This window comes from Ursus arctos, unplaced genomic scaffold (genome assembly GCF_023065955.2).
Source record: "Ursus arctos isolate Adak ecotype North America unplaced genomic scaffold, UrsArc2.0 scaffold_13, whole genome shotgun sequence".
In the NCBI taxonomy this organism is placed as follows: Eukaryota; Metazoa; Chordata; class Mammalia; order Carnivora; family Ursidae; genus Ursus; species Ursus arctos.
Window position 1 is genome coordinate 53,010,745 of NW_026622797.1, and position 259,562 is coordinate 53,270,306.

Genomic DNA, 259,562 nt, shown 5'->3' on the forward strand with positions numbered 1-259,562 from the left:
TGTTCTTAGAAGCATTATTCATAAGAGCCAAAAAGTAGAAATAACCTAAATGTTCATCAACTTATGAATGGATAAATAAAATGATATATCCATACAATAGCATATTATTCAGCCATAAAAAGAAATCAAATACTGATACATGTTATGGCATGAATGAACCTGTGGCCTCTTCTTAAAGAATTTTATCGTTTGCAATAGAGAACAATTGTTAAGTGTGTAATAAATGCAACTTAATTTCTTTAGCTCAGTACAACTTTATACATAAATTGATTCGTGAAATCAACCTTACACTAAAATCCTTCTTTAGACTCTGTTTTGATTTTAGGTTTGTAAAGCGTGGTATCTTTCCTAAAAAAACAACCAACCAAAAAACTTTCTAATTTGCACTAAGCAGGAGATAATGAGAGTGAATATAAAGAGAAGGCAATTTAATTATAGAAATATGTAAGGAGAACATCCTATAGAGAGAGGTGACCTGGCATCCAGGCTCGGCCTGGCCACTCTATCTCCAGGTGACATAAATCATGCATCCTGACTAAGGCTCAGTCTTCTTACCCTTTTTAGCACTAACCATATCTCCTTGCTCTTTTTCTAAACTCAGACTGTACAGAAATCTTCAGACAGCCTCAATCTGCCTACATATCCATGACTAGCTATCATAGAATAGCTAAAAGGTAGTTTGGTTTATAATCTCAGAAAAAATATTACTTTAATAGATGTTGACTTTGATCAAATCTCTGATTTTAATAAGGTGAATTTCATTTGCAGATTTTGGTTTGAATTGTAATGTCAACCCATTGAGTTTTTTCTGCCTTCTAGTTTATGTGACAGAACTAAATGTTCTCTGAACTTTCATCTGACCTAGGGTAAGAAGTATACCCCTGAAAGTGCCATAGTAGCTTCAGTTGATGATGTCAGATATAGGGGTGTTATATTGATACCATGCAAATCTGGAAACCAGCCATTGATCCCATTGGGATGACATTTAAAGATGAGGCATTCTATTCTGTGTGAAAAGAAAATATCGGGGAAATTTATAAGTTGAATTGACTATATTAGGCTAAGTGAGGTACAAACGTTCAAAGTTCTCCTTGAATTATTTATTTTGGGGTCATTCTGGGTGATGTTCAGGCCCGGCATAGGTGAATGTACACATTTTAAGTTGGACTTAAATACCTTGCACCTGCAAGTGAATCAGCCTGGATAGATAAGGATCAGTGGCTACTGATGGTCACAGGGGGTGAAATGTACCATGAAGTTGGTACTGTCAGGCACCAGGCACCCCTGCCCACATCAAAGTCATGAGCGCACTTTGATTTCATAGCCCTATTCATTGCCCTTTTATGTTACTGTGACAGAGGTTTCTGTGGTTAAAATCAGATGGTATATCTGCTACTCACCCGTTCAAGATAAGGTGCCCAGAACTTTAAAGACGTAAGAAGAACATTAGAGTACCAGGGAGCTGGTTCTGATTTTCGATGGTCCACCCCATGGACTTTCACCAGGATATTGCATGAAAAGATTTTTTCAGAGCTATACAGATTTTAGGTGTGAGCAAGTCATAGTCATCTTTCAAGGAACAGAATGTTTGGGTTTTTCTTCATGAACATAACCACTGTATCTCTTTGTTTCTTCCCTCCCACACCCTTTGCAATGCCATATTTTCCTTTGTGCTGTTGTGACATACACCTGTGGCATGCTGGCAGAGTGTTTTCATGTGGTACAGGAAACTCCCAGATTCCAAGCTGACCCTTTCTTGTAATTTTGACCCCTTTATGAAACATGTTGTTCTTGCCAGAGTCAAAACAAAGCAACACATGGAGACAAGGAACATAGGCACTGGGTCAGAGTAAATGAAATGCATCGGTGACTGATTCAGCCTCTGTTTTTTGTCCAACACATTTCCTATTTCTTAGGTTACAAATTCAACCCTATGGCTAGACCCACCAGGTCCCCAGAGAGGGAGGCAAAGGCTTTAGCTTTGGTGGCAAGTTTTTGCCACTTTTATTGTGGTGGGGAAGAAAAAGAATAATACTTCATTTTAATTTAATAGAAAATCCAGAAAAAAAATCTAACCATTCAGAAAATTCCACAGCTTCATCCAGTGATTCTCACACTTTTTGGATCTTTCATTTTGCCACATGATATAAAAGCTCCTAGATTTCTATCATGATGAAAACCAAAAGCTCACTTTTCCCAAGAAGTATATTTATAGTATAATATTATATTGAACATTTATCATCAGTTTTAAGGACCTCGAAATTATCCTAGAATTTTGAGGCATAAGATTTATCGTGCACATCTTTTCACCAAGAAAGAAGAAAATTGGAAGAAGTATCTAATATCCAGGTTTACTGTACCATTTCAAAAGTTCTCATCTGAAGATGGCAAACCCATTTAGGGCCAATTCTCTGTCATTGCTACGTATCCACCTAGAAAACGCGTGTAGGTCTCATATGGCTGCAGTGCAGACCACTAGCTGAAAACTGTCTAGTGCATGTGCCATCCATCCAGAAATAGTTTGTGGGCTATGCATGCCATTCTGAATTAGACTTTGATACTCTGGAATCACTGGAATATGAACTGGGGCAACTGGTCTGGGAAGGATAGCCTTAAGGTCAGTTACACAGACAGCAGGCTACTTATTCGATCCAACGACTAGAATGTGTTGGAGCGCAGGAGTGTGTGTGTGTGTGTGTGTGTGTGTGTGTGTGTGTGTGTGTGTTGGCTGGTAGTAGCAGTGGAGTTTATAAAAATGGAAATCCTAAGTTAAATGAATGTCAGATGAATGGATTAAGAAGATGTGGTTCATATATACAATGGAATATTACTCAGCCATCAGAAAGGATGAATACCCACCATGTGCATCAACATTGGTGGAACTGGAGGGGATTATGCTAAGTGAAATAAGTCAAGCAGAGAAAGACAATTATCATATGGTTTCATTCATATGTGGAACATAAGGAATAGCTCAGAGAACCACAGCAGAAGGGAGAGAAAACTGAATGGGAAGAAATCAGAGAAGGAGACAAACCATGAGAGACTCTGGACTCTGGGAACCAAATTGAGGATTACAGAAGGGAGGGGGTGGGGGATGGGGTAACCGGGTGATGGGTATTAAGGAGGGCACGTGTGGTGATGAGCACTGGGTGTTATACACAACTAATGAATCGTTGACCACTACATCAAAAACTAATGATGTACTATATGCTGGCTAATTGAACATAATAATAAAAATAAATAAAGTCACAAAAAATGCATGTGTGTGAGCATGTGCACACGTGTGCACTTGCGCACACTTGTGCGCGCGCGCACACACACACACACACACACACTCTAGTAGCCATCCCTGATTCCTCTAGCATCTGACCTTTGCAGAATAGGGTATCTGATACCCTGTACTAACCAGGGTAAAAGGCAAGATTTTTCAAAAGGATTGAAGGACATGGGAAAAATGGAACCATATCAAGTAAAGACACATTTGCAGAATTATGATGTTTGATCATCAGTAAAAAGTGTTTTCAAGTAATTATAACAAACTCCCATACAGTATGTAACTTTTCATCACATCTGACCCCAAACTGACTCTCCTTCCAAATAATGACTACACTGGAATGGGGACACAGCATGTACCTAGCCTCTTTGCACAATTTGAATTAAGCCTCATTCTGCCTGTGGTGACAATTTAGTAGGTCAGTGGTCTGTGGTCCTTTGGTAGGTTGCTAATAAGATTGCATCAAGAGACTTTCTAAACTGTGCATGTCCAGTACCCCTATTTATCAGAGAAATGAATTGTACCGATCATATTTAATAAGATGTAGTGCTGTACTCTGCAAAATTCTCATCATTTTATGTATTGTCTTATTTTTACTATTATAAATCAGAATAAGGATACTTGTTTTGATTACTAATTTTAGAAGGGATCTTTGAAGAGACTTCCAAGGAATCTTAGTAATATTTAATAACTTGTTAAGAAGCAAGGTTGATTGATTGATTTTTGTCATAAGCTTCCTTGTAGCAAGAAAAGCCTCAGAGACCAAGTTATTGGCCATTTGCTGACTTTGAAGCTGACTCTCAACTTCCTCCATCTTTTCTACTGCTGTTTTAGAGACTTTTCCTTGGTACCTGCCATTTAAAATGCTTGAATTTTTGCCTTTTTGGCATTCTACCCTTGTGTGCTTCCACAAAAAGTCTGGAAAAGTCTAGAAAGTTTAATTAAATGATGACTTTATTCAAAGACAACTAAAATTAACCCCAAATTTAAAAAATTCAAAAAATAAAATATTTCTTTGTGTCAGGAAATGTTCTTTCCATTTGGTCTTTCCTATCAATACCTCTAGCTACCCAGTACACTTTGTTACATGTCATTTCTCACCTGACATATTTTTATTTATTTGTTTATTGTATATCCCTCCCACTCACCCCGCTAGAATGTAATCTCTGTGAAAACAAGAACACTGTTTTATTCTTGCTCTATTAAAATGGTACCTGGCACATACTGGGTGCTTCATAAGTTCTTGTTGAATACTTAAACAATAAAGCAAAAGTAAGGATAGATGTAAGAATCTATTTTCCTTCCCTGAAAGAGAGGCAAAGAATAATAGCTCCAGTGGCAAGTCTGTTGCTAGAGTATTAATTTTGTTTTCCAATAATTTTGAGAATTTTTTATGCTATGTAGCTATATAGGAATAAACTTGATTTTTAGCAAACTAGCAAAATTTCTATCTGCCTCGGGATGCCTGGGTGGCTCAGTCAATTGTCTACCTTCAGCTCAGGTCATGATCCCAGGATCCTGAGATTGAGTCCAACATCAGGCTCCTTGCTCAGCAGAGAGCCTGCTTCTCCCTCTGCCTCCCAATCCTCCAGCTTGTGTGCTCTCTCCCTCTCTGACAAACAAATAAATAAAATCTTTTAAAAAATAAACAAACCCATAACTTCTACACCCAAATAACTATTATCCTTCATGGTAGTACTCTTGAGAGAACATATATCTATTCAAATAAAGCTCGGAATATTTTGGGAATGTCTCTTTGAAATCACCTCAATGGCTATTGGTCACCTGTGCAAGCAAATTGACACTACTGATTTTTTTTTTAATTACTATTCAATTAATTTTGAGTAGTCAATATGCTTGCATGTTTGTAGTATTTAGATTATAAATATTTGAGAGTATTTCAGATATCTTTCTAATCCAATCCCATAATGTTCAGAGAGCATAATATGTATCATTTGAATCATTTTAAATTTAGCTAGATTTGTTTTACAGCCCAGAATATGATTTATCTTAACTATTCTGCTTGCCTTTTTAAAATAATGTGTATTCTGCTGTTGTTGGGTAGAGTGTTCTACAAATGTCAATCAGGTCAATTTGGTTGATAGTGTTGTTTAAATCTTCTATATTATGACTGATTTTCTGCCAGTTTGTCCTACTGATTATTGAGAGAAGGGTCAGGTCTGGCTGTAATTGTAGATTTCTCTATTTCTTATTGCAGTCCTATCAGTTTTTGCTTCATATATTTCAAACAATTTTAGGTGCAGAAACATTTAGAATATGTTATGTGATAAACCCCCAATACAGTGGTATTTTACTTTCAATAGTTATTTTTCGTAGAGATTTAAATAATGAATAAGTCTTTTATGTTTAGCCGCATGAATACCATTTCCAATATTCACCATTCTTTTGGGTAGACTTAGATTTCGTCTTTAATCTTTTCCTTCTGCCTGAATGACTTTCTCGTAATATTTCTTGTAGTACATGTCTGCCAGTTATTAATTCTTTCTGCTTTTGAATGCCTGAAATGTCTTTTTTGTGCATTTGATTTTGAAAAAATTTCTAGGTTTAGAATTCTAGATCAACTTTTTTTTTTCTCATTCAGTACTGTGGAGGTATTGCTCTACCTTCTGGCTTGAATTGTTTCTTACCATAGACTGCTAATCAAAAAAAAACCACTGCTTTAAAATTTTTCTCTTTATCACTGGTTTTAAGCAATTTGATTATGATATACTTTGCAACTTTGTTTATGTTTCTTACATGTCAGGATTCTTTGATCTGTAGGTTTATCATTTAATGAAATTTTGAAAATTTCAGTCATTATTTATTTAAGTTCATTTTCTACCCTCCTGCTTATTTCCATTTAGGATCCCAATTATATGTATATTTGAATGATGCTCTGTTAATTATATTTTTTCAGAGTTTTTCTCTCTGTATTTCATTTTGAATAATTTTTATTGTTATATCTTCAAGTTCATTAATCTTTCTGCAGTGTCTAATCTGTTATTAATTCCGTCCAGTATATATTTCATCTCAGAAATATATTACCCATTTCTAGAATTTTATTCGGTCTCTTCTGTATCTTCCATGCTTCTACTTAACATTCTCAAAGTTTTTTCTAGCTTCTTGAACAAAATGAATAATTTATAATAACTGTTTTAATCTCCTTGTCTACTAACTTTATTACCTATATAATTTCTGGTTCAGTTTCAATTGATTTATTTTTCTCCTCATTATGAATCATATTTTCCTGCTTCTTTGTATGCCTTGCGATTACTGATTGGGTGTTAGACATTATGAAATTAATTTTGTTATATGCTTGATATTTTTATATGTGTATAAATATTCTTGAGCTTTCTTCTGGGACACAGTTACCTCGAAACATTGTGAATATTTTGGGGATTTTGCTTTTAAGCTTTGTTAGGTGAGATCAGAGCACCATTTATCTTAGGACTAATTTTTCTCTAATAATAAGGCAATAGCCTTCTGAGTAGTCTTCTGATGCCCCTTGAATTAGGAGGTTTTTCCATTCTGGATAAGGGGAACAGAAATTAATCTTGGTATTTGTGTGAGCCCCCAAGGAATGTTCCTTCCAGTCCTCTTGGGAGAGTCTTTCTCCAGCCTTAAATAGTTCCACCACATACATGTTCTAAACATTACCCAGATAAAGACTTAAGAGGAGCCCACTGTAGATATCCAGAGTATTCTCCATCTCTGTCTCTCTCTAGCTCTCTTCTTTCCAAACATAGCAACAGCTTAAAAAGAAAGAAAGAAAGAAAGAAAGAAAGAAAGAAAGAAAGAAAGAAAGAAAGAAAGAAAGAAAGAAAAGGAAAGGAAAGGAAAAAGAAAAAAGCAAAGAAAAGAAACCCTGCATGATTATCGTGACTGCTTCTCTCCTATGCACTCCTGTACTGGTTCCCTGGAAATGTCCACCTAAACCTTCAGTGCCACAAGTCAGTATTTTTTGTCCTTGCTTTTAATTTGATGTGAGTGGATCCTTTCAAATCAGCAATGTCTCTATTTTTATTGTAAGACTTTGACTCTGGCAAGAACATTTGCATTCCCCCCCTTTCCCTGATTTCTTGACAAAGTATTTTGGGGTTGGGATTCAGAAAAACATAAATATTCTAAGAAATACCTGGATGAAATTCTAGCACTATCTTACAGTTTCCCTTGCAATTACACTTGACCATGTGAATAAGTATATGAGTAGAAGGAAATTGTGTAACTTTTTTTGAAATAAAAATCCACTTGCTTGGGCCTTCCTTTATTCCCCTTCCTAGGGTTGTGGGCCTAATGAGCCAGCATAGATAATACTGGTTAGGACAACAATACTACAAATGTCCAGGCCATACGTAGACAGGACTTGAGTCCCTGGATGACCTTATGGAATAAAATTTTCCTGCAATCCTGAAGTGTTCATTTCCAGACAGTTTTACAAGAAAGAGGAAATTTTACTTTATTTAATCCACTGTATTTGGGATTTTCTTTGATGTACCAGCTTAGACCCTAACTAATACAATAGGCATATTAGGCCTATTTGTAGTTACCATTATGATGGGCAAATTTGACCTTAGTTTTGTCATAATATTTTGTGCTTTTTATTTTTTAAATTGAAAATTAACTACATCGTTTATTTACTTTATGTATGTATGTACAGTTTTTTGGGAAGCTTTTTTTTTTCTTTTCCACTGATTACCTTTATAACAATTTCACTCTTTTCCTTTTCTTCTCACAATTTTTGGGTAATATTTCTATTTAGTCAAAACATTTATGTTCTATTTTATATCAGTCAAATATACTAATTGTTCGTGTCCTGTCCAACTATCATAGTTTCCCAGTCATCCTTTTGTTGGCTATAATTTATTTCTATTAGTGTCCTCAAAAAGGGCTGATGGGGAATATAGTCCTTGAGTTCTTGCCAGTTGAAAGCTGTCTTTCTTCATCCTTTATACTTTTTGGTTGTGAGATTGTAGGACTAAATTTTCTTTCCTTCAGTATTTGTAAATGGTATTAATCTGTTATCTCCTGCACAGACTATTGATACAAGGAACTCAGCCCATTTTTGCCCCAAAATATCATTATAATTTAGATCATACATTCTCAGAGGTTATAGTATAATTTACTGATTTACAAAATGAAAGTAAGAAAGAATAGGGAGATTTTTGGTTTGGTTTTTGATATACGTGTCATTGGTTTTTATCTTTAAGAATTATATGAGGATTGAACACTGCCTCAGGGAGAATGAGAAATACAAATAAGGATGGAATCTATGCAAGTAATTCATGTGGACATATCTTTAAAAATAAAAGAAGAAAATATTTATAATGCTATTAAACTAACCAAGGATGGGGCGCCTGGGTGGCACAGCGGTTGAGCGTCTGCCTTCGGCTCAGGGCGTGATCCCGGCGATCTGGGATCGAGCCCCACATCAGGCTCTTCTGCTATGAGCCTGCTTCTTCCTCTCCCACTCCCCCTGCTTGTGTTCCCTCTCTCGCTGGCTGTCTCTATCTCTGTCGAATAAATAAATAAAATCTTAAAAAAAAAAAAAAAAAAAACTAACCAAGGATGTAATTTGAAACCCTCACACCTTTAATGCTCAAGTGACTATTTATTCTTAGAGCAGTGACCCAAGAGGGAAGTATTATAAACGGAGATTAAACCATTTACCATGTTTCCTTAGTTTTACAGGGTGGGGAATTGGTGGACCTCATGTATCACTTCAAGTTGCCTGCAAGCCATTTGAGGTAAACCAATTAAAATGATTCTACATCTGAAATATTTGACATTGACATACATACAATTACGCATGGATAATTCAGGGTATTTATAATTAATGGCATTTGCTAAGCAATGAGGCTGAGATGGCCAAAGACAAAGTCATTTCATCATAAGTGACAAAAATTTCAACTTGTCTTTGTAAAAATCTTATATTTTTAACTTGGATTATTTCAAATTTTATCACTGCCAATTTTGATATTTCATGTTTTTTTAGAGCATTTCTATATACAGTCCTTTACTGCTTCTTTGCTGATTTATTTATTCAACAAATACTTATTAAGTGCCTACTATATGTCATGTAGGGAATCCGTAGTGAACCAAAATCAGATAAAGTCCTGGTTCTCCTGGAGTTTCTATTCTAGTATGGGAGATAGCCAGAAAGCCAGCCAGCCAGCCAGCCAGCCAGCTACCAGATTCTTATTAAGAACAACCAGCCTGGATAGGGATAGAGCTAAGTGCAGGGAGGGTAGGGTTCTGCCTCAGATAAAGTGGTCAGAGAAGGTTTCTCTGAGGGAATGAGCAGAAACTTAAATGGGAATAGCTGGAAATATGTGACCTTGGCAGAGAGAAGCCGACGAGAAAATGCCCACAAGTGCGAACAGGCTTAGGTATCCTGGGAAGAGCCAGGAGGCTGCACGAGCGGAGAAAGCAAATGCAGTTGGAGAGTTGGTGGGAAAAGATGGTGTGGATCAGATAAAATCATGTAGGCCATGACAAGTGGACCTTATTCTGTGCAAGTAATGGATTTATATCTATGGAAAGATACTGAGAGGTTCTGAGTAGAAGAGTAATATGACATAATTTGCATTTTAAAAGACTCTCTGACAGCACGTGGAGAGTAAGCTTTGGGGAGCGTGGGTAGGAACCTGGAGACCAGTTAGGAGGTGACTGCAGTAATCTGGGAAAGATAAGAAGGGGGTTTGGCCTAGGACGATAGAGAAAGGAGGTGTACTGAGCACTGTTCAGACAGAGGGCATGATTTGAAAGTTAGAGCCAATAAGATCCGCTGCTAGACTGAATGTAGGTAAATGAGAGAAAAAGAAGAGTCCAGAATAATCCCAATGTTCAGGTTAAGTGCGTGGCTGACTGATGGAACTGTTCACTCGGAAGGGGAATGAGGGCAAAAGTGCTGGATGACAGGGCTTGAGTGAGCTCAGTTACAACATATTAAAGTAAGACACCCATTAGATGCCAAGGTGGAGAGGCTGGGTAGGCAGTTGGGTATACAAGCCAGGCATTCGGCGGAGGGTTCGAGGCTGGAGATAATGACCTGGGAATTTCTTCATATACACACTGTTTGAAGCTATAGAACTAGACAAGGTCACACAAGATGTGAATTCAGATTAAAAAGAGTTGGGGCGCCTGGGTGGCTCAGTCGTTAAGTGTCTGCCTTCGGCTCAGGGTGTGATCCCGGCGTTCTGGGATCGATCCCCGCATCAGGCTCCTCCGCTGGGAGCCTGCTTCTTCCTCTCCCACTCCCCCTGCTTGTGTTCCCTCTCTCGCTGGCTGTCTCTCTCTCCATCAAATAAATAAATAAAATCTTTAAAAAAGAAAAGAAAAGAAAAAGAAAAGAGGTACAAGGATTGAGCCCTGGGACCTGCCAGTGTTTAGAAATAGGGAGAGGATATCATATGATTTCTCTCATCTATGGAACATAAGAAATAGGATGATCGGTAGGGGAAGAAAGGGATAAAGAAAGGGGGGGTAATCAGAAGGGGGAATGAAGCATGAGAGACTATGGACTCAGAAACAAACTGAGGGCCTCAGAGGGGAGGGGGGTAGGGGAATGGGATAGACTGGTGACGGGTAGTAAGGAGGGCACGTATTGCATGGTGCACTGGGTGTTATACGCAACTAATGAATCATCAAACTTTACATCAGAAACCGGGGATGTACTGTATGGTGACTAACATAATATAATAAAAAATCATTAAAAAAAAAAAAGAAATAGGGAGAGGAGGAGAATCCACATAAGAGATTAAAAAGAAGGAAAACCAGGAGGACGGTATAATGGAAACCAAGTGAGGAAAGAATGTAGAGACGGCAGGAGCAGTTCTTAAAAGTTGTGAACATAATTGCACTATGGCTATGAAAGGTGCTATTATTAGAGGAAGCTGGGTGATCAGTACATAGGAACCCTCTGAACGATTTTTGCAACTTCTGTGTGAGTCTAAAAGTATTTGAAAGTAGACATTTAAAAAATCGTTAAAAGCAGTTTCAAGAAGATGAGCAAACAAATGCTTCTGGAAAGTCTGTTGAGAAGAAGGCCTGGGCCTGAGGTTTTAATGTGGCAATGCAGAACTCATGAATGATTTTGCAAAGAGCAGTGTCATGGAGTAGAAGTTGGAAGTCACTGCTTTCCAGAGAGAAAGGTAAAAGAGGATGTCAAGACAGTGAGCAGGGACAATTATTTGGAGGAGTTTTATTAGAAGAGAGAGCACAGAAACAGGTAGGCAGAGGTATAAATGGGGCCAGGAAAGCATTATAAAATACAGCTAAAAGTTGAACTTCCTGCTGCTTAATTCCAACATTTCATTAGCCACCATTTCTTGTTGTGATATTTTAAATCATTCAGTTCTGACAGTTTTGCGTTTTCTCTTACCACTCATGAGTTTGCCTTTTTTTTTTTTAATTGTGATTGCCCTTTTAAATTAGTTCCTCTGGTTTCACTCTGCCATCTATCACTTGGTAGTAGTTTCCATCATTCAAAGTGTTTGTCAGCTGCTGTCTTCCACAAACTGTTTTCTGCCCGAGAAAATCTATAACTAATTCTTCTCAGGAATTTTAGAACTTCCAGAACATCATTACGTGTGTGCACGCTTGAGGTTCATATCTGTGTCCGTATGTGTAAATATGTGGTGTGTTTAGCAGTTATTCAACAGAATTCATTTAGGAAACTTTGTGAAAGGAATGTGGCCCCGGGTGTTATGAGGATACGGAAAGAATGGAGTGTGTCAAGGGCTGTGTGTTTGGTGACTGTGGATGCACTGTGGCTAGCTGTGGTTGTGGCCTAATTTAATAGGCTGACTCCTTTCCATGGCTACTTATCATTTTGTATCTCGAAGGACCACAGACCCTAAATACCTCTTGTCTCCTTGAGTGTCTCCTGCCAACACTTGTAGCAAAAGTCTAATAGGCATGGCGGGGTGGTGCTTTTTAACCAACAGTGCATACAACGTTTGCCCAAGTGTAGTGCAGGAAAATACATAGAATTCCTGTTGCTATTCAGAGAGATTCAGCAACAACAAAAGGCAAACACTGAGTTTCACAAAGCACATTAAACAGGGCAAACAGGCCTCTAATCCAATGGTTTAATTACAGTATAGGGCATTCATTGTGGCAAACCATGCTTAGCATTTCAAACCACTCCATGTGTTTCTCAATAAAAAGGAAAGCTCCCCCCAAACCCCACAATGCTTCTCACACCCTGCGAAACCAATGGTGTCATAGAATAAAGTTCTGTTTGTTTTGTTCTTAAGTTTTCAAACCATCCCAATTTAACAAGAGCTGACTAAAATTTGGAAGACTCTTTTTATACTTTTTCGCATCTTCTAGCCAGTCTGACTGTCTGTCCTCCTGCCTGCTGCCTCCCCGCCCCCCTCGCCTCTATTTACAGCCTTTTGGGGAGGAGTTTTAGGTGCAGGTTTCTAAGCTATGATTACCTCACCGGTTCAGATCCTCATCAGTCCAGTCAAGGCCTCTGCAAATTATGACATTTCTTTATTTCCCTCTTTGCAGGCAGCCACCCTTGTGTACTTTATGTCCTTGGATGTTCATACAAACTTTAAGGACATTTTGTGTATGCATGTGTTCTTAATTTGCATAAATGGTTTTGTACTCTTAGTTTCATTCCTTAATTTACTTTTAAAATTCATCCTTAGGTTTTTATATATGTTCGTCTAGTAAAGTTCATTGCTTCTAACTACTTCATAGTATTTCTACAATATGCATCTCCATTTTTTTTTAGTAATAAACATCCAGTTTCCTTCCAACCCTTAATGTAGTGACTATCTTCACATATGCGCACTTACAGCATATACCCAGAAGTGGAATTATTGGCTCACACAGTAAATGTATACTTTGCAAAGCACTGTCGTGTTGCTGTTCAGAATGGCATTACTAATCTATATACCCACCAGAGAGCATGAGGGCTCTCATTTCCGTGTATCCCGATAAACACTTGATATTATTTGACTTTGTGATTTTTTTTAAAAGATTTTATTTACTTATTTGAAAGAGAGAGAGTGAGAGCATGAGCAGGAGAGGGGCAGAGAGAGAGGGAGAAGCAGACTCCCTGCTTAGCATGAGCTCCATCCCAGGACCCTGGGATCAAGACCTGAACCGAAGGCAGAGTCGTAACAGACTGAGCCACCCAGGTGCCCCCCCCCCCGCCCAAATTTGTGGTTTTTGCCAATCTGATAGGTGCAAGGAATTGTTTCTTTTGCATTTATCTTATTACTATTTCAGCTGAAAAATTCTTTGTATACTCACCAGATGCTCGGTTTTTCTTTCTGTGAACTGTCAATTCTTCCCCCCTCAACACCTTTCGTGCTGGGTTTCCTATATTTTCTTACTGATGTGCAAGGGTTATATGGGTGTTCTAGTGATTAATACCTTGTTGGTTTTAGATAAGGTGACTCTATGCCAGATTTATGCCCATTGTCTCGCTTAATAATTAATAGGACGCTCTTGTTATCAAATATATCCTTAAGTTTAAATGTTGCAAATTATCTTCTCCCAGTCTACGACTCTTCTCTTGATGTTGTCATTGGTGTTTTAATGCAGTTAAATTTATTAACTTGTATTGTTTATGCTTTTGAAGTCTTTTGAAGAAGTCTGTTTTTAATCCAGTTTTGCATTATTGGATGTTTAGGTCTTTCTGGCCGTTTTCTATTTCAGACAGTGCTGTATTGAATGAACAACCTTTACATCTCTTTGTTCATATGCATGAGGTTTTCTCTAAGTTATGTATCTATGTGGGCGAGACTGCTATGTGCCAAACAATTCCTGTTTCCTTTTCCTCTGTATTCACTGTGGCTGGAATACATTCCATGGTGTCTGTTACAGTTGTTAGCTGGGTGCCACGTGACTGGCTTCTGGCCAGTAGAATGTGTAGAAGTGATACGTGATTTTTCTAGTCCTGGCTCATGAAAACTTCCCATAGGGGATCCTCCAGTGCTCCTCTACCTTCCCTTGCTTTCTGGTCAGATGCAGTGAAGAACTTAAGCCTGAGTGATGGTAATGTTACCAGACAGAAATACCTTCAGACCTGGAATCGCTAGATGGAAGGCCATCACTTCATATTAGATTGGGATTTATGTAAGCACAGAAACAATTTCTGTTTAACTACTAATATTGTGAGGTTGTTTTTATACTAGTATGGTAGCTTGCTAGGGCCGCCATAACAAAATACCACAGACTGGGTGGCTTAAGTAACAGCAACTTTTTCCAGCAGTTCTGGAGGCTAGAAGTCCAAGATCAAGGTGTTGGCACAAATTTGGTTCCTACTAAGGCCTTTCCCTTGACTTGTAGATAGTCACCTTCTTGCTGTGTCCTTACACAGCCTTTTCTCTGTGTGTGGGTATTCCTGTTGTCTCTCAGTACGTGTCCGAATTTCCTCTTCTTATAAGGGTGTCAGTCAGATTGAATTAAGGCTATCTGTATAGCCTCAGTTAATCTAAATTACTTCTTTAAAGGTTCTAGCTCCAAATTCAATCATATTCTGAGATACTGACACTTAGAGCTTCAACATATGAATTTTGAGGGAGACACAAGTCCATAACAAGCAGCTAGCAATATTTACCTTGACCAATATCACTAAGCAGTGAAATTGCTAGATCCTGGGAACATTACAAGTTATGGCAAAATTATCCTCCAAAATATTTATATTAACCTACACTCTTACCCTTATGCATAATTCTTACTGCTTTACGTTTTTGCCTTAATTTGGTTTTGTCAGACTTTCCATTTTCCCCAACTTGATGGGTATGTGTATATCTTTTCTTTTCCTGTGCCTTTACTTTCCACTTTCATGTATCATTTTCTTTTCATTACATAATTGTCAAAATTTTATTGACTTTATTTATTCAATTTGAGATACTTTGTCTTTTGATTAGTTTAATCCATTTACATTTATTTATTTATTATTATTACTGTTAGTGTTTCTAGGTGTGGTTTTTAATTCTCCATACTTGTTGATATTCGATGAGAATTTGTTATCTCAAGTATTATATGTTTCTTTAATTTTAGTGAATTTTGAACCATTATTTCCTCAAATATTTTATTCACTTTTTTCTTTTGATTTCAATTTTATGAATGTTGATACTTCAACTTCTTTTCTCCATATTTCCTTACTTCTTCTTAACTGTTCTTGTATCTCTTTATTCTCCTCTGATGTCCGGTATGTCTTTCATCTTGATTTTCCAGATCCCGAACTCATACTTCAGCAGCATTCAACCATACATCTAATCCATTAAGAACTTTTTGCAATTAATATGTTTTTATATTCTTTATTGATAATTGATTTTTCTTTATGGTACTTTTACCTTACTAATGTTTTCAATAATTTTCTTTGATAATATTTAATTTGGATTTAAAATGTTTGGTTTTGCTGCATTATGACAAAAAAAAAAAGAAATAAAATAAGCATACAGATTGGAAGGAGAGAAGCAAAATTTCCCGCTTGAAGGATATGATCACTTATACAGAAAATCCTAAATTATCTAACAAAAAGGCCTACTAGAGCTAATAAGTAAGTTTTTCAAGGTTGCAAGACATGAGGTCAATATAGAAATATATATATGTGTATGTGATATATTCATATACAAATACATATTGTATACAATCTATACATATGCAGATATATGTAATTATGCAACTTGTATCCAAATATCCAAATATATATATTTTTATATTTGTATACTAGAAATGAATGATCAGCAATTGAAATTTTAAAATATTATCTTTTAAATTAAAATTTCGTTTAAAATTGAAATAAAAAATTGTTATATGTAAATATATTTGTATACAAATGTACATATATATGTATACTAGTAATGACCAATCTGCAACTGAAAATTTAAAAGCAATACTATATACAATTGTATCAAACTATTAAAAATACTTAGGGATACATTTGACAAAAGTATGTACAACTTCAAATCTGTAGAACATTCTGAGAAAAATTAAAGAAGAACTAAATATAAGAGAGATATGCTGTGTTTTTGAATTGGAAAAATCAATACTGTTAAGATGTCATTTCTTTTTAAATTAGTGAATGGATTCAATGCAACCCCAATCAAAGTCCTATCAAAACTCTTTGTAGAAATTGACAAGTTTTTTTAAATTGATGAGTTTATTCTAAAATTTATGTGGAAATATAAAGTACTTAGAATTGCCAAAACAACTTTGAAAAAGGAGACCAATATTGACAGATTTACACCAGCTGATTTTGATCTTATTATAAAGTTACCATAATCAGGATAATATGGTATTCGCTATAAAAGAGTCATATTTATCAATGGGAAAGAATAGAGAGTTTAGAAAGAAATACACACATGTATGATTAATTAATTTTTGACCAAAATTCCAAAGCAATTCCATGTAGAATAATAATCTTTTTAACAAATGATGGTGGAACAATTATTCATGTGCAAAAAATGAACTCTACCCTTACCTCAGACCATATACAAAAATGAACTCAAACTGAATATCAAATGTAAAACCTAAAATTATAAAACTATAAGGAAACAGGAGGAAATCTCAGTAACTTTGAAGTTGACAACGATTTCTTAAATGCTTCCCTGAAAACAAGAAGTAGAAAAACCTAATATAAAAATTAGACTTAACTTAAATTTTTTTTTAAAGTTTGCTCTTCAGAAACATTTATAGGTGGCTCATTTGGTTAAGCATCTGCCTTCAGCTTAGGTCATGATCTCAGGGTCCTGGGATCAAGCTCCACATTGGGCTCCCTGCTCAGTGGGGAGTCTGCTTCTCCCTCCCTCCCCACCCCTACCCATGCTCTCTCTCTCTCAAATAAATAAATAAAATCTTTTTAAAAGATCAGTTACCAAAACAGAAAGCCAAGACACTGATTACAAGGAAATATTGGCAAAATACATATCAGACAAAAACTATGTCTAGAAAATACAATGAATTCTTAAAATTTATAAGAAGACAACCCATTTCTTTAAATGGGCAAAAGATTTGAACAGACAATTCATCAGAGAAGATACAGATAGGAAATATGTGCATGAAAAGATACTCAACATCATTGATCATTGGGGAAATGCTAACTAAAAAGTGCAATAGGATAATGGTAGATACACACTAGAGTGAATAAAATTCAGAAGGTTGTTTATATCCAAGTTCTGCTGAGCAATTGAAACTCATACACTTGTGGTGGAGATGTAGAATAGTACAATCACTCTGAGAAACAATTTTACAGTTTCTTAAAAAGCTAAGCATGTACCTATAATACATTCAACCATTTCACTCCTAGGTATTATTGACGCAACAGAAATGAAAGCATGTGTCCACACACAAATGAAATATTCGCAGCAGCTTTATTTGTAATAACAAATATCAGGAACCCCCTGAAAGTCTACCAACAAGTGTACAAGCAAGTTGTGTTATAGCCATATGATGGAATACTACTCATCAATAAGAAGTAATGACCTAGTGATATACACAACAGCATAGATGAATTTCAAATAATTATGCTCAGTGAAAAAGCCAGACACAATACAGTATATTGTATATTTCCAGTTCTATAAAATTGTAGAAAAATATAAACTATTCTATAGTGACCACAGACCAGTGATTGCTTGGGGACAGAGGGTAGAAGAGGAATGGGGAGGGGGAGAATGAAGAAATTCTTGAAGGTGATGGAAATCTCTTTTATCTTGGTTATGGTGATGGTTTCGTAGGTCTATAAATATGTGAAAACCTATCAAATTGTACTCTTCAAATAGTTTATTGTACATCAATAATACTATTCAATAAATTTGAAAAACAAAATAAGACAAATTTTTAAAAAGAATCTGTTGCAAGGCAAGAGTGCTTTTAAAGTCAAGATACTTCTCCCCTCAAGGCACTTGCTAATTTGATTTATAAATATTTTTTTCCCAGTCTGTAGCATGCATTTTTATTCTCTTAACAGTGTCTTTCAAAGCATAGAACTTCTTAATTTTAATGGACTCCAATTTATAATTTTTTTCTTTTACGGCTTCATAACTAAGAACTCTTTGCCTGATCCAAGCTTGCAATGTTTTTTTAAAGTTTTCTTCTAGAAGTTTTATAGTTTTAGGTTTTATGCAAAAGTCCATGATTCATTTTGGATTTTGTTTTAGGTTTTCTTTATTTGTTTTGAGGTATGGCTCAAAGTTCATGTTTTTGTATGGGATTTTCAATTTTCCTAACACCATTTGTTGAAAATATTCTTTCTTCACTGAATTAATTTTGCACCTTTGTCAAAAATCAGTTGACAGTATGTATGTAGTTCTATTTCTGAGCTCTCTAATCTGAGGCTTGAGACCTACAGGATAAACAGAAAGCAGCAGCCTAGAGCTTGCTGCAGCCTCTATGGGTTAGAAAGAGAAAAATTGGCTTTCAAGAGTATCAAAGTTGTGAGGAACTGAGGGGCCAAGGTTCCAGGCAGAAAGGGGCTTCTAAGGGGTTAATGGTCCACTTAGAGATTTTTGCCATCTGAGAGAACTAGGGTCAAAAACAGTTGGAGTTCAGAGCTTTCTCTCCACCACCACCCGCCCCCCCAAGAGGGAAAGAGTTCTGGTAAATACTCAGACTTTCACTAAGATTCTTAAAGGACTACTCAGGTAAGAAAAGAAAAAGAAAAAAAAAAAAAACACCCAGAAATAAAGCTGCCCTAGTGTGAATCCCACCAAGGTGATATGCCTGCCAGGAAAATATGTTAACTTCACTCCGTAGGAAGACAACATCATTCAGAGTCTCAATTTTTCATATACAAAACCCACTTTTAATAAAATTACTAGACATGTCAGAAAAAAATGAGTGAATAACCAAAAAAAATAGCAAACTTAGCCTATAGAAATAGACTCAAAGTAGATACAAATATTAGGGTTATCAGGCCTGAAATGTTAAGTAACTATGGTTAAACACACTCAGGAATCTAAATCACAAGATGTAGAATTTTGACTGAGAACTAGAATCTATTTAAAAATCCAGTGGAAATTATAGAACTAAAAAATACAATAAATGAAATGAGTATTTCTGCAAAACAAAAACAAAAATCATTTGACAAGCATTTGGGGAGTTTAGCAACTGTATTTTATAAAAATAAATGATTTCAAGAAAGGATGGCCTTCTAGAATTCCCAGAAAGGAGTGGCTTTCCAGAATTTTATGATTCCTATCTCATCACCACTTTCCCACCCCTACCTCCAGAGTGGCTGCTTAATTCTTCCCCTTCATTTGAGTGGAGCAGTTCCAAAGGCCTGCAGGCTCCCAGAGTCTCTTTTCTTCTTACAAGAAGAATCATGTTAAATTTAATTTACTTAGGTTTGTTTCAAAGACGAATGCTTTGTGGCACGGATCTTTCTTTTCATTATTGACCCTCCCTGCATATGCACAAGGTATAGACCATACTAGACACTCAGAAAAATGGTTATTGAATGAAAGAATAAATGAATTAAAGAGTCAAAAGAGTCTCTTGCATAATAAAAAAGAACTGACTCAAATTTGTTTTTAAATTTTTGATCTGTTACTATTCTGGCACACACTGAAAAGCTTGCCTAAACTTTGTACAAAAATGAGGTTGGAAAACACCTCTCAACTATTCCATAAAAGACATCTCATTTGATTTTGGTGTAATGAACAGATGTAATGAGTTCTCAAAAATTTCATTTGTATAGTACAATGGGAAGTATTAGCTTTTTTGTAACTTTTGCTTTTTCAAAATAGGAGAATAATACATATGTAGAAACCCATACAAATACTAAATACCCAGCTCAATAATTATCACAAAGTGAACTCATTTCTGGGAGCACCACCAAGGTCAAGAAAAGGAATATCCAGCATCTTAAATGACCTCATCCTCTTCCCTCCCAATCACTACACCTCTTTCCTCCAGAAATAGTCACTTTATAACTTCCAGCTCCATAAATTAGTTTTGCTTCTTTTATAACCTACATAAATAGAATCGTACAATTACATATATCTTTTAAGGTTCCATTGCATTGTGGACTTGCATAAGCTTATTTTCTCTAAAATGCTTCCTGAAAAATAATCTATTACTAATGTTGGATGGATAGAAAGATAGATAGATAGATAGATAGATAGATAGATAGATAGATAGATAGATAGATGATAAATGAGACATAGATATTTAGACACAGATATAGATATATAATTCTCCAAACAAAACTGTTAGCTGAGAGGATAAATATTGTAGCAGATTATACTATGTACTGCCAGCCAATGAGGTTGGTTATATCAGTCAGAGTCCCATAAAGAAATAGAAAGTGCACTTAGATGAGATTTTTTTAAACGATTTTATTTATCTGACGGAGAAATAGAGAGCCAGAGAGCGCAAGTGGAGGGAATGGCAGAGGGAAAGAGAAACAGGTCCCCACTGAGCAGGGAGCCTGATATGGGGCTTGATCCTGGGCCCCTGGGATCATGGCCTGAGCTGAAGGTAGATGCTTAACCATCGGAGCCACACAGGGACCCCCTTAGATGAGGTTTTTAAGGGAATTTAATAACACTTAGCACAAGCATAGGCAACATTAAAGGATGCAACAAAGGAGGTTGAAGGGTCCAGAGACTTGCAAAAATGGACAGCATTTACCAACACCAGGCCTGAAGATAAGGAAGAGAGAAAACAGTGTCTTGGGAGTCCAATATGAACTGGAGCCACAGAAGAAGAACCTCCTGATGGGAGGTGTGCAACAATTACCAGAACCAAGATTCTGAAGCAGAAGTGAGTGAGCAAGAATCCTCCCCCAGCTTTTCTTTCTTCTCCACAGCTTCTGATGATGAACCCAAAAGGAGCGCAGAGTATCAGAGAGCCCAAATGATGTAATGCAGTCCACAGAGTAATGTTCACAGCCTCCCTACCACTCCTGAGAAAAGCAAAACAGAGTAAAAGATTAAGAACTTCATTAACTGAGCCTGGGTGGCGCAGTCGTTGAGCGTCTGCCTTTGGCTTGGGGCGTGATCCCGGGGTCCTGGGATCGAGACCCGCATCGGGCTCCATGCTCACTGGTGGCCTGTCTTCCTCTCCCACTCCCCCTGCTTATATTTCCTCTCTCGCTGGCTATCTCTCTCTGTCAAATAAATGAATAAAATCTTAAAAAAAAAAAAAAAAGAACTTCATTAACTGAATTCAAATATGGTGCAGGAAAAATAGAACAGTAGAAAAAAATTAATGAAACCTGAAATTGGTTCCTTGAAAAGATCAGCAAAATTGACAAGCATTTCGCTTGACTGATTAAGAAAAAAAAAAGAGATGAGACTCAATTTACCAAAATCAGGACTGAAAGAGAGGATCTTACTACATAATGAAATAAAAAATATTCTAAGGCAATACTGTAAACAATTTTTAAAAAGATTTTATTTCTTTATTTGTCAGAAAGAGAGAGGGCACAAGCAGGAAGAGCAACAGATGGAGGGAGAAGCGGGCTCCCCGCTGAGCAGGGAGCCTGGTGTGGGACTTGATCCCAGAACCCTGGGATCATGACCTGAACCGAAGACAGATGTTTAACCAACTGAGCCACCCAGGTGTCCCTTTAAACAATTTTATGCCAACAAATTACATAGTCTAGATGAAATGAACAAATTTCTAAAAAGACACAAATTACTGAAACTGGTTCAAGAAGAAATAGCAGTTAATGAAATAAGGGATTAAAAAATAGAGAAGATCAAAAGTTGGGTTTTTTGAAATGATCAACAGAAGAGACAAAACTACCTAATTTTTTAAAATTTTCAATTAATTAACATATAGTGTATTATTAGTTTCAGAGGTAGAGTTTAGTGATTCATCAGTTGCAGATAACACTCAGTGCTCATTACATCAAGTGCCCTCCTTAATGCCCATCACCCAGTTACCACATCCCCCCACTCACCTCCTCTCCAACAACCCTCAGTTGGTTTCCAACAGTTAAGAGTCTCTTTTGCTTTGTCTCACTCTCTGATTTCATCTTATTTTCCCCTCACTTCCCCTGTGATCTTGTTTTGTTTCTTAAATTCCACCTATGGGTGAAATCACACATATGAGTGACTTATTTTGCTTAGCATGATACCCTCTAGTTCCATCCATGTCATTGCAAATGGTAAGATTTCATTTTTTGGACCACATCTTCTTCATCCACTCATCTGTCAATGGACATCTGACTCTTTCCATATTTTGGCTATTGTGGATATTGCTGCTATAAACATTGGGGTGCAGGTGCCCCTTAGGATCACTATGTTTGTATCCTTTGAGTAAATACCTAGCAGTGCGATTGCTGGGTCATAGGGTAGCTCTATTTTCAACTTTTTAAGGAACCTCCATGCTGTTTTCCAGAGTGGCTGTACCAACTTGCATTCCTACCAGCAGTGTAAGAGGGTTCCCCTTTCTCCACATCCTCACTAACACATGTTGTTTCCTGACTTGTTAATTTTAGCCATTCTGACTGGTTATGAGGTGATATCTCATTGTGGTTTTGATTTGTATTTCCCTGATGCCAAGTGATGTGGAGCATTTTTTCATGTGTCTGTTGGTTATTTGTATGTCTTCTTTGAAGATATGTCTGTTCATGTCTTCCGCCCATTTCTTGACTGGATTTTTTGTTTTTTGGGGTGCTGAGTTTGATAAATTCTTTATAGATTTGGGGTACTAGCCCTTTATCTGATAAGACATTTGCAAATATATCCTCCCATTCTGTAGATTGCCTTTTAGTTTTGTTGACTGTTTCCTTTGCTGTGCAAAAGGTTTTTATCTAGATGAAATCCCAATGGTTCACTTTGCTTTTGTTTCCCTTGCCTTTCAAGATGTGTCTAGTAAGAATTTGCTGTGGCTGAAGTCAAAGAGGTTGCTGCCTATGTTCTCCTCTAGGATTTTGATGCATTCCTATCTCACATTTAGGTCTTTCATCCATTTTGAAAGCTCTACCTAATTTAACCAAGAAAAAAGAGGACTCAAATTACAAAATCAGAAATGAAAAAAGGGATATCACTACTGACCTTATAGAAATAAAATGAATTATAAGGAAATACTGTGAACAATTGTATGCCAACAAATTACTTAGATAAAACCGACAACTTTCTAGAAAGACGAAAACAACCAAAACTGACTTAAAAAAAACTAAAAAATCAAGATAAACCTATGGCAAGTAAAGAGATTGTGTTAGTAACAATGGAAACAAAGGAAAGTCCAGGAGCAGACAGCTTCACTGGTAAAGAGTATCAAACAAAAGAGTATTAATTGAAAATTAATAATAATTCTTTGAAATTTTTTCCAAAAAACAAAGACGATAAGGAAATATTTCTCAAATTATTTTATAAGGTTTATACACCAGATAAAATCATCACAAGAAAACTGTAGATTAATATCTCTTATAAATATAGATACAAAAATTCTCAACAAAATATTAGCAAATTGAATTTGACAATGTATAAAAAGGATTCTGTATCATGACTGTATTAATCAGGGTTATCCAGAGAAACAACTAAACTCCCTCCCTCCCCACCTCTCTGTACATATATACAGCGAGCAAGCTGGTGACTCAGGTGAGCTGATAGTATAGTTCTAGCCCAAAAGCCAGCAGGCTCAAGATTCAAGAAGAGATGATGTTTCAGTTTTAAATGAATGCAAAAGAAGACTGATGTCCAAGCTCAAATAGTCAGGAGGAATTTCCTCTTACTTGTGGGGGAGTCAGGATTTTTGTTCTATTCAGATCTTCAACTGATTGGATGAGGACCATGAACATTAGGGAGGGAAATCTGTTTTTACCCAGTCTACCATTCAAATATTAATCGCATCTAAAAACACCTTCATAGTGTACCCAGAAAAATGACTAAATATCTGCACACCCAGTGGCTCCGTCAAGTTGACACATAAAATTAATCATCACCAAGCCTACCCCTTGTCAATGTGGTATCCAAACACATCTCCTTAAACCAAATTTAATCTCCGAATAAAGACAATAACAAGGTCATAATTCTGCCTAACATTATACAATTGCCCTGTGTATAACTGAAAACACAATAACCCCTTCCACAGAAGAGATAAAGTCCTTGAGTGATGTTTACGTCTCCTTGATATCCTGTAACTTAAATACTATGGTGTAAAATTAACAATAATTAAATACTATGATATACGGCCAACACATCTTATGTTACATGATAAGGAAATAAGAGAGGAAAGAACACACACACGCATACACATATTCATAAGAAATAAGGAGGAAATACTCATGACAATTACAATCCTTGTTTCTATAACTGGTTATGTGGTCATAGCTGATATTTATACCTACCTTCTTCTACTAGTCATTCTGTATTCTCTTTGCTTTCAGCAAGCACCTCAACTGGTTATTCTTTACCTGGTGAGGTCACCCAAACCTTCATTCCTGAAAGATCTGGGGCCATTAGTAGTCCTGCCTGGTTTGGGTTGCTGTAGTTTTTCATTGACTTTAATCACAGGGCATAGTAATACTAAGAGACACCCTAAGGGATTCCCTGTGTTCCTTCCATCCCTCCTTGGTGGATGAGTAGTCCAATTTCTCCTTGGTAGTCAATATCAATCACTTTATTTTTTAAATTTTTTAAATATTTTATTTATTTATTTGACATGGAAAGAGAGAGAGAGAGAGCAAGCAAGCACAAGCAGGCAGAGTGGCAGAGGGAGAGGGAGAAGCAGGTTCCCCGTTGACCCGGGACCCCAATGCAGGACTTGATCACAAGACCCTGGGATCGTGACCTGATCTGAATGCAGATGCTTAGCTGACTGAGCCACCCAGGTGCCCCTCAATCACTTTAGATGGCACAGTAACTCCCTTCTTTGTCTGTTGATCCAGAGGCATGGGGAGTGCAAAGTGGCCAGGCAGCAGCGTTAACTTTCAGTTCAATGGAATCATTGTTGCATCTCCTAGTAGGAGCATTCTTATCTTTGGAACTAAGACTTCTAGGCCAGCAGAGCATAAGTTCATGGGAACAGGAAGAAAATCTTGCTAGTGGATCACTAGGGCTAATAGCGAGTGTATTCCGTTTACACTCCTTGATTCCTGAACCCATGAAGCCTGACTGTAGGAGAAACAGCACTATATACTGGTCAGTGGTTCAGACCATATATATCGTTTCAGAGAACTTTGCCCTAGCTGTGCAAGGTATTGCCACCTAGCTAGCACTGTAACCAAGTCTTCAAAAGGAGCTGTGAGCAGGGAAGACAAATCCATATCCAGAGTAAGTACCTATTTCCAGTAAGAACAAAATGCTGCCCCTTCCATTGATTGAAGTGGCCCAACGTAATCAACCTCCCACCAGGTGCTTGGCGGATCACCCCAGGCAGTGGTGTCATATCAGGGACTCAATGTTGGTCCCTGCTGCTGGCAGATTGAACACTCAGCAGTTGACATAGCCCAGTTAGCCTTGGTAAGTGAAAGCCCATGTTGCTGAGCCTACGTGTAACCTCCACCCCAGCGATAAGCTCATTGAGCAATGACAGAGGAGGCTGGGGAAAGATGATGACGGATATCCACAGAATGGGTCATCTATCAATTTGATTTTTTAATTATTGATTATTTTACTGTTAAATTCCTCCTTCTCTGTTGAGGTTACTCTTCAGTGAGTGACAAAATGAGACACAAAATCTTTATGGTTTTTGTCTGTTCAGAGAGGTCTATCCACATACCTCTTCCCTAAACCTTGTCACAGCTTTTCTAATCATGTTCCTTCCAACTCCATTGACCACAACCCATGAATCAGTACAAAATTGCATGTCTGGCCATTTTCCTTGAAGGCAAAGTGAGTAATTGGATGTGCTGGTTGAAGTTCTATCCTAGAAAGATTTCTTTTTACTGCTGTCTTTCAGGGACCTTGCAGAAAGCTATGGCTCTCTGCTTTTAAGTCACGCCCATGAATTGTGAAGGACATCTGTAAACCAGGCCCAAATCTTTTCTTCCTCTTCCAACTGATTATTGGGAATTCCCCATGAGGACATAGGTATAAGTAAGGAGAAGGCAATGTAGCAGATGTGGGGACCATGGGCATTTGGGTCACTTATTCATGTAACTTATTTGTGCCTTCAATGCCTGCTCAGGTCTATCATGTATATACCATTTCCATTAGACGATGGAATTCTGCTGCACATGTCCAATTTTGTGACTTGGTGGGTCAGATAACACCCAGTTCATCATAGGCACCTTGGGTCACATGGTAAATTTCTGACTCATGGTTAAGAATGAGGTCTCTACTAAGGCCAAGTAACAGGTCAAGAGTTAAATCTTAGCCAGCATTAGTTTTTGATGTAGTGTTCAACAATCCTTAGTTGCGTGTAACACCCAGTGCTCATCATCACATGTGCTCTCCTTAATGCTGGTTAATTGAACATGAGAGAGAGAGAGAGAGAGAGAGTTGTATCTTAAAAGGAGAGCAGTTATCCAAGAAGATAGTAAGGCTTTGGTAAAAAAAAAAAAAAACAAAGAACAAACAAACAAGCAAAAACACTAAGGGCTTGCTTTACAGTTTACACATATGACCTGCCAAAGGCTCTGAACACCATCCCTATCTGTCACTGAACTTTCAAGTACCACTGGACCTTCTGAATCATATGGCCTAAGTGGCAGAACAGCTTGTCCAGAAGCCTGGACCTGATTCAGAGCCCTCTTTTGTTCTGGGCACTTCTCAACACTAGCCCTTAACTTGGACTTCCAGCCTCCAGAACTATGAAAAATAAATTTCTGTGGTTTAAGCTATTAAGTCTATGGTATTTTGTTATGGCAGCTTAACAAAGATAAGTTTTGGTACCAGGAGTTAGGTGCCACTGTAACAAATACCTGAAAGTGTAGAAACAACTTTGGAATTAGATAATGGGTAGAGAGTGAAAAAATTTTTGAGGTACATGCTAGAAAATATGGATGTTACAGGCAATTCTGGTGATGCATTTCTGGTGAGAAATGAGGAACATGTTTTTGGAAATTGGAGAAAGATGATTTTTGCAAAAGGTGGAAAAGAACTTGGCTGAACTGTGTTCTAGTATTTTGTGGGAGATAGAACTTGAGAATGATGGAGTAGGATAATTAGCTGAGGAGATTTCTAAACTAAATGTTGAAGGAGTGGCTCGATTCTTTCTGTTTACAGTAAAATATAAAAAGAAAGACATGGGCTACTTTCTCTTTCTCCATGTAAGTACATGGTGGGAAGGCAGCCATCTGCAAGCCAGGAAGAGAAACCTCACCAGAACCTGGCCATAATTACATCCCAGTCTCAGACTTCCAGAAAATACACTTCTGTTGTTTCGGTCATCCAGTCTATGGTATTTTGTTATGGCAGCCCAAGCAGACTGATCAATGACCAACTGAGATTTATCTTAAGAATGCAAGATTGGTTTAATATCCAAAAACCAACTAATGTAATACATCACATCAATAAAGGACAAAAACCACATGATCATCTCAATAGATAAGAAAAAAACTTGTCAAAATTCAACACCCTTATGATAAAAAAATTTCAACAACTAGTAATAGAAAAGAACGTCCCCAATTTGATAACATCTATGAAGAACTCACATATAATTTTATAGGTGATGGTGAAAGACTATATACTTTCTCAAGGGAAGGATGTCCAATCTCACACCTTGTATTCAACATTGTACTAAAGGTTCTAGCCAAGGCATTTAGGCAAGAAAATGATATAAAAGACATCCTAATTAGGAAAACAGTAAAATTATTTCTTTTTGTAGATAACATGATCATGTATATAGGAAGTTTTAAGAATTTACTAATTAATTAATTAATTTAACAAAGTTGCAGGATACAAGATCAATATTCAAAAAATTGATTGTCTATATAGTAGCAATAAATATACTGAAGATGTTAAGTTAGGAAATAGTTACATTTGCAGTCAACAAAAAAGATAAAATACTTAGGGATAAATTTAACAAAAGAAGCCCAAAACTTAAAGTTTGAAAACTATAAAATATCATTGAAAGAAATTTTAAAAGACCTAAGTAAATGGAAAGACATTCCATGTTCATGGATTGGAAGACACAACATTGTTAAGATGTCAGTGCTCTCCAAATGGATATACAGATTCAACACAATCTCTATCAAAATTCTAGCTGCCTCTTTTGAAGAAATTGACAAACTGATGCTACAATTCATATGAAAATGCAAGGGACCCAGAATAGCCAAAACAACCTTGAAAAAGAAAAACAAAGTTGAAGGACTCACACTTTCTCATTTTAAATCTATTACAAAGCTAAAGTAATAAAGACAGTATGTGTCTAGTATAAAGATAGCTGGAATAGAATTGAGAGTCCAGAAAACTCAAATATTTATGGTCAATTGATTTTCAACAAAGGTGCCAAGACCATTCAGTGGGAGAATAGTCTTTTCTACAAATGCTGCTGGACAATTGGATACCCACATGCAAAAGAATGAAATTGAATCTCTACCACATACCATATACAATAATTAATTCAAAATGAATCAAATACCTAAATGTAAGTGCTAAAACTTTTAAAGAAGAAATAGGTGTAAATCTTCATGACCTTGGATTTGGCAGTGATTTCTTAAATATAACACCAAAGGTACAAGCCACCAAACTGAAAACAGATAAATTGAACATCATCAAAACTAATAAGTTTTATGCTTCAAAGAATGCGACCAATAAAGTGTAAAGACAGCCCATAAAGACGGAGAAAATATTTGTAAATCATATATCTGGCAAGCATTTATTATTCAGAATATATAAAGAACTCTTGAAATTTAACAACTAAAAATAAATAACCCAATTTAAAATTGGGCAAAGTCTTTGAATAAATCTTTCTCAAAAAAAAAAAATACAAATGCCTAAAAAAATACAAATGACAAATAAGCACATAAAGTAATACCCAACATCATTTGTCATTAAGGAAATGCTATTCAAAACCACAATGTGATGCCACTTCACATTCAGCAGAGTAGCCAAAATCGAAGAAATGAAAAAGTAGTAAGTGTTAGGACGATGTGGAGAAATTAGAATCCTCACATATTGCTGCTGAAAATTAAAATTGTGTGGCTATTTAGGGAAAGAGTTTGTCATTTCTTCAAACAGTTAAATCATAGAGTTACCTTAGGACCCAACAATTCCACTCCTAGCTATATACCCAAGGAAACTGAAAGCATATATTCACACAACAGCTTGTACACCAATGTTCATAACTTTATTCATAATAGCCAAAAAGTGGAAACAACTCAAATGTCCAACAACTGATGAATGTATAAACAAAATGTGGTAACTGCATACTATGGAATATTATTTAGCATTAAAAAGGAATAAATTACTGGTACATGTTACAATATAGATGAACCTTGAAAACATGCTAAGTGAAAGAAGCCACAAAATGCCACATATTGTGTGATCTATGTATATAAAAGCCCCAGGATAGTCATAGCCATAGTAACAGAAAGTTGATTAGTGGTTGTCAGGGACTGACGGGGGTGACTGCTAATGGATATGAGGTTTCTTTGTGGGCTGATGAAAACGTTGTGGAAATACATAATGCTTGTTGCTACATAACTTTGTGAATATACTTTTAAAACCTGCTTAATTGTACACTTCTAAAGGGTACATTTTGTGGTATGTGCATTATATCTATTTCTTAAAAATACAGTAATCTCTATATTGGTAAAACTACATAATGAGACTCAATAAGTGAGTCCTAGAAAACACAAGTGGAACCTGGCCTCATGATGCTCTTTCTTGGTGCTTCTATTATTAGTCAGTCAGGTTAAGGTGCTCCTGGTGTGTTCAAGTGATCTCGGAGACCAAACCTCCACCCCAAACAAGTTATCACCCTCTCTTCCCCTCATCTCTCAGAAGGGCTCTAAGGCTCACCTCTGAGCTCCTGTGCTTGGTGAGCCATTTATGTATCAACTCCCTTGTGCTCTAATGCTGGTGTCTTGGGAGCATGCCCACAGTGGTGACTGAAAGGAGAGGGACTATTTCTGAACTGATAGGCTGATCTCATTAGTATGGGGCAGAATGGGGCCTCTTCTGAACCGGGTCAGTTGACCATCATGAAGGGAACTCAGTGATTGCTACATTCTCTCATTTTTTCCTGTGTAGACGCTGGAATGGTATCTGTCCAGCTTAAATGCTGCCACTCATCTCAGCCAGGCTAAACCCTTCCCCCCATACTCCCATGTGGACACCCTGGGCCATGAGAAACCTCTGATACTGATGGGAGTGTTTTGTATCCTCAGGTTTGGCTAAGTGGAGAGAAGGATGGGAGTCACTGCAGGTTCCAGCCCACCGTGGAGATCCTCATCCTTTGTTTTGACTTCTAGGAAGAACAGCCTCTGAAATGAATAATCCCACGTATCCAGGTATTCTAAGCTTCTAATAGTAGAAAAGAAAGACTTTTTATTTTTAGGAAATCAGAGTTGGAGTAATATCCTGAATTCTTCTAAAAGTATTTTCCTTCAGGGACTAACCCAACCCAAATCACAAATCAGAATCAAAGATTCAGAGCACCATCAGAACTTATAGATTTTACTTCCCACTGAAGCAAATCCATGAATTTTTTCAATGTTTTCTTATCCTGTTTTGTCTCAATTAGACCTTCATCTTTTCTAGATTCTTCCTATTCATTTTTTTTCTTCCTTCTCATCTCTAAATAAAGGAGAACCAAGAAGTCTTAAATGACTTACTTGCTACTATCGTGACCTCTGGTGTCTTCACTTTTTCAGCATTGTATTTTTAAAGAGGAATCAGTGAAGTTAACTTTAGTCTCAATGACTAATAATACTGACCTTCCTCTCAAAGATGATGTGAGAATTAACACCTTATGAGTAATGCTTACAGGAAGAAAAAATTAAGTTACGTAGATATTAAATGATCATTTAGGTAATGTATAATTACTCAAAATGCTCTCCTCTGTATTGAACTATATATCTAGATGTCATTATGCTGTCTCAGAAAGAACACTTCATCATGAGGTGCCCTAACGCTCATGTATAAGGCAGAGCTTTGCAGAATATCCATCTTGGCTCAGCCAAGACTCCGCAGGTCATTCTCATAGTAAGTAAGTAAACAACTGAGTCAGAAATAATTGGCCACGAAGGATATGTTTTCTAATTCAAACTAATTAAAATGTATAAAGGATTATTCACATGCCTTTAGGAATGCTTTCAATAAAAGGTGTACTCCACCCATTTATTTTTACTTTTAAAAGTGGATCATTGACCTCTCTTTTCTTTGGTCAAGATGCATGAAAGCCAGGGGAGGTGAGATCTGGTTTGCACAATCAGCATACAGGCATACCTCATTTTATTATGCTTTGCTTTATTGTACTTCTCAGATACCATGGGTTTTTGGTTTTTTGGTGTTTTTTTTTTTTTTTTTTTTTTTTTTTACAAATTGAAGGTTTGTGGCAAAGCTGCATCAAGCAAGTCTATTGGTGCCGTTTCTTCCAACAGTGTTTACTAGTTTGGGGTCTCATTCTGGTAATCCTCATAATTTTTCAACTTTTTCATTTATATTATATTTGTTATGGAGATCTGGGGTCAGTGACCTTTGATGTTATTATAATTGTTTGGGGAGCCACAAATTGTGGCCGTATATGATGGCAAACATAAATGTGTGTGTTCTGACTGCTCCACTCACTGGCCATTCCCCCATTTCTCTCACTCTCCATTGGCCTCCCTATTCCATGAGACACAACAATATTGAAATTAGACCAATTAATAACCCTACAGTGGTCTCTAAGTGATCAAAAGTCAGTCTCTCACTTAAAATCAAAAGCTAAAGATCATTAGGCTTAGTGAAGAAGGCATGTTGAAAGCTGAGATAGGCCAAAAGCTAGGCCTCTTGTGCCAAACATTTAGCCAAATTAGGAATGCAAAGGAAAAGTTCTTGAAGGAAATTAAAAATGCTACTTCAGTTAACACACAAATGCTAAGTAAAACGTCCTTATTGCTGATATGGAGACACTTTTAGTGATCTGGATAGAAGATCAAACCAGCCACAGCATTCCCTTATGCCAAAGCCTAATGCAGAGCAGCGTCCTAACTCTGTCAAGGCTGAGAGAGATGAGGAAGCTACAGAAGAAAAGTTTGAAGCTAGTAAAGGTTGGTTCATGAGGTTTGGGGAAAGAAACTGTCTCCATAACAGGAAAGAGCAAGGTGAAGCAGCAGGTGCTGATGGAGAAGCTGCAGCAAGTTAGCCAGAAGATCGAGCTCAGATAATTCATGAAGGCGGTTACACTAAACATCAGATTTTCAATGTAGATGAAACAGCCTTATATTGAAATAAGATACCATCTAGGACTTTTATAGCTAGAGAGGAGAAGTCAATGCCTAGTCCAAAGCTTCAAAGGATAGGCTGACTCTCCTATTAGGGACTAATGCAGCTGGTGACTTTAAGTTGAAGCTAATGCCCCCTTACCATTCTAAAAATCCTAGGCCCCTTAAGAATTATACTAAATCTACACTACCCATGCATCAGAAATGGAACAACAAAGCCTATGTGACATTGCAGCTGTTTACATCATGGTTTGTGGAATATTTTGAGGCCCTGATTGAGACCTACTGCTCAGCAAAAAAAAAAAAAAAAGAAAAGAAAAAAGAAAAAGAAAAAGAAAAAAAAAAAGATTCCTTTCAAAATACTACTATTCATTGACGATGTACCTAGTCTCCTAAGAGTTCTAATGGAGATATATAGCAGGATTTATGTTTTCATGCCTACAAACATAGCATGCATTCTGCAGCCCTTGGATCAAGTAATTTTGACTTTCAGGCCTTATTATTTAAGAAATACATTTTGTAAGGCCATTGCTGCCATAGAGAGTGATTCCTCTGATGGATCTGGGCGAAGTAAACTGAAAAACCTTCTAGAAATATTTTACCATTTTTTTTTTTTTTACCATTCTAAATGTCAATAAGAACATTTGTGATTCATGGGAAGAGGTCAAAATATTAGTATTCACAGGAGTTTGGAAGAAGCTGGTTCTAACCCTCATGGATTACTCGGAGGGGTTCAAGACTCCAGTGAAGGAAATAACTACAGATGTGGTAGAAATAGCAAGAGATCTAGAATTAGAGCTGGCGCCTGCAGATGGGACTGAACCGCTGCAATCTCATGAGAAAACTTGAGCTGATGAAAAGTTGCTTCTGATGGATGAGCAAAGAAAGTGATTTCCTGAGATGGAATCCAGTCCTGGTGAAGATGCTGTGGAGACTGTTGAAATGGCAACAAAGGACTTATACTGTCACATAAACTTAGTTGATAAAGCACCATCAGGGTTTGAGAGGTTTGAGTCCAATTTTGAAAGAAGTTCCACTATGGGTAAATGCTATCAAACAGCACTGCATGCTTCAGAGAAATCATTCATGAAAGAGTCAATCAATGTGGCAACTTCATTGTTGTCTTATTTTTTTAAATTGCCACAACCACTCCAACCTTCAGCAGTGACCACCCTGAATAGTCAGCAGCCATCAACATTAAGTCAAGACCCTTCATCAGCAAAATGATTACAACTTGCTGAAAGCAAAGATGATGATTAGCAGTTTTAGCAATAAAGTGTTTTTAATTAAGCAAAATACATCTTTTAGACATACACTATCACACACTTAATAGACTACAGTATAATGTAAACATAACTTTTACATGTCCTAGGAAGCCAAAAAATTCATTTGACTCACTGTACTGCAATAGTCACTGTATTGTGGTGGTCTAGAAGTGAACCTGCAGTCTCTCTCAGGTTTGCCCATATAATTCAAGGGTCTAAACCACTGTTTCCTCCTATAGTAATTCTCTTTTCTTGCCATACTTTACAGAGTAGTTTCTTCCTTGTCTAACAAAAAGAAACGTGGTTTTTACCTGTTGATTTGTACTTTATGAAAATTTTTCTGCTTTTCTCTGCTCATGGCAGAACAATTATCTGTAGATAATATTTCATGTGCTCTATAGCAAGAAAATGACTTGATATTTCTGTACATCTTGCTTGAGTAGTTGGCTTATCAGGCAATACATCGTCATTAAAATTCTCATCTATTCAGGACAGCTTTGTATACCTAATTAAAGCCCAATGCTTTTACATTTGAAATGACAATTCAATTTACAAGAAAAGCTTTTAGTTGGCATTTTCAAACCCCCAGCTTTTCCCCTAAATTAATTCATCTCGCTTTCTGAACCTTTGCCTACTCCAAATCTTCTCTATGTGAGTTCTTTAAAGGTCTGGTTAACAATGTTTCCACCCCTTTAAAAAGTTTAACGTCAACTAGGGAACAATGAGTCATCATTGCTAATAAGTACTAAGGCCAGAGTTGATTTATGGTTTTATCATGGGGTCAGTTCTAAATGGAACGGTATCTACATGATGCCACAATCATCAATTGAAGAGTTTTAGGAAGCAGTTAATCTTTTGGTTATGTTGTCTGGATTTTTTTTTTCTTTTTACAAAATTAAATGCTTTGACTGAGTCATACAAACTGTCTATATCAGGCTTAGGTGAGTCTTTCCTTAGTCCTAATCATTGTATTAAATATTTCTGGGAGATAATTAATGTTCATTTTGAGATGACAGCATGATATTCTTGCTGATTCAAGAAAAGTTGCTCTATTAAACTGATATGCCAGTAAAAGGTGAGAAAAACGTACCGTACAAGTTTTAAGTTTTTCAGATGTCATCAGATGAGAGTGATGAGTTCAGTGACAGCATCCTGTCCCTCTGAGTTTGCTTTTCCAAGTTAAAGTCTTTCTTCCTCTTCTAGCCAAAGCATCATCATTCTTCCATTTATTTTGTGCCATTGAATGTGATAACAGGATTTCATGTATGGCTTTTGCCAACTACTTATGTCCAAATATTTTAACTCTCAAATCTGGTATAATCATATAGAAGCAACAGTCGAGGTGACAGTGTTTATAATGTTTCTTGAGATCTGCAGATAGTGACATTGTAACAATGTAACACAAATTGTTACTGAGAGCCCCTATATTCTCTGAATCCGGTTTAAAGAGATTGCAACCTCTTTCTTGTGGACCCAGAATGTTTTTAAAAATTCTCACAAGAAAACCAGATCCTCAGTTATTTAAAAAAAAATCAAAAGACCAGAATGCCTGAATATTTATCCAGAAGTAGTTTAAAAAAGAGCTGGGTTTGGGGGGCATTTGTCTTGCAAGGGATTAGAAGTGGAGTTCAAACTATAAACGAGAAATTTTTCAGTATTCCAGAAAAGGATCATTAGTATATTAAAAGAAAGGACTTGAGAAATGGCAGGAAATCAAGAATTATTAATGGGAAATTAAAAACAGAATGGTAATATTATGTAGAGTTTATCTACGTGTAGAGCTTTAAAGTTTATAAAGTATTTCTATGTATTAGTTCAGTAATTCTCACAGCATCCCCATGGGATAGATGGGGCAAATTTGTGTTTTACGTTTGAGAAAACTGGTATCTAGGGAGGCTAAATAATTTACCCAAGATTCCACGGCTACTGTCTTATTGAATCAGGACTTGAACATGTATCTTCTGACTCTTGGAAGTGATTGTACTGTGCTTTATTTTTTCCCCTATAATTGAATATTTTATATTATTTGTGGCTTTACTTTGAATAAAATAAAACCCGCAGAGGATATTATGGCAAACAGTATATTTTAGTATTAGCAAATCTTTAATTTTTGTCAGTTTTTGATTTCAAACTTTTTTTAAATAATAATATTTTTTTATTATATTATGTTAGTCACCATACAGTACATCCCTGGTTTTTAATGTAAAGTTCCATGATTCATTAGTTGCATGTAACACCCAGTGCACCATGCAATATGTGCCCTCCTTACTACCCATCACCAGCCTATCCCATTCCCCCACCCTCCCCCCCTCTGAAGCCCTCAGTTTTTTTCTCAGAGTCCATAGTCTCTCATGCTTCATTCCCCCTTCTGATTACCCCCCCTTTCTTTATCCCTTTCTTCTCCTACCGATCTTCCTACTTCTTATGTTCCATAGATGAGAGAAACCATATGATAATTGTCTTTCTCTGCTTGACTTATTTCACTTAGCATTATCTCCTCCAGTGCCGTCCATGTTGCAGCAAATGTTGAGAAGTCGTTCTTTTTGATAGCTGAGTAATATTCCATTGTGTATATGGACCACATCTTCTTAAGAAAGGAAGATAGAACTTCCACTTGCATAATAAAGATAGTATTTCTAACAGTTTGCTTTAAGATGAATTGCTCTCTTTATACCTTAACATGGATATCCCAGGTACCTGGTCAATAAGAATATCCTGGCCCACACATCTGACTACTCCAATTATTTGGTTCTTTTGTGTTCATTTTGGTCAGGTGAAGACTGAACCACCCGGGAAAGAGGGACCTGCTTGTAGAGTTTCATTGGATTGTCCTAAGTCAACTGCGTGGTATCATCATTGTCACTTCTTAACTAGTGCTTTCTCTTCTTGTGGAGATAATTCTGTTCCAACAGCTCATTCTCAGTGAATGAGTAGGAAATGAGAACAGAAAGGGAATGGGTGAACAGTGCCAGGAAGAGTGAGCAGGTGTTGGGAGACAGTAAGCTCAGGGTTCACTTCAACTTCATGGGAAAATGAAGAGCTATTTATCCCTTCCTGAAACTCAGCCTCCTTACAATGTTGAGTTTGAGGACAAAGAATTGGTGCATTGAAAATGGAGACATGGTTGTGGGAGAACTGAGGTAGACAGGTTTGGATGTTAATTATTTGTTTGCTTGTCCCTGAAATTAGCACTCACGCAAACTGGATGAAGGGGTCCCTTTTGCATAGTTACATTTACTATCTATGGCTTTCTTTAGGTTAGTGAATTTAACAGTCCGAATGAAAACAGATGACAGGATTCTAAGGTTGGCAAAAGTTTTTTCACTTAGCTCAAGTCATCAAAGGATGGGCTCTGGATAGGAAATGGAAGGGGTAAAGAAGTAGATCTTATCAAAAATGAAAAGCAATTTGAACCAGTTATTCCAGGGGAGATACCACTTTCTAGGACATATTAAACTCCCTGGGGTGCCATGTATAGTTTGGAGGAGAAAAAAAAAGTAATATACCAAATTTTTGCTTATTTCAAATTATAGATGATGAAGTTTTACCGAATCTTTTTAGCTGAAGATTTTCAGGAAACTGAGAAATCATCTGGGCAGGGGGCTTTAGTTAGAGAAGTTTCAGAAATGCTAAATAAAAAGGAACCACTAATTCCTAGAAGGAAAACAGTTTTGAAGGAAGCAAAGATTATCCCAACCCAAGTGCTGATGAAAACTGATAGCCCAAGTGACTTCTGTTTGACAAAGAGATTGTCACTGTTGACAGGGATGACTGGCATGGTGGGAAAATGAGGGAAAAATAAAGCTTTGCAGAAAGACTTCAGAGGAAATTTGACACCTTCAAAACCACAGGTGTGAAGTTAAGTGAAACTGGTAAGTAAAAGTTGGTGTTGTTTTTCAGGGTCTGACGCTCTACATACTTTTAGTTCAAAATTTAGGAGTCTGAACAGAGCATATGAGAGAAGTTGGAACATGGGAGGCCAGGAATTGAGGGGTCAGAGAATTGTTTTCTGCCCCAAAAGGCTCCTTAGACTTTATTCTTAAATGTGTTCTACAGTAGTAAGAGCTCTAAGAAGACAGGCTAGTTTCTTTTTCTACCAGCCCAGCCTGTTTCAAATTCCAGGCTGCAGCGGGCTTTCTAATCCAGCTCTCAGTGGTCATTTATTGAAGTTGGTGTGTGTAGATATAAAAATCTCTTAATACACGGCCCTTGCCTTCAAGGATTATAAATAATCAATGAATTCAGCCTGAAGATGGACTGTTCTCAAATAGAACTAACAGTAAAAGCTAAAACATAAATATGAAGTAGTATAAATATTAATTTTTCTAGGAATTCAGAGGGGGGAGCTACAGTAGTCGGAGAAGCCTTTTTGGGAGAGGTGGAAGTTGAGTTACAACTTAAAGCTTAGATTCCAGACAGCCTAGGTGAGGATGGGGTTGGGGTGAAGAATTATGAAGAAATGGGGCCAGAAATGGGAGGGACACTTCCCAAGGGGCAAAGAAGCTACTGGAGCAAAGGGACAAGGGATTAAATTTAATAACCCTGAGATGTACCGTCTGAGAAACCAAGCAGTGGCATTTGTAACAATTACTCTTGTTTGGCTCTTCAAGCTAAGCATTTGCGTTTGCTGAGAATTTGAACAGTTGATTGTTTTAAAGGTGGGAAGACTGACCTAAAATGAGGGGCATTGACGTAGGGCTGAACCCTCGCCCTGCCATTCTTTGGCAACATGGTCTCTAACAAGTTTACCTCTTCATGTCTCAAGTTCTTAAATTTTAATTGTGGTTAATATTAGTATTTAATTCATCTGGTAGTTGTGAAGTTCAACAAAGAAAATATTTAATATGCTTATTATAGTTCTTGGCCCCAATAAATCTTACTGGTTAATTTTTATTAATATAATCATAAATAATATTAATAATAGCAGTAATAAAATTTCAAAGTCAAGTAACATTATGAAAGTCTTAACATGTGCATGAGCGCAAAGGAGATTATCTGCAAAGAGTGGATCTTCAGAACCTACTTTTGTCTTCTGATCTCCAAGAAAGATAGAGAAAAGAAAACAATAGCTTTTTTCTTCTCTGACCCTCCCCCCAAGTCCAGGAGTCCCTGAGTGGTCATGAGGATCCCGCCATATGATTTTGCTCGGGTTCACGTTGCCTCCCCTGGTGCTGAGGAGGAAGGCACTGTTCTCACTATCTGAGCCAAGATGAAGCAGAATGCTTTCCTGCATTCCCATATACCATGGGCAGGCTCAATTACCAGTGCCTTTTATTTATACAATTCACATTAAGCTGTTTATTTCTTGCCTCTCTTTTTAGCAGGGTAAGCAAGTCAAGGCAGGCCACTTTCTAGTAGATTGTGAGAAGATAGATCTCAGCAATAGCTTGACTTGTGGGTCTGATGTGGAGAGAAGGGAGTCAAAAGGAAATATTCTTGTGGCTTTCTATATGACTGAGAAGCAGCGAGGCTGTTGTTTGCTAGAGCAGCCAATTAAGAAGAGTGACATTCTGGCCACCGAATGTTAATAGGCCGAAGTGGAAGTGCGGTGACCAAAGTTGAGTCATAACTTGAGAGGAAACCAGTCTTACCCATGTTTTTTTGTTCTTTAGTGGAGACCCTTAGTAAGCTCTTCGAAGACAGTGGCTTTCTACAGAGGAGAGCGACAGTAACCGTTGGCCACAGCAAATGGCTCTTCTCACCCTTGTGTCGGAACAAGAACCAATTATGAGAAGCCTGGGTTTAGCTCGCTTTTGGTGTGGTTAATGTTGGTGGGAAGGTTACTTACAGGTTTCTTCGTTTATTAATGCATTTGGTCTCAGACAGGCCCTCAGAACTTCAATGGTTATAACTGTATTGGTCTGGCTAGCTCCGTCCAGGTTGTTAATAGAATTCAAACCACCTCCGTACTCCTAGGAGAAAGTCTCACAAAGCCCCTCTCTGTCTAGCTTGGGGCTAGGTGAGGGATCCACTGGTGCCCCTTTGAATATGAAATCTGGGGGACCTTGCACCATTCTTGGAGAGTGACCTAAGACTTAGAGTGTTTGTGACTTCTCTAGGGGTTTTACTTGACAACAGGAATATAGAGGACCTCTGTTTCAATGCTAGAAACTACAGCTTTGTCCCAGGCTTATTCTTGGGGATGACTGGTAATCTGAACTCTTCAAACGTAAGGGAGAGCCCAGGGCCTATGCCAGAATAAATATGCAATTTGGACCAATTCTAGTATGGAGGAAATGAACTGTATGAGAGCTGATATAAACAATGTCTAATACTCCTCCATCCCAAGGTAAATAAAATAGTGCTCCTACTGTCATGTTAACACAGGCCTGGCCTCCTTATTTTTGTCACTCTTACACTCGTTGATGTTATTTTTCTAATTTGCAAATATTCTCAGGTTGAAATTTTCCATGCCAACAAATCTTGCCCTGTGTTCCGTTTCAATTAGTTTACTGAAGGAAGCATCAGTTACAAACCTGTTGTCACTTTCCTCTTAGGAACTTGGTTCAAAATCAGATTCGGGCTGTAGATGAGACCTAAGTAATTCTTTCCCAGTTCCTTTGAGGAGCCCTCAGCTAGCGCTCTTGCAGGTCAGAAGCCAAAACCTGCCCTTCACAAAGAAGCCTTCTTCCATGGTGGCAGTACCAGTAACTACACAGGTAGATTCTAGGAATACTTGCACATCTCTCCTCTTGCCAGATAGCAAACTAATTTCTCAAGGAGAATCACTGGGAAACAATACCACTCTGTGTTGCCTTCATGTTTTCTACTGTGAGAGGCTGTTACATAAGTTAGCCCCCAGGGATTTGCCAGCGTGCTCTTTAAACCAAGGGGCGGCTGATTGGTTGTTTTTGACGTGAATCAGAGATTCATTTCAGCAGCTGAAGTCCCTGTCATGCTCTTAGCCAAAAGAGCTCACCTGGTGGGGAATGAGGAAATATATATTCAAATGTAAGATTAATCATAAGAAATCCACTTAGAAGTTTCAGTGTTTTCTTGCACCACGTCAATGTATATATATATTTTTTAATGTGTAAAGCTACTGTCTCTCATTATTAAGCTATTGCCTCCCGGCATCAAACCCATCCTTCTGTACTTTGCTTTGGGATGCTGGGTCTCTGCCAGGCTGTTGAGCTGCTTTCCTGTTAGAAGCTAACTGCCGATCTCTATATACTTAAGAAGAAAAATCTATTGAATAATGGATTGGTTTCCAAAGTTCACAAAATAAGACTTAAAAAAATAAAACAAACAAGTGGGCGTTCTCATTCTGTTATCGAACTCACCTCAAAACTGGCAAGAAAACTAATAGGGAAGCCTGGAGATTTGGAAAGGGGCACACATGTGCCTTGCAGATTCCGTTCCACGCTCAGGAAGGATGACCAGGTATTTCAGGCGAGGGCATGATGGGTGGGATTTTACTGCTGCCTCTGCTCCATGGTCAATCATTTCCCAAGAGGGGTTTGCTTTTCCTCCTTAAGTAAAAATAGACTTAAAAAAAACCATTCCTCACAATGGTAAACAACTCTCTGAAGTAAAAGTCATCTAGATAACCTCTATAAAAGAACTTCTCTAGTTGATTCCACTCCACTGGAGCAACAGTTAGAAAGAAAAATCTTGACCCAAGTTTTACCAAATGTATAAATGCTTTTAGCCAAAGAAGCTCATTCCCTGGGGGGGAATGAGGAAATATAAATTCAAGTGTAAGATTCATCATAAGAAATCCGCTTAGAAGTTTTGGTGTTTTCTTGCTCCTGGTCAATGTATATATATTTTTAATGTGTAAAGCTACTGTCTCTCATTATTAAGCTATTGCCTCCCAGCATCAAACCCATCCTTCTATACTTCACTTTGGGATGCTGGGTCTCTTGCCAAACACATGTCCTTCTCTATTGCTGCTAGTTCCCTATTAGGCTCTGCCTATAGGGGAGGCTAGAGGGAGACTATAAGCCTAGAGAAGGAGAAAGTTTGTCTTCCTTCCTGCTACCTCTGAGCTCAGATTTGCTGGCTGTTTTTTCCCCTCCCCATATCACCCAGCAACACTTCTTTACCCAGGCCATGGCAGTTCATTCCAATAGCAGGAGTTGGTACCAGTGTGCAATTTTCCAAAACTTGCAGAACCTGTGTCATGCCACCCCCTCAGAGACACTGTCTTGTCTCAGTTGGCAGCACCCTTAGATGTCTGAGCCAACCCCATAGGCCCTGCTGCTGGCCTTAGATACACCAGCAGCAGCCAGCTGCCCCCTCCTCATGGGAGATCTGACTCTACCCTCCACAGGGCCCATTTTCTAAGGTCTGAGGCCCAGTACCATTACAGCAGTGCTCCCTCCTCCGACATTTGAGTGTTGGATCCACTGAGGGCCTTTCCCCAAGCTTCTGGTTTTAATAATTCTCATCTCTTCTTGTTCCCCAGCCCTGCAGGTGGTAACTGTACCCCATTTCCATAGTAACTCAGTGTTTCCTTTGTGCATGTTCAGTAATTTAATACCTAGTAGATAATTCTTTGTGTTCTTTATATTAAATTCTCTCCATTGGTGTAATTAGTCTCCTGACTGGTCCTGGACTGATAAAATAGGAGTCCTTTCCTTAATCTCACAGCTGTCTCACTTGGACTTTGACTCAATCTTGCAAGGTGTACCTGGAGCCAATCTGAGAATGGCGCCCTTTGGGAAGAATATCTTATTGTAATTTATTCCCTGGGCCTAAAAGTCTAGAGTTTAGTATGAGTTCTTATCCTGGACTGCAAAAGATGTGAGATGTCTACTTACTAGCTGAATTAACCTTTGCATAAGATGGGATGAGGAAAGTCTTCATTTTTAATTGATAAGAAAGATGTACAGAAGTCCCATTTTCTCATTCTAAGTTTCTATGGAAAACTAAAATGGTCAGAAGGGTTCTTTTCACTCTGGGCATCAGATGTTATAGAAATAAGAGATTGGAAAGATTTATAGCATTAGGCAAGGGAAAAAGGTTGATGGGTTTAAGTGACATAATTGAAGTTCTCAATGTTAGAAACCCCTTTTATAAGCTGGGACACCTAAAGGCCTGGCAAGTATCCATACCCGTTAGCTATCTGCATCACTATTGACTGTGTGTATATATTGAAGGATTTAATGAATCATAGACATATGATCACTGCATGGAAAAAAAATGTGTTGTGCCTAGCATACTCTTTTCCATAAAGAAAGCATTATTGGGAAATGCAAACATGTGGAAACAGGCCACAAAAATGCAGCAAATTAGTCCTTATTATCCACTCATCCATGCAGGAAAGTTTTAAAAGGTAATAAAGTCCTAGGTTCTTAAAATTGGTACTTTAGCCTCACTGTTTTTGGAGTAAAGTACATAGTACTGGATAACCACCGTGCATCTAAACATTTAGTTCAGCTCTTAACTACCTTTCAATTCGAGAGGCATTTTAAATCAAGCTGTCACCTGTTCCCAAGTTTTCCTCTGCAGATTACCATCCCAAACTACCTCATTAAAATGAATGAAAACAAATAGGATTACCCAAGTGAATTGTCACTAATGCTATTGTAGAGTAAGAATGTTTGGCACCATTCAATAAAGCTACAATTCTAAGCTGTAAGTATAACCCATGGAAATTCGGATGACATCTCAACTCATTAGCTTGTTCCATATTCGTGCTTGTGCTTGGAATAAATGATAATGTAATTCTCTACACTCACAGCATCATAAGGGTCATTGTTTTCTCTAATGAACAATGATACTATTCTACAATTCCATTATCCTTGTTTGTCAAGTATTCTGTTTACTGTAATTTCTGAGCACAATAGATAATCCTGTTATTTAAATATAAGTATACCCACACCAAAAAGTCAATTCTATACATCTTTCAAAACAGTTTTTCTCAAGTTGCTTTCTAATTTTCCAGTATTTTGGGGGGGAGGCATTGTGCTAAAAACTTGGATAAACTATGTGCCTATTTTCTAGAGATTTTAACCATAAACATTTGTGTTAGCTCAGTATACCTCTTATGAGATCTGGCCTAATTGAGAGACAGAGACGGAGAGGGAGAGGTAGATTAAAAGTAGAGATAAACTATGAGACGCAGAGGTGATGAACTGTCAGAAAAAAAGGCACAGGAATTTATCTGCCTGACTCAGGGGCACCCTGCATCCAACATAGGTGAGTTGTTACAGAATGTGGAATGATCTTTAGAATGCAGTTTAAAGGTTTGGGATGTAAGTCAGCATACTGTAACCACTGTGTGCTATGACATGGTGCACAACTGCATCCCCCAACTTTCCATCTGGCCATTCTTCAGCCAGATGCACAGGAAACTGAGAATCAAACGACCAATGTGGTCACATGTAAACAGCACATCTGACACTAGGGGAATGTCGGTTTTTTAGCGCAGGACTCACCACTAGGGTGACAGAAACCCTAAAGAGTGAACAGAAAAATGATGATTTCTGAGAACTCAGAACATATGCTGAAGCCACAGTAGAGAAAATTTGTTGCTGGTATAGAAAACTCCCATTTAGGTCCAATAGTAGTCTGGGAAATAAGCTCAATTTTATGGTCTTTCTTTAAATAGTTGCTTTCCGTTAAATGACCATACAGTGGTGTTTCTGCCTTCCCAGTGCTAAGAGATGTAACATTTTCCTCTCCATTAAATGAAAAGTACCTCCAATGGTTGTGTCTTAAAACAGTTTCATCGTTATCACTTGGAACATTTGAGTAGGATGAAGCCAATAATGAAATGCAGAAACTCAGGTGAAAGTGGGAAAGCACAAGGTGACAAATGTTCCTTTAGCTGGCTCTTACTAGCTGTGTTATCTAAGGCAAATTACCTACCATCTTTGTGGCTTAATATCTCCATCTTAAAAATGAATATACAGCACCTATCTCATAGAGCTTCTGGGATGATTGACATGAACTAATCTTTAGAAAGCCTCAAATCCAGGGCCTGGCATGTTCTAGGTGCTTAGGAAATGTTAATTCCCCACCCACTCCCTTCTCTTCTTTGTTATATTCTAGGCATCTTAGCAGCTTTGAAACATTTGGGCCTAAAAATGATAAAACTGCATAACATTATGTAGAAAATTTAAACTACCTTGTTAGCCAAGTTAACCAGAAAATGTTGGCCCTGCAGTCATTTTGGGAAGGCTACAAGTAGATCAAGAGTTCATCTTCCTACCTGAGAAATGTACTGCAGTTCCTGCTTCCTATAGTTCAGAACCCCAAACTGAGAGAACTTAAAGATGGTGGAGCATGGAGATTAAAAAAAAGAAAGAAAGAAAAGAAAAGAAAAAGATTGATGTGATTTTGGAACAAATATATCCACACTCTCTGGGCCAAAACAGAAAATATGGATTCACCCAAATTTAAGTGTGAATCCCTGGGGCACCTTTGGAAATTATAGTGCTCTCAAGGGCTTTAGAATTAATATGAAGTCTGTGGCATTATATGGCCATGGGTAGGGTGACTATATAAACTGATTTTCCCAGGATGGTCCAGAATTATGTGTGTTCTCTCAGCATATTGATAATGCCCCTTTTGTTCTTCACAGTATCACAACTTGATTGATACATGGTTTTCATTGCTATGAGGTACTCAGAAGATTCTAAGTCTCCAAGTTAAGTCACTAATCAAAAGAATTTATATTGGCCCCCAGTACGCTGCTATTGTTTTTGGCGCTCTTGATATTGCTTCTAATAAACACACATTTTCAGGAAGCTCATCCTTGAATAACACCTGAATATACAGTGAAGAATTATTGAGGACGGCTATATCAATAAATAGTTTTAGATTTTTGATAATCCACTTCATTTGGGACCATAACTTACATAACTGACTCATTTATTTTCTCTATTATTCTCAAACTATATATTTTTTTCATATACTTCTGAACTCTCCATTTGATTTTGTCCCTGAACACTTATATGTATCTAATTACCATAGCTTTGTAATGTCTTAGTGTCTGATAGGATGTGTTTTCCTCTCACCCAACTTAATTCTTACTTATTAAAAGTTGCTTGACCACACTTGTAAATTTATATATAATCCATTCTTTACTGAAATGTCAAGTGACAGACTCTTATTTATACTTTGCAAAGTAGGAATATCAAAGCCCTATAAAATTTCCTCTACCAGTCTCACCTGTTCCATTTTAGGATCTCAGGTTTAACTGTACACCTGGATTTAATTTTTCATATGTTTATACATGTTATGGATGGGCGGTGAGATGTGCTTGTCTTTGGTGACAAGTGTTATGAAATAAAATTTCCTCCTAATTCAGAGCAGACTATTAACATGATGGTACAATCAAGACATTCATGGAAACTTAATGACAAAAACATTCCAAGAACTGCAGAAGGGCACTTCGCTCATCTTTTCATCCCACACCCATTAAAATAAAAACTCCTTTTGGCACATGCTAGGGAGAATCAAGGTAGAATGATTAGTTGGATTGTACCAAGCTATAAAGGGCCTTTACCCCTTTAAATTAGCACAAGCTAAGCTATTAAATACGTACGAAAATTAATGGCATTTACAGCCATTGTTGTGGCCGTGATGTTTATACGAAAGCCTTCACATTAATAGGAAAGAGTATTTATGTTAAACAAGTCCATGCTAGTTATTTTCCAACATCTTTGAAATGATTCACAAATTGGGAGAACTTTAAAATTGCTTAAGTATCATGGATAAGCCAACAATGGGACTTTTTGGGTGCTGAGTTGTGCCCAAATCAGATTTTCTCCTAATCCCCTAGGAGTTTTCATACCAAGCTTCCCAAGTTGAATTTGTTGAGTATGATGGTACCCTTTAAGAACAGATCTACCCTATCTATGGATTTCCCTATGAAATCTACAGATCCCAATATAAGTAAGTAGGTTAGGATGGACTACAGATGTGGTGTAAGAGTCTGCAGACGCAGGTTGAATGTGCATATGATGTTAATCAAAACACATATGTAAACATGCCCTTCCTTTATCACCATGGATGCACTGCTGGCTAAGACATAGGTTTCTGCAGCACAGAGACAGGTGTTCCTATTTGGGTTATTGAGTTAATATACAATATACTCATTATCCAACTTGGACTGCTCTGGATCTCCATTTTTCCGCCAAAACAGCAGTCTTACCACTCACTGACATGAACCTCACCCTCTTACAAAGAAATCTTGAAAATGGAGTGAGCTAAGAACCTTCTCCTATAGTTCTTGACCTCATCTCTGAAAGGGAGAATAAGATACTGTTATGGCAGCCTAGAGGCTCTACTTAGCAAGTCAATTAATACATAAAGCCCTCACTTTTATATCATTTCCCTCTACCATATTCCCATGTGTTTTGTTTGTTTCTTTGTTTTATCTTAAAAGCTCTTCAGAGTAAGCCTACACACACAAGCACGGAACGAACCTCCATGGCTTCTCCTCCCATATCTTCTTTTTTTTTTTTTTAAAGATTTATTTATTTATTTATTCGACAGAGATAGAGACAGCCAGCGAGAGAGGGAACACAAGCAGGGGGAGTGGGAGAGAAAGAAGCAGGCTCATAGCGGAGGAGCCTCATGTGGGGCTCGATCCCAGAACGCTGGGATCACGCCCTGAGCCGAAGGCAGATGCTTAACCGCTGTGCCACCCAGGCGCCCCCTCCTCCCATATCTTCTTTGCTAATTGATGGCTGGAAGCCACATGCTGGCTTTCATGATCTACCTTTTTCTATGTCCTATTTGTGGTACACATTTAAAAATTCAACCCCAAAATATCAACCACTTTCTGTGTGCCTGTCTCTGCTCTCGATGCTAGGGACGCCTCATTGAACAACATAATAATCTTTGTCATTGTGGAGCTAACCATCTAGTTGCTTCCCAGGGATCTTTGCCTTTCAACAGGCAACACATTGGGGAAGGCTGAGCTCCAACTTAGGGTTCTCCCAACAGAGGCAAGTTCACATCTCTTAGTCCAAAATCTTAATTGAGGAATAATTGGAATTCAGTTATATTGATATATTAACTAAAATTATATTTCCTTCCATCTTAAAGAAAATAACATGAATCTGCTTCCACCTTTTATTACTTTATTATCATATCTGTCTATGCTATTTCCCTTTGGTGTTTTGGACATTAGTCATCAGTGCAAGGACAGTGTATTCTGTAGTTTACGTCAACAGTTGGTGATAACTGCTACAGCACTTGGATTTTAATCCTTCTGCAAGAATTGCATCAGGACAGAAACTGCCAAATTATGTCACCATCTCAATTAATGTAAAAGGAAGCTATATTTAATTCTCTCACACTCTTAATCTTCACCTTAATGCCATGATGCATTTGGGGATAGGGAGATTATGTGACGGAAAAGATCTTTATCTCACACTTTCTGTGGAAATATAGTTTAATTAGGCATACAATTGTAGATTGACAGTTACTTTCCTCGTACTTTTTTCTTTCTCAATCCACATTTCATATTAATTTCTTAATAGAGATCCAATTTCCATTCAATATTCATATTTCCCCAATTTCTTCAAAAATGTCTTTTTATAGTTGGCTTATTTGAATAAGGTTCTAGACAAGGTCCACATTGCACTTGATTATTAACTCTCTTAAGTACCTTATAAACTCTAACGTTATTCTCCTTTTTTAATGTCATTTTTTTCTTCGGTTGAAGAAACCACATTCTTTGTCATGTAGAATACTCCCATATTCTGGATTTGGTAGATTGCTTCCTAGTAGTATCTTTCAACTTGTTTCTCTAATCCTTATCCTTCCTATTAACTGGCAATTAGATCTTGAGACTTGATTGATTCAGACTTAGTTGGGCTTTTTATTGTTGTTGTTATTGTTGTTGTTGAGGGACAGCTGGTGGCAAGAATGTATCATGGGAAGCTGCTAGATGTGTCCTGTTGCCTCACATCACAAAGCACTTACTGTCTGTCACACTTTTAAAGGCACTAAAACTGGCCAAGCCGGTGGGTTTAGGTGTCAGCCCAGTCCCTCTGTTATAAAATTCTAGCAGATTGGAGTGGGGTGTATCTTACAGTGTTTTTCTGAACGTATCAGTAATGTGTGTGTGTTTTTTTTTTTTTTCAAAAATATAAACATTCACTAGGAAGAACATTAAAATTACCCTCAATTTCACTTTCCAAATGCAAACACACACATGCACATGTCCATGCACATAAAAGCTATGTGTATAGTTTTGTAGCTAGCTTTCTTTCAGTTAACACGATTTGAGAACAGTGTTTAGATGCACTTATCCTTTGCAACAAATAGGAAGCAAAGAGCCTCCTTGGTGTTATGATCATGAGATTTCTCTGGTATCCTGATTGAACCTCATCTGCTTCGCAGGCATCTCAAGTAACATAAAGTACACACCCCCTAGACCCTCGTCATCGCTGCTGGCATTTACTGGAGAGGTTTTGGATCGTTTAGGTTGAGAACCAATTTGTATATTCTGCCACTCCAGAAGGTTTTAAGATGAATCCTTGAATTGGGTTTATCTCCTTAAAGCTTCCGGTGGCCCAAAGAAGCCAATGGTCAGACATTATACGTGCAACTGAAAATGTGTCTTGATATTATACCAAATCTACAATCAATGTCACAGGTAGCTAATCTGCATATTTAAATTGTGTAAAATCAAATAACCCCATATAGCATGCCTACATGTTCACATACCCAGAAGGCCACTGTTCAGCAGTTTGGCTGAAAATCCACATGATTATTGCAGATGCTTTCTGGGTAAAGTGGGCATCCTAGTAACATTTGTTTTGACAATATTCCAGGCCTGAATCAGCTGCGTCTCACTATGATATGGAACTAGAGGCTTACATGTGCCCATGAGCAGATGTCTACCTAGAACCTCTATTATATTTTTCTTAATTGATGTTGAAATAATTCAGCTTAAAAACCAATAATCTTCTAAGATAATCAAGAAGATGGATAAAAAGTTTTACATTATTTTACTATAAAATACACTCTGAATTCTAGGGTGGAAAATTGTTTTCAAATGACAGTGAGAGAGGATTGGCTTTTGAAGGCTTCTTTGGGTAGCCAAACACCAAAGACCGTACTTCAAAGTGAGCTGTTTTGCTTTTTGTGTCACAGCTCTAGGTACTGAGATCTGTTCTGAAAGTATGGAAGAAACATAGGGCCTCCTTCTTATGTTGCTTGTGGGCCCACAGAGTGGTGTGATGCTTCTGTGTGGAGAGAAGTCTGCGACAGAAGGCAGCTTTGGTACCGGTGCTTGAGCCTATCCTGAGCAAACTCCTGACTTCTGATGTGCCAGAAGCTCCTTAGTCTCCTTCAAGGGAGGACATAGTAAGATTTAATACAGTAGAGAACACCGGACATGCTTCTCCAGTTTCCTGATCAAATGTCAACCCCCATCTACTCTATAGATCACCTAAGTAACACAAATACATGCACTCTAGACCCTAGTTGTCATTGCTAGTGTTTATTGATGAGGTGTCAGATGACTTAGGTTGAGAAGTACTGGTTATTCTGCTACCAGAATGGTGGTAAGGTCTATCATTGAACTGAGTTTGTTCTGCGCTCTTCTCCTAGGGGACTCCATGTTTGAAGCGCTCCAGTGGAAGCTCTTAAAGAACTGCTTTCACTGAGCTGCGCTCCAAAGTGATGCTTTTGGTTTTAACACTTCAAAAAGGAAAGCAAGCAGAGGATAGCCGTGTGCAAATTGCTTCTGGTTTGTGATAAAGTGTTGTCAAGGATAGAGTCTACAGGACACTCAGTGTAAGGCTACGCTTGAGAAATTTCTTTTTGGGATGACAGTCAGGATCAACATAAAGGTTTTTCTCATAAAACTGGTGCACGTTCTCCTTTTTAATAAGTAGAGTGTGTTAGCCTAGCTGTTATAACAGAGATATCTCAAAACAGTGGCTTACATGGGAGGAAGTTTATGACTATTTTGCGTAAAACTCCACAGATGGGAGGTCCAGAGCTGGTAAGAGGCTCTGCCATCATCCACACACAGCTTCCATCTTTGGGTTCAAAGTGACTGCTCCAAGTGATAAAGGACAGAATTGACCTACTTGTATTTACCTCCCATTGGACAGAAATTAGTTTCATGGCCATGCCTGGCTGTGAGGGAGAATGAGAAGAGAGAAAGGAGGCATTGATATTGGTAGACAGAGTCTGCCAGAATTTGCCCCTTCAGCCACCCAGATATCCATGTGTATTCTTCTCACACAAGCAACATTCTCCATCAGATTATAGTCCACAATCTGCAGAGCCTACAGTCTCTCCCCCACCCCCAACAAGTCTACCTCTAACTCCTGTGATCTGGTGACCTACAAATTAAGAGATGAGTTACCTTCAGGCCTACCTTCCACCCCCAATACCACAATAAACAGAGCTTTATGACCATTTTATTGTGGATAACCACAATAATAACTCCCATTTAGAAAAGATGATAAACATACAGCAGTCACTAGTCCATAGCAACTATCAAAACCCCTTGGACAGGAATTGCAGATTCTGTGCCCTGGCAGTGCAGGGACCCCTTGTGCTGGAAGCCCCAATGCTGGAAGCAACGCCCCTGTGTACTGTCCTCGCTGGCTCACTGGGACATGTTCTTGTCTTTATCTTTCATGGCCACATATGAAGTGAGCATATCTCATTGCCTGCTGGTGAAAGTTTAGGAGACTGAGGATTACTTTAAGTTTCAGATAGCTTTTACAGGCCAGTCTTGCAGTTTCTTTGGCAATACAATTCCCTTAAAATCTGATACACTATTGATCTACTTGTTTCCTGTCAGTTCCAGATTCCAGTAACCACTGCCAAAGATCTCATCTTCCATACCTCTTAAGCCAGAAGATTCTGTTCTTTCATTTCCTGGTCTCCATGTTCAACACACCTCTCCCTCCCATGTTGCTGGAGACTCCCCAGAGGCTATCCAAAGCAACAGGCTTGAATGACAAGGCAACAGCCTCAATCTTTATCTTGAGAGTAGCCCCATTATCTAGTAGGGGACATACTGTATTAGGCTCTGAGGAAGGCTTGAATGTATTTGGTGGTAGAAAAGCAGCTATATTTGCAACCATTTGAATTACGACTTTCATTCCATTTGGATTGTAGATTGTATGTAAGAGAGAACTGCCCTGAGCAGAGATCTGCTTGCAAGCTGACGAACTCTCACCTGAGTTAAGCTCTGTTATAAGGCTTTGCTAAGGTTGCCAATTATCAGTCATCTATCACTGGTGGTAGTTTTAGCAAATGTTTACCATGACACGACAATGCTCAACAGCTTTACAGACTTCAATATCTTTGTCCTCAATGCCTGTTGCCTGACCATTAAGGCACTATCATCTATTTCAGCGTTTCTATTTTTACTACAGAATTCAACTCCCAGATATCCACTTTTGTACTGGTAGAATACAATCTAAGCTAATGAAACAAAAAGATCCGAAACTGCAGTAGCTTCAGCCAAGTAATAGCCTAAACATCAGCAGTCCGGGTATAGAGATTCTGCCATCCTGAACACCCAGCTCCTGCCATTTCATCTGTATCCCATCTCATGTCCATTGCACTAAAGTTGTGAATTACACCTATCAATTCCACTTATATCCCATTGGCTAGAAGTTAATATAATAGCTGGGTTAGCTGTAAGAAAAATGTGAAATATCATTTTAAGAAAGAAGTAGACATGGGTGAGCTGCTATAATTCCCAGTACAGAATTGAATTATCTTGTTTTGGGTTTTTGTTTCTTTTAAAGGCCAGGCAATCAGGAAGCCCAAAGTCGTAGCATTTACGTATATAAATAAATCAAAGTTACTATATTTAAAACATTCTGTTTTTCCTCCCTATAGTTTTGATTTTATACTTTGATATCATTAAACTTTTCAGACATACATACTTTACTGTAAGGTGACTCAAGTCTTTTTCAGAGAGGGCTGTGGTATGAACAAACTATAAATGCGAATATGAATAATGCAAATTCTAACATGGGACACTCTCGGAACATTCAGCCTCATTTTCTCATTTACTTTAGAAAATGTTTGTTATCTCAAATATACCAAGACTGAACTCCATTTAACTTGCAGTGTGATGACCTGCCTAACATATTACCTGATATCACACCATTAAAGGTTTTATTCCTTGGCTAAAGAGTTATACCATACTGAACTATAAATACTATTAGAAGTAATCATTTAAAGTAGTGATATCAGTCATCACTGCTGTAGTGAGAATTAGCTAAACAGGTTTAATTGTAATACTCTTAGAAGGGGTGGGTCTAAAGAAATGTAATGCAATACCAGTGAGCCTTCGTTTTGGGCAGGGTGAGAAGCTCCTGGAAGGATATAAAGTGGACACTACAGGAAGCCTCACTATCTCTGGATGGCTTGTTGTACACCAGGGCAACGGAGTAGAGGGAGGTGGAGGAGGACCTTGATAATTGTTAACTTTTGTGTGTAATTATCTGTGCCAAGAAACTTTTAAGGGCTTTGCATGCATGTATTACCTCATTTAAAACAAAAGGCAGTCACACAGGGGACAGACATAGTCTGTCCATCCAGGAAACTGAATATAACTGCTAACATTGTCCGGTACTCGCTTACCAAGAGCTTTCACTGAGCTGGTCTCATTTGACCCTGCAGGAGCACGGTTGAGTAGGCTGGATAAAGATAAAGCAACAAGGTCCAAAGAGGCCAGGTAAGACATCAGTGGCAGAGCTGGGACTCCAACCTTCATCTCCTCCCCTCCGCCAAACTCATCTCGCTATGTCACAACCATGCCTCCCAATCCAATGTCATTTCATAAAGAGTTGGTCTCATATCTAAAAACAAAGGTTAAGGATGCTTTTAAGTGGGGTTATGGGAACATTTTTTGATAAATAGTGGAATAAAAGGTTTCACCATGAAAACATCATAAATACTCCAAAAGCTGAGTAAGAACTTTTTCATGGTGGCTGAGGTGTTAGGCCTCCTAGTTAGGCTGATCCCTCCCTCGATCATGTTCCCTCCTTCTTGGGGACGTTGTACATTACCTTCATTCTTACTTTCAGCCTTTCACATTTCTGAATCTGGCCCATACCACATGAAGGGAAGCCCTCCCAGCACTGCCCCTAGCTTTTACTTCAGTGCTCTCTTTCTGCTCTTCTCAAGCTTTTCATCAATAGGCACCATTCACACCTCACATCTATTCACACATTCCCCTGAAAATAGGTCTTTGCTCGTGACACCTATTCTCAGTAAAGTGGTTAATTATCTCCTGATGCCAAAGTCCATGGACTCTTCTCAGTTTCTTCCTTTCTTGATCTTTCTGGGGCACCACCAACTACTTGTTGAATCAAACTTCTCTGTCCATCTCTCAAATATTAGGATCCCTGAGTGTTTTTCTGTTTCGTTCCTATTTTCTCACTCTACCTGGATACCTGTCTCCATCCCCATCTTTATCTCATCTTATATCTATATCCTGTTCCCCAGGCTCCTGAAGAAATAGCTTATCTTTTATTGGACAATGGACATTTTCCCTACAAATAGCCATAAACAACTGAAATTCATTACTTCTGGAACTGAACTTCTTACATTTTCCCTCCTCAGTCCTAGACGTCTTCCCACATTGCTCATGCTAACTGGTGACACCACTGTCCGCCTAATTTCCCCAAGGAGAAGCCTAGGATCAGGCAGGACTCCTGCCTTTGCTGACCCCACACCCAATCATTTTTCAGGTCTCACTGATTTTGCCTTCTAGCCATCTCTGGGATCTACCCTTTCCTCATCATCCTCCCCACTACAGCTTAAGTTCAGACCATCCTTGGCTCCTGCCTAGAGAGTGGCGATAGGTTCCCAATTGGTCCGAGTGCCTCCAGGCTCTTTTCTTTTCCATCCAAGCAGCCTACTAAATTTGTCTTGCTGAACCACAAGTCCGATTCTTCTTAAAACCCTTAATAAGTCCCCAAAGGCTACAAAATGAAATCAAAGCTTCTCTGTAGGGCATGTAAACTTTTTAAGAGCTGCATCCTATTTTTCTACCTCCCCAGCTTCATTCCCTGTTATCCTTCCATCTATCAGCTCTTCCTACCAATCTCCCCCTGCCCCCATTCCTTTATCTGGTATGCTCTTCTTTTCAAATTCCATCTATAATCCTGTGTAATCTCTGCCATCTAGTCACCAAGTATTCCTGAGCATCCTAACAGAGGTCTATTCCAAGGACATTGGGACTGTAGAGAAAAGAGCACCTATGTTTGCCTTGGGAAATCTGCACAGAAGAGTATAATGCTTGTGCTGAGCTTTAAAGGTAAGGAAAAGCCTTTTCCATGAAGGCTTCCTTGACCTCCAAGGATTTTAAGTCTTACTTATTTCCGATATTACACTGCTGCCCCAGTACATTGACTTACAAATGTTTCACCTAGTGGCCTGTGAGCTCCTTTAGTGTAGGGACTACATGGTAGCCCGGGAGTATCCCAGTGCCGAATACAGTGCCAGCACTTTGTAGGCCTCAATAAACTTTTAAATTAGATTGAATCAGAGTAGCCCAAGGCCACTGAGCTCATTAGTGGCAAGTGGTTGGCTTAAGAGAAGTGGCACCCCATCCTCAGGAAGACTGGGCCTGGAATCTTGACCTCATTAGCACCCTGTTCCAACCTAACCTGCCAACTGGCTCTGACTTTCCAAATGTTAACACTACACATCAGCACGTGTGAGCTAAGTATGTGCACACCAAGTATCAACACGGCATATGGGTATGTAGTATATGGAAACTAAACTCGTTTCACTCACCAAGTTTACAGCCCTTTTAAACCTCCCGGGTTAGTTTTGAATCAAACCCAGATTTTCTAGTGTTTCAGTTCATTTTCTTTTGGCAAACACATCTTCCTGTTGTTAAGAAGAAAGACTTTACAAAGATTATTTAAAAGTTTAACTGGTTTCTTGAACATCAGCTAGCTCTTATAATACAGGATTTTAATAGTATGAGTGTAAATGAATTAGAAACACATGGATTAATATCCCCTAGAATCTTCAGGCTAATTATAGGAGATATTTGAGGAAAAATATAGTTGAGGTTTCATCAGATACCAAATGTAGAGTATTTTAAGGTATTCTGTGAGCTCAAAGTCTGACTCTGCCAGCCCATAGGGATTAGTATGTATGTAAATGAACTATTTAGTAAGTAGAGTTATCATGAGTGGAGTGAAACTCCCTAGGCCATAAGGTCGTATTTGAACAAAATGGCTGCCACCAGACAGTAAGGCAGACCTCGAACGCAGAGTTTTAACCTCTGATCCAACTGGTAACACAGAGAAGCTTTCTTTCACGTTCGGTACAGCAGCCCTGTGGAGGTTGGTGCCCTTAATGTTGTTTCCTTAGGAGTGCTAGATATGCAGAGACATGGGACACTCGAGTGAACAGGAAAGCAGTGCAAGGGTCCGACCTGTCTCTTTAATAGAAACTCTTTCTTTCATTATGAAACTACTGCCTCATTTGGCACAAGTTGAGTACATGCTGGGAATAGCAGGGTAATTGCAGGTCATGATGATCTAGAAGGATTAGTTAGTTTGTATAAACATGTTCCAAGTCCAGCTATGTTTCAGTTAAGCTGCACACAGAAATACCAAAGCAGGCCAGCCTTGGTTCAGTGTCACAAACTGTTTATTTGTACAAGAGATCCCTAGAAGTCTACTAATCCAGGAGACAGCCATTTTAGGGAATTAATGGGACCTCTCTGTAGTGGTTATTTTGAAACCAGATTAGACTGGACCCTTGAGAAAGCCGTATAGAAAGTAATTCCACGTGGACTCCTGTTGTGAAGCAAGGACAGTAGATCTTTTGAAAGAACTTGCCTATCACAAATGTCTATTGATTCGTTTGTCCTAGAAGGATGTGAACCATTAAGGGTACGAGGTTGTGGTGTACACATTTTTGTAGGAATGATATTTATGTAGGGCACTGCTTCTATGTTGAACGTGCTTTTCTTCTTGCCTGTTGAGAAAGAACTGTAAATTTCCTGGGGTTCAAGCAGGCATTCAAGAAGTTCCTTTTGCATTTTGATGCTTCTAATGAAAACCACAAATGGAAGCTACACTGGTCATTGTTCACTAAACATTTACTGAGCATTTCCTGTGGCCAGGGACTGGGTTCAGGACTGGATACAGAGATGATAGTCAGAGATAACAGGAAAAACAATGTAACATCTTCAAGAAGGTTGCACTCTGCTTTTGTAGGGAAGGGGGAGGGAAGAGACAGATATGTAAACAGACCATAAACGGAGAAGGAGATAAGTGGTGGAACAAAGTTAAGGACAAAGTGCTGGGTGGGTTCGAACTCCACAGGGAAGGAAGCAACTCACTTTACGAATTGTCTCGGGAGATCAAGAAGCCTTCTCAGGGGAGGTGATTCTGAGGCAGGTCTTAAAGGATGGGTTGGAGTTGGGTAGTGGACCAAAGTCACCAGCACCAGGAGGCAGGGAGAGAGGTAGGGAGATCAATAAGAAAAGAACTTGTCCAAGTGGGCTCAGGACTGACTTGTGATTGGCACGCTCTGTATCTCCTATTTAAAGACTAGTTTCCTTTCTGTCTTTATTTCTGTGACAAGCTGCTTCTCATTTGTTGCTTTGACTACTCTCTTATACCTAATCTCCTTTGGTAATCTTGATTCAATTCAATTTGGCGTTTATTGACATCTTGTAATTTTCAGCTCTATATCAGCCCTGTGGGAGACCCAAAAGGTCTTGTTCTCCAAGGCGTGGGTGGGCTTGGCTTTCGTGTCCTCATTACAGTGCTTTGGAAGCAGGTTGATGAAAATTATCTTCTAGTCCTTAAAAGCCATCCAAATGGACAGTTGACAGCCCAGCGTAGTCTCCATTGGGAGGTTAGTGAAAATGTCACAAAATCTGCTCGGCATGGATGTTGACGTTTCTGATGTAAACTGTAACTGAAGCTGACGATGGTGCAATATAAATCCTTTCTTATGACAAACACAGTCCCCAGGAGCGAGACCACAGGCTGATTCAGTTATCTTTCATATGTTTTGGGACAAGCACAATTTTTCCAAAATCTGAAATTGTCTGTTATAGGAATATATGCCTATGAGCGATATGAATGAAGATATTCCTGGCACTAACATCTCCTGAGTAATAAGGATAAGGCTCTCTAAGACACAACTTAAAAAACCTACAATGTTGTGTGAGTTTTTTCCACACCTCTTTTATTTTATTGGCAGATCAAGGAAGAGAAATGCTAAACAAGTTGTTAGTTTGACTCAATAGACCCCCTTGTCTGAGGGGGGAAAAAAGGTGATATGAATGGTAACAACCCCAAAATAAATTCATGCTGGCATTCACCTTTCTCCTCATTTCTGAGGAATAAAAACTAGATTTTGTTCTTTTAAGTATTTATGTTTGGTATACCTGGAAAATCTCATAAAATAGAAAGGAAAAGGTGAGGCCACAGCAGTTAAGGTCAAGAGCGATTACGTTGGGTCTGTAAGTACCAGGGTAGAAGGGATACTGGGGACCTCTGCCACCTGCTCTGGACACCAGACTCAGATCCTTCTCATGTTAAACACTCAATAAACCCAGAAGGCTTTCACTGCAGCTCTTGCCATTCAAAATGTTCAAACTGACTTCCAGAATTCTCACTGGGAGGAAGGGGACCACCCACCCGTTGAACTTCCAGCTAAACAGTCTCTTGAATTCTAGGTTGTTACTGTTGTTGTTGTTGTTGTTTTCTCTTTCCCACTCTATTCCCAGGAACCAAATTGAGTTCACAAGAAAGTATTAAACTATTTAAGAAGTCACATGCTTAAACTTTGATACTGACTCTAAAAACAAGAGGCCTAACGTCTTGGATTCATTTGTTTGGGGGGGGAGTGTTGTTTTGCATTCCAGTCATTTTGGCATTTACCAAGTGACTAATTCTCTTTGGCAATATCAGCTTGTGCTGAACCCAGAACCTTTCATTCAGGACAAGTATGCTCATGATTATTCAGGTATTTCTGTGAGGTTTGCTGGCCCAATCACTTAAAACTCTGTATGGTCGACACAATATTTCCTCATTTGTTTTCTTATTTGATCCTTAAAACTGATCTATGAGGAAGACTGAAAAGGTTTGATTATTCACATTCCACAGATAGGGAAAGTAGACCCAGAGAGCCTAATTTAGACCCAATTATACTAATTTCAGCCTTAATAAGTAGCAGAGCTGAGGCTTAGTACTAAGTTCCCCTCTCCCGGCTCAGAATTGTTCCCAGCACACAGGAGGCGGTGTATGGTCAAAGAAATCATGGGCTGGGTGTAAATCCCCCCCCGCCCCCCCCCCCAACGGGGCGGCTGCCTGACTTGCTTATTTCACCAGAGATAAGACCTTTCAGAGAAGTCAGTGGCCCAGGCAGGATGATGACCAGCTATCCCTCAAGTTGATAATCTCTGATATTTATCTTTATTTAGCGAGGGTATAGATTAAACCGATTTTCTAATAACAAAAATTCACCATATCTTTGTTTCAAACAGTATGTCCATCCCCTTGTCCTATAGCTCCAGCTCCTTTAAGTCAAAAGTGTTATTGGCCCACAGAGACTTCATTAAAGACCAGAATAGCATAAAGAGAAGGTCCACACGGTACGTTACTTGAGAAAGTCTCTTTGGATACACCCTTCTCCCACGTCTCTCTTCTCCCTCCCTTTCTCTTTCGGTACCCCTCCACCCCAACTCTGACACCCTGATCGCAGATCTTATGCCTCCTGAAATCTCTTTCCCTTTCTTGGCAGAGTAACTTAACTTCGTCTCAGCTGCTCTCCCTCTAAACTTGCACCCTCCCTCTACAGAATAATAGAAATCTTCAATTATGTCAAACATCATTTCATTGGGAATAAAGACTTCCTTGAACTCAACAAACCAAAGAACCAGGGCTCGGCAACAGACTCTATCTGATGAGGAGTAAGGCAGTAAGGAAATTGTTAAAATACTTATGCAAATTTTGTCTTGCTATTTGATTAAATTCAAATGAGGGATTAATACATGTGCTAAGGAGAAGTGGGGCCAATTTACATTCCACCGGTTGTATGAGAAACCATGGAATTAAACTATTCTGTGTTGACACCATATTCCCAATCAATTTCAAAATTAAATTCCTTTCATTGTGTTCTTTCAACTCTTTTAGAAGATTTAGTAATTCTAAAATAGCCACAAAATATATGAAGCAAAACTTATAGCACTGTAGGTAGAAATTTAAAAATAAAATAACCTACAAGATTTCAATACATCTTAATTATTTAAAGGTCAAAAAATCACTAAACTGTAGAGGATTTGAGTGACATAACTAATATGCATGATCTAACAGGCACATATTCAGATCCTGCACCCAACAATCAGAGAATATACATCCTTATTAAGCACATTGCAACATCTTTCAAAACAAAACCAAAAAAATCAATGTGAAATAACTAGGAAGGAAGAGATGCTGTGAAAAAGATAAGCATAACTTGATTATCCTTTTAAATTTTTTCTTGATTTTGAGCATTACTAGCCCTAAGTGAGTACAACCCCTATAATCATTGTCCCTGAAGCCATGATCACCCTTGTGAAACCCATCCATTTTTTTTTCCCATTTGCAGACCCTGCCATGAATTGAGAGAGTACTGCTTGCATTTTTGACAACATAATTGAATGGTATGAGCAATCTGATTCAGCTGTTCATGTTTATTTTTTCAGCTTTATTGAGGTATATTTAACAGATAAAATAGTAAGATATTTAAAGTGTACATCGTGATAATTTGATATACATATACATTGTGAAGAATCCCACAGTCAAGTTAATTAACATAGCCATTACCTCACATATTTGCTTTATTTTATTTTTGGTGAGAACATTTAAATTCCACTCTCTTAGCAAATTTCAATTATACAATATAGTGTTATCGATTATAGTCACCATGTTATACATTAGATCTCCAAACCTTATGCATCTTATAACTGAAAGTTTGTGCCCTTTTATTAATCTCTCCCTATTTCCTCTAACCCCCAACCCCTGGCAACCACTTTTCTACTCCTTCTAAGAGTTTGACTTTGTTTTTATTAAGATATTTTTTTTATTTAAGATTTTTAAGATTTTCCAAGATTTAAGAGACACCATTCAGTATTTGTCTTTCTCTGTCTGGCTTATTTCACTTGGCATCTGTGTTGTCACAGGTGGCAGGATTTCCTTCTTTCTCATGGCTGAATAATATTCCATTGTATATATGAACCACATCTTCTTTTTCCACTCATCCACTGATAAACATTTAGGTTGTTTCCATACCTTGCCTATTGTAAATAATGCTGCAATAAACACTGGAATGCAAATATCTCTCCAATAACCTGTTTTCATTTCCTTTAGATATATACCCAGAAGTGAGATTGCTGGGTCATATGGTGGTTCTATTTTTAATTTTTTGAGGAACTTCTGTACTGTTTTCCATAGTGATGGTACCAATTTACATTCCCATAAGTTCCTTTTAAATAGTTCTTTTGGCAGCTGCTCAGTTGTATTGCTCTTCCATTGGGCTCTTCTTCTAAACATTGGTTTCCTTATCTGGAACGTGGGGATAGTATTTACATGCACTGGTTTGATGAGAATTAAATGAGATGCCCTAATGTTACACACCTTATCACAGTGTCTGTTCATGGGAGGTAATAGGCAAATCTGTGCCCTCACCCCACCCACATATGCCCACAGTGCTTCTCCCATCACTCCAGACCCAACTCCTATCAAATATTGTCAACATTCCTGAGGGCAGGACCTTGTCTTTCTTCTTCTTATCCTCCTTCTCCTCCTTCTCAGACACCCCTCTCCTTCTTCTTAAGACTTAATTTTTTAGAGTAGTTTCAGGCTCACCACAAAATAGCAAAATTAAAGAGATTTCCCAGACACCCCTGCTCCCACACATGCACAGCCTTCTCCATTATCAACGTCCCTCACCAGAGTGGTGCAATTGATGAACCTAAGTTGACACATCATAGTAACCCAAAGTCCTTATTTTACATTTCAGTTCATTCTTGGGGTTGTACATTCCATGGGTTTAGACAAATATATAATGACATGCATGATAAAATGTATAATGACATAATGATATTGTATTTTTACTACCCTAAAAATCTTCTGTGCTCTGCCTATTCATTCCTCCTCTCCTTCCCCCAGCCATGACAACTATTAATATTTTTACTCTCTCCATAATTCTGCCTTTTCCAGAATGTCATATAGTTGGGATCATAGAGTAGGTAACCTTCTCAGAATGGCTTGTTTCATTTAGTAATATGCATTTAAGTTTCATACATTTCTTGGGCTTGATAGCTCATTTCTTTTTAGCACTGAGTAGTAGTCCATTGTCTGGATGTACCACAGTTTATCCATTCACCTACTGGTTACTTCCAAGTTTTGAATTATGAATAAGGCTGATATAAACATTCACGTGCATGTTTTAGTGTGGACATGTTTTCAACTCCTTTGAGTGAATACCAAGGAACACAATCAATGGATCATGTGATAAGATTATGTTAGTTTTTTAATAAACTACCAAACTGTCTTCCAAAGTGGCTTTGCATTCCCAGCAGCAGTGAATGAGAGTTCTTCTTGCTCCACATCCTGTCCAGCATTTGTGTTTTCAGTGTTCCAAATTTTGTCCATTCTAATAGGTATACAGTGGTATCTCATTATTGTTTTAAGACCTTGACTTTTTATGCCCTATGCTTAGCATAGTGTGGCAAATGTTGAGTATAGAGAGGTCACTCAACAGATTTTTCTTAGTTGATTTTCCAGGTTAAATAGATTCTCTCTTCCTCTCCCTGTACCTGCCCCTCTCAGTTTCCACACATATATACACGCACACAGAAATAACCATATGTATATACATATTTTAGCCTGAAATTTCCTTTCATTTGTTAGTAACATGCATTTATGTGACAATAAAAGTATTATCTTTAGAAAAGAGATAAGAAGTCTTAGTTACTCAACATGGTGAGCCCTTGATTCTTATACCTATGAAAAAGTTAAAACGCCTACGTTCATTGAAATGATCATATCTGTGGCAAGCAGGACCTTAGTTCTCAAGGTTCCACCTGGAAGACGAACATTCCTTTTCCTTACAAGAATGATTTTATCTGCCAGTGAAGGATAAAGGGGTCATTTGAAGTGACAGAGGCCTGAAATGCTGGCTTCAAGAAATACTGTTGCTAGTTTGGGTTAATTCTGCCTCTCTTGCTGGAGTATAACTAACTCCCACAACGGCGTTTTCTATCTGAGTCACGTTTTATTTGACTTCATTCTTAGCCCATCTATGAGTGCTTTGTAGATTAGTGCTGTGTTTGGAAATCAAAGAATGCTGGAGAATTCAAGTGAGGCTTTCAAAAATTGATCATTAATTTGGTAAATAACATCTTCTTAAGAGGAATGTTTAAGTTTGGCCCTTGGAATATAAACATTTTTAGGAAGTATATTAACTAGTTTGTGAATTCAATTATAATTAATATCTTCTATTATTTTCTCTTACTCAAATGCTACAGAATTATTTCCCTTGAGTCTCAGTTATTTCACATCTTTTTGCTGTGAGCCAGTCCTCAGTCACACATGAACCGTCTCCCGTGTGTTGTGTACTGTATTAGACAAGACACCAGCGCCCTAACATTTATAGAGGTCCCGGCTAGAGTATACATGGAGGCTCACATGACATATGTCTAAATATTTCAAGGTTTCAAATGACAAAATATGATCTATTCTCCCACCATGATAAATATACCTTCATAACTACCTAGAAGGCCAGGTACATCAAAAACTAATGATGTACTATACAGTGGCTAACTGAACATAATAAAAAATAATAAATAAATAAATAAAAGCAATGCATCTAAAATGACAAAAAAAAAAAAAAAAAAAAAAGAACCCTCTAATTCCTTGCAACTCCAGGCCCCAGCTCTCTTCCTAACTGCCTGCTCCTGCTAGTCCTGCTCTGACCTCATCACCAGACCCCTCACATGCACACATATGGACAGTCCAGCCTGTTTATACAAGTTCTGTCCATGTGCTTCACGAAGAGCTACCTTGGCCAGTCCTCGGATCTAGGAGTGAGCACATACCTTTTTGGTCCCTTCTTGGAGGACAGATCTTGGGAAAGGGCTTATGTAGTCCCCAAAAGGAGGATTGGACCATGTGGACAGGGAATTCTTGGGCTCTAGGTAAGCAAAGAATGGTCTAGAAACAGGGAGCATGGGAACTAGGTAGACATGGAATCCAGGAAGGCACATCCCTGGTCCTGCTGACTTTTCACCTCAGGTATAGGGACCCTGCTGGAGGAGGGCCAGGGTGGGGTCTCTGAAGCACAACCCTCCGTTTTCAGAGTTTAAGAGCAGTGTGTATGCTAGATAAGGAATTAAGATCCTGAATAGGCCACGGATTGTTACCTCAGAGCCCACTGAGGAGACGGACATATAAACAGTGAGCTCTATAAATGTGGTGCATGCAATAATTTAGATATGTGTATTGTGCTAGCATGACAGAAAAAGGTGGTGTCATTAGTTAAGTCAGGAGAAGTGTCATTGCAGCTGAGTCTTGAGAGATAAAGGACCCACCAGGCAATGTACCCCTGGATAATGATGGCAAGGAAGAGGGGCACCTGGGTGGCTCAGTCAGTTAAGTGTCCAACTCTTCATTTCGGCTCAGGTCATCATCTCAGGGTCATGAGATCCAGCCCCACAACAGGGTCTGTGCTCAGCACAGAGTCTGCTTAAGACACTCTCTCTTTCTCCCTTTGCCCTTCTCCCCTTGCACGCTCTCTCTGTCTTTCTCTCTCTCTCTTCAAATAAATGAATAAATCTTCAAAATAAATGAATAAATAAATGTGATTTTGAGAAGACCCGAGCCCTTTGTTAGTCTCCCCAGTCATGTCACACGTGCCCACCATGAGGCCGTGCACACTGGAGCCACCTACAAATCAAGCAGGCTGGCAATACCCTCTCTGAAAGAAGGCATGATGCAGGCTTCCAAGATTACAGACCTTCCTTGTGCCCATGTGTTTTCGTGTTGATGAATGACTTGCCTTATGTACAAAATTTGATCTACCTGATTTATTATTATTTCACAAAGAGTTTATCTTGCTTGCAGTGAATCCAGGCCCCTCTGTTTCTCCTTCTCTATAAGAATCCTTCACGGAATATTCACGAAAACAGTGCCATCCAAGAAAATCCAGCATTTGAAACTTTGGAATATAGTAGAAGGTTTGGATGAAGATGGGTAACTATAGAGTTTCTGTAGAGTTTCTAAAACCATGTACATTTATGTTCCTCAGATCATTCCTATCCTTGCTTTTCATTGATAAGGGTTGGCTGTAAGAAATTTTACATGCAGTTCTCAGATTTCATCTCCCCTTAATATTTTCTCTTCCCCATCCCAGAAATCATACATAGAAACCATAATAGTTTAGTTCAATTCCCTAAGAGAATAACTCGGCTTTTTTTCCTGCTGGCAATAATGTTTCATGTCTAATGATTAAGAATAAATCATGGGACACACATTTCTCTGGCAATCTAGGAAACGAATCAGTTGAAAAACTATGCCCTGAATTTCTCAACTATTCTTAAGATTGGGTCAAAGTACAGGAAGAAAATAAACTCTTGTTCACATTCTTGCCCTGCTTAGCGAAATCTCCATTTGGAGGAAGCATATTCAGAGTAAACCCTCTGACTTGGCTTCTGTTCTTACTGGCACACCATGAGATATTGGCTCAGTTGCTTAACTTCTCAGTGTAAGCTCTCCTATCTGCACAAGAGGCATCTAATGATGATCATCTTGTCAACAAGCATTTATGGAGCGTCTATTTCCGTGCGCCACTGTGCTAGGTACCCTACCAGGATGCCTGCCCATCAGAGATACGGCGAAGATCATGAGATAACGAAGTTTAAATGTGTTAACATCCTTGAAAGAATGAAGCTGTGCCAAACGAAGAGATTCTGAATTTAAAGATTCATAAAGGCGAAGAACGGTCATCACAGTTTTCATCATTTTAAATTTATTTCATTGACATGGAGATAAGGATTAATCCCCATACAGAAGAGTTAGCACTGCACAGAGACAAGCTCTGCTTCAGGGCCTGGAATATAAGTACCGACTACAAGGTCTCCCAGGGGATCAGGGTAGAGAGCAAGCCTGGATAAATAGCTGCAAATTTATCATAAATACACTGGCAGTAAATAAATAAATAAACAAACAAACAAACAAATAAATAAATAAATAAATAAATAAATAAATAAATCTTGAGTAAAATCGTTGCCTATGAAGACCACTAAGCTTTTTATTTATGCTCCAGCTACCCTGGCAGGTTAATCCTCTGCCTTTTTCCACCCTGCAGTGTGTGCTGGGCAACTGACCCCTAGGGACTCTGTCACCCAGTCTCCCTTGCCACTGCCTTCCAGTTCAGTTTGGCCAACAGGAAGCACCAGCAGGAGATCAGAGGTGGGACAGAGACGTAGATCAGGGTGTTTCCTCCTGGCTCTCTGTCTTCTTCAGCTGGGTCTTTGGCAGGGACTATAGTCTCCACTAGCTTCCACGGGGATCAAGTACCATCATTTCCTCCCCTTGCCCTTTAAACGTAACAGTGGTAACAGCTTCCCACTGTTGCTGGTCTCTGGGCGCTTCAACATCTCTTGTTTGTTTCTTTTGCCTGCCCACACCTTTGTCAGTAGTTCTTTATTAAGCTGTCTTTACTGGAAACTTCTGGGGTGAATTCTGTTTCTCACCAGTACCCTGACTAATATATACATGCTATAAAAAATTTTTTTATGAAGTCCATATAGACCCTTATGTAGATTCTAAGATACTTTTCATATGAAAAACGAAATACCTAAGTATTTGAATCAACCTCTCCGTAAGATGTCCCTGAGATGTTTAGATTTCATGTCTTTGAATTTCTTGAAAGGCTCTCACAGGAGCATTAAAATCCTCTGATGAAACCATTTTTAAGCTGAGAACTCATTGCGAGAATATCTTAGGATGGGTGAGAAACCCCAGAGAATACTTTACACGTTGTTCTTTTCCCTTTACGTGGTTGATGACGTGCATTTTAAGTCAGAAGAAAGGAAAACATTCAGTAATTTTGGCTTTTCTTAGGCAATAATGGGTCTTGCAGGTCTGGGGATCGGATTTTATCTAAGAGGTTACCCTGTACATGGATTGAAGCTTTGTGCCACACACGGAAAACACAATGAGGTGTCAGCAATCTGCAGTCTGGGAGGAAACTTACTTGATCCAGAGTTGACCTTTTGTGACTCATTTTACCTCCCTTCTGCACTATTAACAAACACACTACTGAGTGGGGAGCTGTAAATGAGTCCGTTTCCTGCAAATAAGATTTTAACGAGACGCTCCAGTTGGTCACACACCAGCACAAGATGATAAAATGTTGATTCCTTCCCTCCCACTAGTGATATAAACCCTGGTCAGTGTTCTTAAACCAAATTTAATTTTAGCCTACAAAATCATAACAGAACTGAAAATTAGGTCAAAATAAGTCTGTCTCTGGTGGCAGTGACAGGGACTTTTGCACAAAGCCAAGTGATCTCACACTGGAAGCCCATTCCTGCTTAGTGTCATGGCAAACACAACATTTTTCTAACAGTCATGCTTCTTTTGGTAGGGTTTGGCTACCAGTCTTCCTGGGCTTAAAAATGGGCACTGAGGTGAGTTGGCGAAAAGAGAAGTTACATTCCAACCCTCTCTCCGTGGGAGTTAGAAGGTCTATGTGAGAAAACATTTGTTTCCTCCCCACCATTTGTCTCTGTTCTTTATTTTTGGATATTAATGGGTGAGAAGGGCACAAGGGGCACAGATATGATGAGGATCCAGTGAGGAGGAGCTGATGAAGGAGATACAGGAAGATTTATTTTCCCCCTTTCATCGTTTACTCTTCTCGAAGTGAACAATGCAAGTTCCAATAGCCTGAACCCATAGGGACTTTAAAAATCCAAATGATCCTAATCGTTTGGATCTTAGCCTGTTGCTCACAACATCTCTTCTTGCTCCTCCTAAGGTTGAAGACAATGAAGAGGGATAAGGAGAAGTATGAAAAAGACAGGGTTGAATGATAATATTAGCTAATCTACTTTTTGGATTTATTCATTCAACAAATACGTACTAGGCACCTATTACGTGTTGCTAGTAATATAGATACTGTGGACCCAAGGACAGAACAATGCTATGTCCCTGTCCTCAAAGAGCTTACTTTTGAGTGGGGCAAAGAGAAAATCAACTAAAAGACAAGTTGATACATGACATGATATCTGCTCTCATAAATGCTAATATGCGTGAGAGTCTACAACAAGAATCTACTTCCGCAGAGCTCATCAACTCCTCACAGCAACTCAGAGGGTAAGTTTATCATCTCTATTCAGAGCAGGAAAGAACTTGTCCCAGGTCATGCTAGGTGGAACTGAGCTCCGGTCTGCCTGACCTCATAATCTGGAGACAACCACGTAGGTTTGTTGGCCTCCCTTGGACCTACCTACATCTGCCTGTCCTGCAGAGGCCTTTCCATCTGAGGGGAAGATGAGACCCCAGAGAGAGCACTGGGGTCTCAGAGCACTGCTTGCCTGTAAACTCATGTAGCAATTAACCACAGACAGCTTTCTGGAAGCTGCCATCTCTTTTAATTTAGATCTGAAATATTTTATTTCTATTGAGCCTGATGAGGATTGAAATTTTTGTCCCCAGTTTTGCTGTGAATGCCTTGAGGACCAGACCATTTAAAAGATTTTAATCCTTAATGGTTCTCAAGGCATTTACCTCATACCCTGCCCACGACGGACATTTAATATGGAGTTTAGTTAGTTGAGTGCCTAGAAGAGGCAGTCCTGGGAATCTGCTGAAGGATCTTCACCATTATCTCCAGCCACAAGTGAGAGCTCCTTGCTCTTGATTTCTCACCTCAAGGCATGTAGGGCGAAATCTTAGAGCATTTCTTCTTTTAAATGTAGAGTTCACCTCACAACACTTCTTTGGAAGGTAAAATAAACTGGTCCAAAGTATTTCAGTATAACTGGAACTTCAAGGTACTCCCTTACCATTAAACATCCTATTTATAGAAAAGAGCAGAATGGCTAAACTTACCATTTAAACTGGGAATTAAAAAAACATGCATGGGGTACCTGGGTGGGGCAGTTGGTTAAGAGTCCAATGCTTCGTTTCTGCTCAGGTCATGATCTCAGTGTCATGAGACCAAGTCCTGCCTCTGGATCTGCTCAGCGGGGAGTCTGCTTGAGATTCTCTCTCCTTCTTCCTCTGCTCCTCATGCTTGTGCACTTTCTTTCTCTCTCTCTCTCAAATAAATAAGAAATAACTCTTTAAAAAAAATAACACACATGCACAAAACAAAACAGAACCTGGGGATAAAGTGATTTGCCATAACAAACCATGTTACAGGAGAAACGTTCCTCCAAGCTTTAGGTTCAAAGAGCGTCCACTACAAATTTTGCTACCCAATGTCTAGAGCAGTAGGGCAGTCTGAGTCTCTTTGCCTGACAGGCCACTCTTTTACAAGAGGACTCATCAGGCACCCTCACTCACATAAAATACCATTCCATTTCAACATAATGTTTCTTTTTTTTTTTTCGACATAATGTTTCTTAAACAAGACTGCAGAGCCAAGCAGCAAAAACAAATACAAACAAATCCAGCCTTTATGGATGTGTAAATACGCCGGCCCTGCCATTCTTTCCTCAAAATTTATCAGAGCCCAGGAGACCGGGGCAGCGTGAACTGAAAGGAAATGCTTTCAAAGCCCAATCGGGTTTTATGCACACAAATGTGATCTTTCTGGTTGTTATGTGTAGTTATCCCATAATTTGAGGGGAAAAAAAATCTGGACGAAAGGGCGTTTTATTGGAGTAATTACTTCAGGATGTGAGGCAGGTCCCAATCTGCTGAGCCGACTTCCCGCCCTTTTAACATTTCCTGGGTCACTGTACCAGCGATCTCCTCAGAACTGACAGAAGGGGCTCTTCTTAGGAACCGTTTCAGCCTCTCTGAGATGGAGTCGCTAGCCTGCCTCTAGGAGGGGGGCACGTATGCCGTCATTTCGCTGTTCCGACTCATGAGAACCGGCGTCTTTGGGCCGGCATAGTGTCACGTTGAGAAACCCCAGCACCAACTGCGATGTGGACGGCCAGCGCGGGAGGAGCCCTTCCAGATATCGCTCGTGTCCTGCGTGAGACATCTGAAAACTAGGACTGAATTTGATTGTGTTTAATATTTAGGTGCAAAATAGAGACACGTATTCAAGCCATTAGAATAGGATGGGAGAGGATGAATAAAAATAGGGAGGAAAATAAGACACCAAGTGACTAGAGGTTGATGATCATATCAAGTCAGGAAAATCCTTCCTTCCTTCAATCAACAAATATTTTCTGATAGATGTCAGGCACTCTACTAAGTTCTGTGACTAGAGAAATGAAATACAGTCCCTTTTAAGAGTATTCACAATATAGAAGTAGAGATGGATGAGGCAATAATTTGTAGGACAGTGTGTTATCTTGTTAGGGCCACTGTAGTACCACAGACTGGGTGGCTTACACAACAAAAATTTATTTTTCATAGTTCCAGGGGCTAGATGTCCAAGATCAAGTTGTCAGCACGCTTGCCTTTTCCAGAGGCCTCCCTCCTTGGTTTGCAGATGGCACCTTCTTCCTGTGTCCTCACATGCCCCCTCCTCTGTGTACATGAATCTCTGATTTTTCTCCTCTTCTTATGCGGACACCAGTCATGTTGGATTGGGGCCTCCCCTTAATGTCCTCATTTTAACTTAACCACCTCTTTAAAGACCTTATTTTCAAATCCAGTTACATTCCGAGGTCTTAGAGATTGGTACTTCAACATATGAATTTGCAGGGTGGGGGGGACAACACAATTAAGTCCCTAACAGTCTATTACAGACTGTGATGGACGTTGCTCAGGATGCTTGGGAAGCGCAGAAGAGGGGGACAGTCAGAGAGGCTTCACAGAGCAGCCGAAGAATAACCAGGTCTTGCAGGATATATAGCAGTTGACCTGAGGGGCCAGTTGTGAGTTCTTCCCACAGAAGGAACAGGGTCTGAATTAAGAACTCATGAGTAGGGGTGCCTGGATGGCATAGCGGTTAAGCGTCTGCCTTCGGCTCAGGGCGTGATCTCGGCGTTATGGGATCGAGCCCCATGTCAGGCTCCTCCGCTGTGAGCCTGCTTCTTCCTCTCCCACTCCCCCTGCCTGTGTTCCCTCTCTCGCTGGCTGTCTCTGTCTCTGTCGAGTAAATAAATAAATAAAATCTTAAAAAAAAAAAAAGAACTCATGAGTACGTGGTGACATCAAGTACTGTTAGAACCACATCTTATTTTCAGTCTAAAATTCCACAATGATATATGTCCTTACAATATAAAGACATGAAATAGGAATGTGCATGAGTAGGAAAGATATTTAGAAACAGGAATGAGTGTTGGTGTGGGATGGAAGCTGAGCTTGAAGTTTAGTTGAAGCAATGCAGTGATAGAATATGGGGGTGTAAACGGGGTGCAAGGGATGAGGCCTACATAGCAACCATTTGTTCCTCGCCTGCCCCTGGGCACTGTGTGCCTATTTCTTGAGCCAGCAGTAAGTCTATATCACACAGAATCTTTTTGTAGGCTCCTGCCGCCAGTAACCTCTATCTGAGACACACACAAATGAGATCCACACTCCATTCCTCCGTATGGACTTCATTGTTCAGCAGATAGTTTTCCCTTTGAAAGACGCTTATAGGAGCCAAAAGTTTCTGGATTTGCAGTCTCTGGAACCACATTGAAACTCTGTCAGATTAATACAGTTGTAGTTTGTGGTAGGTAATTAAAGAAATGGGAAATTTTCTGACTTTATCTGTGTAACATCTCTGTGCTGCATCTCAAAAAACCACCCTCCGTTTTCCCAGCTCAGTGACAGTAATAATGATTTGAATTTAAAACTAAAATTGGATAATTTGGGGGTTGGAGAATAGAGGAAATTATGGATCGAATCAAAGAGTTATAGTCCTCAGAGGAAGCTGCAGGTGGGTAAAACAATTCATTTGAGTTTGGTTTTGAGGATTAAAAGGGGGAAATTCTTTTTCAGAGGCACTGAAAAATGTAAGCAGTATGTGATTCAAAGATGTCCACCATATGGATTTGAATGGATCAGCTTTCAGAGAACAGTGACATCAGAGAGCAATTCTCAACTTCTGAAGCCCTGTGAGCCCAGGAAGCAGGGGGAGCTTAAAATGCCCTGAAATTAATTTTCCTGCTTTTATGATTTTAGCCAGTGTTTTCATTTTAGTATTGATACCCAGAAGCAGTTTCTCAAAGGACTCATTTTTTTTAAATCGCATCAAATAAGCAAATGACACTATTCATTTACTTGAATAAGTAGAATACACATTTCAAAAATTGCTGAATTGTGTCAAGTTCAAATGACCAAGATCAAATTTACATACATTCAAGGCAACTAGGGGATTTACTCAAAATTATTATAACTTTGAAATGTGCATTTAAATAAGCTGCAGAAGGAAACAGTGGTAAGCACGAGAATTAAAAGTATGTAAATGTTTTGCTTTGTTTCCATTTTTGTCCCTTAATTTATTTGAGCTTTTGATAATTCTTTGTTTGACTCCGTTTATCCATTTTTAGTTTTTATTATAAAATTCATAAGCTCTCTCCATATTCAGTATAATACCACAACAAGGCAAAGTTCAATGAATATTTACATGTGAATTTCAATCCCAGTCCCAGCAGGAAATTTTTACATTATCTAATCCATTCATCTCAGTTGTCAAGAAGAAACCTCAGGCATGAAAAGAGAAAGAACATTTCTCAGTGACAACAAAGTTATTTAGTGGCAGAGATAAACCTCAGCTACGACCCCTGGGTCCTCTATTCTAGCAACTTCTCCCACCTCTCCTCTTTTTCCAGAAGATTATCTTCCCAGGATGTCTGGAACCTTCTAGGTCTTCTTTCCAGCCAGGATCTGATCAAGTGGACAGAGATTGAAGTTGAAGAATAGGAAGGGATCATGGTCACTAGTGAGGTGTGGGATTTATCACAAATCAAAGCCAAATTCAGATGAGTTTTGTTTGAATTGTGAATTGTTTCTCAATTATTCACATTCCTCCTTCTTTTCATTAAAACAGAATGTGGAAAGTAAAACGGACCTAGGTCTAGATTTTCAGAATGGACTGTGGGACCATCTAGTTGCTTCTCCATCACATTTACAGATATTATGGGCCTTTATTTGGCCCAAGTTCTGCCCGAAAAAGGTTTTTAATTTGGGGGTCAATTTCCTTCACATACAATATCATGATTCATCTCCAATTATGTGCATAAAAGTGGAAATTGTGGAGATACAAAGATGTATGGCATGGTCTCTGCACTCGTAAAGCTTATAGTGGTAGAAATTTTAAGTTAAAAAACTGTAACTTTTCAACTTAAAAAACATTCCTAGCCTGCCAGTTAGTAATGGTTGCGTGTTCTTTTTGCATTTACTGGAAGGAGAAATCCTAATAGTTTAGTGGGAAAGGGCATCATTGGGGTTTTCCGCTGGCATTCTGGAAGGAAGCATGCACTATTTCAGACAATACAATAACGTTCTTCCAGCAAGAAGGAACTAGTTCAGTGCCTAAAAGTGGTTCAAAGCAAAAGTTCCTGAGAGAAAGTAGTTCAGGCGAGACTTAAATGGAATCCTAAGGGACTAGCTTCCCTGGTTGTTTCATAACGCTGGAAGAAAAGGAAAACAAAAGCTTTTCCCCTCCCACTATTCTCTGGACTTCCATTGGCGGGATGCCTGTGACTGACAGCTGAAGGCGGCAATGCTTCAAAGGCTCTACTTCGTTTCTCCTATTTTGGCGGGATCTGCCTCTAGGATCCCTCTAGCTATACTGAAATTTTTACTTATGAACACAAAATTCTAACTTTCACAATGGTCAATGAAACTTTTTATTCATGAATATGATATGTTAATTTATGAACATGTAATAACAGCAGGTCCCTGCAAATGCCTGCAGACATTCGTTGCTAGTGTCCCACCCTCCTCCAACCAACGCCTGCCCTCTCCCTCCCCCCAAGGTACCTGTCCCCACTCCTCTGGGAAACTTGATTCTTTGGCCTCTCTCATTCAAGTCAGGCCAACAGGAGCCCATTCCCCTCAGGAATTAGCAACCACCAGTCATACTTAGATTGAGCAGAATCAATTTTTCAGCCAGCTCAGTTTATTATAAAAGCAATGGAGGGGCGCCTGGGTGGCACAGCGGTTAAGCGTCTGCCTTCGGCTCAGGGCGTGATCCCGGCATTATGGGATCGAGCCCCACATCAGGCTCCTCTGCTATGAGCCTGCTTCTTCCTCTCCCACTCCCCCTGCTTGTGTTCCCTCTCTCACTGGCTGTCTCTACCTCTGTCGAATAAATAAATAAAATCTTTAAAAAAAAAAAAAAAAAGCAATGGAAGCAATGGGTGCAGGACCTGTACAGGTAGGTGAGAATTGCTATTGCATTTGTTGACATAGAGACATAGTCATGAAAATTAAGGCCACAATTGAGGACATTCAAGAATAGAGTGGCTTTAAAGAAAGCAAAGTGTTTCAATATATATGTTGAGCTCTGTGGGAACTCTGTGCGAAGTTGAAGTTACTGTAGCCCTAGAGTTTTCGTTGGGTATAGGTTAACTGTAGTTATTTTAAAATAAAAGGATTCGTTGGAATGCTTTGGTTCCCTTCCTCATGATGATGTAGCAAGGTTGTCTCTTTTGGAAAGAAAAGTTTAGATCTGTGCCCCTAACAAAGCCTTTCTTTCACGCATGTAAGATATAAACAGCACCATCGACGGACAGTGTCGAGGAGAGCGGGTCTTACCATGGTTTTCTGAGTTTGAAGTGTCGTTTTTGCTCTGTTCTTTGGTCACGATGAGTGGAGGTGGGGCTTTCCTGGAAGCTCTGTTGTGGCGAACTGGCCCAGACCTGGCCTTCCCCACTCAGACCATGTGAGCAGACCCACGACCTCACCATCACCCTGCCTCGGGACAGCAACTGAAAGCACGGTCCATGTCACAATAGTTCTATTTAAATCCTGCCGGGAGAAACCCGTCCTGAGAGTAACGGTTGGTGGAGTCAGTGGCAGACTTGTGCGTGTCTTTCCTTTCCTTTGCAGGGTTGATCCCTCATGTTTAAAGTAGGAGACTCTCAAAGTCAGGAAACTAGTCAGACGTCCAAACTATGCAGTGACGCTGAGGGCCCTGTGAACCGGAAACAGACATTTACAGTATCCCTTTCCAACGCAATTGGTTCCAAATATCTACCTCTGATGCTAAGGGGAGTGGGCTCTTGGCCCAAAGTCTAACCTGGGCAGAGGCAACGTACAGTTCACCAAGGTCACTTTTATTTTTCGTTTTTACTGTTTAGAGAGTTGGGTGTATAATGTTGGCACTTTTACAAGAGGCTGGTAAAGGGAGAGGAAAGAGGAAAAAGTAAGACTGTTTTGAATTCATCAAACTGCTGCTGATCTCAGAATAATAAACACAAGTCTGTTTCCTTGATTATTTTATAAATAACAAATATTTGGGTAAGGAATTTGATAAGTGCCCTGACCATAGAAATTATTTACCAAAACGAGGGTCAGTAAAAAACAAACAAACAAACAAACAAACAGCGATCGCCACAAAACCCTTGAGCGTGTCTGTGAGATTCTTCGGTCTGGTTCCCAAGGTCCTTAGTCATCATTTCCCTCATCTTTTGAACTTGATCAAAGCAACACGAGGGCCTCTGAGGGGAAAGATTGGTTCCATTATGCAAAAGGCAATAAGGTAGTGCCCTTCCCAGCAGTTAATCGACAGGAATGTTGTAAAATACCGTGTGGTTTTCAAATACCAAGGCGGAAGTTTTCTGGTTTATAGCCTCCCTAAGTCATCCTGACTGGTGTCCTGGCTTTCTCAGGCATTGCTGCCTGATTCCATGCTAAACCAAACTGGAGAGGCTGGGGACCTGCTGGCCCAGGTAGACCAGCCCCCTGCCCGGCGCTTCTCTACAGTGGCCCTCAGAGCCGCCAAACCTGGGCTTCTCCCCCAGACCCCGGCCAGAGGTCTGGAATTTCCACAGCGCTGAGTTACTGTAAGAGCCTCCCAACTTAAGTCACTGACCCAAACACGCAGCAAATTGCATTTAAATGAGCAACGCAGGCCCTGAGGAAAATAAGAGGGAGAATATAAACTGTGGTCACTGCATTCTTCTGATATTTGAAAATTAAAATGGAAATATTTTGTCCATTTGGGTTTCTGGGAAATTTAGGGTGGGAAAATTCTTGTCTTGTAAGTAGGGTATCACTTTTTAAATTGAATGATTACCCAGGGAAGAGTAATGAAATTATACTCTATTTGTTTATTTGTTCAACAAATATTTTTTTGAGCAACTCTCATGGCCAAGGCCCAGACAGGTTCTGAAGAGATGACCTTGAACAGGAAGGGTCCAGTTCAGTGGGCTGATCAAAAATGGAAAACACATACCACTGGCATGATGGTTCTCTTAAGATGAAGAACCTCCTTACTATGCGTAAAGGGAAACACAATTGAACCATCCACCTCCCAGGAATCTCCCATTTCTTAGAATAGTTTTTCCAATTAGAACCTCAAGAAGTTACAGGCCATCAAAGCCCACATCCTGACGACCGTGCTCTGCCTGGTGATTCCAGAGCCCTTGAGTCCCTGGAGACCAGCTCAGTGCTGTTTGTAGGTGGGAGGGGATATTCTCTCTGCTTCAGAAGCATAAAATTCCTTGTGAAGTGGGGCGCCTGGGTGGCTCAGTCGGTTAAGTGTCTGACTCTTGGTTTTGGCTTAGGTCATGATCTCAGGGTTGTGGGACCCAGCCCCGCATCGGGCTCCATGCTCAGCTTAGAGTCCGCTCGAGATTCTCTCCCTCTGCCCCTCCCCCCCCCTTGCACTCTCTATAAGATGACTCCAGCCATGAGAGGGAGTCGTGCAGCAGGGATCCCATAGTCCTTCAAGACAGGATTAGATGGTTTGGGTTTCTGAATGCCTCCTTAATCAAGCTGATGAAGCTGGCCCCTAATCTAAATCAGGAAAATACCTGCTTTTAACCACATTTATCTCAGGGTCTTTGAGTTACTTGATATATCCTTAATCCAAATCACAGATTGTTCTAGAAGACTGAAGGAATCAAAATAGCTTAAACGAGGTGCTAAAAGGCAGAAGACTCTATTTGTCCAGTTTATAACAAGCCAAAGAGGAACAGGAGTGCCCGGCAGCTCAGAAAAGGGCAGGAAGTGACAGATGGGATATAAATGGAATGGAAGAGGTTCCCAGGGAACAGTCTTGTTTTCATAATGGCGTCTTTTCACATGATAGTTACATGTTACACACGAATTTTTGCCCAAGGAAATGGGTTGGATTTAGAAAACGCTTTTCTTTTGAATAGCTCAAAGAAAACTATTGCATCGAAGACTAGTTATGTTGGAGACTCTTTCCATGTGAGCCTGACATCGTGCTAACTAATAGAATGGAGGTCAGAACAGCTTTTAAACTTTGTAAGACCATGTTATCCTTATACAATCTCTTCCATTTGAGCACTTATTCTCCCAGTACTTCTGCAAGGGTGTAGATAATTTATGGCTTATTTTATGGGTAGAGAAACTGAAATGGCTAACCATTAACAGGTTGTGTTTTCTCAAAGTTACCCAGTAGGTAATTAGTAGATTTAAGAAAACAATCCATGACTGCAAATTCCCAGTTTCTTGGCCTTTCCTCCTTAGACCTTTATACCTTAGATCCTAAATGCAACGCCATAAGAATGTAAGAAACGCTGCATTAAGGACCCCAGTAGATTATTGCCTTATTACTGTCACAGGACATTTTGATGGGGAGCTTGATAGTTAAGCTTGATAGTTACTGTCTGTGATTTTCTTTCAAATTTAGTACTGCTCTTAAAGGGAGTCCTTAAAAGCAGGACTCTTGACCTGGTGCCTTAGACAGTAGCACATACCACAAAAACATATTTCTTTAGCATCGTATGGGTGCTCCGTGCTGGTACAACACAGCCAATATGCCTACCTGATGATTAGCACTGGTCCCAGGCCGCACGGAAACATTGTTGCACGTCTCTTGCTCTGTGTCCCTCAGGAAGAAAGAACTGACCAAGTGCCATCCAGGCTTGTGGGCTGTGCCACAGCCGACATCAAAGACGGGCACAGCTTTGGAATGTGGAAGGTGTAGTTAGCAGAAGCACTTAGGTATTAAAAAAGACAAAGACAAATTAATTAATTTGTCAAGTCCTTCCTTTCAGATTGCAAAATCAAGTATCACTTCCTGGTAGTGCTGCACTGCCATTTTCTTCCTCCTCTTTGGGTTCCAGTTGGTGGTCGCAGAGATACTCAGGAGTTAGCGTGGGGTTCACCGTAGCTGCAGATGGTGGCTGAGAAACATTTTACAATACGAGACACTTTGGTATTTTTCTAATATTGTACATCTAGAGGGCTCAATGAATCATAATATGGATTCTTTACTTGAACATGAATATTAAAGCACATATAATACAGACCTCGAGTCATACAGTAGACCCCCTAAATACTATATGTAGACCTGCTCACAGGTTATTATGACCTGACCGTGTAGCCTTGGGCAGGTCATAAACTCTGAGTTTTTGTTTCCCCATTTGTAAAAGAAAAATGTTGGACTAGATGCTCTCTAAAGTCTCTTTCAACTCTAAAAATTATTTTTAATAATTATTCTACCTATTTATAAATATATATGCTTCTAACAAAACTTCAACAGCCTTTAAAAAACCTACTATAAACTTTATATGACCTGCTATAACCCTTGCAAACCTTGTATAAAAATCTAAGCCCTTCTTCTTGCTCACTTTGCCTTTCCAGCCTCATTCATTCATTCATCCGTCAGGCATTTATAGGGTACCAAATATAGGACAGATAAGGTGCTATACTTTGAGTAAGAACACAGCAATGACTAAGTCACAGTTGATGTGTTCAAGCATCTCAGGGGCCAGAAGACACATAATGGGACTAGGAGGCTGCAGTCAGGTCATACAGTGAGGGCTGGGCATCTAGAAGGAGACAGCTCACAGAGCGGTGGGTCCCCTCTCTGCCCTGAGGGACGGTGGGCCAGAGAAGGATCTTCGGAGGTGGTAGGGTGTGAGTTGAATCTTAATGAATGAACAGTCACGCCAGCCCGGAGAATGGGGAGAACACCTTAGGTAGAGAGGACAGCCCAAGAAGGCACAGGGGCGAGAGGCAACATGGAGCATGAGGAGGGTAAACGTGTTGGCAGAGTGTCCTGTGTGGGGCATGGCCACGTGGGGCAGGGCCTGCAGCAGCAGGTGCTAGGAGTCGTAGATGGACTTTATTCTGTAGGTGACAGAAAAATCTCAAAAGATTAGAAGTAGGGGAATGACATAATAGATTAAGGTGTTAGATGGATCACATTTTGACAGTGGTCTGGAGGAGCCAGAATTAGTGGAGGCCAGATTAAAATCAGAGGAACAAGTTGGGGGCTGCAGGCATAATCCAGGTGAGACATTCTCAAGGCTCGGGTGGGACAATGATGGTACAAATGGACAAGTGGGGGGCAGGACTGAAGTCATATTTTGGAGAAGGACGTGGATCTATTTAGATAACAACCAAGTTCAGAGTGTCCATGCCTACATCGGTCCATTTGATTCTCCCAACGTGAACAGCAGGAGGAAAACGTTACCTGCTCCATGTGCTCAGATTTGCGTCTTTAAGGTTGTACTTGCCACTTATTTCATGTTAGGGAAGCTGAAAGAGGGACATGGACTCCCCGTGCTCCAAGAGGCTCATGCATTGATCAGCAGCAGCTTTTGGAAGCTGTGAGCAAAATATTTCCAGTCTCGCTCGGTCATCCCTCATGCATGCTAACAGCGCTTTTGGGGGGGGGGGGGGAGTTAGTGCCATGGACCAGGACTCATGCCATTCACCGCATAGGTTTCCAGTTTTCAACAGAGAGAGCCGGTTCACAGCCAGGGACAGCAAGCAGTCACTTCCACTTAGACATCTGCAGCTCTCTGTGCGAATGAGTCAGAAGCAGAAGGTTGGTTTTTCCTTATGAAAGGCAGATGCCTTTAAAATTCAGGGGGCAAATTCAGAGGACAGCAAATGGGGTGAGATTGCCCCAAATTCCCTGGAAACCCCTGAAGGCAGTTGTTAAGATTTGACCAACCCAGGGACCCGGCAGTTGCTCTGGGGAAGCTCCAGAGGGGAGTAAGGCTCTGGCCCCAGCTAGAGCTCTGCAGTCCGAACGGCATTTACAGGGCTCCGTGATTTACACAGATTTATATAAGATTGAAGGCACTTTATGAAATCTGCTCCTACAATTACATTTCCTAAGACTTACTAGGGATTAGAGTGTCACTATTCTCAAACACTCTGCCACATAGTTTTCTGTAAACAGTTTATACACAAATAAAGGAGGGGGAATGATCAGTTGCCAGTTTATGTGAGCTTCTCCATACAGAGGCTCACTAAGGCCCAATTCCTTCTGATTTATGTACCAACTGTCTTAGCCAGCTGCGCAACAGTCCTCCTGACTCCTTACCACGTTTAGAACGTTTTAAAAGTAAGCCCTAATAAAAGGCTTCCTCTCTATTATCCCTGGCCTTCGGGATGAGGAAAATTCCCCACAGAAATTGTGCACATTTTGCGAAAGCCATAAATTCTAGCGGTGACATTTTAATGTCCCAAAGTCAGTGCATAATAAATGTCTCCTGTTATAAGTTAGAGCCTTTCTGGGATGTGTTGACCTTTGAAGTCTCTCCAAGAGATAAGTTTCTCTCTTATTCAAGGCTACCATACATTGGTTTTAATTTCTATTAACCATAAAATTATGATTAAAATTCTTCTGAAATAGAGGAATTATTTGGCTTTTTAAAAAAAATATACATATACCCTGATGCTCAACTTTGGTGACAAGAATCACTTTATTTTCCCAGCACTGAAGAATTAAAAACCAAAATCACATTTGGGGAGGGGGCATATTGTAGAGTGAATATGCTGGAGAAATTGGAATGTGCGTAAGAGTTCAAATACACACATTATTTAATATTGTTACGTGGCTATTTCAGCCTACACACACACACACACACACACACACACGAATAGTTTTGAAATTTACTAAAACAATATCCACTAAGGATTTTTTACAATTCTTTATTAATAATCTTACTGTTTATTCAGAATCCACTTCCTGCTATCGAAGTTGGATTTTCTGCTCCCAAAAGTATTGGGTGTGTTTTACAGATTGCTGGACATGAGGGAAAACCAGAGCATAGTCAAGATCTGCCGGCCTCGTTGGCCTCTTTATTTGCTACATACACTGCGTTACTGACTGAAGCACCAAATGGTTCCTCCACCCAGAAACGGGTCTCGCGGCAGCCTGGAGCCTGTAAGGGAAGCCCACATGCAGATCCTGCCTTGGAGTCCATCGAAGAAAATTCCTGTGGGATCTGTTGAGCATTTGGGGCTAAGGGATAGTTTTTCTCTCAGACGTTTTTCTGACTGGAGCAGAAGAGCCTCAGGGCTTCCATGTATGGAACATGTGTCGACAACGTGCCAGGCAAAGTCCATAAGCAGCGAGCCAGACAGACGTGGTCTCTTCCCTCTGGAAGTGAGCTCTTGTATCTTCAAGTGAAACACCATTTGGTACAACTGAGAGGAAGTTCTAGTACTAAATTTAAAAATGGAGATGCAGAACTTTGTAGTGTAATTCCATTGACGTGAAAACAAACACACAGGAGTAAACAAGTTCATATGCGTACACTTGTGTATGCTTTAAAAACATTACAAAGACCAGAGTAATGCTGTGGAATGGAGGAGAGAAGGGAGGCATTTTTATTTTCAGTGTCTCTCTCTCTATTCTTGGCTTTTATTCTGTGAACAATAATTTTAAAGAAATTTAGTCTTAGAAACCACACACGTTATCAAAGTATATTTTTATAAACGAATATGGAAAGGTATATTGTTGAATGGAATAAAAAGCAATTTATAAGCAGCAAGGAAGATTCCATTCTTGTAGAAACTAGAGATAAATAGTTAATAGATGATAGATAGATAGATAGATAGATAGATAGATAGATAGATAATCGGAGGGTAGACAACTGAGGATATAAAACAAATTGGTACAGGGGCGCCTGGGTGGCACAGCGGTTAAGCGTCTGCCTTCGGCTCAGGGCGTGATCCTGGCGTTATGGGATCGAGCCCCACATCAGGCTCCTCCGCTATGAGCCTGCTTCTTTCTCTCCCGCTCCCCCTGCTTGTGTTCCCTCTCTCGCTGGCTGTCTCTATCTCTGTTGAATAAATAAATAAAATCTTTAAAAAAAAAATTAAAAATTAAAAAATAAAACAAATTGGTACGGAAAGTTACCTCCAGGGGATGTGGTGAAGGGAGAGGCCTCTCATTTTCTGTATTGCATATTCCTGTAACATTTGACTATTTCTCAGTGAGTGTGAATTGATCATCAGAAGAAAATGATTTTTTTTACATTAAAAATGTGGTATGTTTTATGCCAAACCACTTCAGCTAATCCCTTTGTGTTTCAGTAATAAAAATAACTTAGAGAATATTACAGCTAAGAACGATATTTGAAGCATAAACATTTACCCAGTACTGGTTTTTCCAAATCCTTTTAATTCTCCTTTCCCCTTGTAAGTCCTAAATCAGAAAGGATTTGACATCACTCCTCAGGTTCAGTTTGGAGCCAGTCCCTCCGTGGGGGCGTTGCAGGGAAGGGCCTGAATGAGATTCAGTCCAGCAGTGGAAATTGGGATGCCGTGTGGGTCCCTTGACCTTCCTCTGCGCCACCTCTCCACAGCCATCCCGCTGGGAAAGGATCCTTAGTCTGAGGGGCAAAAGGCCCTTTTTGTCTTTAGCCCTTCAGCTTGACCTTGGACCCCAAACATTTGCTGTCTTATGGGACTCCTGGAGAGGTGGCAAGCAGATTCAGTTTTCGTTTTACTTTCGGAGCACTCATTTGAAGGTTTTCACTCTGAATGGGCCTGAGTCTGGGTCTCAGACCCACACGCCGTGGCAAGCTCTCGCATGGCGGAGATGGCCCAGGCAGGTCTGCCTGTACTTTCACCTTCCCACCCAGATTCCTGAGCGCAGACCAATGGGAGATTGCGTCAGATTCGCCAAGGCAGGCCAATTAGACAATCCTGAAATCCCCTTGATGACACAGCATGCATGAAAGTCTGTTTGTACCCTATCACATTGTTAAATTTAGATGCAGTCTGGCTATGTTACAGAAGCAGCTCTTGAAAAGAGGCAGGGAATGCAGAGATCAATCCAAGGATACAGAAAACCTGCCTGGGCCAGTCAGTCTTCACTTATTTTGTAATGCAGACAGAGGAGAAGTTAATTCCAATCTCAGCCAGTTGCAACAGAGACATTGTTTCCGTGAAGTTACTCTGGAGAAGGAAGTGCCTTCTAGGTGCTGGGAGCTGAAGTCTGCCAAGCCCACACAAGATGTAGGCTGGGAAGGGTAATTGGTATCCTGAAAAACAAGAAGTCGGTTATCCAGCTCCGAATTACTGACAAAATCATGTGAGGGCTTATAGCAGGACAAATAACAAGTGTATGAATAAAATCAAGTATTGCTAAAGGGACAGAAATCAATCGTTGAAGTATGAGAGTACCAGGGACATCATTTATGTTATTAATGAAGTATTGAGAACACACGCATCAGATAGACCTTTTAATTCATGTGAAAAAAAATCGGACTTTGGGGATATGTCGTGGTCTCTAAACAGTGATGTTTTAAATGTCTTTAGTAGTTGATACCAACACCCGCAACATGATCCACTTAAGACTAGTTGGTATTTTGGAAAATGTCATAGATTCACTTTTCCAAGTAAAGATGCAAAAAACTATCTGGGCATGTTAACTGTTGTTTGCTTTTAGCAGAGCCAGTCTTCTCATGAGCCTTTCCAAATATTGATTTATAGAATTGTCTTTCCACTCCTCGGCACGATGAGACTTGAAAACTATCATTGAAGATATACTTAAAGCTTTTCATCTGTTGGCACCTCACAGCACTTCCCCCTGATGATGAGTTGATAGATGCCATCTAGAAAGGGTGGAGAGAAGCACAGACAGGTATAGGACACACGAGGCAGAGTGGAACACAGGATGGAATTCCAAAAAGCTTCAAAAGATATGGAAATCGAAGAGCCCCAAGAAAAGATTGGTGAGAAGAAATGTACATAAGACTAAAAACAAAGCAACAAAAAAGATACCCCAGTGCTTTGACAAGGATGTCGGTTTCATCTTTTCCACCTGAAAGTCAAGAAGGCACTGGCCCCAGCTGAATACACATGCGCTGAAACTGAGGATTTTGCATTCCAGAACCTATACATTTATCTCTGATTTAATCTCAGAGGATTGAAGTGAATTTCACAAGCAGGAAAAAAAGTGGAGCCCAAATAGAAGAAAAAGAAGAGTTGTGTAAGGAAGTAAAAGACAGTCATATTAGAATCATCATAAATTGGATATAATTGGGTTATTTTGTGTTAATAATATTGTATGTTAATGAAGCATAGCACTTTTATCAATATCGATTAACTTTAGTACAACTCTTTTAAATATCAACCTGTCCGGAAGTATAGATTTTTAGTAATACCCTTTTTTGCAAAGTTCTAATTTGTCACCTATCCTCCAAAGTCCCTAATAACCTTCTGCGATCCATTTGTAGTACTGTTGCTCCAGCCACATATTTAAAATGACAAGAAACCAGTGAATGAGTGGAAACAATTTGAAAATGAATTTGCCAGTTTAAAAAAAATGCCATAATTCAAAATATGAGATGAGTCAAAGGGAGGCATTGCCCAGAAAGCACACACACACACACACACAGAGAGAGAGAGAGAGAGAAAAGAAGACTGTATCATCAGGCAAGTTCGTTCACTTTCCAACAACAAATGAGTCATTCATCAGTCTATATGTCACATATATTACAGGACTTGAATATAAAACGGTATTTACCTTTCGACAACAATCAAAAAAGCCCCTACGGTCTCGTGCTACCTCAGGTTTCCCCTAAATTTTTCAACATGCTAAACCCATCAATTGCCCTTCAGAAGAGTTGATCTGAGCAAGTTGAATCGACACAGTAAAACAACCAATTATTTTTCTACTTTGCACAGAGCATAATCACAGTCACTCTTCGTGTCCAAAGCCCTTTTCCCTTTCGCTGGGAACTACTAAATAAACCAGGCAATCAGTCAGTAACTTTCAAGGAATAATTACTCAAAAGCCTTTGTAGAGCTGAGTATGGACCAAGGTGCTGCCTAAAACTTTAAAAGAAAGGTTCTAGAAAAATGCAGCAAATAATAACAATTCACCAGTTACCCCTGGAAAAGACCAGCAGCCTTATATTTGGGGGCTGTTTTTTCCTTGGGGGAGGGGCTTGTTGGCAATTTAAGCTTTTTGTCCAGGCTTTCCCCTAAGGAGTGGAGAGAGGCTTTCTGTCTTCACATGGTCTCTGTGCCCTCACACTCTCCAGCTTCTGGGTCAAAAAAATCTGGATTTTATGTTACTAAAGTGCACAAAAGAAGAATAAGTGAGGAGATAGATCAGCTTCATATTTATACATGAACCAAAATCAGAACAGGTCAATATTGATCAATGCTATATGTAGGAGACACACTCATATTTGTTATATTAGTTACTGTAAACTTTCTGTGTATTTTTTAACTTTTAAAAGAAAGACAAATAGGGGCGCCTGGGTAGCGCAGTCGTTAAAGTGTCTGCCTTCGGCTCAGGGCGTGATCCCGGCGTTCCGGGATCGAGCCCCACATCGGGCTCCTCTGCTGGGAGCCTGCTTCTTCCTCTCTCACTCGCCTGCTGTGTTCCCTCTCTCTCTGGCTGTCTCTCTGTCACATAAATAAATAAAATCTTTAAAAAAATTAAAATAAAGACAAATAAACCAATGAAAGGAGCTTCATGTTTCTACAGGAAAAAAACTTTTTTTTTTCGTAAATCAATGAAATACATATCCTTCTAATGTTTTTTTTTTTTTATAAGGAAATTTTGCCACAGTATTCCATTCCTAGAACCAAGGTAGAGGTTTTTTGTGTAGAGGATGGGCCAAATATTTGCTCTTTGAGATCAGGAAATAGTAAAGTCTATTTCAAAGTTCATAGAGGGGCGTCTGGCTAGCTCGTTGGAGGAGCGTGAGACTCTGGATCTTGAAGTCGTGGGGTTGAGCCCCTCATTGGGTATAGAGATTACTTAAATAAACAACTAAATAAACTTTTTAAAAAAATTCATAGAGAACATTGTGCAGTAGGATTAAAAACTTAAACAGAAACTGTCAACATGAAAAAAGAAAGAAATCTAGATTTTAGTCTAAGTTTTGCTAAGTTACAATTTGAACTCTGACAAATGTCTCAACTTCACCTGGATCTCAGTTTTCTTATTTTAAAAGTGGAGGGGATAACACCTTTCAAACTAATGCACTTGGCTTTTGTGAGGAAGGGATGTATAAAACTTTCAAAGAACAAAGCCCTGTTTGACTGTTAGATAGTTTCATGAAAAATATGGTACTTTCTTCTGATTTCCTTCTCTCACAAATGCCATTAATAAAAATTATGGTGAGAGTGAGATTGGCATTAAAAGTACATTCCTGATCCACACACTGCCAATTACGGTGCCGCGGGCATCTGGGCATTTAATGAGTCTTAGCTGGTGGTCATGATCCACCTTCATACACAAAGAGATTCATTCTCTCAAGGCTTGATTCTAGAGTGACTGCCTCTTTCCATGTTGGAATTTTATTGCACCTGACATCCAGATGGAAAAAGGCAGAATGTTCCAGAAGTGGTTGATAGATCCACTTTAAATTTAATTTCAGCACGTGGTGATTAATGTCCCCTGTGCACATTTTTTCTAACCTGTAGTCTTTTGAATTGAAAGTTGCCCTAGCTACATTCCACTAGGTTCCCTTTTACACACAACAAATTCACACTACATCTGGTTTGGAGAGACCCTAGTTTGGGGGGCTTCTCAGTCACAGATGTAGTAGAGGATTCTAGTTCCCAGTTGAGTGCAGCAGTCAGTTATAACATCCTGGGAAAATAGTCAATTAGCCTGTGATTCATGTTGGAATAATGCATTGCTTTCTAGTAAAAGATTCCTTGGAGTTGTGTCTAGAGTTTAATAGCAGACAACTTTTACAAGAACATTTTGTTGCACAAAAATTCCCTTCGTAACTTTTAGAAATTGCGTTTGCACAAGAGTGTTTGAATAGCACAGGCATTACTGAAGAGGGGCCAGATCCAGTGCAGTCCGTTTTCCAACTCTTGAATAATAATATTCTAAGCTGAGGTTGAGATTCTACTACTCTCCAATGTGGTTTTCTGTTCTGAGGTGGTTTGTTTTCCTCCCTGCTGTTCGTCACATTTTATATCCTGGGAATAGAACCACTGACCTCCACAGAACATTTTTAATGGCCTTGGTAGTTCTTGAGATGCGTTATGTCTCATGACTAAGAACAGACTTAAAAATGTAGACATTGTGGACTAGATTTCCAGGCCTTCCTCAAGGTGCTGAGAAAGTTTAGGCAGATCATATGCTGTACTCGCGCCTGTAAATGTTCTCATCTGTAAAATGGGAGAACAACACTAATGTATAGCACAGGGCTATTCTCTAACTGCGGGGCGGGGAGGGGGGATGTTTATCAGTAGAAAGTACTACCAGATTATTAAATCAAAATATTTGATCCTAGCATTTTGAAACTTTCATTTAGAAGAAAATCTTTTTTTTTGTTATGTTAGTCACCATACAGTACATCATTAGTTTTTGATGTAGTGTTCCATGATTCATTGTTTGCATATAACACCCAGTGTTCCATGCAATACGTGCCCTCCTTAATACCCTTCACCAGGCTAGCCCATCCCCCCACGCCCTCCCCTCTGAAACCCTCGGTTTGTTTCCCGGAGTCCATAGCTCTCATGATTCATCTCCCCCTCTGTTTCCCCCCCCTTCATTTTTCCCTTCCTTCTCCTACTGATCTCCCTGCTATTCCTTATGTTCCATGAATGAGTAAAACCATATGATAATTGTCTTTCTCTGCTTGCCTTATTTCACTTAGCATAATCTCCTCCAGTCCCATCCATGTTGATGCAAATGTTGAGAACTCGTTCTTTCTGATAGCTGAGTAATATTCCATTGTATATATGGACCACATCTTCTTAATCCAGTCATCTGTTGAAGGGCATCTCAGCTTCTTCCACAGTTTGGCTATTGTGGACAATGCTGCTATGAACACTTGGGGCGCATATGGCCCTTCTTTTCACTACATCTGTATCTTTAGGGTAAATACCCAGTAGTGCAATTGCTGGGTCATAGGGTAGCTCTATCTACAAAGCTGTGATCACCAAGACAGGATGGTACTGGCACAAAAACAGATACATAGACCAATGGAACAGAATACAGACTCCAGAAATGGACCCTCTGCTCTATGATCAACTAATCTCTGACAAAGCAGGAAGAAACATCCAATGGAAAAAAGACAGTCTCTTCAATAAACGGTGCTGGGAAAATTGGACAGCTATATACAGAAGAATGAAACTTGACCACCCTCTCACCCCATACACAAAGATAAACTCTAAATAGGTGAAAGATCTCGATGTGAGACAGGAATCCATCAAAATCATAGAGGAGAAGGGAAGAATGAAGGGGGGATAAACAGAAGGGGGAATGGACCATGAGAGACTGTGGACTCTGGGAAACAAACTGAGGACTTCAGAGGGGAGGGGGGTGGGGGATTGGGATAGGCCGGTGATGGGTAGTAAGGAGGGCACATATTGCATGGTGCACTGGGTGTTATATGCAAATAATGAATCATGGAACATTGCATCAAAAACTGGGGATGTACTGTATGGTGACTAATATAACAATTACAAAAAAAAAAAAAAATCCTAGAGGAGAACATAGGCTGTAACCTCTTTGACATCGGCCACAGCAACTTCTTTCATGACATGTCTCCAAAGGCAAGGGAAACAAAAGCAAAAATGAACTTTTGGGACTTCATCAAGATAAAAATCGTCTGCATGGCAAAGGAAACAGTCAACAAAACAAAGAGGCACCCCACAGAATGGGAGAAGGTATTTGCAAATGACACTACAGATAAAAGGCTGGTATCCAAGATCTATAAAGAACTTCTCAAACTCAATACCCAAGAAACAAATAATCAAATAAAAAAATGGGCAGAAGATATGAACAGACACTTTTCCAATGAAGACATATGAATGGTTAACAGACACATGTAAAAATGTTCAAAATCATTAGCCATGAGGGAAATTCAAATCAAAACCACATTGAGATACCATCTTACACCAGTGAGAATGGCAAAAATTGACAAGGCAAGAAACAACAAGTGTTGGAGAGGATGTGGAGAAAGAGGAGCCCTCTTACACTGTTGGTGGGAATGCAAGTTGATATGGCCACTTTGGAAAACAGTGTGGAGGTTCCTTAAAAAAAGGAAAATCTTTATTTTAAATGGGAAAGATGTGTCATTTCAAAATTCATAAAAAAGAAAAGCAAGCTTTTGATTGTACAGACATAACCAATAACTCCATCAGGATTAGGAATCAATCTACCTGTAGAACATGGCAGACTTTGGAGACATGCCCAAGATTCTTTGTACCGCTTATCATTAACACTGTCTCAATAGCACACAGATCATTCTGGTGACATTTGGTACCTACAAAACTAAGGAATGTGGAGATTTGGGGGCTTTGCCTTAGTAGATGATACCCAGTACAGGAAATAGAACCGAGACCATTTCTAATTCCATTGGTTCCAATAGAACCAATTCCATTTTCCTGTGTCCCAGGCTTGTATGGGTCTTTCATATCAGGTCTCCAAAAAGCATATTCTGTAGATCTGGAAAAGAAAGTGTGACTATTTCCTGAGACACATTTAATATGCCCCAACTCCCTTACCTCACCAAGTCACCACTCAAGGTGGTTGAATTTCTATGGTGTGATATGTAACATGGAATCATTGTAGCCTATGTTGCATCAAATGTTAATACTTGGGAAGCAGTCAGCATACAAGAGGCAGGCACAGCTTCTGTCCAAAAGAGACAGATCTGAAGACCTAAGACCTGGATTCTTCCCCGATCCTCCTCCTTCCTGAGGCTGGGCTAGGCACCTTTCCTCTGCTCCCCTCCATCACCGTGCTTACTGCACTGTGTGGTACTTCTGTGCGTGGGTATCTGTTTTCCTTACTAAACCAAACCAGCACTCCGTGGATATGCAAAAACTGGATGGTCTCCTTTTTTCTTCTTTTGCTCTTCTCTTTCATTGATTTCATTCATTCTTTTATCCAACAAATATTTTAAGGGTCTACTATGTGCCAACCACCCAAATGCATTATCTTGTTTAATCTTTCCAGCTCCACTGTCATTCCTACTTTAAAGATAAAGAAATAAGAAATTAAGTCACTTGCCCAAGTTCAGTGAGAGAGATTAAAAAAAAAAAAAAAGGAGGAGGAAACCAGGATTTAAAATTAGATCTCTCTCGCATCCCAGTCAATGCCTTTTCTCCTCCATCTTGCTGTCTCGCAGGCTAAGGCTGTGACATAGAGAGCAATAGAAATCATGGAAAGAATACTTAAGGAAGAGTATGTACGGACTCCTTATGCGGGAGGAGCTGGATGACAGGCTGAGATACTGTGGAAGGTTTAGGCACATATGGTGACTGACAAACACTGAGTGACGTATAATACAGCACGTCCTAGTATATTTTGCAAACCTTGAAACAACGCTAGAGCAGGTCAGTTCGGTAAAGTGGAGGTCACCAGAGGAAGAGTGAAAGAATACAGTGTAGAGGCCTCTAGGAGACTGGACAATGCAGAGCCTGGGGAGGGGGCTCCCGTCAGCGCTGGAAACCAGGACCCAGTTTCAGGGAAAAGATTTTGAAGTAAAAAAAAAATGCCCTTAAGGCTGATCTCTACAGCTGGGAAAGGAGAATTCAAGACTTACAGGAACAGGTACCAATTACCATTTGGCAGGAAGGCAAAAAAAGCCTCAGGAAAATGCCAAGGATTTCATCAGGATAAACTTATACAAGAATGTTAAGTTCCAGAGCACCAGATGGCATTTTTCTGAGGTACTGGGTATTATAAACAGAGATTTCTGATATAGGCATTTCCTCGGAGACAGAAGAAAAGTCGTCCGCAGAATTTTATTTGAGGACTGATAAGTGGCACCGGAGGAAGCCACATACACACGAGTATTCCTTGTGGAGCTGTAGCCAGAGGAGGAAGCCAATTCCCTTCTGCCTGCATTTGTTTTCTTTGGTTTCCTTGAGGCTTCCTGGTAATAGCCAAGCTCAAAAAAATAAACTTTGGTATCTCTTTTAGGAAACACACTTTTCATGTCTCTTTCTGGAAACCATCCTTTTATGACACTGGAACTCTTTCTGTTATCATTCTGCCCTCTCAGAGAAGAGAAGATGAAGATTTTCTCTTGGCTAAGAAATGGCATAAACAGAAAGCTTTTGAGGATCTTTGAGTAATTCGGAAGAAAGCATTAGAGGAATTTATTTCATTCTTGTTAATAAATAGCAATGTTTTTCAAGATGCTAAAAGTAGGACATTTGTTTCTCTACTGTAAACACAAAGGTCTCCTGTATTTGTGTCCTTCTGCGCTCATTTCCTTTGCTCTCTGCCTCCGGGCCCCACCCCCTCACCCTGCCCAAGCCAGGAACATCTTCTTCTGTCTTCTCGGGTCCCTTTCTAACTTCCACCTCTCTGTATTCTTCCATATGGCCCCATATGCTTCAAATAAAAGCCCATTGTCCATCTGACAAGTCGCTTCTCCCTCGTTCATATTCCTCCTTGTGAGTCACATCCCCTGGAAGTCCATCTTCCTTTTGGAGTGTCTTTCTTTCTGAACTACTTCAGATCCTGAAATGATGAAGAGAATCACAACAATACCCTCCTGACTTCTTTGTTACGTAAATACTCTCAGAAAACTTCCTTTCAGAGATCTTCCATCCTTTTCCTCTTATGATGTCTTTTGAAGGACTATTATAAATCCAAGAGGCAGGGATGCTGGGAGAGTTTGCTTTGTGCCCTTCTTAACATGCTTGTTAGATTCTGGAATGTCACTTAGGATATGAGTACAGTAGCGTAAGAGGACAAAATGAACACATAGTCGATGAGCAAAAGTACATTTATTTATAAAATGCATTGAAAAGTCAAAAGGAGCCCATCGTATTTCAGAATGCACACGCAGTGAGAAAAATCTAGAGCTGTCTTCCACCGAGGAGAGATTTGCGTAGACTGGGCCTCCAAGGAGGGAAGACAGAAATAAGACAGGTCCAGGTTTGAATCCCAGCTTCACCACTTACTAACAAGTTAACTTCTCAAAGCCTCAGGCTCCTCTTCTATGAAATGGGAATAATAATCTGACTCATGGCCTTGCTGTGAGGTTTAAGTGAGAGAATGCATGGGAGTTGCTCAGCATGGTGTCTGCTATGAGGTAAACGTTCAAATAAATGAGAACCAAGATTATTAGATGCCTGAAGGGCACCTAGAGGGTGTGTAGATGTTCGGGAGGCAGCAGCACTGAATCCAACACAAAGTAGCGGGCATGAGAAACAGATGGGGGTGGTCTCCACTCTCTGAGAAGGCAACAACCCAGCCCTGAGAAGCTGTGGGAATGGTGTGGTGCTGGGAGGGGCTCAGGCTCAGCACCCGAGGCAGGGATCCCCGGCTAGGGGCCTTACAAGGCAGAAGCCCGTACATGGGAACAAGGAGTCGAGATCTGGCTGGATGGCCTTACCCATGCCTCAGCGCCGAGTTCCCTGCCAGCTCCCTGGGTCCTTCCTGCCTCGCAGGATTGATTTCAAGTCTAGAGTAGGCTGGTGGGGCCCAGGAGTTGCCTGAGCAGCACCTTTCCTTAGAAGTCTGACAGACTGTTTCTTTCTTCTCCTCACATGGCAAAGACGCAAACATAAAATTATGGGAAAATGAATCATTGAGAGAAGGCAGTTTGAATTTTCTCCAAGACAGATGTGTTTGAAAAGACTGTTTCCTCAGAGGGAAGTTCTTAGGTTTCAATATTCCATTCTACCCAACAAGCTCCAGAACTTTCTCTCCTTTATCTTGGTTGCCTGCCTGAGCAATTATCCTGCGAGTCCTCCTGCTTCATCTGTCTGTTGCTCAATCCCGGCCCAAAAGACTTTTAGGCTGCCCTTTAGATTTCATTCATTAACATTCTTTCTGATTCAGAAACACACAGATGACAAACTAATATAATTTAAGTGTCCCCTTGAGTGCAGTTTTATTAGCGTGACAGAGAAGCTTCATATTTTAAAAATGCATGTGTTTAGTATACCAAGTTTTTAAGAGCTTAGCTTTGGTGACAAATATATGAATACCAAAACTTCGGTGTTTGTTTTTCTTTTTATGTTGATACATGTATAGGTAAAACAAAAGAATATTTCATTGAACTATGACACCCTGGGACATACACTGACTTGTGCTAAGTTAAAAGATGCCATGTTTTAGAGATTTCTTTCGTTACATAGAAGCTGTGTTAGACTCTAACGTTAGACTCTATGTATTAGACTGTAGATCTGTATGAATCTGTGTATTAGACTATAAAGGAGTACTTCCTGAAACCTACATAAACGTTCTTTTCCTGAGTATTGTAGCAAGGCCTTAATCTGTTAGTGGTTAATACTGTTGTGTTATAATCCCCAAAAAGTGTTTCCTGCCAGGTTCTCCCTGTATCCATCGGTCGCTCAATAAATAATGTGAGCGGACTGACAAGATCTGAACTGTATATATATCCACAATGATTTACTTTTTATTTTGTAATTACTTACTGGCAATATTTGAGGACATGTCTAGTTGACTTTCTCCTATGAAGGAGAAACAGCTGTTACTTGTAAATCAGGGGAACCGCTGGGGAATCCATGAAGTAGACAGGGGTGAGATTAGGACAGAGAAGGAGTCAGGGGTTATGCCGGGCAAAGAGGCTTAGGTGTTTCTCCACAACTGTGCGTACTGAGGTGTCTGGGCACTCTCTCGAGAGCTATTGTCTATAGCCATAGAGTAGAAAGTTTGTTTGCAGGAAGTGGTAGTGGAATTTCCCAACTGCAGACAGATAATCTACTAGGTGGGGCAAGCGGAGAGTTGCTAATCACCTCCGGGTTATGACAGAGAGTGTCCATAAGTCAGGCCATTCTTCGGAAGGGGCACACCATGGTATGGGATTCCACTTTCCTGAACAAGACTAGAAGAAGCCCAGTAATACTTCCAAAAGAAACTTAATTGTTAAAACCCCACAGCCCTCGAGTACTGGAATAAGAAGAGAAGGAAATGACCACAAGCCAAACACATACAATTCAAAAACAGGTCAATGGTCCTACAAACCAAACTGACGGGGAGCCAGAAGGAAGAGGGTGGGGGATGGGCAAAACTGGTGAAAGGGAGCGGGAGATACAGGCTTCTAGTCATGGAATGAATAAGTCACGGCAATAAAAGGCACGGTTACAGTCAATGGGTAATGTAACAGTGTTGTACGGTGACAGATGGTAGCTACACTTGGGGGAAGCACAGCGTAACTCATAGAAAAGCTGAATCACTATGTTGTGCACCTGAAACTAATGTAACATTGTGTTTCAACTATCAAAGTTGAACAATTAGGTCAGTGGTGTCTGCGATAATGGAAGCAAGAGATCACTCTTTCTAGTATACCTTGATCACCATCTTTTTTTTTTTTTTGTCCTTCCTTTTAATGCTTTGTAGTGAAGGGGAGCAAATTTAAGCGCTTGCTATACTTGATTTGTTGAATGGGAAGTAAAACAGTCAGGCTTTAAGTTCCTTTTCTGTTTCGAGGACTTGGAGAAGGAGCCCTATTTGGAGAACCTGCTGCTGGGGCTCGGTGAGGAGGGGGGTGGGGGGCAGTGTCCGCAGCATCAGGGACATTGCATTCCAGGGCCTGCACATGCAGTGCCAGCCCCAGGGAGTGCCCTCTCATTGGAAGAGGAAGAAAGGCCTCCCTTCCTCCCCTCGCCCCCAGTGGGCAGGAAGGGGTATTTAAAATACCAAAACGCTGAAGAAGACGAACCTTAATGATGTGCTTTCTCAAGGAGTGAAGAAAAATAAAATAGAAAAAAAAATTCTTTTTCTCTTCCAAATGAAACCGAAATTAAAAGTGTTTTGGAGACATCAGGGTTTCATTCCACTGCTCTTTTATCGAACCTGTATCGTTTGTACAAGTCAAGGAGGAAGAAATTTGTCCTTAGAATAAGCTTTGCAAAGTTAAGACGTGTTCAGATCCCACTACCAGATAAGATTCCCCACAGACATCTAAACCTGCATCTTTGGAATCTAAACGGGGACGAAATGCAGAGATTTTTGAATATGAATCTCTCGCTCTTAAGTGTACGAAGTGCTCCAAAAATTTCCTCCCAGCCTGATTGTCTCTATGGACCCTATGCTGCCCTTGGCACAGAATTTTCACCTGATCCTTTCCCTCCCATGCAAATGAGCCCACCAAAGCAGGCATTGTTTTATTGGAGAGCAGAAGCCTAAAGTAAGACTTTCTTGGGGGATCCATTTGTGTGGATAGGAAGCCTCTAGAATCCTGACCCTTGCTCACTTTGGCTCTAAAGCTCCTCTCTTACATTTTCTAGGCAGGCTTTCTGACTGTCCCTTTTGATGCCAGCGAGGTCAGGCGAGCATGTATTTAAGTGAAAACTCTCATTTTCTCCACTAAGTAGCCCAAAGTAATTTACTATTTGCTCCTGAGTTTACTTTCTTCCTTCTTGGATTCTTTCTTCCTTCTTCTGTTATCCCTTATCCCTTAACCTGTATTCTTGATACCCCAGGCTTCCTGTGTTTCCCCTTTAACCACCCCCACCCCATTCCCTACCATCATTTTGTCTGTATAAATGTAACTCAGTAATATAAATATAAATATGATGGAAATGTACCCCAGTGACAGTGAACCACTCAAGCCTTCTCTCGCATTTCCCCCTTGAGACAACTGAACTGAAGACCATCATGGGTTTTGCTTTACAGGAATCCCAAACCTACCTACTTCAAAAATGTTAATATTTGATTGGACAACAGAATGAGAGGAAAAATGGTCACTGTGGCTGAGACGATTGTTTCCCACTCGTTAGGCAATGAAATATACCTACTTTTAAAAAGTCTCCAGCCACGGCTCACTAGCATCTTATAAAATATATGAGAACCACCCCCCCCCATATCATCAATATTCATTCATCAAGGTTTATACCATATAGAAAATCCTTAATGTCTTCCAAGTTAAACCAAAGAAAACTAAGCTTATCTGATCTGTGTCTGCTACTCTAATGTGTTCATTCAAGTTCATCCTCGTACTATTATTATAAATGCGAGTGAGGGGCTTTGTTCTATCTTCCCTCATTTAGCAACACATTCTACCTCGTATGAACGCAACATTTTTCCTTCAGTTATGACCCTTGATTTTATTTATTTAGTTTTATTTTTTTTAAAAGATTTTATTTATTTATTTGACAGAGACAGCCAGCGAGAGAGGGAACACAAGCAGGGGGAGTGGGAGAGGAAGAAGCAGGCTCCTAGCGGAGGAGCCTGATGTGGGGCTCGATCCCAGAACGCTGGGATCACACCCTGAGTCAAAGGCAGACGCTTAACGACTGTGCCACCCAGGCGCCCCGACCCTTGATTTTAAGCTTTCGATTCCCTGGAGGAATAATTTGGCAAATCTTGGCCAGTCTTATAAAAATCCACAGATGCCACTTTGAGCAAAACAGTTCATAATGGTTTAAAAGAGGTTTTCCACTCTTAACTTTCATCTCCACATATGAGGTGGGTGGCGGGGGAGGGAGGAAGTGGATCAAGGGCCAGCACCAAGTTTGATCCTAGCTCTAACCCAAACTCCACCCACTGCCTAAACACCATCTAAAGCAAGATCATTTGTCAGCAGTTCATTCATGAGCATCATAATTAAGATGCCACAATTCACTTCTGGTATCAAAGGTTCGTTTTGGTGGAAATAATGTACACAGCATCTTCTCTGTGAAGACTCAGGAAGGTCCATTTGGAATCTAGACTTTGAACACCGTGGTCTGAGCGCACTCCCATGCCGCACAGTGGGAAGCGTGCCGCCGCCCCTGCTGCAATGGGGGCTACAGATGTCACACAGAACCCAGTGAAACGAAGAACTTGAGCGAGTTAGGAAAGAAAGTGAAGAGGAATGTTCTGCCTTCTGACATATCTCTAACAACTGTGCCTAACCTGAAAATGTGGCTCCAATCCTTTACAGAACTATTAGTTTCTTTACAGCGAAGTTCTAAAAACTTAGTTTCTTTTGATATCTCCCCCCCGGCAGGAAAATGACACATTTGGGGCCAAGGCATTAAAGCATGGTCTCTTGGGAGAAGGGGGAGGGCTATTGCCTTCCAGCCCACAAACAGTTGCAGGTGCAAAAAATGTGCACACGAAAAGGGAGGTCTGGTAGAGGCCTCTTTCAAACTGCAGGCTTTTAAGTTCAATAAATCTCTTTGCTCTTCCCTTTGTGAGCCGTGTGCTTCCCTCCCACGCTCAAATGCACATCCCCATCCTCAATGTGGCCTCCAGAAGGAATCTTCATGTTTGTTGTGAAGTTTTCCGTAATTACATAATCAGTGAAGTCTGTGAGTTCGTGTTGAGGAGGCTGAAAAATTCAAGCCTGAGGATTACAGTAACATAATTAGATGGCTTCCTGGAAGAGCCAAGTGATTTTTCCCTGGACCGGACTCTGGCTGCCCTCGGAGGCCTTCCTCTAGCCCCGTGAATCACAGCTTTGTGGACATGGCTACCGGCCGACCTCCCCAAGGTGTTTCACGGTGTTTGTGTGTGTTGTGGGTGAGCTCTGCATACATGCTGTGCGTCGATTTGATTAAGAAGGCAGGAGCCACAGAACCAGAAGGCTGTGGTTTCTTGAATGCCTTTGTGTCTGTGTGGTGACAGAGCCAGTGCTTAGCTTGTCTGGGCCGCGGTACCTTGACTCATCCGGCAGTGTCTAGAAGCCTTGATTCCTTGCCTTGGGGTTTTAGGGGCAGGAAGAAAGAGAAGAAAGGAAAGACCACAGCTGAGTTTTGGGCGTGTCATAGAATTTGGTACCCGATATGCATCATTTCTTGTGAATTTTTCCCAAGTCAGCTGGATATTGACGATTATATATCAAAAACCAAACAACCAGAAATAACCTTTTATTTCTCTGCCGTGTGAATCCCTTAGAATCAATCCACTTTACCACAGCCACTCTGGAAAACAGTGTGGAGGTCCCTTAAAAAGTTAAAAATTGAGCTACCCTATGATCCAGCCATTGCACTACTGGGTGTTTACCCCAAAGATACAGACGTAGTGAAGAGAAGGGCCTTATGCACCCCAATGTTCATAGCAGCAATGTCCACAATAGCTAAACCGTGGAAGGAGCCGAGATGCCCTTCAACAGATGACTGGATTAAGAAGTTGTGGTCCATATATACAATGGAATATTACTCAGCTATCAGAAAGAACAAATTCTCAACATTTGCTGCAACATGGACGGCACTGGAGGAGATAATGCTAAGTGAAATAAGTCAAGCAGAGAAAGACAATTATCATATGATTTCTCTCATCTATGGAAGAATTAGGAAGATCGGTAGGGGAAGAAAGGGATAAAGAAAGGGGGGGGTAATCAGAAGGGGGAATGAAACATGAGACACTATGGACTATGAGAAACAAACTGAGGGCCTCAGAGGGGAGGGGGGTGGGGGAGTGGGATAGACCGGTGATGGGTAGTAAGGAGGGCACATATTGCATGTGCACTGGGTGTTATACGCAACTAATGAATCATCGAGCCTTACATCGGAAACCGGGGATGTACTGTATGGTGACTAACATAATATAATAAAAAATCATTAATTAAAAAAAAAAGAAAGAAAAAAAAAAGAATTAATCCACTTTACCAATACCCAGCAATCCTTCGAAATGATTATTCATGCACTCTCTAAACTCTCCTTCTCTCCCCCCTCCCCCCCGTGTTCAGTTTCGTGTGTGTTTTCTCCTTTAGCTTAGTCATGGCACACACAGAGACTCTAGGAACTTTGTAAAGGCAGACGCAAAGGTGTGACAGCAGCTGGTTGTTTTCCAAATGAAAATAACCCTCCTACAGAAAAAACCTTACATAGCTATCTTGTTATTTAGCTGGTTTCCATCGAGTTTCCATGGAAGCCATCAACTGCCCATGAGAGGTTGCACGCCAAGGGAATAGCTATGAGAAGAAAAGATGGCTACCAGGGAAATCGCTCCCTTTGTTTTGTTCTGTAATAAAGAGCTAGAACCTCAGCTTCTGTAACTGACGCCAGAATGCAACGTTTGATTTTGAAGAACACAAATGGGAAGGCAGGTGGCTCTCAAGAAGAAACTGTATGCATCCAACTTCAGGAGCATCAGAACTGGTTTGAAAGCCAGTCACTGTATTCAGCAAGCACAGAATCCTGTGCAGCAGATGGTTGATGTGAATTGGGATCCTCAGGTAGACATTTTCTGGAGGTCCTTCTTCATTCTCTTGCTCTCAGAGACTCTCTCACCCTGCTCCTGGAGCCTCATTTCTGTTGCCATCAAGGTTCTCATTCATCTGTTCAGTTTGCTCTCAGTCCTTCTCACATCATAAGTTTACATAGAAAGCACACTCTCTTTCTACATTCCCCCAAGAGTTTAAATAACATAAATCTGTTCCTTAAATATTTGAAAGAATCTCTTGGAAGGCAAACTGAACCCTGCATCCTTTGAGAGATAACACTTTAATAACATGTCTTGTTTTTTAAAAACAGCTCTTCTTGACTGTCTTTACCAAATTTAAGCTCCGAAGAATAACAATTAATGATGTCTATATAGAAATGTTCACTTCTTTGCTTTATAAAATGAAAGATGATGACGAAAATTACATTTGCTTGGGATTCTCCAAATTTTAGTTATTTCAAAATGATTATAGTAGTTCTCTTATCAAATGTATGATAAAGGAAACAAAAACTTGACAAATCAAATAAGAAGTTTGGCAAAATGTTACTATAAATATGATCCCCGTTCGAAAGAGGTATATTTATGCTCATGCACAAAAACTAGTATGATATAAGGGTCAACAGAATAATGAGAGGAAAGAGAAGACTTTTTTCCTATAGGTTTAAATGTCCTTGTCAAATGGTGACCTTTATAATATACTTTATGAGTTAAACTAATGATTTTTCAATGTTCTCATTATCCATTATACATCTTTACTCCCAGGACAATGAGTGACTGAATCCCTATAAAATTGATTATGTATAAAACCTCAACAGGAGAGAAGACCTCCACACTCATGTTGCTATGTATTAATTAATATAATACAAATTATTATTATAAAAATAAACCAGAAGAATTTGGCCTTGTTTTATCTAACTGTTCAATGTGTTATCTATGGCTATGTAACAAGTTATCCCAAAACTTTATGGCTTAGGACAACAAACATTTATTTATCTTATGGTTTCTGTGGTTCAGGAATCTGAGCATGGCTTAGCTGGATACCTCTGGCTCAGGGTCTCTCACAGGGCTACAGTCTAGATGTTGGCTGGAGCTCAGCTGGAGAAAGATCCCCTCTGAGTTCACTCATTGGCAGCATTCAGTTCCTTATGGACGACTGGACTGAGGGCTTAGGTACTTGCTGGCTCTTGGTTGGAGATACCATTTTCTCAATAAGTGGGCCTCTCTCTTTGGCAGCTTACAACATTTCCTCAGAATAGGCCAGTAAGACAGTGAGAAAGGGCAAGCAAGATGGAAGCCAAGTACTTTTTGTATTTGAATCTTAGAAATGATATGCTACCTCTTTTGTTATGTTTTACCACTTAGAATCAAGTTACTAGATACAGTCTGTACTCAAATGGAGGGAATTACATAATGGCACAAATATCAGGAGGCACAGAACATTAGGGGCCATCTTAGAGGCCAACTACCAACTTACCCACAGAGTTTCCTGTTTCTTCTTTATAATCACTTAAAGACCCCAGTGATAATTAGATTTAGTCTTCCGGAAGAAACAGTAAAATATCTCAGTAAAAGGCAGTATTTTAGCTCTCTGCTGGTTCAAGATTCTAAATTGTTAGTAGATACTCCTGTCCAGTGGCTATGGTACTTCCAAAACCATTGCCCTTGACAATTAGCAGATGTGGGGGAGTAATCCTGTAGACGCTGGCAGAGATAAACCCTCCATATCCAAATTAAATGAAAGGCCACTTGACATTAGTTACTGTAGTAATGATCTTAGTCTTAGTTACCTGTTATGTTAGTTATCTATTGCTGTCTAACAAATCATCCCAAACTTAATGGTTTAAAACAAGCAAATAAATATGTGTAAGAACACAGAGTTCTGTTGGTCAGGAATTTGGGAGTGGCTTAGCTAGGCTGTTCTGGTTGGTGTCTCTCGGGAGGCTGTAGTTATCTAAAGGTTTGACTGGGGCTGGAGGATCCACTTCCAAGGTGGCCACTCATATGGCTGACAAGTTATTGCTGGTTCTTCCCGAAGGTCTCTGTTCCTCAATGCATGGGCCTCCACAGGTCTACTTGAGTATCTTCAAGACATGGCAGCTGGCTTTCCCCAGAGAGAGAAAGGAATCCAAACTGATTATGAGACATGTGAAACATATTTCAAACTTTTATAGTGATTCTTGTCCTAGTGTTAATCGATGTTGCAGACACAAAACGTGTGATCTTCAGAGTATTAAATTTTACTACACAGGAACTACCATGCCAAATGATTCAACACATGTTTATCCCCCCAAAAAGGACAAGCAGCCTGTTGCTTACAGAGGTCAAAAAAAACTTCCATGAAACTGTGATATTTGATTACCAACCATCACACTGCCATGCAAATTCATTGGACCTCTGCCTGTCTCCTGCACTGTGACTCTCCTAGATGTACCACAGGATTGTCAACAGCAAACAGCAGAGGAGTGGCAAATCGATACTTTGGGATGGCTTCAAGTGAATGAGGACATACATAATCAAATAACCAAAGAATCCTGGGACAGCTTATCCATAAGACAAAATAAGACCAAGGCTGAAGGGCTCAACAGAATAGTCGGAGTTCACATTGGTAATGAGACTTGGCTTGTCATGACAGGCAGATTGGCTTCAAGAGAGTGGAGACTCAAGGGCTTGTGGGTATGGCTATCTGTAAGAGTCTGTCTTTATAGCAGTAAGTTCTCTGATAATCTCGGTTTGCTAAAACTCTGTCCAGAGACCACCAGGGACATACCTGTAGTAAAAGAAAAAAAAGAGCTTGATTTAGCCTGCTGGAGCAAGAGACAATACAAGGGGGAGGAAGCATGGATTGAGTTGAAGGAGGAAGAACTTAGGCTATGGTATTTATAGGACTTGGGGGCTGGAATTAGTCATAAGATGGTCTTGGCATAGATTGTTCAGAATTTGTAAACCAGGCAAGTTGCTGGAGCAGTCAAGTGCTGTCATTTTTAGAACGTACGACCTTTGCAGTTACTATTACATTGTTCTGTCAATGGTCCTATCTTGGAACATATGGACCCGAGCAAAGAGGTATTATACAATTTTGACCTTAGGCCATTTGTTTATTTTACTAGTCATAGTGCAGACCATTTTTTAAGCTACAGTTTGCTTCAGCTCTCATCCTCAATCTACATAAGGGAATCTAAACTAACCCCTTCTCTCTCCTTCATGTCCTATAAAGAGGTCTCCAACCAAAGTGTATCTGGTGAACCCCCACACACACACTTTTCTCATGCTGTTTGCTTTTCCTAACGAAATGCACTCCCAAGCTTGGGGGAAAGGAAGAGCTTAAAGCAAGATCAATTCTATCATTGCCTTTGAGCACAGTGTTTTCTCTAATCATAATTCCATTGCAAAATTCTACTTTCTTTAATACCCAGCCCAAAATCACATCTTTTGAAAAGTATTTTCCAATGCCTTTCCCTCTTTTCCTCCCCATCTTCAGCACCCTCACCCCTGACTTACAAGATAAGCTTGTGTTCCTTTTTTGTATTCCTGGTGCCTAGTAGAATACTTGGTACATAGTAGATGCTTAGTAAATATTTTTGAGTTCCATTGGCAATCTCTAATTAATTTGGCAGTGGGTACTATAATGCTTTGATATTTCTGTATTTCAGCTCCTCCTCAGGTCTCTCCTCTTTGATTTCCTATTGCAAAGTTTGGCATTGTTATTCTCTAATGGTTTATAGATAATAGCTTCTTTGTTTTTTATTTTATTCCAATTATTAATAGATTGAGAATTCCTAGGGATTGGGACAATTTCTTTTACTTGTTTGGCATCCACCCCATGCCCATGTCCCTTCAAACTTAAGACAGTTCCCATACTTTCTAAATATTTGCAAGTTTTGATTATATTTTGAAATATTAACTTATATTTTCTCCTATATTTCCCCCACCCCTCATTTTCTTCCATTCAAGATGGCAGCTGGCTCCAAACTTCATTGCCTCAGGGAAAGGTTGAGGCCAGGAATGAAGCAGAGTAGAGAGCATCAGTCATTGTGGTTTTATTTTACAAAGTTCGAAACCCTTAGTGAATAGAGAAAGTCTGATATAGTAAATGAAGAATGGGATTGCCAGGGACAGACAAAACAACTGGAGAAGTGGTCAAACAGATGATTGCCATGTCCCTCTTTCACTGCCCCTAGCTTTAAAAAAAAAAAAAAATGTAGGGCAGAGAATGTGGAGAGTACAGAGAGATTTCTGAGTAGAAATCTACTGTCCTCCAGGAGTAGAATAGACTCAGGTCCTGCCTAGAAGGCAGCACTTCCAAGGAGGTAGCAAATCCTCAAAGAAGAATGGATACAAGGTGCACCTAGGCTGGCTGACTAGGGACTAGGCTTACAGAAAGCCCCTCCACTCAGAGCATCATGTTAGGTCCCTGGACAGTGTGGGGTGTGTTCTTGGAGTAGGTGAGAATGCTAGAAAGATTGAGAACAACAGGGCTAACGATCAGAAATTAAGCTGCTTTAATGCACAGGGGGCATGCTGTTCTCGCACACCTGAGTACGTGGGAATTGATATCTGCTGCATTCGTTTAGTTGATTCATTTGCTAATTATGTAAACTTGGCAAAATTACTGTCTATCACATCCTAGAAGGGAAAAAAAGTTTATCTCATTATGTTAAAAGTGAATTATTATGTAATTTTGGATCCTAGCTCTGTCACTAATTAGCTGTGTAACTTTGAGAAATTTACTTCACTTTTTGAAAGTCTCAAGTGCATCAATATATTTTAAAAATAGCTAAAATATATTATCTACCTTGTTGAGGGTGATGTGAGGATAATTGAAATATCTATAAAGTGCTTAGCAAAGAAACTGCAATGATAGCTATCATATATTAAAAGTATAGGCTTTTTTTAGGACTAAGGAACTTAATATTCATGTAGGCCAATTAGTAATGATTTTACAATATTCAAATATTGACAATAAAAAAATCCTTTCCTCCTGTATATTTATTTCTCTTTCAATAAGAATATTTCCAAGGAAAATTCAGCAATATTTAAGAAGAAATGGATAAAGATAGTTCTTTAACTTAAAAAAAAAATCTCAACAAAAAGATATCAAATAGGAAGAAAGTTACGCATCCTAGACTTTATGGACATTAAAAAAGGGGAGATGAGATGAAAACACAAATAAGTTATGAGATACTGAATATTATAATTAAATTAAGACAGAACTAAGTTGTATATACTCATATATTAATTTTCCATGCCAGAGAAGGAGTCTTCTTTTTTCCAAGATGAATTTATAACCTATATGTCAATGAAATCTAAGATTTTGCTGATAGATGGAATGCCATATATAACGTTGAGGAATACGCTAAAAGCAAGAGCAGTAAATGGCAATCTTGTGACTTACTGTATGTGTCACTGAGAAGAGTGATTATTTCTCACAAGCAGAGGTGAAGTCAGGAACTATTATCGTCCATACTTAAGTGGTTCTGCTCTTTCCTTCCACATCCACCAGCTTGATTAAATAATGATTTGGCTCACATGAGACTTGAGTTTGGTGGTTCCCAGTTCATTCCCAGTCAGGTTTGTAAATGTCTCTGGTCTTCAGCTTTAGGGAAGGGCAGAGATAAGCAAAGGCTCCACTAAGACAGCACCAGACAAGTTTACCCCGGAGGAAATAGGAATCTCAAGGAGAGGCAGCCAAGACACCAGGTAGAGATGGGGACTAGAGTCAGAAGGCTTGAGTAACAACTCCGAGTCTGCTTTAACAGTCCCTTTCAGAGCCCCCGGCAAATCCTAACCTGGTGGTGGGAGGAGGGTGGTGCTTTAGAAGCCTCCCGGTGAGAAAGAATGCTTTGAAATCCTAATTCTGAAGAAATGCTTTCCTCTCCGAGGCAAAACCCAGGGTTTGATGGAAGATCCCAGGAGTTTCACAAGATAAGGGAGATAATTCTCTGGTGGTGTTTCATCAGGTCTCCAATGAAAGCCAGGTAGAAGGTATTAAGAGTCAGATTTCTGTTCTAGCATTTCAATAAAGAAACACTGACAGGGGTTGGGGGGGGAGGGGGGGTCGTTTCCAACACCTGTGATTGGCAACTGGCATTTTAATTGTACTGCTAGTGGGCCAGAGCTAGGAAGGAAGATAATCTTTTGACCAGGAGGAGAAGGAAGTCTTAGAATGGCCTAACATTAAAGAACTTCAGAAAGGTGTGTGGTATTGTGATCTGTAAGACCTATATATTTGGTTATTCAGGTGACCAAAATATATTTCTCGTATATATTTGATTTTCATCCACAGATTCTGGCTCAGCTTCCTTTTGCAAATTTCTGAGCAGTAGGAGCAATGGGAGCATCTTTTATTATGACATAGGGTCTCAGTTCCTGAAAATGCTTCAGAGCCATAAAGGTGAAATGGGTATCTTGTTGTTCCTAACAACCCTCGTTCTACCACGGGTGGGTTTATGTTAATGAGGTGACTTTTGGAAAGCACCTAAGAATGGGGTTTGATTGCAGGAGAACCAACCGTGATTAGAGGGTTGGAACTTGCAGTCCTATCTCCCTTGACTGCCAGAGAGGGGAGAAGGACTGGAGGTTGAACCAATTCACCAACGGACAGTATTTGATCAATAGCGGCTGTGTAATTAAGACTCTATAAAAACCCGAAAGAGGGGCTGGAGTTAAGATGGCGGAGGAGTAGGAGACACCGTTTTCAGCCGGTCCTCCGAGTCGAGCTGGATAGGTACCAGACCAGCCTAAACAACCACGGAACCAGCCTGAGACGCAGGAAGACGCATCTGGATCTCTACAAATGAACATCTCCAGCGCTGAGTATTGAGGTACGAAGCAGGGAGCCACGAAACCGTGCACAGATATCGGAAGATAAACGGAAGGGGGAGGGAGCCACCGCGTTTGGGCGCCGGGAAGCGGTAGCCACTTGCACGGGGGAGCGGGCGGGCTCGTGGTCGGCACCCACGAAACAGCAGACTGAGACCGTGAGCCGGGTGCGCGCGCCACCAGGCATCTCGCGGAACTCCAGAATCCCGGTGCGCTCACTGGATCCAGACTGAGACCGGGAGACCCGGGAGCGCGCGGGGCGGCTGGCGGCTGGCGGCATTAGAAACACAAAGGACAGAGACGCGCCGGCCATGGAAGTGAGGGAAGGGACGCCGGGTGTGGGGCGCACATCCGGGACGCTGCAGGGTTGAGCAGCACCAACAGAAACAGAGTTAAAGTGGCCAGAACATTAGTAGAGAACGGGCCGCAATCCCTCTGTTCTGTGACAGAGGCTGAAATTTGGCCGCTGCGGCTCTGACTCTCAGAAGAGGCACAGCAAACCGCCAGGGAAAGCCGCCAGAGAACAAAAGCCTGGAAATACCGGCTCAGAGAGTGCCCATCCCCATCCCCCCTCGCAGGGGACGCCGAGACTCTACCCAAACAGGGTTGCCTGAGTATCGGCGCGGCAGGCCCCTCCCCCAGAACACAGAAGGCAGGCTGAAAAATCAAGAAGCCCACAACCCGGGGCGCCTAGGTGGCGCAGTCATTGAGCGCCTGTCTCCGGCTTAGGGCGTGATCCCGGCGTTCCGGAAAGGAGACCCTCATCGGGCTCCTCCGCTGGGAGCCTGCTTCTTCCTCTCCCACTCCCCTGCTTCTGTTCCCTCTCTCGCTGGTTGGCTGCCACATAAATAAATAAATAAAATCTTTAAAGAAGAAGCCCACATCCCTAAGATCCCTATAAAACAAGGGGCAAGGCCTGGGACCCAGTCAATAATTTGGGCTCTGGAAACCCCGCAACCTCTCTTCATCAGAATGACAAGAAGGAGAAGCTCCCCCCAGCAAAGAAAAGACAGTGAGTCTGTGGCCTCTGCCACAGAAATAATGGATATGGATGTAACCAAATTATCAAATGGAATTCAGAGTAACGATGGTCAAAATGATAAGTAGAATTGAAAAAACTATTAACGAAAAGGTTACTGAGAATATAGAATCCCTAAGGACAGAAATGAGAGCGAATCTGACAGAAATTAAAAATTCTATGAGCCAAATGCAGGCAAAACTAGAGGCTCTGACGGCCAGGGTCACAGAAGCAGAGGAACGGGTTAGTGAATTGGAGGATGGGTTAATAGAGGAAAAAATGAAAATAGAAGATGGTCTTAAAAAAATCCACGCCCACGAATGTAGGTTACGGGAGATTACTGACTCAATGAAACGATCCAATGTTAGAATCATCGGCATCCCCGAGGGGGTGGAGAAAAACAGAGGTCTAGAAGAGATATTTGAACAAATTGTAGCTGAAAACTTCCCTAATCTAGCAAGGGAAACAAACATTCGTGTCCAAGAGGCAGAGAGGACCCCTCCCAAGCTCAACCACGACAAACCTACGCCACGTCACGTCATAGTGCAATTCGCAAATATTAGATGCAAGGATACAGTATTGAAAGCGGCCAGGGCAAAGAAATTTCTCACGTACCAAGGCAAAAGCATCAGAATTACGTCAGACCTGTCTACACAGACCTGGAATGAGAGAAAGGGTTGGGGGAGCATATTTAAAGCTCTTTCAGAGAAAAACATGCAGCCAAGGATCCTTTATCCAGCAAGGCTGTCATTCAGAATTGATGGAGAAATAAAGACATTTCAGAATCGCCAGTCACTAACCAATTTTGTAACCACGAAACCAGCCCTACAGGAGATATTACGGGGGGTTCTATAAAAGTAAAAAGGCCCCAAGAGTGATACAGAACAGAAAGTCACAGCCAATACAAACAAAGACTTTACTGGCAACATGGCAACATTAAAATCATATCTCTCAGTAATCAGTCTTAATGTAAATGGTTTGAACCATCCCATAAATCGCCACAGGGTTGCAGATTGGATAAAAAGAAATGATCCATCCATTTGCTGTCTACAAGAGACTCATTTCAAACCCAAAGATGCATTCAGACTGAGAGTAAGGGGATGGAGTACCATCTTTCATGCAAATGGACCTCAAAAGAAAGCTGGGGTAGCAATTCTCATATCAGATAAATTGGATTTTAAACTACAGACTATAGTTAGAGACGCAGAAGGGCACTATATTATTCTTAAGGGAAGTATTCAACAAGTGGATATGACAATTATAAATATATATGCCCCCAACAGGGGAGCAGCAAGATACACAAGCCAACTCTTAACCAGAATAAAGAGACATATAAATAAAAATACATTAATAGTAGGGGACCTCAACACTCCACTATCAGAAATAGAACACCCTGGCAAAAACTAAGCAAAGAATCAAAGGCTTTGAATGCCATACTCGACGAGTTGGACCTCATAGATATATATAGAACACTACACCCCAGAACCAAAGAATACTCATTCTATTCTAATGCCCATGGAACATTCTCAAGAATAGACCATGTTCTGGGACACAAAACAGGTCTCAACCGATACCAAAAGATTAATGCATATTCTCAGACCACAACGCTCTGAAATTGGAACTCAACCACAAGGAAAAATTTGGAAGAAACTCAAACACTTGGAGACTAAGAACCATCCTGCTCAGGAATGACTCGATAAACCAGGAAATCAAAAATCAAATTAAACAATTTATGGAGACCAATGAGAATGAAAATACAACAGTCCAAAACCTATGGGATACTGCAAAGGCAGTCCTAAGGGGGAAATACATAGCCATCCAAGCCTCACTCAAAAGAATAGAAAAATCTAAAATGCAGTTTTTATATTCTCACCTCAAGAAGCTGGAACAGCAACAGAGGGACAGGCCTAATCCACGCACGAGGAAGCAGTTGACCAAAATTAGAGCTGAAATCAATCAAGCAGAAGCCAGAAGTACAGTAGAGCAGATCAACAGGACTAGAAGCTGGTTCTTTGAGAGAATCAATAAAATTGACAGACCACTGGCAAGACTTATCCAAAAGAAAAGAGAAAGGACCCAGATTATTAAAATTATGAATGAAAAAGGAGAGGTCACGACGAGCACCATTGAAATTGGAAGGATTATTAGAAATTTTTATCAACAGCTATATGCCAATAAACTAAGCAATCTGGAAGAGATGGAATCCTTCCTGGAAACCTATAAACTACCAAGATTGAAACCGGAAGAAATTGATTTCTTAAACAGGCCAATTAATTATGAAGAAATTGAGTCAGTGATAAACAACCTTCCAAATAACAAAACTCCAGGCCCGGACGGTTTTCCTGGGGAATTCTACCAAACATTCAAAGAAGAAATAATACCTATTCTCCTAAAGCTATTTCAAAAAATAGAAACAGAAGGAAAGCTACCAAACTCATTCTATGAGGCCAATATTACCTTGATCCCCAAACCAGGCAAAGACCCCATCAAAAAGGAGAATTACAGACCGATTTCCCTAATGAATATGGACGCCAAAATCCTCAACAAGATACTTGCTAATAGAATCCAACAGTACATTAAAAGGATTATCCATCACGATCAAGTGGGATTCATACCTGGGATGCAAGCGTGGTTCAATATTCGCAAATCAATCAGAGTGATACATCATATCAACAAGAAAAGACTCAGGAACCATATGATCCTCTCAATCGATGCCGAAAAAGCATTTGACAAAATACAGCATCCTTTCCTGATTAAAACCCTTCAGAGTGTAGGAATAGAAGGTACATTTCTCAATCTCATAAAAGCCATCTATGAAAAGCCTACTGCAAATATTATTCTCAATGGGGAAAAGCTGGAAGCCTTTCCCTTAAGATCAGGAACTCGACAAGGATGCCCACTCTCGCCACTATTATTCAACATAGTACTAGAAGTCCTTGCAACAGCAATCAGACGACAAAAAGGGATCAAAGGTATTCAAATTGGCAAAGAAGAAGTCAAAATGTCTCTCTTTGCAGATGACATGATACTCTATATGGAAAACCCAAAAGAATCCACTCCCAAACTATTAGAAGTTATAGAGCAATTCAGTAACGTGGCGGGATACAAAATCAATGCTCAGAAATCAGTTGCATTTCTGTACACGAATAACGAGACCGAAGAAAGAGAAATTAGGGAATCCATCCCATTTACAATAGCACCAAAAACCGTACGTTACCTTGGAATTAACTTAACCAGAGACGTAAAGGACCTATATTCTAGAAACTATAAATCACTCTTGAAAGACATTGAGGAAGACATAAAAAGATGGAAAGATATTCCATGCTCATGGATCGGAAGAATTAACATAGTTAAAATGTCCATGCTACCCAGAGCAATCTACACTTTCAATGCTATCCCGATCAAAATACCGAGGACATTTTTCAAAGAACTGGAACAAACAGTCCTTAAATTTGTATGGAAACAGAAAAGGCCCCGAATCTCCAAGGAACTGTTGAAAAGGAAAAACAAAGCTGGGGGCATCACAATGCCGGATTTCGAGCTGTACTACAAAGCTGTGATCACAAAGACAGCATGGTACTGGCACAAAAACAGACACATAGACCAATGGAACAGAATAGAGAGCCCAGAAATGGACCCTCGGCTCTTTGGGCAACTAATATTTGATAAAGCAGGAAAAAACATCCGGTGGGAAAAAGACAGTCTCTTCAATAAATGGTGCTGGGAAAATTGGACAGCTACATGCAAAAGAATGAAACTTGACCACTATCTCACACCATACACAAAAATAAACTCCAAATGGATGAAAGACCTCGATGTGAGACAGGAATCCATCAAAATTCTAGAGGAGAACATAGGCAACAACCTCTACGACATCGGCCAAAGCAACCTTTTTCATGACACATCCCCAAAGGCAAGAGAAACAAAAGATAAAATGAACTTATGGGACTTCATCAAGATTAAAAGTTTCTGCACAGCCAAGGAAACAGTCAGAAAAACTAAGAGGCAGCCCACGGAATGGGAGAAGATATTTGCAAATGACACTACAGATAAAGGACTGGTATCCAAGATCTACAAAGAACTTCTCAAACTCAATACACGAGAAACAAATAAACAAATCCAAAAAATGGGCAGAAGATATGAACAGACACTTTTCCAATGAAGACATACAAATGGCTAACAGACACATGAAAAAATGTTCAAAATCATTAGCCATCAAGGAAATTCAAATCAAAACCACACTGAGATACCACCTTATGCCAGTTAGAATGGCAAAAATAGACAAGGCAAGAAACAGCAATTGTTGGAGAGGATGTGGAGAAAGGGGATCCCTCCTACATTGTTGGTGGGAATGCAAGTTGGTACAGCCACTCTGGAAAACAGTGTGGAGGTCCCTTAAAAAGTTAAAAATTGAACTACCCTATGATCCAGCCATTGCACTACTGGGTATTTACCCCAAAGATACAGACGTAGTGAAGAGAAGGGCCATATGCACCCCAATGTTCATAGCAGCAATGTCCACAATAGCTAAATCGTGGAAGGAGCCGAGATGCCCTTCAACAGATGACTGGATTAAGAAGTTGTGGTCCATATATACGATGGAATATTACTCAGCTATCAGAAAGAACGAGTTCTCAACATTTGCTACAACATGGACAGCACTGGAGGAGATAATGCTAAGTGAAATAAGTCAAGCAGAGAAAGACAACTATCATATGATTTCTCTCATCTATGGAACATAAGAACTAGGATGATCGGTAGGGGAAGAAAGGGATAAAGAAAGGGGGGGTAATCAGAAGGGGGAATGAAACATGAGAGACTATGGACTATGAGAAACAAACTGAGGACTTCAGAGGGGAGGGGGGTGGGGGAGTGGGATAGACCGGTGATGGGTAGTAAGGAGGGCACATATTGCATGGTGCACTGGGTGTTATACACAACTAATGAATCATCGAGCCTTGCATCGGAAACCGGGGATGTACTGTATGGTGACTAACATAATATAATAAAAAATCAATAAAAAAAAAAAAAAACCCGAAAGAGGGAGGGGTTCAGAGAGTTTCTGGGTTAAAGAACACAAGAATATATGAAGAGAGTGACGTGCCTGAAGAGGGCATGGAAGCTCTGAGCCCTTTCCTCATACTTTTCCCCCGTGCATCTCCTCCATCAAGCTGTTCCTAAGTTACATCCTTCTATTAAAAAGCCTTGTAATCTAGTAAGTAAAATGTTTTCCTGAGTTCTGTGAGTTGCTCCCGCAAATTAATTGAACTCAGCGGGGGGGTTGTGGGAACCTCTGAGGTATAGCGGATCGGTGAGACATACAGGTGACCATCTGTACTTGTGATTAGCATCTGAGGAGAGTGGGGCAGGCTTGTGGGACTGAGCCCTTGTGGAATCTGACGCTATCTTCAGGTAGGTAATGTCAGAATTGAGTTGATTTGTAAGACACCCATCTGGTGCCAGAGAATTGCTTGGTGTTGTGTTGGGAGCCCCCCCACCCCCCCCAAACACACGTTGGAATTGGTGATCAGAACCCAATTAAAGTGATTGTCTGAATGTCTTTTTAAATTCTTTTAAATTTACCACCATAAGGCACAGTTACTGAACTGAGTAACTGAGTTCAGAGTTACTCTGAAAACACCGAGTTCAGAGCTAAGCATTAGGGTTCACTATGTTTAATGTCAGTATCTGTTCAGAACTGTAATCTAAATTCCTCTTCTAAGTCAATCTCAGGAGAAAACAGAGAAGGGGAAGGTATATGTAGGATATCAGCATTTTCTTCTCTGAGAATGGCTCTGTGTGAAGCAGTAAGGTAGTTTTTATTTTTAACATATTGTCTCATGTGATCATTATAGAGTGCCAAGTGTTTGGGAATATGCCCCATTTCCAGATGAAGAAACTGAAACTCAGAGAATTTAGATCACATGCTCAAGTTTCCATAGCCTAGTAAATTCAAGAGATGGAATATGTAGCCAGATCTCTAATTTCCATAATCATGCTCTTTCCTCCACAACTGCTACCTCTCATAGAGCAAGAGAAGAATCTTATGTCATCACATGACAAAATAATTTTGGGTTTTGGGGTCATTTCTCACTTTAGTTTTTATTAATATCTTTTTTATAAAGATTTTATTTATTTATTTATTTGAGAGAGAGAGAGAGAGAGCATGAGCAATGGGGAGGGGCAGAGGGAGTGGGGAGCCTGACATAGGGCTCTATCCCAGGACCCTGGGATCATGACCTGAGCCGAGGGCAGACACTTAACTGACTGGGCCACCTAGGCACCCCATTAATATCTTGATTAATAAAAAAGTTTTCCCCTATCATTAAGATGCTACAAGATAATGAGTTGCTTTGTTTTTAACCCATGCCAATTCCTGATAAACTATAAATGTTTAGAAGATAAATTCTAAAGTTAACCTTAGAATTGATTTCTTAGAAAATACTTGCTCAAAAAGATTTACAGTATCTCACCTGCTTTTTTCTATTCCTTTCATTTGGTAGACTAGCCCCTCAAATCCACTTAGGAAAGAACTCTTGGTATTGTAGCTTTCCCTTCCTAATAAAGCATTCTGATACATGGGAAGGTAGCTGCCTGAAGTATTTGAGTGTTACAAAATATACCAAAAGATGTGTACCATATTTATTAAGAACATTCCTAAATGAGTTGTCTTCTATGTGTGAATACAATTTTTTTTTTGTTTTTTTCTATCTAAATTCCTTAACATACCTTACTAAGGTTAATCTTAGTTTATGTATTTGTTTCCTATTATGGAAAAAAGTCTGTTTTTTATTTTACAGTGGCCTGTTGCTGATATAGATGCTATGGATAGCTTGTCTTTGTCTTTTATACAAATATTACTGGATGATATACTCTTTTGATAAATATTAAGTTAATTTCCTATTATGGTGATTGTGTAAATATATTAATATGGTTTGCAAATAATGATAATTGTCTTGAGGGGGAAAAAAGCAATCCCTAACATCCAGGAACTGGTCTGGTACTATTAGTCGGGCCTTGGTGTTCTTCCATTAAATATATACAATTTCACAGAACATTAGCATCAGACAAGGCCACACTGTGACCATGATGAATCCAGATGAAAACAAGACCACTCTGTAATCATGTCTGAGCACAGACAAAACATGAACAATGTCCAAGCCACAAAATACCAAATAGATCCCTATTTTGACTAATATGTGTGATTGTTAATTTTTACCAGTTACGGCTTTAGCCTTAGTCCAGTCTCACATACCTCTAGAAAAGATTTATTAAGATAGTCACTTATAGAGTTATCTTCACTTCATGACCACGTCCTGTCCAGAGGTGAGTCCTACTTCCTTAAACCCACCCCAAAGTCACTTGATATAAGCCAAATTATTTAAGTCCTTTCCAATATTTTGTTAGTGAGACACCCCACAATTCACCATTCATTTCATTCTCCAGCTAGCCTTCCCTCTCCCTGCAAGGACTGATAAGCCCAAACTGTTTAACAACAGGTGTGTTCTTGGTGGTCTTTATCTGGAGGACATTGACAATTTTTTCATAGCAACTTTTTTTATTTCGTTTTCATATCTTATTACATTGGCCAGATTCTAAAATAACAAAGAATAATAATAGCGACAGCGAACATTCCTGTTCGAAGGGACTAACCATGGTATTAATACTTGCTTTCCTTTTAAAGTGGGTTCTTTTACCATATTAAGTAAGAATGCTTCTATACTTTGAAAAAATGTTTATTTTGAAATTGACACAAATTTTAAATATTTTTTTGTCTATTAACACTTCTTTTTTAAATATTGTAATGGGACATTATTTTGATAGATTTTCCTTCCATGAATTTCTAGGATAAATCCTTTTTGGTTGTGGTTAGTTGATTTTTAATGAATTTCAGCTTTAATAAATTATGTAATTTATTAATTTCATTCATTTAACAGATGTTCTTTGACTACCTACTATATACGAAGTTCTATCTTAAGTCCTAGACATGTTGCAATTTAAGAATTCATAGGGAGGGATGGCTCTAAAGAGGCATCCTTTTAAACGAACTGTTCTGTATCATGACTGCTGTGGTGGTTACACATATCTCCATGTGATAAAATTGCAAGGAACAACACACAGACACACACACACACATAGATTAGCACATGCAAAATTTATGAACTCTGAATCAGGTTCACAGATTCTGTTGATGTCAATTTCCTGGTTGTGATCTTGTACCATGGTTATTCAAGTTGTTGCCGTTGGAGGAAATCAAGAACTCTGTACTGTGTCTTACAACTGCATGTGACTCTACTATTATCTTAAAATCAAAAGTTTTTTTAAATTATATAGTCCCTGACATCACATAGAATACAATCTAATAATTAACATAGATCATTAAAAAAAGAACTATATGTTAACTACTATAATATAGAGGAAAAGTAATGGGTGCCATAAGTGCATACAATATTGGAGCCTGTACTTAAGGGTCAAGAAAGGTCTCCCTATGGGGCGCCTGGGTGGCTCAATCCTTAAGCATCTGCCTTCAGCTCAGGGTGTGATGCCAGAGTCCTGGGATCGAGCCTCGCATCGGGCTCCCTGCTCCACTGGGAGCCTGCTTCTTCCTCTCCCACTCCCCCTGCTTGTGTTCCCTCTCTCTCTGACTGTCTCTCTCTCTGTGTCAAATAAATAAATAAAATCTTGAAAGAGAGAAAGAAAGAAAGAAAGAAAGAAAGAAAGAAAGATCACCCTAAAGATGTAACATTTATTTTTCTTAAAGATTTTATTTATTTGAGACATAAAGAGAGAGAGAGAGCACACGAGCGGAGGGGAGGGGCAGAGGGAGAAGCAAACTCCCCCCTGAGCAGGAAGCCTGATATAGGGCCTGATCCCAGGACCCCGAGATCATGACCTGAGCTGAAGGCAGATGCTTAACTGGATGAGCCACTCAGGCACCCCAAAATGTAATATTTAAAATGAAGTCTAAGAATGAGTAGGAATTGGCCAAACAAAAAAGAGGAGAAAGATAGAAGATTATCATCTTTCAGGGAGTGGAGTCTCAGCAGAGAATCACGAGGAAGGTTGACAGAAGATAATGCTGTGGTAGAGTTTGGGAACAGGTCATATTGGACCTGGGGATTATGGTAACTTTTTAAGAGAATAATGAGGAGCCACTAAAAAGCTTTAAACAAAGCAGTAATAATTTCAGGTTTATATTTTTAAACTATTACTTTGACTTTCAGGTACAGAACAGCTTGATTGGAAAGGATACCTGAAAACATGCGGAAAGAAGGAAGCTCTCCTGGAGTCCAGGTTAGTGATGGGGTGCTTGGAATTGGTTGGGAGTGGTGAAGATGGGAATCAGTGAATGGATTCAAGAGTTACTGGATAGGTTTGGAAATGATTTGAATGTGAGTTGTTGATGGTTTAGATTATATCCAGATTTTGGCATGGACAATGGAATGCATGGAGAAGCCATATTCTCAGGTGTGGAGGATTAAAGGAAGTACAGATCTGAATGGGTAGGGGATGGTTTGGTTCCATTTTAAATCTAAGATAAAATGCCAGCAGGTGCCTGGATGGCTCGGTTGGTTAATCATCTGTCTTCGGCTCAGGTCATGATCCCTGGGACCTGGGATTGAGCCCTGTGTCAGGCTCCCTGCTCAGCAGGGAGTCTGCTTCTCCCTCTCCCTCTGCCCCTACCCCCCCACCATGTTGCTCTCTGTCTCTCTCTCAAATAAATAAATAAAATCTTTTTTAAAAAAATAAGATTCCAGAAAGACTTCCAAGTGGAGATTTCAAGTAGGCAAGTCGGTATCTCCAACTGGAGCACAGAAATAGAGATGTGGGCCAGAGGTAAAGTTTCAAGTCGTTGGCATATAGATGATACTTAAAGTCAGGGGGGTAGTTACAGTCATTGAGGGAGAATGGGAAGAGAAAGAAAAGTGGCCCAGAGAAAATTCTTGATGAACACGAACACTTAAAGGCCAGGGAAACTTAGAAGTAGCAGTCAAGAGGGATTCGAAATCTAAGAATGATTTTAGGGAAGCAGAAGGAAAAGAGTATTTCAAGAAAGAAATAGCAAATCTGTTAAATGCTCTGCGGAGAAGTAAAGTCAGATGAGGCATAGAAGTGACCATTGGATTTAGCAATATGAAGATCTCTTGTAACTGGGGTGAGGAAGGGGAGAAGGAATACAAATGGAGGTAGGCTTGCTAATTTGGAGGAAGATGAGAGAGCTGTAGCTGGGTGCTATCGACTTCCTCTACAAAAGAATAGATAATGGGAAAGGAGATTTAAGAAGAATGAGGAAGGTGTAAAATAATTGTTGCAAGAGAGAAGGACTAGAGTAAATAGTGAGTAGACCAGAAAAACATTTCAACCACTGAGGTAGATTTTTTAAAGTTTAAATAAATGGAAATTATCCAAATTTTCTCTTGGATGAGAAGACTCAATATTGCAAAGATGTTAATCCTCTTCACATCTATCATTCTATTCGATGTGGTAATCCTAATTCTTACTAAAATTACTATGATAGCGCATACTTACAGAGGGCTTACTATGTGTCAGGCACTGGGTTAAATGCTCATAAAACCCTAATCAAAGTCACAAGTTCAGGGGAATTTGCAAAATGACTGCAAAGTTTGTCTGAAAAATAAACATGCAAGAATAGCAAAGAAAATGCTGGGAAGGAAAATAGCAAGTGTGGGTTACCCAGCTGTAATTGTGGTTTGCAACAATAGAAAGCTCAATGGAAAGAACTCAGAAATAATCACAAGTTTATGGCAGGGTGACTTCAATAATGCTGGGTTTTCCAGACAGTACGGAAAAAAAACAGGTTTAGAATGAAAAAACTGGGGATGCCTAGATAGCCACTTGGAAAATAATAAAGCTAGATCCCTGCACGATTCTTTATCCCCAAATTCATAGGTCAAAAATCTGAATGTAAAAACTTAAATTATAAAAAATTAAACAAAATTATAAATATTTTTATAATATTGTGTTGAAAAGACCTTTGGAAATACAGAATAATATTATACACATACACACACATACACACACACCACAGTATGAAAAGACAATTGTTAAAGCAGGGAAAATATTGTCAATTTTTAGGATGAAAGATTGAGCTCTCATAGATCGATTAAAAATATGAGGAACCCAATTTTAATATGAAGGGCAAGGAAAATAGCTCACAGCAAAAGAAATGATTAATAAACGTGTGAAATGATGCTCATTCTGTCAAAAATTTTAAAACACAAAAATTAAAACAAAGTGGTATTTTTTATCAGATTAGTCAATCCGAGTAACATATTATTTATGAGTACCTACTATGTGCCATGTGTTTTTAGTATTTTCTTGTCTGTATATTTTCTATAATATTCCCATGAGCATATTTTCCATAATAAGCAACCAACTTTTTAATAATATGATCAGGAGTTTGGATGGACACAGATGCCCCTAAAGAGCTTGATAACGCTTGGAAGGTGGAGTTTTTTGCTTGTCAAACTCAGCAGTCTTGTTGATATGCTCGATTTGATTGTGCATTCTATGAAAAAGAATGTGTTCATCTTTAAAAGTGATTTTTATATGCTCACAAAGCTAATTATTTCCCCCCGTTTGATTATATTTTATTGAATTGACAATATTTCTGAGAGTGCAAAGTTAACATTGGAACATTAAATGACAAACCGAATCACAGTCATAGCCCACCGATCCTTCTCTTTTATCAGCCAGAGGGGAGAAGAGCAGTTAGCGGGGCTAGTCTTTCTTCATCTCTTCATTCTTTCATTCAACAAACATTTACTGAATGTCTACTGTGTGCCAGGCACAGAGCTAGGCACTGCAGATACTATAATGCACAAGAGAAAGAGGATCTCTACCCATAGACTGTACCATCTACCTGGGGCTAAAGGGAAGGAAACCTACAATGGAACACTGCTGTAAGAACTTGAATTTGTATTAAGTAACTGAAATCTCCCCCTTGCCATCATTCTTTCAATCCAGAAATAATCTCGGGCTGCCCAGGGTAACACATTACTTCTGTGACTATACTAGATACTCATTTGTGGGTGATTGAAACACCTTAAAGTATCTTTTCAAGTAATATGTCAAACCTAAATGCAGCTAGGTCATAGACTTCCTCCAGATTAATAAGGCTAAACTTTTTGGCAACATAGGAGAGATTTTTCAGGTCTAAATGAATCATTAGGAATGAGTAAATCACAGACATAACAAATGCTCTATAATTAAGAAGATAAAGATGTATGTTAAGAAGTATCATAAATCTCAGAATAACCCAAAATGTTGTCCATTTGTCTTTGTCAACAAATACTGGAAAGAACCCAAAGAAAAAGTCAAACATGTAACTTCAAATAGTCTATGCTTTCAAAAAACCATTAAGTTAATATATACTTCCTTAGGGGGGAAAAAACCTTCATATACTAAAAAATTAAGATAGTTTCACAAGTTACTTTATATGGTTCATAAATTATATTAGATTGAACCATATGAAATTGCCAAAATTTGATTTTTTTTTTACCTAGAAAATTTGCAATTTCATGTGGCTCACTCTAATAAAATGACATCATTTCTATTCCTAAGAAGAAATCTTTGCATCGTGAGTAATTTATAGCGCTCCCCTATAGCCACACTGCACTAAGCCCTATCTGACATCAATCCAAGGCTTTCCTTGGGGCCCATGGATTCCCCCAAGAAAGTATGAAACTGGAATTAAGGAGGATCTTTGAACTTAGATGAAAAAAAATATGTATTTATTTTCGCTAACCTTTAACTGGAGCTTTGCATTTCTTTCAAATATAGACATGAGCAGTAAACTTTGATAGCATTACCAGTACCCTTGTTTTTGTCATCAGTGGAAATCAGCTGTTTTCATAGTACATTACAGTTGTCCCAGCTATCTCAAAATAACTTTGATAGTTATCATAAACTTGAAATTTCCTGTTGATATTAAATCTACCTTTAGGACTTATTATTTAATGCATTTAATACTAATCACAAATTTGTTTTTTAAAATATATGGATAACTGAATTTTGATTAGTTTTCTTTATAATAAAGTGTTATATATCTTCTATGTTTTTAAAAATATATTATTCTGAGAAAAGTTTCCAAGGGCTTCCCCACACTGTCAGAATTGGTCCATGGCACAGAAAGGTAAGAACCCCTAGTACCCTTTGATCCTTGTAGCCACCCTGCTTAGTGGGTAGTATTATCACCCCCGATGTGCAGAAAGGGGAGGTGGGGTCACTTGCTGAAGGTACACAGCTAACAGCACAACCAGGTTTCACAATGAGTCTAGCTTCAAAGCCCATGCTCTTACCCAGGACCTACACAGCCTTTGGAAATTTTCAGTGACCAACAGAGATCATAGTAGTCAACATACTGGTGATCATCCAATAATATTTGTGTGAACCTGAAAATGCTTCCCATGTGCAAAGACACTTAAGTGTTGTCCATGGCAATCATAAGCTTTCAAAATGAACAAGAAGACCTTCAATAGTAAGGAGAGTGGGCCCTGGGCACCAGCCAGGGCTCTGAGGCGGGGAAAGCCTCAGAGACCCAGAGGGAGCTGTCAGAGAGGAAAAAGAGCCCCAGATGGGCATCCTGGCACACACAGGTGTCACACGGTTGTAGCCAGTAAAATTACTTCTTAGTCATCATTTGTTTCTGTTTTTATTTCTCTTCTTCCCTTCTGTCTCCATGAGGTTTCTAATTGAGGTATCTATCCCATTCCTCCATGTACTAGCCAATTTTCAGCTTGAAATAGAGAATTATTTCACATTTCAACTTGCAATATGCCAGGTTATTACAGAAGAAATTCAGGCTACTGTCTTTATCCATCTACTTGAGCTTTCATTGCTTTTTTTTTTTATTGAGGTGTAACTGTCCTAGAACATTAGTTTCAGGTGTACAGGGTAATGATTCAATACTTGTAAATATGATAAAATGGTCACCACAGTAAATCTAGTTAACATCTGTCACCATAGTTACAGAATTTTCTCGTGATGAGAACTTTGAAGATCTACTCTTCTAGCAACTTTCAAATATACAATATGGTATTAACTATAGTTACCATGATGCACATTGCATCTCTGTGACTTATACATACATATACATTTATTTATTGAAGTATAATTAACATACAACAGTATATTAGTTTCAGATGTACAATATAATGATTCAACAATTCTATACATTTCTCAGTGCTCATCATGGTAAGTGTCCTCTTGGTCCCTTTGCCTATTTCACCTGTCCCCCTACCTATCTTACCTCTGGCAATCACCAATTTGTTCTCTGTATTTAAAAGTCTGGTGTTTTTTTGTTGTTTTTGTTCATCTCTCTTTTTTTTCCTTTGCTTTGTTTCTTAAATTCCACATGTGAGTGAAATTTTGTGGTATTTGTCTTTCTTTGATTGACTTATTTTAATTAGCATTATACCCTCTAGGTCCACCCATGACTTACTTATTTTACAACTGGAAGTTGGTATCTTTTGACCCCCTTTACCTATTTTGTGCATCCCCTACCTCTCACCACTGGCAGCCACCAATCTGCTGTCTGTAGCCATGAGCTCAATTTTTTTTTAAGATTCCACATATGAGATCATTCAGTATTTGTCTTTTTCTGTCTGGCTTACTTCACTTACCATAATGCACTCAAGATTCATCCATGTTGCAAATGGCAAGATTTCCTTCATTTTTATGACTAAGTAATATTCCAGTGTGTGTGTGTGTGTGTGTGTGTGTATGTATGTGTGTGTGTGTGTGTGTGTGCGTGTGCACGCACATACATATATGCATTTTCTTTATCCGTGCATTTATTGATGGACGCTTAGGTTGTTTCCATATCATGGCTATTGTAAATAATGCTGCAATGAACATGTGGGTGCAGATATCTTCAAATTAGTGTTTTCATTTTCTTTGAATAAATACTCAGAGGTGGAATTGCTGGATCAGATGCTAATTCCATTTTTAATTTTTGGAGGAACCTTCATACTGTTCTCCACAGTGACTGCACCATTTTGCATTCCCACCAACAGTGATGAAGATTCCCTTTTCTCCACATCCTTACCAACACGTGTTATTTCTTCTCTTTTTGATAATAACAATCCTAACAGACCTGAGGTGATATTTTATAGTGATTTTGATTTGCATTTCTCTGATGATTATTGATGTTGAACATCTTTTCATGTGTCTGTCTTCTTTGGAGAAAAGTGTATTCAGGTCCTTTGCCCATTTTTTAATTTGATTTTTACATTGAGTTGTGTGAGCTCCTTACATGTTTTGGATATTTACCCCCATCAGCTATATCGTTTGCACATACATTCTCCCATTCTGTAGGGGTGTTTTGTTTTTGTTTTGTTTTTTTAGTTTCGTTGATGGTTTCCTGTGTTGTGGAAAAAGCTTTTTAGTTTGTTGTAGTCCCATTTGTTTATTTTTGCTTTTGTTGCCCTTGCCTGAAGAGAGAGATCCAAAAAATATTGCTCAGACCGATGTCCAAGAGCTACTGCCTATGTTTTCTTCTAGGATTTTTATGGTTTCCAGTCTTACATTTAAGTCTTCAATCCATTTTGAGTTTATATGTGATTTAAGAAAGTGGTCCAGTTTCATTCTTTCCATGTAGCTGCCCAGTTTTCCCAACACCATTTATTGAAGAGACTGTTTTTTTCCTTATTGAATGTTCTTGCCTCCTTTGTTGAACATTAATGGGCTGTATCAGCATGGGTTTATTTCTAGACTCTTGGTTCTGTTCCATTGATCTATGTGTCTGTTTTTGTGCCAGTACCATACTGTTTTGATGACAATAGTTTTGTAGTATAATTTGAAATCAGGGAGTGTGATACCTCCACCTTTATCCTTCTTTCTCAAGATTGCTTTGTGGCTCCACACAAACTTTAGGATTCTTGTTCTAGTTCTGTGAAAAGTGCCATTGGTATTTTGACAGGGATTGCATTGAATCTATAGATTGCTTTGAGTAGCATGTACATTTTAACAATATTAATTCTTCCAGTCTGTGAACACAGTATATTCTCTGCCCATTTTTAAATTAAATTGTTTGTTTTGACATGTGATGGAAACAAATGATAGCTTCAGAGTCAGGCAGATTCCCCGCCTAACTAGGAAAGCACTAGGGATTCACACATACCATTTCTTCAATTGTTAGAAATTCAACTATTATTTATTAAACCATGAGCCAGGTTTTGGAGATCCCCAAGTGCCCTTCATTTTTACCAGGATAAATTGATATTGACAAATATCACTTTCCCAAACTCTACTCTTTATTTCTGTAACAGTAGATATAGATATAATCTCATCTTCACTTTCCTTAAAGAATAGTAAGGATTTCCTGGGAACCTGGCAGCGTGTCCTCATGATGTCCCCTGGGAACATCATGGCGGCAGAATAGCCCGCTAGGCTAACGTGTTAGTGAGCTCCTACTGTAGCTCTTCCTTTTGTTGATTCACTGCTATCAGGCTCCCAACAGTGGTGTGGCTTATAGACCATGGCTCTGCATTCAGACGACCTGTGTTTGAATTCCCACCTCCACACTCCTACAGAGATGGCGTTGGATAAGTTAGTTAACCTGTCTGTACCTTAGTTTCCTCAAACTTTAAATGAGGTCAATAATATTACCCTCTTCATGGAGATGTGGGTATTAAAAGACACGCTTGCAAACTAGTTGGCCTATAGCTTCATGAACATTAGCCATCTTTATCACGACTAATGCTAATACCACTACTTTCTCTGTGTGTCTTCCTTCCCTCTTCACTCTACATGCCCTGAAAGAATACCTCTTCAGTGAGGAAAGGAAGGGTTCAGGGATTGACGTAGCAGGGAAATTTCTCCTGTCGATTATAGGTCTGTTGTAGTAGAGGAGGTAATGAAGATAACCTCCCAAGCTACTTGGAGAGACAGAAAAAAATGGTTAAGAAGGGCTGACTCTCTCAGCAGTGGAAAGATGTTCTTCCACAAAGAGTCCCCTTCTAAGGTGGTATGAAACTTTTGTTTCTAAGGCATCATAGGTTTTCACAATTATGCTAACATAAATAATTAACCCATTGTAAAGCTATGGATATGTGAGCTTTATCCTTCTGCTATTCTTGAGGCTTATATTCCAGGGTCAGTGTATAGTTGAAACCACATAATAATTATGACGTTCTGATAATTCAAACAGTGTGGGCTCCAGGTGGAGAGATGGGAAAATCAGCATGCATTGAGCACTTACTACGTATCAAGTGCTATGTGTAGCTTTTTTTTTTTAAATATATTATCTCACTGATATGACAGCTCTATGAAATAGGAATTGTGGCTCCATTTTAATAAATGAGAAAATGGAATTTAACAAAATTGAATAGTTTGTCAAAAAGAAAACACAGCCAGAAAGGAGCAGCTTTGGCATTTTTTTTAAAGATTTTATTTATTTATTCGACAGAGATAGAGACAGCCAGCGAGAGAGGGAACACAAGCAGGAGGAGTGGGAGAGGAAGAAGCAGGCTCATAGTGGAAGAGCCTGTTGTGGGGCTTGATCCCATAACGCCGGGATCACGCCCTGAGCCGAAGGCAGACGCTTAACCGCTGTGCCACCCAGGAGCCCCCAGCTTTGGCATTTGAATGCTGGTCAGTGCGACTGCAGGGCCCACGTTTTGTCACATACACCACCCTGGTTACCTGTTGTGTTCAATGTGCTGCTAAAGGTAGCTGTAGGATATCAGCTTCCCATGTGAAAACTGCCTCCCCTGCCCTTAGAGCACAAAGTAGCTGATATTCATTCTCTCTGAATTTCACAAACGTGCATGGGGTTAAAATCACTATTAAATTTGGGGCGCCTGGGTGGCACAGCGGTTAAGCGTCTGCCTTCGGCTCAGGGCGTGATCCCAGCGTCATGGGATCGAGCCCCACATCGGGCTCCTCCGCTATGAGCCTGCTACTTCCTCTCCCACTCCCCCTGCTTGTGTTCCCTCTCTCGCTGGTTGTCTATCTCTGTCGAATAAATAAATAAAATCTTTTAAAAAAATCATTATTAAATTTAACCTTATTAATAATACCATAATCTTTGCTCAAACTGTGGCCACATAACAAAATGCTATGTCAAAGGTTAAGCAAAAATTAGAAAGTGAGTGATTTAACTAAAAGGAACATGCTGACTCTTAGATTTCTCGGGATAAGAATAAAGTGGTTCCGGTAGACTCAGAACTTGTCATTTGTCAAAGTCCACAGGAGGGAAGGTGTTATCTTTTTCTGTGGAGCTCCAGGTTCACCAGACAAGGCTTACTGCCGAGAAAGAAAGTCAAGAGGTTATCTCCAACAAACATTAAGAGACTCTCAATAGTCAGGGAACGGTGCTTTGGATGAGAGTCTCAAAAGATCTTATCATCGTGCTAATGGTTTTAAAAGTGAACTTTTTCCTTCTATTTGGCATTCATGAATCACACCATAAATGAGTGCCCTGGACTGTAGTCAGCATGGGTATTAACCATTTCATAGCTCTGTGTCTGTGTTTATTCATGGATCATCTCTTCTCAGAAACGAATTTTCCATGTTATGTACTCCCTGCTGACTATAAAATAAAATTCAGCTGAGCTTTGAAAAGTTTCTTGAGCTCATCCAATAAAGCTAATCCCATAAACTCAAGCACAGATAAAATGCATGGCCTACGGTATTTATCTTCATCACTGATACATAGTGTTTTCTGATCTAAATTCTCTACGTGAAGATATTTTGTTCCTAGGAACGTAGGTTCTATAATGACATTTATTCATTTTTCATCCAATTAATAGCCTGTTGTTTTCTAGCAGTCCCAAAGAGGGTTTTCCCTTTGGGGTGGGAGGGTTGCAGATCAGTGAGGGCACCAACAGGCCAGCTCCTACAATGACCACCATGTTGGCAAATAGCCTTCAAAGAAAGCTTGAAGAGTGAATGAAGTTGCCACAGAACAGTTCAGCTGTGGAGTTGAAAACCCTGGTACTTTTCCCCTGGGAAGTGAGTATGAGTAGATCTAGTAAACCACTGCTTTAATAGGAACTGAATACCCAAAATACAAATCTTCCAAACACAGGTAACCAAAGAAAGGCCAACTCACTCACCTCTCTGGGGTCTGTTTGCCTTCTGTAAAAGTGACTGGAACAATCCATTTCTAAGAGGCCTCATCTCAAAGAGTGCTGGTGTCAGTTCTGCCAGGGATATGGGCTGACCTCAGACTAATCTAATCCCAGAGCAGTTTGGAGACTTCACAAGCAGATAAAATGGGAAAAGATCATTGTTAAGGATTTGAGAGAAGTTAGAATCCACATCTCTCTGGACCCTCCTTTGGAGGCCTGTTCATTCTTTTCCGTCCAACTGGGATTTGGAATGGCACAAGAATCATTTTATAAATTAGGAGCTGGGGAGAAGGCCAAGTTAAGAAATGAGTATTACAGAGCTGACCTTCCTGTCACTTATAAAAGGCAATATCATATATTATTTCACTCAAGTAATATTTACCAATGCCTTTTATCTATTAGACTCTGGGCACAGAAATAAGGCTTATCAAATCAGGGTTTAAAAGAAAGAGAACTTACACAATTTTGTCTCATAAAAGGCAAAGATAACACAATTTCTTTGTATATAATCATTCTATCTACTTTCCATTTTTTACATGATTTTTTGACATAGTGCAGATCAGAGAACACAAACAAAAAACACATCATTCCGCAAGGGAACTTTGAAGCAAGAAGAGATCATAGTCTCCAACTCAGTCATGTGGTGAGCAACATATTGACCAGCTGCTCAACCATTATTTCAAAGTCTTCACCCAGTTTTGAAATCCTAAAGGGCCACATCTGTCCTTGGCCCAAGCATACCATTCACATTAGTGTGAGTGGGATATATTCTGACATGCAAAGGGCAGTTTGTTGCCCCAATTCTGCAGGAAAAAAACATGATTCACATTGACATTATCTTAGATCCTGGCTTCTCATAAGCTAACTTATCTTATCTATCACGCACCTTGACAAATTTTCTGTTTCTACCAGTCTGACTACACAGTGCTTTGTCTAAGACTCTGAGACGATAAGGGCTTTTATTTGCATAAGCTTTTTTTTAAGCCTTATTTGATATCGAGTCAATCCAGATAGAATATGATCAGAAAATGGTTGAGCAGAGCCTGGGAATGTTTATGGAATAATGGAGTCAGACAAAGACAGCCCATTTTCAGAGAATAACTATCTGCCCTCAGACGTATCAGCGGGATCCACAGTTCACCTCCTCCTAGCCTGGGGGTGGTGAGTTTGCACCAGTTCCCTACATTTCCTATTCAAGGGTATCCCACCAACTGACTGAAGTCGATGCTGTGGGGAAAGGAGTAGTAAGTACATGGCGCAGGGGAAGAGTTCTTTTGAAAAGATTATCCTTACTCATAATAAGAAAGTGAGGGAAAGAAAAGAGAGAGCCATAGAGCCCAGAATATATGGTAACTCACTGTTTTAGGCAGTATAGCTTTCAATTTGAGTTAGTCTGTTTCCAGAAGATGGAAGGAAGGCACAGCAGAGAGGAAAAGGGGACAGACTCCCTGACATGGACCGCTCTGATGGCCGCTCCCAGGGAGGAAGGGCGGAGTGAGACCAAGACGTCAGAGGTCAGAGCCCGTCAAGTTTCCTAGCATGCTGCATGCACACAATGGCCTCCAGTTTGTAGAGAATGATGATAGCCATGCCCATTAACTGTCAGACCCTCTAGAGTTCATATGAGTTTTCACAACATTGTTTGGATGCCCAATATACAAGATAAGGTATAAATTAGGAGCTGTTTGTTTCCATCTTATGGATGAAATCCTGAGACAGAGAAAGAACTAGTAACTATCTCACAGTCACATGGCTAGGATATGGCAAAACCTTGTCTCACACTCAACTCCTTGAGTCCACACCCTGTGCTCTTTTCACAGGATCACAGTTGCTGCAGCAACCTATTTTATGGTCTATTCTAAGGCATGGCATTGGCGTGTAAAGGATTCAAGTGGAATTGTGAATCTATCATTTAAGACAAGGGGAGGAGGCTGACATTAGATGAGATTTCCAGGTCTCTAATGGCTTTGATGTGATACCCTCATTCTAGCCCCCTCAAAGACGAACTAGTGGAGACAAGCTCCTCACAGCCCCAATACCATGTATCTACCAAACAACAACACTGGAGGATTGGATACTGAGCTAGCGTGTGTCAAAATATGGAGGCAAGGGGTGTGTGTGTGTGTGTGTGTGTGTGTGTATGTATGTGAGAGAGAGACAGACAGACTGAGGAGAAATGGTAGGGGGCAGTATAACTTAGTTTCTTTCTGCTTCCTCATTTCTTCAATGTGTTCAAAGGACAGAGAGAGAAAGAGAGATTCAGGAATGGCTCATCCTTACATTCAAATTTGCCCTCATGACGAAGAAAACTGTTCTCTGTCTGCACATGTTTGGTTTTACTAAAGCCTTGTCTCCTCTTCTTCCACAACTGTTCTCGTAATCTGAACAGGGACAAAGTGGAGTGGTGAATCCTAACTGACCACATGCTGGCTTCCTTCTTATTCCAGCGTATTCATCTTTTCTGTGCTGGGGGCAGATGCCCAGAGAGATTGGCTGAGGCTGTGGCCAGCAGCATGCAGTCCGGGAAAGGGAATGATTGTGGCGCTCGGCACGCGTCAGCTGACTTGTAAAAGTTCCTGACAGCACACTTATTGCATGTTGTAAAACCCTCGGACATGTACTTGGGGAAAGCTCTTACGGCCACAACAACACTCTTTGTGCCCAAAGTTCCTTTCAGCCAAATCAGTGGCATCCGTGGTAACATGAATTTGCTTCTCAAGGAAACTTGAAGGAAATGCCAGTAAAATCCAATACACATTAAAGAATCACATTTCTTAAAACGTAGATAATGTTGATACCAGTAACGTTGTTCACTGGTATCAAAATTACTTCCCCTAAGGCTCCCTAGAAATGATTTTTCTGGTAACAGGGATTGGTTTGAATTTTCCTTGATTATGATACTTGGAGGAATGATCTGTATCTGTTCCCTCCAATTCCTTACTTTTCATTTGTGCTTCAAACCAGCACATTCTTATCTTTTACTTGTCCTTCCTACAACTCCACTGAATTGGCTTCTCCAAGATCACCGGGAACTTTCCCTGTCCTTAGTTCACCCCTCAGGCTTTCTTCTCCCCTTGGCATTACAAGCCCTACATTCTAAAACTCTTCTCCATTCTCAGCATGCTGTTTTGACTCCTCTTCATTCTCCAAGTTTGTAAGTCGATGCTGATTTACCTTCAGGTTCAAGCTCATGGACCCTTGAGAACCTGATGGAGTTATGGACCCTTTTCCCACATGCGTGCGCAGGCTGCAATACACACAAAAACTTGACAGCAATGAGATACCACCCACACCTAATGGATAACAGCAACAACACTACCAAGTACTAGCAGGAATGCAGAGGAATCGAATTCTCACTCACTGCAGATGGGAAAGCAAAATAGCATAGCCGATTTAGAAACAGTCTGGCAGTTTCTTATAAAGTTAAATATACACCTGTTGTACTACCCAGCACTCTCACTCCTAACTATTTCCCCAAGAGAAATGAACATTTATGTTTCCACAAAAATCTGTATGCAAATGTGTATAGTGGCTTTTGTTTCTTTCATAATCATCAAAAACTGGAACTGACCCCTGTGTAAGCCAACTGGTGAAGGGATAAACAGCTGTAGTGTAGCCATACACTAGAATACTGCTTATAATGAAAAATGCCTATCATGCTCATCATAGCTTGCATTAATCTCAAGTACGTGACACTTGGTAGAGGAAGCCAAACTCAAAGGGCTATATACTATATGAGTCTATCTATAGCTCATTCTGGAAAAACAAAAATACAGGATTAGAAAACTGAGGGGCTGTTGCCCAGGAGCATGGATGTGGCAAGAGATTAACCGCTAAAGGGAATGCAGGAATTTGTATAGGAATGGGAAAAGCTCTAGACGTTCATTCTGGTGGTGATGAGACAACTGGACGGATTTGTTAAAATTCATGGTATACGCCAAGTTTTGGGGGTGAACTTTACTACATAAATTTATACTTCAAAACACACACACTTTTTTTTTTCCCTCTGAATTTCAGGAGTATTGTGGTTCGGGGATGCCAGGGTATATTTTCTACCACAAAATTCCTCTTTTTTTCCCTTCTTTGCTCTCACTTGGTACTTTCTTTCTGGGCTCTCATCCCCTCTGTGGCTTCAAGCACAGTCTCCACACTGGTGACTCTAAATTTTATATCTCCTGAGCTCCGATTCAAAATATTTGCTGGAAATTCAAAATTACCTTGTGCTAAACCTACAGTTCTTCTGGAGATTTTCCTTCCAGAACGGTACCTTCTCCTGTGTTTCCTACGTACTTCCTTAAACCTCCCAGCTCGCAGGCCACTTTTATTGGACTCGTTTTTAACTTTTTTTTCCCTATGCTCATATCCCATCAGTCACTAAATCTTGTTAATTCTACTTTTTAATTATCTCTTAAACAACTCTATCTCTTCCCTTCTATTTCTTAAGCTACTTCCCAAATCCATGCTGTTATAATCTCTTCCTTATTCCTTTGTAATAACTCCCTTTACAACTGAACTCTTATCTCTTCAGTCCACACCTCAGTAGCATGGCACAAGTTTGGGTTACAGATTTCCTTGGCTCAAAACCCTGCAAAGTTTCTCATATCCTACAGGATAAAGTGTGATCTTAGCCTGATGTCTAAGGCTCTTAGTGATGGAGTCCAAACACCTTTTCAAGTCACATCTCTTACCATATCTTCCCCCACACAACTGCCTCCAGAAACATTATCAATATACTAGCAGAGCCCTGTGGTGACCACAGCACTTATATTCTCCTGGCTTGTGCAAAGTCTCGTCCTAGAATATTCTTCCTTCAAAATTGTTTGGCTAGTGATGAAATTTCTTTTTTTTTTTCTAAAGATTTTATTTATTTATTTGACAGAGATAGAGCCAGCCAGCGAGAGAGGGAACACAAGCAGGGGGAGGGGGGGAGGAAGAAGCAGGCTCATAGCGGAGGAGCCCGATGTGGGGCTCGATCCCATAATGCCGGGATCATGCCCTGAGCCGAAGGCAGATGCTTAACAACTGCGCCACCCAGGCACCCCTAGTGATGAAATTTCTATTCTTTGAGATATATTCCAAATATCATGATCTCTAGTACACCCATCCCCAACCTCTTAGAACTAATTACGCCCTTCCTTGGCATGCCTTTGGCATGTGTGTGCGCGTGTGTGTGTGTGTGTGTGTGTGTGCACATATTTTGATAGACTCAGTTACCAGATTGAAGTTATTTATATAATTGTTTGACCCTACTGGAGAGTCAGTCACTTCAGGACAGGAACTGTGTCTTACTCATTTTTGTATACCCCACAGCTTACTAGTAAGAGCTTCTTCCAAAGAAGATAGTAAACATTTGCTGAACTAAATTTAATTTAGAACATCTTCTAAATTTAAAAGAAATTAAATTCCACAAATTAAAATAAAGCTTAAATTAAGGTCCACATATCCTATAAACAAGACTGGTGTACTGAGTCTGCTATGTAGACTTCTCTATTCCAAGTTTTAATCCAGAAGATATAGAAAATCCATGTCCCCAAATGTCTCCCCTCTCAGCCTTAAATTGTACCATGTGTCATTAGAGCAGCAGTGTCTGACACAGAAGAAAGACCTCCAGTACACATGCTACATGGGACTGGCCTTCTTCAATAACAGAAGTCAGGCTATTAGACTTTTCCGGTTTCAATCACTTTTGGGTTTCTGTATAACAATGCCTTGTTAAAATAAAATATATTTGCCTGAGATTCAATCCTAAAGGTCTCTCTGTTCATTTCAAATAAAGGTGAGAGATTAGTTCCCTAGTATAAGTTCTCTAAATGTTAAATAGAAAAAAAATAAACCTCATCAGTATTTCAAGCCTGTAGTCAATCAACAGGAATCCATTGAGACTTTTCTATGAAACTAGCATTGTTCAAGATAGTCTAGAGAGTATGAGCATTAACATATGCTCTTAAGGGAGCAAAACCAGCGTGTGAAATGATCAGACACTACCCTCTTTCTGGTGAGGGATGGCGAAGTGCAGGTTCATCTAGAGAAGGGAGAGCTCTGCACGGGCTGGCGTCGTGAATGAGCTTTTCTAGAGCAAGGCCCACGGGTCTCGTGTGAGAAAGGGGTTCAATGAAACAGAGCCAGGGTATTAATTTCCTAGGGTCCTGTAATCAGTTACCAAAAGCTAGGTGCCTAAAACAATAGGATGTTTTTCTCTCAGAGTTCTAGAGGCAAGAAGTCTGAAATCATGGTGTCTGTGGGGCTGTGCTCCATGCCGAGGCTCTAGAGGACATTCTACGCCGTGTGTCTTTAGCGTCTGGTGGCCCCAGGTACCCCTTCACTTGGGGCAGCATCATTCCAGCCTCCGCCTCTGAGGTCATACTGCCTCTTCCTCTTCTCCGTGTATTGGTCTCGCATTTCGGACGCACCCGGATAATCCCGCGTAAGCTCCTCCTCTCAGGATCCTTCACCTAATCACATCTTTAGCCAGACAAAATAATACTCACTCTTTGGCTGCATAAGGTAGTATTCACAGGTTCCAGAGATTAGGAATAGACATGCCATTCATGGGGCCACCACCCAACCCACTATAGCCAGCTACATAACTTGCAGTGGCCAGAGCAAAATGACAATGCCAGACCCATATTTGAAAACCAGGAAAACCATGCCTTTAAAGGTACTAAACAGCTTTTTTCTTTGGTGGTCTCTCTCTCTTCTGACTTGTCCTGGTTTTTTATTTGCTGTGTAATGTCATTTTAAGAAAATGTAAATTATGTGCATGAATTTTATTAATCATCTTTATTCTATGCAGTGAGTTTTAAAAGCAAATATAATAGCATCTAACTCATATGCAGAATCACCAGATCACACAGTTTGTATTTCACACTAGCGCACGCACGTGTATGTCATTCTTGCTGGGACATGAGAATGCTGCACGAAACTAAATCTGTTCTTATCGCATTTCTTGACGCACACACTTTCTACTGACACTCTCTCCTTTTGCCTCACCGATGATTAAGGAAGGACTGAAAGGAGAAGGAACTCTGGGTTGCCAAATCTTTCCCTTTCTTCCTCTATCATCTTTTTCAGCCCAGTGGTTGGCTAATACAGGGGAGTAATATATGCTAGAAAGCATGTGATAAGCCACTTGGTAATTTGAGTTTCTTAGAATGTCATTGACTTGTTTCTCATCTCATCAAATTCAGGTTTGAATTGAAAGCATGGTCTCTCGAGGCTTTCAGCGCCATGACTTCCTCAGTCGTAGACAGAGCACACTTCCCTTGACCTCACTTTGAATCTTGCTGATGCCCAGACTTGGTGGCTCCACTGGAATTCTGTGCTCACAGGGCATCCTGGATGCTTCACGTGAAAGGTGGCAAGAAAGAGCAGGCAGAGAGAGTTACTGTACCTCTGCTCCAGGTCACATGCCACGGTTCCATTTGACTTCACTTCCAAAACACAAGTTCAGAGATAAAATTATTAAGAATTTCAAGATGACATCAGAGCATAAAACCCAGGGCCCCTCTGTGCATGGGACCCTGTGCCACTATAAAGGTTGCATGAGACGTCCCTGCAGTGAGGGACTTTAATCATTGTGACTGTGGTCTAGCCCATGAACCTTGATACTGAAAATGGTGTGAGGAGGCCATGCCATCTTGGGAAGTCCCCTCCACTTGGAGAAGGTAGGCCAGTGATTGTGGTTTTATCTCGTTCACATTACGCAACATTTGGCTCCGTTCTGTAAGGGAAGGTGCTTGAGAGATACGTATTTTGGGCTGTTCGTATTCTTCTTAAAATGGTTGCTTTTTTAGAAGATGTTTTTAATATAACACAGCATCTAGGTCTGATGCCAACAATCGTGTACTAAATCTAACATATTTTTCAAACTTGAGTACTTTTGCTCCTAAAAATTGTATGGGTTTTCCTTTTTATATTCACTTCATTTTATATTCTTTTCACAAAAGAACAGAGATCTCATAGCTACCTCATTCATCAGGTAAGACATGGTTTCACTGATCACCACAGGGTTTGTGGTTTTAAAGCACAGATCATTGACGAAAGGCAACCTCAATCTCTGGGTGGGACGGGGACTGAAATGTGGGTGGATGTGAAGCAAACAGTTCCATTACCCTCCCCCAAAACGTATGGACTCGGGAAACACATTTCAAACATCCCTACACCAGGTTGCAGATTTTATGAGTGAAGGGAAAGTGGGATTCCTGAAAACACAAAGTAATTCAGACACATCTTTGGCTGCCAGAACCTACTTCAGACAAAAAGGTTAAAGGCAGCACGAAAGCAGGCGGCGGAGTTCCCAGAAAACCAGATGCTGTGGTGAAAATGCATCTTGTGTGGATTTTACTCCAGACATCAATGTATGCACTGAACCTTTGGGGATGTGAGAAAAAATAGGAATTAATAATTTCCAGATTCGAGGCTTTGGGGCACACCCTCGTCCACTGGCAATTAGTCAGTCTTTATTTTCTCTTCCTGTTCTGTATTTGTGCTAAATTGTGTTTGTAAGATTTGTTTAAAGCAGCTGATGTGCTTCCCCATCATTCTTCGGAGATGGGCTCCCTCTCTGTGGTGGTAAATTGAGCAGTCCCGCTGAATTTGGGCTGAATTGGGGGATAATGACTTGAAGAGTGCCGGGTTGAATTTAGAGTCAACACTATAGGAAACAAAGACCATGTCTAATGATTCCTAGTAAATACACAGAGCAAAAAAATTTGTCAACAAGAGCTCTCCAACAATTAATTCATAATAATAAAGAAAAAGAGCAATACAACCCTAAGAGTTACTGGGATTTCAAAATGCCATATGGTTCTGATACATCAATCTAGAAATGCAAAGTTGTTGTCTGCTATTAGGATTTTTATTATTTTGGTTAACAGCACTCTCATCAGAAAACTCTTGAAGATGCTCATGTTTATCACCATCAGAGTGAGGAACAGGCCACGGACCATAAATCTTTGTGTTCTAAAAGAGGGGAGGTCTATACTGTCTTACCATTGTTCAAAATGTTAAGAAAGAAAATCAAAATCAAGAAACAGACAAAAAAAAAGTACTCAACGGCAGTGTTCCGTTGGGCTAGCATCATGTTCTTAAATGAATTCGAATGCTTTTCGGTAGAATATATATCCCCAGTTTGCAAAGGCCCACCAGTCATTATCTATTTTTATTCACATTTTCTCTTGCCCTTCCGGTCAATAAAGGCATTTGAGTTTACCTTTCCCCAGACTATCATGAGACTTAAGAGTAGGAATATAGTTCTTATTATCACTATAAACCAGTGAGGATGCTTATGGTTCATTGATTAACAGCTGCCGTAGTAACAGGCAGAACGTGTGCAATGAGACTGATGGATGGAAGATTTTTAGAATAATCACAAATGCTCCACAGGGGAAACAAACACCTTCATAAAAATGCAATAGAAAAGTATTCTAGAAGTCTAGGGGCTGGGTGTGAAGTAAGATGAAGAGGAATATCTTTTAAGCAACTTTCTTACTGCACATGCATCTAGCGGGATAGCGTGTACAAAGCTAGCACTCAATAATGTGCTGGCTAAGTAAACATTTTATTTCTTTAAATAAACACTTACGATATGATTCTTTAAGCAATTGTATATCAGTTAGGTATTGTGTGTTTCAAATAGGAGAAAATTTCAAATGAGTAATTTAGGATAAGTGGTGATAGAGGTGTTTCGTTTGTATACTTCTGATTGTTACTGGCCATTCAAACACACTGGTTCTATACCGAGAAGTAAATGTCTGCAAATTGAAATTTGCTATATCCAATCATTTACATTTTCATCGAAAATTATAAACAAGGGTAGAAAAGAGTTATCAATGTAATAATGAAAAAAATAGTCAACACTATATTGGTACCTCTAAAGGGGTTCCGTTTTCACGCTGGGGAGGCAAGAGTATTTAGGCCAGTTTCTATTACAAATGAAAGAAGAGGATTCAGCAGTATTAGGGATTTTTCAGAAAGCCCTAAAACCATTTTGATTTTCCTTCAAGTTTTGTGTTTTTGAAACTTCAAGTTTCCAAAACATTTTCCCCCTTAACTTAAGCCTTTGTTTTACAACGGAAATTTAATTTAAAAAACATGTTTTTTCTAACTGAGTTTAAACTAGTATTATACAAATAAAGACAGATTTTTGTTTGAAATTAATTCTTGTTTGCTTCTAGAACTATGAGGGAACTCCAATTCAAAAGGCTGAGCTAGTGCATTTCCAGAGGTGACTATAACACAGGCTAAAACATTTCAAATTCTGTTCTCAGGCCAGATTTTAAAGCATTTTATTTATTTTTTAGTATTGTTTACACGTCTTCCTTGACGTACAATGGGCTTATGTCTCAATAAGCCCATTGTAAGTTGAAATATTGGAAGTCAAAAATGCATTGAGTATACCTAACCTACCTATTATCACAGCTTAGCCTAGCTCAGCTTTGTTCAGAACACTAACATTAGCCTACAATTGGACAAAATCATCTAACACAAAGCCTCTTTTATAATAAATATTGAATATCTCATGCAATTTGCTGGCTGCTGTAGTGAAAGTGAATGGCTGTATGGGTACAAATGGCTTTAAGCTCTCCGCTGTTTCCTGTCGTGATGGTGTGGCGGAGGGCTGCTGTGGCTGTTACGGTCCCAGCATGGTGAGAGAGTATCGCGTTGCACATCGCTAGCCCAGGAAAAGATCAAATTCAAAATTCAAAGTATAGTTTCTCCTGAATGCATATTGTTTTTGCAACACCATAAAGTCAAAAAATCCCAAGTTGAATTATCTAAGTTGGGGACCTTCTGTATTTGATTTCTAGGAGATGAGTTAAAAAAAAAATACCAATATGTATCAATCTGGAACAAACGTAATGAAAACCCAGTGCAAGGTCATTTTAGGAAAGTGTACGTTGGCAAAATCTCTGCTTAGTTTCTAGGGTTTCTCGCTGGGGCAGGAGCAGAATTCGCCTAACGCTCCTGCATCACAAACCTCTGCTGAGATCCAAGCACAAGACCCAGCAAGCCCTGACTGCTGGGAGATTAAGTATCCCTCCTGTTGCCTCTGTGTATTTCCTCGCGTTTAACTATGCACCATGGCTCTGGTACATATCAGACAAGGTCACACATCATAGTAGAACTGCTCTGAGGAAATTTTTCTCTCAAATTGAGAGTCTTTTCAAGTTGTCTATAATTTCTCCTGTCCCTGCCCCACCCTCAAAATCACTGCGTGCACACATAGCAATGTTTTCTATACATTCATTCACTATTTCATCTGACATTTGCTGGGCATCCGAAGTGTGCCTGTCAGGTGCCATCCTAGGCACTGAAAATACTACAGGAGATGAGGCACCTTTAATCTCCAGAAGGTTGCAACATTGTAACTGTTAGCACAAGGGAATGAATCATGGTCTTATTAGAACATAAATGTAGCCTATCATCGGGCAGGCTTATCTCAGATACACAGGCATCTTAGTGCTATTTCAAAAGCAAATGGGTCAGCATTGGATTGGGACTAATCAAGGTGTCCCATGAGTTTTCCAGTGCGCAGATAGCAGGACAACTGACTACGGGCTCTCCTCCCCTTCTGTGGCACCATCAACAGAGGCCCTCGTTCCTGGGCATAGCTCAGCTGAGCTCTGCTCACATGCCCTTGGCCTGGATAACACAACCCCCAAACACAGCTTCTTTTTATCCACAGGTAGAGGAAGACACACTCAGTCACCCCAAGGACAAAATGCAGAACAGAAATTTGTCTTTGGCTTTTCCATCCTGCCATTTCTGTTTCTTTTTACTTTTGATCAGAATCAGATCCCCTGGCTCCTTCAGGACACAGTGCATAGCTTTTCCCCAACCCTCTCCTAATACAAAAAGGAAAGAATCCACCTTTGCTACATGGTAGTTTGTACGTTGCTATCTGGAGCGGATAGTTTTCATCCTTGGCTGCCTAGCAACGAAAGACTTTCTATGTTGGGAGAATACCCAGTTTTGTGAATCTTGGGGGGGGGAAGGGGGAAGGAGAAGGAGCCAGAAGTCCCCCTCCCCACATCCTGAAGCCAAGGAGTCAGCATGAGACCGTAACACTGTGAAGCCAAGACAGCTTCACGGGTCACTAGAACCAGCAGAAGCAACATCAAACATCCAGTGACTAAGATGCCAAGGCCATGCCTAGCCATGTGGTTGTCATGGTCTGAGCTGATTCTTACATCATTATGGGTTGAATTTTGTCCACCTCCAAAAATGTTGAAGTGCTAACCCATAGTACCTGTGAATGGGAACTTAGATACAAATAGAGTCATTGTGATCAAGTTAAGACACCCCAGAGTGGGACCTAATTTAATATGACCATGTCCTTACAAAAAGAGGGAATTTGGACACAGACGCACACAGGAAGACAACTGCATGAAGACGAAAGCAGCAATCGGGTGACACATCAACAAACCAAGAAACTCGAAGATTGCCAGCAAATCACCAGAAGCGAGGAGAGGAGCGTGGAGCAGATTGTCCCTCTCGCCCAGCGGAGAGCTTGATCTCAGACTTCTAGCCTCAAGAACTTTGAGAAAAGAACTTTTTTTCCTGAAGTCCCCCAGTTTGTGGTACGTCATTACAGCGCCCTAGGAAACTAACGCATGCTCTTTTACCCAACCTGGTTTTCCAGCCTTTTTGTTGGTTTGTTATATTAATGTCCTTCTGATCAATTCCTTTTTTTTTTTTAAACTAGAATTTGTTTCTTGTTTGTACCTTTGGACCCCAAATGATATCTCTTTCAGCATCCATTCTGCCCTTCTACCTTCCTGGCAGCTCCAGTTTCCACCTGAGGATTCATGTGGTTCTGGGGAAACATGCATCACCACAGGAGCCAGGGTAGAGCACATGACCTCTGCTTAGCCAATCAACAAAGTGATGGGTTCCTGAGTGGGTAAGTCCCAGAAGATGATCTAATCATGGTGACGTGCCAGACATTTTCTAGGAATGCTGAGGCAAAGATATTCTGTTTCCTGCTGTGCCTAAATAAAGATGTCTATAGCCTAGCAATTCTGGAAGCTTACCTCAGAGGAAAGCCAACCATGAGAGGCAAGAAAGAAGAAAAGAAAGAAACCCCATTCCTTGGCGGTATCATTGACCCACTGGACCAGGCCACACCTGAAATCAGAGAGACAGTTAGTTCCCTTTATTATTTAAGCCCGTTTGAGACCAATTTTCTGGCATTTCCATCCAAAAGCATCTGACCGGACCCAGCCCATTAGTAGTTTACATATGTATCATTCACAGGATTTTCATATGCCTCTAAGTTATGTGCATTTAAAATATTATGTCTCTAATTTTGGAATAAAAACACTTTAAAAACAATGTCAGTCAGTCATGAACATGCCATTTTAAGTGAGCAGAGGGGCTATCATTTAACTCCTGTGATGATGGTATTGGCCCAGAAGGAAATAATAACAGTGTTGACGGTGGTCACGGCTGTCACTTCTCAAGTACCCACTGTGTGGAGGCAACGTGAGGAAAGCTTCTGTGAAGCAGAAACATCATACCCGGGACTTGAACAGTACACGGGGTTTGGCTCTTCAGGACAGTAGGAGTGTCCAAAACCTGGACCAAACTCCTCTCTTCCTAACCTGTGTTCATACCTGCCTGTTCCCTGAGTCGGGTAACACAGGTGTACAAGAGGTCCTGTAATCATAGTCTTGCCCATTCACTGGAACAAAGAAACAAATTCGGAACTCCATCTGCCCTGAGGGGGTGGGGCTAGCACCAATTTCCTCTTCCCAGTGGGGTTTATGATGTACCCTGGCTACTCGTGTGTGTGCACGGAGTCATGGTCCCCTCCTTCATCTTCCAGCACTAGTCCCTTACTTCATGTGGTTGGATTCATATCCTGGGTCCTCATTTACACTCTAGCCCTCTGTTGTTCTGAAAGATCCCCGAACCTCAACCGGATGCTGTTCAGAGGCTCCCTCTTAGCACTGAAAGACCTCCTCGAGTCTGGCTCTATCAACTGCTGGAAACCAAGTGCCACCCCCACCCAGACATTCCTGCAGCCTTGCCCTTCCTAACTACTGAACTTGACTCTTAACCGTGGATTCTAGCCTGACTCTCGTCTGAGCTTCATTCGTAGCCGCTGGAGGGGAGTTCTGAGGGCGACCCTTCTCAGAGGATGGCCCCACTGCTGGCAGCTCTTTCTCCCGGGACCTGCCACAGTAGGTCTGCTTTACTCCCTTCTCCAGCGAGAACTCCAGCAGGTGTCATAGCTGAAGCTATATGGATTATGACATTGCTTCCAACAAGCCTCTCGTCATTTTAGCTCTTCTTCTATCAGATCCTGGGGGTCCAGGGTTCATTCTCTTGAACCCTGTTTCTCTTTCCTTGTAACATCACCACTAACCTGGGTCTCCTGTTTCAGAATGGTAAACATTCATTATCCAACCCTATTATGATGTAAGAGCCCCAGAACCCAAATATTTACTACTCAATTAAGGGGCAGGTGTCCTTGGGTATTTGGAATCAGAGAACAAACCAAATAAAAAGTGTGGATGTGAATGAAACATGTGAATGAATGCCTGGGAGAGTGGCAGCAGAGGGCTTTGAAATCAAGAGAACCCCAGATGTGCGAGGAAGATACGAGACTTACATGAGAATCACTAGTGACCGTTACAGTCCAACAGTGCATCGTAGCAGGAAAAGATCATTAGCAGAAATGCTTATTGTGGACACTAGGAACCAGTAAGAGAAAAAAAGGATAACTGTGCTATTTTCGTGTTAATTATCATCATCTATGTAAATCACTTTAAAGATATCATTAAATGTTTCTATATTATACATGTTACATTGTAGCAATTTAGTGTGACTTATAGCAGTTATAGTATCAAGTTTAAAAAATTAAAGGGATGATTGCTCCAAGTTATCTTTGATTCTACTGATAAGGAACCACACACGGGATATTGCAGAGATAAGCGAGGCTATCTGCCTGGAGCTCAGAAGGTAAATGCACATGTGACAGTCGTATAAGGCAGAATGTGTGTGTGTTTCTGAGAGTACGAAGTGCTGGAGGTGACATCTAATTGAGTTGGAAAGGAACTGGCCTTTGAGATTACATAGAATTTAGACAACAGAATTAGGAAAAGGACACAGCGTCATCTAGGTTGCACAGCAAGTGTGCCAGTTTTCATGCTATTTTTGTTCGCCTCCCCTTTTTTCTCTGTCTGCTTACTGTTAATCCATTTGGGAATAGAAGAGAAAATTTTTACTTAGAGAATTCTCAAGGCAAGATGCAGGGACTCCGCAGAGACTAATACTTACCATGTTTGGTCAACTTTAAGTGTGTTCTTTTCCCACACTAAACAGACAGAATGAAATAAATGTTTGTCGCCAACAGAGCCCCCTTTTCAGTGGACTCATTTCTATAAACAGTCGTCTAACTTGTTTTTTCCCTGCCTTTGGAAAACTGGAAAGTCCATGCTTTTCTTCATTGACAGCTTTGGTTGGGAAGTCATTCCAGATTTATTACAAAATGGAGTGACATTTCCCAGAAAGATGGAATCTATTTTGACCATTCCTAGCATTGCCACCTTAGCAGGATATCTCACTGTGTTTTTGCAATACCCATGTCTGGATCAGGGCTAGGAGTCTAGGGTCCCACACCGAGGAAAACTCAGAACTTGCAGACTCTGGCTTTTTTTGTGCTGAATCAGGAAACAAAAATGTCACTTCTTGTAACTCTGGGTTTATCCTATTCTCTCCTAACCAGATGCACATACTTTGAAAAGACTCTCTTCTTTTTTATCAACCAGAAATGTGAAAACAATGGCTTGCTTAAATGATATTATATGGACAATATTGAGTCTATTACGGGCATCCCTTGATGTGGGACAACTTCCTGATGAATGGTCACTAATTAAGAAACTGCAGAAGGAAAACTTATTTTATGATACTGGGAGGGTTTATTGTTAAAAAATCTACTTGAATTAATGGATATTTCTTCTGACCCAATGTTCATGTTGTTATAGGTGGAGTGATTCTTGAAAAGGTTTTCTTTGCTCCTCTGACCTAGACATAGAGCTCTACTTTGTTGTGCTTTTGTTCCCCACACAGATACTTGCCAAGTTTAATCATTACTAAACTCACCCCAGATTCATTTAATGGACTGCTTTTGACTGACCAAAAGGTTACTCTGATGGCAAACCTTTCAACTAGTTGTGTGTAAGATTTAAGCTTAGAATGACAAGAAATGGGAGTGGGGGTGGGGGTGGAAACAAACCTCTTTGGCCGTTTCATGACGAAGAGTGGGCCCAGTGCAATTTTTGTGATCTAGTCACACATTTTCTCTCATCTTTGGCAGCTTCACTTTGACTTTTATAAGACAGCACATAAAACAAAAATTAACTATTTCGACATTCATTTAAAAATGTTTATTAAGAGCCAACTCTGGGTAAGTCCTGGTGCTAGAGATAACGGCGTCAAAAAGATAGGCAGGGTCCCACCCTTGCAGAGCTTGCAAGGAAAGGAGGAGACGGGCTAATAAATGAGCAGAAACAATCAAGTGTGATGAGTTTTGTTCATTACCCATTAACAAACTGAGAAGCAATGTTAGTTACCAAACAAGGCCGAAGAATTTTAAATATCTAATTCTCCTTGAAGAAACTCTACACACAGATTTTTATGTGACAGTTTATAATTTGCCTTTTCCTTAGTTTAATAGCAAGTGGCTAAGTTTTTATACTACGATAAGAACAGTAAAGAAAAATGTACTAAATGATGCATGATTACTGGTTAGGATCTTTTAAAAGAATTTATAGATGATCCTCAGAGGAGATGATGTGCGTACGCCTGTTAGGAATTTGAGATGGGAATAAATGAAAATTTAGTTTTTATCAGAAAAACAAAGCGGTAACTATATAATTTAATAAAACTAAAAGCAGAACATGTTTTAATCATGTAGCTATTTTGAAATAACTTCTACAAGCCAGTTGAAATTTAAAAGCTAGATTTCAGCTCGTGTATTGAGTTTTGTTTTATTGGGAACCGCTTGGAGCATTGGCGTGGGAGGGGCCAGACCCAGGGCTCCCCTCAAGTAGTTCATCCTCAGGCCAGTAGTAGATAGTAGGCAACACACCCAGCACATTGGGAAGAAAAGACCCTCCAACGTCAGTTAAGAACATTTGTAAAACATAGCTCTTGAAAGCGCACACCTGCCTCATGATTAATACAGATTGGCAGAGCAGAGAGTTTGTATAGAAGACGAACTGAAGAGACGGACAAGAAGGAAGTAATAAAGGATTAGAAAGTCAGGACAAAGAGCTTAGATTTTTAACGTGAAGGGAAACAAAGTTTTCAAGCCATGGAATGAAGGAGTGGGGTGACACTGTGAGCTGATTTGTTTTAGAAAAATCTTTCTGGTGGCATGGTTTAGAATGGGTCACAGAAAAGGCTAGAATCAGAGACACAAATAGGAGCCCTTTGCAGTGAGTGAGAAATGGCCAGTCCTGAACCTTGACGAGGGAAACAGAGAGGAAGGCATGGGCTGGGTAATTGATCAGAAGTGAGCGTTGAGAGGATGCTTCCAGATTCAGTTGGATGATGGGGCATGGACTGAGACAGAAAGTACGGGAAGAGAAGTAGGTTTTGGTAAAAGATAAAGGGTTGGAATTTGAACATTTGCGTGTAAGATGCCTGTGGGTAGAGAATTTTGGAAGCCGGACACATTGGCCTGGAGCTTTGGAGAAGAGATCTAGACTTGGACTTAAAAAAACTGTGCGAGGGAAATCCCCCAGCAAGAGCAAGTGAGGGAAAAATGAGAGTCAGGGAAATAGGTCTGGTAAACACAGACAATGAAGGGCTGGGCAGACAAAGAGGAATTCTAATAGATGACCAAGAAGTCATCAGGAAAGATGGGGGTCATGGGATCGTAGGTTGGAGAGAATTTCAGAAGGGAAATGTGGTCAATAGTGTTAACTGCCATAGAGTGAGTGAGGTGGGTCACTGGGTACATCATTAGGGACCGGTTCAGTAGTAGGGTGGGGGCAGAAGTCAGCTTGCAGGCAGGGTGAGGAGTTCATTGGAGGTGAGGAAGTAGAAACAAGAAGTGTGACTTGCATGAGGCTCGGCCTTTAGGAAGAGAGAGAGAGAGGTTAGTAGATCTACAGACCTATGTGTTTATGTTTGGAGGTAAAGTAACACCCACCCACGCACACACCTGAAAAGAAACACTGTCATTTGTTTTATTGCTCTAGCTTAAGAGTGATGGAACGATATTGACATGGAAAATTCTAACAATAGACATCCTAAAGTTTTCAATAGTTCTTCCCTCCCTTCTTTCCTTCCTTCCATCCTTCCTTTTGTAACTCAAGAAGAGAAAACAAATTATCTTATATGAGCAGGAAGAAATACAGTAATGCAAAGGAATTAGATACAAATGCGAAATTTTGGAAACAAATAAGCAAAAGCATCAGATAATAGAAATAATGCTGATTCGTAATCCCAAATCCACGTATTACTGTGCTTCATTTTGAGAAGACCTCATCTTTTAAATGGAGGCCTGCTTTTTTGAAAACAAATAGAAATCTTTTGCAGTTATGTTCTGAAAGAAATGGGTAAGAGTGACAGTGAATCAGAAGAATGAGTACACATTCATTTTTTTATGAACAAAGGTCAAAAGCTCTTTAAAAATAGTCATTTTCTGTTCATTATCTCAGCAATAGAAGGAACTTTAGAATTCATTAACCCATTTTACAGATGAGAAAAATAAGGCCCAGTAAGTCAAATGACCTATAAATGATAGGACCAGGATAAAAACCTTTATCTCTTCATAACCATCCAACCATTACCACCCCCAAAAGATTTCCTCTTCCTAAACCAATGCAAGTCGCTATTGGTTATGAAAGGAATATCATAATTCTGGGATTAGACAACTCCCAGAGATTTCTTGTGATAACCAAAGGAGCATACGAAGTGCAGACTTCCAGAAAAATAAACTGTACTCCTTGAAGGCATTTGTCTTCTACTAATTCTATCCCTTTGTGTTTACATTTACCTCTTCATATTTCCTTGGTTCCTCTGTGTATTGTTATTCCATGTTTATCATCTAGTTTCCAATGTTCTGGTCCCTAATTTTATACACACACACGCACACGTTTGTCTCATGAGCCTACTCCCCTTTTCATACAGCCGTCTTCATTTTGGCCAGGTCAGGGCTTGGGTTCTACCTGGTCACCATGTGTCAAGTGTGTTCTGCACACAGATGGCCTGAGCTTCTTTACTTGGGGATAGTCCCTGTCCCTAAGCCTTGTTCCCACAATTCGTACCAAGGCCAACCTCAAAGGACCACCATTTAAGGGTCCTCTGTGGATTGGAAACAGGAGGTTTTACCACATGTTTTCTGTTCTGGTTCTATTTCTGAGAGCCCCTTGCACGTGACATTAGAGTTGGAGATACTTAAGGGGAAAAAAAAAAGGAGAGAAAAAAAAGAACACCCTTAAAGTTAGTCCTGCTGTTGACAGAAAGCAGAATTAGACTTTGGAAAATGTCCATTCCTTAATATCTCATATTGCTCTCATTTGTAGTGTAAAATGATGCAACTCACATTGTGCTTTGTCCAATAGTGCAATTAATCCCCATGAAAGAAAGAAATGAATCACTGTAGCAAGACTCTTGCCTCCCAAATGACTCTTTCTCAAATTAGAAATGAGTAATTATTATAAGGATAAATAACTATGAGTTTCTCAGAATAGATAAATTTTTCTCAAGTCATGAGACAGCGCTCACAGGATTCCCCTATCCCAAATCCTGGAAACATTAAGCTTCTGACACCCCCATTCTTGCGTTCAGGAACTGAGACATTTAAATGGGCATCAGTGGAAAAATCCACATTGGCTCACAGGATATGAATACGGTTTCCTTGCTTCAAGTGGTATCTTAATGGGAATTGTGTTTTGTACTCCAATTAAAGAGGCCAAGCCCTGGAGAAAGGCTCTAACTTTCAATAGCTGTATATAAATAGAGTGGGGGAGTGAACAATCACCTTCCCGCTTTCCCAGGCCAACGTTCAGGGGCATCAGACCACAGAACCAATTGCATGAGAAATGTCACTCATGGATTACAATGGTGGTTTCCATCTTAAAAGCTGGTATTTACCATTCAGTCAAGAGAGTAACATAACTGAAAAAAGAATGATTATTCTTTATCGTGATAAAGTTAGTCCAAGGCAAGTGCCAACTCTTTTTGGGAAAACAGATACTCTAAAGCAATTCAGATGTCTTCAAGAGAAAAGTCATTTATCTTGCCTCTTTGTTCTTATAGGAGCCCACTGTCTCACTTCCAAGCTTTAGGTGTCTCTCATCGCTAGGAAATGTCTTGAAAATTAGGCTAAAATCAGTAAATAAACAGGCTAATGTCAAACAAATTGCTACCCCAAGCTCTGGTCATGATACTTTGAGCATGGGTGAAGAAGGTTATCTGTCCGTCGTGCTTTGTTCACTTTAGTCCGAGTAGAAGCTGAGTTATGGTTTCTTGGCTGAGATCAGCTGTCTCCAGGAACTTGAGTAACTGTCTCTAACCCAGTGTGTGTACAGAGAGCAGAAGGGCCGGAGGTAGCCCCGAATTTAGCTGAACACAAGACTGTCTTCCCGATAACCTGTTCATCTTATACGACAGCCAAACTGCAATTACAAATGGGTCAAAACTCTCCTCTAGGTAAAAGCATTAAAATTTAAAAATAACAAAATTAATACCATGCTGGGCCAGGGATGTCGTGTGGGAGGGGCTTTCCCACTACCATCCTGACCTCAAAAGATTCTAGATAAACCACAAGCATTCTGATTTCTCTCAGAAGCACATTATGGACCCGTCATCTATGAATTTAGCTAATTGTTTAGAAAGTGATTTATGTTTCAGTCTAAACTATCTTTTGAGGATAACAAGTATATATTTACTATTCACTGTGAAAGAGTTTGTTCTTGTTTGAGCCCAGTTTCTGTCCATTGAGGTTTACAGGTTATTTCCTGACTCCTATTAAGTCAGACGTTGTAAAACACATCTCTAATCTTCCTCCCCAGCCCCCACTCCAGGTTGGAGGATTTCACAGATCCCTCCTCAACCTCTGCTTTTTCAGACTAAAGACTACTTTGTTTTGTTTTGTTTTTCAGACATTTCACTGGCATCATCGAGTAAACCTATAAATGTCAAAATCTCCCAAGTAGGACACAGACTTTTTGCTCACTTCTCGGTAGATAATCGTCACGGTGAGCATGGGGATAAGAGTCGAGAGACAGATAAAATATAGTGCAGTGTTTCTGAGGGACATTTGCAAGGATCGTGGCTTGTTTGACTCCACCACGCAGAGCAGATCCCTCAGTTTTACAAAAAGTTTCTCAAGTTATCAGCCCCCCCCACCCCATTTTTGTTGCAGTTAAAGAGAGAAGTTATTGAGTTATTAGACCATGTGAGAACATTTATTCTTTACATGCAGGATCTAATTCCAACCTCACCACACCTCTGAGAAACGGGCCTGATTATCCACATCTTACAAATAAGCAAAAGAGGCTGAGGAAACAATGAAGACGGATGTGAAAGTTCACAAAGCTAGAAGTGCAGGACTGGGATTCAAACCCAGGACCATCTGGGCACCCAGTTAAGTAGCTGGAATTATTTCCGCCCTGCCATTGGGGGCATTCTTATTCCTTTCGGCTGGCCATCATCTTTTAGGATATGGGTATATCCTTACATTGACAGTTCCTTTACACCAGCTATGCATTTTAATAATCTTAGGATAAAACTAATCACAGAAACGTATCTATTACATCTGCCTCTATAGCTTGTTCTCTGCTTGGCAGTCCTGTTTAGAATGAAATTATAGCACATTCACCAGCATTAATCCCATATGAGTGAATATGAATGGCATCAATGTTATTAATTAAAAACGTGGGATGCTACCAGTTTTCAATTTGGATGGTTGAAATTGTATATATGGCTATTTTCCACTTGTAAATTCAGTCTTTTATCTCTAAGAAGCATTTGAAATGAGAGAAATAAAAATACTGTTGCTAAATATTTGGGGGATTATTTTGTAAGCCAGTGAAAACAGAATCTTTCATTTGTTTCACCAATGGTGGGAAGGTTTTCTTTTTTATTTTCCTGAATGGGTCCCCTGGGAATGAGGGCACATAACACAAAATAATATTCCTTTAATTAATTTTCCAAAAACACTATTATTTCCACATGGTGACATCCATCTCCCTTTTCCAAAATGTCCCAAAAAGCTCCCCAAACAGATTCAATACAACTCAAAAACATAAGGGATGGCTTATTTTGACTTCTGTTTAAAAGTTTAAAGCAAGACAACTTTTTAAATGATGCACAGGCACAAAACTGTAGATTATTCTCTCCAAATTATAATATTTTAAAAATTAAAATGAATTTCTCCACTTTCTTGGGTCTTTGTGAAAGTGTGAACTCATCAGGACTCTTCATTTTCAGGGGGACTTGGGGTGCAATATGGCAGCTGGCTGCTGAACAGAAATCCAGGGGCTAAGTCAGAATTTTGAGCTATTAAACACCACTAAAATATCTATGCTCTTCAATAGGCATGGTGTAAAGCACTTTCCCCTACATGTGTTCATCTTGTCTGACTGGTTGTAATCGGTCCTGGTCAAGTAAGTTTAGAAAATAAGGCACGTTTTCCTTCTTTCCTATCAACAACACACATTGCCGTGTTAGGAGAATGCAGTGAACTGCTGAATTCTCTTTCATACAAAGGTCTTTATCTTTGACAATGGAACTCCTTATCCTATAGCATCACGTAAAGATAATATTCAGTGGAACACACTTCGGAAACTCCCGATCATTGGGGAAAGGGCTCAACATCTAACTCAGAGGGAGTTCAGCCTAATTTTTTGTCTCTTGAATTTTATAAGTGTCACTTGGGCAAATCATAAAACCTCATCTAGAAAATATGGGATGGGAATAATCTTTGTTCTGTCTCAGGGAGATAGGGCAAAAGAAATGAAATTATGGGTGTGAAAACATCTCTTCAACAGTAAACTCGCATGTAAATTAGTTACTATTTTCATTGTTGTTTTTTTTTAAGGAATTATAAGAAAAAAATAGGTGACTTTTTTTGTTGTGGCATCACAGGTTCACAAGTCAGGAGAGGAACTCCTCAGACGTGAAATTTTACAATCCTGAGCTTTATCTCCCTAAAGATCTCAGTGAAACATTGGACATGGTCTCCATGTTTCTCATAATGTGTCTGAGACAGAACCCGAAGTTTTTGTTTTATACTTTAGTGTGCTTTTGCGCCAAGGTTCAGAACCACCAGCAATACAGGAGGTGCAATACCCCTATACATTAGCTAAAAGAACAAAGAAGAAAAAATCCAGGGATCATTGGTTATAGAAAAACAGGCAGGATTCTCAACAGGACAGATAAGATAACTAGTTACTAAATAGAAACGTTGATGTCTAGGGAGTTTCTGATATATATTATTTTGGTTATATGGTGTGCAGAATAAAGTCCGTCTTCTAAATTATTTTGAAAAGCACTCTTAAATGTGGCTATCCTTTAATTTGTAATGATTAGTTATCCATTTTCCCAGAAAAGGAATGTATAGTGAATAAACTCATAAGGACAATTTGGTCCCTTCCCTGGACCTCTGTCATTGTCAATTTTCATTCTCTAATCTTCGAATTTGAAAAATATTTTTCCATGTTAGTATTTAATAATACGTTATGCTTATGGCTTCATACTGACATGACACCCTAAAAAGTCTTATAATCATCCTTCTAATCAGATGTGTGTCATTTTAACTCTGTTTCTCACACTAAGATCCAAAAGAGAGTGTTTAAGATTTGTGCCTGAATCCTTAGTGGTATGAACAGGACAAATGGGCTGAAGTAAAATGATAATAAGTAATATTTGTCAAAGATACACTGTGTCAAGCCCTGTTTATGGTTTTCTGGGTTTTGTTTTTGTGGGGGTTGTTTTTGTTTTTGTTTAGTTTTGCCCTGCAAAATTGATAGTATTTTTTCTGCTTTACAGATGAAGAAATTTAGGAATTAAAAAAAAAATCTATTATCTTTTAAAAAGTTCAAGCAGTTATGGGATGGAGCTGGGATTTGAACCCAGAATGGTTTGCCTCTGAGACTGACCATTATTCAGTGAATAATGCCGCCTCTCCACATCACATCAGGTGTAATCCTGCCTCATGTCATAGCATATTTGCCTTTTAAAATTGTGTTTCACAAGCTTTGGTTATCAGAAAATAAAATAGCAGATTTTTCACCATGCAAATTTGAACCTATTCCCCAGGAAATATTTTGCCCAGACTAGTGTCATCTAATTGGACACTTACTCTTTTCATGACAAAGTTCTTCTCGCTTCATGAATTTAAAACAGCTCTTCAAAGCACACCGTCCTATTAGGCACCCACGGCAAGTCTATTCTTTCTAAGGACACAAGTTCACACGGAAATAGACTTCTGGTATAAAAGTACCTTACAAGTAGGTGAATAAGCCTTTGCTTTCCTTGCTGATTTTCCAAGCTTTTATAAAACAGCATTAAATGATTTTTTGTTCTGACTTCTCAGTATTCAAGATCATTTTTAATGTTATTAATCTGAAAAAAATAGCCTTAATACAAATGCTAACACCCAACATTATGGTTCTCAGAATGCTTCTATCATGTATGTTTGGAGGACCTTCCCTGTGCCAGGCTTGCTCCGGTGCTAGAGAGAAAGTGTTAGTAGTGGGAATCACTGTCCTCAGTAAACTTGCAGTCTAGAACGGAGCCAAGCAAATAAATTGTAACCACAATACAGACAGAACAAGAGTATGTGTGAAGATAAGCAGAAGGTGCAGTTAACCAAATTGGAGTTTTGTGGTTTTTTTTAAGATTTTATTTATTTATTTGAGAGTGAAAGAGCACAGAAGGAGAGGGAGAAGCAGACTTCCTGCAGAGCAGGGAGCCCATTGCGGGGCTCAATCCCAGAACTCTGGGATCATGACCTGAGCCAAAGGCAGACGCCCAACCAACTGAGCCATCCAGGTGCCTCCAAATTGGAGTTATTAAGAAAAGAATTACCCCAGGGTTTGATATCTTAAGCTGCATCTTGAAAGATGGCTTCCTGTGGCTTAGGTACGTACATAAGAATAAGGCCAGCATTAATTTGATCCATGTATGATCACGTGGGATGAATGGAAAGAGATATATTTCTGTCAAATGTAAATAAGTTTATCAGCTGCAGATTTGGAGGCAAAACTCCAGTATTCCAGTGAGCCCCCCATTCTCAGAGACTTTTCTAGGCTAAAAAGGGAGAAAATCGTGCATTTAAGGAGGGGAGGGTGGGTTGTGGAGGTAAATAGCTGACAGAATAGGATGTTTTCCTGGAATCTTATTTGGATGATCACATCTGTCCCGTCAGCACCCATACAGTTCCAAACATTCAAACAGCAGCACCATTTATGGATTTGGACTATAGCCTTCTTTGATCACAAGATTTTGAACTTCCCCTATATTCTCCTCTCATGTGTTTGCATGATATTGAATTTACCGGCTCATTTTTCTATTGAGAACATGCCCTTGCATCACATGTTTTATTTTTTTAGGAAAAATTTTTTTTCTGTATTGCACTGCCATTTTAATAGAGAAGTTGCAGCAATAGAGTGTTCAAATGTGACAACTTATGAATTCAAAATCTTCAACTTTGTGTAAGTGTATAATGTTCTCTTTCCTCATTACGGCTCCAATCTGCTAAAATTAGTTCAGAATAACATCAAATGAACAATAATGTAACGTAATTTCTGCCTCCATTTAATATTACCAAATATGGAGATATTCAATCTTTTTACAATTTCTTAAGAGAAAATATGACTTGATGGGAGCAAATTGTTGAGAATGGTTTTTTTTCCCCCAAAGCATGTTGCCACTCATATTTTTTACAAAGTCTTGACAAGGGCGTAGGTGTACAGCTCTTCAGAGAAACCGTTCAGATAAGCTGCTGCAAGTCTTGGTCTCATTCAGTTGTCTGATAGCCAAGTATTTCTTACTTGGAAACTCTGATGACAGTGCATTCAAGTTGTGACATGGTTTATTTCCTTTCCTCTTAACTCCAGGTAACTTTCCCAGGAAGAACTGGCAAGTAATCCCTCTGTAGCCCCACTCCCTGCTCTTTGTGCAGAGTGGACTTACTGCAATTCTTCAGAACAGCCCTTTGGGGTTAAATACTTTGAAGGAATGGGAATGATCTTATCCTTACTTTACCATAGTCGGAAACAATATCTGGGTAATCACCTATGTCATCCTGGAGAGCACATTTTGCCATAGATACCGTCTTGAAATGTAATCTAAAGGGCCTTTAGATGGTCATATTTCATTAGATGTTTAACTCCTAGAGAAACTCTTCAAATCATTCTCATTTAATGTGTCAGACAATGTATCTCAGTAGAAAAATTTCCCAGGAAACTAAGACCTATAGGTAATTCAGTTCATAATATCCTGTCACTTGCTGAGAAATTATGTAGCATAATCAACTAAAGCAGAAAAGTAATCTTAGAGATTCAGAAATAAAAAATGTAAAAAGACTTACGTGCTTAAATGATTTTGCATTATCAATCCTAGTACAAATGACTAGCGAGTCTGTAATTATATTTGAATCTGTTGTTTGAGGCCAATGACCAATAAGGATGAATGTCATAAAAGATCAAGAATTGTTAAAAAAAAAAACAAGAATTGTTAATAATTACTGTTCTGCTATAGATACATTATGCAGGGTAATAATCCCTTAATTTTTAGAAGATCCTTTGCCATGATTACAGTTAAGAATGAACACACTGAGTGAATTTCTGTTAGGAGCTGCCAAAGAATAAAATTCACTCATACTTGTGAAATGTAAGCACATTATTAAAGATGGTAATGAATTTAACATTTCAGTTAAAACCAACAGATGATTGTAATGAACCAAAAAATGTAAGCATTATCCTAATAAGTGACTTTGTAGATTTCTCATCTATAAGAGACATTTGCTGAAAATCAGTCTTCAGATAAGAAAATATAATAATGATAGGGCTTCTGGGTGGCTCAGTCAGTTAAGCATCTGCCTTTGGCTCAGGTCGTGATCTTGGGGTCCTGGGATGGAGCCCCACCATGGGCTCTCTGCTCAGTGGGGAGTCTGCTTCTCCCTCTCCTGTGCTCTCTCTCTGTCTTTCTCTCTCACTCACTCTTGCTCTCTCTCAAGTAAATAAATAAAATCTTTAAATATATATATAATGATAAAAATAATAATTGCTGCTATTGTCATACTTAATATTTTATATCATTTAATTCTCCGTAATTTTATGTAGCTATATGAAGAAAGTATATGACTATATCTATAGCTACATTTATATATATGAATTAGGAACATATATATCATATATAATATATATACATATATGTAATATTAGAAACAGTTTTATAATCACACAATAGTCAAGCGTGAGTCCAAGAAGACATTTAATGGCTTTACTGGTTTGGGTTGTATTTTGGGTTCTGTTTTCTCTTCCTAATCTAATAAAGAAAACTCACTAAACTGTGCAAATTAATTCCAAAACAAGTATCTGAGTATTAAAAAAGAAAACGTCAAGCTTTGGTGGTAAAAAGTAAACATAACTAGCTTTGACTCTGTATGAACATTTAAAATTAATTTTATTTGTAGTAGTAAAGCTAAATGTGTAACATACATTGTTTTCTAGATCATAAATATTTGCAAAGTTCCTTTAGCAATTCCGAGGAAAGGCCCTGGCTTCAAGAAAAGCTAACCATCTTAATCATTGTAATGGATAATATTTCCCATGATAATATATTCCATCTAAACTGTGTTTTCTCTACTAAATAAGGGACAAAATTCAATAGAAACTTAGCAAATACTGAAAAATAAGTGTTTTATATTTGACCAGAAATATTTTATCCAATGTATTTCTGTAATATTATAATCCAGATATTTATGTGAGTGAACATTATGGAAACCACAGAGTAGTCGACTTACTACCCTGAGGAAAAGACAGATAGCCTTCATGGGTTTTTTTCTGTCGTTTAAAAGCTAGCGTATTATTTGCATACAAATCCTGTGGAAGCCAAGCACAATGATTCATACAGTGAAATGTGAAATTAACATACATTTCCTGAAATTCCACCTCTTCCATGAAATCTTTTATACTAACTACTTAGAAGAGGTGACAGTATCCCTGGCTAAGTCAGCTCTGTCATTTCCTCTAAATTCACTTTTCCCCCCCAGTTTGTGTGTTAGGACATCCTTTCTTCCTGTGTTGTTGCACAATGTTTGACTTGTTAACTACACAGAGACAATTGGACAGTCTGAGTAATTTTTTTATCCTCGTAGGCTATAAGTTGGTAAGAAACACAACCGTGTCTGTTTATGTCCTGTTTTTGATTCAGCCTTGCCTTGCCCGTGGCCACTCATATTTCGAGAATGATGAGGATGATGGTGAGGAAGATGACAAAAAGTTCTGTAGAAAGGGATGAAAAGAATAAGGCACATATGCAGAGAGCTTTTGCTGAAAAGCATATGGTACGGGCAAAACAGGCACGTGATTTTAGATGAAGGTGTGAAGGACTTTCTTTGAGCTGCCTACCGATGATTTCTGTCTCCGAGAAGACATAGAATGGAATTGGATCATCATTTCTTTGGATTACATTTATTAGCTATATGACTTGGGGCAAGTCACTTAACCTTTACGAGACTCCAGCTCCTCAGGTTAAATAATAACAATCTTTTAAGCTTGATAGGAGGCCAAGAACCATCGATAACGGCAGATAAATAAATTACTGTTTATAACATTCCTGGTGCTGGTTCTGGCATAGGGATAGCCCTCAAGAAGTGATCTCTACTGTTACTGAGACTCACGAAATCTATATTGAATGCCATACAAGGCTACGTATGATTCAGAGTTAGGTTCTAATGATATCTACCTTCAGTTTGTGTTTACCTTGTGCAGAACATGTATTATGGTAGGTATTATTTCACTCTACACTAACACTCTCTTGAGCTTTTACTAAGTGGATTACTTAGTAAATGAAAAAGTTAGTGAAGAGTAGAGACAAAGCTCAAATGCCAGGTTCTAGGTTATTACCCTCTGCTAACTTGCCCTCAAAGAGCTTTCGCATCTGACTGAAATCTAAAATCTTTCTTTTCCTAATAAATAACTCGGCATTAATTCTCTAACATTTTCTTGCTCTTCAAAGTCCTACCCATAACTTGGGATAGGGAAACAAACTTCCACTGTGAATTCTGACCAGGTACATTTTTAAATATTATAATTTTCAGAAGTAGGGTTTTTTGTTTGTTTGTTTGTTTGAAGTTAAGGAACAGTTTGCTTCAATTCTAGGACACATTTCTAACATTAGAATCAGGCCTGGCACATAACAGGTGTTCAGTAAGTATTTGTTCCAGTTATTCCTTAGCCTTCTGAGCGGTATGTGATCTCCTTCTCTTAAGTGAAATATAATTGACATATAATACTGCATTAATTTTAGGTGTACGACATAATGATTTGACATACGTGTACGCTATGAAATGATCACCACAAGAAGTCTAGTTAACATCCACCACCCTACATAGGTTACAGATTTATTTTTCTGGTGATGAGAACTTTTAAGGTCTACTCTCTTAGCAACTGCCAACTATACGATACGGTATTGTTAACTACAGTCACCACACTGTACATTACACCCCTAGGACTTTTTTATTTTATACCTGGAAGTTTCGATCTTTGACCACCTTCACCCATTTTGCCCAGTCTGTTCCGCCTGTCTCTGCCAGCCACCAATCTATTCTCTGTACCTTCTTTTCTTTTCTACATAATCTCCCTAATTCATCCATCCTCATGATGTCCATACTAATATCATAAATTTTTTGAACCTCAGTTAGCTGTCCCATAAAATGGGGGAAATCATGTCCCTCATAAAAAATGTTGTGATGGTTAAAGGAGACAGTAAAACATTTGGCATGCTGAGAGATTAATGCGTAACATACGGTCATCAGCTAATATTTGGAACTATTATTATGTTAAGCACCAATTTTGTATTGCTGACTTCTAAACCTTTACCGCTTGCCAGTACTACTTCTGCCTCCAAGCACGTGTCTAACTTCCTATGAGACGTCTCCACTTGGATCGTGAGCAGCCGGCTCCACCCTAGAATATGCAGAATGCATCTCCACGTTCCCGTGTGACCCCTCCCCCTTTGTCATCAGTGCATTTTCTACTTCCACTAAATTCTACAGTTGCCCATTCTAGACATCTTCTCCTTCCCCTCCTCCTGCATCCAGGGTCTCAGCCCTGATAATTCCATCTCCCGCTCACTCTTAAATCTGTCTGTCCTTGCATGCGCCCTGTACATGTCCGTGCCATGCTTTCTCTCAGGACTGTTGCCAGAAGCCACCTACCCAGTGTCTGAGCCGCCAACTGTCAGTTGGCAAACTGGCCCCTGTAGGTAGAGGACAAGGCGAGACCAAAGAAAGACGCGGATGGCTTTGGGTTAGCAGGGAGTAGGTTTAGGACGTGAGGGGACTTGCTTATGAGGCTTGTCTTGGGCAGCTGCAAGACGAATAGATTTCTGCACCTGCCGGCCAGAATCTTCAAAGTTTATTTTAATGATCTTAAGAGGCTTCTAGTGGGTGCAGTCGTGCACACAGTCCGGATGGTTTCAACGACACCTTACTGTGTCAAGGCTGCATCCTTGAAAATGGCGCCCACTGTGGGGTGGTGGAGAGAACATACACTCCCTGGACAGGGGAAGGGGTAGGGAGCCTCTGACTGCCCAGGTCCACCCTGCAGTTCAACCACCAGTCATGTCCTCCCCATGACCTCCTCCAACCTCAGTTCGTCCCCTCGATTGCTCCCGGAGCGAGGCTGTTAAAAACACACATGTGGGCACATCACTCTCCTACTATATAGGCTGAAGTCCCAGTCCTCACCCTGGAGCATAAGGTCCTGGATTTGGTCTTTAACCTCATCTTTTTACCCCATGCTCCCACCAGATCCGGCTTCACACACCAACCCCGTGCTCTGTGCTCCAAGCCTCCAAATGCTTGCATGAGCTTTCTGCTTTTGCCACCTCCACGCATATGTTCTTCGAAATTCAGCTTATGTCACTTCTGTAGTGAATCTTTCCCACACACCTGTCATGAGCCACCCAAACTGCTATCTCCTCCCACTCCAGGCTGAGCAGCGCCTTTCCCAGTGCTCACCTAGTAGCTGTACTCACAGGATGATGGCCCTACTCATTCTGCTTCAGGTTTCCGTCCCCGCTCCAAGCGAGGAGTACCTTAAGGACAGAGATCATTTTTTTCCTTTATATAATATCCAGCATGTGCTCAGAGAGACAACTTGTGCTTTGTAAATTATCAATATATAAATAACCAGATGTCTCTTTTAAATTTTCTGCTCCTAATCCAACCTCTTTTGCCTGGTGAGAATAATCCAGAGTTCGGACTTTAAGGATCTGCATTTAAGTCCCAACTGTCCTGCCTACTAATCGGAGACCTTGAACAAACTAGCTAACCACTTCAAATGTATTTCTTCATGGTGACAATCTTATACGAGCATGGGTGTTGCATGTATAAATGGTAAAGGACTTTGAAAATATACGAATGATAAGATACACAGAGGATATGCACTGTAGCTCAAGTCGAAATGATGTCGTTGAGATCCAACTTCAGTAACTGATGTTGTGCACCTGTGCGTGTCTTTCTGGGGAAGCGTGTAACACAGCTACCTTTGTACAAACCAGGATTCTACCATTAATCCTGGTTCGTTGTATGTGATACATAAGGTGCTTACATGCCTTGGGCCTTAATTTTCTCACCTGAAAATGGGAATGGGAATAGAATTTCTTCATAAGATTGTTTATTGAAGATTAAATGCATTGAACCTATAAAACACAGGAACTAGAAGATGATAAGTCCTGAAAATCTTTATGCTTTTATCATGAAAAGCCCTTGTTTCCCCTATGAACCAAAGAATAACTATTCTATTTAAAATGTGTAAGTTGTAAGAAATGAACGATCAAACATGACAAAGTCTTTTAAATAATCTGCTATTATAAACACACACATTATACCACATTCTGAAAATACTACTCTTGGGATGCCTGGCTGGCTCAGTCAGAGGAGTGTGTGACTCTTGATCTCGGGGTCGTGAGTTCGAGCCCCATGTTGGGTGTAGAGATTACTTAAAAATAAATAAACTTTAAAAAAATAAGTAAAAATAAAAATACCAATCTTACTTTGGATTTCCTTTAACTCTTTTGTTTGTTTGTTTCCCACAGTGCACAAGATAAAAGCCAAACTTTTGACTTGACATTCAAGGGCCAGCCCCTCCCACACTTTATCTCTCCCAATCCAAATCTCATGTTCTTGATACAACCTCATGAATATGCCCTGCTTCCTAATCTGTTCATGCCATCCCTTCCCACTAAACCTCTCCAGAATTCCTTCCGCTCTCCTCCTACCTTTGCAAATTCTGCCCATCCTTCTCTCACCCCAGTAGCCATTGGTAAGTTCTTTTGCGAAACTACTCTATTGATGATGATGACAGTAATTAGTGTTGATAGAGTGCTTACTCTGTGCACCAGGTACCAAACACAAAGACTGATATGTTATCCCATCGTCGTCCTAGGATGAGACTAGTCTATATGATAAGCACTATTATTTACATCTGAATGAAGCTGAGGCACAGAGAGGTTTAGTAACTTGCCAGGTCACAGGTACAGTAGTGGGTGGTAGGGCTTGGATTTGAAGGAATGCCTATCAGCCTCTAAAGTGCTGTGCTCTAAGGCTGTGCTCTACCCTGTCGTTCACACTATCCTCCCTAGATTTAATGTTTGCCATTTGTAGCTTTGCATCATTAGTAAACTCTTCTGTGTGTGTTCACTCTCCCATTGAGATGGCTATTCTCCATTTACCTCTCCAAATCTATACTCTGCTTTACTCTGGGTCTTAAGGACTAACTGTTTGGGCTGCATCATCCACTTCCTTGCCCTCCACGTCCTCGTGGGCTGGGCCAAAGGAAAGCATCAGCGGTAGATCCAAGAGTTGGGAATGAAGAGACAAAGACACCCTCCTACTCCCGTCGTGGCTCCTTCCTTGCCTCACCAAGTTTCTCTACAACCACAACTACTGTTGGAGGCCTTCTCCCACATCTCCGGGGCTCCCATGTTCTGGTTACACTGCTCTCCTTGTTCACGCAGGCCCAGTGAGAGTAATATTTTCCTACTGGTTTGCAGTCCCTTGGTGTTTCACCACTCCTTGTTGGTTTCCTTAATCTTGATCATGCCAGTATAAATAACCCTTCCTTTGAACTAATTTCAGTTAAATATTTTTTAAATACGCCATCACATTTGTTACTGGAACCCTGATGGCTCTACCACCACCTCCACTTGTTAAAGAAAGTCTTAAATATAGGAACTATTCAAAAAATATTGATCACCCGTCTTATTAGTGAACGGGTTTGCATATGTATGTGTATATAATGCAATAAACTTGTGAATGTGAGTCCATAGTGATGACTATCTTCTTCTGAATTTGTCTTATGAATCATTATCAACTATGTCGAGAAATCTTAATCATTTGCAAACAGCAAGTCATCATAAAGGAGGAATGTGTAGAAAATACTTAGGAAGTTTTATTTTGGCATTTTATCAATGTTTTTCCTGAAAACTGCCTTTTTTCCTCCCAGGTTACTTAATGATGAGGGATGCTTCCTGTATAGATGAAATGTATATTTTTATGCATTGACTAGAAATTCTGCCACTGAACAAGGCAACATTTGCCCCCCAAGCATCAATGTGTGTATGACTCTGAGCCGTGTGTCTGGTGTCAGGGGGTGCTTTCTGTTGGGGTTATGAACCATCCTTCTCTGGAAGATTGTTCTCAAGGCTGGTTATTGTGGAGCCCGTCCTTCCTGTCAGGCACAACTTCATGCTTCTTACGACGATCTAAGAAGCCTCTCCCTTCCAATTCCAATTCCAGTGACATTTATGAACCATCTGTTCAAACCAAGCCCAACTTTTTCCATCAAAAAGATAACCTGAATTTGGAAAAATCAACAATGGCAGTGAATGAATGCAATGTTTATCTTTGGAATTAAGGAAGGATTTCCACTTGGCTGATTTTCTATCATAAAAGCATTGATTGCATTCTTGTATTTAGACAGGACCGTTACCATACAAAGAAAGCGAATCTGAAAAGAAAAACATTTTCTGAGATTTATGGCAGTAAAACCTTATTTTTTTAAATTCTAGGCAAATCTATTTTTATGAATTCATTGGAAAGTAAAAATAAAAATTTTCAGAAGGGAAAACAAATACGTGCTTCAAACTAGTCTCAGTCATTTAGAGAATGTTTGGTACTCAAAGATACAGGATAAACTGTAAAGATACAGTTAAAATATAAATTTGAGTACTTACAACTTTATGAACAATTATTAAGTGTCTAATATTTTATATGAAAAGTGTTTCACCATTTCATTTATCCTAATAGTTGCCGAGGAGCTAGAAGTTTAAGAAAAAAACAACAGCAAGAGCATAAGAACTCTTTCTAGGCTAGCACTGCTAGAGAAGTATAGTCAAGCTTGATACAATCAGTAATTTCCCAAACAGATTTGGTCAAAAATCAATTCAGGTTTCTACTCCGATTTGCTAGGTAGCTTAAATTTATTTATTGTGAGCAAGGTGCAGATAATCAGGACTTTGCCACAGTTAAGACAACAAGATCCAGCAGATTCATTAGGGGAGCCTCAAGGTATCCTCTATGTTGGTGAGGATACCCTGGGTTCAAGAACTGACCTCTCAATTCTACAAACCTAGAACTTCATGAATTAATGTATCCAGCATCCACCAGATCTGAGGACAGCGATTCATCAACAGAGGTTTATAAATGTATAGATAGCCTGATGTCACCTCCTAAAATTCTGAAAAAAAAAAATGGCCCTGGGGTGGAGCCTTACTGAGTTTCTCTCTATTTTTAAGCTTTTCAAATGATCAGACACAAAGTTAGAAATCACTATCCTAGCGCACACTACTTACACTGCCCAGTCTTGAGCCACATTGCTCTTGAGCACAAATGTGTATGAGGATATTAATTTAACCTTTCCTTCCTTCTCCTTCCCACTCTTTTCCATCTTTTCTTTCCTCCCTCAATATGGGTTGTAATGAGCACTGGCTATTATATAAGACTGATGAATCACAGACCTGTCCCCTTGAAACAAATAATATATTATATGTTAATCAATTGAATTTAAATTAAAAATACATTAAAAATATTCATTGAGCACTTCTTATGTGTCAGATACATAGGAGGAATATCCCTGACAACATTTACATATCCAAGTCCAGTATCATAATTTTTCTCTTTCCAAAAGGCCAATTTAATTGGAAAGGCAAATGAAATTGCATCAAAAACTGGGGATGTACTGTATGGTGACTAATATAACAAAATAAAAATTATAAATTATAAAAAAAAAGAAAGTTAGAAGACTGCTTGGTAAACATTTAAGTCATTGATTAACAAGAATTTGTTAAGTCTTTACTGTGTGCTCATCAGAATAAATGTCACTGGGTGATATTAACAGAGACTGTATTTCTCTATAGTTGCTAGAGGTGTCTCTCTTTACTATTGTAAGATAGTCTCTACTCGCCAACTTCACCAATGCATTGTGTTGGCAAGTTAGTAAGCCCTGGCTAGGATAATAAGTGGGAAAATATGGGCATTCTGCTATGCCTCTTCTATCAGACTGTAAAGACTATTACTCCTTTTTTTTTTTTCACATTTGTTATTATACCACACCCTTAATTTCAAAATACTTTCACAATTTGTTATCTTTCTTAAGTTTGCAAGTCTTACTGTAATTACTTAGAGAAGAATGCACCTTATTCATTAAACTGTAAGTCATTGTCAGATGGCACATCCAGTAAGACGACCCTATTTTCAAGGTGGCCAGTGTTTAAGGGCCTCAGTCTGAGTCCTTTCTTGTCCTAGATAGGTCATTGTTAGTCACCTGAAGTTGGAGAAATTGACACTTATTTTGGGAACTGTAGCATTCTGTCCCTTACAAGTTAACCATGAGTTTTACCCATATTTTCTCTGCTTGTTAAATGCATTCTCTTGAGGTGTTGTGGGTGGCTTGGTCCATTAAGCATCTGCCTTTGGCTCAGGTCATGATCTCAGGGTCCTGAGCAGCTCCCAGTTCAGTGGGGAGCCTGCTTCTCCCTCTCCCTCTATCGCCCCTCTGCTTGTGCTCTCTTGCTCGCTCGCTCTCTCTCTCTCTCTGTGTAAAATAAACAAGTAAAATCTTTTAAATAATAAATAAATGCATTCTCTTTATTTTAACTAGCCCCTATTTGATGATGCCTCTTAATGTAAATCCCTAACCCAGACCTCTTTCCTGAAATCCAGCTACTTACTACCATCTCTACCCAAAAGAGTCCCCAGGATAGAATTAATCTTCCCCTCAAATGGCCTGTCCCTCCTGTATTTCCCACCTTGGCTGGTGGCAATGCCAAATGCCCAGTATCTGACAGCAGAAACCTAAAGGGCATCATAGATTCCTCTCGCCCCATCCTATTTCTTCTTCTCCGTACTCATCCCATTCAAAAAATCAGGTACTTTTGAGTGTATCTTTTAAATATCTTTCATATCCATTCTGTCCTAAGGCAACTGCCTTAGATAGGGTCTTGTTAACTCTTATAGCACTAATGTCATTGGCCTCTCTAACTACAGTCACTTTCTCCTTCAATTCAGCCCCAATAGAGCTGTAAAAATATTCCTAAAACAAAATTTGACTATGTTTCTCCCTTGCTTAAAAATCTTCCCTAGTTATCATCACTTACAGGATAAAGGAAGGAAATGAAGGGAACAACACGAAAGTAGAAAGTCATAAAACCACATGGAATGTATGGGGGAACCATAAGCATTTTGATAGGGCCTGAGCCCATGAGTGTGAGGTACAGGATGGAAAAGGTAGGCAGAGGCCAGACCATCCACAGCAGGCCAAGTATCTCCTACTGTTCCTTCTTCCTGAATGCCTTGCCATGCTTCCTTAACTGGCAGCTCAGAGTGACTTCTGGAAAGCATTCTCTAATACCTTGACATGGAAGTTAATCACTCTTTTCCTCATCGCTAGTGCTGTGTCTCATATTGTTGCTTTTGTTGTCCTAATCACACTTTAATACAACTATTGTTTACACGACCATCCCCCATTTAGACTATGAGCTCCTTTAGGACAAGAACTGTGTCTTATTCATTGCTATATCCACCATATGACAAGCTGCCTGGCACATCGTTTGCCTCCAACAACTGATCTCTTTCCCTTTGGTTTCTTTTTACCTTTGGTTCCTTTTTAATTTCATAAGAATACAGGCAAGAGATAATAAAATCTTAGTGAAGAGTGATGGTAGGAATGAAGAGGTAGAAATAAATTTTTAGAACAATTTAAGAAGTTGGATAGACTTAGTCATTAACCAAAAAGAGGTAAGAAATTTCTTCCTAGGGGCGCCTGAGTGGCACAGCGGTTAAGCATCTGCCTTCGGCTCAGGGCGTGATCCCGGCATTCTGGGATCGAGCCCCACATCAGGCTCTTCTGCTATGAGCCTGCTTCTTCCTCTCGCACTCCCCCTGCTTGTGTTCCCTCTCTCGCTGGCTGTCTCTACCTCTGTCAAATAAAAATAAATAAATACAATCTTTAAAAAAAAAAGAAAGAAAGAAATTTCTTCCTAAAGGAAGAAAAGAAGAAGGAGCTCATCTTCTCTGTCTTCAGTTATACGTAAGTTTAATTTGTTGGAGATTTTAATTATTTTGTTTATTCCTTATAGCTTGTGGTGAATCCAACATTGTTTGCAGTGAATCAGATTAAATTTATTATACATATTTTTGGACACATTTTCAATGTTTTAGTATCATTTTTAAAAAGTTTTTATGTAAATCCCAGTTAGTTAGCATACAGTGTAATCTTAGTTCCCGGTGGACAATACACTGATTCGACACTTCCATACATCACCCTGTGCTCATCTCAAGTGCCCTTCTTAATTCCATCACCTGTTTCACCCAGCCCCCCAACAACCTCCCCTCTGGTAACCATCAGTTTGTTCTCTACAGTTAAGAGTCTGTTTCTTGATTTGTCTCTTTTTTTTTCTTCACTCACTCATTTTGTTTCTTAAATTCCACGCATTAGTGAAATCATATGGTATTTGTCTTTCTCTGACTGACTTATTTCACTTAGCATAATACTCTCTAGCTCCATCCATGTTGTTGCAACATGGATTTTGATCGTGGAGTAATATTCTATATCACCACCTCTTTATCTGCTCATCTATCAATGGATAGATTGTTTATTTAAAGGTGGTATTTAAGATAGGCTTTAACAGAGTAAAGAAGAAATTTCAAAGCAACAAAATGACAAGTCAGGAAAGAGAATTCTACTAGAACAGTAGCCAGATTTGGATAGGTTATATTCAAAGTCAACGGAGATAACAATTGAAAATAGAGAAGAGATTATAGGTGAAGACAAGAACGCTGTTCAGGTGAGGGGAAAACTTGCTGTGGGCAGTCCCAGTAGTCAAATTGGACGCAAGTCACATGAATTAAGCATCAGGCTCCCTTGTAACAAAGACAGCCCTCGGTCCAGAAAACAAACATGTCCCCTCATGAGGGAGTGGGTTCCCGGTCACGGCAGGGCTGGAGGAGGGAACGTCCTATATGAAGCAGAAGTCAAGGAGCCAGGAGTAGGATCCAATTGCAGGAGAGAGGCTGGATTTAACAACATCCACCATGCCTCTCAGTATGGATCTAAGAGTCTGACCTGCCTGAATTCTTCTGTGAGCTATTCTTTCTGACTCAGGAATGAGAGCAATATGAAATATATGAGCTAACTTGAAAGATTCTTGCCTGATTTCTCCTCCCAGCTCAGCATACAACCACCGAGTCCATGACAGAAAGAAAACCCTTTTCATCCCATCCTAGCTCTCTGCTGCTGGAAATAATTTGTGTACTCTTTTGGATCAAGTCATATCTTAACCAGCCCTGAGCCATTGAGTCAGTCATGACTGCAGGATTGGTAGCCTCAATGAGTCAGCAAAATGAACAGTGACATCAGACTCCTCAGGTGACTTGTCACCTCTGTGTTAGCATCTGTCTTTCGACATTTGCTGGCCTTCCACCACCTAGAATGGGTACGTATTTGGGGTACAAAGACCCATCCTTTCACTACCCAGCTGGTTGTCCTTTATATTCATACAACACCACTGCCCTGAGACAGAGGATAGAATGACCCAGGGCATTTTTGAGGCTGCCCTCGCATCTGAACACTTACCCCAGGCCCATCCCAAATGAGCTCTGCTCTCTGACATCTAGATGCCGGGAATTTTTCACATAAGCAGGAATGAGAAACATTATTTAGTTCTAGCTCTCTCCTCCCCCCGCTAAACTTGTAGAATTATGTAAAAGTTTTATTGAAACCAAATCTCTTGACCTGGCACAAGGACCCAAACAACTTGTTGCTTATCAATGAGCTAAGTGCTACATAAAACCCGTGTTAGAGACATGGGCCTTGAAACGACGTTTGTGATCAAACCATTTTTTCTCTCTCTCTTTAGTGTTGTCTCCCAAACCGTACTATAAATGGAAAAAGAATAAGACTAACGAGACTAGAAGGGAATTAGATGGGATTTTAACCAGTTTAAATAAAAGATTATACAAATTGGAGTAATGTCATGTATTTAGATGTACTAAGAAAATGTAGCTCTGGAATTCTGTCTACAGCTAATATAGTTTTATTTACAACCCCAACCACTTTGTGGATAAAAATTGACCAGATTTCCGGGGCGCTTGGGTGGCACAGCAGTTAAGCATCTGCCTTCGGCTCAGGGCGTGATCCCGGCGTTATGGGATCGAGCCCCACATCAGGCTCCTCTGCTATGAGCCTGCTTCTTCCTCTCCCACTCCCCCTGCTTGTGTTCCCTCTCTCGCTGGCTGTCTCTATCTCTGTTGAATAAGTAAATAAAATCTTTTTAAAAAATTGACTGAATTTTCAATATAATTTCATATTAATATCATTTGCTAATTTTTTAAAAATTGGATAATAGTATCTGATGTTGATTAAAATCCTTGAATCCTCAGAGAGACCACTGCCTCTTAATAAGGTTCCCAAGTGTAGGGAGAGATGTGGCTTATGTGTTGTGGGATTAGGGGGAAAGGATATCCTGATCTCGTGCTGGTCCTTTGGTGAATCCCAATGGTATTGACTGTTTTTCAGAGCTGCCGATTAGCATCCGGAAGCATTTTTCCATGCTGGGGCCACTTGAGATCTGATGTTCTTAGCTTCCACAAAGCCTGCTAGAATGCCCTGGGTGGCTGTCCTCTACTTCCCCAACAGCTCCACTAATGAGCCTGCTGGCTCAGCAGTTCACCCCATAGCCTTCTGGACTAGAGTTCCATCTCTCAGCTCAGAAATTCTCTATTCAATTGTATTCCATCCCCTGATGAAGTGACCAACCAAAATTTATTTTCGGGTATTCCCTTTTTTTAATTTCTAGACATTCTATTAGGTTTTTAAAAAATTTCTGCTTGTTCTCTATTCATATTTTCAACTTCTCTTTTATTTCTTCAAATTAAGTATAGTTTATATTAAACATTAGACAAATCAAAGTGGTTAAATCTTTCAGAGTCTGTTGCCAATATCTGCTCTTTGAAATTATTTTGTGTGCTCTTTTTTAATGTGTTTTGTGATTTGTGACTGTGAGTTGCTAATTTTCCCAAAAGAATCCTTTGAGGCTTGCATTGAACTTCCAGTTCTCTAGAGTAGATTTGTGTCTCCTTCTGCCAATGACCTGGAAAGCATATAAATTAAATTCCCAGCTTGAAAGTATGAATTCCAAGTTCATCTTTCCATAACGTGAATATGAATTCTCACTGAGACTAGTTTTCCTCCTTTCCAGAACCAGAGATTATACAAGTTATTTTGTACCTCTCCTGTACAATAGGGTTCATTTCTTATTCACCCTTTCATGGGGATGCAGCCATTTGAGACGCTTCCCACTTCATGAAAAGATAGGGACCTTGGTGAAGCCGACGTTTATCTTTCATAAGCAGTAGTCGGAGCAGCTCCAAGTTCCGAGGTGTAGTGAGAATTCCTCAGTCTGGAACCCGCTTTTAGCATTTGTTTATCTCTCTTTTTTATGTGCTTGGTGAATTCCTTACTTTTGTGCCAGCTCAATCGAACATTTTTACTCTACCCAAGAATTTGTCTTAATCTGGAATGTCATCTAGGGTATCTATTCCAGGATACTATGGAAATAGCACCAGCCCTTTCTCTGTCATAAATAAGAATAAATGTTTATATAATTATGATTTGGTATTCTAGGACTTTGGAACCAGACAAATTTCAGTGAGAATTCCAGCTCTTTGACCTACTAGTGTGTGACCTGAAGCAGGTTTCTTAGACTTTTTAAACTCTACTTTCTTCATCTGTTAAATGGAGACCATAATACCCTTAGCTCTCAGGTTCACATAAGGGTTAAGGAGATCATACTTGTAAAGCATTTAGCAAACTGCCTGGAATCTATTGAGTAATTAATAGCTATTTTGATGATTAACCTTATTTTATACATTTTCTCCATGTACTTAAATTTTTCATAAAGCAATTTTTATTCAATTACTTCAACCAATATTTACCTAGTGACTACCACCTCCTAGATTTGAGAGTTAAAATAGTGAATGACAGACAAACTCCCTTCCCTCTGATATTTATATTCTAGTAAGAAAGACAGAAATAAACCATTAAGTAAACAAATATAAATATATATTCTATTCTAATATAGATCAGATACTAATAAATGCCACAAAGAAAAATAAAGCAGGTTAGGAGATACAAAATGAATGAATAGCATATAGATGTGGTGTTATTTTAACTAATGTAATCAGATAAAGCCTTTCTAAAGAGGAAATCATTTGAATGAAATCCTGAGTGAAATGCGTGAGCAAACCATGTAGATGAGGAGAAAAGCCTCCCAGGCAGGGAAGTACAAGCATGACCTTGAGTTAGAAACACATGTGTCTGCCTGGGTGGCTCAGGCGGTTAAGCGTCTACCTTCAGCTCAGGTTGTGATCTCAGGGTCCTGGGATCGAGTCCAGCATCGGGCTCCCCGCTCAGCAAGGAGCCTGCTTCTGCCTCTCCCTCTGGTGCTGCCTGGCTTGTAGTCTTTCTCCCTCTCAAATAAATAACCAAAATCTAAAAAACAAAAACAACACAAGCACATGTGTCCCAGTGGGAGGCACTAGGCGGGGGGGTGGCTGGAGCAGAGCATTCAAAACTGAGGTTGGAGACACAGGCAGGAACCAAATCATGTAGAGCCTCATGAGTCATGATCTGGATTCTGGATTTTATTCTGAATATAATGGAAAGTCACTGGAGCATTTCGTAGAGAGGAATGACGTGGTCTGGCTCATCTATTAAGAAGGCCATTCTGGGTAAGGTATGGGGTATAAATAATGGAAGTAGGCAGGTCAGACCACTAGCCACGGGGGAGGCCTATTGCCAGCCCAGAGAAAGAGAGACGAAGGAAGTTTGGGCAAGGGCAGCAGCTGTGGAAGAGCTGAAAGGAGAACAGCATCCGAAAGTAGTGGTCATGGGATTTGGTGCTAGGTCTGGATACAGAAAGCCATAAAGGAGTTCAGGATAATGTCTATCTCATATTTGGGGCTGGGCAACCAGGGGTCAACGAGATGGGGAGGAGAGGGAGAGCATTGAACTCGTTAGGCGAGGAAATCAAGTTTGGTTTTGTACACATTTAAATTTGCTATGTCTATTAGTGGACCTGGTGAATAGGAAATTGGATACTCATGAGTCTGGAGCTCTGAGGCCCTGCAGATAATATCTGCAGCAGCGGCGTATGGATGGCTTGTAAAGCAGTGAGACAGGGTGAGGTTGCCTAACGCATGTGTGCCGATGCAGAGGCAAAGCGCTCTGAGCACCAAACCCCGGGATGCTCCAACATTTAGACACTTAGCAATTGAGAATCAGAGTTCAAGGAGAGTAGAGGAGGATATGGCGTTTAGGTTAACTGAGAAGTCAATGGAAGAAATGATTTTTAAAAGAGGGTTTGTGATCATCTGCCTCAATTTTGCTAAGAAATGAGATGAGGACTAACAATTGACTTTGCAAGATGGAAGTTACTGGTAGGAATGAAAGCATAATTGGAGTGATTCGAGGCGAGACAGTTAATATTGAAACTCTTTGGGGGAGTTTTATAATAAACGGGAGAATAAGAATGACGATATGGATTCCAGGAGCATTTTTATAAGATGACAGATACTATACCATGTTTGCGTGTCTATGAACATGAGCCAGTAAAGGAGATATTAGTAACACAGGAGGAATGTGGGTGAAACCTGTAGGACCAAAGTCGGATGGCATCCAGAGCACAAGGTGTTTTGATGCCTGAGAAAGAGCTCATTCCTCCCTCACTTTATTCAGAACTCTACTCGGACCTAATCAGAGATGTCTTCTCTGAACACCTTGCCTAAAATTGCACCCTATCTTCTGATCACAGCTAAGCTTTCAGCCTCCTGTGCTTCCCTTCATAACACATGTCATGTCTACTATTGAACATGTGTTTATTGATTTACTGTTTGTATTTTACCCAAGAATATAATCACCAAAGAGAAAGGACTTTATTTGTTTGACATCCTTCAAACTTATAACATCGCCTGGCATATAGTACCCATTTAATAAGTACTTGTGTGTTAAATGAATACAGCATGTATTTGTGTGAAGAAAAATACACAAATACGTCTACACATACAGGTAGGTTAGTAGATTTGGTAGAAGGAAGAATGATTATTTCTCTTCTCATTACTTCCATTTTCTCAGTGTAATAAGAGGCAGAGTCACCACTAGCACAGAAGGGGGATAAAAGGACAAAACATTTGCCCCAGAGAATAGAAGAAGGAATAAATGCAAAATGTAGATGAATTACCAGGAAATATCAACAGTCTATAAGTTCTGTGGTCAAATTGTCAAGTGAAACCAGTTAGTAAACTTGTGTGTTTTCTTTCAACCAAAATATGCCAGTTAGGTGCGGGCACAGAAAAAGTGGAGAACTGGGTTTAATCAGTGTTTTGCTGTGAGTATAACAAAGGCGGAAAGGGTGACATTAGTTTCCAAGGGCTGCTGAAAAAAGTTACCACAAACTTGGTGGCTAAAAACAACAAAAATATATTCTTTCACAGTTCGTGAGGGCAAAAGTCTGAAATCAAGGTGTCAGCAGGATTGGGTCCTTCTGAGGCTTCAAGAAAACAATGATCCCATACTTCTCGCTTCTGGTGGGTTCCAGCAGTCCTTGTCATTCCTCACCTTATGGCAGCGTAACTCCATTCTCCACCTCCATCTTCCTGGGCATTCTTCCCTGCGCCTACGACTCTGTGTGTGCTTCTCTTATTATGCAGGTACCAGTCAATCGGATTTAGGGCCCATCCTAATCTGGTATGTCCTTCTCTTACCTAATTACATCTGTAAAGACCCTATTTCCAAATACGGTCCCAGTCTAAGCCTCTGAGCGGACGTGCGTTTTTGGGAGACACTACTCAACTCCCTACAAGGTTGAGGGCATATGCAAAGAAATGATTATAACAATAAGCCACAGAATCTAGTAGGGAAAGAGACATTGGGATACGTAGTGGGGCAGGTAAAGAGCACTGAAAAATGGTAAGGTTGATGGACTGGTGGACCCTATGTGCTCAAAGAAATGGAGTAGGACTATTACAGTAATTGAGTTGGAAAAGCAGAGATGGAGAACAGAGAGTGAAAAGCTTAAAATTTGGGTCAAATTCTAGGGCATAACCATGGAAGAGTTTGGTGGAGGTGTTAGGAAGGAAAAGAACATCGGAACTTAGATTGAGGAACTGTGAGGACGGCAGATAAGCTCAACCATCTATGGGGGATGGTGAAGTCCCCAAGGATAGTGCCACGTGCACAGGTAGTGAGTCTTGTGCTACGCTCTGTAGTGACCCAGGAAGAATGACCATACTGGCAACTAATGACTTTGGTAAGGACAGCTAGCCGCTGGCTCCTTATGGCAGGTGAGCATGAAAAGAAGTGGAGATTTTGAGGGAGGAGCAGGAAGGATACCCACCCATGGCCAGGTGCTGTGGGAGCTGGGGCAGAGAAGATGACAGCTCCCCTTAAGGGTGACCAGTGGGCTGCACTATCCTCCGGGAGCATTCAAGTTCCAGGTAAATGAAAATGCTTAGAGCATACGATCTGAACAAGGTGTGCAGAGGATTCTGCTGACAGCAGCACGGTGGAGAAGTTTAGGAAGTGATCAGAACAGGGGGAGACTGGATCAGACTACGGAATATACACCCTGGGGAAGGCAAGAGGCCAGGGGAGGGGAAGGGGGCTGGAAGTTTGGCCTGGGAGACTTCTGACGATGATGGAAGTAACAGAGCAGCACAGCCCTCCATCGTAGGGACAGACTTTAATTTAGTGAACCCTTCTCTTAATTTGGGGGATGTGATATTCCCTACATTCTCAGTATTATAAATAATTCTAGAATGAATGTTCCTACTCGTCCCGAGTATCACAACAACTGCACTTCAGTTTGAATGCGGCTCACTGTGTTTATGAATATCTGCTTCGCACTAGCCTGGGAGCTTAAGGGCCTTGAGAGTTGGGCTCATGAACTATTCAGCTTCTTTGTTTGTAGCACCTTGCACATAGTAGGGGTTTCAAAATGGCCGCATTGCCTGTGGCTAATTAAAAATCTAAAAATAAACCCAGTTTTCCGTTTTCTTCCTCTTTTGCTTTCCTTTGTCTTTTTTGGAAGTGGAGTGGGGAAGCACGATGTTATGTTCAAAGACTTTTCTACCCTTATAATAGTCTTCCAGCCTGTTTACTTGTTCAGGGCCCATCATTACCACGTGACAGGACGTGTGTGCTCTGAAATGACAAAGTGTGTGGATCCTAGCCAGGAGAGTCAAGAAAATACTTCATAAACAAGGCTGTAAATAACATCTGGGCTGTCCAAATACAGGAGGACCTGCTAGCTTTTCCTTTTGGCTGTTGTTTTGGTTGGTCGTGGCTGCATTTCCCTGTAGACCCAAACAAGCCAGGGAGCCACTGTCGCCACCCCCGAGTACCTCAGGCTAATTCTGGTTGCTGAGAGTAGAAGGCAGGCTGTCAATGGGAAAACCAGACCCTGCTGAGTGAAGTGACAGGAAACCAATGAATCACAGCGTGGAAGAAGAAAACCAAAAGGTCCAAATAATCAAGATAAAGGCCTTAAGCCATGAGGGGGAAATAAAGTTTATAAACATTTTTTTATCTCAGAGCACAGAAAATATTTGATGAGAAGACTAATAATAGTTCAGATGGATAAAAGAGTTCTCATCTGAATACCTCAAACCACAACTTTCCGTGTAGACATTAGTCAACTTAGCTAACATTCAATTCATATTCTTTCTACTGCAGTTAGTTTGTAGACTGTTATAAATACATACTTTAATGGACGTTATGTGAAATGAAAGATAGAAGTGGGTTTTAGCGTCTTGAAGGACAGATATGCACTGCAGAAAACTCATCTGTGGCTGCAGGTGCAAACTTCTCAGTTACCTTGATGAGTGGTGGAACGATTGTGCGTTTTCTGGACGGTTCTGGTAGGGTATGAGCTCTGCTCCTGCAACCATGACAAATAATGGCAACTTCAAGGATAAAGCAGTGGAACTTTATAAGGTGGCTTCTCCCTTTCTTGCTCTCAAAGGGTAGGGCCGGAAAAAAGGTCTTTTGCCAATAGCATGTTGTGCCTCTGCTCAGCCATTGTTACAGTGACCGAATTGAGAAGGGAAAAGATGTGCTGGCAGAGCTGGTGGGGGTGCCTTGCCCCCACCACCGGCTGCAGACCTCATGGGGCTGCGGCTGCGTCTGCATCGAGCATGCACCACAGCACCAGGCGCTGGGGACCGGCCCCAGGGAGAGGCACCAACGAAGAGATTTGCAGAGAGAAATAGAGGCATCCACTCTCATGACTGGAAACCTCACCAGTCCTCTGGAAGCACTACTTTGTTTCTGACTCCGTTCCATTTGGCAGATACGAACTCTGTGTTGGTTAGGAGGCAACATGGGAGCAGCACCAGCCTTGGAGGAAGGAGGTCTCAGTCCAGAGCCAGACTCTACCACTTACCTCCTAGGATCTCAGGTCACTTACTTGATCTCTTTCTCAGTGTGTCTTCACAGCTGTGAAACAGTTGGCCGTGGGGAGTAAATGCCATTAAAGTGACTGCTGTTAGGTGTTCAACTTTACTTTCCTTCCTGTCTCCTTGTGGATCAGGGGTTGTGGGAAACAAAATCTGTTGAAATCAGGGATCTGACCCTGAAAGAACTGTCTCAATGGGAAGATACTGGCCTGATCCCCAGGAGAATTTTGCATATACACCTGGAGTTGACACGAGGGCGCCAGCCCAGTGCTGTGAATCCGGACCTCTGTGGTGCAAGCAGGAATCTTCATGCCTCACAAGCTCCCCAGGTGATCCGAGGTGCTCTACTGAAAACTGGCCTTGGTCCCCAGCAACACCATGACTGCTGACATTTTAACACAAGACCACTCCTGCCACACAAGACCTCAGAGAAGTTTTAGGAGTTATGGTCTGCCACATACTTAAAATTTGGGGACTAGAGGTACATCAATGAGTTAGGCATCTGACTCTTGATTTCGACTCAGGTCATGATCTCTGGGTAATGAGATTAAGCCCCTCATAGGGCTCCATGCTGGGTGTAGAGCCTGCTTGGGGTTCTCTCTCTCCCTCTCCCTCTGCCCCTCCTGTACCTCTCTCCTTCCTCTCTCTGTCTCTCTTTCTCTTAAAAAAAGAAAAAAAAAGAGTCAGGGACTGGAAATAGGGAGGGAAAGAGAGGAAACCTGCCCCCCAAAACTTCTCTTCCATATATGATATATAAGCTTTAACTGCAAAGCTCATAGAGCAATTTTGATGTTCTTCTTCCATGCTACCAATCACTTTCTACACTGCATGAGAAATTACAGATAATTTTTTCTCTCCATGGTTCACCTTTTATCCCTTAAAGTGCTTGGCACATAACAATGAGAGAAAAATGTCAAGGTGAATTGCTCAATGAACACATGCAATAACTATTCATTCCTCCCAACTTCCATAACTGCTAAGACCCAAAAGGAAAGAAAGGATTGGAGTAGAAAGCATGTGCCTCTGAAGCTGCCTTGGCCAAGAGCGAAGCATTTTGACTCAGGAGGGGCCATTTCCTAGGGATGAGAACAGGTGTCCATGTCCCTGTCTCTCCAGGAAAGGAATGAATGCCGAGGTCTTGAAAACACCTTGCTCTATTTTGCCAAATTCACAAACATGCCATATAAGATGCTGGTGGAAGATGGTTTGCCAAAATAATTTTCAAAAAAAGGAAAAGCAGTAATTGAAGTGGGCTGTCCTCCAGTGAGACTTAGTGGCTTAAAAATTCAAGCAGCCATGATCTCAGGATTTTGTTTGTTTGTTTGTTTTTGTAGGCTTGGATTTTAAGCTGGCAGTTTGATGCCTTTGTCCCTGGTGTGTAATTCTGTCCATTGAGAGCTCTAACAGCCTGATAAGCTGAATTTCTATTGGGGACAATTCTGAAATCAAGAGATCATCTAAACAGAGAAAACTAAAAGAAGAAACAATGGAACAAAGAACTGACTTGTACCATCTAATTTGGCATTTGGGGGATTTTCCATTTGAACTGTTTGTTTGGAATCCATGTTGGCACCTCGCTGAGGGCAGATATTAATGCCTTTTTCCTAAATCCATTTGGGGGACATTAGTCCCAACAAGCAATTTCAAAACCAGGTTGTCCAGGTTCTCTCAGGATTTCATGACAGAACATGTTCTTTGAAAGACAAGAATGCAAAGCAGGGTTTCATTTGGCAGTGTGGACAGGTCAATCCATTAAAGTTAAAGCCCTTGAGGAATCTACCCAGATCTGCTGTTATTAAAGGAATAACTTAATAGAAACAGCCACTTAACCTGAGTGTCTATGGAACTGTTTAGATGATGGCTCACAAGAATCCCTGCCAACCTGAATTCAATGTCAGAGGACACCCAAACTGGCATAACATCACTTGTATAAATATTTATAGACACATATATGGCAGCTCCACCCCCGGAGAGCCTGACTGCGGAAGACTGTGGTAGAACTCAAGAATATATACATTGCAGCTCGGGTTGGGAGCTACCAGCATTCATAATTCACCCTGTCTGAGAACAGCCCAAATATGAAACAAGCCAGAGGCAGCATTACCATTCTCCAGTGAATTGCAGACTTTGAGAAAAACTTTGATAGTGAGTTAAATTTTGTAGAAATACTCACGTGCTTTACATACACACACACACACACACACACATACATGCACGCACGCACACACAGGCACATGCACACGCACACGCACCAGTGATAGAAAGAAAAATTCTAGATTTGATTCACCCAGTTGCTGGCCAAATTCTTTCCATCCACTGAACTTCCTTGGAGCTCTTTGAAGTCAGCAATTACTTTGTTCTCAGAGGAGTCATTCTGTGGTGAGGAAAATGTTGAAAGTTTGGCAATGTATTAGGACTTTCCAAATCTGGGTTCTTTCAAAATATTTATCTGTATGTTGTTTATCCTTTTTCAGTATTTAGACTTCATTCTTTCTAATAACCAGAGGACAAGCTATTGATATTAGTCACCTGGAATGCATAATAAAGATAGTAAATTTGCCAGTGGTGATAAAAAGGCTGATGTCCTGATTAAGCCACGCCGTCCTCTTTCAGACATAGATTTAGTAACTGAACAGACAGCCTTTCTCACAGTGCCTAAAACAGCTTCATTCCTCAGTAAATATGAGCTATGATTTTCATTATTCTTCTTTCATGAACTCGCTAACCAGCCCCGCTCCTCCCTATAGGCTACCAGTGATGTTCTGAGTGAATATTTTACACACATCCCATTCCCATCTTCTGGCATTACGATTCTCTGACTTCCTGTTTTATCCCACATATGTTTGTCGCTAACACTAACAGAGTGAGAAATCTTTGGGTACATCTCTATTGATAATTGAAACATGTGGCTTTGTTTTTTATGTTCTCTTGGATTCCCCATTTGCAGGAAACCACAGATCCTAACGTCGATTTCCTGTATTGCTGTAGAATCTCCCAACGCAGGGATTTCACTTTTTAATGATCCCTTCTCTCTTCGCGTAAGCCCATCCATACAGCCATGCTCACTGTTGTGTCTGGACACGCACTGACTCATAACTCCAGGCGCAGCTGCTCCCACCACTTCTCTCCAGCTCCACTCTGTGGCGCTATCCCAGCCTGACGGTCCAACTCCAAAGGGCATTGAATCAGTGCGACATACCCAGTCCAGGTCCCAGTTAGTATCCTCCATGTTTTTGCTATATAATGAATTAAGTGTTGATATTGATAGCAGCTTTACTGATGACCCTGATGATAAGATGACTTTGGTATATCCCAAACCATGTACGTTCCATCAGTGCATGCTTCCACTGGATTCCCTCATCCCAGCACATTATCAATCAGTCTCTGCCTGTCACAGGGAAATTCACAAACCCAGGGCATGTGTGTGTCTCTGCTTTTAGAAGAGATAGGCAAATTACAGAAAAAGGAACAGTTTTGATCTGTTTTGATTTTACTGTCCTCCTACTTCGCCAAGACACACACACACACACACACACACACACACATAGCTTCTGTTTTTCCAAGAGCTTTTGAAATTTTGCTTGGTTTATACCCCCGAGGCCAATAGACAGGAAATGAGAATCGGATAGGAAAGGAGCTGAAAACATCTTCTGCAAATTTTTTGTTGTGTGGGGTATGGTAATTTTCCACTTAAAATGTTTTTAAAATAGATTTACCAGGAAATATTGCTTTATATAGAAGGACAGCCATTCTTTAATACTTGTATATAGTTATTATCACTATCAGTTAAAATCACCGTATTGATAGTTCTCTTGAATAATGTCTCTCATTTGACCACCTGAAAAGTTCAGCAAATATTGGGGTACATTTCCCTGCATTATAATTCCAGGGATGATATTCTAAGAAAGGTCCTAGCCTGTAAAAGGAACATGTCCTATAGAATTACAGTGCTGGAAGTGCTGGAAGGGAAGGCTTTTTTAAACTCTTAAATCCTTCACTCTTTTAAATTCACTTGCTATAAAGAAATAGTTGCAAACGATTTCATCTAAACACAGAAAATAGCCCTTCTGATTCTAGTTATGATTTCAAGATTTTCTAATTCCCTCTCTCTCTCCTTTATCATTTATGCATCTGTTTCCCGATCTATGTTAAAATGGGAAAATAAAATAAACCGACATAGCATGTCTTTTCCAAAAGATCTGTCACTTGCACTTGAGACTATTTCCTACTTAAAATTTTGGTGTTCCAATGTCCTTCCTTCCTTTTTTGAAGTTAGAGATAGGATAGGTGGAAGAATTTTGTCTATTGTCCTCCCTTGACAAAATAAAACGTTAACACTTCCAGACTGGTCCCTAAACTTGATTTAGTAATTTAACTTTTTAAAGAAATTCAAGGTTCCTGAAATCAGCACTCTGCCTCTAGAATCCCGTGACAGAGCACTCTGCTAACTGCCCTCTCGTGCTTACAATAAGCCAGACCACGTAGGGATGCCTGCTGGAGACTTCGCTGCTATAACGTCAGAAATAGATTAGGTGACTGTTGCTGGTGTCCCTGAGGTCATAATTCTCCTTCAGATATTTCAAAAGGATAAGGTAATTAAGTTAATAATCCTTGTTGTTATAAATACTAGACGTGGCGTTTTTCATTTATTGCCTTTAACATCCATGATAGCGATTTACACAAGAATAACTCGGGGGAAGTTCTGGTATTGAAGACTCTCGAAAGGAACTAGGATCAAAGACTCCTAGATTAAAGGGTTGATTTAGGATAAATGTTAAAAGGCATAATGTGAACAACACACTTATTCCAAACAAGAATTCCCAGTCTTACCTACTGTTCTAGCTGACAGAGATTTCACTTCCTGTAAAAACAAAACAAAAATGGGAACATAATTGAGTCAAGTAAATTTTACCTGTGCAATTAACATAAAAATGCTTGCATTTAGATACCTTTAATTTACATTTAAAATGCAGTTTAATAGTTAATGTAGAAAGGGCCACACAGGAAGAAAAGTTTGACTTCTGAATATGTACGTATGTGCATAGCATGTACACTAAATGTACGTATATATTTAACGATCCTAAAAAGTTCACTTATCTGTCTGTTGTATTTCGAGATCATAATATTTAAAGTCTCTATCTGGCCTCTTTGGAGAAATTCGGAGAGTACAATTTAAACTGCTGGATGGCCCCACTTCATAAACCAGACGTCCAAATTAGCGTAGTCTCATAGGCTCAAAGTTGGAGATTAATTGGCGTGTGATCAAAGAAGAATTTTAATAAAACATAAAAATGCAACCTGGACCCACTGCGCGGTATTTCTGCAGACGACTGTTTCTGGGTGCCAGCCAGCTCGCGCGTGACAACTGCTATGGCAAAGGGCTGGTGGAAAACTTACAAAAGCAAAAAATTATGCAAAATAGGGGAGTTTCAAATCTACCTACCAACTTGACCTAGAAGGATCATTTCATAGAACATTTGCCTCAACTAAGTCTTATTTTTCCCACTTACATCTTACTCCTGGGCAATTTGCCAGGCAAACTAGCACTTTCCAGAAGCTACGGGTGGGTATTTGTGTTCAGCATCTGGTGCTCAGAAAGGATCCGTCTTCATGCTTCTGTGATCGTCCACCTTACCCTGCAAGTAGATAGATACCCTGCAAGGCTCTCTTCTTTTCCATAGTCAATTTTTATTTTTGGTTAATTAATATATGAGGTGTTGTTCATAATGGGAGTCGTGGACTAAAGACCGCAGGCCAAATCCAGCGCACTGCCTGATTTTGAAAAGAAGGTTATATTGGATCACATTCGTGCTCATTTATTTATGTACTGTTTATGGATGCTACGATCTTTGAATAGTTGCTACAGATATTGTCTGGGCCACGGAGCTTAAAATATTTACTTTCTGGCCCTGCATAGAAAATGTGTGCTGACTCCGGTCTACAAAGAAGAAAACATATTGGAGGAAGGGATTATCCTTTGACATGGTTTGGGTGGTAATTCCTTATCACAGAAATATTTCAAAAGCATTTTGCTTTTAAAGTCATTGCCTTTCAATCACTGAGGGAAAAAATATATATATTCAATGCAAAAACAGATACCTGCCTGTGTTTCTTATCACTTTACTTTTTATTACTTGGTCTTCATGCAGATTCACAATCTTTGCTGGGAGAGGGGGAAATATTTGGGGCAAGTGTGATCAATGCTGAAACAGGCAGGCCTTTGGCAAAATTTGAAGAAGATGAACTCACCTTTGGTGGCTTTCCGCTCTCCCTCTTCTCCTGTCTTGCCCTATGTCTCTCCTCATTTTCCTTGGCATGGTCTAGGTCATACCTAGATTCCTCCTTTATTTGGGTTAGCTCTCAATTAATCCGCACTAGACTCTTAGCTGATAGGACCTTGATATGACTGTTCACATTGGCATTTATGTATTAAAGATGAAGTTCTGAAGTTGACATGCTATAGCCAAAAACGGAGCTTTCCTGTCAGGTGGCTGAGTGTATGGGTTACTCTCATGCCACAGCTTTGATCTCCATTGGGCAGTCCCTGGGCCACTTGCTTTCCAATGCCCAGTAGACACCTCAGAGGCAAACAGCTTCCCTTGGGGTGACACACCAACATTATATTTTTCTATTATATGAAAAAAAAAAAAAGATTGGAAAGCACTCTCCTCTCAGAATAAATCATTATATGTTTCACTTACCAAAAGGGGGGGACAAATCATAGGGAATTGGACTTGATGGTGACTACTTTGTATTTCCTGGAAAATTAGTAGACTATGCTTATAAGTAAGTCAATAATTTATAGATAAAAATAGATGAAAGAGTCTAACTTGTGGTCATTTATAAATCTCAATCAAGAATAAAATCAGTTTTTACTAATTAATTAATTGGGGTTATACACTGATTATAAAAACATAAAGTGTCCTCTGTCGTCTTCTCCCAATGCCTGGTGCATAGAAGGAGCTCAATATTCTACCATCATGCTACCCCTAATGCAATGCTACAGCACTGTCATCACCTGAGAGCTGGTTGGAAATGCAGAATTTCAGAGAACACCTGGGCAGCTCAGTCTGTTAAGTGTTTGACTCTTGGTTTTGGCTCAGGTCACGATCTTAAGATCATGAGATTGAGCCCTGAATAGGGCTCCATGCTGGGTGTGGAGCCTGCTTGGGATTCTCTCTCTCCCGCCCTACTCATGTGCTCTCTCTCACTCTCTCTCTCTAAAAACAAAGAGAGAGAGAGAGAGAGAGAGAGAGAGAGAGAGAAAGCAGAATCTCAGGTCCACCCCGGCGCCTCATTCAGAACTTGCTTTTTAACAAAATCCCCAAAATTCAGTCTGAGAAGCATTGGGTAAGAGACCAAATGAGACTAGAAATCTGGCTGTGCCACCTTAAATATGGAAAATGTGAAGTTAAAAAATCAACATTTTAGGAAAGATAAAAAAAATCAATAAAGTTAATGTGGAAGGAAAAAAGTGTATTTTTCCCTTAAATAAAAATCCATGAATGGAGAGCGCCATTTTGTAAACTCAGTACTGGGACAGGCTTCCTGAACCATGTAGCCTAAGCCTGCAGAGAGTTTAAGCAGAAATCTTGACTTGGTCCCTAACATGTATGAAATCCTTTAAAATGCTGTGAAAGGGGTGAAACCCCGACCGGTTGAGCTTAGTGGAGGCTCTGTTTTTCCTTGAAGGGAATTCCGTCAGCTTCGTGCTCATGTGGAGGGGTTGGGCTCATAGCAGGAAGACTCAGCAGGACACAGAAGTGATTTAACGGACTGTGCAGATCCTCAAACTAGAGCCCACTCCCAGAATCGGAGCAAGTACCGGGGATTCTTGGAGTGCATTGTCATGGGGCCAGAAGTAAGGGGGATCCTCTCCATGGTTTACTGAATTTTGATGCTTTCTGTCAGCCCCTCTGACTTCTAAAAGAAAGAATTTAAAAATCTGCTGCCTAGCCAAAATGGGAAGTGGAATTCCCAGTATTGGGGAGAAAAGAATCACATTCACAAGTCTATAGAATATGAGGTACATCTGACGTGTTTGGCTTTGATCCTTTACCATCTTTCAAGATAGGCACTCCTGTAGCCAGGGGCCGACATGAGCACCGGAGTGAGGTGCACCCTATTCTGCTCTGTCCCTTCTGTGCACTGAAGTGCTTTGAATTTTTCCAGACATCATTAGGAATGTGCAAAGCCAATTATTCTGATTCTGTGAGAAGATCATGGGCATCCTACTTTTAGCTTTCCCCCGTGAAAACAAAGACAGAATCCCACCACAGTGAAAGGTTCCTGGAGATGGCCTGAAGTCACAGACCTTGTGGAGAGCTGATGGGGACCACGGTCCTACTTTGACTCTGCTGGAGCTGGTCCCAGCACCGGAATGCATCTGGGCACTAAGACCCAAGCAGAGACAGTGCAGGTCTGGATGCTAAGGTAGAAAGAAGAAGAAAAGTAGAGAGAAAATGCTCTGGAATCCATAATCTAGAAGGTTAAGCCAGCACAAAGTTAGCCATGCTGGCAAGGTGCTGGAGGCATTTCATCACCTGTTCTTAAGCTCCCTGTCCAACATCGATGCATGCCATGTTCTTTCCTGGTACAGGTACTTTTTCTCCCCCCAGCACACTGAACTAAAGGTCATCTTTCAGACTCGGGACCTACAATACTTCCTTACAGATGTCTTCCCATTTTTTTCTACACCCAGAAAGGCAGATTATTATATCAGCCATTTGTTGGGTTCCTCTAGCACATATGACATAATTTTTCTTTAGAGCTTACTGCACTGTCTTTTAATTTCTTCTTTATAGCCCAAACCCACCATTGTGGTGCCCCAAAGGAGATACCATGTCTCTCCTGCCCATGGCATATGCCTAATTCTTGGCAATAAAGGATGGCATATTAGGCATCAATATTTGCCAAATTAGAACAAAACTATCCCTTTATATGTGAATGCCCTTTAAATAATCTCTCAACCCTTTCCTACTTTTTTTTTTTTTAATGAGGGTGGTACCTCAACAATGGAATCATTTGAAAAACTCATTTGGGAAAATGTGAAATGCATGAGCAGCCCAAAGTCCATCTGAGTCCCTCATCTTCCCTAAGTTTTTTGCTGACAACTTTGATCCCTAAGGCTATCTCCTTTATCCACAGGGCAGTTGATAGGAGACAGAGACACCGAGGTGTGCTGTCTTTTATTGTTCTTAATTGTTTCAGACTCATAAATCTTATCTCCCCAGATAGATTGTAGTTCAATTCAATCCAAACAAATTCAAATCAGGAAATGGTGATTGAACCAGCCATGTGTGTGAGTCTGTGCTCCTTGAGTGTTGGCACCAGTTCTTGTTTTGGCTTTAATTTATTCAACATATATTTGTTGAGCATTTAATTGTGTGCATAATCACCTTTCTGAGAGAGATTACATTTTTTTTTTTTTTTAGATTTCTGTGTTTTCCAAAAATTTACCAGTATCGTACAAGGTCAAGGGCAAACTGACCAGTCTATAGTGAGTGATCCTGGAAGTTGAGGCTCAGTGGTCCCAAGGTCAAGGTAGATTTATGTACTGCAGCAAATTCACATAAGCTTCAGATAACCTTGGCATCAGGAGGTCCCATCCAGGGGAGCGAAACATGGCAAAAAGGGATTTCTGAACAACAGTCCAGGTCAAGAGTCCTCTATTCCTTAGATTATAGGACCAGCCCCTGCCCTGGAGCGAGGGAATACTGTGGCCCCAATCCTAAAGAACACCGAGAAAATATTGAGGAAGGTAACTTAGCCAACAACTTGGGAGTTTGAACTGAACCCTCATAGACCTTATGAACCTCTGATGAAAATGCTGGCAACAAAACAGTCATTCCGAGGACCCTAGAACCTGTACGTGCCAGACTGCAAAGGAGGTTGGAGGGAGCCATAGGAGCCTGGGGGTTGTGTCTGAACCAGTGAATATCAGATTTGGGAAACAGATCCCAATTCTAAGTTTGCCCAGATGGTGGCCCTGAGAGTGCTGACCTTCCATCCACCTACATTCAGGTGGGAGTGAGCCTGCTGGTAGGGGACTCGGGGGCCCAACATCAGCTGAGTCAGGGAGAGAAAAAGAGCACTAAGTGGGACCAGTAGCAGGGAAAACCAGAAGGGCCCAGAACCGGGCCTAACCAGTTACTATAAATAGCTCCTATGTCCCTAAATTTACTGCACCGCATTAAAATTGTCTTTTTCCTTGTCTATCTCCCCACTCAGCGCTAAACCACAAGGGCAGAGCCTAGGTCTTACCTTGCTTATCATGTTATTCTTAGCACAAAACATGGCGCCTACCACCGAGTGGGCATTCAAGATATATTGCCCAATAAATTCTTATTCTGGGGAGAAAGAGTGAATCCATGTCAGGTGTAGCGCAAATAAACTCAGTCAAATAAGGAAAAGTCAAAGTGTGGAAGGTGGGCTTCAACCTGTGGCCTAGGCAAGCAAGAGGTCAAGTCTAGAAGACAGACTGAGGTAGCACTGAACAGCAGTCACGTGTCTGGGCTTTGGAGTCAATCCTGGGTTTGAAGACTGCCTCCACTTCTCTTGGTTTCTACCTCGTGAGCTCGGGCAAGTTGTTAAATTGCTCTGAATCTCACTTTCTGCTCTGCGAAATAGCAGTTTGCACTCCCGACCTCATGTGAGGATTTAATAAGAGAGTATAAAAAAAAGGTCAGCTCAGTGCTAAGTCCTATACTCAACAAGTGGTTGTTGTTGAGACAGGCAGGAAACGGCAGATCCTGTCATTCCAATAGCTAATAAGCATCATCCAGAGCTGGGGAGATTGGAGCCCAGAGATAAAGAATCTAGTCTCCAAGACGGAAAAGTAAATGACGAGGGACTCAAAGGGAGACAAAAAAAAAAAAATAAAAATAAAAATAAAAACAAAACCCAGGCTAAAGATTGAGGTGTCCCAGGCAAGGGATCTTGTATATCAGGCATGGAGGGATAAGATTAGGAGGGAGTGTAGCTTGAACCTGTTCCAACAGCTTTCTAAGGCCAGGGATCCTTCTGTACCTCAGAGCAGGGCTGCTCACAGCGAGTGGGCAGGTATGAGCTCATCGGAGAAGCTAATAAGTACACTTGGCAAGAGCCGAGATGAGAAAGGGTGTGAAGTCAGACAGTTCATAACAGCCAGGCAAGGAAGGTGGTCAATAAATCATTGTTGATAATTTACTTTCATCATTAGCACAATTGTTCCAAAGTGGGGAGGATGCATGAGCCTCATTCGATCGTGAAACTCAAACGGGGCATAGTCGGGCATCTTATTTACAAACATTCTGGAGAAAATGGCATTTTCTCACCTACCCCACGGTTTCATTTGTGGAACCACTGGTGTGTTTTATGGAATGTTGGGCCATTTGTCATTAATCTACAGCCAACAACGTAGGAAGCACCACCTTTGCCAGCATGGAAACCATATTTCTTGGCTGAAATGGGAGTGAGCCCCCTTGAGGGCTGGTTGAATGGATCTGGCGCTCTTACCACTCTGTAGATCTCTCGCCAGCCACCCCCTCCTACTAAAGCTGTGTCATGATTCTGCTCACAAAGACAGTGGTGATTCTGAAATTCTCCAGCCTCTTCAGACCCTTGCTTGCGCATGTTGCTTTTGGGGGTTGGTTCAGGCTGTTGTTTTTCTTTTTTCTTTTTTTCTTTTTCTAGTAACGAATCTGTTTCTGAGCATAAGAGTAACAGGCATCACACAGAATGCAAAGGTTCCTTGTAAAAATGTCAGTTGCAATAAAAGGAATCTGGAGCCAGCCTGGCAGCCAGGGAGCTGTTACAGGATGAAGTCAGAACCTCGGCTTGTGTCTACATGACACCAAACATCCAGTTAAAAAGTGAAAAACTCAAGCAGTCATCCAGATGTTTTGTCTGCTTGATGCCAAACATCCTGATGTTTTCAACTATCCAGATGTTTGGCATCGGGCAGACCCACATCCCAAATCTGGAAGCATCTAGGTGTTTGTATCTTGTAGAAACAGCCTTGGCCCACGGGGCAGCAAAGACCGGGAAGTTGGACATCACTTTTCCTGACTGTAGGGACTGTGAATCTCATAAGATCTTCATGAGAGGAAGGTGATTCCGTTTAAAAAGCGAAAGGAGCCTGGAGTTAAACACAGAGGTTAACAGGGCTTTGCCAGAGGAACTGATACAAAGAAAAGAAAAACACAAGAAAGCGCACTGCAGCTCAGATGACTTCGCAGTCTCTCTCCCAGCCTCGGACCTTTTCTCTGTGCAGCCTTCAAATCCCTGAGGAGGGGCAGCGGGGAGCTCAGCTCGGAAGCAAGTAAAAGTTTGAGCCTAATCTTGTATTGATAGCAGGCATTACTTATTAAACTGGACCCTCTGCTTCCCAAAAGTGAAGCCGACCTTCTAGACAGACTTCAGCACTGTTTTCGTGTTCTCATGACCAGCCTGGTCATGCTGAAGTTATTTAACCTTCGAGCTGACCTGTTTCTGGATATGCCCCCTTAGTATGAGTGCACCCGAGGACTAAGCTGGCCTCTGTGGAGACAGAGAGAGTAAACTGGGCTTTGCCGGGACATACTGCGTTCTCTTTTCTAGACAAGCCCTCTATTTCATGCTGCTCCTCTTGATTCCAGCCCATGATCTGTGCCTGCCGCTCTTCTCCCAATAATCCTGAGAACTAAGAAACGAGGAAGAGAAGAAAAAAGGAAGGAAGGAGGGAGAGGAAAAAGGCAGGAAGGAGGAAAGGAGAAAGACAGAAAGAAGGCACAAGAAAGAGAGAAAGAGATCCCAAAGATCCCGAGGACAGCATGTGCAGGCGAGTTTAAAAACAACAACATAAAAGGAACAATAAGAGCAACCCAATAAAAGGATGAAACATGGTCATGGGACTGCAAAGAGAATCTGAACATCTGTACTTTTTCTTGTTTATAACCATGTCAGGAAAACAGGAAAAACAGCATACAAAACCCCAAGCGGAATTTTCTTTCAGTCCCCATTTCGCTGGTGTATCCCACTAGGAAGAAAGTAACCATTCTGATTGTCTTCTATAGGCTTGAAATATACAATTCATCATTGTCTCATGCATCCTATGATTGTGAGTTAGTCGTTATTACTCATTGTTATGTGGGGGAATTCCTCTCCTACCCACATCTGGACTTCTGCTGTTACAGTAGAGCACAGAACCAGACGCAGTCCGGACCCTTTATCATTTCGGCATTCGATGCTTCCTTGTCTCTTTTAGGATGGCTCCTTGGCTATTGTTTTATTGTTGTGTCCGTTACTGGTTGATTGAATCGTTTTTAAATTTTATTGTGACACTGGTAATGGCAATGATTGTGCTCAACCAAATTGGCTCATCAGTACCATCGTTGTTAAATCAATCAGGAGATTAGCGATCGCTAATATACACATAATTTGGGCTCCTTAAAGGAGACAGACATCTGTTTTCCTTGGCAGCAGTCTGTTTCTAGGCCCTTACTTGATACCATGTGCGTGCCTAACTCCTGTTCACAACAATAGCTTTTATCCTTGGGGGCTGGTAGTATAGTTAATTGATGCCTTTATCTTTTCATGAGAGATGCCAGCTCACATCAAAAAAAAAAAAAAAAAGGAGAGAAAAAAAAAAGCACAACAAAACACACTACAAAGGCTTGGCATTTTATCTGGTGGAACTAGAGAACCTCAAAGCCGTCCCAAGAATTAGAGAAAAATAAAGATCGCTTTCATCCACATTGCTGCAAAAATTTTGCCTGTATCCTCTAATTTTTCCTGCCATCATTGAGAATTTAATGAGTATTCAGGTCTGAATATTAAGATCTGACTTTTGCATTTGAGAAATGCAAGTGTCGATAAAAATAGGACAGAGGCAGGGCCAGGTGACGAGGAGGAGTGATGCCAGACAGCAAGGGGAGGACCCTTCCACACTGTGCTGGGAGCGTGATGCGAGGCCAGTGACCTCTCCAGAAAGAAGTGAAGTGTGCATTTTTATAAACCCTGGAATAAGAAATCAGGTCAGTTGATTGGTTTGTTGCTCTCTGCAAACTGGGACACCAGCATATTGGAAAAAGAACACTGTCGTGTCCTATGTCCTAGAGACACATCCAATTCTTTCATGGGTAAATGGTTCCACTGTGCTCAGAGAGGTGCCTAGGTTTCTTTCACAAGAGACATTGGTGTATTAAAATTATGGTTATTTATGCATCCCCTCAAAAAGTGTTTATTGAGTGGGAAAACAGTATTCTGTTGACAAGGAAAGCTCCACACTAAGAACTAGATGATCAAGGCTCTGGTTCAGTTCAGCTGGGAAGGTGAGATAGCACATGAAATATTTAAATGAACATAAAAGGCAAGAGACAGTCAAGTACTTCAGTGGGCATTTGGTAAGATGCAATCTGTCTAAAGGAAAATAACACTATAGACTTCTAAGATGTAATGGTCAGAAACACTTTTCAAAATTAGTCACCTTAATTATTTTCATTATATTCATTGTAATTATTGAAACTTAGTCTCAAATCCAGGTATTTTTCTTATGTGAACACAAAGACAAGCATCAAGACGTAGGTTTTAGATAGACACATCAAGAGTAGCTTCAATTACCTGTTTTCTTTCAAACCCAATGACTTACAGGTATATTTTAATAGTTATCTTTTCTTTTCTATTAATTATTACAAGTCTACAAAAGGAATACAGTAATAATAAGCACTAATATATGCATCCAGCTTTGTCAAATCTTAATATTTTGCCCTATTTCTTTCACTTTATTTTATTTTATTTTTTATTTTTTTTTAGAGAGAGAGAGAGTGCACATGCAAGGCGGGAGAGGCAAAGGGAGAGGGAGAGAGAGAATTTTACTTAAGCAGGCTCCACGCTCAGCATGAAGCCCGACACAGGGCTCAATCTCACAACACTGAGATCATGACCGGAGCTGAAATCAAGAGTCAGACGCTTAACCGACTGAGCCACCCAGGCGCCCCTAAGGAAAAAACATATTCTTTATTCAACTGAAGCCCCTTACATACCCCTCTCCTAATTCTACTCCCCTCCTTTCATTCCTCCTGGAGTTATTCTGACTTTGGTGTTGCCCGTGCATGTTGTTATACTTTTACATTTTATGTTCATATCCGTAACTATATATTCCACATTTTTTATTTCATTTAAAAGGTATTATGATTAGGCAATTTGTGTTTTCATTGAGTATTGTGTTTTCGATATTTATCTGTGTTGATATGTGTATGTAGCTCATTCATCTTAATGGCCATATATGAATGCACCACAATTTCTTTATCCCTCCTGTTCATAGACACTTGGGTTGCTTCGAATTTCGTTACGACAAGCAGAGCTCTCATGAATTGCTAAAACAAGCCTCTTTATGAATGTGCTAGAGTTCCCCTGGGGGTAGAATTGCTGAATTAGATAATATGCACATCTTTCACTTTCCTAGCTGTCTTCTAATCATCCTCCAAAGAGAGTGTACTGACGTATACACCCACCAGAGGTATATGAGAATTTCTGTTTATCCGCCAATCTGACAAGGCTTTCTATTGTAAGTGCACATTTGAAAAAGGTATTATCACTCTTTATACAGTCAAAATGTCTGAAATATTACTAAAAAGAATCTGCAATGCCTTCAAGCCTTCCCACTTGAAGGGGAAACGTTGCCCAACAGCCGAAGGCTGTCTTTTCCTGGGCTTCTTCAGGGTGTTCATCCAAGTCACACTCCGGTTTTAGAGCCAGAAAACATTTTAGAAACCATTTTTCAAGCAGCATCATTTCAACATAAAGAGATAGGCCCCAAGTCACACAACCATGATAACAATCACACTATTATGATTTATTTTGAACCTACTATGCTCCAGATGCTTTACAAATATTCTTAATCTGCATGACAATAGCCAGAAACCATCACAAAGGGTTTATTCTCCAAAACACAATTATTGTCATATGGCTACTGAGAGCAAGACACCGTGCTGTATAATCCAAACAAAATTGTACCAGAGTCCCTGCTATCAAAGGCATATAATCGAGAAGGAAAGGTGACACCAGACTATAAACTAACATGTGATGGCTCAGACCAAGGCAGGATACTGGGAAAGGGTCTTTCTCTAGCTGGAATCATTTAGGAAAACATCCTGAAGAAACTCGTAGGGGAATTGGGCTTTGGAAAACAGGTAGAACTTAGATGGACACCATCTTACCTTGGATGAGCCTACTGGACATTGCCCATGTAATGACCACGGGCAGTGAGTGGAATCCAACAGTCTGTAACCATATCCTGCCACCGAAGTAGGTGCGTCTAGGTGTCAGGGGGGAGGACAAATCAGGCTGGAAGGGATCAAGGGAAAGGTCTGACGAACAGTGCAGAAGATCTGGAAAGCCAGGCAACCAACAACTGGGGAAAATCCAAAAACTCCGTCTCAGGAACACAGCAACAAAGCCTCCATGCTCAGCCCCTGTGGCCACCTTTCTTACCACTCTACCCTCCTTTGCTCATCTGTTGTTCTCTCTTCTGTTTCTAGAACATGGCAAGCTGGTGGAGCCAGTAGGGTCATTCATCTGCGGTTGTCTCTGCTTGGAACAGGTGTCCCATTTTATGCACAGCCAGCTCTTTCTCATCATACAAGTCTTGCCTAAGATGCTTTCCTTTAGCATCTTATCTAAGCCAGCCTCTGCCCTCCCTTTCCTCCATGTCAGCAGCTCATTTTATTTGCTCCATGGTCTTTCTCATTCTCCAAAATTATCTTCCTTAGGTAACCTCTCGCCCCAGTGAGAGTGAGCACCATGAAGACAGGAAGTTGTCGCTCCTATTATGTGTTTTCTGACTGGCCCCTGGCACGTAGAGGGGCTTCAGAAACATTTATTGATTGTTGAACCAATGAACCACAATATGCTTGTTTCCAAAGAGGCAGACAGAGTATCAGAAACTGCAGAGTCTTTGGGGAAGTTGGGTCTCACGGCGATGGAGTGTACAGGCAGGGTTGTATTAAGGGGACACTGTGTGAGATGTGTGAAGTAGGAGGTCACCATAAGGAACTCAGAAACGAACAAGTGGCGTAAGTTCAAGTACCAAGACTAAGGTCTAAGGTGGACGTTAGAATCAAAGCAGAAACTGAGGAGGGTGAACAGGCTGAATCAATACAAAGAGACTTTCTACCACCGTCAGGTGTCAGGCTAGAGCTCTTTAAATCTTTCCAGCCTCAGGTCAGGGGGAAAGGATGTGTACATACCGTGACCTCATCCATTGGGAGCAGTAGAGAACTCAGTGGTTCTGAAAGCAGAAATGTTGGCAAGAGGGACAGCAGAAGGGACAGCAAGAGCAAGGCAGAGGGGTGTCTCCAGCTTAGAACAATGCCTTGCACATCACAGAACACGAAAAACTCTTGAAGGAATTGATTCACAACTTTAATCTGATAGTGGTATCAAGGACAGAGAGCCTGAATGTGGGCAAACTAGTTGGAAATTTATTCCAAAATCTGATTTTAGCAATTTGGTTCCTCGCAATAGAGCTGGGTGGGGACAGATACAGCTTGATGACTAACTGATTGTGTGCTTGGGGAGGGGAACATAGGAGGCAGGGACCGTATAAGAAAGAGGGAAATAAATCTTACCCTGAGCTTCAGAGTCTGGGTGACTAAGTGACACTGTTACAGAGCTAGGGAAGTCCAAATGAACAGTGAGTGTAGGGTGGGGCTGGAAGGTTCCATGAAGATACTGGAGGTACAGGAAAGCCTGGATTCAGCAGTGATGTTTAGGAAGTGGTTGAAATGAGACTAGAGCTCTGCAGAAGCCTGGAATAAAAATATATAAAGGCACATTAGTTACTTTATTCATTTTCTGAAACAGGCAGGCTGGGAATAGAACTAAATAGATTTGGGAAGATCAGCTGTGTAGTAAAACATAGCGGGACCCAACCTATCCAGCCTCATTATTCAGTGGCAGAGTATCAGGACTCACCTCAAAAACTAAACGCGCTGGTCTTCTTTGGACCAAAAATCAATTCCTACTAGGAATTAATCCTTTAATCAGGCAACGTACTTTTCTTAGAAGGCAAGACTGCTACCAATATGGCAATGGAGTGAGACTGTCCAGGTTCAAATCCTGACTTTGCCACTCGCCAGCCACATGAATTTAGGCAGGTTGCTTAACCTCTCCATTTCTTTATCTGTGAGCTAGAAATCATAATAGTACCTGCGCCCTTAAGATTGTTGTGAAGACCAAATGAACTAACGTGGCAGCACATGTGGCTTACAAGCTAGTGTGCAGTAAGGGTCGCCCAAGTTTTATATTGAGGACTGGAACTTGTGCTCTTATGTTCATTGCTTAGCCTGGATGTTTTAATCCCTAGAAAACTGTAGAATATTTTCAACACAGTAGAAAAAAAAATCCCTATCCATGTTCATTCTACTAAAGGAGGCCACCTCCTTAGACTGAAATTCAAAAACACACCACTTAGGGGGCGCCTGGGTGGCTCAGTCGCTTGAGTGTCTGTCTTCGGCTCCGGTCATGATCCTGGGGTCCTGCGATCGAGTTCCAAGATGGGCTCCTGGCTCGGCGGGGAGTCTGCTTCTCCCTCACCCTCTCCCTCTTCCTCTGTGTGCTCACTCACGCTCTCTGTCAAAAAAAAAAAAAAAAAAAAAAAAAAATCCACCCCTTAGGCCTGCCGCCGCTCTGTGGAGTCCTGTGCCTCCACGCAGTGTAGCAACTCCGGAGCCCTACATTCTCACAATTGAAAAAGCCCTGGGAGAATTTCAATGCTATTGTTTGGGAGACTTCCTTTCATCCTGCCTTGAATTTGTCCCAGTTCCAGTTTTAGACAATAAATCATAAGCCTTTAAAAAGGGAGTTCCGTTCAATATTGAGAAAAGGGAAAATGAATCCCTGTACGAGAGGTCGGTCCCTGACTTGGGCAAAGTCTGAACTCTTTCGGGCTGGTAAACTCCACCGTGGGCCGTTTTCTTGCTTGTGTGTTTGCTTAGTTTGCTATTGTGTTTGAAACAAGAAGGTTTATTTAAAATGAGGCCATCTCTCTGTTTTGTTCATAGTTGTTGGACCATCACTAGCAATGAGGCCGTGGCATTTATTTGAATTGCCATTTTTCATTATCTTTAAAAAATGAACCCTGACAATAGTAACTTTTACAAGGATAATCTACCAGCAAACATCAGTAGGCCAGACATACTGGCAGGCCCTAGTCAATCTGTAACTGAAAACTAAAAGTGTAGCAGGAAATCCTAATACTGAAACTTGCAGGGTTATAGAGCTGATGAAGCAGAAAACAAAAAGTAGGTGATAACTGCTAAGAAGTGCAACCTTGACAGTTGTCATGTCTTTGAGGATTTTCTTAACGTGTGGGCAGATCTTCATCTATTTTTGAATTCACTTTAGCCATCCAAAACAACTCTTGGCTCTGGGTTATTTTCCATCCTCTCCCAAGATAACACCTGCTAGCTATAATCAGCCGGGCTATTCCAACAGCATTTTTTTCTTGCTCAGTTGTCTTTCCTAAAGTAATAGAGAGTTCAGGTTATCATATCTTAATGTCATGTGGTACTAAATCACACTCCAAGAAGAGATAACAAGATGGCCCTAGGGGGGTGGGTGTGGTGGGTGTGGACTTTGTCCCAGCCAACGTCCCTTTCTCTCCAGGGGGGCTAAATGTGTCAAGCATAAGTGGTAGGAAAAGGTATCAGAGCTGGGTGGGGTGGGGTAAAGGAAATAAGGAAGATGACTCTGCTGTCGGCTCAAAAAATACCTAGGCCCGTCTGCTCCCACAGTCAGAAACTGGGTGTGTTCATCTTGTTTTGCCAATGGATCCCAAAGTAGTCTTGAGTGATCACACCCTCCCCACGTGTCCCAGCTTTCCCTCCTCTGACAAGAGGCCTTTACGCTTTCTGCCCAGAATGGAATAAGGGATTTATGAGGAAGGGTAAGTCTCCATGCTGGTCATATCCACACGGTTTTTCAGATCTGCTGACTTATTCTATGCAACCCTCACCTCACCCCAAGCTGACTGCTGCCCATGTACCCACAACTCTGCTGGTCTCTTAGAAGCCAGAAGCTATGGCTTCAGGCAGCAACTCCTTCCAAGGCATCTTCGGGAATCTAGAAAGAAAGGCTAAAGACCAAGGAGAACCCAGCTGATCATTCCGTGAAGACTCGTAAGCCATCACGGAGACGTGACAGGTACCAAATACACAATAACTCTTTAAAAAAAAAAAAAGAAGTCGTTTATATATAACCGGAATCTGCTCTCAGCTACTCGCCCACCATGTACATATCTGAAGTCATGTAAGTGTGGCAATTATTAGAAGAAAATGTTTCCAGGATGGGAGACCACTGTATTTTCACATCTGACTCAACATACCGTAGCTTTGTAGCTACTGAATCAAGAATATGGTATATAAGAAGATAGAAATCAGGGCATGGAAAATGTGTACCTTGCAGCCTCTCGGCATTGCCAGCTCACAGAGAAAGAGGCAGGTGCACTTCTCGTGTGAGAGGAAAAATCTTCCCGGCTAGGGAGGCGATACGGTCTACCAGGACTCAGATGACTGTCAAGTGCCTGGCACCGCAGACTGCTCGGCCTGCCGGCAATCACAGGGCACCCCAGCACGTGTACTTGCTGCGTGGAAACCATCCCATCTTCAGCGCCGTCAGTGCCCGCCACACTAGGACCGTCTTCGAACCAATACGTGGTTCCTCTGTGCAGACCCTAGGTTAGCCCTGGAAACAAGCCCAAAAGAATCACTGGGTCGGCCTACAGAGGACTCAAGCTGGACTCCTAAGGGTCTGGGGGGGGGGGGGCTTCCGAGGAGCCAGTGGGTCTTGTTTACCAACAGTAGAGAAATCTGAGGGTCCTGCTGAATATATGCTGTATTCACAGAGATAGGGAAAGCTCTCTCAGGTAAACTGCCTGCATCTGGTCTTCTCTCGAAATGAAGACCTGGAATGAAGAACAGTCAACATTGTATGAACCATAGCGGATAATGCTGATCTCTGCAGTACCCGGAGACACAGCCCCACGCTCTCTCCCCACTGCGTTCTCCCCACGCTCATGGAGTTACGGACATCAACTCTGTACAGCTTTTCATACGTCAGTGACCCCTCAGTAAAGCAGTTGAGAGAGTGAAAAACAAATACAATGTATTAGATTCCACCTTCTAGTTTGCATATTCATTCACCTGATTTCAGAGATTTTTAGGTTTTCTATTAACATTGTCGTAAATCTGGTTTCTTTTCTTCCCATCACACATGTTTGTTGTGGGGGTTTTTCCCCCTCAGAAGATACATGTCATATTGGCTCTCAGGTCATTACTCATTTTATATCTTTCTCTAGCCCCTGATGAGGACATGGTGTGATTTTTGGAGTACGTGGTCCCCTCACACTTGTCCGCTGATCGTTTCCTAGGTGCTCGCTGTGGAAGGTAATCCAAAGCAGGAGCTGACGGAGATCATCAAAAGGTTAAACCTTGCCTCTTTTCCCCTACAGTACTGTCTCTGAAACCAGCAGGAGAAAAGAGAAAAACGTTATTCTTTTGATGTCCCCAACTATGCTAGTGTCCATTTAAACTCTCCTTTCGCACATTAGTCCACTGGGTGCATCTGAATGTGTGTTTAGGTTATAGTGACAACAGCCATTAGTTCAGCCTACCTTTGCAGGAGGTCACAGAAGGGAGTCCATTTTAGCCTTCTAAAAGGGAGGCATCCCCACAGTTACTTAAGTGAGTAGGTGAAGGCTGTGAAATGACATTTCGCAATAGCTAAATACCGTCTTGATTCATGGCGTCACTATTTCAGTAGATGATTCCGAGAATGCTCCTGGCCATCCAGCAGTCATTAGGGCCGCACCAACAGGATCTTTGGTGTCTCTCTGCGGGTACATCTACATACATTAACATAAGGATGTAAATAAACACGTGTGCCGGACTCGACCCCTACTTTACACATAATCCACCTTCAATATGATGTGATTACAGGAACACTTGGAAGACATTTTGCTTAGAGGACCTCCACTGATACCATAAATTCCTATAAATTAGAGACTCATTCCTTTACTTTGTATTTCTTCTGTCATGATGCAAATAACACTGGGATGAGGCTAATTAATGTTTAGAGCCATACTCCAGTACAAAGTTTTCTGCTTCTCTCCTGAGAGTTAGGTCTGATTTCTAGGAAAGCAAAAAGGGCAGATGACTCTGGCTGCCCCAGGGAACCCAACCCAAGATGGGGAAGAAAGGTATCCAAGGGGGGAGGATAGGGTTGCTCCAAGACCATTTTCACAATTATCCCCAGGGCCAGAAAGGCAGAGCTGTTTCAAAACAGACATGACCTTAACTAGTGAAATCCAAAGAGACCTTTAGCCTCAGAAACAAGAGAGAAGGAAAAAAGAAATAGAAACGCAAATAAACAAGAGAGTGACACCTCTCCTTCAATGAACCTGTCCCCTCTCCCTCCCACAGCTTCTGCATTTCTCGGACTTTTCTGGTTGCCTTTTATATGTGCAGATCGGCCATTGACTGGGCCTACAGTTCCCTTGTTAGAAAAAGGAACTATCCCCGGATTGCCAAACATGTATAAACAGATGAACGTAGAGTAAATTTTCAAAACAAGCGTTTGTAACAATTGGAGATGGTCAAGATGGTGAAAGTGAAACCAAACCGAGCAGAAAGGGTAACGGTGAAACAGAAGCCCCTATAGCCACGCGTCCGGGAAGCTTGGCCCCTGCAGAGGCAACTTGTGCGTGCCACGCACGCTTCGAGCTGGTTGAAATCGTGTTCTCCCAACGACCACGAGTCTCACCAGCGGAGTGTATGTCAATGGAAGTGACTTGGGTATCTCCCTTTGGAGCCTCAGGAACCGGCAGGGTCACGTGCCACGCATCGCACCCGAGCCCCCGGGACCACGCTGCCAGGCTCAGGGGGGACGGAACAGAAGCCCGGAAATGCGAAGGCGGAGCGAACCGTGCCGCGTCCGGGAAAAGCGGCTACCGCGGGCCCATTGTTGTCCCCGGGACCATTCTCCTCCTGCCAACCTCTTTCGCTGCTGCCCCTCAGTGTTTCTGTGAGACAAAAGAACCCAGCTGAGACTTGGACAAAGAAGAATGCAGGGAAAGGGGAGAGAATACCTTGAACAAGAATAGCCTGGAAGGAGCCAAAAGTGGAAAAGGAAGTCTAATTCTGTCCTAGTCCGGGGGAAAAAAGTTTTTTGAGAAATGTAAACAAATCAGGAAATCCTGGCACTTACCCCAGTTCCGATCTGGGGAAGCGCACCGGTCCTTTCCCTAGGAGTGAGCTGCTGTTTGTGAATGAAATCCAGATTAAATTATTCATTGAGTCCTGCCAGCCCCGCAGTTTCCAGCTTTCCCCTTGCCTATGGCATCGTTTAAACCTTAAAATAATAATAATAAAAAAACATATGCATGTTATTAACTCTCCATATTCAAATGGAAATTCAATGCTATCATAAATCTCTCTTTTCTAATGTAAATTCCTTTCTCTAGCATGAAGCTGCAGGAAAGCATTGTATCTGAGCAATCTAAACTTGAAAGAGAATTTTTGTTAAACCAGTTATGATAGGGGAAACATGTTTTTCACTGAGTCGAAAGATTAAAGTTGGTTGTAAAAAGGGGTGGGGGACTGAAGGAGAATTATTGGTTGCTCAGCTAATGATTAGATACAGAACTTCAAGGACAAATTAAGAGGCACAAGAGTCATCCAGATAAGTGAAAACAGCTCCAATCCTATTAAATAAAAGATGCATTGTTTATCTTCGGTTGTAATCTCCGTTTCCATATTCATCTCCACCTAAGCAGCCCCCTGCGCCCCATCCATTCATCACCCCCAAGTGGATTCCAAGTTCTTAGCACAGCCCATATGCAGATTGGGGTGTCCATGGTTTCTCACCTACCAGAGCCCCCCCTCCTCCCCTAATTGTGTTGGGTAGGGTGCCTCTTCTAATGAGGCTTTGGCTGAGAAGAATGTGGGTAGGAGTGGAAGTCGGTCGGCCCTTTCTGGGAAAATATATTGTGAACCCTTTGGTTTATTTCAAGGAATTTTCAGCAAATATCACATATCCTTCATATCCTGTCGACTCTACTAGTTCTGATTTGTCACTCCTCTCCCACCCAATTTACCCCGCTTCTTGCCCCCTCTCTTGCCCATGGACCCACCCTAGATCCTTCATCTCAAAGTATTCTTTTCAGGGTAGACTTGGTCCGAGGGGCAGGAACAAAAATATATCCATGTATTACAGAGTTTCAGGGAACGATTCTAAAGGGCTTCCTCAGGCTGTGGCCTCCGTGGAAACTCACAGACAAGACACTAGGTTCTCCTGGTGGCGTTGAGAAGGCCACAGGCCCAGTACATGGCCTCTCCTCCAGGCCGTGGCCCCAACCCCCTCACTGGGGGGTAGGGGGGTTGCTTGGAAGCCTCCAGAGTAGAGTGGGGTCAGGACTTCAATCCTCAAGGCGAAAGCTTTCTCCATTGACTTCTAGGAACACAGTGCAGGGATACACAGAGAAAAGATATCCCTCTGTATGAATGCAAAATATTAGCTCTGTCCAGAAAGATGCTTGTGAGGAAAAGGAACATTGAAATCAGAAATAAAAATATTAACAGCAGGACAGAACTTAATTCATTCAGGTTTGCTGTGAAGGGTTTAAATACATATGCAGTCAGTTTATTACTAATATTTAGAACTGAAATAATAGAACTTAGAATCAGCTTAATAAAAATACCAGAACCAACCTGTCTGGCAGCCAGTGCTGATAGCAGAGTCACCCTCCAACAGGGACCAAATTCTCCCTGATCTCTTATTAATGTTCAACATTCGAAATAGAAGATTTAATGTTCTTTCTGGATTGTTCAGAGATTTATGGCACCTGTAGAAATGTTCATAAAACCTGAGGCTATGCAAGGCTTTTGACATCTGTATCAGAACCATAAAAATCATCACCCTCTTGCCCATGGCCGGTCTTGTCTTTCCAGAGAATATAATCCAGAGAAAAATAAAATTGCCACTGAGTAGCTACTTCCAGTAGACTATATTGCCCAGTGCATGCGTGTTGAGAGGATGGCAGTGTCAGATGAGGAAAGGGAGGGAGAGCACAAATCAAACTGTATGTATTGGAGAACATCATGGGGAACTCTGTGAAGCTGTTTCTGGGGCAACTCCTTTTATCTGTCAGAAGGATGCTGCACTAGGTACATTATTCTCCTCAACCTGGTTCTCTGGCATCCCTTACACAGGAGTGGTAGTCTCCAGAGTGTAGACAGAGAAAGGAAGCAGGTGCTCGGACTCCCAGCATCTGGTTTAGATGACCACAATGCGGAGAACACCTGCAGCCCGCGTTTCAGCCAAGTCTGGCCTCCCATTGTATTCGATTGGACTTTCTGCCTTGAGCAAGAAAAAGGCATTGTTTATCAGATTTGCCAAAGGATCTCCGGGGAGGTGGAGAGAGACAGGATAAACAAACCTGAAACAAAACGCAAGTGTAAGCAAAGCACTGGGAGACCTTGATTATATGTGACTCCCCAAGGTAATCTTTCAACCTGACGCAAAGTAAGTAAAACCAAGAGAGAGAGCCAAGCATTAGCATGGACCAAGACAGTTTCGCAATGGTTTTTCCAGAGAACTGGTACTGGATACTCTTGTCCAAACTCAAGTCCTTAGGTAGAGGCAGAAACAAAAGACACTCCTGAAGGGTCCAATTTGTGCAGGACTTTGCCGTGGGCCTTAGAAGATGACTAGAGCCCACCCTGTCCTAGAAAAAACTGGCAAAGAAGATGGTCTTACTACTTATGTACTGAAGGTTCCATTTGTGCATTTTATATTTTCATATTTTGTAATAACGATGCATTGGGTGAACTGGATCCCTGCAAATCATACCAAAAGCAGTCAACTGGGATTAGATTCCCTAACAAAGGTAAGCGAAGCAAACACACTGATCCAACAAGATAATACAATCTCACGACTGGTATATTGGAACAAAAATTAGGAAGCCTCTTTCAGAGACTGAGGACATCGTTTAGGGATACCATGTAAAATGCTGTTTTGTTAGTAAATAATTCTGAAGCGGCCCCTCTGTTTTCTTTCCTTTGTATAGAGCCCCAACTAGTGGAAAGCTGGAGAACTGCACTTGAAGAGAAACCGTTTGCCGGGGAGACAACCACCAGTCTTCCCGCAGGTAAAAGCCCACGGGGTCTTACAGACACTACTCTTTTTGGAATGTGGAGTTAAGGATAAGGTGGTAAAGGGGAGGAGGGTATGAAGCTGGCTGATAACCTGGCCCATTGCGGCGGTAGAGTAAAGTGGTAGTGATGGAAACGCATTCAAATCTCCCGTTGAAAATGAGTCAAGGCGCTGGCTAATGTGAGAAAGAATATTTCCTTGGTTCAGAACTTATCTTTCTTGAAGAAGTCTCTTCAAAAGAAAGGGGAAGATACTCTGTGCCACTAAATTATATACACAGGAGGAAAGGGACCTGGTTTCACAAATTAAATGAGCATGCACTTACAAAGATGTCACACTAGTTCGGAAAGAAAACGGGTAAGAACGTGCCCATGGTAGGGTCGACGGGGGGAGAAGGAGAAGGGCAGGTGGAAGCAGCAACAGGAAGGGAAGGACTAGAATCTCACTAGTGTCGAATGAAATAGCAACACCTGGGAAAGTATCGATGGATTTTCCTGGAGGAACTGACTCTTTGGGGTTGTTGGGTTTTTAGTTTTGTTTGTCTGTTCTCTCCATTTCAAGGAATCTCATCTTTTTGTGCATTTTTAAAGCAATCTTGGCTCCCTTACCAAAAAGTACCAATAAAATGCAGGCGGCCTAGAAAGGTTATAAAAATGTAAGACGAATTCATCAATCAGACAGAGGATGGCCTGTGGGAGGCAGGGGTTCATAGACACGCTCGGAGATTTCACAGAACTTCCTCGCAAGATATGCAGCTTCTTTATGTGTGTGTATGCGTGTGTGCATTTTTTCTAAATTCTGTAACTTTTACCGATTCTCAAAGGGGCTTATAACCCAAAGAAGCATAAGAAACATCACTACACAGGAATGTGCACATAGACAAAACCAGTCACGTTTTAATAGATCCCCTCAGAGTGATCTCAGACTTCATAAAAGTCTGTTCTTAGAGAAACCAAGTAGAGATATCAAAATATTTCAGTATATCACGAAGCGGTTTGCAGCCTTTTTGTCTTTCATGCAGTGATTTTTATGGGCAGAAAGTCACGAGAAGTTTCCTATTGTGTTTGTGCAGCGGCCTAGGGGTATGGTCCTCACACCTCAGCAGAACGCACATGCTGTCTTTGAGCAATTTCTGAACTGCCGGATGTCTGTTAACCCGCTGTCTTCAATATGCATTCAACAGCATGGTTTGTGCCCGAAAATCCAAAAGCAGTAGCAATCATTTTTTCCCCCCAGTGGATTAAACAGTGGAAAATGGGAAAAAAAAAAAAAGTTTAACTTTAGGATTTGAAGGCTTACTCAGCACATTGCATTGTTATCAAAATTAAATCAAGAAATGGGAATTTTGTACATTTACTTTATGTTTGTGGTGGTTATTAAATAAACGCTTCAGTCCTTCATTTCGTTTGAAAAGAGGTTTGTTTAAATACTACTTATTTGAAGATCATTAAGTGTCTAGAGTTCAAGGATAATAAGAGTGATAACACCATGGTGATGCTATCTAACTTCTTTTATGGCATTAGCTTTCCCATAGATTTTATTTAACAAATGACTTAGTTGTGAAGAAAAGTTGTTACATTAATCTGTCTGTCCTAGCCTTCACCTCCCAACCAGACAGTTAATTGTACCAGGGGCGTTTCAGGGGTAACTAAAGAGCATATATCATCCATAAGTAATCTCTTGTCGGTTGGCATGTAGTCCGATGTCACTAAGATTTTCCTTCTGAGCTATTAAGGCACACCATCTGTTCTCTCCACCTCAGGTAGGCTTAACCATGTTTTTAAAATTCACAAAAAGGAAAATAAGTAGTTAATCTAAGAAATGATAGAAAACTTGCCTGCATTTTTTTCTTGCTTTCTATTGCTTCTGAGACCATACTAAATTCACATAATTGATAAAAGTTTTTACGTCCTTATTGGAACAATTAGGCAGAGGACTTCAGGAAAAAGTTTTCAAAAATTGAGGTTTGGTGGGTTTTTTTTTTTTTTAACTCCCTTACCCCCTTACCAAGATCATTTTAAAAGTTTATTTTAAATATTATAACCACAAACTGTTCAACCAAACGAAAATGAAAGTAGGCCACTTAGAGGTTTTCTTCTAAACTAAAGCAAACATCTTAAGCTAATAATTTTAACCATTGGGAGTTCACTGCCTCCTAAAAGCAATTACTTTGAAATTAAGAAGGAAGTATTTTAAATATTACATCTGAATTTGTAATTTTTCTCTTGCAGGATATACAGAGTCTAGTACTTTTTTTCCTTCCCCTTAGGACTAAACTGACCTTCCTGCCTGAGCAGTGAAACCCCAGACTTGGACTAGAGCCAGACGCCTTTCAGCACATCATTAAGAACTGTTGGAGGTGCTGTTTAAATGTAAATTTTCCAGCACTCCACCAGACAGATAGGCAATACTAAAGCAGTCAGGGCATGTTTAACACATCCAATTTTCGAAAGGAAGAAAAGGGGGAAAGCTTTCAAAAATATGTGTATCAAAGTGAAAGTTACTGAAAATGAAGCCATTCATCTAACTTAGGATGTCAGAGAGGCAGACGTCCATACACCTTACAAGACGTCCTAGATAAAAGCAAATCTGCGGGGCAATTTAAAGGATGAGCGATCCCTCGAATAAAGAGGTTTTTCATACTTTCTCGAGAAGGCAAGTAGCCCAGGAATAAAAGGAGGCCACTTATGTTCCCTGTGTTCTAATGACTTAGGATTTCTTCAGGCATTGTCAAGGCCGGTGTGGAACCTGGACCAGTAAGCATTGTAATGTACATGTACACACAAAACAAACCAAAAAAAAAAAAAAGGAGGCAGAGGAGGCAGAGGGAGAGAAAGGAAAAAGGCGGGGTAACTCTGTATTTCCATTCGGTTGATACATTTTAAGCGTAATATTGGTTGAGACGGCAGGTGAAATTGACAAGGTCATGTCCTGAGAAGGGTTTTGGAGGTGAGCCCAACACCGTCCATGGGAGTGAACGCTGTGCTGCACTTTAGCTAACAGGTCTAGGCTTCATTAAATACTTTGATCTCCCCTCTATTGTAACCTGTGATGTCAGCTGAATGTCCAACAATACAATAAGGCAGAAGCAGCCAAGTAATTCGAGATTTTCCCCTCATTTCACAGAATCCTATCAACACGTAGGAAAACACAAGCTTGTGAGCACACGTACACAGTCAATTCTCGATCGCCTGCCATTATGCGTCCACCTCCACTGATAATGCAAAGTAATTTCTGATTGATTTCAGAATGCATTTCAAACAACTATACCTTCTGGAATGCGTTTAACTTGGTCTCATATTACTATTTTAGCACAGTCTGAAATCAGAATCGGAGGGCTGAATGATAATGAATGATAAGAACTGAGGAGGTTGCCAGAGACATTGAAAGTAACCATGAAAATTTCCAAGATAGGTGATCAATACTGAGGCATGAGACCAAGCAAACATTTTCTTTCCATTGTCTTCTTTGCCCTTAATTAATTCCTTCCTAATGACTATTTAACCTTATATGCATTTTCAAATACCTTTCCACTATGGTGGGTTTTTTTTTTTTTAATTAATTTCCACAGTGACTAAATGTGCCAAGTGACATATTAATTCTTAATTTCTTTGCAGCAAAAGTAGACACTTTGGTATTATTATTATTTTTTAATAATTGATGACTTTTCCTGCTGATAAACCAGGGTTGAGTTGGTGACAATTTTTAAAGAAATTGACTTTTCATGTATTACAAGTTTTCTTGGGACCTCTCTTCAAAGAAAAATATAGTCAGATCGCATACAAAACAGAATAATATACAGATTATATCGATGCCACTTTTTTCCATGTATTTAAAATTTATACCCATGTTTTATTAGAATTAATAAGATAAATTACATCTCCTCTCTTGCAACTTGCACAAAATTTTGAGAGAAAGGAAAAGCTGACTCTGAACAAGTCTCATGACTTGAGAATTCTGAGTTTTAGCTTTTTGGTCAGTAGATAAATTTTAGCAAATTCAAAGATCCAAAGAAAATACAGAATTGGTTGAAACAAGTTATCAACAAAAGTACAAGTATAGAAGGGCAAGTTGCATTTCCACAAATAAATTTATGTCGGTCTTGGTAAGTCTCTGTGTCCAGCCCACCAGAGACAGAAATATAAATTATGTTTTGTTAAAGTCAGGTTTCCAATTCTAGAATTTTGGCCACCTGTTCTATACTCCTTATGCCTCTTTTAGAAGGCATATTTTGTTATTATCTGGCCCTCAGACTACCTGTTTTTTAAATTAAAATTTTCCTTGATGTATTTTCTCAATATACTTGGGAAAGACAAAAATGCTAACATTGGTATCAATAAAAAATAACGTGAACACTTGAAAGAAGAGTGGAAGAAGGAAGAGAAACTATTTCATGTTCATAGCCATATTATTGTCATCATTAAAGTAGAATTACAGTAATAGTAAGAAGAAAAGAATGACCTGCATATGTCATACTTATTTCAAAAACATGCCAAATCTCAATTTTAAATTTCATGGTATTTATTATTTTGAACCCATCTAAAGCTCCTTCTTACTGAGGTGTCTGGAATAGGCGCATGTAATTTTGAGTAGTTGCAGACATTTGTCTAATATGAAATTTTTGGCTATTAGTTTAGTTATAATGTAACTTCTCTTAATTTTCAGTAAAACATAGTTTGATACTTTCCTGCAACCATAAAACTGGGTTTTAAGTCTATTGTCTATTGTCTATTGTGATGCGAGGGTTTCTTTAAAATGATTTTTTATTACTAAAATCTTCCTTACACATTGAGAACATTTAAATATGTATTGGGCTAAAATTGGTCTTAAATAAGCAGTCTCATTTTTTTTCAGGCCATACATCAGAACTGTGAATAGAGTTTTAAAAAAACAATACTCATTAGAACTCCACTCCATATTCCTTCAAGTAATATTAAAAAGACATTTTCTTGAGGGGACTGAACAAGAGGGCCTTTTCTTATTTATTTCTCCTCCAATTTCTGGAGACAAAAAACAAAAAACAAAAGTTGTTACTTAATATCAGTCTTTCATGTGAGAGCTGGTAAACCACTGCAAAGCCATGGGCTTAAAATTTCCCTAGTCCTTGCTTCTGGCTGCCATAACAAGTACCAAAAACTAGGTGCCCTAAAACAACAGAAATGTATTATCTTACAGTTCTGGAAGCTGAAATGAAGGTGTCATCTGTGTCACGCTCTCTCTCTGACAGCTCTAAGGCAGAATCTTGCCTTGCCTCTTCTAGCTTCTAGCATCAACCAGCAATTGGTGGCCTCCTTCAGTTGATAGCTGCATCACCCCCGTCACATGGCCATCCTCTCTGCATGTGTCTTCACAGCGTCCTCTGTTGTGATTGTCTCATGTCCACATTTCCCCTTTTCATGAGGATACCAGTCCTATTGGATTAAGGCCCACCCTAATCACCTCATTTTAATTCGATGGCCTCTGTAAAGACCCTTTTTCCAAGTTCACATTCTAAGGTGCTAAAGGTTAGAACTTCCACATATCTTTTTTTTTTTTTTTTTTTTTTTTTTTGTGGGAGGCAGGAGCACAAATCAACCCATAATGGTTAGTATATCTAGTTCAGACAGCTAACTTCTTGGTTTTTGTTTCGTTTTGGTTTTTGCCCAAGAAAGAGAGAGCCTCATTGTGATACAGATAGAAATAGAATACATTTATAAAGATTATGGCAGGAAGAAGAACCTGGAAGTTGAAATTAAAAACTATGAAATTTCCTTTAAAAAGTAAATTGGGTTATGTTGCACTATATGAAATCACTGAAAAATTTAACCCCTTTTTAATCTATGAAAATGTCAAGTTCTTATGTTCCAAGTTAAGAAATTAGTAGAATGAAAAGAGAATAAGGAAGTATCAAAGAAGCTAGGGAACAAAGAGAAAATAGGAGCTAGACACAAAGGGAAAATAAAATATTAAATAAGACAATTTCCTCATTAACATTATTTTAATTTTCAGAATTTGTTAACAAAATACACCAACCAATGTGGAAAATAATTTGTTACCACAACACAGTTATGCTATTTCTGGTTCTTATTCAGTTGGGGGTTTTTTCGTTTTGTTTTGTGTTTGTTTGTCTGTTTTTTTAAGATTTTATCTGTCTATTTGTCAGAGAGAGAGAGCACAAGCAGGGGGAGTGACAGGCAGAGGGAGAAGCAGGCTCCCCACTAAGCAACGAGCCCGATGCGGGACTCGATCCCAGGACTCAGGGATCATGACCTGAGTTAAAGGCAGGCGCTTAACTGGCTGAGCCACCTAGCATCCCTCATTTGCTTTTTAAACCATCCTATCTACTAAAAATTTTTTAAATCTAAGAAACCTAGTCGTTTAAAAAAAAAAAACAGTATTGCAGTGATGCTACAGATTTATTTGACAGAATCATTGCTATCCGTCTTTTGAAGGAAAGCAAAATAAACTGTCAACTGAAGATACATTTAAAAGTTCAAAATTTCAGATCCTTTAAAGGAAATGCAAAAACTTTCATCTCCGTTGCTAAAAGCAAATCTAATATTCAATAGGAAACAATAATCAGGAAAACAGTTGAAAATTGTTATAACTGTATTCTAAAAACTCACCATTGGTCTAATTATTTTACGTCAATCCTGAGGAGAATGCCCATAGGTAGATACAAATGTATTTTTACTTTTTCCCTACTTGAATTTTGCAGCAGGAGTGCATTAAATACTGCAATATCCCAGATATCTGATGAAGAAATGAGACGAGCTCGACCAAACAAGATCAAACATTTACAGCATTTTCCCACAGGGGCTAATTAGGTACTTACATGTGAATTCTTTTTAAAAAAGGTTTTCAGGAATAAATAGATGGTTTTTTATATTTTTAGGTATGCTAACAATAGCAAAGATCTCACTTCCCTGATTTCTGAGAGTCCTAGAAAGGGCTTACGTTCAAGGACTTGGCACTCAGTACAAGTACCGCACTTTCATAGACTCTGCCAAACCACTGGATTTGAACAATATCTGAACTCTCTGTATCATTATAATGTTATCACTGTAACAATTATTATTCCTCCAGCTGAAAGTGACAAAAACCCAACTCAAAAGTGACTATAGCAAAAAGGGAATTGAGTGATTTCTGTAACCAAACTGTTCGGGAAAGACTTGATTCAGGATTCAAACAATGTCACCGGGAATCAGTTTTTCCTCCACTAGGCTCCATTTCTCAATGTGGGCTCCATTCTTAGGTCACACATGGCTGCAGGGGACTGACAGGTCTCCAGAACTCCCTTCCTCTGAAAGGTTTAAATCTATATAAAGGAGCAAACATCTTTGTCCCAGCATTCTCAGCGAAAGTCCAACATTTACTCTGATGGGTCTGTCTTAGATCATGCATTTGCCCCTGAACCAATCACTATGACGACAGGAATAAAATTTAAATCTGGCTAATATGCTGTACCCTTAGCACCCTACCACAAAATTAGGGAAGGAGTGGGTTCTAAACCAAAAGATGTAATGCTGGAAGGAATGGAGTGGGGCAAGGCAAGCTAAGGTTATTGATTTGTTTGAAACACTAACCAAATGGGTAGAAAGTATAGGAATCTCCATCAGAAAGAGAAATTATGTTCAAATCACTTTGGTTCTTTGGACCTAAATGATACTTTTATTTCGCTTTTAATTGTGAAGATCATAAATTCTGTCAACGCTGAAATGCGCTATTCGGCAAATCCTAAAGATTTCACTCTCAGACTATTTGGAGGTGTTGCAAACGCACGGTTCCATCGCATCGCAGATGTCCTTTAAATGCATCATCTGCACAACCTTCAAGCACCTTTAGACCACATGGAACAAGGTGTCTCACATAGCCAGCGCCTGAGAAAGACCCATAAATGAGGCTATTGATGCAAAGCTCTATGGATCAGGTTGAACACCTTGAGTTACATGGGAAATGAACAGGAGTTGGGGGCAGCTGAGGGAACACAGGTGTGGCATGTCCAGAGGAGCCCACATTCTTGAGTCGACAGGCAGCCGTATTCTATTCAAGCCCCATTCCCCGGGTGGTCCAGCTAACAAAGCTTCCTGTCATAAAGCTATCGCTCAGTACAAGGCAAGTGTATTGTGAATGCCAGGTTCAAAACAGTTCATTGAAAACTTCTTGGTTAAGTAATTAAAGCAGGCCGAGCTTTGGGAAATCCTCCAGGAGGGGGCTCATTTTGAGAACAGCTTTCCAATTCACATGTTTCCTAAGCCAAGGGTAAGCTTAGTTCAGATGAATAACACAAACACACACACACACACACACACACACACACACACACCATGAATTGTGGGATTAAAAAGTAGAATTGAGGTCAGGGCGAGACCACAGCAGAAGTGAATTGGCTTAAAGAAAACTAGATATTTGGTCTCCAAAACCATCTGTTTATAGGATTGTTTTGCTTGATTGCCACTACTTGCCATCTCCAGATTCAATCTATGTTAGAAAGATTGCAGGTGAAGTTGCCTGCCTACCAGACACACAGCTCAGCTTTTTTCTTCTTTGGGCAAAAACCAAAAAGTAAATTATATGTGTTTCAAATGAATGAAGGGCAAGCAGAATTCTATTTCCTGCAGGGCTCAAAACAAAACAAAACAAAACAAAACAAAATGTAGTTGTTGTGGGATGTCTGGGTGGCTCAGTCAGTTAAGCATCTGCCTTTGGCTCAGGTCATGATCCCAGGGTCCTGGGATCGAGTCCCGCATCAGGCTTCTTGCTCACCAGGGAGCCTGCTTCTTCCTCTGCCTGCCGCTCCCCCTGCTTGTACTTTCTCTCTCTGACAAATAAATAAATTTTTTTTAAAAATGTAGTTGTTGTTCCCACATAATGCACACAGATCCATCATCAGTCCTACAGACTGTCCTTTGCCTTAGGTCAGGTGATCGGAAGGGATCATTTTTCAAATTCCCTTCCAATTCTGTTATTTGACATGTTTATCAAGTATGTTTTACTTTTCTCATTTTGCAGAAATTGCCTTCGTGGTACTCGTATCAGTCTTTCGTGATTCTTCTATAACAAAGTGCCACACGTTTAGTGGCTTAAGACAAAATGAATTTATTCTCTTAGAGTTCTGGAGGTCAGAAGTACAAAATCATTTTACTAACCCAAAGTCAAGATGTTGGGGGCACTGGTGCCTTCTGGAAGCTCTAAAGAAAATACATTTCCTTCCTTGCCCTTTTCAGCTTCTTGTAGCCACCTACATTGCTTGGTCTGCGTCCCCTTCCCCATCCTCAAAGCACATGGCTTTCTCCTCCAGCTCAGGCTAGTCCTGCATCCCTCTTATTAGGACCACTGTGATTGCAGGGGGCCTGCCTGCATAACCCACAATTATCTCCCAAATGGAGTGTTAAAATAATCATATCCACAAAGTTCTTTTTGCCATGTAAGTCAACATTCACAGGGTCCGGGGATTAGGACGTGGACATGTTGGAGTGCCACTATTCAGCCTGCCACAGTTCTTCAGAAAGCTGGGTTCATGTCATTCTATGACATTGTTCTATGCTGTCAATCTTTAAAAAGGCCCACATGTAATAAATACTGCTGGGAACTGTAACAGCTTCCAAATAATCGGGTATAGTTTATGCCCTTGAAGAGCTTTAATCGAGTGGAAGAGACATACTCATCAGCCAGTTAGAGATGTACTTTTTAAAGGTATTTATTTATTTATTTATTTATTTATTTATTTATTGAGGGGGGTGTGGCAAGGAGCAGAGGGAGAGGGACAAGCAGACTCAGTGCTGAGCACCGAGTCCAACGAAGGGCTCCAGCTCACCACCCTGAGATCATGACCTGAGCTGAAATCAAGGGTCAGTCGCTCACCGGACTGAGCCCCCCAGCCCCATGAGGTGTAGTAATAATAAATGGGAGTGACACACAATGATACCGAGCACACAGCGTGTGTCAGGCACTGTATACGATGCTGGGTATGAAAGCATGAGTGAGCCGTGGTCTCTACCCTGAATCCAGAGAGTAGAGAGACATGCAGGGGAGAAAAGTCTGTATTTACAGGGAAAGACTGCGGTTTTACACCCACAAATTATCTTCTAGGTTGGCTTAGTATGATGGAAAAAACAGTGGATTGGCATAGTCCCAGAATCTGGGCTTTTCCAGTGACTTCACAAAAATTAGCCCTGTATCCTTGGAAAGATCACTTTGCCTGTCTGATTTGCTCTGGGTTTTAGCAACGTGCTGGTTTTATTAGACTGTGAATTTCCTGACTACCTTTCAGAATTTTGATGAAAAACTGTTGTCAGTACTGGAATTGATGGAAAACACAACCCAAGGAATTAAGAAGCTAGAGGAAAGGACTCAAGATTATTCAAAAACTAAAAATAAAAAATAAAGGAAGATAACAGGAATTGTTACTGAGATACTGAGGTAGGAAAGAACAGGGTGGATTAATAAAGATCGAGCTGCTATCAAAGCATTGCCTGCCCACCCATGAGAGAGCTGGCCTTTCTGGAATGACAAGCACATGTCCAGTTTGGCTTTGCTTGGCTATGGCCATAATCCACAGTGTGTGGACTTAACTCTATAAACTTAGCACTCCTGATTGTTGAGATAGCTAAAGAATTTAAGAGCTCATTTGTTCCCTGGGGATCAAAGTTAACTCCTGCCTGAAAGCTGGGACTTCCTGGCATGGGGCACAAAGTTTTCTGGCTAAAGCCTGAATATTCCCTAATATTGATAAGAAAAATAATTTATTTTAATTCACGTATTTAATTTATTTTTAAAATAATCTCCCAACAGGTCAGGGGAGGGGGGCTGTGAAAAAATATATCTTGACCTATTCTGATGTGAAAAGTAACCTACTGTATACAATGCTTATTCTATCCTGTGATGTGGTTAACTTTCCAATAGCCTAACTTTAAAGTGTCCCTGAGCCCTTTTTACTTTCTCTGAAGTAGAGTTTGGGGTGAATATCAGTGGAAAAAAGAGGAAAAGGAATATCCTTTCTCACAAACAGCCTGAGGTAAAGCAACGCTTGTTTTCCTCCGGGAGGGAGAGTCATGGCTGGCTCCTCCTAGTCTTGAATTCTGAGTTGTGAAAAGCCGCTGTGGTTGCTTGGTAGCCTTAATGTGCTTCTGGAGAAAAATAAACAGCTTTCCACTGAACTGTTGATATTTATGGAAAAGGTAAAGTGGGATTCTTTCTTAGCCTCCAGAGCGAAAGGAGAAAAAAAAATCTATGTATTTGAAGGAAATGATATCACTTATAAATGGTGTGTTCAGGAAGTTTCTGAGGTGACCAACAGAAATGATGTGTCAGCTCACAGATTTCATTTTTACCACAGTTGTAGAAATTAAGAAAGTACAGATTTTACTGGAAAAATAAATAAAAATTAAATGGCTGTGGCTGACCTGGGAACACCGTCTTTTTCCCAAACTCATCTCCTGGGAACAGGCTACTAGGCATTAGGTGAGATACAAACACAAAGCAGCAGTTTCTAGTGTAAAGAGATGTGGAATAAATCTGCGGATAGTTTGTTGGTTTCTTACAATGCCTATTGCAAACCTGGAATTGACAAGCCTTAAACACAAGGCCGTTTTTTGTTCCAATACAGTCGAGGTCTGTTTAAAAGCACAGCCTTGGAGTACAATAAATTCCCCCACTTTCCCTAATGGATTTATTCTCTTAAGTTCTTTATGTAAGAAATGTTACACCATTTGAACCAATGACATGAAGCTGTTGAAGAGAAGATTTATTCACTTCACAGGTTAATTCATGAAAGTGTGGACCTAATTGTTGCATTTGGCAAGAGGAAATACAACATTTGAACAGTGCTACTCATTTCCTTTCTTAACAGTGGGTTGAAATAGATTTATATTTTGCAGCCCCACTTTTCATTTCATGGGATTTACACCCTGTTCCTAGAGCAATCAACAGCCTGTGATTGATGGCGAAACCAATTAATTCAAGTGGTCTTTTCCCACAAGCTTATAGAATTTGCCCTTACTGCTCACACAATTTACTTTTATGCTCCAGACTTTTCTCCATCTTTTCTTCCATAGACTTATCTTAAGGTGTTTCTAGGACCCAGCACCTACATGTAGAACTCCTGGCTAATGTTAGATAGTTCATAAAATTGACACTGCCTGCTTATGTATGCTAAAAAGATATTCTATGTCAACATTCCTATATGCAACTATCTTAAAATTACTAGAGACACAAAAAGGTTTTAAATGGGGACTTTTTAAGAAGTTTTGTCCTGGATTACAAAGTTCTGTCTGCATCAACAAATGCTTACTGATATGTAAGTACACTGAGGCCTCTCACATGTTTATACTAGTTTTTACCATTTGCCAAGGACGTTTGTATCCATCGTGTCATTTGATCCTAACAACAACCCCAGAAATTGGAACGGGCAATATTATTATCCCCATCATATCCATGGAAAAAGATAGAGGTTAAATGTCTGCCAAAGGTTGCACAACTAATTACCAGCAGAACCAGATCTTCTGGCTTCCAGGATAGGGCCCTCCCCCTCCACCAGGGGGGGACAGATTCTATCCTGAGGGACCTCCTTGGAGACCACCTAAAAGTTAGGCATTGCAGGGGAGCAAAACAGCAGGTGTGCCACACCCCATTCTGAATTCCCTCAGGGAAAACAACAGTCCTGCATTTATCTGTTTTATATGTTGAGAAATTGGATACATTTTTATTTGAATGAGATTTATGGCACGAAGAAGAAAGAAAAAAGTGGAAAAGCACTGCAATTGCCCTGTGTACGACACCGCCTTAAAATGACTAGGAAATATTGGCACGGTGATAATGTGAGCTCAGTCGTGCTTCTCTAGTACCAGGAACTGACTTAATCAATTTGGGAGACAAAAGCCGATTATAACAAGCAAAAATACCATCAGTGTCATTGTTAAAGCATTAAGAACCTGGTTATCTGTTAATAGCATATTAGAGGGCTTCTGGGTGGCTCAGTTGGTTAAGTGTCTGACTTCGGTTCTGGTTATGATCTCAGGGTCCTGGGATTGAGCCCCATGTAGGGTTCCCCACTCAGCAGGGAGTCTGCTTCACCCTCTCCCTCTGCCCCTTCCCCGCTCATGCGCACTCGTGTTCTCTCTCTCTCTCAAATAAAATCTGTTTAAAAATACCATATTAGACAATTTTAAAACTTAAGTGGACCTTCTAGACACCTGTGCATTAATAATAGCAAAATAGTTAATTAGATGAACACAGAGATCTGGCAATAGATATGAGTCATATTGGATGAAGGCACAGAGGATGCGGTAGACCTCCACTGTCTTCTTTCAGGGCAGCATGCTGGCCATTTATCATGCAGGCCAGTCCTGTGCCTCTCCAGCATGTTGTATTCTAAAGCCATGGAATAGTTTGCCTTTCTTTCTCCAAGAGAAATTTTCTGTGATGCACATAAAATTAGTGGGTCAATTAGATTTAAAGGGATAATACATACACGGGGGCCTGTCCAGTCATGAAGGGGGAAAGACATGAGTCCGGGGCTGCTGGTGGTCCTCATGCCTCTCTATGCCAACAACGCAGAGAGAGTTTCTGTTCATGAGGCGAGAATGGAGCCTGAGCACAGACAGCCTAGCCTGATGGTCTCTTCTTCCCAGTTCCTGTTTCTGATGTTCCCAGAACAACCCTGGCTTCTGCAGACCTTCCCATTATTTTGTGATTCTTCCAATTAAAGCCTTCTTTTATCCCAAACTAGTTTAAGTCGGTTTTCCATCAGCTGTGCCAAAGAAAAAGCCTTGACTAACACGGCAGTGGTTCAGAGTGGCGGGAAGGGCTACGAGCTTAGAAACGAACAGCTCTGCACTTGCATCATGACTGCCCCAGCCATGCAAGCTCAGACATTATTGAATGTCTCGAAGCTTCAGTTTCTGCCTATGTTATGTGCTAATATTAATACTACCTCCGTCATGGAGTAATCGTGATGACTAAGTGAAACTATATGTGTGACAGTGCCCAGCCATTCTTTCCTAGTGCAATCTTCAGTGGTTAGGCATGTTTCCAAGCCCCCAATATATTATTCATTCATTCATTCATTCATTCATTCATTCAACACTCATTTATTACTCAGGTGCTAACTATTGGCCTATATTATACCTAGCAGCAAGGCAAGAATGTTTAAAAAAAGGGGGGGGAGAAGAAGAAGAAGAAGAAGAAGAAGAAGAAGAAGAAGAAGAAGAAGAAGGAGAAGAAGAAGAAGAAGAAGGGGAAGAAGAAGAAGAAGAAGAAGAAGAAGAAGAAGAAGAAGAAGAAAAAAATATAGGGTTTTTGACTTCAAGAAGTTCATGGATCAGTTGGAGAAACATACAAATTTGGAGTGGATTGGTGTCACAAAAGTTTTTGGCATAAGGAGTGACATCACCAAGATAATGACCTAGACTGTTCCTGACTTCATTCCTCCTCATAAGAACAACTAACAACTCTTCAAGAGTAAGATACCCCTGAGAGGATCCTAGAACACAAGGGCAAGGCTAAAGCACCCCGCTGTCCCTCGGTGACTAAGACAGACTGCATTAGAAGGGTAAAAGAGACAGCTCCACACTACCCTGCCTGCTGTGTCCCCTCCCAAGGCCAGCAGCAACATTCAGAAAGGTCTCCCGTTAGCCTCTGGCTTCTCCAGTGGGAAAAGAGGACCCAGGAGAGACAACCAGCACTGCCAAAACATTGTGGGTTGCTTTGCCAGAGCCACTACTCTGCTCTCGCCCCACAGGAATTACATGGGATTCTGTGGGGCTCAGCCACTGGGAATCTGACTATGATCGGGAAGGGGACAGGGGCTTGCAACAACCAGCGTATGGATCTTGGCAGACCATGCTCATACCTGCAGTGCCCAAGTAGTACCCCAATCAGCAGTTTTGCTCATCTGCAGAATCAAATCAGGGGCAAACTCTGACCAAGGAACTCAATGGACTGCCGATCTGCTTGATGTAGATCCTTAAATAAGGAGATCTGGCAGTCTAAGAGCCGAGTTTGCCCACACCCAGGCAAGGAGCTGAATCACAGCCCCACCCACTGCGGAGAGTGCCTTTCAGCCTCATTTGAGCAGAAGAGCTGGTGATGACTCTGGAACCTGTTTGGCCCAGCAGCAGTCAAGCAGAGAGGTAGGCAGTCAGAGCCAATAAATTGCAGAGCAAACTGGTGGCCCTGATTGGTCAGAGAAACTGGAGTGCAGGTTGGCTTGAGTTGAGACAATAAGGACCTTTACCAGTTTTAGAGCTGCTTCTCCTGCTGCACTAGGGCAGGGAATCTAATTCATAGCCCTACTCATGGCTAAATACAGCCTTTAGCCTATCCAACTAGGGAAACTAACCAGAGCACACAGGAAGCTGTGTACCCATTTAACAGCCCTACGCAGAATGGCACTTGACCATAGAACACAGCCTGTGATTTCCCCTGCCTGCAGAGCAAAACCACAAGGGAAAATCCTGTAGTAATTACAAAATAGAACATGATAAATAAGTCAAAGTGTACTAATACCAAAAGACATCAAAACACAAAAAGACAGCATGATAAGAAACAAGGAAAAATAGGTCACCAAAACACCAGAAAATAATTAACAAAATAGCAATGGTAAGTCCTTACTTATCAATAATTACCTTAAATGTAAATGGATTAAGTTCTCAAACTAAAAGACAGAGAATGATTGGATGGATTTAAAAAAACAAAAGACAAGATTGAACAATATGCTGCCTACAAGAACTTCACTTTGGCATTGAAGACCCACATAGACTGAGAGTGATGGGGTGAAAAAAGACATTTCAGGTAAACGGTAACAAAATAAACAAAAAAACACAGGGGTAGCTAAACTTAGACAAAATAGATTTTGAACTAAAACTGGTAAAAAGAGACCAAGAAGGTCCTTATATAATGACAAAGGGGTCAATACATCAAGAAGATATAACAATTATAAATATTTATGCACCTATGCACCAAACATTGGAATGATGAAATATAAAGCAAAAACCAAATAGAGCTAAAAGGAGAAATAAAGTACAGTAATACAATAATAGTTGTAGACTTTAATACCCCACTCTCAAGAATGGATAGATCATCCATACAGAGAATGTATAAGGAAACAGCAGCTTTGAACAACACTGACCAAATTGACCTAATCAAAATATAGATAGAACATTCTATCCAACAACAACAGAATACACATTCTTCTCAAGTGCACATGGAACATTTTCTAGGATAGAACATATGTTAGGCCACAAAGCAAGTCAGCAAATTCAATAAGATTGAAATCATGCTAAGTACATTCTTTGACCACAGGGCATGAAACTAGAAATCAATAACAAGAGGAAAACTGGAAAACTCATGAACACAAGGAAATTAAACACCGCTATCCTGAACAACCAATGGATCAAAGGAGAAATTAAAGGTGAAATTAAGAAGTTTCTTGAGACAAACAAAAATGGAAACTACAATGTACCAGAACTTGTGGGATGCAACAAAAGCAGTTCTAAGAGGGAAGTTCATACCAATAAATGCCTACATTAAGAAGCAGGAAAAATCCCAAATAAACAACCTAACTCGATGCCTTAAGGAACTAGCAAAAGAAAAAACTGAGCCCAAAGTTAGCAGAAGAATGGAAATAATAAAGACTAGAGCAGAAATAAGTGAAATCGAGCACAGAAAAACATAGAAAAGATTAACAAAATGGAGAGCCAATTCTTTGAAAAGGTGAACAAAATTGACAAGCCCTTAGCTAGACTGAGGGAAAAAGAGAGCGCATCAAATTGACAAAATTATAAATGGAAAAGGAGACATTACAATGGACCCCACAGAAACTGAAAGGATCATAAGAGGCTACTCTGAACAACTTAATGCCAACAAACTGGACAACGTAGAAGAAATGGAAAAGTTCTTAGAAATGTAAACTTATCAAGACTGAATCAGAAGGAAATAGAAAATCTGAGTAGGCCAATTACTAGTAAGGATATTAAATCAGCAATCAAAAATCTCCCAACAAAGAAAAGCCCAGGACCAGATAGTTTTACTGATGAATTTTACCAAACATGTATTCTTTTTTATTTTATTTTGTTTATTTATTTGAGAGAGAAAGAGAGCACGAGAGGGGAGAGAGTCAGAGGGAGTCAGACGGAGAAGCAGACTCCCTGCTGAGCAGGGAGCCCAAAGCAGGACTTGATCCTGGGACTCCAGGATCATGACCTGAGCCAAAGGCAGTCGCTTAGCCAACTGAGCCACCCAGGCACCCTTACCAAACATTTAAAAAAGAATTAGCATCAATTCTTCTCAAACTCTTACAAAATATTGAAAAGAAGGGAACATTCCCAAATACATTTTATGAGACTATTTTTCTGATACCAAAACTAGAAACAGACATTACTAGAAAAGAAAACTACAGGCCAATATCCCTGATGAGTATGGATGCAAACATTACCAATAAAATACTAGCAAACCAAATTCAGTAGCACATTAAAAGGATCATTCGCCATGATAGAATGGGATTTATCTCTGATATGCAAGGATGGTTCAACATTTGCAAATCAATCAATCCAATACATCACATTAATAGAATGAAAGAAAAGAATCATGATCATCTCAACAGCACAGAAAAAAGCATTTGACAAAATTCGACATTTATTTAGGACAAATATTCTTAATAAATTAGGCATAGAAAAAACATACCTCAACATAATAAAGGCCGCATATAACAAGCCCACAGCTAACATCACACTCAATGGGGAAAGGTTGAAAGTTTATCCTTTAAGATCAGGAGCAGGATAAGTGTCCCAGCTCCTACTCAACGTAGTCTAGAAGTCCTAACTAGAGCAATCAGAAAAAAGATAAAAGATAACAGAATTGGAAATGAATAAGTAAAATTGTCTCTATTTTCAGATGACATGATTTTAGATAGAGAAAATCCTAAAGACTCGATCAAAAAACTCTTAGATCTAATCAATGAATTCAGTAAAGTTGCAGGATACAAAATTGCCATACAAAAATCAGTAACATTTCTACACAATAACAATGAATTTTCTGGAAAAGAAAAAAAGAAATCTGTTTCATTTTCAATAACATCAAAGACAATAAAATACTTAGGAATAAATTGTAACTAAGGAGGTGAAAAATCTCTACTCTGAAAGCCTCAAGAAGTTGATGAAAGAAATCAAAGACACAAATAAATGGAAAGGTATTCTGTGTTCATGGATTAAAAGAATTCATATTGCTGAAATGTCAATACTACCAAAAGCCAATGCAATCCCTATCAAGATTCCAATGCCATTTTTTGCAGAAGTAGGAAAAATACTCCTAAAATTTGTATGGAACCACAAAAGACCCCAAATAGCCAAAGAAATCCTGAGAAAGAAGAACAAAGCAGGAGGCATCACACTTCCTGATTTCAAGCTATAGTATAAAGCTACAGTCATCAAAACAGTATGGTACTGACATAAAAACAGACAAATAGACCAATAGAATAGAATTGAGAGCACAAAAATAAACCCTGGCATATACAGTCAACTAATATTAGGAGCCAAGGATACTCAGTGGAGAAAAGATAGTCTCTTCAATAAATGGTGCTGGAATAATTGGATAGTCCCATGTGAAAGAAAGAAATTGGACCCATATCTTATACTCCTCACAAAAATTAACTCAATATGGATTGAAGCCTTGAATATAAATCCTGAAACCATGAAACTTCTTGAAGAAAGGAATAAAGCTCCTTTACATGGGTCTTGGTGATGATTTTTTTGGATATGACACCTAAAGTACAAGCAACAAAATAAAAAATAAACAGTGGGACTACATCAAGCTAAAAAGCTCTGCGCAGGAAAAAAAAAATTAACAAAAAGAAACCAAGACAACCTATGAAATGGGGGAAAAATTGCACACCATGTATCTGATAAGGGGTTAATATCCAAAAAATATGAAGAACTCATAAGCTCAAGAGAAAAAAAAAAACAAAAAAACAAAAAATACAAAAACAAAACAAACAAAAAAACACCAAATTAAAGAATGAGCAAAGGACTTTAATAGAAATTTCTCCAAAGAAGATGTACAAAAGGTCAATAGGTACATGAAAAGATGCTCAACATCACTGGTCATTAGGAAAATGCAATTAAAACCACAATAAGATATCAGGTCACACCTGCTAGAATAGCCATAATCAAAAAGACAAGAGATAACTAATGCTAGCATGAACGTGGAGAAACAGAAACTTTGCACACTCTTGACAGGATTGTAAATTAAAATAGCCACTATGAAAAACAGTATTCAGGGTCCTCAAAAAATTAAAAATAGAGCTACCATATGACCCAGCAATCTTACTTCCGGGAATATATCCAAAGGGGGAAGAAAACGAACTCAAGAAGATACTTGCACCCCCATATTCATAGCAGCATATTATTTACAATAGTCAAGACATGGAAACAACCTAAGTGTCCATCAGTGGGTGAATGGATAAAGAAAATATGGTAGATATACACAATGGACTATTATTCAACCATAAAAAATGAGGAAATCCTACCATTTGTGACAACATGGGTGGAACCTGAAGGCATTGTGCTAAGTTATGTAAGTCAGACAGAAAGACCAATACTGTATGATCTCACTTATCTAAATTTTTTAGGTTTGTGGAATCTAAAAAACAAAAACAGAAGCAAACTCATAGAAAAGGGATCAGACTTGTAGTTTCCAGAGGTGGAGGATGTGGGGAAGAAAACTTGGAGTAAGGTGGTCAAAAGGGTGCAAAATTCCTAAGATAACTGAGATAAATAAGTACTGGGGATAGTGTACAACATGCCACAACTAACACTGTTGTATGACACACAGGAAAATTGTTACGATCGTAGATCCTAAGAGTTCCGTCACAAGGAGGAATCTTTTTCCATTGTTTCTTTCTTTCGTTCCGGTGAATCTGTATGAGAGGATGGTTGCTGAACCTCTTGTGCAATCATTTCACAATATATGTACATCAACCCATCGTGCTGTATCCCTTAAACCTATTCAGTGATAGATGCCAATTATTTCTCAATGAAACTGGAAAAAAGTTTTGGTATAAATATGAATCAACACAAAATAAGAGAATGACCAGTTTGGGGTGTGGTGTGTCAAGGAAGCTTTTAGGGGAAGGAGACTTTGAGCCAAGGTTTAATAGGAAATACAGTGATGCGATAGATTGCCAAAGAGACTTTTTTTTTTAAAGTAATCTCTACACCCAACGTGGGGCTTGAACCCACAACCCCAAGATCAAGAGTCGAACGCTCCACCAGCTGAGCCGGCCAGGAGCCCCCAGAAAGTCTTTTTAAATGAAATGCCCTTCCTAGTCGGTCAAAACTTAGTTTGTTTATTTGTTTGTTTGTTTGTTTGTTTGTTTGTTTAGAAGTGAGGAAGGGGCAAAGGGAGAGGGAGAGAGAGAACCTTAGGCAGACTCCACGCCTAGCTCAGAGCCTGACTCCGCACTCAGTGTCACAACTCTGAGATCATGACCTGAGTGAAAATCAAGAATCAGAGGCTTAACCACCTGAACCACCCAGGAGCCCCTAAAACTTTGGGTTCTTGGTCTTTTTGAATGAAAATTTTAGTATCAAATGGCACTCTTGAGTTGTGATTTAACTCAAAAATGACTATCGTCCCTAGGGAATCAGGTGTTTGTGTAGGTCAAATTTATTCCATGCCTGAGCACTTTGTGGTTTTCATTTGCCGTTCTAAATTTCTGTCCAGTTCCTTCCTTTCTAAAAATGCCTTGCATTAAAAATACTTACTATAGGGAAATCCAAATAAAAGTGTATTGTTTAAAGGAATACAAGGAGAAGTTCTATTTTCATTTTCTCTCTGTGGTAAGAGTAATTTTTTAAAGGGTAGATATATGCTAAGTACAAAATCATTTTTTCAGATTTTCTCGAATAGCACTTGGGCAGAAATTTTACGTGTGTGTATGGGATGGAGGTACTTTGTGTGAATGCCCCTGGGGTCTCTTCTGTCTAATCAGGCTCAAATTTCCTGAGATGTGAACTAAAGAAAGTGATATCAGCTGGTTACAAAGCAATTTTTATCTAAAGAAATAATATATGATCAATATGCATAAATACTTAAGAGCGGAAATTAAACATATTTCTAAGAACTTTTTAGTAACTTTTATTCTACCCCACCCACACATTTGTTGGAGAAAAGAAATTAGAAGGTTAAGAGTATGGCTCTGGTGCCAGGCAGACCTGGTTAACCTCTGAGGCTGTTTCCTCATCTGTGAAATAGAAATAATAGTATGTATCTCATAGATTTCAGTGAATACTAAGTGAGGAAATGTGAGTAAAGATTTAGGATAATACTTGGTACATACTGTGGTAGGGACTTGTGAACTACCTTACGATCAGTGGTCCACAGTGTTTTTAAAGGTTTGTTTTTTTTTTTAAGATTTTATTTATTTATTTGACAGAGATAGAGACAGCCAGCGAGAGAGGGAACACAAGCAGGGGGAGTGGGAGAGGAAGAAGCAGGCTCATAGCAGAGGAGCCTGATGTGGGGCTCGATCCCATAACGCCGGGATCACGCCCTGAGCCGAAGGCAGATGCTTAACCGCTGTGCCACCCAGGCGCCCCCATGGTCCACAGTGTTAAATGGATACTAGACTCACCTGGAAATCTTTAAAAAAAAGGAGTTGAGGGATTGGGCACCTGGGTGGCTTAGTCATAAGCATCCAACTCTTGATTCTGGTTCAGGTCATGATCTTAGGGTTGTGAGATCAAGCCCCATCAGGCTCCATGCTGGGTGTGAGCCTGCTTAGATGCTCTTTCCCTCTGCCCCTGCCCCCCTTCTCTTCTCTCTCTCTCTCCCTCTCCCTCTTTAAAATAAATAACTATATATACAAAGAAATACTGATTTGCTGGTTTGGAAAGAGGCCCAGGCATTGGTAATTTTTTTAAAGCTCTTGAAGTGATGGCAATGTGTAACCAGGGATGAAACCACTACCTTTGGGGCGCCTGGGTGGCTCAGTCATTAAGCTTCTGCCTTCGGCTCAGGTTGTGATCCCAGGGTCCTGGGATCAAGCCCTGCATTGGGCTCCCTGCTCAGCAGGCAGCCTGCTTCTCCCTTTCCCACTCCCCCTGCTTGTGTTCCCTCTCTCACTGTGCCTCTCTCTGTCACATAAATAAAAATCTTTAAAAAAGAAAAGAAAAGAAAAGAAAGAAAAGAAAAGAAAAGAAAAGAAAAGAAAAGAAAAGAAAAGACCACTACCTTAGTTTTGGGCATCATCAATACTCACAACCCCTACATAATCCAGTTTTAAGCTTCTCATTCTCTATGCAATACATCCTTACTTTCCAGCTCGCTCTCATATCTCAGTAGAAGATTTTTCAACTCTATGAGGACCCAGGAATTCTATCACCTTTTTTTTTTAAAGATTTTATTTATTTATTTGAGAGAGAGAGAGAGACAGCCAGTGAGAGAGGGAGGGAACACAAGCAGGGGGAGTGGGAGAGGAAGAAGCAGGCTCACAGCGGAGGAGCCTGATGTGGGGCTCGATCCCACAACGCCGGGATCACGCCCTGAGCCGAAGGCAGACGCTTAACGACTGAGCCACCCAGGCGCCCCAGGAATTCTATCACCTTAATACTGATCCTCCCCATCCCACCAACCTTTTATTCTCTCCCTGTTTAGCTTAAATTCCATGGTTCATCATTAAAATTATTCACTTACATGTTTTCTCAGGTTCCTTAGCTCCTCTGTTTCACTCTCCCCATCTGGTATGGTATCTGGGTCTTCAAAGAGAGCTCCCAATGAAAAGGACCTCCCAGGGTTCTGTACCCTCCTCCCATAGCAAACCTGGCTGATATGTGGCTCACCTTAAACAACAGAATACAGTGGCAATAATACTGTGCCGGACCAGGCCTAAGACTAAAGAAGGACTGGCAGCTTCCCACTTGCATTTTGGGGAGCCCTAACCTAGTAATTGGAATTCAGCTCCCCTGCTGAATTTCACCTCGCTGATGGCTCCATGGAGACATCACATGAAGGGGTCATATGGCAAAGAGATGCCTGGCAGTACCCAGCCTTGCAGTTGTCCCTGCCAAAGCACCAGCTCAGTTTGAGCCCCAGATGATAGCAGCTTTGGCCAAAACCATGTGATGCAAAAGAACAGCATGGACAAGTCACATAATTATGAGAAATAATACATTGCTGTTGCTTTAAACCATTATGTTTTGGGGGCTATTTATAGTGCAGCAATAGACAAATAGAAATTTATTCCTAGAAATATTATGCTGACATAATATAAACCTAAAATTAGTGGCATTTTCTGTGGGACCAGACAGAAGGTAGAAGAGCCTTAACAAGACGATTAGTGAAGAATGGAAGGGGAGTGAAGAAATTACTATTGGGGACTGGGAAACCAGGGACCTGGGTTATGTACTAGCCAATCAGCTGAAAAAACTGTCACCTGTTTTATCATAAAAGCTAGAAAGGGTAGTTAATGAAGGGAGAATCTGAATAAGGAGATTTCCAAGCAGAATAAGGCTTTTGTTCAGTGAAGTGGGTGATAATGTGATCATTTTAAAATCCACCACGTTTTTAAAGGAATTATAACCGCTTGAGATGGAAGGGACAAATAGTTCAAAAGGAAAAGACACTTTTGGCTCCTAACTTATAAAACAGGCAAGAGTCAGGCTGAGATGCAAACATGGACCATGTCTTATGGAAAAGAAAGGATGGTCTTTGTGTAGGCAAGAGTTCAAAGAAGAGAACAAAGACCCAAGGAGAACTGGTCCCAGAGAACAAATTTCTGTCTCAATAAATGTCTGTTCCTTGCCCCTGGAGTAGAGAAAATTGGTGGTATGTGCCCTGCTGGATTTCAGAATTGCTATGGACCAGTAACTCTTAATGTTTCCTGTCCCACCCCCTTTTAAATGGGAGCATCTCTTGTTTTCCTGTTGTGTCTTGCTGTCATATGTTGGGTGTTTGGCAAGAGGGAGGGAATCAGATACTGTGTCTTTACACATCTTCAGATCAAGTAGAAGTACACCCAAGGAGCAGGAGCAACCCCCACTGATGACATTGTAGGCTTCAAAGCCTGAGCATGACACTATCCTGAGATGGAAGTTTTGAGGTCTTGGGAAGGGAGTGAATATATTTTACATATGGAAGAAATGTGAATCAATGAAAGCCACAGAATAGATTCTGATAGCTAGTCTCCAACCATAGCCCCAAATGTGCCACGCTTTCTTGTGGTCCTCTCCCTCACTGAGCCAACAGAATGTGGTAGAAGTGATACTATGCCAGTTCCAGGCCTCAGACTTAAAAAGTACTAGCAGCTTCTGCTTTTCTACTTTTAGAGCCCTGAGCTGCCATGCAATAAGTCTGACTACCTGCTAGAGATGCCAGGTGGAAGAGAAAAGGCCCTGACACTACACAGAGACAGAGAAGTCCAGCCGTCCCAGCCCAGTCGGCCAGCCATCTTGCCAAGATACAGACATGTGAGTGAGCTATTGTGGGCATTTCTGCCCATTCAAATCCACCATATTACTATAGCTCCGCCTGATACCTTGTGAAAAGGAAAAACCAACAGGTCAAACCATAGACGTGTGAGAATTAACAAATTGTTGTTTTAAAATTACTGTGTCTGGGGATTTGTTATGCAGCGATAGATAACGGAAACACCTCAATTCGAACTGAACACAATTCTTCCATTGTGCAAACATGGCAGGGGTACACTCAACAGAACGCTGGTGACTGGTCGTCACTTAAATCATAACCAAAATGTCAAGTGTGCTCTCAGGGAAACGGAGTAATAATACTATGTGTCCCTAGTCTATGTACTCACTGGCCCACACCATCCTCTTCCTTACATTTTTCCCTCACCTCTTTCAAATAGTCAGTATCTCATCCTCCTCACTCTCCGCTTAAGACCTTTGCTCCTCCTTTACCTCTTAAAATAGAAGCTATGTAAAGACAACTTCCACAAACTCTCCATCTTTCACTTGTCTACACCTGGGACTATCTACTCAGCCTTGCCTTTTGGATAAAGGGTCTATGCTTCTATTTAGTGCCAAGCCCTCCACTTTTGTACTAGATTTCATTCTCTATCACTTTAGCACCTCTTTCCTCTGCTTCACCAATTTTTCCCTCTCTACTGGATCATTCTCATTAGGAAAAAAATTCTCCCATCTTAAATCCTATCCTCTTGATCCCACTTTCCCATCCAATAATTGACATGTCAATGTTCCCTTTGTAAAGTCCCTCAAAAAAGTTGTCTCATTTCTTTTCACCTATTCTTTTCAAAATTCACTCTAATAAGGAATTTACTCCCAATCACTTCACTAAATCATTTGTAGAGTCACCGATGACATCACTACCAATTGAGAAGTCCAAAAGCCAATTCTCAGTCCTTATTTTATTTGAACCATCAGCATTATTTGACGTAGTTGATGCATCCTTTTCTTCCATTTGCTGTCTTCACTTGAGTTCCAGGATGCATGCTCTCTTGGCTTATCGTCATTACCTAGCCCCTCCTTTAAGTCTCCTTTCCTGGCTCATCCTCATTTCACAATATCTGAAGTTGGAGTTGGACTGTTTGATAGTTGATCCATAGACTCTCCTCTTCTCCATGTACTTGTTTATATCATCCAGTCTCATGACTTCAAAAACCATCTGTATGTTGCTGTTGACCTCAAATGTATATTTCTAATCCTAATCTCTCCTTTAATACCCAGATTCATATCTGCTCACTCAACAATGGGCATCTCAAATTTAACATGCCTATAGTGAATTCCTGTCTTTGTTTCTCATACCACAACTAATTTCTCTCTCCCTCTCTCTCTCTCTTTTTTCCCCTGATCTTAACTGTGTACTTCCAATTACTCAGGCCAAAAACCTTAGAGTCATCCTTAACTATTTTCTTTCTCTCACATCACACGTTCAGTCAAATACTATTGACTCTACCTTTAAGATATGTTCAAAATAGGGGCACTGCCTGGGTGGCACAGTCAGTTAAGTGTCCAACTCTTGGTTTTGGCTCTGGTAGTGATCTCAGGATCAGGAGATCGAGCCCCACCTCAGGTTCCATGCTCTGCACAGAGTCTGCTTAAGACTTTCCCTCTGCCCCTCCTCACCCCCACACACTCTCTCTCTTTCTTTATAAAGATTTTATTTGTACTTGCTTCTGCATAGAATGCTCTTCTAAATACCTTTATACTTGCTCCTTCACCTCCTTCTACTTTCAGAAATATACTTACAGTGAAGTTTTCCCAGATAATAGTGTCTAAAATCTCCAAGCATTCCTTAATACTCATTTCCTGCTTTATTTTTGTCTCTAGCAACCATACCAGTTATGTGTACATCTAGGAAATTTTTGTTTCCTATCTCTGCTAAAATGCAAGCTCCACGAGAACAGGAATTTGTCTCCTTCTTGTTCACAGTTATTTCACTGTCAAGAACAGGGCCTAGCACATAGCAGGTGTTTCTTGAATGAATGTACGAGTAGCCCTAATAAAAATACAAATTCTAGAGCTGACACACTCAGTAACACGGGTGACCATCAAAAACATTATGCTGAGCTACGGAAACCAGACACAAAAGAGCATGTACTGTATGAACCCAGCTATAAAAAGCACTAGAAAAGACAAAGCTAATCTATAATGACAGAAAACAAATGAGTGGAGGCCAGAGGCTGGGGGTGGGTGAGCACATTGACTGGAAGGGGATACAAGAGAACTTTTGGGGTTGTTGAAAATGTTTTTTATCTTGGCTGTACCAGTGGTTACACAGATATATACATTTGTTAAAACTTTTTTAATTTTACACTTAAAATGGCACATTTTGTTATATGTACTTATACATCAGTAAATTTGATTTTATATATTTGTATTTATAAAAATACAAATTCTGTAGTTGGGACCATATGTCGTCAGGGTAAGTAAAAGAATGCCAGAAATATGGAGTTTATTTATGTCTTTGGGGTAATAAGATTCACAGTGATTTCAAGTGAAAAACAAATAAATCTCACCAATAGTTAAGTACAACAAACACAGTATTTAGAGAGCACCACATAAATTATACTTCCCTCTTTGCCAATGTAAGGAATGTGTTATATCTTTAGGAAATATTAGCCAAATGTGTCATGCCACAGGTGTAGTTCTTCAGATTTTTTTTCTTTCAGCAAGATTCATTAATTTCTCTTTCTTACTTAATAGGCTGTGCAACTAAATTTCTATTAAAATAAAGCCAGCATGGGAGGAAGTGCATCTCTAGGGATGAGGAGACAGTACAATGCCCCGTAGACCCCTCCACGTCCTAACAGGAAATTCAAAATGGGAATTTAATACAGAAAACCAGTGCAAGTCAAACACTATAAGAACAGTAAACTTAACTATTTCAGAGTATTTGAGAAAATGGCACAATTTAAAATAAAGAATCTTTGCAGACTCTGCTCCAAAAATACATTTCCAATAAATGTTGTTAGGCAGATCCAAAATACATACATTTGTATACATTACAGAAAAATAAATTTAACAAATAATATATGGAAATAATATACAGTAAGTAAATAAGGAAACTGATGAAATATTTTCATGGGACTTAAAAAGAGATTAATTGATGGAGACAATGTGACTTTTAAATCTTTTTTTTTTTAAAGATTTTATTTATTTATTTGACAGAGATAGAGACAGCCAGCGAGAGAGGGAACACAAGCAGGGGGAGTGGGAGAGGAAGAAGCAGGCTCCTAGCAGAGGAGCCTGATGTGGGGCTTGATCCCATAACGCCGGGATCACGCCCTGAGCCAAAGGCAGACGCTTAACCACTGTGCCACCCAGGCGCCCCCCAAGTGACTTTTAAATGGGCCTATTCTCCGGGCGCCTGGGTGCCTCAGCCGGTTGGGTGTCTGATTCCTGCGACTCTTGATTTCGGCTCAGGTAATGATCTCAGGGTTGTGAGTTTGAGCCCTGCCGGGGCTCTGTGCTCAGCAGGGAATCTGCTTGAGATTCTCTCTTTCTTCCTTCTACCCCTCCCGCCCACCCCCTCAAATAAATAAATAAATCTATAAAAATAAATAAAAATAAATGGGCCTATTCTTCCTAAAGTCATCTATACAGGAAAGAATTGTTATAACAAAACAGCAAACAGCCTAAATGAATCTCTAGAGAGTTACGCTATGTGAAAAAGCCAATCCAAAAAAGTCGCATACTGTATGCTTGCATTTATATAAGATTCTTGAAATGACAAAATTATAGAAACAGAGCACAGATTATGGTTGAAAGGAATTACGGAAGTGGATGGGAACTGAAGGGAAGTGGGTGTGTCTACGAAAGGCCAACAGGAGAGAGCCTGGTGGTGGTAAAAATAAATATTCTATATCTTGATTATACCAACATCAGTGTCCTGGTTGGTACTGTGTGATAGTTTTGCAAGATGTGGGGGAAATTTGTTTTATTTATTACAACTGCATGCACATCTACAGTTATCTCAAAATCGAAAGTTTAATTTTGAAGAATTGAATCAATTTCTTAACCATTTGGGAAAAAAATCAAGTTATTCCCTTATTTCGTTTTTTACACTAAAACTAATTCCAGAATGAAGAGTTAAACATAAAATCAGCTCATAGCTACCATTTTTTGAGCAAATACTATGTGTCAGGTATATTTAGATATATTCTCACTTCATCCATCCATCCAAACTTATAAGAGAGGTTTACTATTTGACCAGAGAAAAATGAGGTTTTCCCAATTTTATGCATTAAAAAAGAAGAATCTCAAATAAAAGAGAAATGCACAACTATGTGTTAGCTCCAATTTAAATGAGTATGATTCTAAATATTTTAATTTCTTCCTTCTGTAACTATTTATATGCACTGGTTTGTCTGTAATGAATATATTTTGTGTCCTTAAAAATTTTTTGAGTTGGGCAAAGGTAACAAAATATGGAATTTTTGTCAAGGACAAAGAATACCTTACTAAGAGTGTATGGCTCTCACAGCACAATGAAAAAACCCCAGCTTAGCATAAACTATGTTTTAATAATTGCATCTAATTGCGAGGAATTGTTGAGCATTAATAATGTTTAAAGATGTTTAAAAAAAGAACAAGTACCAATTACAAAGAAGAAACTTGGCAACAGAAATGACTGAATGGAAGAGACATACCTTTTTGGAAGGGTGGAGCTTGTAATTCTAATTACCTTTGTTCTCATAGCCGCCCAGTGGCAGGAAGAGAGACAGGCAGTCCTGAGGCCAGTCAGTCAACCACAGTCTTCTAGGCAAGGATAACCAGTGCGTGGATTTGGTAACAGCACTGGGAATAGGAAGGAAGGGACAGAGATCAGAAAAGTAAGGAAGGAAGTGGGTAAGGCTAGGTGATTCATTAACAATAACGAACAATGGGCACCAAAAAGCCAACGTGTGATGTGATAGAAAAAATAACACCGGTGATAGTCTTGGTTTTGCCATGACCCAGATATGAAGCCTCGGGACAATCATTTTAAGAGACAACATTCTCTTGGCTTCATTTTCCGCATGCCTACAATGAAGGGATTGCTCTGAAACTTCTCAGATCTCTCCCAGAGCTATCTAATATTTTGAAGCTGGGTTACTGGAATGATTATAGTAACCTTAACAGACATTTCAGGAAAGAATCTGATCCCAAAGGCTCAGATTTAGATTCTGACAATACCACTGTTGTGTGACCTTGAACAAATTACTCAACCCCTCTTGTGCGTCAGTTTCCTTTGTAAAATGGGAATAATAATAACATTGCCTATAGCATAGGATTGTCCCATATAAACCTGTAGGAGTGCCTGGCACATTCTAAGCCCCAACAGATATGAGCAATTAATAGCAGGGCCATCCATACTTAGAACTGATCACAATGACACCTCATAGTCCTAGCACAGGGACTCTCGAGACACCAAAATTTTGTCATAACATTCAACTTTTGTTACCTAATGTAATAATTTGTTATTGGGGGAAAGGTAGGGTGTTTACAGGAATAGGGCACGTAGGTATCTAGGATTTGGGTGGCTGAGTCATGAGACTTGAGGGGTTATAGGCCTCAGATCCTATTTCCTAAAAGTGAGTGCAAGTTGTCACGTCCACTCTTTCTAGCCCTGAACCATCACGTCCTAATATTTGTCATAGGTATTACCCTAAAGCAACAGAACATAAAGATCTGAGTCATTTTGAAAAAAATATGTGTTGATCCAGCAGCTGTAACCGTCAGAAACAAACCACTCTGAGAACAGCGGATACCCAAGCACCAGATGGAGAGAGCGTGCGGCTGACCTCCCAGGCCTTGGCCCTATTGCCTTTACTTGCTGAAAAGCGCATAAGCAAGAGCAGGAAGAGATGCAAATGTGTACGCGCACGTGGATTCTCTCCCTGCCCTGCCCAAGCCTCCCCTCACCTGAATCTCATTAGAAGGGTGACAGGTCAAATAATGTTGGTCAACTAAAAAAAAAGAAAAAATAGTAACTCTTTGCCTAGGATTGTGGAAGGAGAACCAAGTACAAGAAGGTCAAGCTTTGGAGGGGAAAGTGAGGAAACGGTGTTTAGTACAAAAGTATTGATATTCAAATCAGAGAATACATCTATATTTTTAAAAATGTAAGGCAATTTTTGTTATTTAAGATTCAATCTACTGAATTTTGTAAAATTCGTTGTTGTAAGGCCAACTTTCAATTTCAGCTTAAACAGGGCTGCATGCGTCAGACACGCTAAACTCCGTGCAGAGCAGTGTTAAGGGTACTTTCCGGTCTCTACTGAGTTATCTTGAAGTTCCCTCAACTTCACTTTAAAGGCCACCAAAATTGCCAGTCTGGAAATTTCTGTAATAAAAGGGAGAGATGGCAGTTAAATAATTCTGGTGTTTTTGTTTCCCTCTCTAGGGACAAAGAATATTTTTATTTTATCTCTGTTTTTTAAAATGTTTTCACCGTTCTTAAAAATTATATACTTAATAGGCAGAGTGGTTACATCAAACCTTAGTGTCTCTCACTGAAAAGCTTGATAAATGAAAAAAGTGATTCAGTGTTTGTGTCTTGTGACTGTCCCAGGACACAAAGTACCGCCATCAGCTCGGGAGTGAAATTCCAGCCATCATGAGCATGCTCCCTTGAACACGCTCTTAGTGACACACTGAAATTTCCTATCAGCGATCGTTTCCCTACTAGCGTCAGCAGAGATCATCTGTAGTTCTGTCGGGTTTTTCCCGCTCACAAGCAGAGATGTCGAGAGGAGGGTTGGTGTGGGAGAGTCACTACACTTTGTTCTTAAGCTCGGTCATTTCAATGGTGGCCTCCAGCTCTTCCAGTAATTTTAAAAGTGCCCATTTCCCTGTATTAAAATTCTTGTATTCTTAAAATACCTGGAGGTGTTTCTATTTCCAAGTCTGGACTTGAACTGCTAGTTGAGATGACTTGTCTAGGACAGAGAACTGCCAAAGCATTACACAATGAATTACTCTTTCTGATGTGTAAAAATACATCGTGAAATTGGTTATCGGGCCACTTTGCTTTTTCTAAGTTAGTTTTTTTTTTTTAAGATTTATTTATTTATTTGAGAGAAAGAGAGAATGGAGAAGGGGCAGGGAGAGATGGAGAAGGGGCGGGGAGAGATGGAGAAAGAGAATCTCAAGCAAATTCCCCACTGAGCACGGAGCCCAACAAGGAGCTCGATCTCACGACCCTGAGATCATGAGCTGAGCTGAAATCAAGAGTCAGAATCCTTAACTGACTGAGCCACCAGGTGCCCCTAAATTGAGTTATTTTTTGATGCTTCCATTATTCCTGTTTTCCTAAGTATTGACACAGCAGTCAAATAAACACAAACAGCACAGTCAGGAATTCTTAGCTCTAAAAATGGAATTTTTCTTTATGCTCATTTTTTGGTCTACTAAATAATTGAAAGGTGATGAGATAATGAATCTTGGTAGGATTGGGGAAGTAGTTGGCTAAGAGCTATAATGTCAATGGTCAGATGTTTCCCGATAATGAGTAACTTGCCTGGACTTTACAGAACATACTATGTTGTCACTTCTCTGAAACTAACTGTGTTAGTTTCAAACATGAGAAAATTGAGACTCAGAAAATTTTAGTCGAGTAAACAGCAAGCAGTCAAGTAAGGACTCAAACCTGGAATATTCTGGTCCCAGAATATGGTCTATCCTAGAGCAGCTGTCTGTCTGTACTGCTGCTCTTTAGTGTACTTTAGAGATCAGGCCAAAAAATTGTAGGTGGTATTTTGTATATATGTGTGTGTGTGTGTGTAAATATAATAAATACATATGCAAAACATTATGCATATGTATATATGTGTGTGTTTGCATGTGTGTTTCTTGATTAACCTCTGTGTTTTGTCAGATACCGATCACCTTTGGAAATTGCAAGGAGAGAAAGGCATATTGGGGCTTAATCTTCCAATTCTGTTTTCTATTTTTAGATTATCTGTATATAAATTGAGTCACTTCAAGCCTGAGCTCACCTGGTAGTCCTCTTTATAGCTCTCTCCCCTTTTTGAGAAATCAGTTTTTTCTCTTTCTCTTCTTATTTACCCCATACTGGGCCACTGTTTTTTTGTAGCACACGGTTATCAAAAGCCTTCTTGAAATAGTGCAAGTAAATTCTCTCTTCCTTTGGTTATCTACAATCTCTTGAAGGGCTCCACCTTCTGTATCCTATTGTCATCCTTAATCATTTGGAGGCTCTTCTAATAGAGCCTTATGTGATTTTTTTTGCACCTTCCTGCCTTATTGTATTTGCAGACTTAGTACAGGTGTGAGTGTAACTGAGGCAGCAGGAAGCAGAGCAAAGGCGGGGGTGGGGTGAAGCTGATTCGGAAGCTCAGTGCTCCTCGAGCTGGAGGAAGTGAATGGACGGCACCGACGTGGTCACTCTGGTTCCTAGATTTCTCTTCTGCTCCTTGAGAGTCTTCCCCAACAGAAGACCAGCTGTAAGGTTGTGTTCTGTTGTTTCCACTTGCTACATGTGTTAAAAAAAAATGACTAAAGAAGACAATTTAGGCGATACAAATGAACTTTACTTACTCTCCATAAAGCAGACAGTATCCTTTCCAAGAACTGCAAAATGGGGCAGAAGCTTTTACAGGATAAAGAGTCAAGAACAAAGAAGAGAAAATAAGAAAGCTCGAATTGGCTGGTCCCACACAGGCAACCTTGTTTGGAATGAGACAGCCCAGGGCTGATTCCAGGCATGGGGACTGGGGGACTATACTTTGTTTCTGGTTAAGTTGAGCACATACGGGGACAGGAAAGTTATCTGAGTTTCAGTCTTTTCCCATGGTATCCTGGGCAGGGGGTTCAGGCTCCTGGACAGGCATTTCTAAGCTCCAGCTTGAGCCTAGAAAGTTATTTCAACACAAGTGATTTTTTTAAAAAATCATGAAATAACAACTCTAGCGTCTTTAAGCAGGCGGCGCTCTGTAAAACAGTGTGAGAGCAGTTTATATGGACTCCTCCTCCTCCTCATTTCGCTCCAAGTGTGTGCTCCCTTTCCATCGCCTGCCCAGTGTGAGCATGTGAAAAGGTTAAAAAAAAAAAATGCTGTCAAAAAGTCAGTTGGCAAGTCAGAAGAACCAGGAAGGAATAGCAAATAGATTAGATGATGGGACCTGAACCAGAAAGATCATGACAGGCTTGAACTATGGACCAGAAACAATAAGAAAAAAAAAAAAAAAAACACGAGCGATTCAAGTCAAGACCTGCGCGTGTGCACAGAAAAGCAGCTGCTGAGGGTGAAGAGGCTAACATTCCCTGATCTCCCTGGGACTGCGCCCCCTTCAGTGGGCTTTTCCTTGAGTTATCTGGTAAATTATAGGAAACTCACACCCCTGGAGTACGGTTTTTAACTAGTGGGGTAAGATAATGCAAGGTTAAGGAACACAGAGTTTGGCTAAATGTATTACATTTGAATTCATGTTATGAGTAGGCACATTAATTGGGGGGTTTATTTTAAGTGTGAGGAGTGGCAGGACTCTGGTTTCCAGTGAGCTCTGTACTGCTGAGATGCTGCATAGGACGATGGCATCTAGAGCTGATGGGAACCACGTTGTCTTCTCTGCCAAGACCATATTGGGAGTCCTGCTTTGAATTCTAAAGATGATTCTGTAGGTGAAAGAAGGGCCAATAGGACCGCCTTCAGAAGAGAAGAGAGTGGGGTACAAGTTCTCAAGTCATTACAAGTCACGTATGGTCAACTTTATCTTTGGAAATTCCTTAAATCGATTTTATATTGCCAGCACCCAGGTCATGTAAAGGACAACGGCCAAAAATTAACTCCTTTGGTTACCCTGTGTATGTTGTCTAGGGGTTCCCTTTCCCTGGTTCATTCTGAATCCTTTGGGAATGGCAAGTGTAAATTAGGGAGGGGAGGATAAAGCAATTCCACCCCCGTCCCCGACACTTCCGTTGTTGTTGTTGCATGCAACACAGATAGCACTGAAGTCCGCTAAGTGAAGTGAGCTTTGGTGCAACTCCACTGCTATTGGGAGAATAAGGCAGGCCCAAAACCATATCACATAATTCAAAAAATTAGAGATACTGAGTCTTACAGCAACATAATCATGGAAAGCCCTATAGCTACCTTAAAATATTTGGAGGTCTGTCCAGTGAAAGAGGAATTAGAACAGAGATGGTCATTCTCAAACAACAATTACCAGTTGTTACCACGGCTGTCTGGAGCTCTATATTAAAAAGAATGTGAGACAACACCCGAGGTCAGTGAGAAAGAATTCTGCTTGACAGTGATGTCTGTCCAATGCTTGAAAGAAAGCCAGTGCCCAGGTATTGCATGTGATGGAAACAGAATGGCTATAGTTGACATATACTGAACACTTGAAAGAGGAATTCACATGAGGCTGGGAATGCTGTTTTCTGTCATTACACTGAGAAGTCAAAAAAGTCAGTCTGGAAAGAGAGAGAGAATGGGAGATAGAGAAGAACAGAGCACATCTTCAGAAATGAGAGGATTTACCACTCTTAAGAGTCTTCTCCCTCATTCCTGGTAAGTTTCCACTTGTCATTCGTTGCCTCATAAAGAAATCAATGCATCCTTGCATTAAATTTCCCTTTTTGGCATTAGCTAGTCATGTAAGTTTCTGGCTTTTGCAATCAAACACTCCCTAGAGGCCTATGTCTCAGTAGGGGCATATTTCAATCCCATTTAATTCAGTTTAACCAATGTTTTTTGAATGCCTGTTATGCTTCTTATGCTCGATAATTTGGGTCGAGTTATGAGCCTGGCCTATGACTGGAATCTATGAAAGATTCAAAGGGAATAGCAGTCATAGATTATGATGAAACATAAATAAATTAAACAAGACAGAGCATAATGAGAGTTCTTAGGTCTTCCCACCCAGGGTGTGTGTTCTGAGCTGTCTTTAACATTCTGTCCAGCTCGTGCTAGTTGGCAAGAGGTATGGGGGGTAATGGCTGACACAGCCCTTTTTAAGTGCAAACCTGAGGGATGAGAGGAAGTTTGACACAGGAAATAGCAGCCAGCCGTGGGGCTTTCTGACAATGAAGAACACAATCCAGTGAAGCCCTTTAATTAAGCAAGATCTTAAAAAAAAAAAATTATTCAGAAACTACTGCCTCAATCTCTGAAGATAATAAACGTCACTTAAAGTCCTAAATTGATTCACCGTCCATGATGACTGAGATACAAATAGAGCTTTTATCCCACAAAAACCATTACCAAGACACAGCTGATTAAAAAATTAACCAAAACCCCTGCCCAAGTTAGAACCCTTACCTCTAGGAAGAGCCTGACGGGAATAATAAACATGCAAACAGTTTCTATTTGTGTTCTGACTGCAAAGTCCAAAGCAAAGGAAACCCAAACCAAGTCAAAAGTCGGGAAGGAAACTGTTTTGATTGGCCATGAGCACCCAGACTTCCTCCTCATTAGCCGTGCTCTAGTGACTGGCACCGGGAAGAGCGCCACTGCTGTCTCCCCAAACCGAATGCCTCGGCTGCCACCCCCACCGGAAAATGGATTCGCAAAGCTCCTCACGCTGCTCACTCTGACTCGAAGTCTTTGCACAGCGGATCAGGTGAGCAGAGCCTGGGTTACGTGCTCGGGCCCTCCCTCTCAGAGTTGCTGGAGAAACAAGCTACCGCCTTTACTAGGGGTCCTAAAGTGGGAAATGCTCCAAACTCAGGAAAGTTGTGCAGAAGGTGCTAGTCAGGCAAAAACATGCAAATGTCTGTCACATCACCCAGAGGATTTATTCCTCAGGCCTAAAATTCAACCAAGTTTAATACCCTAGTTTGGTAAAAGACAACCAGCCATCCTCCAGGCACGGTTCTCCCCTTCTTCTTCTTTTAATGATTTTATTTATTTATTTGAGAGAGAGAGAGAGAGATCATAGAGGGAGAGAGAGAAGCAGACCCACGCGCCCCTCTCCTTCTTTTTAGAACCCAGCTGCCCTGTTCTCAGGACAGTTCCTGACCACTGAGCCTGGGGACTGGGTCTCGCTCACCCCAAGTCCACACTGGACGCTTAGTACAACAGCAAATAAACCACTCTGGGATAAACCCTAAACAGTCGCATTATGTACTCGCCGCCATGACAGATACCTAAAAAATGTTTCCTTAAAAAGTTTGGCAATACTCCGCACAGATAAGTTTGTCTTTGACAATCAGCTACTTACAGATGCAATAATAGTAGGCTGATCATTTTTATTCCCACATGACTGTTGATCTTGGAACATGGAATGTAATTGCTCAAGATTAAGAAGTGCCTGAAAAGTCATAAAACCTGGAGCAGAGATGGCACGTGTCCATTTTGGTAACCCTTTTGGCAGAGTCAACAGGAGCATTTGTTGTGTCATCTACTTCTATATTTTCGGAAAATGGAGCCCTGAGTCGATTACCCAGAAAATGCCAAGGAACGCTGCCTTGCATGACAGATTCCACGTATTGGTGAAACACTTTTCACTCCCAGAATTCCTGAGGAAACTAGAAAATGACATTGCTTAGTCTAGAGATTTTCCTCAATATGTATTAATTTAGTTTTTATCTTAAAACTGTATCTTCTCCTTTTTTGAGGGAAGACATTTAAATTAGGAGATTTTTTTTTCCCTGAGGAAAGAATGGCCTTTAACTCAAGGTTAGAGGAAGAGGCTCCATAAAGAACACTGCGGGCTTTGTGATGGCAACAGGAAAAGCCCAAGAAAAGAGAGAACCTTGCTGAAGGATACATGCCTGAGAGGGAAGGGTGGGCTTTGGTGGGGGAGGAGGGAGGAAGGCAAAGAGTGAAGAAGATGAAGGAGACCTGGAAGTGACTATTATTTCAAGAGATGGCCCCGATAAGCTTATTGTAGAGCATGGAGCACGGTCAGTGACCTTTAACTGGACTCGGGTTACATTAGCTGTCAGTATTCAGTTGCCTCAGAAAGGTCCCAACCTTTTGAAAGATTCATACAAAGTAGAGCTCAACCGAAACTATGCCTATGATGGCATTAGGGTTTTCACCTGTTGTGCATAACATCCATATTGGTATTTAGGGCCCCTCTGCCTTCCACTTGCTATGACACGTAGGGCGGTGTGGTCCCCAACTTAAGCATAATGGTGGCGGATGCTCAAATAGAGACAGTGATTGTTGTGGGGGGAGGGAGGCAATCTGAGGGGGAAAGAGAACGGGTATATACAGGATGACTTTAATTTCACGGACACGATTTCTCTTTCCATGAGTTGTGAGAGTAGTCCACAAACATGTCATCTTGAATAGTTCTATTTTTAATAGTTTCTTCATTTGGTTTTGTTCCCCAGAAGAGATGCCATCTCTTATATTTTAAATCTCCTTTAAAGAATTTAATTTTATAGTGCCATCAAGACCAAAAATATGTCAATTTAGTGAGGGAAGATATTTAATTGCTTCAGAACATCCACATTTTGAAAAATAAACATGTTTCTTTTTCTCCTTGGTCAATTTGGCAGCACGAAGTAACTTATCTGTGGCTGTTATTTGTCTCCACAATTTCCCTTAATAGTAGGTTTCACAGTCTTTATGTTCATGAAGCATTTCCTTATGTCTGGACCAAATCCCTTTTTGCTCTAATTTGAGGCCAGAGACTCTGTGGAGTTGCTCACAATTGTCTGTTGAATAGACAAACACTTGGAGTTTGTTTTGAAAACTCACTTCAGTCTTCTCTTTACCAGGGTAAACAATTCTGATCTTGCAGCCTTTCCTCAATAGCACTATAATGCATTCATGATAATGTGCTCATGTACGAAACTGGATGCAGTTCGACAATCTCAGGACGAGTTCAAGAGATGCAGCACAAAATTGGCTTGACTTAATCCTATTATCCCTCATATTTGAATGGTACTTTAATTTACAAAGTACTTTTATAAACAATAGCTCATTTTATCTCCATAACAGATCTGTGAGATGAATATTACTTATTTTTCTTTTCTTTTTCCTTTTTATTTTTCTTCTTCCTCACACATGAGGCCACTGAATCTCAGACCACACTGCCAGTAAGTGGGAAAGCAGAGATTCAATCTCGCTTTTCTGAGCCAAGGACCAGGGGGATTTCCACTCCCCAGCAGCTGCCTACTGTGCCACAGGGCCTGTGCTGAGTGTTGCCAAGGATCCCACCAGGAGTACTTGATTCCCACAGATCTGCTCGCAGAGGTAAGGAGAAAGGTCTTGGGAAGGAAATGGAATGACTTGGGCTCTGACAGCTAAGTAGGGTTTACACAGGTGGAGAAGAAAGTTGGGAACATTCTAGGTCAAGGTGACTGCCCACGTGAAGGTATGTTGTGCAAGATCACTGCATCTTAAGCTTATCTCCTCTTAAGTAGAGGGCATGCTTCCAGATAGGAGGAAGTTCCATGGTTCAGGACAGGGCTAGGAAGTCCCAGAGGCCAGGATTTAAATCTTGATTTCACCAAGTACTAACTTCATGGTCCAGAGCAATTTCCTTCATCTCTTTTTGCTTCATTTTCTCATCTGTAACATGGGAGGATTAAATGTAGTAATTCATGTAAATACACAATAAACATTAGTTATCAATGAACAAAAAACACTAAAGATACTAATAATATGCAGCATATAGCAAGAATAAAGGGTAGGTAGAAGTATTCCTAACTCATGTCTCAAGAGTATCTCATTTCCCAAGGACATGACATGATCCAAAAGCATTCCTACCCTTGCCACCAGTGCCTGTGCTAAAGCGTAAGAATTTTCACTTTCATTTTATAGGAAAGGAAACTGAGGAATAATTTGATGGATGAACTCCTTATTCCTTCCACAAAGATAATTTCCAGTTCTCACTGTTACGTATTAGTGAGTTCAATGAACATAAACTGTACCCACAAAATCTGAAACAGTAAGACAGTAAGTCAATGGCTTCATCGGCCGAAACTGTCATTTACTTTCTGATTAGAATGCAGGTTGTAGGTATTTGTCGTGCATGATTGACACTTTGTTGAAGTGTGTAGGGCTAGTTCTATAAATTCACCTCCCAATGCTGAATTAGAAATAAAGGAATACAATTGGAGTCACAGCACACTTAACAAGTATTTGAGCCTGACCCTGAGTACTCCCAACAAAATGTGTCATGCACCTGAAAACCTTCTATCATGTGTGCTCTGGACGAAAAGGAAAATGAAATCACCAGTTTAGGGGCCAATGAGGAGGACTTTTGTTATGGAACTGGGAGAGGCAAGTCTATCTTGCTGTAAGGGTAAATAGTGTCTCTACTTTGAAATGGAAAATGAAATATTGCAAATAGTCTTCATTGCCATGGGTGAATGGCACATGGGTACAGGCTACACAATAATCATGGGTCTGGTTTTCTTCCTCCAGTGGACTTCTTAGTATGGTGAGAGGAAGGTCATTTGGAATTGTAGGCTAGGTGTATTTGTTCTCTAGGGTTGTAGTAACAAACTACCACAAACTTAGTGGCTTGCAACAATGCAAATTTATTTTTTTTAAGATTTTATTTGTTTATTTGTCAGAGAGATATAGAGGGAGAACAGCAGGGGTCGTGGCAGGCAGAGGGAGAAGCAGGCTCCCTGCTGAGAAAGGAGCCCGATGCGGGACTCGATCCGAGGACCCTGGGATCATGACCTGAATTGAAGGCAGACACGTCACTGACTGAGCCACCCAGGCATCCTGCAACAATGCAAATTTCATTTTTTTGCAGTTCTGTATAAGCCCGACATGGGTCTCACTGGGCTAAAATCAAGATGTTGACAGAGCAGAATTCCCTTCTGAAGATTATAGGAGATTATAGGAGAGAATCTTTTCCAGCTTCTAGAAGCCATCCACGTTCTTTGGCTCCAGATCCTCTGCCTTTCCCTCCAAAGCCAGCAAAAGTGGGCCTGTTTGTTCTCACAGGGCATCACCCTAACCTATTCTACAGCCTCCCACTTCCATTCGTAAGGTCCCTTGTGATTACATTGGGCTCACCTGAATAATCTGGAAATCTCTCTATTTTAAGGTCAGCAGATTAGCAGCCTTAACTCCACCTGCAACCTTAATTTCCCTTTACATGTAGGGGAACATATTCACAGGTTGTAGAAATTAGGATGTGTACATCTTCGCCGGACCGTAATTCTTCCTACCAGAGTAGACACTGGTGTCAAAAGGCATTCTTAAGATCATTTGTTCAACTGATCCACTGATGAGCCAGAATAGAAGTCCTTCTTTTGTCCAAAAATATCGACTGAAATTGTTAAGATGTGGACACCTCAGTGTCAGAACTTACCTGGAATAGCAGTTCTGCCTACTAACTTGGAGAGACGCAAGGAAAGAAGACGAAGAGAGCCCGGGCAATATGTTTTATGCTCAGCTTCCGCAACCAACAATCTGTTCTTTGTCTTTATTATGTATAATAAGGGCTTTCCGTGCTCAGAAAGACTGTCGGCTTGCACGCCAAGGAATACCAAGAGCTTCTGCACGAAGTTCTGCAGAGCTCTACCGTGCCCACTTACCATCTCCATACTGCAGCTCAAGTGGCTCGTAATAATCTCGGAGTCATTTCTTGTTGGCTTTCCCTCCTTCCTAAGGATTGAACTTTGACTTCCAAAATGCCTTAGGACCGCAGAACTCCAACTCTGATCTCATTAAAAGGAAAGAGATAATTCAAGTACTGTCAAAATTCAAGTCATGACTCAGTCTCTCCAGCTGGGTTAGAATCATCAGAAAGGAGTAACCAAAAAAAAAAAAGAGAGAGAGAGAGAGAGAGATTTTAGTAAAGTTAAATTTTAATTTTTAAGTTGTACATTATAATTTTAAAGTTCTGAAAGACCATGGGGTTTCTGGGTGGCTCATTCAGTTAAGCGTCTGCCTTCGGCTCAGGTCATGAACCCAGGGTCCTGGGATTGAGCCCTGCATTGGGCTCCTTGCTCAGCAGGGAGTCTGCTTCTTCCTCTCCCTTGACCTCCCCCCAACCCCCGTTCACGCTCGCCCTCTCTCTCTCTCTCTCAAATAAATAAAATCTTTAGAATTATAAAGTTGTGAGAGACCTTAATGATTTCTCTTCATTCATTCCTCTTCTGTGTCAGAGTAATCATCAAACAACTTACATCAGAGAAAATTGTCTTGTTTTTAAGATCCTCATTCCACCAGAGGATACAGCTCCACAGATTGTCTTGATAATATATTCTGAAGTTTAACAGTTTTTCTGTCTGGAGTGTATTCCTGGTCCAACCTAGTTTAAATCCACTTATTCTTTTATATTCTTAGAAGTAGAAAAAAATCTGGTTTTCAGCTTTATATGGAAGATGTTTAGCTACTTAAAGACTCTTATCAAAGCTCATCCTTGCTAAGATGAAATCTGGAGAATATGGTATGTATTTTGGCAAGACTTGTGGTGTCTAAACTGGACTCATATTTTGCGTGTAAGTGCATGTAAGTGACTCTGTGTGTGTGTGTGTGTGTGTGTGCGCGCGCACGCGCTCATGTGCGTTCTTTTAAAAACAGAATTACCAGCAAACCCCATCCATATGGGACATCTGGAAACCCCGCCAAATTCCCCTTTTCTCCAGATCAAATAATCCCAGTCCCATTTAATTTTGCTTCAAAAATTCAAATTTATGAACATCGAGATGAACCACACTGGCACGCGCATATGTAGCTAAGCATCTGGGGTGACTTAGAGTCACGCTCTCCTAAAAACGGGAGAGCAAGTAAATGACTTTGCTGTTTACTTCCTTCTAGAATCAGACTCTATGAAACAGAACCAAATATACCAACAGATTTTCGAGAGTCCAGTGGATTTGTTGCACTGCCATCAGCTCTGTGGACCAGATGAGTGATTTGAGTTTCGTGACCTGCTTCAGATATGCACGTATAGGACCTATGTTGGGGGTGCCAGTGGAGCTACTGACTTGTAATTGACTCACATTTCCCATTTAGCCAGGGCTTCAAATGTGGACTTTTGGTCCTTCCCTTAAAGGAAGTCTTTGATGGACAGAGATGTTCATCATTCAAATGTAAGCTTCTGTCCCATGACAGGCACCCCACCTGTAGTGCACTTGAAATATTTCTTATAAGTCCCATAATTATCTTATGAAAAGCCCAATTACATTGCATTGCGTTTGTATTAAAAGCATTAATTTATTAACCATGCACATTTAAAATATACCACAATTATTTATAACCCTGTTATAAAATTGGGAAGGGGCCGTGTACATATAAAACCCTGTCTTGGCGTCTGAGTCTTTCAATAAGAAGCCACAGGCTTCCATGTGTGGCACTATGCCAGTATCCAAAAGAAGCAGGGTCGGCCTTTATTGGCTTGATGCTTTGATGGCCTTTGATCAGGCCATTGTACCAAAGCAGCCAAGATATAGGGTAAGATGTGGCCTTTCGGTAACCTTCCTTCTTTGTGCGAGAGTAAGACAAGTTAATTGGGCTTGACAGTACAGATGACCCTTTCAAGTCAGGAAAAATGAGACTGTTGTGCTTATCCCAGGTAGATAACCATTAATATTGCTAGTACTGTCTATGGGAAGAGAAAGGGCCTTGTTTGTTTTAAATGTTTTTCGAGAAAGGCAACAAAGATTCCTGGGTGGGGGGGAGGGGAGGGTTGCCTGTCCAGCTCCATCTAAGGAAACAATGGTGCCATTTGAAGGGTTCAAGACACATTGAAAGGTAGAGAACACACTCCCGCTGATTAATTATTATTATTGATAACCCCTTCTTTGTTCTTGATTTCACATAATTGTCAAAGTTCAGACTGTGAGACCTACTAGACTCGCTTTAGAGCTCTTTGTAGAAAACTACTTCTGGAAAGGGAGACTTCTTATATTTTAGTAGCGATGGAATGTCCTGGGCAATCTGAGCTCTTATTGTTTATACTTTATGAAGCCATTTGTTTTCCTCACGATATAGCCTAGAACTCTTTTCTCTTTGGGTTAGTTTGCATCTCTTTCTGAGTGACATAAGTGACCATACATGTGTTCACTGAGGGAGAGGGAGGTCATTTGGGAGATCTCCCCCATAAGAGGGTCATTCACTCTTCTCATTAGGAAAAGCTTCCAGGGCTGGAAGATGGCACCATTCTCTCCTCTTCCCTGTAGAAAACTAAAAAATTCCACATACTTTCAGGGAGTCAAAGGTCCTTTGAAGTAGTATGACATTGGCGCACCCTATTCTGTTTTCACCTGGGTTGGTCCTGTTCCAGTTTCAGCAGTTCAGAACCTCATTTATTTAGCTTTTCTCTCAGTTTTATTGAGCTATCGTTGACACACAACACTGTATAAGTTTAAGGTCTATTGCATAATGTCTTGATATACATATTTTGCAATTCCCACAGTAAGTTTAGTCAACATCCGTCATCTCATATAAATACAAAAACAAAAATTAAAATTAAAAATTAAAAAAATGTTTTCCGGGGCACCCGGATGGCTCAGTCGGTTAAGTGGCCAACTCTTGATTTCAGGTCAGGTCATGATCTCAGGGTCGTGAGATTGAGCCCCGCATCCAGCGCCACACTAGGGGTGGTGCCTACTTAAGATCCTCTCTCCCTTTCCCTCTGCCCCCCCCGCCGCCGCCCTCAGCCCCCGCTTGTGCTCAAGCACACACGCACTCTCGCTCTCCCTCAAAACAATTTTTTTCTTGTGATGAGAACTTTTAGGATTTATTCTTTTAGCAACTTTCAGATATACCATGTAGAGTGTTAACTCTAGTCATCATGTACGTTATATTCCTAGTACTTATTTATCTTATAATTACAAACTCGTACTTTCCAATCACCTTCTTCCAACGCCTGCCCCCACCCCACCTTGCCTCTGGTTACCATAGGTCTGATCTCTTTTTCTATGAGCTTGGTTTTGTTTTTGTTTTTTTTAGATTCCATATGTAAGTGAGATCATACAGTATTTGTCTTTTTCTGTTTTATTTCACATCAGCATAAAGCCTTCAAAGCCCATACATGTTGTCACAATAGCAGGATTTCCTTCTTTTTTATGGCTGAATAATGTTCTATTGTGTGTATATATACCACATTTTCTTTATCCATTCATTCTTCCATCAATGGACTCTTAGGTTATTTCCATGTCTTGGCTATCGTGAATAATGCCGTAATGAACATGGGGGTGCAGATATCTCTTAGACATAGTGATTTTGTTTCCTTTGGATATATATACCCAGGGAATCAAATTTGAAAGAAAGAGGAAGAGACAGACAGAGGGAAGGAGTGAGGGAGGGAAGGGGGAGGAAGGGAAGAAGGGAAAGGGAAGGAAGGAAGGAAGGAAGGAAGGAAGGAAGGAAGGAAGGAAGGAAGGAAGGGTCAGAGGCAGGGAGGGAGGGAAGAAGGTAGGGAAGATAAGAGGGCTAGTCTCAGTGGAGGTTCGTAGGTGGCCTGCATTGGGTTTTTGCTCTTTGTGAACGTAGTCCTGTCATTAGGGGCACGAGCTATGGATTGATGCCATGTGTCTTACATCAGTCAGGAGAGATTTCCAAGTAAGTCCAAGATTTACCAGTAAAATGTGAAATAAATCTGAGTTTTATTGCGTAGCACTGATGGAATGTCATCATTATAGTACTGGCAGGACTTCAGAAAGAGTTTTATCCACTTATTGTTCTAAGCGTTGTAAATAGGTAGCATTTCTTTTGGAGAACAATCTGACAATGCATATCAGATACTAGACAATACAGTATCCTGTTTTCAGAAACATGTCTTAAGGCCACATTTCTAAGGACACATTCAAGAGGAGAAAATCGTATTTTTGGAAAGTCTCTTTAAATAAAGAGATATATTTAGAGCAGCATACCATATGATATTCCAAACTGGAAAGAAGCTAAATTTCCAACAATAGAGGCTAATTAAATAATAAAATATCAATGCTGTGAATATTATGCAACCATGAAAATAGTATGATAGGTAGACATGGAAAAATATTTATGAAGCATAAAGTAAAAGCTAGTACAAATTCTATATATACAAAAGACTACAGTCATGAAATAATTTTTATACGTGTTGAAAGGGTCTGTAAGTAAGTGGACATGAATTCTATGGAATTTTGGGTGTGCGTTTTAGAATTTTCTGATACAATACTTCAAAGCTGATTTAATCATAGATCATTTACAACAAAATTAATTCATGTTTAGTGAATGAGTGGTTGTTGACAAGGGTACATTTTCTTATATCAGTCTAGACAAGGGGATGTTAGATTAGTTTAGGCACCAAACTTATTCCATAGAAATTCTCTCATCATCAAGGGTTTTAAGTGTAATACACCCAATATGCTTGAAAAGATTAGGCTGTTAGACTCAGTATCCTCCCTTCATGACATGATCAGTGGAAAAAAATCTTTTTTAATCCCCTTAAAAATACAAAACCCGAATTACCACATGCCCTTTCAGAAAAATAGTGCTAGTGTCTTACGTAGTTAAAAAGAATCTGTTCTCACTCATTTTTTAAATTAGCTGAAGAGTTTTTAGTATTGTTCCAAATCAATAAACAAATTAAACTAATAAATATATTGTGAGTAGGACAATATCTTATTAACAAAGCAAAAATTCGGTTTTCGAGGTTCTATATGTGACAAACATGCCTGCATGAAGACGTTTGTTTATTTCTTTGTTGTTTATAGAAGCCTGCCCTTCTCTCCTTCTCTCTTGACTGTAAGTTCCTTTAAGGACAGATAATCTGCTTTTGCATCATTTATACTCTCACGTATGTACTAGCACCTGACACATGATTGGCATTCAATAATTATTTGTTTAAGTAAGTAACAAATGAACAGGCCAAGCCAAAGATTTTAAACAAATTCTTCCCCTCTCCTAATTTCTGTATACTATGGTGATAATAAATTTCTTTACTAAAACAAAATGAAGATTGATATTAAAAGCCAAAAAGAATCCAACATTTAATAATGGAGTAAATTCTACCATATCCAGACCCAAGGAGAACTTCTACTTTTATATTTTATATACTTCTGGATTGTTTTAATTTTTTATTATAAAAACACAGAAAAAGGAGATAAGATATTATGCTGAAAATGTTTTGTTTGGGCATGAACATTCCATTTTCAGAATCTGTTGCTCCTAAGGGGGTAGAGATAAAAGGGAGTTTCAAGGGTGCTGAAGCACAGAAACTGTTTAATGTAAATATTAAGATTCACGTAGCTGGAACTGAGAAAAATGCTGTTGACCTAGATCTCCCAGTCCTTTGCTAAAGCAATTAAGAAGAAGAAGAAGCAGCAGCAGCAGCTTGTTTTCCTCTACCTTTAAAGCAATAGATTAATTCTGCCTGACTTTGGGGGACAGAAAGGAAAGGAATCATGTTGTTTCGTACCTCTTGAGTTAGTACAAATTCCCCCCAGGAGAAGGGAGAACGAATATTAGAAGGACAAGTCATAGCTCTTCTCCCCGCCCCCCCCCACCCCCCGCTCAGGCTGTTCTGTTCCAGGTTAGTAAGAACTTACAAGATTGTTTGCTGCTAAGCATACCTAATGGTCTCAGAACTGTGACGAAACATTGAAGAAGAGATTTTACTCAAAAATTCAATTTATGGTGACTTGAAAATGAGTTAAATTTTCCCATCTTTGTGTGTGGGCTTCACAAAATGATTTTCTTCCAAAGAGTAAATAATGGAAAGGGGAAAAAAAGAGTAGTTTTACAGTGGGGCGTACAACAAACCCTACCTCACCCAGATGATCAAGGTTAACAGCAACTATGATAAGTCTTGCCAAGAGCGTGTACCCTTGAGATAACATGCTGAGACAGACACTTTACTTACCTCTACGCTCTTTCTCTCCAAAACCTGAGTTCTAGTCTAATCATGAGAAAAACATCAGATAAATTCCAGTTGAGGGATATTCTACAAAATACCTCACCAATACTCTGCACAGTTGTCAAGGTCACCAAAAACAAGGCCAAGTCTAAGGCACTGTGACAGCCAAGAGTAGTTTAAGGAAACATGACAACTAAATCTAATGCAGTATTCTGAATAAGATCCTGAAACAGAGAAGACATTAGGTAAAAATGAGGGAAATCTGAATGAAGTATGGATATGGACTTTAATTAATGTCAATGTGTTAAAATCGGCTCACATGTTATGACAAAAACACCATAGTAATGTAAGATGTTAACAGTAGCGAAGCTGGGTGCAGGGTATAGGAGAGCTCTCTCTACTATCTTTCAACTTTTCTATAAATCTAAACCTACTCTAAAACTAAAAGTTTAATTTTAAAAAAAAGTAGGGATAAGGGAGGAGCCATTTACTATACTAATGTTGGAGATGAAAGATCTCTTCGAGCACGAAAATTCTGATTGCCTGAGAAATATATACCACTCTTCATGGATTAGTATTAATCTAAAAATATTCTTTTATGACATACTCTTTCAATAAATTTGAAAAAGACAAAAAGGAGTTATATCTGACGACTGGAAGAGACCTTAGAAATATTCTCACCTAAACTTTTTATTTTATGGATGAGCTAAGGAGGACCGGAGAGTCAGAGCCAGAGGGCACCGAAGCCCTCTATCTCCATGCGCTCAAACTATGAAGACCCCCTACAACAAAATGCCAATTGAATACAAGTAATCTATTTCTCAGATAACCTACCAGTCTTCTCTTAGTCTGCCCTTGCTTTTGATCCGTTAATTCCTAAGGAAGGATCAGTCTTACAGCCAGAAAGAGGGTACACTTGCACACTATTTCCCAATAACTTAAAGTCTAAAGTGATAAAGATATCAGCATAGCTGAACATACAGTAGTCCCCTCCATCCATAGGAGAGACATTCCAAGCTCCCCAGTGGATGGTACCGAACTCTATATATACTAAGTTTTTTCCTATACATACATACCTATGATAAAGTTTAATTCGTAAAGTAAGCACAGTAAGGAATTAACAAAAATAATAATAAAATAGAACAATTCTAACAATATAGAGTAATAAAAATTGTGTGAACGCGGTCTCTCTCTCTCTCTGAGAATATCTCATTGTACTGTACTCACCCTTCTTGCGATGACGTGAGACGATAAAGTGTCTACGTGATGAGATGAGTGAGATGAACGACAGCATTGTGATGTAGTGTTGGGCTACTATTGAACTTCTGAAGACAGGTCAGAAGGACGATCATCTGTTGGTTGACAGTGGGAAACTGAAAACACAGAAAGGGCAACCTTGGATAAGAGGGGACTACTGTAGTACTTTAGAAATCAGTGATAGTTCCTGATTCTTTGCTATAAAGCTGTTCTCTATCCCTGGGGCATTAAAGCTACTCTATATCCCTGGAGTGTCAGAGCAGGTATAGCCAGACTTCTAGGGACTGAAAGTCTCGGCAAGGAAGTTTTCAACATATATCCAGGAACATCACAGAGAGAGAAAGCGCCTACCCTACCTTTCAGCCATGTATGCCCCATTTCGGTGACCCCAAAGAAATGTGGACGCTAGCTTTAAGGAAAGAACGTTCTTCTTTACTCTCCCATCGCTTCCTGGAGTGACTGGGGCTCTCTGTGTAACTAAAATGCCTTAATCGAGACCTTTTATGGTTGTTATAATCTTTTATGGTTGTGCATGTTGGCCATTGTACAACTAGCACGGCCAGACATGACTGTCCCGTTTAGGACTGACACTAAGCCAGGATGAATCAGAATTCGCTGTTAAGTGAGAAGGGGGCTAGGTGTTTACATTTCCTTCCCCTCTTATGCTAGATATCTAAGGCTCTTTGCTATCTTACCTTTTGCACATGGAGATAGCACTCTGTTAGGTAGCGATTGTTTTGATGAGTTTATAATTATTTTAAAAATACACAAAGGAGGCATGCTCTGATACTCCTTCATAATTCTGTATGCCCAGCAAGGTTTCTAAACCCCTCCTGCTTTCCCAAGTAAAGGAGTATGGACATCATGGTGCTTAGGCAAGGTTACTCGATTTTATAACATTCCAGCTCAAGAGCAGAGTGCATTTGTGCTAGAGAAAAGCCAGGTTTCTCGACTTCTGATCCAGGAGTACTAAGATGTGATTGTTTGGAATTGTTGGAATTATTTTTTACTCTTTAACATCTCAAGCAAATCATAAATAAAGCCAGCCATTGTTACACGTCATGAAAAAAAATGCACCATATCAGGTACTGAATACAAAGATTCTGAGTGTGCTCACACATGCACTATATCTGAAATGTTAGAACTATTTTGCCATCAGGCAAAGGTGTATTTATTTTTACAGAGAGCTTCTCGAGGAGTTATTTTCACCCATAAAACGGGGACAATGGTGTACTTAAACATTCTAGAATATCATACCAACACGAAATACTGTAGTATACCTTATAATGGAGTATATAGTATTTTCTTTATAATTTTATGATGTAGTAGGTAATATTTTCAGTGGGGAAAAACACTTCAATTTAAACATGCTTCCACAGCTCGAGGCCCTAAAGGAGAATAAACAGTTAATTTGGGTTAACTGACTTACAACAACTATTCTAAAATAGAACAGTCACATTGACAAGTTTCACTCATGGATCAAGAACCAGATATCACCGAGTCTACAGTGAATAAATATCGTTTGCCTGTACTTCTTATATGCAGGCAGCCAAGACAGTCCAAGATGAATTAGATCCAAGAGTAGTCTATTATGCTACTTCCTAACTTTTCTATTTGGTGGCACAACTGTCTAGTAATAGCTAGAAGAGAGAATAACAAACTCCTTCTAGATAGAAGAAAAAGAATTCTTCCATGTTAGGTAATGCAAAGTTACCTTAGAAAAGGATTTCGTCAAGAGACATTATATTTCAAAGATATCATGATCTTTGATTCCTTGTGGCATACTCCAGCCAAATGATAGTTAACATCGAACTTCGCTACACAAAGAGAAATAGTCAGTCAAGGAGAGCAGTTTCAAAGCCAGTTGTAAAAGTCGGGCATTATATACGGGAACGATGACACCTGCGTACGCAGAGGGCTGTCGTGTTCCACTATCCAGCACTATCCAGAAGAACTTTCCGTGATGCTGGAAAGGTATTGTATCTGTGCTGACCAATCTGGTAGCCACTAGCCTGATGTGGCTACTAATCACTTGAAATGTGGCCAGTGTGACTGAGGAACTAAATTTTAATTGTATTTAATTTACATTTAAATAGCCACATGGAGCTAATGGGTAGGTCATTGGGCAGTGTGGCTACAGACTGGGTCCTAGCCTCTCTGTATTGTGAGTATTGTGGCACGTGGATCAAGGTAAGTGCTAGTTGAAGTCCTAAAAAACAAATGTGAAGTCATTTTACCATTAAATCTCTTCACCTGTCACATAGGAATTTGTGATTCAGTAAAAGTTTAGGAGCATATTTCAGAATTTTATAAGAATCATGTATTCCTAATCAACCAAAAAGAGTTGTACCTCATATTTTCCTTGGTCTTCCTCTGTCTATTGGTTGCTCTGTAATGACTTGATGATGGTTACTTTAAAGAATTTTATAAAGAGGGGCGCCTGAGTGGCTCAGTCGGTTAAGTGTCTGAGTGTCTTTGGCCCAGGTCATGATCCCAGGGTCTTGGGATTGAGTCCCCGCATCAGGTTCCCTGCTCAGCGGCGAGTCTGCTTCTCCCTCTCCCTCTGCCCCTTCCCATCCTCCACCTCTACCCTTCCCCTCCCCTCCTCTGGTGCTTGCTCTCTCTCTCTCTCTCTCTCTCTCAAATAAATAAATAGAATCTTTAAAGAAGAATCGTATAAAGATTCGAACACTGCTAATAAAAAATGTAAGTAAATCTCCCGATCAAGGGGCCTGATTACCTAAATCACTTAAAGTTACATGTTTACGTAAAGTTCTCCTTTTGTGCACGGTAAGTCTGTTTTGTCCATACAAAGCCTAAGTACAGATGTCAAGTAGGCAGTTGAATGTACAAGTCTGTAATTCAGGAGGAGCTCAAGATTATAGTTCGCATACCCTCTCTTTAATTTTCAAAGGGTAACATATATCTAAATATTCACATTATTAAAATTCTAAAGTCCTTTAAGAGACTTCTGGCACTGTAGTGATGTTCAAGTCTTTTCCATAGCATTTTACCCAGTTCCATATGTCATTGTTTTATTATTTATTATGCTAAGTGAGATGAATCCAGTAACTGCATTTGCATTGACATTTTAATAAATTATCCGTGCATATTTTTTTAAATCAGTATTCTCGACTGCAATAAAACTTATGGATAGTAAAAATGTCAAAGTTCCATAAACAGCCCATTCATTTTGAGTTGTTAAAATCAGCAAAATTTAATAAACAAATAAGGTTTTACATTTTTAATAGCTCTTTGGAATTTAATAAGAGTTGAGCTATGATAAAATGTAAAAACGTGATGATATCGTATATTGCTATATATATTTACTTTTTCCCCACACAAAACAAAAATGCCGAACTTATATAAAACATGCAAAAAGAAACTCCTTCCATATCTAAGTTAGAGATAAAGATATAAAAGACATGTTCTGAATATCACTTTAGATGGCAGTGGAGTATCCTCAGACCTGAGCCAAAGCCACATTTAAAATGGAAGAAAAGTACTAAGTTCAATTGTTTACAAAACATTTTCATTTTAAAGGCCCTACTTTTCAATTCATTTTACAACATATATTGCACATATTTTCTTTCTTTCCCATCTTTAAATGTGGAGCCTTCCTTTTGCTCATCATGTTCAAAAGGAACATTCTCTGAAATTCTGAAGGTAAATCCAACGCAGCTAGCCTTTTTTTCTCAACACACTAAACACTGGGTTTTTGCTGCCACCTGTTGACTATAATTGCAAATAATAAATCTTGTCTCCACAAATCACGAATGTCAGCCGTTGAAAAAGTCCTTAGAAATCCACCCATACGACCTCCTTCATTTTATGAATGGTACGGGGGCTCAGAGGGGCTAAGCGACTTTCCCCATGCCGCTCAAAGGGGACAGACCTGAGACGAGAATGGAGGTTCGGGCCTTGGAGCTGCGTGTGTATTTCTCTGTACCAGTTCTTCTCGCTTGTTTGGCAGGCAGAGCACCTGAGATACATGGTGTTCTTTGCACGCGTCGTGAAATACTGATGTGCTTAAATCCATTACATTACCGGGTAATGCTTTTTGCCATGTCACAGGGGAGCAAGTCTGTGCCTCTGCAAAAATATCGTAGCAAGTAGGTCCATTTGAGGTGACCTTCAAACAAGCATGGGCATGTCTGGAGGATGGGTAAGGTGGGTTCACCAGGGGTCTGGTTGCATGAGTGACTGAAGGGCCTTCTGGAAAAGTTTACATTGATGAGAGAATGGAATTGAGGCCCTCATGTCTGACCACAAGGCCAAGTGCAATCCTACGTACCGGTTAATGTGTATCCCAGAGTGACGAAAGGCTCATGTTTGAGACTGCAAGGGAAAGAGCGGAAACAAGGAATGAATAAAAACTAAAAGAGCTGGTCATACTGTTGGCACTGGTATCCTAGGTGAAAGGAAACCACTCCTCTGAGGCCTCAATCCACTTCACAGGCACCATTCACCCTCTGGGAGGGGCATAAGTTCCTTCAACACAGGCTTTCAGGCACCCACACCAGGGAGTCAGGGCAAGGACAGAGGGACCACAGGATGCCTGGCTGACCATATTTATTGGCACATGGTAAATATCCCCTGTGACTCCTAGAATTAGCTGAGAAATGAGACTTTAAAGGAGTTGACTTGTCTCGCTTCCTGGTGGCAACAGAGCTCAAGAAATGTTGTTTGGTTTCTATTTCCCTGAGCACCAGGCTGGTGCCATGGCATTGGCCCTTGGTAATCCAAACGTTAAAAATATGATGTTGAAAAATTGTAGATAATTATTTTTTTTAAATCTGGAGGCCCTGATAATCTAAAGGGAAGATGTTTGACCCTAAATTATTTGATTTCTCTAAGCCTTGGTTTCCTTATATGTAAAATGAGAAAATTATTAACCTACTCTTCCTACCTCCCTGAGATGTCCGACAGAGTGCTTTAAGGTGTAAGACATACGAATGGAAGGTAGTGTTTTTTCATTTAACCCATCTTTCGCTTCTTATCGATGGCAGTTGATTGTGACCATTTGGCCAATAAAATATGAACAGAGGTGACCCACCACTTCCAGCCACGAACTTTAAAAGCCAGTGTATTTCACTACATTCTGTTTAGCCCAACACAATGATCAGGAAACACAGGATGGAGCCTCCGTAAGTCTGGACTGGGTCCCTGAGTGTATACACGTGAATAGAGCTTCCCAACTGCTCCACACTGGACATGAAACAGGAAGGAGAAATACACTTTTGTTGAGTTCAGCTGCTGAGATTTGCGGATTGTTACCTCAACACCTATGACCTGGCCTTTTCTAATCCAGGGGCCTAGCCACATCTGGGATATCGATGTGAAGTATAAAGAAACAATCTGGGTAAAGTGGACGTGATTGAAAGGCAGCTTCTTAAAAAAGATGTTTTAGGGAACAGTTAAACGAAACAAAACATGGGGTGCCTGGGTGGCTCAGTCGTTAAGCCTCTGCCTTCGGCTCAGGGCGCTCTGGGATCGAGCCCCACATCAGGCTCCTACGCTGGGAACCTGCTTCTTCCTCTCCCACTCCCCCTGCTTGTGTTCCCTCTCTCACTGGCTGTCTCTATCTCTGTCAAATAAATAAATAAAATCTTAAAAAAAAAAAGACTAACAATAAGAAATGAATATTACTAATGAGAGAACTATTATGTTCTTCTGACTAGCTGAATTTTATATTCGGCTTAGAATTCGATGGTCAGTAACAACTACATGAAGTTTTTAGATAACATCAAAGTACTAATCTGTCATGTACTATCATCCCTCAGCTGGCTTTAAGGAAAATCAATTCTTCCCGTGCATTTCCATGAGGCTTGTATCTGAAATGAGGAGAGAAATAAAAAGCCGAACATACAGACTTTCTTTGTCTTGGTAGCACCTGTGTACTCACCATGCCAGCAGAAGTCTCTGTGAATCACAAACACAGACACATGATTTTGAAATACCTGAACTTGGGCAAAAGGGAGAGAGACCCAGGGGACATAAACCGATAAAAACAAATTCTTCATCAACAAGTTCTCCTTCTCATCTCTGCTGAATGTGAATTTTAAACTCTTGATGAGGAAAGGGATCTGCAGATCTTTACCTCGCATCTTGCCACTTTCGCCCACACCTTTGCATGTTACGAAAAGTGACCCAGAAGCTATGACTGAGTGAAAGGATATCGTACCGGGATGACACAAGTGAAAGAAAGCAATAACCAGACAATGAGGCCTTTGATGGAGAGGCCTGGGATTTCCTAACAGCGAACAGGCCTAATCAGTGGTCACGAAAGTCGTAGCTCCAACCGCCATTAAAACAACACGCACGCTCCTTTCTAGAGCTCCCAAGAGGAGCCCGAGGAGAGCAGTTCACGGTGCTTTCCAACCCAGACAGGTCAAACTTCTTTGCCCTTCCTGAATGCACTATGAAGAAAGCATCCACACAAAGGAAATATTTTTGTTGGCACTCAGTTCAGAGCATGTTGACATCCCTGTTTTTAACAATCCACTGGTCAGTCTGGGTGTGGTTACTCTTTTTGAAAGTTGAGTCTTGAGGAAGTAGGTCGAGTGAGCCAATGTGGGGTTCTCCTGAGCATGACTACATTCTTGCGCTCAGTGTGTGTGTGTTGCTTTGGAACTGGAGTCCTGCTGACACAGAGTGCCACCTACTGATTCACCAACCCGTATTTCTGGTGGCTCCCAGTGACCCGCAGGGCTGGCCCCTGCTTGAAGCAGGCCGAGCTGGGCAAGCGAGCAGTCTCTGTTCTGAGAGTCGGAGGATATGGATCGAAGTATCGACTGGAGTCCTAGAGACGGGGGGCTAGAGCTGAAATCAATAACCTTCCTCTGGGTAGGAAGAAATGGGAGGATGGTAAGGACCGTGAGATAATCCGAGGCAGGCAGACAAAGGGCTTTGAGGGGAAGTGTGAGCAACCATTCTAATTCAGTCGACCAGCCTTTCCCTCCATTACTGTGGCAGAGCCTGCTAGTTGCTCCCCCCAAATCCTCTTCTTCCTGGCTGAGAGCTGGGCTTTATTTTCCAGATTCCTTACAGTTAGCATAGCCGTGTGTCTGGGTTCTGACTAATGAAATGTGGGAGGAAGCACTGTGTGCTACTTTTGAGGCTGACCCATAAAAGCCACCTACTCACTATCTCCTTTCCTCCTTCCAGCTGCCTTGGTGGTGACACTGGAAGCCATGGGTTAAGAACAGCATCAGTGCTATCAGCCTGGGTCTCTGCAAGGAGTAGAGCCCAGCCTTCTACCTTTCTTAGTCCTGGTTGCTAACTTGAAATCATTTAGTCCTGCAAAGTGAGAAAGGAACACACATCTTGATCTCGAAGCCACTGAATTTCTAGGATCTCTTTGTTTCTACAGCAAGGCCTATCCTGCCTCTTACCATTTTTATCACATCCATGACATTATCTGATTCACACACTAGTATTTACTATAAAACCAGTACACAACTCTCCTAGTTCCCTACCAACAGTGAATCTTGAAGATTTGCATGATTTTGACTCCTTTTCTTCTCCAGGTTCATCTCTCTGCACCCCCCCACATTGTTCTAGGTGCTTCACCATCCTGAACTCTCACATTCCTTCCCTCAAATACCTCTCTCTCCCTCAGTTTTCCACGTTTCCATAAGACACACCCCCTTCAACATCTTTCAGCTGACCCTCCCACCTCACCCCCTACTTCCGGGTCTGTATCTGGTTAATTCCTATTCATTCTGCTGATTGCAGCTTAGACATTACTACCTTAAGAACCCTTGTCTATCTCCCCGGAGACTGAGTTCAGTGACCTCTGTGCTCCCACAGCACTTTATCCTATAGGTCCTACTGCACCAGCCTCCCCTCCAGAGTCTCCCCTCCATGAGAACATGAACTGCGTTTGTCATATTCATAACTGAATCTCCAACACCCAGCACAGTGCCTGGGATGTGGTGCATATACTATTTTATTATTACATGGGAAAGACCTCCCGAAGTGGCTATCAAAATCCCGATAATCTGAGATAATGTTTGAGAACAAGACAGCATATTTTATGCCTTTTTATAATTACATTGTTTTAATTCTGTCCCTTGTATATGGATGTTACCTGTGCATATCTGTTTGTTAAGTGACTATCTTCTTTAAGAAAGATTTATTTTTTGTTATTTAAGATAAAACTGGGCAATCTTTTGACCCAATATTTGCATTTTATCCAGAAAATGACTATTTTTCCATTTTCCTAGTTGTACTTCCATATGCATGAGACGTACACTATTTCCTATGAGCAATAATTGGAAAAATTCCGGCGACATCAAGGTAGCAATTGAGATAATGAAATAAATATGAGACATGGATATCCCTGATAACTGACACAAATACACGAGAAATACTTTTGGCTGATAAAGCAACATCACTTCAGGTTTAGAATTGTGGCTCCAGGCTTACTATGAAGGGTAGGAGATGTCAGTGGTTGTCAAATCTTGTAGGCCAGCAGATTAGAAATCTGATCAAGAACTCAGGATTTGTGAAAGCCTGTTAGAAAGGAGCTGATTTCAACAATGGAAAGGTGTACACACACACACACACTCTCTCTCTCTCTTTCAAGTATTCCAAGAGAATGGATTCTGAAGAGCTAAGTCTAAGAAGGTTAACATGGGATAGAGAGCAAAATGAATCCCGTTCTTATTGAGGTTTTGAATTATGTTGGCAATCTTGGGGTTCCAGGTCAATTCTCAACAATGCACCTTGTGTTTGTACTCTATTGTGATGAGAGATCGCCTGTAGCAAATAATATATTTTTACAATGTGTACTTTCTTTCTAGAATGGAGGCACATAGTCATGACTTGTGTGCACACTTTGAGTGTTCTTGGCAGTTGTAGGTGGTATGCACATGTGTTTTCATGGAAACAGTCAGGATCAGAATAAACTAGAAGCAAATGGTATCACTGCAAGCTTCCAAGGTATAGGACCTCAAGCAACGGAACTCAAACTCCACTTTTAAGAATCTAAGTGAAGTATTGGGCAACATCTTTAAGGACCAAGAGAGAATCAGTGGTTTAGAAAGTAAGCCTTAGACTTTGGGCTTAGAAGAAAACCACCGGAAGGATGAAGCCATGAGCAGGTGAGCAGTCTTAAGAAGGGAAGTCTCCCTTTCCAGGAGCGTCATGCAACATTTGCAGAAACCATACAATACAATAAGCATTGCCAAGTTCTCTGTGAATTGGAAACTTCACCAGATAAGAAAAAGGACCCAAGAATAATTGGAACTGGTCAAGCAGTTGATCTAAAGTGAAATTCTTTTTTTTTTCTTTTTCAGGTTTGTATTAAATTCCAGTTAGTTAACATACAGTGTAACATTAGTTTCAGGTGTAGAATTTAGTGATTCATCACTTACATACAACACCAGGTGTTCATCACAAGTGCACTCCTTAATACCTGTCACCCATTTAACCCCTCCCCCCCACCTCCCCACCAGCAACCTTCAGTGTGTTCTCTACAGATAAGAGTCTGTTTCCTGGTTTGCCTCTCTTTGTTCCCCCCGCCATGTTAATCTCTTTTGTTTCTTAAATGCCACATGAGTGAAATCGTATGGTATTTGTCTTTCTCTGACTTATTTCACTTAGCATAATATTTTCTAGCTCTATCCATGTCTTTGCAAATGACAAGATTTCATTCTTCTTTATGGCTGAGTAATTTCCCATTATATGTATATATATCTCCCAACTCTTCTTTATCCAGTCATTAGTCGATGGACATTTGGGCTCTTTCCATAATTTAACTATTGTTGATAATGCTGCTATAAACACCAGGGTGCATGTACCCCTTCAAATCTGTATTTTTGTATGCTTGGGGTAAATACCTAGTAGTATAATTGCTGGGTTGTAGGGTAATTCTATTTTTAACTGTCTGGGGAGCCTCCATACTGTTTTCCAGAGGCTGCATCCGTTTGCATTCCCACCAACAGTGCTGGAGGGTTCCTCTCTCTCCAAATCCTCACCAACACCTGTTGTTTCCTGTGTGTTAATTTAGCCATTCTGACAGGTGTGAGGTGATATCTCATTGTAGTTTTGACTTGCATTTCCCTGATGATGAGTAATGTTGAGCATCTTTGCATGTGTATGTTGGCCATCTGTGTATCTTCTTTAGAAAAATATCTGTTCGTGTCTTCTCTCCATTTTAAATTGATTATTTGTTATTTGGGTGTTGTTTATATCTTTACCTATTTTGGATACTAACCTTTTATCTGACATGTTATTTGCAAATATCATCTCCCATTCCATAGGCTGCCTTTTAGTTTTCTTGATTGTTTCCTTCGCTGTGCAGGAACTTTTCATTTTGATATAGTCCCAATAGTCTATTTTTGCTTTTGTTTCCCTGGCCTCAGGAGACATACTGAGTAAGAAGTTGCTACAGCTGAGGTCAAAGAGGTGCCTGCCTGTGTTCTCCTCTAGGATTTTGATGGTTTCCTGTCTCACATTTAGGTCTTTTATCCAGTTTGGATTTATTTTTGTGCATGGTGTAAGAAAGTGGTCCAGTTCTCATCACAAGTCTGGCACTTAACTATGGGAGCCAACCCACCGTGGAGTGAAAGCAGAGCTACCAAATCTGAGTAGGGCCAGCAGAGGGCAGAGCAGTGAATTTTGAACCCCTGCCAGCTGGGGTTTAGGAGTTTTGCAGCTGCCAGTATATAAACGAAAGCCTGTTAATGAATGAGGGGTAGGGATTGACTGTGAAATTGGGGCTGCCTTAAGAAGACAAAGAAACCACCACGAGTGAGCCCATACTTCTGGTGAGTAGATGTTACAAGTATGAAAATTGGGAATTTTCATGATTAGTCTCTACCATCACTTCAAAGTATATGGACTAGTTAGCAGTTGGCCCTGTTTCTGATGTTGGAGACAAGAGAGAAGGACCACAACAGATGTGCCCCAGGCACTCTTCCAGGAATCTGAAACTGGCAGCCCAGATCCTTCTGGCCCAGGTGAGATCCTTATACTCAGCTCTCTCTTGCATATGTCTTCTTGACATAGACTTGGCAGAAGAAGGAGGGAATCTCTTCACTAGATAGCCCACTATGCTGGCATCAACTCAGAGTGTGCTTTGGGGGTTTTGGGGACCAGAGACTGGTCTGGAAGGGTGACCAAAACATAAAGCCACATTATGGAACAAGATCCAAGAAATTGACTAGAATTTGAAGCCTGCCAAATCTGTGGTGCTGTGGACCTCAATACAAACCCTTATCCTAGCACCTACCGCCAGCCACCTGGCTGGGAGAGTACCCTACTTTGCCCCAAGGCAGAGAGAGTATGAAGACATTGCTTCATTCTTTATCCACTGGACCTCAAATCAACCTTAAAAAGAAGTTCATGTGTTTTGAAAACTTTCTTTGGTTTGTCCTCGCAGGTACTCTGGAAAGAGAGGACAAGTGAGCTATATTTACTATGAAAGTTTATCTTCGCACTCAGAACCCCATCTGAGCTGTGGAAAGAGGTCTTGGGAGCAGCCAGAGTTGCTGTTCCTTGAACCCAGTGGACAGCATGTGTTGAGACGGGAACAC

General features: G+C 40.2%; 1 long non-coding RNA gene across 1 annotated transcript; it reads left to right on the forward strand.

Annotated features, from left to right (window-relative positions):
* The first annotated feature begins 30,488 nt into the window (after nt 1–30,488).
* LOC130543555 (uncharacterized) lies at nt 30,489–223,983 on the forward strand. The gene is made up of 4 exons (XR_008958994.1): nt 30,489–30,596; nt 116,345–116,414; nt 199,513–199,593; nt 223,898–223,983. It is a non-coding gene; the product is annotated as an uncharacterized LOC130543555 (long non-coding RNA).
* Nucleotides 223,984–259,562: the final 35,579 nt, after the last annotated feature.